This window comes from Clarias gariepinus, chromosome 3, assembly GCF_024256425.1.
Source record: "Clarias gariepinus isolate MV-2021 ecotype Netherlands chromosome 3, CGAR_prim_01v2, whole genome shotgun sequence".
NCBI classification, from domain to species: domain Eukaryota; kingdom Metazoa; phylum Chordata; class Actinopteri; order Siluriformes; family Clariidae; genus Clarias; species Clarias gariepinus.
The window spans coordinates 6,395,185-6,631,330 of record NC_071102.1 but is presented as its reverse complement, the minus strand read 5'-3'; the positions used below and the strand labels follow the sequence as shown (position 1 = coordinate 6,631,330).

General features: G+C 39.1%; 6 protein-coding genes across 13 annotated transcripts; 4 read left to right on the top strand and 2 right to left on the bottom strand.

The window, feature by feature from the left end:
* Positions 1-3,081: 3,081 nt before the first annotated feature.
* plekhg4 (pleckstrin homology domain containing, family G (with RhoGef domain) member 4) lies at positions 3,082-90,218 on the top strand. Of its 2 annotated transcripts, none has more exons than XM_053492373.1 (24): positions 3,082-3,225; positions 39,796-39,993; positions 43,873-45,994; positions 49,871-50,053; positions 51,052-51,175; positions 51,646-51,739; positions 55,162-55,248; positions 55,877-55,993; positions 56,177-56,275; positions 58,769-58,917; positions 63,120-63,258; positions 64,359-64,481; positions 64,622-64,813; positions 79,905-80,767; positions 81,770-82,019; positions 82,659-82,748; positions 84,578-84,802; positions 84,973-85,143; positions 85,311-85,491; positions 85,973-86,089; positions 86,246-86,494; positions 87,587-87,768; positions 88,796-88,861; positions 89,016-90,218. In XM_053492373.1, exons 1-23 carry the CDS (start codon positions 3,118-3,120, stop codon positions 88,832-88,834), a joined length of 6,102 nt encoding a protein of 2,033 aa, XP_053348348.1. In that variant the 5' UTR covers positions 3,082-3,117; the 3' UTR covers positions 88,835-88,861; positions 89,016-90,218. The 2 variants fall into 2 exon arrangements, with proteins under 2 accessions (XP_053348348.1, XP_053348349.1); XM_053492374.1 differs by lacking the exon at positions 3,082-3,225 and adding an exon at positions 25,620-25,772.
* Positions 89,654-100,853, bottom strand: LOC128518936 (BTB/POZ domain-containing protein KCTD19-like). Of its 3 annotated transcripts, XM_053492375.1 has the most exons (17): positions 100,753-100,853; positions 100,508-100,553; positions 99,122-99,310; positions 98,732-98,854; positions 98,386-98,584; positions 97,878-98,020; positions 97,550-97,665; positions 97,163-97,305; positions 96,828-96,911; positions 96,604-96,691; positions 94,648-95,275; positions 94,370-94,528; positions 92,846-92,890; positions 92,218-92,360; positions 91,935-92,042; positions 91,435-91,554; positions 89,654-89,741 (listed from the first exon to the last, which is right to left on the bottom strand). In XM_053492375.1, exons 1-17 carry the CDS (start codon positions 100,783-100,785, stop codon positions 89,727-89,729), a joined length of 2,382 nt encoding a protein of 793 aa, XP_053348350.1. In that variant the 5' UTR covers positions 100,786-100,853; the 3' UTR covers positions 89,654-89,726. The 3 variants fall into 3 exon arrangements, with proteins under 3 accessions (XP_053348350.1, XP_053348351.1, XP_053348352.1); XM_053492377.1 differs by lacking the exons at positions 89,654-89,741; positions 91,435-91,554; positions 91,935-92,042 and having other exon boundaries at positions 92,331-92,360; positions 94,370-94,523; XM_053492376.1 differs by lacking the exons at positions 89,654-89,741; positions 91,435-91,554; positions 91,935-92,042; positions 92,846-92,890 and having other exon boundaries at positions 92,234-92,360; positions 94,370-94,523.
* Positions 100,854-102,721: 1,868 nt separating this feature from the next.
* On the top strand, positions 102,722-104,988 carry LOC128519584 (leukotriene B4 receptor 1-like). The gene has a single exon (XM_053493357.1). It carries the CDS (start codon positions 102,733-102,735, stop codon positions 103,750-103,752), a length of 1,020 nt encoding a protein of 339 aa, XP_053349332.1. The 5' UTR covers positions 102,722-102,732; the 3' UTR covers positions 103,753-104,988.
* Positions 104,989-105,155: 167 nt separating this feature from the next.
* si:dkey-148a17.6 (uncharacterized protein LOC108190685 homolog) lies at positions 105,156-107,066 on the top strand. Its single transcript, XM_053493356.1, has one exon. It carries the CDS (start codon positions 105,265-105,267, stop codon positions 106,372-106,374), a length of 1,110 nt encoding a protein of 369 aa, XP_053349331.1. The 5' UTR covers positions 105,156-105,264; the 3' UTR covers positions 106,375-107,066.
* Positions 107,067-111,294: 4,228 nt separating this feature from the next.
* On the top strand, positions 111,295-133,383 carry esrp2 (epithelial splicing regulatory protein 2). 5 transcript variants are annotated; one of them, XM_053493446.1, is made up of 16 exons: positions 111,295-111,396; positions 111,581-111,733; positions 112,285-112,413; positions 120,432-120,545; positions 120,992-121,106; positions 121,230-121,325; positions 122,660-122,714; positions 122,930-123,040; positions 123,154-123,286; positions 124,533-124,575; positions 125,413-125,714; positions 125,803-126,036; positions 126,320-126,518; positions 127,665-127,869; positions 128,030-128,195; positions 132,184-133,383. In XM_053493446.1, exons 2-16 carry the CDS (start codon positions 111,602-111,604, stop codon positions 132,343-132,345), a joined length of 2,196 nt encoding a protein of 731 aa, XP_053349421.1. In that variant the 5' UTR covers positions 111,295-111,396; positions 111,581-111,601; the 3' UTR covers positions 132,346-133,383. The 5 variants fall into 5 exon arrangements, with proteins under 5 accessions (XP_053349421.1, XP_053349422.1, XP_053349423.1 ...); XM_053493447.1 differs by lacking the exon at positions 111,295-111,396 and adding an exon at positions 131,379-131,480 and having other exon boundaries at positions 111,403-111,733; positions 132,184-132,270; XM_053493448.1 differs by lacking the exon at positions 111,295-111,396 and adding an exon at positions 131,379-131,480 and having other exon boundaries at positions 111,403-111,733; positions 132,141-132,226.
* A 1,978-nt stretch (positions 133,384-135,361) lies between these two features.
* nfatc3a (nuclear factor of activated T cells 3a) lies at positions 135,362-217,400 on the bottom strand. The gene is made up of 10 exons (XM_053492476.1): positions 216,945-217,400; positions 194,934-196,089; positions 186,842-187,004; positions 166,562-166,761; positions 165,883-166,055; positions 165,470-165,610; positions 159,320-159,375; positions 158,092-158,218; positions 155,645-156,607; positions 135,362-138,605 (listed from the first exon to the last, which is right to left on the bottom strand). The coding sequence occupies exons 1-10, from the start codon at positions 217,033-217,035 to the stop codon at positions 138,529-138,531; spliced, it is 3,147 nt and encodes a 1,048-aa protein (XP_053348451.1). The 5' UTR covers positions 217,036-217,400; the 3' UTR covers positions 135,362-138,528.
* Between the last annotated feature and the right edge of the window lie 18,746 nt (positions 217,401-236,146).

Here is a 236,146-nt window from a genome sequence, read left to right as displayed (position 1 = left end):
CAAATGTTTGATTTTAGTCTTGTTTAAACTTATTGTAATCTCAAAAAATTAAATGCCCAATGTTCAAACATGATACACTTCACAACAATGAATCCATATTTTATCAGCGTATATACAGTATATTTTCCCCCTCAATATGGTCACCATTTGGTTAAAAACAGATGCAGTGACTATTTAAATGGTGGCCAAAAGAACCCGTCGACTTGTAACTAATACTGTATGTAGTGAGAGTCTATAGAGACCCAAACAGGAAGCCTTTCCCTTTCGGCTCTAAATCATCTTGTTTCTTGTAATGAGAATAGCAGCATACTGATTGAGTAATTATGTCACTGCTAAAATAGGGAGAAAAGCAGACCTCAAGCGTGCTCTATCAGACCCCCCGTACTCATTCATACAGGCCAACTGTCAACACCGCAGCCCAGCAGCTGCCGAGTACCTCGATCTTACGCGCTTTCCAGAGGATTAAACAGAAGGAGACTGACAGGATATATTTAGTGTGTTGACTTTATACACACTCTCGACTGAATAGATGTAGAAGGACTGTTGAAACAGGATTTGTGTGATGCCACGGTTTAGATGAATTACTTCACTGTTACTCCTTGTTACTTTAAAATGCAATAATATACTGTACATCTTACTCTAGCTCAGTAGAAATGAAGATTTTGAAACTCACTCATTTACCCTCCAGGGAGCACACACATCCAGCTAGGGGCAAGTAACGATTGCTAATGCACACAGATATACTTTTTTTTGGAGATGAAATTAAAATTAAAAAGAAAGGAGTAAGGAGAAACATGAAAATAAGGATAAGCCTGGGGATTCTGAACTTGTGAGGTGGCTCTTTTACTAAATACCTAACGTCAGAGCTAGTGTAGTGGAGGAAACAAACTCTTTCTTGTCTCTCTTCCTTTTGTTCTGTTTTGGCATGCTCTAGATGTGACTTTTAGTGTATAATTGGCACATAGTAATGTTGACTTTAAGCTACAATAAGGCTTAAGTCAGTTTTATGCAATGCATTTAAAGCAGTATGTAATTAATATTATTATCTGTCACACCTATATGAGAAGATCCCAGTGAAATTTTAACCAAGCTGGCTAAACGACTTCTCCTTGTCAGATGCTATAATTGAGATGCTCTAATAATAGACTCGTGACTTACTTCAAAAAGAAAAAAGGGAAAGAAAAAACTACAACCCAAGCAATGTTGAAATTCAGCCTGATTATATCTTGAGGGTTTTTCTGAAAAAACGTTCAACATAAATAAAACTGCAAAATTGAACACTTTAGCCATAATGTGTGGGAAAAATGCTCTAAAATAAAAATGCTTTCAGCATTTACTTACACCTGCTTAAAAATATAATATATGATTGCTGTATGATTGTGACTGTGTGTGCTGGTGATGGGTTGGCATGCTATCCAAGGTGTCCTCTGCCTTGTACCCAGAATTCCCTGGAATAGGCTCCAGGCCCCCCACGACCCTAAACAGGATAAATGGTATGGAAAATAGATGGATATTTTGTTGTTTTTGTTGTGCAATAAGTACAGTGGAACCTTGTATTGCGGGCATGCAGTAATTCGTTCCGGAAGCATGCTTGTATATCAAAACACTCGTATGTCAAATTGAATTTCCCCATAAGAAATAATGGAAACTTTGATGATTCATTCCACAACCCAAAAATATTCATATAAAAATAATTAATAAAAAATATAAGGTAAAAATAAAACAAATCGCGACTATAGTGATTGAGACCAGAGAAAGGACAGGAGGACGGTGTGTGTGTGTGAGACTTAAAATAAAAGATGCTTTACGTGCACACACATGATCACAGTGTTATAGTAAACAGTACACGCACGCACATATGTTGACTACACGAGCGACGAATGCGCACTGAGACTTAGCATGGAAGACGATTACCTTTAATTATGCAGCGCAGCGATAGAATCTTTTATTGGCTCAGTTGTGATAATGTGATCAAAACAAGAAGCGCAATTGTGCCCTATGATACTTGCAATCCGAGGTTCCACTGTATATCACAGTGTTTTCAATAAACACAGTGCATCCTCAACATCATGTCATTTATCTGATAGACCTGCTAGCCTGTCAAGTACTCAATGTGTACAGTTTAATTGCAATCTGCAGCCACATTTAGTGCCATTTCTTGGCAGCAAACGTACCTTGCAGACCTTCTCTTTTAAGACTTTCTCACAGTCATGTGCAGATGAGGCTCCTTCTGGTATTGGTTGACAAACACTTAGTTGATGTCACATGAAGTTCTTGTGCCAGAACCTGCAGATTGGGCTTATTGGTGTTCCCAAAATTTCCCATAGTGTGTGAATTAGTGTGTATATGTGTGTGCCCTGCAATGGATTGGCACCCTAACTTGTGTCCCATGTCTCCTGGGATAGGCTCCAGGCCCTCGCGACCCTAAATACAGGATAAAGCGACCTTGATTAGCAGGTCAGCAGGTTCATCTTAGTCTTTTGAGTTATTGTTGTTTTCATCAAAAAAAAAAACTGCATCAATGTCTCTACGCAATGAGTGCTAAAATTCATACAAAACACATTTCCCATAATATGTTTCATCTTCTCTACATTTATTTCAGTGACTCAAAATGTGGTTTATCTATCCGTTGTCTTGAATGACCTCATATGGTAATAAGATACCTTTAGTTTGTTCCATGATTCGTACCCAGCGTTTTATTCTCCTATGCTATCCTCCGTGAACCTAATCACTATCACTATCACTAATTATAAGCTAAATAGTAATTAGTGCTTATTTACCAGCTACAAGTCGGCAGCTGTAATAGGAATATGATAATTCCTAGGTGTACTGTCTTTTCTGATGAGGTAGGAGTGTGAAGCTGATTGTGTGTATGAAAGAGAGGGTCTGATCTAATTGTGGCGCTCACATGCTCTGTCGAGCCAGTGGGAGGAGATCAGTGGCGATCTTGCCCCTCACAGGAGGAGAGTGAGAGAGATTTGGCCAGGGTAGTTGGTTAGAAAGAAGGGGGAGGAGCTTGTTCAGGATGGTCTAACAGACTCTCTGACATTCCCAGTGTGAAGTTAGGAGTGTGTGTGTGGATCTACTTTGTGTACTCAGTCCTTCCTTTCACACTGTATGTTTCTTACTGTGAATGCTGCTCTGGTACAGGGATTTGATTATGCTTTAGGAGTGGAGAGTTTATTGAAATTTGCAGTTTCCTGGCTGAAGTGGGATCTACTGTGGGTAAGTCAGTCTCTCTCTCTCTCTCTCTCTCTCTCTCTCCCTTCCTCTCTCCACCTGTTTGTGGAATTCACTCTGTCCTCTCGCAGTCGCTAATCATATCTCTCCATGCCTGAGCAAAACACCCTGTCAGCAGTCAGTAGTGTAACTCTCTCACTTGTTCTCATTCTCTCTCTCTCTCTCTCTCTCTGTTTATATGCCTTTTTTTTTTTTAACAAAATATACTCTGAGGTTTGATGTAAAATGAGACTTGCTGGCAGTGGATGCCCAGTTATTCTTTTTTCCTCTTGTTCATGCTTTTGGCGCACGATTAATGGACTTAAATCTCAGCCAGTTTCCTTTCATGATGTTTCAGTGACACCTTGTAAATATTTAAAGCTCTTAAAGTGCTTTTAATTTACTTGTAGTGTTGTGTTATATACACATAAGGATATACCTTGCTGATGTTGCCAAAACCGATAAGTGTTATATTCTATTTTTCTACTTATAACATATAGTATAGCCAATAGTGGATAAAATATCACGTTTTAAACGAGCTAACAGTCAGAGGCCAGTGAGAAGCAGTCAGACAGACGAGAATAGCAAAGTGAATCGGTTGTTAAAATAATGGGTTGAAGTGAATGCCCACTGAGCTTTTGTCCATGAAAGTAGTATAAAATAAATCTCATGTCATTGCTTTCAGCAGACTGCCACCCTCAATTTCACACCTCCCTCCCTGTGATTTTTGTCTTTTGTTTCTCAGTGTCTCCTGCTCTGTCTGTCTGTCTGATTTAGATATTTTCTGGACTGTCTATGGTCTGGGTGAAAAATTTAAACACTTGAGCATTTAAAAAGTTTTACAATTCATGTTGCATTTGAATTTTCTGCTGAATGTAAAGTCGCCCTCTTTGGTAGAAATATGTCATTGCAAGCTACTTGCATAGAACATTTTTCAACAAGTGGTTCAACTTGTGCTCTTGTTTAATTATTTAATTAAACAGACAAGTGTAAGAAGAACATTATTTAGGACTGCATCCCAAACAGTCTGTTGTTGCTTGATTTTGTCTTGATTTTGAAAGCCACCCTTTCTTGTGATGAGTGTAATTTAGTCAAATAAAATTATCAAATGACGTCCTAAATATTATGTTTACCTTTTTTTTCCATTTTTTTTTTCATTTTTTTAGAAAAAAAAAATCTCAGGAAAGTTGTCTGTGGTGTTTTTAGATGTTGACCCTCCATATTCTTGTTTTTGTGTCTGTGGGAAGGCGCATGGTAGTGATTTTGACCCTGGTGATTTATCAAGGTCTACAGCTGGATTTGAAGATATAGTATCGCCTGTGATCCAGACTACAGGAGACGCTGAGAGTGTGGGAATGTTACAGTTCTCTCTCTCTCTCTTTCTCTCGCTCTCTCTCTTTTTTGCAACCTTTATCTCGATCTGTCTCTGTGTTTTTCACACTCACTTCCTATTTAACTTTTAAGAATAGACAGAAATGCTGTAAGAGCTCAGGCCCACTGCAGAGCGAGAGAAAGATAGAGGAAGGAGGGAGAGACTGGAGGGGGGCAGATATTACTGCGCATCCATGCTGAATAATGGTGTGATGGAATGTCAGTGCTGCTTGCTGACTTTCACTTCCCTTGTAGAAACTCGTATCTGTTCCTTCCTCCAGGTCTCACCTTTACTCGATGTGTGAAATGACCCAGTGTTAACACCACACTTCTAAAGCAGATGTTGCTTTATGGGGAAATATCATTATGCTTTTTTTAGCATTCTCATGTGTTTTAATTTTTTTTTTTATTCATTTTATCACTCACATTTTCTGTTGCTTTTTCTCTTTGAAGCTGTTGAATTGAAACACTGTTGTATTTTAACCTTTTAATTTAATCTTATAACGGTGTCTAACATTCTGTGGACAGGTCCTTCTTGTCAGCACTGAAATCCAAATCAGTTCAGATCTTTCAGTTGCCAGATTTCAATCCAGTATCAGACACTTTACTTCTGAATCCTTTATGTTCCTACTTAGGGGTGAATAGAATCATAAAATAATGAGCTTCCCAAGCTTCTCTGCTTGATTGCTGCCCAGTCCTGTGTTTTGGTTTTCCTGGAAGTGGATTAGGCTTAAAAGGTGAAGCTTGACTAATTTTACATGATGTTCTTCTGCACATAAAAGATGATATTTACACCTGGCTTGCCTCTTTATTTCTTCGTAATACATTTAACCATATGGTGTATGTGAAAGCTTTGGACATTATTGTGCTCTGTTTCATTATTGTTTCCTCATACCTGTGCATTCGTAGGACTTTCAAATCCACCTGTTGTCCCCTAACAATAACTAATCCAGCTGTCAGGAGAGGTTTCAGGATTCTAAGCCATGACCTATAGTTAGACCATCAAGACCCATCAGAACAGCGAAGCACATTTTCATTTTAAAATGGCTACTTACTAAATTCAATTCAATTTTATTTGTAAAGCACTTTTAACAATTTTTATTGTCGCAAAGCAGCTTTACACAATCAAAAGAATTATTTAAGTTTGTATGGAATGTGAATGTGTATGAATCAAAATGGTCAGATAGTCCCTGATGAGCAAGCCGAGGGCGACAGTGGCAAGGAAAATGCCACTGAAATGAAAATGTTTATCTGTAATGACTAGACTGTTTTTTCTAGTTGCTGTTGGACCTGCTTGAATAGAAAATGAGTGTTAAAATGTATAGCCTTAAATAAAAGGCTTAAATATCTCAGGAAAATTATATGAAATAAAATCTGAATTTCTTGAGCAAGTGACACAAAAAAATGTAATAAATAAGAAATTTAATTTTTCATTTTAAGGTAAAAGGTCACATTAGTCTCAAGCCGCTTGTAATGCTATACTGTTTTAGGCGTCATATTATTTTTAGTACAAATTTTGTTATAAGTTTTTGTCTGCATTATTGTATACAAAACCGTTCACTATTTTAAAACATAGTAAATAAATAAGTGAATAAATAAATTTCCATCTGAAAACTGGTCTGTCATGTACTGTAATATGTCGCTTTCCTTATATTTCCTGTCACAAATATTCTTTTGCAGCATTTGTTTATTATTTTTTCAATTATGTTTGAAAATAAATGGTTTTATACATAATAATTCAGACAGAATAAATATATAAGTTTTTTTTGCTAAAGATATTATGGTGCCTAACATTTTTGCACAGTACTGTAAACTATACGGCTAAAAGTTTGTGGATCCCTTACCAGATTTAGTCTTCCTTTACAGTTTTAATAACGTCCTCCCTTTTGGGACATCAGGGGCATTGTAACATGCTCAAACATGTTTAATCCTCTTAGTTCCAGTGAAGGAAAATTGTAATGTAACAGCATACAAAGACATACATTTTACACCATTGTTTTATTTTTATATTTTTTTTTGGGGGGGGGGGGATTTTTAAAATTTTCTCCCCTAATTTAGTCGTAGCCCATTCCTCCCCATCACTAGGGGGCTCCCACATTAAGGCTACTACTACCACTCAGCCCGAAGGGGCCGAAGACTATGATGTGTTTCCCCCGAACCGCGTGAACTACGTGTTTCAGCCGACCGCAATCTTTTCGAACTGCTTGCTCACGCACCATTAGGGGCGGAGTAACACACTCGGAGAAGAGCGCTAGCCGCTCCTTCCGCGTGCGCGAGCTCACAGACGCCCCTGATTGGCTTTAGAGCCGTGATTAATGTGGGAGCGCGAGTACCTCTCATCCCTCCCCCCTGAGAGAGCTCGGCCAATCAGCTCTCTCTGTGCCTCCGGCTGTGAGAGGAAAACAGCATCACCCGGGGTTCCAACCAGCGATCTCCGGATGATAGGGCGAGCCCCTAGACCATTGGATCAACAGGTCTATTTTTCTCATTCCGTCAACTTTCAAATTACAGAATTATCGATCACATTTTATTCTTTTCTGTTTAAATTGCAGGCATGGGTGAAAAATAGGTCTATACAGTCTGCCATACAGAGGAGAGCATAACTTCCTGCCAAAAACACATTCAAAAACAGAAGCACTCAATCAAAAAACAAATGGACTCTTTAATAATTGCTTCTGAATTGTTCCAGATCGCATCTGAACTATCAGTGTTCTTTTGTTTCTGGCTACAAAGTTAGATACTGTAGCTCCTAACACAAGGCTGAATCCCAAATCACTCTCCAACAATGCCCCTTCTTGGATTGTACACCCTAGCGCACTAGGTCACGTACCATTTATCGCTATTTGGGATTCACCTCCGGAAGTTAACAGAACCTATATTGTAAAGCGGAATAAGTGGAAACACATAGAGAGAAACTTTACAGGACAATCCCCAACCTCCTATTTTATTCTTCTCACTAGTACAGGCAAGAGTTTAAATCTACTTTCATCTCGAGGTAATTGCACAAACTGTCGGTCTCGGTTAGATTCCACCTGTCGCTGAAGGTTAAAGAAACAACTTGAAGTCTGTTAATTGATAAATGGTTTTTGCAGAACTTTTGCATAAAAGCAATACCACATTTGAGGTTGTGCTCTATTGCTGGATATAGCACGGATGCGATACAGTCATACTGAAGGTATGCTATATTTAGCAGTACAGTACCCCCCTTTTGTGTGAAATTGCTTACTTAAAGCATTATTCTGTGTAACTGCACATCTGACAGTGTGAAAGCGTTTATCAATAACAGCAAGCCAGCCATGCTCTTCTCTTTCTGAATGGACCAGGAAATGGACGTTAGAGGTTTCCTCCCATCACAGCTAATCTGTTTAGTTCTTCAAGGCAAATATTTGCAGAAAGTTGAACTAAAACAGAATCTATGATTGATTTTGCTCCACTGAGAAAGAATGATTTTTAAATGTGCAAAGTATACAGAGCTTTAAACCTAATACAGATTTAATTACAAATTGCTGTATAAAAAATACATCCTTAAATGTAGTATGTAAGATATTATATGATCTATTTGCATCGTCTTTCATTTGGGATTTAATTGCTGTGTCACTGTTATTGTACAGCAAGATGTACCCCTAAAAGTTTTAAGAGTAAAATTGAAGTTTCTGTGTGACTGTTTCTGAAGATACTTTACCTTAGACAAGAGTGAATTTCTTTCTCCACTTAATTGATTTTTGAGATCAGTACAGTCTCTTTAAGTTCTCCCAATAACATGTCTCTTGTCACATTTTTTTGCTCTTTTTTATTTTCTGCCGCACTGGTCGATGTTTTATTGTGTGTGCAGTGTACCATAGCAAGTTCCAAGTCACATCTTGGCCCTGCAGTATAATCAGAAGTGGGGTTTACATTTCCTTGCATGATTTCCTTGCATAAGTCAGTCATTTTATCATTAGCATTCACTCAGATCATTTTGATGGAAACAAAATAGATGCAAAGTGTTACCAGTATCCCTGTATCTGCTTTGATCGGTTTTGTCATTTGTCAGTTTATACTTAAATAGATCATATTCACTTTTATTTAGCCTTCTTTTTCAGAGCATAGCTACACAAGAAAACCAAAATATTTACAAATGTTGCAAATAACAACATCAGAAGAGTTTTATTTGGATGTTAACTCGACCTCGCAAGGTCACTGTTTGGACCGATGTTGCCAATTATTTTTTTTCCTTTTGAGCTAATGCAAGCTTGAAAAGCTGTTAGAAATTGCCAGATGACTTCACAGAGAATTTGAATCATAATAAAGGAAGAAGGAAGGAGTATGTTCTGAAAACAATCACTGTGGAGTGTTATCAGAACATTCTAAAAATGAGAATTATTGTTTTATAAAAGGAAAATGGTGATCAGGGATTGGTGGAGGTGTTTTGGAACAATGATGATCAGTACAGCTGTGTGATTAAATCAATAATGCGAATCCATTATTGAATCGATCTCTTGTTGGTCGATTCAGTTAATTTAGTCAGACAGAAACCATGTACACTTTATGAATTATTAGGTTAATTTATAACATTTTAAATGGTCTATAATAATTGATTAATTCCTTAGCTTTTTCAGGAAATACGGGCTGCTTTCATATTCTTTAAATGCTTATGTTTTGGAAGAGTATCATGTCTTGTTTTCAGTTTATGAAAATACAGTCACACATTGGATTGGAATGTGAAGCAGAAGATTGGCAGGAAAAAATATTGCTTTGGATGAAACATGATGTTTAAACAATTGACAACCCAAGTTACACAGCACTCCAATTTTTATTGAATTCTTTTAATAGTTTTTTTATATTCCAAAAGACAAATCAAGACAGTAAACATTAGTGTGAAAATCACAAAGCCTAAAAATCTAATTGAACCTAAAATTAACAGCTCTAATGATCGGTGATTGGATGTTGGGTAACAATAGTATACAGCGATTGTTTTTTGTAAACAGTGCATCCAATAATCATTGGTCATTATTCAATTCAATATTATTTGTATAGCGCTTTTAACAATTGGCATTGTCCCAAAGCAGCTTTACACAATTTAAAGAATTATTTAAGTTTGTATGGAATTTGAATTTGAACTCCCTGAGATGATAATAGGAAGAAACCTTGAGAGGAACCAGACTCAACAGGGAACCCATCCTTATTTGGGTGAAACAGAAAGCAGGAATTGATCTGCATTTATACTGTGTGTTACGTGGCAGGCAGTTGAGCTATAATAGTTGATGTTAATTGATGTTAATATGGAGTCCAGTTAGTTATTGAAAACTCAGGTAGACTTGTATGAAGTTCCTGTCCTGAACTGAGAAAAGTTAGGTCTGGTCAAAGTCATATAATGTAAATGTATATTTACGGTAGAGTGCAAGCAGAGACTCCGTCAGGACTAACTATGACAGCATAACTAAAAGGGAGAGCCAGAAGGAAACATAGACATGAGGGCTCCCTGAGATGTAAAGCAACCAATCACCTCACCGTCAACGAACCTGAGTGATCAATGAGAGTGGGGAGGACAGCATCTAAACATACCAGTTCACCATAATACTCTACGTCCCCCCGATCTGCTCCTTTACCTAAGGCAAATCTATTTATTAAAATGCTTGATTAAATAATTAGGTTTTTAGCCTGGACTTAAACACTGAGACTGTGTCTGAGTCCCGAACACTATTTGGAAGACTATTCCATAATTTTCGGGCTTTGTAAGAAAAAGCTCTGCCCCCAGCTGTAGTTTTCATAATACGCGGTACTGATAAGCAGCTGGCATCCTTTGATCGATGTAGGGGGGTTGTACTTATAAATATTGGTGATCAGTGATTGGTCATTGGGAATAATAATGATCAGTGATTGGTCATTGGTTATTATGAATAATAATGATCAGTGATTGGTCATTGGTTATTATGAATATTGATGATCAGTGATTGGTTATTGGAAAATAATAATGATCAGTGATTGGTGGTTGGGAACAATCGTGATCAGTGATTAATCAAGCATGGGCTTCTGCAAGGTCAACAAGGTTTTACACACTGGTGTTAAGTTAGGGAAGCCTGTTTTCTCAACTTCTATAACCAGCACTGTGAACTGAGCTGTATTGAGTCCAGAGCAGTCACCAAAAAAATAATGTAACTAAAGAAGTCGCATAACTAAAATGTTGCATAATCTAGCAACAAAGTCACTAACAATAACACCACAGGTTTGGGCAGCCCTAAATGAAAGTGTACACTTAATTAAAGGTATGCTGCATTGAAAGAATTATCTCTGCTAGTATAAAAAGTAATAATGTTCACATAAGTCACGCTGATTAAAATGATTGGATGTGTGTAGTCTTTAGTCTACATGTCTGGCCGAGGCAGTAACAACGCCCTTGCCAAGCAGCATTCCCTCAAGCCTGAATACACACTGTGTTTTCCTAATCTCCCCTCTGATGCCACTCAGCAAGATAGTTTAGGTGAGTCTGGATCTATTTATAACTTTAGCTCATCTTTCCTATACATGACTTTTGACATGAGCTCTCACAGGTTTTTACAATAAATCACAGCTTTATTGTTTAGAGTCAGGTGGCATGTATAGTGGATCTTTTGTTGTGTATCTGACTTTTTATTAGCTAAAGCTGTCATAAATGGTTTTTGTAAGGGTTAATAATGCACTTAGTTTGAAATAAAAAAAATTAGGCTTCTATTACAGCCACGTTAAAACTATGAAACATGTATACACACCTAAACTATCTATCATGTCAGCTGGTGATTATGCCTGAGGATCATTTCTCAAATGTCTGTCAGATTAGACACAGAGGTCAAAGGTTAATGATTGTAGGATGTCTCTCTTTTTTTCTTTAAGGTAGGACCTCATCTGTTCTGTAAGTGCAGAAAAGAAGCCTCATGCAAGGTGCGTGTTTTACAGTCATTAGCTCCATGATGTATTCTACTCTGAGGCATGCTGTGACACATCTATTACATTGAGGAGTCGGTTGGTTCCATCCCCGTGGCCCTGTGTCTCAACACTGTGCTCTTATAATCAAATGAAGCTCATCCTAGTAATGTCTAACCAAAAACCACAAGAAATAAAGCGCTTTTGTTGTCGGTAGCTAACCTTGTAGTTGTGTGGGAGTGAATATCAATAAGAGCAAGTTTATTTTTAAGGCAGCATTGTAACATCATAATGTATTACAATGTATTGTGTAGTAACGATTATTATGAATCTATGTAGTCATTCCAGTTTTTTTTTTTTTTTTTTTTTTTGCAGCTTGTCTTGCATTTGCTGATATTTATTTAACCTTACAATAGATTACAAAGGTTTACTGATCTGATAATGTGACATCTATTGTCCTATCAGTTATGCTACAAAATAGACAGTTTTTTTTTTTTTTTTTTTTGGTCAAATTTTATTGTGGCATGTTGTATATAGTAAAAGCACCAAATATTTCATTTTATGTGCCCCAAACTCAATAAATTTCTCAGCACAATCCAATTCAAGAACTTTGATGCTATAGCATTCGGACTTGAAAAGCCAATACAGAAAACAGACCAGCACTACTCCTGCTTATTCACTGTGAACAATAAGTATAGACAGAGATAATCTCATAGGCACACCTGAGCCTCGAGGAGTCTACCAAAAAAAAAACAACAAGAAGCAATATTTATACACACCGCCTATAGAGGAGTGAAGGAATGTATCCTGGTCCTGACTGTCTGTGTCATATATGTGTCCCAAAATTTAAGCATGTTTCCCTAAGTTGATTTTCACCCACAAGTAGGTTATATGTTGCTTTTGATAGGTGACCAATTAAAAAAAAAATTCCCCTGCTGTTAATGTTACTGGTTTCCTTAGGGAGATAAAAGTACTCTTGGTATCTGAATATAATTTTTTTTTACATAGCAGTTACTGTATGTTTGTTCAGGATTTTGGCATTTTCAGTACTAACAGGTCAAAAGTTAATTTAATATGCAGACTATCTTTTAGATGCATCTAGTAGAAAAATGTAGCTGTTTTAGGCGGTTATAGTACTGTAAGAATTTATAGAATATAGGTTAGGTTCAAGCATCATGCATAAAAACAATTCTCAGTTTTATGAGTCAAAAACAAAAAAATTCTGTTGGCCGCATGGTCTTATCAGCACTTTCCACTCAAGGCTACTGTCTTTGCGGTCACTGCTGTGCAGGTGTAAACGTGTTATATTATTTCATTTCATCATTCCATCAGTTTATTTGTAACTGCGGTTCTATTGAAAATGGAAGAAGCGTACAGTGATTCATTTTTTTGTGGTCTAAAAATTTACCTATGCCATAACAACTCACAGAAGAACATAAACAGACGCATTTGGATATCTGCTAACAAACTTTTAACCCATACTCTAATGAAGGTGAAAGTTTCTTAAAGAGAATCATTACTGCTAATGAGACACAGATTTATGACTATTAGCATAAGATTAAATGGCAGAGTATGAAATACAAACATCCTCAATCACAGATCAAGAAACAAGTTTAAAAAAAAAATTCATCGATGCTTACAGTTTTCTGGCATTCTCCAGGGCCAGTATTGGAACATAGAACATAGTAAGTGTTTGGTCCCATAAAACAGGCCTATTAGGACGAAGACCCACTTCTGATGAAAAAGTGCTGACAGCGTTGCGTTCGGTGCTTGCACCCAGCCTAAAACATTTTTTTTAATGAGGAAATACAAAAAGCTTGTTGACAGATGGGCAAAGTGAATTGAAATTTAAAGGGATTATTTAAAAAAAATGTGTATTTGTCTTTTCTAAAAGGGAATTAAAATAAATTCTACAGCCAGAGTGCAGACAATTTTGCCTTAGCCTTCTACACAAGACAAAAATAATTAATTCTATTTAATCAAGAATCACGCAGCACTACTTGGAGACATCATGCTTAAGATACACATAATTAATCAGTAGTAATCCATCAGTGGCTCCATTTGTATATTTTCAGTCATGCTCTGCAAACAATCTCTCCTCATGTGGCTTCGTCTAATAACAGAGCATGTGCTGAAGTACATCTGCGTTTATTCATGAAACAGAAAATACTATATTTACTTAAGCGTGTATGATTTATGGAGAAACCACATGCAAGTGAATGTATTTAATGGATCCATTTATGTTTTTAATAACTCACATTTTCCGATCTGCTATTATTTTCGAGGACTTTATGTGAAGTGTGTTATTTCTTTGTGTCATTATGGGTTTGTATACACAGTGATGAGATTTAATGAAAGTGTTTAGTTTTTGTGTTATACAAATGTTTACCCTACACAAGTTTTCCAGTTACGCTTTTTAAAAATATTTCAGTCTAGAATCTTCTGTTGATTCAAGTAATGTACCTGACCTGAGACATGCCCCTTGCCCCCAACCAACATCTTACACACTAATAATTTGTTGGAGTGCCTTTTCCGAATGGAATTCTTTAATGCATCTTAACATTAATTTCTGTCCAGAGTTGCATTAATTTTTGGCTGAGACTTTCAGTGGGGTTAAGATCAGGCCAGTTTATATGTGAAATAACTGCTTACGTTCCTAAAATCTTCTTTGACAATTTAAACCTGTTGAATCTTACCATTGTTCTCCTGGAATATACCTGTGCCCTCAGAGAAGGAAAAAATGCATTGATTGGATAACCTGGTCATTCACTACATTCAGGTCGTCAGCTGATTTTATTTTATTGCCACATTACATGCTGAGTCTAGACCTGATGAATTGAATTAACCCCAGCTCTTAACACCGCCTCCAAAGGCTTATACAGTCGCCACTATACTACTGTATGGAGGTGCATCACTTCCTGCACTTCCCTTCTTACCCTGATGAACTCATCGCTCAGGAATAGAGTCAGTCTGGACTCATCCGACCACATGACTTTTTTCCATTGTTCCAAAGTCCAATCTTTATTCTCCCTAGCAAATAAAGCCTTTTTTTTGTTTTGATTAGTCCCTCTAACATGTAGTTTTCCTATGGCCACACAGATGTTTCGTCCCAATCTTGTAAGTTTTCATCACATTTTTTGTGTATAGAAAAGCTTTTACATTCTATATAAAGTATAGATTACATTTACACTGCCGATGTTGTGATGCAACTTCACAAAACATTTGTTTGCTACGTTCAACTTTATATATTTTATTCATGCATATTCAGTAAGTGTTTAGTGGCAGGAATGCACACTAGATGGGTCATCAGGCTATTGCAGGGCACTCTGCATTCCTGACTAGTTTTTAAGAGGTGAGGGAAAGCAGAGAACATGGAGAAACATACAGTATTTCCTCTCGCTCGTACATGTTGGGTTCTTGCTAGACTCTTTTCTAAGGTTCTTTGAAAGGAACCCAGAAAGGATTTTTTTTTTTAAAGAAATACCTTGAGAGAGACAACAAAAGAACCTCTTAATGTACGATTTTATTTTTTTCAGGATGTTAAATTCTTAGTTTTGCTTACAGAAACATTACTGACTGCACGGCTGGTCCATCATATGGTTTTAATTCTAGGATGTATGTTGTACTGTGTGATACTATGTAATTCTGTGTGATGCTGTACTGGTTACATATTGTATTATAATTGTCATTAATAATTTAGTGCCTCTGTGACCCTGTTGCAGTAGCTCAGTCCTCATGTGACTGTAGACTTATTATATATATATATTTTTTTTATGGCTTGTTTGGCAGACATCATTAGCCGATCGTGTGAGCTAAAGTCAATATTGCGGGCTGCTTTGACTAACTAGCCCACAGCACAACCGATTTTATTAGTGGGAATTCATTTAATACAATGAGCTTCCGTCCAGCCACAGGGCTTTTTAAAACTGAAAAATTTAATATTTGCCAGTTTCTAGGTTAGAGGGTGAGCTGGAATCTAAGTACTTTCAATTGCAATTGAGAATTTTTTGTTGCTCTATGCAGATGGTTAGATTACTGTAAATATCCTAAACTTAGCCCTGCTCCTGATGTGGTAATAAGTTGATCTGGCTTTTAATTTTCAGGTTTTATTTGTACAACAATCTATGTGGAATTTTCTGGTGTAATAACTATATTATATAGCACCTGTATGATTTTCAGGTTTTAGGCTTAACGTGTCCTGTGTTGTATATTTTAGTTTTGAAAATCACATCCTGTCACTGCTGGTCTTCTGTACATGTTTGAGCATGGAGACAATTTTCCCTTTATGTCCTTCGGTCTGTAGTAATTGTGGTTTTGTCTCGTTCTGTGTTTTCATCTGAATGTCAGAAATCTCTGAGTGAGTATGAGGCACTGTGTGTCACACTGTCCATCTCCAGTAATGTGTCTAAGAAATGAATTTGTGTAAATATAAAACATTAAAGATGGGTGCAAGATGATCTCATCTTAGGTCTCAGGTGTGTGTGTGTGTGTGTGTGTGGACGAGGATACATTTTAAACATTTACCACATTTAAATACCTGATCTGTTACATCATTTAAAAAAAAGAAAAATCACATATCTGTGTTTGTGTATGTGTGTGTGTCCCGCTGAATACTTTTAGCTCCTAAATAAATTACTGATAATATTGCCTCACGCTGATGTACAAGGCAAGTTTATCAGTAATTTATTTAGGAGCTAAAAGTGTAAAAGCAGCATCAGGTTGCTAACAACAGCTGTGTGCATCAGACACAGACATGAATCAGCATAATTATTACAGGAACATATGGCAGTGTTTACACTACAGCACGCCTGGCTAAACCACTCTCTCTCTCTCTCTTTGTGTCTGATCAGAGGACAGCCATGTTTGTTTTGGAGCTGCTTCCCTCTCTCTACATATTACATTAACAGACGGCCCTGCTTTTGATTAGCCGTGCCTCCTCATGACCCTTTTAAGCAGCCTGTTGTAAGAAAATTTAATTTTGACCTCAATTCAGGCTCTCAGATGAAGAGCTGTGGTTTGACATTTACCCCCCCAAACACACACATGCACACTGTGCTCTACCACCATCATTCTGCTGTCTTATTCTATCTGCTTGCTTGTATGGTCTGTGTTAAATTAAGGATTTTTTTTTTTTACATGTATATTCAATTATATGTTTCACATCCAGGCAGCAGGTGCGTGTCCACAGAAAGAGTGAGCTCCTAGTGGGCTATATTATCTGCAAACCAGGATATTTGTACCAATTCAATTCAGTTTTATTTGTATAGTGCTTTTAACAAGAGTCATTGTCGCGAAGCAGTTTTACAGAATCAAAAGAAAATTATGGAAATGTGTAAGCGTGATTATATAACTTTGTGGTTGGACTATTGTAATGCTTAACCATTCAGTTATATGATCACACTCAACTTGTAACATGGCATCCATGTACCCTGTAGAGGCTCTGTAGTAGGGAAGAGACGCTGGCGGTTATTTTAGTTTGAGGCAAATCTAAGTTCCAGCAACAATTGGAAACTATTTTAGAAAGGATCTGTTTTTCTCATTCCTCAGTTCGGACATGCATAATATCTGGGGAGGGTATCGGATATGCACTGTACAAGAGTAAATATGGCAAGTAGCAGCAGTCTTTTTTACATGAGGTGACATCTGGATAAAGTATCATGGATGTGTATCAGGATAGAACTAAAACAATGATGATCGTTGAGTTTGGTAAAATTCAATTCTGTAATTTTCTCAGAGGAGAACAAAGAAAAAGACAGACATGGTTCCTACAGGAGAGAAATAAAATCACACCTTTAAAATAAGAAATTACCCCAGACCCCTATAAAAATCTAATATGTTCAAATAAGCCATGTCACAAAGCAGCCTCACAGAAATCATTATACAGATTTAGATCAGTAATGAACAAAAGGTGACAAAGGAGAGGAAAAGCTCACTAAGGTGACATGATGATAAAACCTTAACAGGAACAGGACACAAAAGGAAACTCGTCTTGTAATCGGTGGCAATATAATGGAATTACATTACCTGTAATTCAGGAATGAATAGTATAAATTCAAACATTCAAAACCATGTTTGTTTTAATATAAGAAAATCATGAGTACATGTCTTGGCATGAGCGAAGAATAGTGTTTACGAGTAGGTAAGCTTATCCTCTGGTGAATGAGACAAACTTTTGAGAAGTGCCCTCTATGGGACCGTGCATAGCAGCAGAAAAAAAGTATTGCAGGAAACATTGATATTTTATGACTAGTATTTAATGCATACCATAGGAAAACCACAGCTTGTTTAGTATACAGTATGTTAAAATAACAGCATGTTTAAGCAAATAACCCGAACTTTAAATGAAATAAAAGTATTGAAACCTTACTCAACAGACTGCATGATTGCTGCTGATATAAAGATCTGTAATATGTATGTTAATTAATTCCAGGTTCTATTTATAAAGTGTGTATGAAGTTTATACGAGGGTGAGTTAGAAACTATCTTTTGTCCATCTGTCAACAAGCTTTCGTATTCCCTCATTAAAAACGTTATAGGCTGGGCAGCGAGACACGAATGCACCACTGTCTTCACTTTCTCATCAGAAGCAAATCTTCTTCCTTTTAGGGCTGCTTTCAGCAGGTGAATGTCTGATAAAGCAAAATCAGGACTATAGAGAGGATGCTTTAACACCTCAAAACTGAGTTCTTGCAGAGTGAATACCCGTGCAGAGAACGTGCATACAAGATTTCCAGCTAAGTGTTAAGTTTTTAGCTTTTTCCTGGTTGGTGATTGAGGATGTTTCCTTTCCATACTCTGCCATTTACTCTCAGGCTTGTAGCGATTAATTCAAGTCTCGTTCCCAATAGTGATTTTCATTAAGAAACTTTTACCTCCATTAGAGTGTCATTGTTGGTCTTTTGGCTGCTCCCGTCGAGGGATCGGTACAGCGAACCATCCGATCTGCACAACAAGGTTTTACGGCACATGCCTTTCCTGATGTAACCCTCTTATTTTATCCAGGCTTTGGATTGGCACTTCATCCAGAGCCTGAGGTTTGGGCATTGGCTGGGAATTCCATGCCTTCCCCATGGTGGGCCAGAAACCTACCGCTGAGCCACCAATGCCCTTTCACCTTCCTTAGAGTATTGGCCCAAATTTGGGCTCTGACCACAAAAAAATTAACTCATTGCATGCTGCTCTTCTTTTTTGCAAATCAAGTGGGGCATCTAAAAATTATTATTATTTTTTTTTTTTTGGTCCTTTCGACAGGTCTAATATAGTAATGATAACATTTAAGACGCTTTATGTGATAGTGCTAAAAATAGTCTTTCTTTGGCCAAAGAAATTTTCAGTCTGAAAGTTTTAGTTACTGTTCATCTACAGTATTTTCTCTGTTGTTTAATAATAGCATTAGTAGCGTTTAATAGCACTGAAGTGACTTTTTGCTGTTGTGCCCATTTAATAAGATGCCAAGTCTGGACACTATGCCAAGCCAAAATTGTTCCTGCTTCCTGTAGACTACAGAGATCACTACGTGATCATCGTAGTGTAAAGCGGTAATATGCCTTAGTGTGTTTAGCGGTCCATAAAACAGCATGGGAGAGATAAAAGAAAAAAGCGTGCCACGATGCTTCAGGGTTTGTAAAAATTGTCTTTGTTCACCCCATCTTATTGTTCACATGTCTGAACCTGTAGCTGATGTATACAGTACCTGTTACTGTACTCTTTATAAATGGACAGATTATAATCTCTGTCTGAGCACATGCTCCATGATCGTCATCTCCTATCCTTTAGTCCTGTGTCTAAAGTTTCTTGCTTTTGGCCTAGTACACAATGTTCCTTAGATGATAATCTGACTTTGTTAGCCCTGTTTTGTGTGATGTAGTCTTCCTGAAAGTCACATGCCATTAGTGTGCCACAAGAGACTGAAGAAATAGGAAAGTCGATTGTTAATCAAGGTCATGATTGTCATTCACAAAGCAATATGTATTTTATTACGTCTTTACTTACTGTATCTGTGGTAGCCTTGTTTTTCTACAGATCTTTCTGGACGAAGTTGGAATGAATTGTTTGAGGTTCTTTTGTATTATAATAGCCAACTTTCTGGGGGGAAAAAACAAAACTCCTATTAAGTAAAAACTTTTAATCATGTTAATGAGTCAAATATTCACAAGTTGCTCAGAAGTTCAAATACCTGTTCAGACAGATGCACTGTTTGACTAGATAATAGAGTTTTAGAATGGAAATGATTTACAATCCGTTGTCACTCGGATGAGGATGAGTACTCATGCAGTTTTTCTTTGCCACTGTTGGCTGTGGCTTGTTCATCAGGGATAATTTTTTTTACATATAAAATGATTAGACTTTATTTATTACTGTAAAGCTGCTTTGTGATACTCGCTTGTTTGCGAGTATGCAAATTAAATCGAGTTGAATTACTACGAGCGCAGTGGATTTTTAAATGTTAAAAGAAAACCGGCAGCACTAACAGGTAGGTAAAATTTTATTATAATGTTTTTTTATCTTTTGCCAATATCTACAGATAATAAAATGCTTGTCGGTAAAATGGGTTTCTTTTAATGTTTAATGTTTCACATTGTAAGCAAAATACAGCCATGACTCACTCACCACATTCAGAAATTTTATACATGTCCTGGCCAAAAACTAAAAGTCACACACTCTAAGATTTCATTCAATCACCTTTATCTTTGATTACAGCACACTATGTGCTGGCCGGTTCATGTGTGAAAATGATTCTTCATGCTCCCAGAAGCAGTCTTTTGAGCAAGTTTTGAGTGAATTTAAGGAATATTTCTTTGACATCAAGAAAGAAAAACTCCATAGATGTGATAACCTGGTCATTTAGTACATTCAGTTCGTCAGCTGACTTTATTTTATTGCCACATAAGGTTGCTGAGTCTAAACCTGACCAACTGAAGTAACCCCAGATCATAACACTCCCTCCAGAGGCTTGTACAGTGGGCACAATGCATGATGGGTGAATCGCTTTATATGCTTCCCTTCTCACCCTAATGCCCCCATCTCTGGAATAGGCTCAATCTAGACTCATAACAAAACTTGTCTTTTTTCCATCGCTCCAAGTCCAATCTTTATGCTCCTTACAAATTGAAGCCTCAATTTAGTCTTTCTAACAAGTGGTTTTCTTTTGGCCACACAGCTGTTTAATCCCAAACCTGTGAGGTCTCATCACATTGTGTGTGTGGAAATGCTTTTACTTTCACTCTTAATCATAACTATGTGTGAAAGTGATCTCTGTTTATGTTTTTTTTTTCTCTGACCGCATCTCTTTCACAGACTTGATGGTTCAGGACTTTCCTTCCACGTGTTGATAATGTGTTAAAGGGCTTGTAAACCAGTTTTAGTCATTTTAACTTAAATATCCTTAGTTGTTTTCTTTGCTTGATGCAGCCCAATAATTTGACCCTTCTGAAATGGTGACTTTTTTTGACCAGACTTTATACATTTAGTCATTGTTTATTCAGTATTTGGAAATGTAATATTCAGTGCATAAATATTTGTTTAGGACAGATTTGTGTTTGAGTCATTTTAAAACGAACTCTTGCTTTCAGTTGTTTATGTTGCTTTCCCCCGTTTTCTCATGAGGTCATGCGTAAATCATCTTAGTGCTCTCTCTGTTTTCTGCAGAACAAAATGAACTGTTTTTGAAAAAGATTGTGCTGAGACTTAATAATATATTTATTATGTAACTCTGGAAACAATTTACTTTGAGAACATAGCAGACCCAAAGCAGGGTCAATTTGTTTTTGTTATTTTTTGTTTTTTGTTTTTTTAAATCAGTCATTGCGGCCAGTCAGTAATATAAGGATTTTAACCCCTCACAATGATGTTGCAGGTTTTCAGATCACATTCTGCTTTCTAGGTCTTTTTGTTTTCATTGCCAGACACACACACACACACACACACACAAGCTCAGCTCCGCGCTCAGAGTGAAAGAAATCGAGAGAAGCAAACAGGACTCAGGTGTCACTGTTGTCATTACCTCTCTTGCTTGTCCCCAGACCCTCCCTCCCAGTGCAGACCCATATTAAACCCACCTACAGAAATGAATCAGGATTTTTTTTATTCATTACTATTATTATTATTTTGTGCAGTTTTGCATATGAGTAAGAATGTCCTCCCAGCCAGAGAACGATCTAGCATGAAAAACTCAGTTGTTTCTTTTACTGATATGTAGACAAGCGTTGACAATGTGTATACACACACACACACACACACACACACAGGACCTCTTCTTTATTCCTGTTGGCAGTTAAACTGAAATTTTGGATAATATAGCATGTCATCTATTGAGCTAGAGAACAATGGCAGCGCCGAGTGTTGCCTCATGGCAAATCTTTCCACTTTTCTGTCACAATAGCTGAGGACGCATTGAATTCTCTGCATTTCCTGCCCCGGTCATGGCTGTTTACCCTTCAACAATATGCATTTACAGAAAGAAGAGCTTGGTAGCATTTTGCGTAAATTACAGTTCGCAGCTAGCAGGTGTCAGATAAGGTTACGGTTTAGAGACTTCAGGAGCAAGCTGAGAGTGTGAGTCAGAACCAAGAAACAATTCATGCATAAAGAATATTTTTTTGCATTTGTTTTTGTTTTTATTTTATTTTTTAATCTTTAAAGCTTTAGGGGTAAATAGAGATTCTCCAAACCACTACACATAGTTTATACTTCTAACCAGTGATGCTCTTTAGTCTGTGTTAGACTTATCTAGCTACAAATATGAATATATTTTTCCATCTTATTGATTATGTTTAAGATGCATTGATGGCTGTGAAGTGTATTGGGAGCAGACAACTGTGACAAGAGTGTGTCTGAACATGTTTTTAAAACAGAAAGCAGACAGGCATTTTGGACCTACTCCAACCCTGGTTAGTGGCCTACTGTGATACACAAGACTTCTAGCATTTACTAGAAAGTCTGGTATGTTTTGTTTACCTGTTTTGCTAATAAACGTTATTAAGAATTGCCTATGTTCACAGAAAGAAACAATGTGAGCGACAGCAGACGTCCAACAGACGTTCACCTGTAACCCAACACAAAAGAGCTCTACTTTACATACAGCAAGCCAGCCACAAAAATGCTGCATCATAGCTGCATCTGTTTTAAAATGTCTCAGACTACAGTGTATCTTGCTTTGAAAACCTCAGAATAATTTATGGATTTATAATTTAGTATGGAAATGTAGCGAGATCAGGTTTCAGCCTTTAAGATCTTGAAGCTTTAGGACAGAAACGTGCACAAAACACAAGGCCTTCCTTTTTGTCTCTGTTTTATTGTCAAAAAGCATAGCAGAGTTTGAGTCCAACTGGAGACCCATGTGCAAACAACTTTGTCTGAGTTTGTGTTTTTGTTTGTTTTTTTTATTTGTTTTTTGTCACGAATGTAACCTTAGAGCTGACAAATATCTCAAAGCTTTCTTGTTCGGTTCAGTCACAGTGTTTCTTTATTCACCTTCCGGTTGCAAAAATGATCTGGCTCTTTCATGAGGCTTACAGTCATGTTGCATTCAGAAAATGCGGTGCCACTTGAGATTACCCATAATGCTCCACTGGTAACTCGGGTCATATCAGATGCATTGCTTTTGTCACACCAAGACTTTAATGAACTCTTTGGCAGATCAGAAGTAAAAAAGTGATTGATGGGGAAGATGTAGTCACCCAGGGGTAGTTCACATACATGGGTGTTTATAAAAATGTATTATTTATTTATTTTACATTTTTTAATTTAAATATTATTTTTATTTTTGTTGTCTAAAAAAAAGCTTGGTCTGCATTAAAAAATTCTTTGAAAGCACTTCAAACCAGAAGGTGCTAATATAACCCTTCCCGCAAAATCATATTGGCCAATCAGAAGCTACAGGAAATACAGTACATGCCTTGTATGCTCTTGTAACCAAAAATATAGTTTTTTTTATTATTAATCTGTTTATTAAATTACTGTTCTTATTCACACTTCAGTTCTGAGCAATGCCATGCATTTTGGTTATTACATTTGTCAAATTTTATCCTTTATTTTAAATTTGTTACTTTTATCCTTAAGTTGATTAATTTGGGAAAGTGCTTCCCTGCTGTTCCCTGGGGTGCTTTCTGTAGCCGTGTTTAAATGGGATTAGTTTTACACGAGGAGTCAGGGTAATGCAGTAATTACCAGTGTAGTTTCGTCCTGTCTGGATTTGCCTCGTCACTGATTGTTTAGCTAAAACAGTATTTGGCCTGACCACCCTTGCATCACTTTTCTCACATAAACTGTTGTACAGTTTTTTTTTAAGAAATGTGGCTGGTAGGTTTATCCCAGGCATCTTGGAGAACCTACCCCCTGGTCTTTGGCTTTTAGAGAGCTGAACACACTGAAGGAAAGGGCTGTCTGATTTGTTCTTTGTACATAAACTCAATCACAGAAGGCTGTGACTCTGATCAGTGTTTCCCACAGGTTTACCACTTGTGATGGTAAACTTTAATTAATTAAACTTTAATCAATTATTTGATTAATTTTACATTTTAGAGATCCGATGATAGGTTGAGCATGTTTTCTTTCTCCATTGTTTTTTTTTTTTTTTGTGGACGTTCCCCCGATTTTCTCCCCAATTTTTTTTTTTGTCGTGTCCAATTCCTCCCTGTCACTAGGAGGCTCCCACATTAAGCTTTTACTACCACTCAGTTGGGAGGGCTGCAGACTTTCACGTGTTTCCTTTGACCCACGTGACGTCACCGACCACATCTTTCCGAACTGTTCGCTCAGACATTGTTAGGGGCGGCGTAACGCACTCGGAGGACAGCGCTATCCGCTCCTTCCGCTTGCGTAAGCTCACAGACGCCCTTGATTGGCTGTAGAGCCGTCATTAATGTGGGAGCACCAAGTATCTCTCATCCCTCCCCTGTGAGAAAGCTTGGCCAATCAGCTCTCTCTAGGCCTCCGGCTGCGGGAGGTTACAGCATCACCCAGGGATTGAACTCACGATCTCCGGATGATATGGTGAGCACTTTACCAATAAGTTATTATTTTTTTAATAAAGGCAATCAGTTTGGGAACTGTGTAACATAGTCTATATGTACTGCACTAATAGGAGGTAGGAGATCTTTCCTTGTGTATGAAAAATCAGCTGTTCTAAGTGTATGGGAAATTTTGTACACCTACATATGTATTTCAAACTAAATATGCATTGAATATAAACCCCCAAAAAGTTTTTTTATATATCTTTTTAACCCTTAAGAAGCTACTCAGTTTTGTTGTCAGTTGTACAATATTTAACCTATTAAAGTATGCTGCACAATAAAAACTGTTTTGTTGTTTACTAATATTAGCTAAGTTAGCTAGCTGACTAGCAGTCCTGTATCTTGTCTTCTAGATGTCAAAGCTGTGGTGTTTATATCGTAATGTCAACTCACTGTCACTTAGCTGGGGTGGCTTAGGGGGTTGAGGCTCTGGATTGCTGATTGGAGGTTTGAGCCCCACCACCCCTGGGTTGGCACTGTTGAGCCCTTGAGCAACACCCTTAATGTTTAAATTCATACCCAGTCACTGAGACTTGGTGGCCAGAGATATGGAGGGGGTTTGCCAGACCTTTGCCAGATCTTGCAGACCAAATGAGGTGGTCCCTGGACTAAAGGGACAAAGAAAATAATGGAGGGAAAAACTGTCACCAAGCTCATATATCAGAGCTTCCTTTCTAAATTACTATTTTTTGTTTTTAAATAACTTTTAAACTCTCTAATAAAACGTTTTTGCGTGATAACATGATGTGGATCTTCATAGCATAAAATCCAAAGTAGTCTGATCATTTAGAGGTAAAAAGGAGCGGATGTTTTTATTTTTTCTTCAGAGTGCCTAAAAGTGCCTACTTAGGCTTTTCTATATTCCGCTGAAGTACAATCATTTAATATCTGCAGGCTGTTTTCATAACCATTTATTCAAACACCTCCATTCTCACGTACAGTACTTTCTAGTTCTCACAGGATTCCCAGCACAGACACCTCACATGCAGGCTGAGCCCACCCCAGGGGCGGTGCTTAGTGAGTGAGTGACAGACAGACACAAGTGGGAGGGCTGGGTTTAAGAGTGGGCGGTCCCTACCTCTTGAGGGTTTGCTGCAGTGTGTGTGGAGTGTATCAGTGTGGCAGAGACCTGCCGTGTAGCAAGCTGGTGTGTGTGCATACATGCGCACGTGTGCACACACACACACACACACACACATACATTTGTAGAATAGTGCTGGGACTACAGGTCTAGCAGGACAATGAAGCAAGAGAGCAGAAGTTTAGAAGGAAAACATTTCTTACAGCATGGTGAGTCGGGGGTTTAACACTGCTGGGGTTTGGGGGGTGAGCTGAGCTGAGCTATGCTGAGCTCTTGATGACTTTACCTTATGGGGCAAGGGGGTTAAGGGGGAGGGGAGTGTGTGTGTGTACTGGAAAACTGAAAAGTTGCCCTTCAGTAAGCGTTTGTTATTCATTAAGAATGTAAGACCAAGTGTACCTGCTGAGATGCAGTTGGTTTTAAGTCTGTGTGTGTATGTGTGTGTGTGTTTATGTTTGAGAGATAGAGTTTATTAAAGTAATGGTATTAATTATAACTCTGCATGCATAAGCCATGGTGTGTGTGTGTGTTGTGCTGAATTACTGTGCAGATCATGTGTTCATATTTTGAGTTGGCTTTTCCGTCCTTGCTGCAGGTAACAGCAAAATCCCCTGTGGCTAAACTGGGGAGTCAGCATGGAGGAGTGTGTGTGTGTGTGTGTGTTAGTTTGTTACTGCAGCTGTTCTCTGCTGTGCCTTTCTCTTTTCTCTAGACACTGGTGTAGGTTAGCAGAGGAGCCGGTCCTGCAGAGGAGTGTGTGTGTGTGTGTATATAATGTACAGTGATGATTTCAGCTCTAGACTTTACCTTTAATGACTTCCTAGGTCCGTTCAGGACAAGTATGAAGAGAAGTCTGAGAAGTGTATATGAAAGAGCGTCCTGACCTGACAGTGCAGTAAAGCCCGAATACATCACCAAGTGACACAGACTGAAAAACTAGCAGCTTTAGTAGCAGAGTTACATTAGCGACTTAGTCATTTAGTAATAGATTTGGTTGACTAATACAGAACAGGGACATGTTTGTAAAGCTAGCAGTTGTGCAGAAAACTAGTAAAGACGAGTTCTCATTAAAAGAAATATAATTTAATGAATTTATACTGGACAGTGAACCCTTAGCATACCAATTGAATTAGTTTTGGCGGCTGAGTTGAAGTTTGCCATAAGAAATAATATAAATGTAGATAATTTGTTCCAGCCATCCAAAAATGTTACCAATTTTCAACACTATATTCACTTATTTATTTATTTTTATTTTTTTAAAGACATGTAAATGAAGTAAAATATGAAATAAATGGACATTTAACCTCACTTAGTCGCCATTTGGTTCAGGTCGTTCATTCGCATGCTTCGTATGCCAATGCTAATTTCTTGCAAAATTTCCATTCTTGAGAAGTAATTGAGTGCATTGGAAAACCTCGAAAGATCAGCTTTAGATCGCCGAACACGCCTTGTTAATCATGTACTGTAAACACAAGTGGTGGTGATGAGGATGATGAACTGCCACAAGCTTTTCCTACTACCCATTAATAAATTTATTTATTTAATTGTTTTGGAGTTGTTGATTAGAAACCGACACCTAAACCCAAAGTGAGGATCAATCACACAGTGTAAAAGTTTTATGATCTACTGACTGAACTAGGGTATGGATGCTTCTTGTTTCTGGTTAGTTCCAGTATCTCGCCCAGTGGAAAAGTGATGTAAGTAGCTCAGTACTTTGTTTGTCTCTATTGGATAACAAAAAGTGTGTGGATTTAATTAAATCTCTTATTCTTGAATGATGTTAGTTGATATTGAACTAGAGCCTGGAAAAGAAAAAAAAGAGAGAGAGAGAAAAATGGTGTGTGTGTGTGTCTGTGTGTGTGCACCGTTTGTGTGTGCACCGTTTGTGTGTACTCATGGTGGTATGAATGCAATGATGAGTGCGTTAATCAGTATAACTCAGTTTAATGGACTCGTAAGCCAGCAGAGAGCCCGAGGAAACACCGCAGTCCTGGCTCTCACTAATGCTCTTCTTGTCAGAGGAAAAGGAACTAAACAGAAACAAATGCTTCTATAAAGTCACGTCTGACTCTCATTCAAGCTTGAGCTGTTTCTCATGATGTCACTGCCTTTAAATAGGCACCTTTTGTTCAGCATTGCTTTTAACTTGTGGGTTTTTGTGGGTTTTTTTTTTTCAGCCGGATTTGTGATTTTTGAGATTTTTGAATGTGATTTTAGCACGTTCTCCGACTCGTAACTCGGTCCGCATTGCTTTCAGTTGAGGTGGTCGAAGGGCCAATGGGTTATCGAGTGACTGTTTGAAGAGTTAGTGTTTCTGGTATTGTGTGAGTGTGCGTATTTACTCTGAGGACAGAGATAAGAGGTCTGACTCTGATCTCAAGGTGGAGGTCATGCATTCAGTGTTACTGGTTAACCCATCAGAGAAATGGCTGTAAATAGGATTATTTTTATTTTTGAAAATAGTTAAGGGGGCCAAAAAAATCAAGCAGTAGTGTTTAGAGCGCAGGCACATGTGTTTGTCAGAGCAGACCTCTGTAATTAAGTGCTTCGCCTGTGTGTATGCGTGTATGTATGTATGAGTTTACCAGAAACCTAACAGAGCAAGTTTCGTGAGTTTTGGAATTTAAGTGCGAGTATGTGAACGTGTGTAGCAGCACAGTCGTGAAACGGGCTGCTGTTTATTTTGCCGTGCTGCAGGAATGTTCTCGATCAGTACTGCTCAGTGCGGTGTGAAAAGCATGATTATGTTTCTCTCCCTTCGCTCTCAGTTTCCTCTCGAACATATACTATTCAAAGGTGAAAAGGTAACAAGATGGGTTTGTGCTAGCAACCATCCATTCATCACTTGCTAGTGTGAACATACGGTGATATCTTGAGCAATACTGCTGCAGTGCAAATGACTATTAACCTTTACCATATAAAACAAGGCATCCCACTGACACAGTATGTAGCGACGTATAGACCAAAATAGGCTGCTATTTTTGAAAATATCCTGCAGCGCTGATCTGTGTGCAGTCTTGGAGTGTGACGTACATTACATGCCAGGTAGAAGTGCATCACGTAGCAACAGTCAGAAAGGATGTCGTGTCTGTGGTTTTACTGACGGGAAAAATACATTTGACACAGATGGTGCAGTGATATTGATGGACATGTATGGGATTTGTGCGCCATTTGATAAAAAAAAAAAAAACAGACGTGCCCCATTACCTCAGAATTTCTATTCCTCAACTCCAAGTGAAAAAAAAGGGCAGCTCACAGCATGAACAGTAAATAAAGTCGCAATCATTTTGCAATTTACAGATCATCCATAACATGACCACGAGGATAATATCGAGTAAGTCCCCATTTTGCCAAATAATCAGTAATGAACTGTAAGTTCACATCTTTCTATCAGAACCAGCTTCAACCCTTTCAGACATTTGAGCTACAATAGCTCTTTAGATCGGACTACACCAGCCAGCCTTCTCTTCTCTCCCACGTGCACCAGTGAACCTTGGCCGCTCATGACCCAGTCTCCGGTTCACTGCTTTTCCTTCTTTGGACCACTTTTGGTAGGTATTGACCACACCGGTCTGTGGACGTCCAAGAAGTTTCGGAGTTGCTCTGATCCAGTGGTCTAGCCATCACAATTTGACACACAAATCCATACACTTGCCGATTTCATTCTGTTTCCAACACATCAACTTCAGGGGCAAAGTGTTCACTTGTTGCCTAATACTGTATATTACACACACTTCCAAGTGGCCATTGTAACAAGATATTGTAACTGCAGTTACTCTGATCTCACACATAACTGACATAGAGTTGACAATGTGCTTGGTTAAAAATTCAACATTTTGGTATAGTGACAAACAATACATTGGTTCAAACTAATTGCAGCTATTATGAAGAACCCTTTATTTTTGTCACATATACTGTACATTACACCACAGTGACATAAAGGGCCTTAAACATTGAGATTTAAGTCATATCAAATTTATCATATATCAGAGTCTTGACATTTGTGCCATTTTTGTGCCCTGTACGCATGAAGCAAAGTTGCATGTAGAATTTTGTTTAACTAAAAGCAGGAAATTTAAAGTGGATTATGGAATCTGGATTAAGATAAAACGTGTCAAATGGTCTGTGATTCTTTTTCTATTTGATCACAGCTCGTAATCTGTGAGCTCAGCCTCTTGTAAGGTTATGTTGTGCCAGCCTTCTGAGTTTAGCCCAGACATGCAAACTCACACAGGCCAGCTTTCTGCCAACAGAGACACTGTTTACAGCAGCAGAGCCCGACGTTATCTATCTCCGGCGTCCAGCCAAAAGCCCATTTTCTTCTTTTGTGTCACTTCCTCTCGCCGTATGAAAGGGCTTTAATGTTAATGCGCTGGTTCTGATGTTCCGTAGTGTTTTGAGGATTTGCTTTAAAGAAGCCTTGTTTGTAAAGTCTCTTATCCTCTGGTTAATTCAGTTTACAGGTTTGAGTTTCAACGAGGGACTGATTAAAATTAGCTGAGATTATTTTGAGGAGGCAATTTGAAGCAGTGGAGACTTGTTGTAGTGTGTGTGTGACTGGTATGTGTGTAGCCAGATCATTTCCAAATGCCATCTTCATTTTCTCTTTTTTTGTTCTTTTTTTTTTTTTTTTGTTCGTACAATTTAGTGATCCAATCACAAGGCACATATCTGTTCCCTCTCAGCTCTTGCATGTGTTTTGAATGTGTCTTCACCGAGAGCTCGTGATCGCATTTCGTGACTAGAGAAAGACGCCAGATCTTTCCGAAGCAACACAGTGTCTCTTTCCAAAAACATCCTCAACGTTCAAGCAGTCATGAGCTTTAATAGGAGTATTAATAGGTATTGAGCAGCTTTTATCGACTTTAATCTGTTGGGCATTCAGGATGAAAGTATTACGCACTATCAATAGGAGATTATGCAGCGTTTTTTAGAGCCTCTGCTCAACTGAGCACATTTCTAGTGACAAGTCTTAAGCACTGTATTATCTTTAGTACAAATCTTGCTATACATGTTTATCATGTACATAACCATTAAATGTTACCAAACATAATAAAATTAATAAAATTTGCATGCCGCTTAAGAAAGCAATATATTACATGACTGAACAGTTTTCAGATGGAAACAAACAAACCCAATGCATGCTCCTGCATGAAATTAGAGAGGAACGAGTGTGACAAAGTCATCAGAAGAGTCAGATTTTCCAGCACGCTCAGTAAAACCTAACAACAGTTTTACTTACAAAACTGCTCAAATTCTGTATCTAACGATACAGATTATTTTTAAGCAGAGTTTTCACACCAGAAATTGTCTGTTTGTTTTACTACTCTTTATAGAAGACATCTTTGCTTATGTTTTTTTTTTTTTGTGTGTGTGCGCGCCCAAGACTTTTGCACTGTGAGTAAAACAGCTGTTAGGTTTTAAAGCAAGCTGTAGAATGGGTTTCCAAGATCCCCAATATTAATTACACACAACATTGTGGCTTTATTTATTTATTTCTAAATGAAAGATTTTAGTGATTTAGATGTTCTTCAGTGTTGTATAGTAGTAAATTATCAAATAAATAAAAACTGTCTCAAAAAATATCGCAAGATAATATATATAGTTTAGTGTTACACATTAAAATAATAATTTTATGTATATGATGGTGATAAAATATGTTAAATAATTGTGATCACATTCAGTCTGGAGTAATAAAAGCTTTACTGAGATCCTCATGTGTTTCTGATGAATTGTTGAAAGACTATCAACAAGGTCACATGCGCACAGCCATGTGCTCCAGCTCTCTTTCTCAGCCAACGTGCAAGAGGCAGGCTGCTCAAGACCTGAGTCATCAACTCGCTCTTCCCACCCCCTCTGGACGATCAATAACCACAAAGGACGGTTTAAACTCACGGGACCTTTCCAGAAGTCGATATAGATCGACTTTAGAGCATTTGCAACGTGTTTAGTCTTTCTCAGCGCTTTTATAATCTTTTTCTAGCGTTCTCTTTACACCTGATTCACACCATCTATTTCCTCTGGTAGAAAAAGAAGAGCTTGTTTTTAAAGTCGAGGTGTTGTCTCTGGTTTACGCAACATCGTCTGTCTGTAGGCACTGAACAGGTTTTAAAGCTTTTTCCAGGTTTGCTGCATATAAACATTGCTTCTATGTAGTGAAAGCTTGGGTTACAGTAGACAGTTCAACAGTTTAATATTTAGTAAGTTTTGCCTAAATGTAGGTTCACTGTTTCTGTACAGCAGATTAGTGGAGTACAAAGAAGGCAAGATAGGAGTAAAAAGAAGTGAAGGATAGACATCTTGCAATGTTGTTCCATAATTAACCATTTGGAAGTTTATAGATTTATATTAAAATTTTGTATTCAGTTAATGTTAACTGAATGCACCGAATTTCCCAAAGTTTCTATATGGGTATATATTTCAACTCGGAACCAGTGCAACTTTAGCCTGAGAAATCTATAGTGCACAAAAATGCAAGTACAATTGATAATTTCCTAGATGCATCAATTCACAACACAATACAGAACTAATATCTCTTTTACATCCAACACTGACTGGGCATTCATGGCCACTATGGACACATTCTTGCACACTTTTGCACTATATACTTATACTTTCATTTATGGACCACTGCACAAATCACTTTAATAATAAGACACTTTAAGAAGTCACTTTATGCATATTTGCACACCTCAGTCATTTCTTCATTTCTGTTGTAAAGTATTTTTTTATTTTTATTTTGCACAGTATATTTTACTAATTAATTTCATTTTTTAACATATTTCTTTTATTGCAATATATCTTTATTTTTACTTGTACAGTATATTTTACCAGTTAACTTTATTTTCTAACGTATTTCCTTTATTCATATTTATTTCTTGTGTTTAAGCTTTTATTTTAAGGTCACTGGCAGTCGAAAAAGCATTTCACTGCATATCATACTGTGTATGACTCTGTACGTGACAAATAAAATTAGAATTTTTAAATTTGAATTCAAGCCTAATTGAAACAAAAAATAATGTTTTTTAAATTATTATTAAAATGACCAAATCCTGAGTTGTCTTTAATGAAAGTAATGTTGGATCCACCCTGTTTAATTAATATACAGTTTAGCTAATTTGTCCTTTCTGTTTTGTATAAAGCCTTCCAACTCAGCCCCTTGAACTGATGGCTAAGCAAAACGTAGCGTAGTGTGTGTATTAGTAGTTAGTGTGTATACGTTTATTCTACTGACTTTGTTGCTTCGTTTTAGCTGCAAGGTTAATATACTGACTTTTACATATTTAATAGACATATTAGTTCTTCTTCTTCTTCTTCTTTTTTGTCTTTCGGACATACCCTTATTTATTACCTATACATATTATGTACGTGATTACTTTTTTCCACCAGTGTAGCTTTATGCATTATCAACATTACTTTTAAAAATCATGCAAAAGAAACACTGCATGATTTTGCTTCCTGTCCAGTCAGTCAGTTAATACTTTCAGGGACCTAAGGTACTTTTAAATGACTTAAATATTTTTGGAAATCTGGATAAACAAGGATATATTTTGGGCGATAATTAATTTTCCGATAATTTGTTCCTAAAGGTCCCGTCCTTTGTTCCCCTGAACTAAATACTATTAGTAAGTTGGCAGCAGGAAGGGCAACTGTGTGTGAGCGAGGGTTGGAAATTAGTAAGGAAGCCTAAGAGTGTTTGAAGGAGGTAAGTGTCTGTTTCACCCTTACAGGATGTAGGGCAAATTTAACATGGCTGACAGTGTGTGACCTTTTCACTCATTGGGAGCTTTCAAATTGCAGATCAGGGGTTGTGTCCTGGTCCTACCAACACAAGAACACTAGGTTCTACTGAATAGAGTACGTATCTCTTTTTTTTTCATTCTCTCTCTCTCTCCCACTTTGACAGACAGGTGGTTCATTCTGTCACACTGTTGGGGTGAAAGGTTGGATCCCTAGTGCCCGCCCCCCCACCAACTAACACATTATGCCTGTTGTGTGTGTGTACTCTTATGCGTCTGTTGGACAGAACAGTCTGCCAGTGTGTTAGTTCACAACTGCCAAGGATAAGCGTTTCTCCACCCATTCGAGATCATTTTAATTCCCATGAAAACTCAGTGATAGATTCCTGCCAGTATTGCAGCACAGTTGACTCACTATTTGTATCTTGGCATGTTTTCACCTGTATGCACCGTTCATTTCATTTGAACAGAACCCTGATGCGGTTTGTTTGGGGAAGTGAGAACACAGCAATCACAAGCAATTATGTAACGAATCAGCCCCCGCCATTCCAGGCGCTTTTACATTACGTCTTTTTTCTTTTTTCTCTCCTCCCCCCCAACTGTCCTGCTGCAAGGTGCGCTTGATATTTGGACAGATAAACAAAAAGGAAATATAAATTGTGAATAAGACAAAAATGTCTTAAACTAAGGATGCACAGGCTGGACCATTACTTTCAGCGCTGGTCCCAAGCACTGATGAAACAGGGAGAGGTTTGTACCAGGAAGGAAAGCTGGCGTAAAGCCTGTGCCAAATTAAATACTTCGATCAGATGATCCACTTTGGCAACCCTCAACAGGAGTGGCTGAAAGAAGACAATGATTTATATATTTTATACATTTTTTTTTAGCACTGGGTTTGTTTTCTTCACCTGACTCCGTAAAGTTTTGCTCATCTTTATCCACTGCCATATCTATTGGTTGGTTTTAAGTCCCACATGATCCGTAGCCAACTTTAACTTTTGGTGTCTGTATGTGTAGTGTCAGACAAAAGTCTGCACGTAAGCAGCATGAATCTCATTTACACTCAACACATTTAAAAGGGATGACGCTCATTATTTTGTTCATGCAAGTTAACTTTTGTCTTCGATTTACCGAAGCCATTATTCTTTGGCTTTCAAGCAAAAGAGTGTTTTTGTGCCTTTGCTGTATGACACGTTTGGGGGGGGTTAACTGAGTTAGTAAGGAGCATCACAGCACCCCGGGGAGCAGATGATGTGATTGATTATTCATTGGCCTGAGCGTGGCCTTTGGAGACAGGATTAGTTAAGTAATCTAATATGGTGCTGTAGTAGTAGGCCAGTCTGTCGGTCCATTAGAGGCCAGATGCTTGATTACATGCCGTGAACCCGGCCAGTCTTAGAATCATTACTGAAATGGTCCGGTGCCACGTACAGCAAAAAAAAAAAAAAAAAACAATCGGCTTTTAACTCTTTTTATCAAAAGCCAAGACAGGCTCTCACGCATGTGTTTATTGTGGAGCAGTTGGGTTTACTTTCATGCTGAAGCTAGTGATCTCAGGCTTTTGGTGCATGAACATCCAGTGAAATGTAGACCAAACCACAAATCTTCAGAGAAGCACCAAAGACGCAATGACAGCGAGCACACACACACACACACACGCGAAAGAGTCTACTTTTCCTATTCATTTATGACGAAGTGTGTTTACTCTGTCGGCATAGCTACAGAACCTCATAAAATTATGCTATTATAGACCCTAACCTCTCCAATCTGACACGCCAGAGCCACTGAGATTAAAGAAACGAACCAGAGCAGTGATGATGGAGAAAAAAAAATATCTGTGGAACATTTTAAATCAGGAGAACATGCCCTACTCACTGTAAGCCAGGTCTAAATCGGTCTCTATTCGACTCTCGCTCTCTGACTGGACTTTCTCATTGAGAGCAGGATTAGCTTTCTGATTAGATTTTCAATCTATTCTTTGTAATGAGAGAGAGAGAGAGAGAGGAAGAGAATAGAAGCTGGTAGCAATGGAAAATGACATCGAGCAGGAATGTTGTATATTTGGCTTTCTCCGAAAAATGCTTTCACACCGAGTTAGAGCCACAATAAAACGTTTTCCTTCCCGGATAATTAGTTCACAGCCTGCAGTTTAATGAGCGTGATTCATGATTCATCAGCTTTGTTTTAGCATCAGCGCAGAAATGTTTAAAAAGGGTCACAACTCTTTTAAACATTAAGCACGTGTTTGCGTTAAGTGTGTGCTTATGTGTTATAAGCTGTAAGTAATACTAGAGGAATACATTTCTTCATTTATTAGATAATAATCAGCGTTCAGGGTTTGAGAGTAACTCTGCTTTGTGTCTAGCTGCATCACACAACCCATCACTGATTACTTTCCTCTAAAAGCACGCCCTGTTGTATTTTAGACACTTCCTTTAGACACTAAAAGCATTGTTTTTCCCTCATATTGTTTAATGTCTTCTTTTTTTTTCTCAAATAAATATTGACTAGATATCTTATGTAAATAGGTAGTGCTAGTGTTACAGCAATGTCCATTTACTCCCATCCAAGATGAGTGATCGTATTATTTAGCGTTGCAGATTGTGAAGGCATTTGATGGAAAAGGTCAACGTTCTCCGAGTTTCAAATGGCTTTAATTCAGTAGTGGTGCACCATATGGGGATAAAAGAGGGAGAGAGAGAGAGAGCGGATGGCTTGAATGAATGTGTCTTAGTGATGGTCTGAGATAGGGATCAGTGAAGTGTATGGGAAAAGGATGTGCACAGTAATGTAGACAGAGATCTAAACCTAATGAAAGTTTGCTGAAATGCAGAAAGGGGGGGGGGGGTATATGGGAGATGCCTGTATAGAATTTCTTTCTTTCTGTCATTTCTGTCAAGTGTTTTTGTTCTGTATATACGTAATTGTTTGTTTGTGTCTATTGTGTATCTAATTTTATACCAAGGTATATCTAGGTATAGATAAGTATATAATTGCTATTTTCTGTAATAATTTGTGTGTGTGTGTGGCGGGGGGGGGGGGTTCTATTGATACCACTTATTTCCAGTATGTTTTCTTTTGTTCCTGATTGTACAAAATTTAACCATCTGAAATAATAAAACTCAACTTCACACACACACACACATGCTTGCACGCGGACACTGTGGCAATTCAATTGGAAACCAAGACTGGCCCCAGCTTTAAACACCTTCCTCCTATCAGTCTAGCAAGAGCAAGCCTTTCAGAAATGACCTCATGTCTTTGTCTTAACCCAGCAACCATTAACGTGTTAATTGATGACATGGTTTTGTCAACAAGTACCTGATATGTGAGATTTACAGTATTTTTAGGTATATATTATGAACCAGCGTGTCGTCGTGTCTTGGGCTTTATTGATAGAACTATAAATATTTCCATAGAGAAAGCAGAATGGTGGTACAGTGTGCGTTATCTGCAATGTTGTGTCTGTGTGTGTCAGGCTGTCTCTCTCTCTCTCTCTCTCTTGATGCTTGGTGCTTATTTTAAAATGTAGTGCGGTTAATGTAATACAGAGAGGCATTTTTTTTTTTAATGCCAGGAAAGTAAGGTATGTGTTCCACTCGGGTATTTTCTAATCTCTTGATCAAGGACAGCTCCAGCTTTTGATCTACATTCAGCTCCACTTCCTCCAGTGGAAACCCGTGTAAAGTTCCCGTGTTCCTTGGAATAGCGCATAGTCCGGAGACAGACCTGGTATCAGTTCATCCATAATCCTTCAGATCAGGCGTTCTGCCTCCACCTGAACCAACCTCTAAGAGCAGCGTTGTCTTATCTTCCTCCAGCCTACATGACTAACCACTCAGGCGTTTAAGAAAGAAAGAAAGTGAGCACATGCTCTAAAAATAAACAGTCAGAGCAGTGCTAGTGGGCAGGCAGAGCAAAATGGATCGTTTGGGGTAATTAGCCTCCAGATGCCTGGGTTCTGAGGTGGTCGTGTAAGAGCAGGGTTAAAATAGTATTTTGCAAGGATATGCGGACATTTGATTAAGAGAAAGGCTCACAGAGAAAGAGTGTTTTGTTCTGAGGATATTATTGGCCCTTCTAGACAAACCCATGGGAGCTGTTATACCACACAGGATATAATCTTAATATATAGTCTCTCGTCTATCTGGCAGATGGCTAAAAGTATGGTGGACGGAACAAGAGATGTCTTACCAGAAACAACTCGGACGGTTTGCGTCGTTCAAGGGAATCGTGCTCTTATTCACCCAAGTTTGTTAACAATGATATTCTGTCTCAGGTCTGCAATCAGTAATTGTTTCATGGCTTGTCTGCATAACAATGCCTGTCGTAGGCCATTTAATTTCAATGGGTTTATTTATGTCTCTCAAGACATACTGAGGGCAAGCCCTCGTTTTTAAACAGTGCTGCATTTAGAATGATCTACAGCGGGATATTAGGTTAAAGATGTGCAGTCAAACGCAGTTGGCTTAAGGTTCTCACTCATTGTTTTCAGTTAGCGCTCTATCCTTGTCAAGGTCACAGTGGGTGCGGAGCCAGTCACAGGAGGAGGGGATAAATATTGAAGTGTGACGGTGAAGGTAATCAGTCATTTACAAGGCTTTTTGAAGTTTATTCCCAAGTGTTTATAGCTGTCTTTCACATCATGTATGAGTGCAGTTTGATTGATCTCTCGTATTTTTCAAGAAAATCACTTTATTTTTATAACTGTCATCTAAAAAAGACACAAGTGTTGAGCAGAAGATTGGCAGGAAAAAAGGTCATCACTTTATAAGTCATGACATTTAAGCAATCAACAATACCGATGCACAGCATTTCATTGTGTATAGAGGTATTTTCAGTAGTTTTTAATATTGAAAACTTGTAAGGAAATATCTTCTTAAGACAAATCAAACAACACTCATTTTTTTTTGTTTGCAATCCTATTACACACATGATATCCTTTGATATGACACTGGTGAAAACCAAAATGAACAAAGTGCATAATGTGCTAGTAGGATTCTTTAAAGAGATCACCAAATATTTTGGATGTGGTCCTTGTGTTTAAAAAGAGAAGCAATTTTACAAAAGAATCAACAGACATGCATGTTTTTAAAGACATAGATATACATAATATCTTGTCCTCAAGGAAAGGGCGTGATATGTGCTTATTCATGGCCTTCTCTTCATACTCTGCTGTGATTGGCCGGTTAAGCTCGTGTCTTTTGTGTGACTGTTAACTCAGATTCAAGTGTTAGTGGTGTTGCTTGTAGCTGTTGTTAGCTGTTTTTTCTCCCACACACACACACACACACAAACAAATGTACACACATGTCCCAGTGGCCACACACAAATGAACTATGAAGTTATTTTTGTTAAACAGGGGAGCAGACTCCAACAAAACAAAATAAAATGCGCTATCTTGCTCTGCCTCCCCCGACCGCACACAGAGATTTGTGCCTACAAGTTCCGGTCATTTTTTTAAAAAGAAAAATCCCCCTCGTTATGACCAACTACCTGTGGTGCTTGATAAAATCTCCTCAGGATTATCTGTTTATTCGATCCGAACAATTGTAAACACACACACACCACAGACATTTTGAGAGCTAGTAACACTGCCTCCTATGTAGAAAATCACTTCCTGACCTCCAGTAACGGCTCACGCCACACAACGAGCACGGCCATGGAGTCAAATCAAAATTCACAAAGCTGAAACACGAGTCGAACCGATAGTCTTGCTGTGATTCACAGCTCTCACTGGGAAACCAATATGTTCTTATTAACAAAAATGTGTCCCTTTCATTTTTATTTCGAGGGTTTTTCATTTTTATAAAACAGTACAAGTGGAAAATGCACTTGGAAAATTACATTAGCATGGCAGGTATTTGGCACATACTTTTCACAACTGTTGGTGTCTGTGCTGGTTAGGGGCTCGCATTTCCAGCCATTTAACATCCATTATATAATTTGGGGAGTTTCCTGATGCAGAGTATTAGCATAATAATACTCGGGGGGTTGACCGATGTGGTATCAAGTAATCAGGTATCGTTTTTTTTTTTTTGTTGTTGTTTTTTTCCCTTAAAAAGTCTTATTACACAGTTTTTATTTGATTTTATTAGACATCACCAATGTCACTTGGTTGATTTGATTTGACAACAATTAAAAAGACAAAAAAAATTAACAAAGTTTTTTTTTTCTTTTTTTCCCATGACTACTTTCTGACTTCTAGACATAACGCTGTCGGTTCAGGGTGTGGAAGCATATTTGCTTCAGATTTTCTTCCTGAACCTGCACTGGAAGCGTACATGTGGAAAGAAGCGTTCAGAAATTTTGCGTTCTGAAATTGGGCCTCTTCTTTTGTGTGTGTGTGAGAAGGTGTTTACACGCATATCTGTTTTCCTGGAGGATGAACATGTTTGTTGAGATGTGTCTTTAAGTGACTCAGGTGTTTAGGTTGTCACAGGGACAGTTCTGATAGTTCTGATGAGACATGTGTGTGTGTTTGTGTTCCCAGGACTCTGAATCTCTGGACAACTGCATCCAGAGCACACTCGCGGCGCTCTACCCGCCGTTCGAGGCCACCGGTGGCACCGTGCTGTGCCAGGTGCTGGATGTGGTCGACTCATCGTACCGCGGAGACGGCCTGCGCTACCTCATCGACTTCCTGGTCCCCGCCAAGCACATTCTCCAGAGCATCCAGCAGGACGCATGTGTGAGTGACGCACTGCCCATAGTGCCGTGAATTCCTTTGTAGTTACTCAGTGTGCTTTTATCCTTTTTTGTTATGTGTTATTTGTTTTGCTTCCTCAGTCGTAGTGTAGTCACTCTCTCTCTCTCTCTCTCTCTCTCTCTCTCTCTGTCTGTTCAGTCGTGTAGTGTCATGCCTCTGATATAACCGTAGTGTGTCATGTTTGGTTAGGTGAGCTGTTGTGCCTTTACTCACAATTTACTCATAATGTGGGCGCAGTCAGAGCACACACACTCGCACAACTCTGACAAAGGACTCGGGAATCCACCAGCCTCTCTGTTTTCTTTTGGCAGTGGCTTTATGTTTTGGAAATCTGAGAACCGTCCCACAAAAGTAACATCAGCACTTCAACGATGAGGGGTTTTTCCTATTTTCTCATTCTCACTTTCTCACACAAGCACACACAAGCTTCAGGCCATGGTTTCATTTAATGTTGCCGCATCGGTGTTGGCAACGGTGCAGGCTGTACACTATATATATACCACACACGTGACCTAGATGTATTACTTACCACTTGGACACAGATGAGTGTCCTTGAGAGGGGGTTCTGCAAAGGCTGTATAGTGAAACCTGAGAGATTCTTTTTTTATTTTATTTATTATTTTTTTTTATGTGTCTGGCTGTTGTTGACTTAACAAGAAAAAATAAAACACCCTGGCATGAGCATCACACTTTTATTTCAGTTTGATGTTCACCCAGGCGCGGACATGCAGCAAAACCTGCAACACTCAATGTTGTGAGCACACGTGAAGTATTTTTCTACAGTATTACAAATTATCCACTTTCCTGTTACATTAAAACCTCTGTTGGTCTTATCAGCACTTTTCTTTCAGAGCTACTGTCTCGCCAGTCACTGCTGTGCAGGTGTGAATGTGTTACATCAGTTCATTTGTAACTGCGGTGCGAGCAAATATGGATGATATACTTGTGAAAGAAGAGCTGTATGCAGTGATTTATAAAAAAAAAAATTTGGTGGTCTGAAAATGTACCTACTGCTGTTATTTAACACAGACTTTGTGCTCAGTATGGAGAAAGTTTTTTGTCGCAAAGAAGTGTGTATGAATAGATGGATGCTATGAAAGTTTCTTAAAGAGATACATTAATAGTGACTAGACACGGATTCATCACTACAAGTATGGAACAAAAACATCCTCAATCGCCGTCCAAGTACAAAGTTTAAAAGTCATCCATCAGCTGAAAAATTCATCAGTGCTTACAGTTTTCTGGGATTCTCAAGAGCCAGTATTGGAACATTATCAGGAAAAAGGAGGACCGTTATCCAAGGGTGCTGGATCTCGCTTGGTCGATGATCATCCACACCAATGTTTGATGATGAAAGAGTTTTAACTGTAGTTAATATTATCATAAATGATTTAAATTTTAATTCAGAAATAACCCTGTCCACGCAAAAACTCTTTGAAGTTTTCAATCCATGCAGGTATATTTTTGTGTCCTTTCTTTTAGGATTGATACATCAGAACTAGATGTGAAAGATTCTGCTGCATTTTAAGTCAGATCATGTCTAATAAATTTAACCTCCCAGACTCATAGCTTTCTTCCAATGTGTTAAATAAGAGCTCAGAAAAAGGAAACAGTTTATTTCTCTACCATTAAGATAAAAAAAAAATCTTGATATCTGAAAGCCTTCGAGCAGCTGAATTCTCCTACGTAACTGTGTCCTCTACATATATTAGATAAACACCACCTGAAGGACACAGTCCATTTCTTTGGCAAAATTTATAAATCTTACACCAAGGCAAAGAGACAGAGAGGAGTGTTGTGTTTCCCTGAGACCTCTTTAACCTTTGTCATGTTCGCACAGAGGTGCTCCTAAAGGACCACGTTTGCTTTCAACCACAAAAAGGTCAACAGCAAAAGCCGGAAAATGTAAAAAAAAAAAAATCTGGTCTAGAAAGATTCTCTCAGTCACTTTGACCTGTAAAGCAGAGAAAGAATGACTTTTGACCTCCCTCTGCTCCGCGTTCCTCTTTTCTCCTGCCACACACACCTGTGAAGGAAGAGTGGGAACAGACTAAATAGATGTGTGTGTGTGTGTGTGTGTGTGTGTGTGTGTGTGTGTGTGTGTGTGTGTGTGTGTGTGTGTGTGTGTGTGTGTGTGTGTTTAAATAGAAATGAAATGACTTGACACTTGCTTGTTTATAGTCTTTCTTTTAAGTGTGGGAATTCCTTTTCCGTGTGTGCATACGAGTGTCTTTTACCGTATCCTTGTTCCCATGCAAGTGAAATCTTTACCCTTAATTTTTTATTTAATTATCTGTAAATCCATCTTCTAAATACTGTGGGGTAGAGATAAGGGAATAATAGATTCAGATATGAATCACGATTCATTTGTGTGCCGATTCACATATCACCACACTGACTCCAGAATCATTTACAGTAGAGATGCACCAGTCGATCGGCCACTGACGGAAATCGGCTGTTTTTCAGCTTCATCAGCCATGATTGATCAGCCTTGGTCAACTGAATGTGTGCCAAGTGCTCGAGCATCTGAGTGGTGCAACAGAAACGCATTTTTATTGCATTACATCATCAAAAGTCTGCACAAAACTCGCTCAAGTATTTGGGAGCATTTGACGCAGCGTTTCTTTTATCCTATAGGTGTTGAATTCTTTTTACCTTTAATGTTAATCGTTGAAATTAAATGTTAAGCTATTGTATTTGAATGCTGCACTTGCATTGTTTAAATGCTGCACTTAGTTTTTAATTGAGAGAACTTGTGTTATAAGGAAGAGGCTACATTTAATTACTCCTGTTCGTTTTAGCTGTGAAGCTGTAGAAGAAAGCTAAGTTATAAAACTTACGAGTTTTATTATTTTAAATGTAAAAAGGTGTTACAATTGTAAAAAAAAAAAAATATCTAAAATGAAAAATGTAATATAGAACCAGGATATTTATGAAATAGTGTGATACTTACAGAATCTCAATGTTAATCTAATAGGCAAATAGGTATTGTGGTAATATCGTATCAGGTGGTGCTGGTGATTTCTATCCGTACTGTGTGGGGGAAAATCTCTCTCTCTCTTTCTCTCTTGCCGCACCTGTGGTTAAAGATATGCCTCTTGGTGTGTCCTCCATACGAGTCAGTGTTTAGATGCCCATATAAAGGTGAATAAGGATCATAATGGGAACCAGTAACCTGAGCATGGTAACTGCTCTGTGCATGAAAAGCTTTTTCATTCTTATCAATCCACCCCACTCCCCCCTCCCACCACCCGAATCCTGTCATCCACCACCCGGTGACACACTAGACTGCATCCTCTGAAGACTACTCCGCCCATCACTTCGAAAGAAATCCGCCGGTCATTTTTGGCTGCCCAAGAATCATATTCCAGGAAGGATATTTATGTCATGCATTGCATTACAGTGACAATGTTACAGTCTGCTGGCAAGAACGTCTGAGACAGGTCTCGGGTCTCATGCCATTCCTGGACAGTTCTTCATTCATATAAATGGAATCAAAGAAATAATTTCATGGGCCATTGTCACTATTCTGTGATTTTTAGTTTGTGTTAAAGTAGAAGAAGCATTTAGGGTTATAATTGGATTATTCTGACAAATCTGCTCATTTCCTGTGTCTGTGTGTGTAGTTATATGATGACAGGTGATGCGTAAACACATTAGTCAGGGGGAAATAACATGCTATGCTTCATTAACCGTAACACGCACATTCTTAAAATATCTGTTTCTCATGAATGTCCTTGAAAAAACATCATCCCACCTCCTCCCTACATATTGAAAATGGAGAGACTTGTTCTCCACCAGCACACAGTGAAACTAACAAAGTGATATTAACACACCACCTTTTTTTTTTTTTTTCTGCAGTTTCCATATTGCGGTTTCCTGTTCCGTCACGAGGGCTGGCCACTGTGTGTCCATGAGAAGATCATAGTCCAGTTGTCCTCTTTGGACAGACGCATCCTGCAGCCTGGTGACTTTTATCTGCAGGTGGCACCGTCACCAAGAAGCTCGCCACGCATCGCCCTCAAGTGCCTATCAGCGAACGGGCAGCATGTGGAGGAGCTGGAGATTCCGGAGTTAGCCTACACCACACTTTTCAGCATGGCCTGGCTGGACTCCATCAACCAGGAGAGGAGCGGAAATGGCCAAGTCACCCTGGAGCACTGCCTTTTGTCTGCCGATAATGACATCTTCAGGGTGCCTTGGGAAGACGTGGTGCATCCTGAGTTTATTAGCAGACCCCCAAAAGCCAGCCAGTTGGTTTTGGAGAACGGAATGGTTGAGGATACTGAGGTAAAGAAGGCGCAGGAAGACCCTGCTTTTGAATGCGGGCATGGGATCCTGATCGACACATCCATAGCGGGGTCAGCAGACAGACAGGACCCGTGCAAGACAGTCAATCTTCTCCCCCCTCTGGAACAGGACAGCAGTGGGAGGAGCAGTGCTGCTGATGATTCCGAAGGTGAATATGTAGAGCTCGCAGATATCACCCTTCCACGCTTCTCCCCGCAGAAAGGCTCCCTGACCGAGTCGATAAGCATTAACTTCAGAAACTTACACAAACCACGGACTACAGGGCCTCAACGACCCACAGCCGATGCCTTTGAGAGCTCTGTGAAAAGTGTCGAGTGTCCACAGAGCATGGTATGCGCAAAACTGATCGAGGAGAACCTCACCGAGCCGTTTCTGCACCAGACGTCACCGGGTCTGCACAGCGAACCAACATCTTTTAAAGGTACAGCCCTGTCCGACTGTATGCCTGAGCATGAGCCTGTGACAGAGTGTGTGCCTGAACACTTGGACTGCATCACTACAGCACTTTGTGACTCGAAAACGAACAATTCAATGCATATTGACCATGAATCTTTAACCCCCCCAGAACCAGATTCTGACAGGCCTACGCTTAGTGCCTCTACCACTAAAATAAAAACAAGTGCAATTAATAAGCAAAGTCGTGTAAGCAGGGTCGAAACAGACAGGAACTCAAGTGACCGTGTTGTTCAACGGGACGTTGGTGAACAAAGCGCAGAGCTTATAGCGGCTTCAGAGTTGGTTGAGCCGCCAAAAGAGGCGCAAATAGAGGTAGAAGCACAGACCGAGCTCAAACAGGAATATCATAGAGATCAGCCAGCTAGTCAACCAGCAGAATCTGAGGAGAACACTGAGGAGTGCAGGCCAGGGTCAGAAAGCCCCCAGGGGCAGCAGGTAGACCGGGCCATTGTCTCCACACTGCCCGCAGAGGGTCACGTTACAGCCGTTCTTCCAGGTCATGGGAGGACAGAGCCATGTGAGAAGAAAGAAAGTGAGAACAGTAATTACGAATATGTAGATGCAGATATGAAGCTACCCAGAGATGAGACAGAGAGAGAACAAGTAACTGAGATGCAGTATGTGGATGATAGTGAAACAGAAGAGAAGGAACTGGAAAGGGGGTCTGAGAATGAAGCGCGCACACAGGGAGTGGCTGTTGATGTGGTAGAAGAAGCAACGACTCCACAAACAGGTTTGGTTAATTCCACACCCAAATCTGGCACAAGTGTAAGCACGACTCCAGGTCACGAAACATGCGCTTCTTTAGGTACTGAGGAAAGAAAAGAAATGCAAGAAAGACAAAAGAAAGAGGCTGAGGAGTTAGACGAAGTTGAATGTATGCAAATCGAGTCCATGGGTGTTGGAATTATGGGATGTCCCGTGATTGAGAATAGGGTACCCGCAGAAATTAAAACAGAGTCTGAGGTCTTTCAAAACCCTGGGGTTACATCAGATGTGGCAGTTGTACATGACAACACACCCTCAGAGAAATTAATAAGTACACACACTCCGGATGCACTGCTGGAGGGAGTGAACATCTCTGCTGTGGTTGAAGTGGAGGAGGAGGTGAGCGAAAGAGAGGAAAAAAGAATAGAGGAGCAGAGACCGCAGGATGAGTCTGTTAATAACACGCAGCTGGAAGCAGGAGAGGAGGTTCATCATCAGCAGGAGAAAGGTAGACGTCATCTTTTTTATTTATTTTTTTATTTTAACCATCTCTCTCTCTATTTCTCTCTCTTTTTCCTCCCCACATCTTTGGGACCCCATCCATACTACTTCCTATTGACCATGACTTCCCGCTTTCTGTTTTTCCCTTAGCTCGCAAACTTTATTTCCTGCTGTTTGTTGATGTATTTTCTTTTTTGTTACAGTGACAAGCATCACTGTAAATTTAATGTGCTTTTTTTTAATTCTGTCGGGTGTAATATTTTACGCTTCCACCTAAAACACTGACTTCACCTAGCTCTATTTACTTTAGAAACATGAGCATAAAGTGACAGTTCCCCTGCACCGATCCCCACAGGGAAACCTTAGGCGGCAGCTTACTGACAACCTACAAATGGCTCTCAAATGGCCCGTGCTGAAGCCTGAAAGCCTCTCACTTCATCCGCTATTAGTGAAAAAGCCCCAAAGGAAAAAAGGCTGTTTCTGCTTACGCTGGGGTAGTTTACGAGGACAGCCTTCATCACAGGTCATGTTCTGGTCTCTAGACAGTTCGTTTTCAGATTTTACCATGTGCGGTAAGTCTTTTGAACAACAGCCAAGGCTTAAAGAGAGTCCTGAAGGAAAGACAGGGTCATGAGCAGCACTCACAGTGTCTCTTTATTTATTCGTAATTGAATATCCTTTCTTCGGGATTTAATTGTATTTGCGGACAGTTATTGCCCCAGGCGGACGTTGACGGAAGATTCCGTGACCGTGTTTCGACTGGATTGGTGGTAGTGCGTCTGCTTTAGTGTAGGTATTTCCTCAGACTGTAAATAACTGATTTGTTGTTACTAAAAACAGACTTTTGGAAACATCTGTAAATAATGGAGCAATAGCTTACAGTGCATTATCCATAGGAAATATTATAAACATGGTTGCGTCTTTAAGACAGTGTATTTCTTTTTCACTGATACACTATCACGTGTGTGTGTGTCGGGGGGGGGGAGCGGGGAGTTTGCCTCCTTCTGCTCTTGTTGTTCAGGTGTGAACAGTGATGTGCAGATGGGTGGGCTGCGGGCAGGTAGGGGGATGGTGTGTGTGCGTGTGTGTGTGTGTGTATAGTGGTGGGCTGCACTGTTTTGAGAGCCACAGTGACTTTGTTTGTTGTGAGTTGGGTAACAGTGATGGATGCCACTCCTGGTGGGTGGTTCAGACATTTGACAGTGTTTAGGGTTTCCCTGCTTTAAGTGTGTTCATTGCTTGTAATTACATCCGTACCTGCACTAATTACCACGTGCTTTATATTTATCACATTTTACTTGTCACTTGTCAGTTAACCAAAGACACCCACGGCCAAATTTCAGGTAGTGTCCAACATTTTGTATTAAACCTCAGTGCAATCATCTCCATACTGTGTTTGATTTAGCTCAGTGGTTACGTAATTTTTTTTTTAGCCTATGTGCATTCAAACTAAAAAAATAAATAAAAAAAACATTGAAGCCTCACAAACGTCTTTTGTTAGACAGCTATTTACCTTCTCAAAACATAGACAGTGTGATGGATTTACCAAGCTAACACCCTGATCTATGACTGATCTAAAGCAAATACTTGTACATTAGTGTAACTCATAACTTGCATATCTTACAAGAAGTCCAATTTGTTAAACGTTGATGCTGTGAGCAGCGTTGTTGATTTGTGACCACTCATAGCTACTGTTGGGGGACGTTCCTTTTTATAGTAACTAAGTACATTAGAAAAAATTACTGTCTTTAAAAAGTAATCAGTTACATAACAGGGTTTCTTTCTGAGAAAAGTAACTAGTTCGAGTACTCCATTGCATAAAATGAAAACTCCTTTGTGATTCTCATGCATGTTGTTTAGTAGAATAATAATTATTCTACCATCATCACTCAGCGAAGTTTGGCCCGTAATCCATTAACTACTAATACCCCTAATACTACTACTACTACTACTACTACTACTACTAATAGCTCACCTATGCGGTTTTTCGGTTTTGTAACACGGTACACCCAACACTGCTCATAGCTGAGGTAATATAAGAAAACGAATGACGTGTTTTAGCCAATTGTAGTATATAAAGACCAGTTAAAGAAAGAACATAGTTTTATGCAAAAATTCAACAGATACTGTAGCTACAAATATGATAGTACTATAGAGTTCTGTCTCTGGCTGTGCGCCAAAATTTTTATTATTATACTAATTAATTTATTTATATTTTTCACAATCCCAGATCGGTTTAACTGATGATGTAAACGGGACATAGTAATTATGTTTAAAGTCAATCTAATAAGGACCTTATATTGTATAATCTGATATTCGGGACAAGTGTTATCACACAAAGTTTATTAGGATCATCTTGCACTAGCTAGGAAATTTATAGGACGAATTGATTTCTTATCGTTTTATTGAATACAGTCAAAGGGCAGTTCTGTCCTGTAAAGAATAAGCATGTCAAAGTTGCAAAGTCTTAGACCTGAGGCTTTAAATTAGCATTTAGAATTATTACCTCTGGAAAATAGTTAAAAAATCATCAAACCCCCCCCCCCCCCCCCCCCCCCCCCATACAGCATGTGAAGGAAAGTTGATGAGCTAAGCAGATTGCGAGTACAGGGTTAAACAACCATGCACAAGGATGGAGGCATGAACAACCAGAGAGTATATGATCAGTCTGTCTGTGTGAGCAATATAACAGACACAAACAAACGCATGCACACTTCTCAGCCCTTTTAACCAAATTAATAAGACAGCTGTTTAAATAAGGGATTCCTAAAGCCCTAACCTGGAGTCTAGTAGCTATGTTTGAGAATAAATGAAGGCAAGAAAGAAAATTGTCAGAGATGGAGAAAAGAGAGAAGGGGGAAAAAAAATAAAGAAAAAAAACATAGTCTGCCCATGGGCTTTGCCAAACTTGCCCTCCAGACGAACGGGGCAGAAATGTGAAACTTCATGCTGTTCCACTCTGATGCACTTAACTTCTCTGAGGTCTGTGCCAAATTTGGGAGCTGTTGGTTTGATTTATTTCAACAGTGGAAAAAAATGAGCCAGGCAGAACACCGTTGAAAGATTTGTTAAATCCCGTGCTGCGTTATCTTCAACATTCTGTTACGTCGTGGAATCCGGTCCTTAGAACTTCACCTATGCTGTATCTCCTTTAATCCGCTTGAAAATATATAGCGATCCCTGCCAGATTACATCTCAAAGCGATCTGTGCTTGTCCCCCCCGTCCTTGTGGTTTATGCGCCCGAGGCTGTTTGGAAGTATCCTGGATATATCTCGTGTTTTTTGTTCTGGCAGTGAACGCGTTGTTTTGTTTAACTGTTCTCAGAATCTAGAGTCTTTGGGATTTTATTAGAAATCATGGATCCAGTAAAGTCAACACAATCACAGGGCATGTGAAGGTGCGTGTTGTTTGATGGTAATTTGACCCTGCAGTGTAGATCAGTTAGCCGTTTACTCTACTGTTTGGTCAGAAGGTTGAAGTCTTAGTAGCTTTGCATGTCGTAAATCCAGGATTACCTGTTGTTAATTTAAAAATCTAAAAAAGAAGATTCAACATTTTTGATTTAACTCTAAGGTTGGCTGTTAAATCAAACCACCAGCAAAGAACAGAAAACTGCTGGTCATGTGACTGCATTTTGCAATAAGAATTTGGAAAGAGGTGAGACTGAATGTTTTTTCTCTGCTCATGTTGGTGTTGATGGATTGATTTCCTGCCGTGATTGTGCGGTGATGCTGGAGAGCATGTTTATAAGCCACACCTATAAAACATACAGTGTGTTTATGCATGCAAGGGTGTGTGTGGATTTTTTTTGTGTGTGTGTGTGTGTGTATGTCGTTTCTCTGCCTCTCATATAACACTACTAACCCAGATTCCATCTTGCAGACTCCATGCATGCAGACGGCCAGTCGCTGTGTCCTGTTTCAGTGACCCCTCCTGTGGGTAAAATTTACACAGAGGATTCTACAGTGACGTCTCCCAGTCAGGCCGTGAGGAAACAGCCTCTTCTCACTGAAGCCCATCACATTAATTCTGACATCCTGCGATCCGGAGTGCTCTGCCTGCCTGGTAATGTTCATATGTGTGAAATAAACAAGTGCATAGTAGAGTTGCATGGTTAATAATTTTTTTTCTATTTACATGTTATATAGAAATAGTAAAGAGCTTCATCACATCAGATGAATGAACAGATTGTTTCTCTAACAAATGCCTGAACCTTGTAGTATAAGGAGCGCCAACCTGAAATTTCTAGTAAATGAAGGCATAAAACCGATATTTACAGAAAACTTCAACCACACTACAGTGATGAGACTCTTATCCGCAGTAAAACATTTAAATGGCGCAAATGTTTTAAAGAACATCCATGAATGATGATCCTGGGTGTGGTGGCTCAGAGGTCACTGCAGTCGTTCCCATGGACGTTCAGTCAGTGTAACATCTGATCCTTGAAAATCGACAAATAACTCGTCGCCAACTTGCGCAAGAAACGCATCTGTTTGTAGGAACTGTACACACAAATCATTCACAAACATCGCTTGTACATTCCAGGAATTTGGCTGAGAGTCACATCCCCTGTACTGTCCTGACCTCAGTCCAAGCCATTTCCACATGTTTGGGCCATTAAAGGAGTTCCTGGGTGGCCGGCGTTTCCGACATGCAGTTCGATCATGGCTCCAGCGTACTAAGAGAACCTTCTACTTCGATGGTGTCCAAGCACTAGTGAAACACTGGGAATGCATTAGTGTAGCAGGGGATTAAATAGAGAAATAAAAAACTTGAAAAAAAGTTCTGGTTCATTTTAATACAACTATTTTATATTGAAAACAAAGTACAAATGTGTTGCATTGTAATGAAAGGATTTATAAAACAAGGTGGAATATTTCCCTGTTTATTAACGTGCATAAAGAAGCAAAACTCTTAGTGAACATTAAATGTAAATGCATGTAAATGTAAATTTAAAAAAAGCTATATTTGTCTCTCTAGTATTAGGTTTTACAATATTCAAGACAACAGTGTCCTGACTTTGCGTAATTTCTGAAGCATGTTTTTTTTTTTTTTGTCTCTAGGGACGCGAGACAAGTCAGGCCATGCACTCGTAACAGTGACAACAAGAAACACCACTTGGCTGAACCTAAACTGCAACAGTAGTGAGCTTGTGCGCATAATGGTTTACTTCTCCACCATTCTCAGGTATATTACCTCTGACCATCGCATCAATTTAATATACTTCTCATAAACTAATATTGGAAAGTTGCATGTAAATAGTTGCACATAAAAAGACCTCCTAGTCCTAGTTTACTAGGTATTAAAGTAATTATAATTGTTTTCATATTTATCTTAGAGAAACTTTTTTTTTATACATATACAGTAATCTTTTAGCGGTTTTATAGCAATGCTGTATGTTTAAACTTGTTACACCACATATGACATGGATGCAGATATTCATACCTTTAAGCTCAAAAACAAAACAGTACACACAGACAAGTTGAGTTTAAATATTTACATTTTTACAGCTCACTTTATAGCGAATAGTATGAACAGTAGGTGTCTCTCTGTAGTCATATTTTTGTTGTTGTGGTTGTTGTTGTAGCAACAATTGATCAATAATTAAAAAAAAAAGATGCATGCTTAAACTAATAAAACCCTCTATTCTGTTGCAGGAAGGAAGTGCAGACACTAGGTTTGACTGTTCTAGTGGATGCCCGCAGGTGCTCACCTGTTCCTGCTCTCTTCAAAGCCTTCACTGTTTTACAGGTGAGAAGGCAGCCATGTACCATCCCTGGAGGCAGAAGTGCCTCGTCAGGCTGTTCTTTCCTATAGATATTGTCAAACTCACACCCACCCACCCAACCACTGCCTCCTCCTCTTCCTCACTCTCCACCCAATGCTAAAACTAAGTATGAATGCCCTCGGTTCATAACTTCTTCCATAAAATACATAAAACTTTGGGCATCTGCTGCAAAGCACTAAGAAACTGAAGCTCCTTGCTCAGTGTTTAAAACTATAGCATATGGACCACATTCTAATGAAAGCAGCAAAACCCTCACTGGTTTTGTTGGAATAAACCGTAAGTTTATATCTGATACTGTATATCTGCTTTATACAATGTCCTCTTTTAAAACGTCTTTGCTTCAACATGTACAGTACAGTATTTGATATGGAATTTGTATGAGGTCGGTTGATAGACAATCGTTGTCTCGTGGCACGATCTGGACGTCAAGTTTAATATGGCTATGGATAATTGAAAGGCATAGAAAATGTCTATAGAGACATTAGTATTTTGTTCTCAAATAATTAAGGATTGCTGCGAGAGTATCGTGTGTAAAAACTGATGTACTTGTTTTGCAGAACAGTGTGAAAATATAATATTAATAAGCGATATCAGTTTGTTATAGTTCAGACATAGTTCATTTTGTTGTGAGTTCATTCCTGGAGCGTGTGCACCTTATTGAAAGGGTTTAGTGGATCAAATTCACAAGTGGAATGCAGAATTTGTTGAGTAAATAGCATCTTTGGATTGTATTAGAATTAGTAGTGCTCCACCCCCTCCAAACTAAAACATTTCAAGTACATCTGTGTCACCATATATTTGTGTGGTTGGCACGAAGTGTGGGTTTGTGTGTGTGAGAAGGAGAGATTCAATCTTGTTAACAGGTGGCAAATTTTGGCAAGAACTTAAAATCCTTGAGGTGTGATACCTGCTGTTTAAAGATGACTGACCTTCACCTGCCCATATCTAACTTGCTTCCGGGTGATTCCATCTCAAATCAACCAGTGGGTTCCACCACATGATCAAAGATTTTGCTGATTTTTTCACCAATTGTTGATATTGCCATGAAAATAAAAAACCCCAATTTTTTTGTCCCAACTCCCACTCGTTAAAAAATGGCAGCCATCTCAATTTTTGGCCTCAAAGTGCTTTTAGACATGCCACGCCCCTTTTTGAAATCCTCTTTTCCTTGATAACTCGCTTGCTTTATGTCATATGGAGATGAAACTGGGTATATTTATATAAGTTTTTATGTAGATTCAGATTCTGCAATCGGAATTTGGCTATCTGCTGTGGTTATGGAGATATTTCTGAAAAAACGTTTTTTGGGGGTACTCCTTTTTGACCCCCAGAACCCAAGGTCTGTATGTATATATGTTACTCAAAAAAATAGGGGTTACTTCACATCACCTTATCTTGAAAATAAATAAAAACCAGGGGTGTGTTATGCCCTGTTTTATAGAAATCATCAAAAATTAATTGTCCAGGTTTTGCAAATGTTTTACGATTTGATACACATTTTATATACAGAGAATGTACATGGATGTACACAATAGGCCTTATCTACCAGTAAATGTGTCATTTTATGGGGGTACATGTAAGATACATGTATCACTGTCAAACAGTATCCTGTAACTGAAACATTCAGGTTCATACTGATCAGAAAGTTGAATTATCTCCTACCAAAAAAATTAGCAAAATCAGCAAAATCTGAGAGGTGATGGTGGAAAATTTCTCTTTCATTGGTTGATTTGAGATGGAATTACTCTTCCCCATGTAGAGTTGGTTAAGCATTGTATCTTTTAGCCAAAAGTAGCCATTTCCTGTGACTCAAAAACGTACAGAGTTTTGACCCTGCTTAAGTTCCTATTCTATTTTAACTATCGTGCAAGCCCAGCCCAGTGGAAGGGATCAAAGAACCCTGGTGGCCTTAATCTGTTGTTTAAGATGAACCCAGGTCAGGAGAAAGGGAACCAGGAACTCTGGTATCATTGAACTGTTGTTCCAAGTCAAGCCAACCCTAATGGAAGGGAACCAAGAACTCTGCTATAATCCCCCTGTTGCTCAAGCCAAGCTAAGCCTGGTGGAAAAGAATGAGGAACCCTGGTATCTTTTGTTCAAGCCAAACCTAGCCCAGTGGAAAGGATCCAGGAACCCTGGTATCAAGTTCAACAACAGGCTTGGCTGACAGTGTGAAGGGGTTTAATGTATCACTGCTGTAAGCCAGACCTAGCCGACTGCTTAGACAGGTTCTTGTTTGCATAGGTGTGTTAGTGTTTCACCTGGATCCTAAAACTCCCCAGACATTTTGTTTGCTTGGACCAAACACGCGATTTATCTTTGTCCATTTGTCAAAAGCTTCAGATCTGTTCGTGGCAGAAAGCAAATGTTCATCGATGTCCAGGAAATCCAACAATCGATGAGCACCATTCATGGATGTAATAAATGGCGTAAAGTGGATAGGTTAGTGCTCATTTTCTTTGGAAATAAATCAGCACCTCAAGCAAAAATGCAGAATCATTCCAGACGCTTTCTTGTGTACATTTACAGTAAATTGTCAGTTTACTTCATAGTCCCGTGATCACAGTAAAGTTTGTGCCTTGAGGCATTTCTGCTTGAAAATAACATGTGTATAATGAGCTTCAGGTGGGACGTAGGTGGCCTAATTAGATGACGTTTTAAAAGTCCTTCATTTTAATGCTGGGATTACTGCAAAGAAAAAAATAATGAGGTTTGTATAGTCATGCATTCTTGTTTCTCATGCAACTGTATCATGGCTGCATTATAACAGGACAGAAGATCTATGATCTTTAGTAACCTTTTACCCCAGATATGCCAAAGATGATCCTCAAGTTTATCAGTTCAGTCTGTGGAACGTAATGTCTCTCTCATAAGTGCAAACTTGAAGACTTATAAGCTACATAACACTCACTCACATTCCGTTTCCATCTCTAGACACTGTTATGTGTACGGTTTTTATTAGGTCTTAATTCCTTTAGCCTGTTTGTGTCTAATGTCCTTGTAAATTCTGGGGAAGTACAACACCCTCATGTGTTTGCCTTACACGGCACAGAAGAGAGGAAGAACACCACGGAGAAGTGCTTCAGTACACATAAAGCACTCCCCGCTAGATTTTATGAAGTGTTCGTTTATTTTTCTTTTACAGTGTGACCTTTTCTAGGCAATAAATTCAGATCCTTATTGATCGCTTAACGATTTCTGAAGGATTTTATGGCTTTTGAGGGGGTTTCATGTTATGTAATCTTTATGTACATCCTAGCAGGATTTGAAATAGTTTGAAAATATGAGTTAGTACAGAACTATTTGTGCATATTGTAGATTAAAAGAGCACTGCAGTAGGTTGTGTGTCTCTCTGCATTAGCTTGGTTTTATTCTTTGTATTTAGGAGGCCCTGCCTGGATGTATCCACACTGTCCTTGTATTAGCTGATAGAGATCTGGCTTCACGCATGGAGAAGCCTACTGCCGTTCAGGTGAGACTTGCACACATTCATTCACACATCTTAAAGAGTAATTGGCTATTATCTAGAATTTTAAAAAATGTATAAATCATTGGTTTAATATAAATTAAAAGTTTTTAATTTATTATAATTTTTATTATTTATAAGTTTAGTGTGATAACCAGTTTAGTTTCTTCCTTAATGTTCGTTACTTAAACTAAAGCTTTGGATTAAGCGCATCTTCAAATCTGGAGTAATTTATATTAATCAACCACAACATACTAAAAGAAAAAAAAAACATATTGCAGTTATGGCAAAGACTGATGGATAAAGTGTATCACAGTCCAAAAAACAAAACTAATCATCTGTCTTGATTGTCTAACAGTAACACTGTGTTAGTCTAAAGCCTTTCCTTTGACACTTTGTCCAAGTCTTTGTTGGACAGAACGCAGATTGCCAAAGACATGGTCTATTTCTCACAAATACATATATAAATATATACAATATCATTGTTGCTTTGAGACGACATAAAAAAATTCAAAGTGATATTTGTAACCTTGGATTGGTCTTAATGTATTTTTAAGGTAAAGGGTGATGAGATTTTGGACGAGACACTTTTGTGGTAATTCCTTGCTTTGAGCACGTTTTTTGTTTTCTGCAGGTGGAGTTGCTAACCTCTCTGAAAGCTCTCCATAAGCACGTTGAGGCATCTCAACTCCCCATGGAGTTCGATGGCACTTTTCCTTTCTCCCATAACAGCTGGATCTGTTTCAGGACTGTAAGATCAAATTGAGTTCATACCTCCACCCTTCTTCTTCTTTTCTTTTTTTTTTTTTGTCGGCTTTACTGATATGACTATTTGTTGTGTACAGTATCAATATTAATGTAATAAAGCAACAGTATATGTTTGTTTTAATCAGTCACTCAGTAGTGATTATGTGTGGCTTTTTCTTTCCTCCAGAGGGTTGAACAGTTGACCAGTCATTGTGAAGACGCAATAAATCTTCTACAAAGCACTATCAGCAGTCTGGAGTCTACAGTTCTGCCGCCTACTGCAGAGGTAGCGTACTTACTGCACGTGTCGAGGCTTATTTGGGTCAAACTTTTTGGAAGGTGTATTAATAGATTTACACTCCTTTAGCACACATTTGATTAGCTGTATACAGTGTTTCGTCTGAGCTAGGCAGCTGGTCTGAGCTAGGCAGCTGGTCTCTAAACCTCTGGTCTGGTCAAAGTGTCACATCAATCAGCATTGATTCTAGGTTTTTTGCTTTAACTGACAGATGGATGATTAGATGGATGGATGGATAATTAACCACTCTGGGCTCTGAGCTGATGAATTATCTATACATAGAATAAAACTGTAAAGTGGGCGTGTCGGGTCATTGAAGATATTTGTTTGAGTGTGCAATTTTAATCCACTTCATAAACGCGATCTCACACCTTCATTCCACGCCTTTTACAGTAACATGTTAAAATTTCAATAGATGGCGTTGTACTTTTTTTTTAAAACGCGCTAATAAGTGTGCAATTGAATTCCACGCGGGTGCATCTAGTTCCAAATTAAAATCTAAATAAAATCAAGTAAGTAAAATTTAGTGAGCAACTCTATGTAAGAAATAAACACACAACCACACCGGCTGATACAGGAAAATTATCAACCTTAAGTATGTGTAACGATGAAGTAAAGCTGATTGTTTGTCAAAGATTACAGATTTCTAACTGGATGCCTCGCTGCGCGTTTTTAACCCTGCAGTTACATGTAATGTTGTGAAACTTCCCCAAGACAAGTTAATTCCTGTCATCGCTTGTGTCAAAGCAGCTATAAACACTTGTTCTCACATCAGTCCTGATTTTTCCTCCCTCGTTTGAAGTCAATGTGTCGTAACTGAGAAAACAGAAAGTGTAAAATCCTCTTGACTTGACAATAGAGGCTCTTTCCATAATTGACAGTTAATCACCTCACAGACAGTTTATCCAATCAACAATTAGATGCTTTTTACTTTGTAAAAAAATCCTTGTAATTTTATTGATTGTTGGGTTTTAATTCCCCTCATAGTTATTAAAACTCAATGTAAATGAATTGTAACATATGGCTGTGGTTAATCCACAAATTCAGACCAATCAGATTAAAGAGTGCAGCATCACTGTGGTTTAATTAGCAGCATTAAAGCCCCAATCAGAATGAAATAATGTGCAGGAATATGTGAATCCGAAGCAGAACTAATTGGGCGGTTGTTATGTTACAGTATACGGAGAGATGAGTTTTTTTTTTTTTTTATTATTATAAGAGAGAAAAAAAAACATGTTTAATAACTTGTGTTGCCAAGTAAATAAGAATGATCCGAAGGTAAAAGCTATATACCATAGTCTGTCATGGTGTTGGTATTGCTCTTCTCCACAACCAGAGTTATCTGTAGTTGCTGTGTGTGTGTGTGCACAGTTTAGAAGAGCAGGGTTAATGTGTCAGGCCTTTAACTCAGTTGACCCCTGGCTGTCAGGGAAGGTCAGTGAAGGATGCTTCTTGTCCATGGGGAGATGGAAATGAGGAGAGGCAAAACCCTCTGGAGAGTTGTGTATCATGGGTCATCTTTGAAATCAGTAAAACATCCTGGATTTAGTGGGGTATGTGGATTAAAAGTGGGTATGGATTTCTGAAGAGGGACCTCTCCTGCTTTTACTTTCCCAGATAATGGCATTTAGACAGGACTAGGTCTCTCTCTTGATGTTTTTGTTTTATTCATATTCATATCCATTATTCATACAGTAAGTCTATTTTTTTTATCTACCCCGTACTTTATTATATATTCTGCCTTTTTGTGAATTTTTTGATTTTTTTTTTCACATCTGCCTCTTAATGTTTTCAGTCCCCTTTTTATTTTTGTTAATGCAGTTAAGCAACTTATCCAGCACGCGGTGATCTGCACTCACGCCTCATCTTTAGCATTTTATTCCTGCCACACACTCCCATACAAGAACATTAGGTTTTGTAATTCTTAGTGTTACAGATATGGCTCCAGCTGGCGTCAACTTCTTAAATGTGTATAGAAGTTATGTAGATTTTTGTATCGTAATGACAAATGATTCTGTGTGAGCAGTGTCGAGACACTATAGTCATTATTTGGAATATTCTGAGGTTGCTCTGATAAGGATTTGTTCTTGACAAACAACCAGAGAATGAAAAGCATTTCGTTTCCAGTATGAAAATTGCTAAAGTACATAAACGTGGCGTTTAGAGGTGTGGCAGAGCGTAATTAAAGGGCTGTACATTGCATCAGTATGACTGACAATAAATCTTTTTCTTCCAATACGAGAAGCACAGTCACACCTGCATGAAAGAATATTATGTGCATCTCTCAGTCCAGTGGCTGTTTGAGTTGGAGCGCAATGTTATCCATCTAAATCTCCTCCAGCATGGTTAGACTGTGTGTGCTTCTAATGAAAAAACCTTATCCAGGACGCCTTTTAATCATAATCTAATTCTTCAGCACAGCACAGCCTGCTTAAATGCTTAGGAGTAAGTAATATACAAATGTATGTGTGTCTTTTGCAGGAGGCCCAGGTTCTGCTGTACAAGTATAGAGAGTTGATGAGGAGTGTGCTGGAGGACGGCCGGCTTGTGCGTCTGCAGCTGGAGGGAGGAGCCGCTCTGTCCCGCCTCCGCAAAGAGGACACCAGTGTCAGCCTCACCGAGGACTACAGGTGACAGATAGAGTATAATGCATGTTCACACAAACACACACACAATTATGTATTTTGGATGCTTTGCTAAGAGCTTAATTTGTTTAATTGCCTCAGAAGCATGCCTACTGACACACACACACACACAGGCACTTGTTCACAGGCAGCTGGTACAATAACACCTGATACAACAAAGTAGATGCTAATAATAATAATGGTCTAAGTGGCCAAATAAAGAAAGTCCAGTTTTACAAACTACAGTATAACCTGTGTCACTGTGTGTAGTGTTTCATAATGACACCGGTGCAAATTGTGGAAGTGACAAACATTTTCTTCTACAGACGATATTGTTCTTTCCTTATCGCAAAGTATGTGTTTGCACTATATGGCATTTTAATTGTATATTTACTACCGAGGAAAAAAAAGGGGGTTGTTTAAAAGGGTGAAATCTTCAACCTGATCCAAAGTTTCCAATATCAACAGCGTAGACCCCGGTTAGTGGGAGGAAATGAAGCATGCTCGTCTCAGTGCTTACTCAGCAATTTGTGTACGCTCAGTCCACTGCACCATGCAGGGCTTTATCTCACAGCATTCCCCTCACACAAAGGCTTCTCAGAAGAGAGAGAAGAGCGTCCCTCCTGATAGTTTATAAAGTACAAACGTTTCTGTTCCAACAATTACTCTCATAAAATAAATATTGATGTCCGTAACATGCTTAGCAGGCTTCCTCCTTTTATTTTCCTTTGTCTTTCAGATATGGTCCTTTGTTTGTTTGCTTGTTTTAAACGGTTCATTATGAGCACAGTGCAGAAGCAGAGTTGAGCATTCACCTTCGAGCACAGCTGTCAGAAACAGACAGATGGAGAGACAATACAATGGTGAGACGGAGAGGGAGGGAGCATGTCCAGGCGTATGAGGTTTTTCCGATACCCACGCCAAGAAAATTTCCTTATCTCTGTAAGGTCTTTACATGCTTCCTGACAGGCACTTAAAACACAGCATCACTATGTCATGCACTCGAGGACAATCTTTCTACTCATCATTCACACAAATAGACGTGTCTGAATACACCCACTCTTAATGCTGTTGGTGATTGTGTTTGAATTTACTTTGTACAAATATGATGTTAGTTTAAACGGTACCTATTATGCGAAAACTTACTTTAGCGTGTGTACAAAAAAAACAAAAAAAACTTTACCTTTTTGTACTGGCCAGGGTTTCAACAAACTAGTTCGATTTTCCCTCTAGTGTGACCGCATATTTCTCTGACTTGTTACAGGAATAATAAAATATAGGACCTTTTAATGTACTTTTAAAACCAGCTGGGATCACACGTCAGAAATGGACTAATAATAAATTAATTACTGCCCAATCTAAGGTTGAGGTTGCCCAGAAACATAACCGGCAAGGCTATAGAGTGGCAGCTAATGCATAGTCATAGCATATGGCTAGCTAGTTATTTAAATATTAATACGGAGAGGGACCGTACCGTGTAGTCATCACCTCCTAATAAATGCCCTGACGTATTTAAGCAGTTGGGGAAGCTTGACAACCAGATGAGCTCTGTTCTTGCATTTATAAAAATTATTTGCACCTTGACGTTTTGTTTTCTGTCAAAATGTTTATAATGACTGCATGTCATGCTAGAAGAAAAGTGACCTGTCCTTTATGCGCGCTAAAGAATCCAGTAAACTAGTAAAAATTGACCTAATGTCAACAAGCTTACTTGACATGATGTGTGTAGTGCGACAGACCGTAGGACACACAAACTTTTACTTCATTACACTGTATGTCAACGTTTTTAAAAAGCTACACATTAGATCGAATTTTTTTTCAAATATAAGTAGGATTAAAGTTGTTGGACCAGCGTGTGTCTTCTCGGCAATTATGAATAGAAAGCTTCCTCTGATTCTGCTTGAGGCCTGCCTTTTAAGCTTCTCATTTGTTATTTATTTAATATTTGGACCTGTTTTAATGCTTGTTTAGGGCAGGTGTCTAAAAATCCCTATACAGTACTTACAAAGTTCCTGGGTTCCTGAAAAGTTTCCTCTGTTTTTGGAAAAAAAAAAGTTGTCATTGTCGTTGCTGGCAGTTATACTGTATTAGCGGGCAGGAACTTCATGAAGATATTTGTGGGTGTGTGGTTTTGGTCAAGGGTCACCTCTGAGAGCTGGAGGATTGTGGGGTCAGTGCTTTAGAGCCGGTGTCAGAAGCCATAATTCTTGCCATTTTATGCACTTTTTGTTTCCTTTTGTCTATTTTGACTTCAGTGGCAGTTTAAATTGACTCTTTAATTTGCATTATATTTTTAAAGGAAGGCTGTGTGGAAAGTGTGTGTGTCTGTGTCTGTCTGTCTGCGTGTGTGTGTCTGTCTGTCTGTCTGTCTGTCTGTCTTTGTGTGTCTGTGTGTCTGTGTGTCTGTGCGTGCGCGCGCGAAACACGCTTTAAAACCAATTTGGTATTGAAGGCAACACTCAATCATGAATCCTGGATGTGAACTTTGACCTTTTTAAAGAAGATACTTAAACAGGGCATATAGGTATGTAGTACTGAACAATTAATCACATAAATGTTGAAATCCCAATAAGGATATGTGCAATTATTTAATTGCAAAAGACTGTAATTTGTAAATGTAAAAGATGATACATACATTGTTATAAATGTATGTGTTTTGTCTATAGTTTAAGTATTTGTTTTAATGTTTTAGAATACTTTAGATGTGATAAAAAAAATATTGACAAACATTCTCTTAAATTCAAATCAAATTCAAATTCAATAAGATAATTTATTCATATGTTTCCTGTTATGCAAGACAAATGTTTAAATACGCAATGGTACATTTAATATTTACATATCGCAGCTCTCATCACAAACGCCATAAGCATCCAAATAATTGCTTTTTTTTATTGTCGTCTTACCTTCTTTGTCTTTTCTCCACAATATTATTTTTAGACCTGTTTTTTTTTTTTTGTAAAGATGTATGGTTTTAAATTATCTGTTTGTTTGCATAAATCGTTTCTTTATCAGATTTTTCAAACCACCATGCAGATTTTCTCTTTCGTTTATGTTTTTTTTCTCAGTTTTTTTTTCCTGAGGAATGTCTTTGATCTTTGATATTCAACGCCTCTTTGGAAAATTATTGCATGTTGACCGGGGTGTGGGTGTATGTATGCACTTTCCGAATAATTTAACGGTGTTGAAACTAAATAAAAGTTGCGACTTTTATCTCACATTCTTATAAAGACTAACATCTTATACACGAATCAAGGTGAGAGAAGTTTAATAACGTAATCTCAAACATCAGCAAAGCGGCGCTGAGTCGCGTTCAGGATCATTTTGGAGTTTTTTCAGAATTATTATGTAAACAAGTTCTGATTATGTGATAAGGGCGACTGTATAAGAGTCCTTTAAATCTGTTTGATTTATCCAGTTGACCTCATGATAATCAGTAAGAAAGCAAGTGATTTTATTTATCACTGCTCTGCGGCATCTTGTGCAAAAAAATTTGCATTTGTGGTTATTTAAGGAATTTAAGGATGACACTATTTGGAAAGATAAAGCATATTTTGTGTTGTTTTAAATATCTGTAAAGGAAGCTCAAATCCTCAATCACACTAATATACAAAGGCATACTGTATTTTTTTGTGTATTTTAGTAGTAGGCACTAGTGTATTTGAGCAGGATCAGTCTGAGGTGTGTCTGTACAAAGCAACACCAGAGTTTAAAGCTTCAAGGCAGAATGCTCACACTCCAGCCTTGGGTGATGCCTCTCTAACATTCCCACTGAATGGCTGGGTGTGTCACAGGGTGGTGTGCGTCTTAGTTGTGGTTTTAATGATTGACTGTAGATCGAAATGATATTACATTGTTAAACCGTTTGTGTATGTGACTAAGAGAAAAACGATCTGGAAAACATTTGTAAAGATGTTAAATGAGGGCACACTCCGGCACCGTGTAACTGAGCGAAAGCACGAATGAAATCATCCATTACTCATCAAGCTCTGCCACGACAAACAATGTGCTCAGTCACTGGATTACGGCTCCAGACTAATGTTTCTCCACTAAGAGAAGGCCAAGGATACACACAAACTTACACAATGGTCATGTCGGCTTCTACGCTGGCTGATGAGTGTAGTATGCTCTCATCAGAGGCGCCAAAATGAACAAATTTCTTCCTAATATAAGCTATATCATGCTTTTGTGTGTGTTTTGCTACGCTGCAGAGATGCCATCGAGGGTGTGGGGAGTCTGTATGACCAGGTGGATGAGCTGGTTCATAAACTGGTGAAGCTATCTAACAAGTGCATGCAGGAGCTGGAGTTTATTATGGAGTTCAAGACCCTGGAGGAGGGATTCAGGGAGGTAAGGACCAGAATTTATGTCTCACGCCTTCCTTCATCCTGGAAGCTACAAATATCAGTTTTGTTCCCTTTTTTAAAGTCTCTGGAGTATATCATTTTAAACCGTTAAGATAAACTGATCAATGATAAATTGTTTCCTTATTAACTAGTAAACAACTGAAAAGCCTTATATTTATCTCTACAGCCTTATCCCCTGACAATGTTTAAATCTTTAAATATGCACCAATATACAAGTCGTAAAATGACGCACTTGTGGTGAGCATTTTAACCATACCATAAAACACCCACAATGATGTTCATTACTATTGTTAGCTAAGTAAACCGTCTAGCAGGCTTAGCATGCACGTTCTTTAAACTAAATGCTCTTAGATAATTGTGGCAAAAATTACAGTTTTTAGACCAATGAGTTTAAAGACATTTCAACTGTAAGAGCGAATGATAAGACATAATAGTTCACGAAATATTTATATATTTAATATTAAATATAAAACAAATATTTTAATTCAAAAAAACATTTGCCCACAATTAAAAGTTTAATTCATTAAAGCAGGACACTTTTTATCCATCTGTGGTTAATGTTAAACATCCATGAGAGAAAGTTCTGTTATCTGCCTCTGTCTGTCTCACTCAATAATTAATTATTTTATTTATTAGAAACTCTGAAGATAAATGCTGTTAAGCGTTAAGTCATTCGAATGTGCTTGCAGTCAGATCTCGTGAATCACTTTCTGACCAATCAGAAGCGAGCATTCAACAGAACTCGGGTATAACCAAAGTGTTTAACTGCTTTTGAGCAGAATGTTTTTACAACAGACGGAGGAATGTCTGCTGTCAGAAACCCGATGCGTATCTCCAGCAGATTTATAATCAGTGTAGTTGTACTTTCATGAGCCGGTTCGCAACACGGATGGTTTTTTATCTTGGTTGTGTTTTATTTTGTCATCTAAGTCAGCTTTCCAAGGAAAGATAAGACTGATTAAATGTATACTGGGATGGTGTTTAAGCTGGCACTTTATTGTGTTGAAGCTCTAAATTCAGTTTGACCTGTGTGTGTACATTTTCATACGTTTTTTTTTTTTTTTTTTTTTTTTTTTGTCTTAGGTCACTCAGTGGATAGACGAGGTAGGAGACAGTCGGCTGCAGACGCTGGGGGAGTTGGAAGATTCTCTGGAGCAACTACGCAGCAAGCAGAAGCTTTTCAGAGATTTCTACTTAGCGGCTTATGTAGGTCCACACCGTTATTCTTCAAGAATTCAGTTCTCAAATATAATAGCGAGTTAGAATAATAATTTTGATCTGTGCGTGTGTGTGTGCCAGCATAAATGCATGTAGAGTAACTTTTTATATTTTGTGTGTTTGTGCAGGACCACTGTAAGAGTGGAGAAGCACTTCTGAAGCGGTTGGAGCGATGGGAGGATATCTCATCAGCCGAGCTGCAGGTGTACGAGGTTAAGGTCCGCTCCTTCTGGGTCCACTTGCAAGATTTTTCCCAGAGAGTCGAGGACACTAAGGAGAAAATCGACAAGACTGTACGCCTCTACGAGTTCTTCGACAGGGTAAGATGTTGATTAATTTTTTTCCCTTGTTTTTCAGTCTGTGTAATAAATGAATTATCAAGGATTATCAAACACTGAAAACACTTCTGCTGACAAGGAAATTAGAGAATTGTAACAGCATGAAGTTGTCAGAAAGGACATTTGCACTACATGGACATGCTGTTTTTGAACCTCCACTTACAAATAAAGGTCTTCACAAAACGTCGGTGAGGGTTGCACCATACAGAACTGTAATTTTCTTTAAGAGTAATTAAATCACTCATGATTGTTCAAGTTTCACAACATCAGGTTAAATTTATAGTCTGGTCCAAATAGGAGATTAATCGTCTTTTGTGTCCATGGAGCAAAAAAAAGGTCTTCAACTGCAACAACTCGTAAAGGGGTAGCTCAGTGGTTAAGGCATTGGACTACGGTTCGGAAGATCCCAGGTTCAAACCCCACAACCACCAAGTTGCCACTGTTGGGCCCTTGAGCAAGGCCCTTAACCCTCAACTGCTCAGATGTGTAATGAGATAAAAATGTAAGTCGCTCTGGATAAGAGCGTCTGCCAAATGCCCAAATGTAAATGTAAATGTAAGATTATTCAGGAATCTTATATAATACACTGTATTAACTGAAAGGTCTACCTGACTACTTGAGCGATAGCATATAAACACATAAATATTGAAGAGAAAACAAACTGCAATAGATGTGTAAAATTTAGAAGGAATGCAAATGTCTGAAAAACAAACCTGTTATTTGCGAGACAGTCTCATATAGAAGCCTGCATGTGAACTTCACCTGTGAAGTTGTAGAAACATGCATGGAATGAGCTGGCGGGAGGTGAAAGCCCTTATATATAAGAAATCAGCCTCTGAATCTAAAGAAAGTCAAAACCTGACTCCACTGTAGTAAACCTTTATTTAGAGATGTTTAGTTTCAGTGAGTGGTTTTTTTTTTCTAAGAAACTTTAGTGCAGTTGTAAAGTTTCAGTTTTTATTTAAGCATTCATGCTTCAGCAAAATACTTTCTGCCTATTCTCTTTGGCACAATCTCTCTCTGCAATATGCTTTTGTGAAGAGTGTTTTAATAGCAAAAGGTTTAATTGTGGTGTTGGTTAGGGTCAAATGAAAAAGACATATTCTCTCTCTCTCTCTCTCTCTCACTCACACACACACACACACACACTAAATGGATATATAATAGAAAAAGCCTGTGTGAGCTCTGTCTTGTCTTTCAGTCATCTAGAAGGCTGCAACAATGAATGGTCATGAATGAAAAGCCATTCTCTCTGTGAAGCGATTGTCTGATTTTCAACAGTAAAAACCTCCATCTGATGGTAAATTTGATAAAAGGGTGAGTAATTACCTGTTGATTGAGTAATTGTGATGGAAATACGAAAAAGGAGACTGCACGATGAGGTGCTGGAATCCCTGAAATGCTTACAAAGGCCCGTACAAGGAGGCACACACACTCTCTCCCAGAAGTCCCCGGCTGGTAGGGATGTCAGCATGCACACAGAAGGGATCAGATTAACATGTAGACACGTGAACTGCATATGGTGCTAATCCCTGCTGTAGCTTTTAGCTGTAATACTTTATGATGCCAGTTAACAAGCAGTGTAATTGTGTTTTAGAGAACATATCCATTGACAGACTTCGTGTAGTTTTTTAGTGATTGAGTGAAGGCTAGTTTATAACTAAGACTCTGTCATTTAACCCTATGATGCACGAGTGATATGACCCTACACTCTTCCATAAATGGGTCATTTTTGACCCACCTATAAAAGTCAATGTGTTTTATGCTATTTTTGTCATTTTGGTTGTGATTAATGAATTGTAACATAATCTGTATTACATTTTAGACCACACAAAAATGATTTCATGTTTGAAATTGTATTATTTTTCACTTAATTACAGATTTTGAACATTTTGATAATTAAAAAACGAATATTATACAGAACAGCAATAGAACAATGTCAACATACATTATGTGTATGTGTGTAAATGTCTGGTCATTGACAGTTCCTCAATCTTTTTTATTCTCTGTTTGCTAAAGCGTTTGATGTGATAGTCCCTGTTTTGCCTTCTTGTCTCCTCACTGCATGCAGTTGTGACAGACTACCTGTTTCTGGCTGTGATCATTGCACACAGGCACATTGCACTTCCCACACCTATTGCTGAATTTGCGATCTTTGTTACTTGGGCAGATCTGACACCTCTTTCTCTTCAATTGGCCTTGTCTGCTTCTGTCCTTTGGCTGGGTTGTGGGTTTTGTCACTCCACACCTTCCCATTGCTTCAATGATCGGGGTTTGCAGTTGTGGGCAGCCTTCCAGTCGACTCGTCATGTGTGGTGTGACAAGCTCCTTTGAGAGCTCTTTGAGGAAGAGTCGTTGTGCATTGGTGATACCTCTGTTGAATATAGGGTGTTGAGTCGTGAAAAAGGTATAGGGGCCAGGGGTAGCTCAGTGGTTAAGGCATTGGACTACGGTTCGGAAGATCCCAGGTTCAAACCCCACAACCACCAAGTTGCCACTGTTGGGCCCTTGAGCAAGGCCCTTAACCCTCAACTGCTCAGATGTATAATGAGATAAAAATGTAAGTCGCTCTGGATAAGAGTGTCTGCCAAATGCCTAAATGTAAATGTATGGCGATGTCAAGGATGTGTACAGTACCACAGCACCATGGGCCACCTCTGTGTTTTTCGCTTGCAGGTGTAGGTGACAACCATCTGGTCCATGGTGTCAACACCTCCTTTGGTCTTGTTATAAAATGTGATCACTTATAGTTTTTTCTTTCTGGTGTTTTCATCCACCATTTTATTGTGGTGCATCGTGCTCAGTAGGACAACAGCCATTCCTTTCTCTCTGACGTAGCTGGCCATAGTAATGCTGCCATTGAATCCAAACTCTGTGCTGTGAACCTCCCTGGACTTGGAAGCCTTCATCTGGGGAGGAATATCTGGCTTGTTCTGCAGTAGAGTCCCCACAATAGTGAGATCCATTTCCAGGAGATGCTGCACAAGAGGCACATTGGTGAAAAAATTATCTGTGGCGATGTTGCGACCTGTGTTTCTAAATCTACTGCACAACTGCCGGAACAATGTTCTCCCCCAGATTCTTCTGAACTTCTTCCCCTGGTTGTCTCCCTGTGTAAACCATCTATACAACCATCGTAGGGAGCCTAAAAATTGTAGAGCGGACTTAAATTTAGGGTTAGGGGTGCGTAGACAATTCAAGTGTATGCGCTATTACTAATTTCATGTGTGCCATTGTTACATTTAGAATGTAATAATAGTTATTGTCAGATTGTTAGATGAGGCTGATGGTTGTATGGAATACATTTTACTACATGTTGTACATGTATAACTATGTATGCGACAATAAACTTTGACTTGACTTGACTTGAGGTTCCCATGAAATTGTATGGGAAATGCATGTGGGTCATTTTTGACCCACTTATGGAAACTTGGGGTAGTAATACAAATATTATAATTTCTTAAAAAGTATAAGAGGTAACTTAAATATTTTAATGGAATAATATCAAAAACATGTTATTTGAGGAATACCTGGAATATGAAAAGATAACAACTTTTCATTACAAAGATATTGCAAGAAAATGACCTCTCCGGGTCATTTTTGACCCACTTGTGCATCCTAGGGTTAACAGTCTCTCAGACCCTTTGTTACTGGCTGCGTTGAGTTTTACATGTTTTTTTTTTTTTTTGTGGGTTTCCTCATAGTAACATGTGTGAGTAAAATGTGAACGTGTGTGTGTATATGTTATATACATCAAGGGTGTAGTCACTCCCCTTATCTCATGTTCCACCTCTGTCCATGAATCTGGCAGGGCCAGGTGTGGGTTGTAACATTTAGAATTATGCTGCTTTTCTGGAGCTTTGCATGTGAAATTTCGCAAGATGTAATAACTTCACTTCCCACCACAGCATGTTCCTTGTCAGAAGTGGGTAAAAAACAGAGATGACTTTGGTTTGCCGGGTCAGAGCAGGTTTATAAAAGGCTTATAAAAACTATTTTATTCACACTTGTACAGTTACATGGCTGTTGGTACTGTTGTACTGTAGTGCACTTCATTCATACATCATTATAGACTAAAACTGCAGTACAGTGTCTGTATATTATCTAATCTAAAGCTGTAAATGTCCTTAAATGTAGAGAAGTGGTACTTCACACATTACATTTCAGTGTGTCCGCCCATTGATCTTACGTCATTCCGTTAACGGTGAAAAGACTGCTAGACTACCCCAAATTAACAGGTTGAATTTGCAAATCAAGGGGGAAGTTTTCAGTGGCTCTTACTGGTTTTTGTGCCTTACATACACTTTGCTGTTGGCATAAACCCATCCCATCCCCATAACCTGCCTTTTCCCCCCTTTGTCTTATTCTGACACCTCTCCTTGTTGATATGGTGAGATTATCCAGGCCTATCCTGCCATCTGTTGCAATATTGATCCACTGGGTGCAGATGCTCACCTCTGTTTAATCATAATGTAATTATCAGCGATGCGATACACAAAGCCAGAAAAGGCTTGTTTTAACACCTGTTTTAATGCCGTGATAAGTCTGATCTGTATTTATTGCTGAAACTTAAATGTAAGCTGAAATCAAAAGGAATGTCATGTTAATGCAGAGAGCTTAAAAAGCTCATTTAGTGAGGATTTACCCAGCATGCATCCGTTGTGTGTGTGTGTCTGGAGTTACTAAGTCCACGGACCTGGTTCTTAATTTGTCTGACATGTGGGCCCATCCCAGTATCAGTTTGTGACTGTTTGCACTGTCTTCCTAGCAACCAGGCCAGACAGTCATTATAAACAATGAGAGAGGTGACAGCTGAGCCACTCCAGTTTGACACGTACAGTACCACATTCTCGCCCCCACCCCCCATAGTAACATTTCTAATTTGGGAATTCATTTGAGAGTTCAATATGCAGCTATTTTAAATTGTATGCTTTGAAGGGTTTAGAATTTTAGTAGCAAAATACCCTCAAGTCTCAACGTGACGTAATGATAAAGAGCCATGGCTTGAGCGGACAAAGGCCGTCATGTTCTATTAAAACATCTCACGTGGCAAAAACCTACTGACACACACATTAGGTGACAAATACAGTACTGACATGTCTCTGCGATGTCCTGCAGGCCATACTGCGAAAATCAAACAAAGAAAATGACAGCTGAGGGACAACTAAACATAAAGCACCATGGCCTGATATGGCTGGAGGCAGTGGGGCAGTGGGTACTCTGCCGTGTGTGTACACGTTATGTTCGTGTTTGGGTGGGGGGTGTTGGTGGTCCAGATGGTAGGTGCACGGGTCCCGGCAGAGGAGGATCACTGCAATTATTTGGCTGTTTGATAGAAGAACAAAAGATGAGTGAGACTCTTACATATGGCCAAGCAAGGAGATATTAAATTAACTATTAAATATGAAGGTAAGTGGAAAAACAGTGCTGAAAGAAAGGAAGTACAAGAAACTCAGACACAGACAAGTACAGTAGTTGTAAGGATAATTTATTGCCGATACTCATACTGGAAATTAAAATGTTCATATACACAAGAATTGTGCACAAGATATTCAGGAAAAAAAAACAGTCATTTCATATTGGAGCTGCACAATTAAATGCATAGTATATAGTACAGTGGAACCTCGGATTGCGAGTAACGCGGTTCGCGAGTATTCCGCAAGACGAGTAAATATTTTTAATACATTTTGACTTGGAAAACGAGCAAGTCTTGATTTACAAGTACCGAGTATCATGTATTACGCATGCGCTTCTTGTTTTGATGTCGAGCTTCACGTGATCACAACTGAATCGATTGTTTTTTTCTCTCTTGCGCTGCGGAATTGTGGGTAATAGTCTCCCCTGCTGGGTCTTAGTGTGCGTCTCTCACTGGTATAATCAACATCCGTGCACGCGAGTACTGTTTACCATAACACTGTAACCACGTGTGTGTGCGTAAAACATTTTATTTTGTGTTTATAAGCGTGTTTGTAAGCCCTACTTCCTAGGGCAGGGATTTATATAGGGTTGCCAATCATTTACGTAAGTATTTTTAACTTTTGTTGTAATAAATAAATACTTATATAGTCACTATATGTGTTAAAATAATTGTAATGTGCAGCTCTATATCATATTAATGTTTTGCAAGTAAGCAATACAAAACAAATCCAAACGAGACCAAAATAAATGGTAGTGGCTAAGCTGGGTTACGGGAAGATTTGGTGCTGTTCATACTGAGAGGTGTTCTTTCACTATTTAGTCGCGATTTTATGACTTTTTATGGAGTTTCGTTGAAACCATTAAACACAAATCAATTGAACACACTTTCCACTTGATTAGTGACTCATTTATGAACATCCGGCACATAATTATGAAGATCAAATATTTTAGCATAATAAAACATTTGTTGTAAATGATATAAGTACCTGAGGCTCATTCCAGTTTTATATATATAAAAAATATATATATAGTTTTAAATATTTAAATATATAACTTTTGTTAAAAAATATGTATTATATTTATTCTGCATTTGCTCTCTAAACCGCTGCATAGTTTTGGGACTTAACAACTCGGAGTTGCTAGAATTTATATAGAGCCTAAAACAGGCATGCACACACACGCTGATAACCTCAGGAAACAGCACCTCTTTACTGTCCATTTACTAATGCCATAAATAATTAATGGTCGACAGTCAAGTTCTATGAATCGCTCGAGTTTGCGAGTTTATGAGTAACTGGCCTTTCAAAGAATGGACATATTGCTGTATCTGGGCAGAAACAGTGCAGAGGATATAGTTTAAATTATCATTGCAATTTATTTAATTACAAAATTAAGTCTGTTAGGCGGTTTTGACACCTTTGTGTTATCTGTCTGCTTGTGCCATATGGTGATTGCAGATCAGTTTGAGTGCTTATAGTGATACGAGTCTCACACATGCGTGCGTATTTGTGTACGGAGCAGGCTGTGAACGCTGCCATATCGATCAGGTTATTGATATGGCGCGTCTCTGAGGAGTACACCCTCACTCCACTAGCCTTCTGTTTTGTTTTTTTGTGCTCTCTGGCTCACTTCCTCCTCTTTTCCACACTATCACATCGGATTAGCATCTCAAAGCCTGAGCAGGCTCCCTGCTGACAAATCAACATTAGCAAAAGCAGGCTAAAAGTGTGGCCAAGCATGCCATTCACACTGTCAATTCAACACACACATTTACTCGTGACACTCTCAGATGTGCACAGTCTCGTGCATTTCAGTTCAGTGTGTATTCAGTGTCCCCTAGAACGCTGCCAAAGCCAAACCTCTTTCCAGAGTACACACTTTCCCTTGACTGCTTATTTCTGTCTCAATTTTACTGCATATCTGGTTTGTGCAGATCAGTTCCTATCATACTTAAACTCCAGGTGACCTAAACTGGATTAGATTTGTTTTTCTTCTCCTCATTTAGGATGGGGTATTTTTAGGTTTTCTGTGATGAAAAGATGCATTAAGGCAAGACAGGGAAGATGAGAACCTGGGCCAGGCAAGATGGCCTGATGATGAAGATGAACTGGCCTGTTTACTTTTTTGTTTAAAACCATTTGGTTGTTACTGCCTGCATGGGATAATTGTATTCACATGCTTTTAATACACTTGAACATTCGTGCTCACCTAAAAGCTCTCACCCATCGGTGGCAAAAAAACAAACATTTAAAGCCTTGTAAGTTTACAGTTTTAGAGCCCATGTAGTATTGGGATGATTACCATCAGGATAGAAATGAAAAACAAGAGTAAGAGTAAGATGGCTGATGACATCCCCCCAGTGATTACGTCAAGGTGTTTAGCGCCCAGTGTCACAGATGGTGTTTGACCACTGGCACAAGATAGAAGAGGAAAAGGGCTGCTGGAGTTGCTCATTTACTTTCGCCTGGTCCACAGTACTCAGCACACACACACACATAAACACACACACACACAGACATTTCCTGGAATTAACATAACCTGGCAGATCAGTGCAAGAGGTGGGGAGGGGAGTGTGTCAGATTCTGTTTGGTTCTGGTTCTGATAGAGCGCTATTGTACTATACACTGTGTGTGTGTGTGTGTGTGTGTGTGTGTGTGTGTGTGTGCGTGTGTATGTGTTTTTCTCAGCTGATGAATACTTGAAGCTAAAGAATAGCAGTTAGCCTTTCTGCAGGAAGCAACAGTTCAGAACACATTATGGAACTGCGTGCAAATCTGGCCACTTATTTGTTAGTATAAAGATTCGCTTAGATATATTGGCACTCGCTGCTTTCCCTACCATAGGTCACACGGTCCAGGTAGCACCTACAAGTTTTACTCTCCTCTTACACTTTTCCTCTTCTATTTCTCTTGTCTTTCTATTAGCCTTTCGGTTTTGAGAGACTTTGTATTACTGACAACCCGTCTCCTATCTTTACCTCCATATTCTCTTTCTCTCTCTCCCCCCCTGCTCTGTTGCTGAGGCAGGCCCATCTGGTATTTAGACTAGTATTTGCCTGTGAATAGCATGGAGGTGGGGAGAGGTGGAGAGAGGGGGGGAGTGGGCGCCAGTGGCCCGCTCTCTCAGCAAGCCAGTCACTCAGCGAGAGAGAGAGAAAAGGATGACTGCTGCTACTCCCTGCTCTATACAAGGAACTAGCAGCAATTTACTTGTGAATGAGAATGGATATGCACATGCAAAGGTAGGAAACGCGACAAGTGTAAAAAGTTGTGCTTGAACTTTAGTAGTATATGAAGAGCAGGAGTTTTTTTTTTTTGGTCATATGAACATTTAAACTAATTTTGCTTCATTTCCTTCACACATATCAAGTGCTTGTTGAATTTCCGTCCCTGCGTTTGTCCGGGATTGTGTGTCACGCCACTCAGTTCTGAATGGATCCATGGATAGTTGACTCTTTCTCTCTCTTTCCGCTTAATCCACTCTGCTAATAACTCTCTCTTTCTGCTAATCCACTCATGTCCTCCCTCCATCGCTGTCTGTTTGTCTTTCTCTCTTTTTCTTTCTTGTTCTTGTCTTACTTTGTATAAGCACTAAGATACGTGTCAATATAAAGTGCAGGGTTGTTTTAAAGGTGAGTATCATTTGAATGAGAGAGTCACCACTGCTTACGCCACTCGGTTTGGGATTGGTTAGTTACGGTGTGTTACGTAGCTTTGGACATTTAAAGAAATTTAAAAAAAGGGATCTCGGGTAGCATTAGATGTTCTCATATCTGAATGTAACTCCTCTCAGTGTCGGTCTGATCGTTATCCCGAGTGTGGTTTACTTTACACCAAGATATACACTCGAGCCATGATGTGAGATTCAGAGGATTTCATTCTGAGGAGTGATGTCACAGATGTCATTTTATCACAGGTGTCTTCAGGAACGGTGCTCATCTGTTGCCTTTTAAAGACAATACTTTAAAAGAGCCATGAAGTTTACTATGGTGTAATTGTTCTCTCAGAAATGGCAAGCGGTTTAGCTTCAAGAAGATACCGAAGTGATGCAATGTCTGTTTTAAAGAAAGACAAAATAACTAGAGTTACTTTTTTCCACTATGTACTTTCTGACTTGTAGATAAACTACAGCTTAAAAACAGCTTTGGCTAGATATTTGCAATTTACATTGAAATCTAAACTTTACAGTTGAATTTAAATGTTAATACACAGATGTGCTTGGTGTATATGTAAACATTCATAAATGTATTTTTTTTTCTTGTAATTGCTAATGGCGACAGAGATAAAGTTCAAAATCTCTAAAATATCTTCACATTTAGGGAAAACAAAGTAGACATTGGACAGCAGCTAGCAGTGTGCTGATAAGTAATGAGTTATTGAGTTATACCTCAAGTAGTGAGAAATGTGGGCGGTAATGACCTGATGTGAAATTTGCAGTGATAAAGTCAGGCTCTTAAGGTAGAGCTGTTTCCTGCCTGTGGTCCTCTGTGTGAGGCAGTACAGGGCTTAAGAAAGGGCTGGTCTATTTTTGGTTGCCTCAATCAGTCTATAGTGGTCATGCCCTCTAGATGTATTGCTTGACTGGTCCTGAGGCATGTCAACCCCCATCAGGGCCGCTGTCTGATTCTGGAGACCCCCCCAGAACAAAGTCAAATGCACCCCTCAGCATTACTTCAACATCCCCTGTGTACCTTTACTCCACCCCTTACACACCACCAGCAGGAGATTGGCCTCTAGAGCAAGAAAACAAGCTCATGCTTTTTTAATTGGGCCTGCCAGCCTATTATAGTCACTGGCTGTGGTGTTCCTGAGTTTGTGTGCGCATATGTGTGTGTGCAGTAGCATGGGCTGAGGTTGGACATCTGTGGGTACAAAACGCGGACCTCCGTACGCGTTACAGGACAAGAATTAGAGGAGGGTAAACGAATGTGTGAGCGAGGAGATCCTTCAGCCATGTCGCTCTGGGACGGAGCGCGAGTGAGAAAAGGTTGGCAGGTATTGTTGGACAGCTTGTTAAGGACGTGTTGGGTCACTGGAGCACGCTCGCTTCACCTCTCGCTAATGAGCTAGCATGTAAGAGATTTACAACCCTCAGAAACTCGGACATAACTCGTCTGCACTTCTTGAAGACGTTGTACAGAGTCTTCTTTCCTGTGTCATGTGACAGAGGAAAAATGTTTAGTAACTGCTATTTATCCAAGAGTGTAGGACATGAGGCTGGAATCTTAGACAATGAGATTTGCCAAATCAACCTCCTCCCCCTTTTGTTTTTTTCCCTTTTTGCATTAATAAAGCTCCCGGAGAACAGCAAGCGTCCATCAGATCTGGGGATGCTGTCTTATCCATCACGGTTTATTTTTTTCCCCCAGGAGAAGCACACACACACACGCTCAATATAACATCTTTCTATGTGTGTCTTTGTGTGTGACTGAAAGAGAGATTGCCATTCTGATGTCTCTAATGTACCCTTATTAGCCCATTCTGCAGACTTCATTTGTCCAGCCCCCTCCTGGGCCCAACCCAATCAAATTATACTTACACACACACTTAAACACACACACCCCTCTCTCTAACTCGCTCCCTAAGGGTCACAGAGTCTGCCCCGGCAAATAACACACACTTTAAAAATCACCTTCTGAATTTTGGGGGTATTTTTGTACAGTATATTGGCACACACGAGCACCATGAGATCTCCGAGACTGTGTAGTTAAGGTAAGTATGATGTAATTGCCACTAATTTACTTTGTTTAAATTGTTCGCAAGGTCTTTTCTAACTTCCATATGTGAGGCCATAAACAGTGAAAAGATGGTTGTGTGTTTAAACTCTTACCACCTATAGGAGGTTTGTGAGCTTAAATTGTATTCTGTGTTAGACTGGCATATGGAATGTGTATAAAGTATAATAATTTTAGAAATATATAAACTATTCCTCTCAAAAAAAAAAAAAAAAAAAGGTCTGTAAAGATTAAGTCCCGTTCCTGTTTGTCGTCATTAGTGACAAAGGTCAAAGGATAGCTCAGGTCCAGTTCACTCCGACTGAAGTCTTAACACGGTTCTCTGATTTCTATTAGAAACAGATTTTTTTTTTTTTGTATATCAATATGTTTAGCATCTGTTTTCTATCCATGTGAACACAAGAAATGCAGATATGTGCAGGTGGTGTTTGTTCCTGTCTTCCTCTCTGAAAAATTTGCGCAGGCCCTCATGCCAAGTAAGGCATGTATAAAATACCAGGGGCATGCTTACATCCCATAGCCTCAGTCGAGCGTGCAGAGAGCAGAGCAGCGGAGCGTGACGGTGCCTAGGGGTCGTCTAGGGTTCACAACCTCAGTATAAGCAACATGATTGCATTTACATGATCTCAAACAGACTAAATAGTTGTGGGATGTGTTTTTTTGTGTTTGTGGTGTATGTGTATGTTGAGCTCTTATATTTACATTCCTGACTGACCAGCTTTGATAAGAAAAAGAACCATCGTAGAATAACAATGATGTGGACACCAGGCAGTAAATACACTGGTAGACCTGATGGAGGTAAAATTCTGCAGGCGGTATCTATCATACAAGTGCAGATCTATTGGTGCCATCAGTTCTGTATCAGTGCTATTGGCATTCCTTTAGTCAGGCCAGTCACATGATCACACTGGCAGACAGATGGTGCACCCGTAACATTTGAAGGAACGATGGTGCATAAGTTATTCCTTTAAGTCTTTTAAAGCAGTTGAATATGTTACATGCCCCTAGATTTTGCGGAATATCATATAACAACTGTTGCGATCTGTTTCGTCCTGGTTTACAAATGGTGTGGAGCAAGTTGTACCTCACAACAATCCCATAACTGAGGAAAATGTTTTCATTCACACAGGTGCCCATTTTTCTGGCTGTAGAACGTGCTAGAATGTTTATCAAGGTTGTATCAGAGCTGATAAATGTAACTTCGCTCCGTGCATGTCTTTCTCTCAATGGGAATTTAGTTTTTACATGAACAGAAATTCACAGAGACATCTTCGATCGTCTTTAACGAAACGAGAACTTGTAGCTTATGACTGATTACACTGCCCTCTTGTGGGGTTTAGGGTTCTGACATGTTTGGTCCTTAAACTAGAAAACACTTGGTGCGCGCTGCGTCCTTATGAGACTACTGAGAGGTGGACATGGTCCTGAGATTACAGATTGAAATACTGCACAGGGCTTACTTCACGGTTAGGCCAAACATCAGTACATGTGTACGTTACTTGTCAACAGATGCTTTTATCCAAACGCTGAGCAGTATCAAGATTTAAACTCTCAACCTTCTGATCAATAGTCTAGGGCCGTAACCACCGAGCCGGCACTGCCATGACTGTTACCTATTTATCTATCTATCTATCTATCGATCTATCGATCAATTGACTAGATTTAAAAAAAAAAAAAAAAAAAGATTAAAAACTCCTGGAGAAATTCCAAGTGTTACACACGTAGTGGTCAGTTTAAAAGACAAACACACTTCATGGGTAAACTGCATTCTTGGCATGACTTGAACCTGAGATCAGAGATTGGGTGGCATCCAAAAAGCTTTTCTCTGCTTTTCCTCTTTTGTGTTTGTATTTTCTTTCATTTTCTTTTTTTTTTTTTAGGAAATAATAACAGAGATTTCCTTCAAGTGTTAAAATGTCCCCTCAACCTTCTTACGCTGCAGGAGTGTCATTTATGCATGCATACAAAAGCTTAACGCTGTTCTCTTATTCCATCTCTCTCTCTTTCTCTCTCTCTCTCTCTTTTGTGTGAGGTTGAATAGTCCTTCTTTCAGAGGTACCTCCTTCAAGCGTTTTAATTCAGCTCTCACCAATCAAACACTCCCACCACGCATACACACATACATACACACAGTATTCAGACTTCAAAGGACATTAAACCCTCTCAACCATGATGTCATCATGAGGCTGTGTGTGTGACATTAAAGCATCAAAATGGCCCCGATGAGAGCCAGTGAACTGCGGCATTGATATATATAAAGTGTTTAATTTGAGGTCTATGTGTTGGATCAGGGGAAGCAGTGTGACCTCTTTTGCACTTCTGTAAAGCCTTTTGGTGGCTTTGTCACTGTGAGTAGTTGCTGGTGATTATTATTTTTTAACTGCAGGAGTAAATGGAGTTCGTCACGTCGCTCTCTGATGAACGCTCGGGTTATTAAGACGAGGTTAGAATGTGAAAACGACATTGAGGCACTCATTTATTTTACACTTTATGGTGTATTAATTTATTTATTTTTACAGAACGAGTAATGTTCATCTCAAAACCAGAGATAAAATGTCTTTATTTATCATAATTCAGGCGTGATAAATCCTGAATCTCAAGTTCACAAGAATTTGCAGGATATACTCCTAGTTAAACAAATCCATTTTAGTGTTTGAATTGCAGTAATCTTTCTCTCACTCCCTTACACACACATTGTTATTTTAACCTCTGGTCCATCTGATGACTTTAGTATCTCTGTTCTAAGCGTCTCCAAATGTTGGTATGTGACTGTTACTTCACCATAGCCACACACACACGCACACGCACACGCACACACACTGACAGAGTGGATTCACTTTACCCTGGTCCGTGGACACACAGTCCAAAGGGTGTTAGGTAAGATAAAAGGCAAGGGAGCACTAGGCTAGAACAATATGGAGGGATACCCAAGGTTCTCTTTGTCAGCTCACTTGGACAGATTTCTACTGAAAAGAGAAACTTTGAAGAAAAAAACAACCTCAAAGACGGATAAAAAGGATCGAGGAAGTTTATGTGAGCAGGAGAAAGAAGGTTTTGTGAGTACATGCATAGAGTAATTAAAACAGGGTGAAGTTTTTTTTCTTCTTCTTTCCTCCTCCTTAAGGAATCTGTCAGAGCTTTGCCATGTCAAAGGGTCAGAACTGTGAGCAAGTGTTTGATGATTGTGAATCCTCCCCTAAATCTCAGCACAAGGAGAGTGTTATGCCTGTTTAAAACAGTACCGACAGTGAATGAGGGAGTGTGGAAGAAGCAGGCGCTAGAAAAGTGATTTAGGGAAGCCGCGTCTTAAACACAAGAGCGCTGTTTCATAGTGCTAAAGCCATTAAGGTCTCCTGCTGATGTGCCAAAGCTGTAATGTCCAGACCTCCCAGTTGTTCCATAAATACCTCTTTAGTTTACATAAAAACGGTGTGGAGAATTTTTTTTCTGTCTCTCTCTTTCTCTCTCTCTCTCTCTGTTCTCTTTATCATCTCAGTTTCTGTTTCACAAGCATTCACTCACACCAACGATCAGCTAAAAAAAAAAAGTTTTCATTCAGATGGTCTCTTATGTGTTAAAGATTACATGCTTTTGCTCATCTCCAAACCTTCTGATTTCATGATGATGATAATGCAGAAATTGTGCCATGTACAAGCATGTTTTGAATCAGCATTGGTATATAAAGTGTCGGGGTCACAATAAATAAATTTTTTAGTTGTCATTGAATAATATTAAAACTAATTGTGGACTGGTTGATCATTTATAGTGTACAAAGTTCACTTTCTCTGCTGCACGCCATCAGACGTCATAACAGATGTCTGACCTTGAAAATGGCGACAGAGAGCAGAAAGAAGGAGAACGTGTCTGCATAAAAAAAACTTTCATTTCATAACGCCTGATGTTTCTCTGTGTTTCTGCCAGGCGTACGGATGGGCTCTGGAAGGCATGAGGCACTTGGCCTGTGTAAGTATGGAGGATTGTAGCGCACCTGAAAAGAGCCAGAGTGTGATGGCCTGCCTAGAGAACTACCGCGGCCAGCATGTGCCAATCCCAGACGCACACTTCCAGGAGATGAAGGACCTCGCTGTGGAGCTGAAGAGTGACCAAGGACTCAAACAGTGGAAATTCGCCTGGTCCAAGTGTCAGGAAACAAAACAGATGTTTGAGAAAAAACTAGAGACCGCGCTGCGTGCTCGCAACTCTGGTTCCGGTGCCAGCAACCACCGCGGCCCTCAGGAGAGGAGCAGCAGCCTTTCGTTCTCCTGCAGGAAAGCCTTCAGCAGCATCCGCTCCAGAGACAGACTCTCCTCCACCCCCTGCAGCCCAGTAGGCACTCGTTCGGATGCCCACGATTCTCTTAGGACTCCGACGGGAAGTCCATGTCACACGGAGAACCGGATTCCACACAGCACTCCCCTTAACTCGCACAGACTCACACGCAGCGCATCTTCAGATGAGCCTCCTTACCCATCATACTCATCATCTTGCTCTGCTAGCCCCGCCTTATCCTCTCTAGGAGACACGAAGCGAAGGGTTCTGAGGAAAACTCAGAGCTTCGATGTTCCTGGAAGCGAGGTGAGCACGCGGTACGGCATTTGCCAGCGGACGCTAAGTGAGCCGGCTCGCAGGGGCCACATGGGCGTGTTTATAAAAGGCCTGGAGGTGAGCAGCACAGAAGCGACCGATCGGCCCTACAGCTCACGGCTAGCACCGGCACACGACTGGGCTTCACAGGATACACACCTTACAGGGAGCCCTGTATCAGAGCCACGTGCCAAGGGCAGGTAAGAACACACGCGTGTTAGGGACTGAAAATCTACTGAACTGCAGTTCATCTGGTCATTGATAAGAAATTAGTTTTACAGTAGTCCACACCCAAGTAGTGCAAAGGGGATTAAACTCTTGTATCACTGCAGTAACAGTAGTTTCATTTTCAATATTAGTCTTTCGTTTTTACCTTAAAATGCCTCATACACATTTTTAAAGAAATATTTTACCATCCATGTGAAATTGGTTGTAAAAGTCTGCTAAAAATTATGATAGTAGGTAAACACACATGACTTAGACCAGTTAAATTCCTTTAACTCCAGTTATTTGCAAGAGTTTATTCCACATCCTGTGTCATACTGTGATATAAGTGGTCTAAATCCCATGCACAGGGACCCCCAGCACACACACACACACACACACACACACACAGAGTTAATAACATGGCCCTGGTTGCAGGCCATAGTCATGTGTGTAAGTGATTTGCTCCTGTTGAAGGTTCCCTGTGTGAAACATGTTTCTCGGACTCATAAACCTCCTCCATTAGTCAGAGACGTCTTTGCCACATTGGGGCCCCCTGCTTCCCCGTTAATCCCCTTCAGATAAAAAGCCCCAAGCTCCTGATGACTCTCCCAGATGAGAGCCGTGCAGGGGGACTTTGAAGTGCAGTAAAGTGCGTCTGTCTTCCGCTGCTTCACACACCGGAGCCATTTATTAGCACAGAGGAGGGAGAGGAACAAGGAGTGTGTGCGTGTGTGTGTCTGTCTATTCGTGCCTTGGATCCATATATTAAACTAACCTTGAAACATCTTTTGTATTTTGCTGATATCAGTGATGTTGTTTTGTCATTTTTTTTTATTCCCACCTACACCAGGGCACAGCATAACTTCTAATCAAGGTTTTAAGAAAAAAATGTTCACTTTCTTTCTTTTGCACGTATGAATTTATATTGCACAATTAATGAATCTATCCTTCTCACTTTCCCCTGATCTCTCTCTCTCTCTGTGTTACTCACTCAGTAAACTTCGGCACATCGTGGATGAAATGGTAACAACAGAGCGTGAATACGTACGCTCCTTACGTTACATCATCGATCACTATTTCCCTGAGATGGAGCGCCCCGACCTGCCCCAGGACCTCCGGGGAAAGCGCAGTGTCATCTTCGGCAACCTGGAGAAGCTGGTGGACTTCCACAGTCAGTATTTCCTGAAGGAGCTGGAGAGCTGCTGTAACCACCCGCTCCGTGTCAGCCACTGCTTCCTGCGCCATGTAAGAACATGATCTCCCCCACACGCTCAGTGCTGAACAGCAGATCTGAGCACACGTTTGTTTAATTGTCTTTCTGGATGTGAAAGAAGATTTTTAGTCTAGAAAAAGGGGATTCGCCATATTTACAGTATCAGTCTTATTAATGTCTTTACCCAATCAAACATCATCATAGTCAGTATTAATCCATATTTGTGAATCCAGTTTGGTTTAATGGATACTTTAACCATTCACAACAGTACACAAAAGATTTTTTTAAAACTTGTGATTAAAAATGAAAGGATAACTAGTCTTAAGCGAAGCAGAATAAGAAGGTACTCGCAGGCAACAGCAGAGCAGAGCTTTTACCTCCATCTAAAATTACCCGACACATTCCTGGCTCCAACAAACCGCCAATGCTCTGTATGTATTTAAAAAAAAAAAACATAAAACATAAAACAAAATAAAAGGCCATTTATCCCGTATCGCTAAAAAATGCTTCCAGATAAAACAGAATATATAAACGCCTATTCCAATCTTCTTAGCATTTCCTGACCAACAAAAAAATAAATAAAGAAGCAATTAATTATGCATGCAAAAATGCTGGCTTGTGAACTGCATTTTTTTCTTTTTTCCTTTTTCTTTTTTTTTTTACATTTTCAGCAAGACCAGTTTGGGTTGTACGCACTATACAGCAAGAATAAGCCCAAGTCAGACTCATTGCTGGCCAGCCACGGAAACAGCTTTTTCAGGGTGAGTGAACTCTTGTACAAGCATCAACACCTTAAAATAACTGAGCATGATAAAGGTCTGTTATCTTTTTCAACATATTGAGAATTTATTATTCTTTTTTTTTTTAAATCACAGATGACAGTGAATGTCTAATGCGAATTGTTAGGGCAGTTGGTATACATTTGTTAACATTTTTAGTTTAAGGTATCTTTAATCTCCATGGTTGATCAGTTTATCCATAGAATAGATCTATTTTTATTGTAGTTAAGTGGCATCACAGAATGATTTCCCACATGACCATGAGCTCAAGAGCTGGCAGTCAGTCATCCAGTTGAGCAAAATTATCTGTAATCTCACACATCGGTCTCGGCGACATTGGCCAGTCGTGTGAGTCTATGAACCTTTTGATGTGAAAGATGACGGCTAATGATTACCTCAGCTGTTAAGAAAAATACTAGATAGCTTCACACTAGGGCTGTAGCTATCGAATATTTTAGTAATCTAGTATTCTACCAAAAATTTAATCGAGTAAACGGATAAAATGTACTTTTTCTTAATTAAATAGCAATGTAAAATATATAAGAGAAACAAATATTAATTGGTTTTCTTTTTAGACAAATCTACTTTTATTTTTTAAATGCATACAGCATTTTATTAAAAATAAACATTGTCATTATTCACAATACAAGAAATAGCTTAAAGTTACCAGAGATGAATTAAGTGCATTAAAGTGTCATACATTCTTATTTTAAAGTTTTTTATCAGATGCAATAAATATATATATATTTTTAAAGGTATTTCAAATGACTTCATGTATCAAAAAAACTTTCTTGCTGGTTTCTCCTTCTCTTGGCTCACTGATATTTTTAGCGCTCCTTTCCATTTTGCAGCCCAGAACAGAACGCGTCCTCAAATCAATACACACCTAACTGTTTGCGTCTCCTTCCGCTTTGTTGGTGACTAAAGCGCTTCTTCTTTGTCTGTGTTTACTGGCGGCTTGCACACTGTCACGCCAAACAAATTATTGCGCGTAAACATAATGCAAAATTAATTAAAAGAAGCTTCGACCTCTCGCAGCCGGAGGTCTAAAGAGAGCTGATTGGCCGAGCTCTCTCAGAGGGGAGGGATGAGAGGTACTTCATGCTCCCACATTAATCACGGCTCTACAGCCAATCAGGGGCGACTTTGAGCTCCTTGAGTTCAAAGGAAACATGTGATAGTCTTTGGCCTTCTCGACTAAGTGGTAAATAGTAGCCTTAATGTGGGAGCCCCCTAGTGGTGGGGAGGAATTGGACACGACTAAATTAGGTAGAAAATCTGAGAAAAAACACAAAAAAAAAAGGGAAGAAGCTTCGAAAAAAAAAAAGATTTTGTCTCGATCATTTTTTGTAATCGAATTACTCGAGTTACTCAAAGAAACGTTTCAACCCTAGATAGTTCACACATCTGAGAAAGTTCAGCCACTGGTGGATTGGCTACTGGGTGAGATTTGAAATATTTGACAATAAATGCAGAAAAGGAAGAAATTTGAAAAAGAGATTGTAGTTTAACATAAAAATTAGTGTCTTTAATGATTCATGTATATAATAAAACAAGTAATTGTAGATGCTTTTACCATGTTGCCTCTACATAAGAACTAAGGTAAGGTATTTACTCATGTCTAGGTCAAAGACTTTTATTGTTGCAATTGAAGAATTAATGAAAAACTTTAGTGTATTGTATTCAAACACACACCATCCCAGTACAATAAGATTATGCCACTTAGTCACGTACTTTGTAATGTGGTGTCTGATTTCTTCCCTCCCCCGTGTCCTTGTTTTACCCTCATCATCTATTTCTTTTTTTACCAGCATAAACAGCTGGAGCTGGAGGATAAGATGGACTTGGCTTCGTACCTGCTGAAGCCCATCCAGCGAATGAGTAAATACGCCCTGCTGCTCAAGGATCTGATTAAGGAGGTGAGTGAGGCTCAAGAGCAGGAGCTGGCGTATCTACGTGCCGCTGCTGAGATGGTCAAGTTCCAGCTGCGCCATGGAAACGACCTGCTGGCCATGGACGCCATCCGCGACTGTGATGTGAGTCATATATCGACATCACACACAAACCCATGTCACACATACCTGTACTCCTGAAATACTCACTTATTCTGCACGGAGTACACGATGTAATGATTTTTTTATTACAAGCTTTACCAATACAGCATGTCATCCTGAGGTTGAGGCATACCTGCTTTTCTGTGTCTCAGGTGAATCTAAAGGAGCAGGGCCAGCTGGTCCGACAGGATGAGTTTACCATCTGGTACGGGAGGAAGAAGTGCCAAAGACATGTGTTCCTGTTTGAGGACCTAGTTCTGTTCAGCAAACCCAAACGCATCGAGGGAGGCCTGGATGTGTACATATACAAGCACTCGTTTAAGGTACGTCACCTCTATACATCTCAAAGTGGTATATTTAATGTTTAATTTAAATTTTGGTGGTGTGTGTGTGTATATGTGTATATATATATATATATATATATTACTAGCTATATAGCTCTTGTTTGTCCCAGAAGGGTTTTAGTATCTCAGTTTTCATTATTTTATAGACAGCTGATGTGGGGATGACGGAGACGTCGGGTGAGAATGGGCTGCGCTTTGAGATCTGGTTTCGCCGGAGAACATCAAAGAACCAGACATACATCCTCCAGGCTGCTACTGCTGACATTAAACAAGCATGGACCTCAGACATCGCCCGCATACTGTGGCAACAGGCCACACGCAACAAAGGTGGGTGGGTGTGTGTGTGTGTGTGTGTGTGTGTGTGTGTGTGTGTGTGTGTGTGTGTGTGTTGCACTTCCATGAAGTGTCTAAAAATGATTCGTCAAGACATCAAATAAAAGGCTTGGTGTGTTCGGTCTCTTTTTCCCACCAGCTCAGCAAAGTTTGATAATAATAAATTCTGTATTTGTATCTTGTACTCGCCCCAGGCCCACAGATACAGCCTTTTCAAAAGACTCATTTGAATCGGGCATGTATTGTTTTACGAAACTTTGACATGGCATCACTAAGCGAGAAGAAAATGCAAATCACCCAGGCCTTTGAAAGTAGCTCAGGTTTTCAGACTCTGACATCGCTCGGTATATTTTTATAACCATAAATTACTGAGTTATGAGAGGCAGTGTGGTGAGCTGGTATGTATCAAATTTGCTTGTCCTAAACCTTTGTGGTGGAGTTATTTGATTTGATGTGTTTGTGTTTGTGCATGTAGAAATCCGCATGCAGGAGATGGTGTCAATGGGAGTGGGTAATAAGCCGTTTTTGGATATTAAACCCAGCGATGCTGCGATCAATGATCGAGCGATTGATTACATCATGAAGGGCAGAGGTACGACCTCAGCGACTTACCTATTTTAGCTTAAGATATAGTCTTAGGTGCATAAGCTCAAACTGTTTTGCTTCCAACAGTGAGCAGTTGACTAAAATTTAAAGTTGACTCATGTCGACCAACACATGTTCTCTCTCTGTTGTTGTTCCGCTACAGGAGCCAGGACAAGGGCGTCCATTGCTGTCTCTCTATTTGACCACTCGAATCCATTCAAGAGAGCTGCTGTGAGTGCGCCAGCTAACGGATCCCCGGGGTCAGGTGGACCCCCCTCTTCCACATTGCTAGGGCCCCTCAACCTGCACATGTACAGCAGCCAGAGTCTGCTGCCAGGGGAAAGACCCCTAATCAGCCCCTGCATTGAAGAGGACGAGCTTGAACATGAAACCAGCAGCCAGCCTTCTATGAGTATGTCCTTTAATCCAGGTGTTCTCGAAATATCTTGTAGCCTCTTTTCACAGTAACAGAAATTCTTCCTTACAATCACAGAACAGATTTAATTGCATGGCAATAAATATCCCTTTATTAATTTATTCAAGTCAGCAGAGCGTTATGTTTCAGAACTTTCCACTTGACCAGATGTAGATCTGAAACACTGTGTAACATACAGTATTAGTCACATCATAGTCTCTAGTTATTGAGTTGAACCCTTGGATGAACCCTTTTTCCATTTAATTAAAGCCAGTTAAGCTTAAACTACAATAATGAAATAAATACAGCACTGAACTTGAACCGAAAGAACTTGGTTGTCCTGCACAGAGCCTTGACCTCAACCGCACTGAACACCTTTAGGATGACCGGGGATGATGACTGCACCTCAGAGCGCCTCACCCAACACCAGAGCCTGATCTCACTAACTAATCCCTGTTCGAATTAACACACATCTCTTAAGCCACACTTCAAAATCTACATCAAGAAAATCAGACCACCTGTCTTCGTAATATTTTAGCAGTGCTCAGCTTGTTGGGTCAAAAGGGAAAGAATAGACTTAATTTGCTCTTTACAAAGCTTAACATTTTGTTAGGTAGAGTCTATCTGATGGTTTGCTTCCCAGAAAGACCTATTTTGATATTGTTTACTTGATGGCCATGACAACGTCTTTTAACCAGCGCAATAAAAACGTCACAGAAATGTCCATCAGCATCAAGCTGAAAAAAGTGATACAGGCAAGCATATGTGTTTGGTTACACTCATCTGGACATGAAAATAGCAGCACTGTTTTCCTGTGGTGCTGCTCAGTGTCCAGACCGCAAATTATTATTACTCAAGTGATCTGAAATTGCATTCTAAGGCTTGTCATCTTGTTTCTACAAAATGTAAGCAGAGCTCTAGAGGTTTTGTATAAAGATTATTCACTATAAGAATTTTAAAATCTGGTTCCTTTTAAAGTTTCATCCTCGTGTCGTCACCACTGGTTTCTTCATCAGGGATCTGCTATGTCTGTTGTTAAACACGTACAGATAAAATTGAATTGTGAAACGCATGCACTTTTGTGTCTAGCTACAGAGAGTTCGGGGTCGTCCTCACACTGTCTGTCTGGCAGCGGCTCGAGTGGTTCAGACAGCGGCTGTGTATCCAGTCACCTCCCTGAGGCTCTGTCTGAGGAACCCAGCTCGCCGTGTGACTCGTCCTGCTTCACCTCAGAGCACAAACCCAGCTTCAACAGCCAGTACATTTCAGAGGTCAGTGTGTGTGCGCGTGTTAATCACATGCTTCCTTAAGTAATTTCAGGCGCTCCACAAAAACCATGATAAATAATTACACAACTAATAAGTTGTGTAAACGGGTTACATTGATCGATATCCTTAAAGAGAAAATGTATTGATATCAAACAAAGTAGTTCATGAGTCCAGGTTTCCCATGCTGCTTCACAGTGGAAGTACATTTTCTCATTGTTCTGCTGACTGAATGTTTCTCTACACATAATAATCCCCCCACAGGGGTGGTTTGTTTGAAGTGGTACCTTTTCTTTCTCTCCTTTTAAAACACCCCAGTAAACAGACATCAAAAAGAAAACACTAAACAGTGATGTCTGCTAGCAGGCTGTCTGTCTCTAAATGCACATAACTGTTTAGACTTGTATACATCGTGCATAAATATAAAATTTAATTTTCCTGTAAGTGATGTTAGGCTGTGCCTTTTGTCTAACCACATGCTAACATTACTAGCCAGGTATGTTTGGTACTTTTGTTCTGTAGTTTTCAAGGATAATAACGTTCAGTAAATATAGAACAAAATATCATAGTTTTTGAAGATCTTTCAAATCAGAGGTGTTTCTAGACGTTTCTAGACATGTGAAAAACCTAGGCTTCACCGTCATTGCTTCCATACAGAGTCCCATTATAGAAGCTCATCATCTGATCCATCGAGCTGGCATTTTGCTTCTCGTTTACTTATAACTAAAGCTGCACTCATAAAATAATCAACACCTCCATGTAAACACAATTCCTTATGACTGGTGGACATTTTAGTTTCCGATTATAGAGCCAGTAAGCAATAACTATCAAAGTATCAAAGGTAAAGCCACTTTAACCATGTTCTTGGAAAAATACTTTACATTTGTATTAAATGCTTTCTGGCCTGGAAACCTGCCCTTGACGTTAATTTAATAAAAAGCTAATGTGAAATTCCTTAATAAAGCATCATTCTATCCAGCCAACAGTAAATCTAAGCCTATAATAACACATTCATGTCTCCTTCCCCCCACAGAAAGGTGCTCAGATTCTAGGCCCCTCCACTATAGTGTGAGCTCTTTGTTTAACCACAGCTGCTACTGTAAGTCCTGCTTCTTCCCTCATGTGACTCCTCCAACCACAACACACGCATGCATGACTACCACCTCATCATCATCAGCAGCTACTGCCATATGGAAAATTTTATACAAGAACTGTTTGTGCACTGTGTGTAATCCTGCCATATTGTCTCATAGGTTTAATGTCTGGCTGCCCCCCCGTAGAAGACAACAGTGTCGCCCCACACAGAAGAGAGGAAACAGACGCGTATTTATTGTCCTGCTCAACCTCTGTTAAATCTCATCTCATTTCATGGACTTCTGATAAAGCTGAAAAATAGCACTGTTTTCAAAAAAGAAATGCCACTTGAGAGCTGATATACCTTGTACCTTGTTTTTAAGAAGGTTGATTTAAATGTTGTATTCATCTTTGTTTTTTTTATCCTGGTACAGTAGTTCTCTGTAATCTGTAAATGTAAATAATTGTTTTAGTTTAACACAGTTGTAAACTGTTTCTATCCCCCCCATTTGTCTGTAGACCACTTTGCTGTAGACTGCAAATTAATCGGCTCTGAAATACCTCAATACCAGAAGGCAGAGCTACACCCGATCATAGGGGTACAATGCTACTCCTCTGATAGTTCAAAAGCAGTATGTTTTTCTCTTTTAAAAGATTAATGACTTTGTAATGTTCAGTTTTTATTCATTTATGTATGTTGGGGTTCTGTATGCTGACCTTGGGCCAGTCATGTGGAATGTGGCTGCTACTGGCTCACTGGTCTTCAGTTGGTCAGACCTGTTCCAGGATCAGTGTTCATGTAGAGCAGTCAGCATGTCAAGGAATTCTGAAGAGATTTTCCTCTCACCCTTGGTCAGTCAAAGCCGGTTGTGCTACCCAGTGGGCGCTGGTCACTGCTTTACATCCTGTTTGAAAAGGGAGTTCATTTCACTTGTCTTGTATCTGCTTTAAATAGAACAGCAAAACCAGACAAATAAAACTGTACAGTGCCTGTAAATATTAGCACAAATGGTGCATAAGTAAGTAAATAGCATGTAGGAGGGTAAGACTTCTTATAACTTTGTACATAAATGCACTAGTCAGCCAACCAGGGAGTCACTAAAGTGCCATTCATGTCAACCATTCAAAACACACACAAAAAAGTTGAATTTCCACTTACAGTTGAAGAATAAATGTCACTTTTAAATTGTCATATTTGCTAACAGGTTCAAACATATTTAATAAAACTGGATTGGTTTATATCCACAATAAATGCAAGTTTCATTTTATTTCTGTTTTAGCCTAAGAGGCATTATTTTAAAGGTTAGTATTAAATCTACCACTAATAAGTACCTCATTCCTTCAGAGACTATTAATTAAGACTTAAATTTATGTAGAGTAGTACAACTGTATATCACTTGTACACTAGATTTAGTTTTTCAATAAACAAATGCTTAAGAGGCTTGGATTGGATAATTACTGTTTATTTAGCTGGAAACAATTTTTTTTAATCCTAACTGATGTCGGAAGTTGTATCCTGTGTTTATGGAACAGACGTTACTACGTTTCAGAAGGGTCAATTTATTGACCTGCATCAAACAAAGAAAACAACAAAGGAGATTGCTGAAATTACTAAAATTGGCTTACGAACTGGACAACACATAATTAAACCTGGATGGATAGTGCTGAACTGGCAAATTCATGGGGGAGGGGGGGATGGGGGAAGTGAATAAGTGGTCTCTGATTATGTCCCCACATAAAAAAAAGGCTTTGGGGAAAAACATCAACAGTGTAATTTTACAGCTATGTTTAATAATAGTGAAAGTAAGGGCATTTTCACATGCAATGCAACTTGAATCCTAAATTCAAGATTTTTAAAAAATTAATGCAACTTTGGCTGGAAATTATTAATGTGATTTATGATGGCATAAGGTTGTTTAAAGTAATGGCATGATAAATTGCACATGGGTTATAATCTAGCAAACTCAGGGACCATTACAGGGAGCTTTAATTCATCTGTAGCAACATCTATGCAAAAAATAAATAAATAAATAAAATACAACTAATAAAACAGCAATATGGTATAAAGGCCATTAAATTTCATTCCTGTAAAACCAAATCCTAACAAAAGAACACAATAATACAGTTATACTCTCCAGGCTTCAGAATACTATAATAGGACCCTGTTGTGTTAAATTACACTGCAGGACATGTTATTTCCAAATCATAGTGTGCTGATGCGTGCTGTGTTTTTAGTCCTGCTAGGAAAACTACCAAACTACTGTAACAAACTGCTGTGTATATAAAGATAAGCTTAGTTCTTTCCATAAGCCTACAAATTAATAAGAATTAATAATGCTTACCTTAAATAGTCATCTTGCATTTTCTACTTACCTCTTGCATTTAAGTTCAGTCATTCCAAGCTAATGCAAGGTTAATAATTGTTTTGGACTCATTGTTATTTCAAATGAGTACAGTCAAGTTAGGAAAAATAACCTAAAATGGCACTGATTTAATTTTATATGTGGAAAAGATAAGTAACACGCCACTGTAGAGAATTTTAACGTCTGCATTTTCTAAAAAGGAGAAGAAGCGAAAGTTGCACTTGACAATACACACCTCTTGCATGTTGGTGCCTTCCAGCAGGTCTGGAGGAAACAGGCTGACTGCATGGAGGGAGGTCTTCCTCATTAACTCTCTTACACACTCTGTGTATCTCTTTGCCAGTGGTAGAGTAAACTTGAAAAATGATAAATCAACAGTTATGTAGAACTGCCTAAATAATCCTCAGTAGTAATAAATACAGTGACATTTGTCACCAAAACCAATACAAGCTTGTGTGATTTTAAAAACTGATATGTAAAAACAGATTTTTTTTTTTAACATAACCTTAACATATGTGCATAATAAACAACTCTGGGAAGGTGATAGCAAGTAAATAAATAAAAAGTAATCAATTAGGGGAAATATACAGGAGTTTTGTAAACAAAGTGCTTGTCTAAAGCTTGTCAAAATGGTCTAATTTTGTCCATGTTCAAGAAAATTCTACCAATATTTCTTCAGTAAAAAGGACCTGAAAAATCCTTATTCCAACATGCTGATCAAACCCAGACAGTTACCTTTACCCACTGCACCAGCCTCTCTTGCTTTTCCAGCTGTTTATTGGGGCTGACTCTAATCATGGTCAAAAGCTCCTGCACAAAGTTGTCCACTTCCATCTGACCTGTCTGTAGCAGAGACACAGGGACACAGATGTACATAGTTCAGCAGTGCTGCACACACTATTAGTTATCATTAGAACAGCATTTCAGCCTCGACAGTAATAAAATAAAGTAAAAAAGATGGAAAGCCCCTACAGTACACGGTGGCTTCATTGTTATCAAATTATTATTTTGATTTTACCCAAAGGTGAATGACAAGCTGGACTATTCTGTCGTTCGGGTGGGATCTGCCGGAGTCTAAGATGGTGTTAGTAAGAAAGGCATGACACTGCCGAGCGTATACCATTTCTTCATAAGTCATACTGAAGTGAGCAAATGCAACATCTGGAAAAGAAGACTCTATTAGTTTGTAAACCACTGCCGTCTGCATTTAAGGAAATAGAACATTACAGTTATTTCCTCAATCTTTCTTTTTAATTCTTTGAGCAGAAACCAAAAATAATGACAGTCTGAGTCTTAGATTAAGCTTTACGCTGTTCACCTTTAAATGCTGCTTGAAAGCAGCAGAGCGTTACAGGCTTCGGAGCCGGACTGTAAACACAAACGTCTGCATGATTCCGCACTACTGGTACTGTAGTTTGTTATCCCGCTCACTAGGAATGTCTGGCCTTCATCAGTCTTAATGACATGACAGGCAAATGTGAACATGACATAATTTTTTTAAGCGTTTCCCAAAAATAACCCACATGACCCCGTGTTTCCTGTGCTATAAGGAAAGGACAGCCGTGACAAATTACACTCGATGGACGCAAATAAACCTGACCAGAAGTATGCCTTAGCCTAAGATTTTAAATGGATAAATATCTTACCATGGCCATCTTCCCTGGCATCCTGTATCTTCTGAGGGTGTTCATCTGTTGAAGGATAGCTAATACAGTCATGCATTCAAGTCTCTTTAGAACTCATGCTGCCATATTTGTGCTATATTGTTGTAACGCAGTAACAAATTTACTCAAAAGACATGCTTGAGACACTTAAACCATGTCTTTCAACTAGTTTGATTTGACCAAAATTGGACCTTGTGGCATTGGCACCAAGTGGTGCTTTTGGTAAAACTCTCATCACCCTGACAACCCCATTCCCACAGTGAACTTTGGTGGTGGCATTATCACACTAAGTGTTACCCCTGTCCTTACCTATTAATTGTACTGTACACAGATTAACTCAACTAAAAGTTTAACAATTTATGTGACTTCTAATGGCACCTGGTGTATATTTATGCAATCACAACCTTTTTTTCAAACCTTTTTTTTTTTCATGAATGGCCAAAAGTATTTGGACAACATACAGCTTGTATTATATAGTGCACGAAACAGGTGATGCCAGTAGTTTGTTCTCGCCTATCTGGCTGAAGATTTGCGCTAATTACAATCAGCTGGTTTACTTAATGGACGCTTCAACTAAGCCAGGGTGTCCCCCTCTACACAAAAACAGCATTTAAAAAAATCCCAGCTTTGAAAAAATTCTAAAGTGAATTGCGAACAACAGTATACGTGTATGTATCATTTTCAGTCAAGCGGCGAGTGACACCAGAGTACTGCAGATGTCTTACTTACTCACTCACTCATCGTTTATACCGCTTTATCCTGTATACAGGGTCTCGGGGGCCTGGAGTCTATCCCAGGAGACTTGGTGGGGTACACCCTGAACAGGGTGCCAATCCATTGCAGGGCACACACATACACACACTTAAACACTCATTCACACACTACAGGCAATTTGGAAACATCAATTAGCCTAAGCCTTCCCCGGAAGAAACCCACCAAGCACGGGGAGAACATGCGGACTCAATGGACACAGAGACGGGAACCGAACCTGGACCCTGGAGGTGCAGGGCAACAAAGCTAACCACTAAGCCACCATGCAGTTTCATCATACAAAATAAACTATTCTTACCTTGATTATCATTATTTAAAATAATTAGGAAAGTTCTCACGTAATTTTTTTTTAAGGCATAATCATTAAATCACTGAATTTCACTTTCGTGTCAACACTTTTTTGGCCAACACCATATAATTATTTTCTGAATCTTATAAGCTTTTTGTCGGTTTGTGGCATATAACCCTAATTAAATCCTTTGCTGTTTCAGGTTGTAGCCCTACAACACATGAAAAGGTTTAACTAAGGTGAATAATTATGCAGGCTTTAATAAAACACTTCTGCACAAAGTAATTAAAACCTATAACCTACCCAGGGAAACCACCTAACATTTAACGTTTTAACATTTTGTATTTTGGCTACAGTAGGTTTCTTAATTTGCTTTCTGAGGCTCCGTTTAGACTGGATCCAATTTAGGTAATAAACTGCAGCATACATTATACTGTAGCCTTAACCTGTGTAGATGACACTCTGGGTAAAGTATCCCCCTGCCTCTCCTCTCCCGAGCACTGCAGGATGATCCACAGTTAACACGCACCCACTCACAGACGATGTGCAGCTGGAGAGGGGAAGCACACTCCCACTTACAGATGCCCCCTGAATAGCCATCTGATCTGCAGCAACACGCGGTGTAAAAAAAAAAAAAGGAAAAAAAAAAAAGCACATAGTCAGTCAGTAAATGTGTTTATAATGTAATTATAACTTAAACAGGATTTACATTTAAGTCTCAAACCTGTGTTGGGATTCTGACTGAGTTCTCTGTTTATATGTGTGTTGTGTGTCATCTCTGCACTGCCTGTGTTACTGCTTTGTTGTTGTTCCTTGCAGCTCTGCCAGTTGTTACAGAACGATGTGATCAGAGCGGCTGTGTGGCCAGACATTTCTGGACTCAACATCTGCATGAGCTCATATCTTGAAAGTATTGAGGTCTCCATTAACAAAGTCATACGCTCCAGCAAAGGACTGTCCTTCTCCTGCTTTGTTTTCCACATTATAGGCGATATGAACGCTATTTTATCACTGTACCAGTTATACTCAGAGATGTCCTTGCTGCCACTGCATGCTGTGCTCTCAGGGGGACACTTGCTGCCGTTCTTAATCAGCAGTTCTTCACGAGCATGTGAGCTGCTGCTAACTTCGGCCACTTGAGGTGAGTGACTCACGAGTGGTGTCAGCGAGATTTCCTCTGTTCTCTCCGCCTTTTCTGTTCGAGGAGGTCTCACTTCTGTTATTCCTGATACACCAGCAGAAACACACAGAGCCTCATTCTCGGAGCGTGTACTGGACGTTTCACTGGAAAGCAGAGTGTTGTCTGGGCTTTCCCTTTGAAATGATAGAGACTCATATTCGTCCACAGACTCCTGCGGAGAATTGTAAATATTGTGTTCATTACAGAATGAGAGAATGATAAAAATATTGGGTAATTACAAAGTTGTAAATGGGTCAAAAGACAAAAAGGTATTTTAAACCAGCATGAGTTTCATGGCTTTGGTTTACTGTATCATTTTGTTTGTTTGTCCGTCTTCACTTAAATCAAAACCTATAGGAGATTTTGAAAAAAAGACAGTATGTTCGGCAGCGTTCCCCACCACCATCATTAAAACACTTATCTAAGCGAATTCACTTCCTGACTAAAGGGTCAAGTTATTAGCCTGAATCAAGCAAAGAAAACAACTAAGCAGATTGCTTAAACGACTGGGATTGGGTCAGGAACTGTCCAACACATTAATAAAACCTGGCAGAATAGTGCTCAATAGTCACATTCGTGAAAGAAAATGGGGGCCAGAAATATATAATAAATGACTGATCTGAGATCAATTAAACACTTGGTGAAGCTACATCATACTGAAATTAACTGTACTGAGAGCTGTGTTTAAAAGTGAAAATAAAAGCATTTCCACACAATGAGAAGTCACAAGCTCTCACATGAGCCACATGATTGGGACTAATGGACAGCTGTGTGGTAATTAAGAAAACCACTTGTAAGTTATTCAAAAGAATAAGCTTTTAAAAGAAGTTATACCATTAAATAATCAGTTCATCAATGTGAGTCTGTACTTTGGCTTATGATTCGGAAGTTAAGCTATAATGGTATATTGTAGGATTTGATAAGAACGCTGGATATTCTTCCATATTACTAAGAAATCACTGCCAAATGTCAATGTTACAAAATAGGGCACTATATAGTAAACAGTGTTTTTTTTTTTGACATACTGTAAGATATACCTCATATTGTCTACTTTATCCCAATAACCACTAAACCAACAGAACACAAAGTCACAGGACATTTGTCTCACCATTTATGATGTTATCTTTATTGCAAACAAATTTTCCATTGGACATGTGACATGTGCATGCTTCACCATATGACTTCCTTTATTAATGTAACCTGAGGCTACTGAATCTGATCCCTGAACTAAAACACCCCAGGGTGATAGAGGTTGGTGATTGTACCGCAGCATTAAATTAAATTCTTAAAGCCTTTTGCTACAGTATGCTCCTCATGTAGAAAAGCCTGAAAATCTTAATCTAACATGTGGTGTTTTAGATATTGTTCCAAGTGTATCAGATAATGCTGCCTCGGCTACAGTAGTGCTTCCTTATCTGATAATCAATGCAGGTTATTCAGATTCAAAGATGCTAAATATGGCTGGTTTAACAGACTTTGTCCAGGCATGCAAGAACAAACCTCAATGTGGAGACTAGAATCCGAGATGTCTTCATGTTTCCATGATGTGCAGAGACTCCTGGGTTGCGGCCAATCTTTACACCAGGCCCTGACACACAAGATGCATTACAATGGAAAAGGCAGGAAGTAAACGCAAAGTAGGAAGGGCCATCTATCAAAATGTGTGCTATGTGATGTAATTGATTAATGATTATTAATAATTCTTCTTATTATTGATTAATTACCTGTATTCTGAGGAGTTCTGCAATGCGCTGGTCAGAGCGGGAATCTGGAACGCCTCAATCTCCTGACACAGTAAAGGCCATTCCCTGCAAATACTCAGTGGTCATTTACAAAATCTGCACTAAAGTCTGCTTTTTCTTATCTATTACAACAGTTTTTTTTTTCTTATCTTTTGGTATCATCACAAAAAAATGCAGTAAACCTCTCAAAAAGACACTCAGATTTCACAGATATAGACAAAAAGAGAAATTTCAGTGTTACAGCTATTGCTCGTGGAAAACTTCCTTTTATAGCCATAAACTAGGTTTCATTGCCATCCAGAAAACCTTCCCCCCACCTGAAGTCCGCAGGCAGCAGCAGGCGTCCGCATCTCAGGAAGTCAAGAATGTGCCGGAACATTTGGCCGTCACCCTTAACCAGTAGGCTCTCCCCAAACACAATCCATTTACTCTTGGTGAAATTGGAGAGGAGTTCTGGATGCTAAAGAACATGATTGCAGATTCTTTATACATGCTTTAAACACTACACAAAGCTACAGTGATGGAGATAACTCATTTAAGAACATCTTTAGGGAGGTTTGACTCATTAAACGTGTGTTTTTTGTTCTCTGTTGTACTTGGGTCGACATTGGCTTTCAGTGCCAGAACAATCAAAGGTTGTTTTTTTTTTGACTGATTAAAAAAAAAGGATGAGTTGTGGAGCCAAGACACCACAGTTCACATACCTTTATAAGAGTTTTGAAGTATGTAGCATACCAGTGAGTTCCAACATAAACCTTCACCACTTTATAAAGGGTGAATGTTAACACTGAGGCAGAGCAAGACATAGCACTCATATAACCTGCAAAAGAGAGACAGGAAAAATAGTGTCTTAAAATGCACAGACCTAAAAGGTAAAACAGCAGATATAATATCTATACACATAGAACCTTATCTAACTTATGAACACTTAGCTCATGATAAATCACAATAAGTTCTCTCTCTCTCTCTTTTTTAAGAAACGAAAGACTGCTGGCAAATGCTGTGACTGCAAGTGCTAGTTTTCATGCTTACTGGTTTCCCTCCTGTGGAAGAGATCTTTCATAGCCTCTCTGATAGCCAGGTACACTTCGTCCTGATTGTCGAGGTAAATACATAGGCAAGGCAGTTCTTCTGCAACCATTGTCAGAGGTAGACGTGATGTTCCCAACCAGTTCCTACAACAACACAAACATCTCATCCTGACAATAGAACAAACTTTTCAAAATAATGTTCCAAACTCCAAACATAGCTTAATTCCTCCCAGATTCCTAAATTCCCAAACTCCTGACATCCCACCACAAAAAAACAATATTAATCCCAAGATCCCAATCTAGTCATTGCCAAAATTCCAACTTTTCCAAAGTCTCTCTTTAAACCGAAATTCCTTTACCTTCTGAACTTTTAACACCCCTTCATAGAAAGAAGACACATTTATAATCAAGGCTCAGACTCCCCCTGCAATTACTCAAACCCCTAAAATCAAATTCCCACAATTACCCATTATCCATTCCTACAATTCCAAAGAACCCCCTTGACTTACTCCACATGTTGGAAGAGCACTCCATTGCCTGTAATGTAGAGTCTGCTGCCCTCCAGATTGCTCTCCACACACAACTGACCCAGTGAGGAGTCTGGATACTGCACCAACAGACCCAAACTCAAAACATATAGTGGCTCCACTGCACAGCACATTGTACTTTCTGAACTAGAGTCGCTCGAGCTGCTCCTGTCTTTCCAATCTAAAAGGAAATTAAGCATCATAAAATATTCTTGTGTTTTTCCTTTGGCATTAAGCGCATTCACTTTCTATAGCATTGCAATTATTGATTTTTTTTTCTTCCAACTTGAGGTTTGTAAATGTAGGGCTTTCTGTACTACATACATACCACTCAGTTCCTGCAGTGCATCTACAAATTCAGTCATGCCCACCATTCTGGCTTCATCAACCAATTCTTCATATTCGTTGAACAGCTCTGGCAGTAGTATAGTCCCAGACTGCAGGAAATTGGCTTTAACCAATAAAAAATAATAATAAAAAATATGCAGGTCATCCTTTATCATCATCTTTCAACAGCTGTTGCTACTTACGCTGTTGTCTCAAATTTTAAAACCACACCGTGTTGTGTATATATTTTATTATGGTATACTGTATAGGTGACTGACATGGCTTATTAAAAACCATTTAAGAAACATATAAGAACAGCAAATGCATAAACTAATTATAAGTGCCGTGTTCGTCAAAATCTAAACGATGATTATCCAGAGAGAGTGCTTGCCTATGAACCTGAAGAGCTGTCTACTACACTGTATAACAGCCACATCCTCACAAAGCCACAGCAGATTGTCATGGTTGATTAGGCCTGGATGCTGGTGCACATGCTCCAAAAGAACAAAGCAGTACAGCACGTCTTCCTTACTGGCCACAAGAGGTGTAGACACCAAGCCCTTTGGCATGACCTTTTGAACTGAAATACACAATAGATAATTTATTGCTCTTTTCAAGGTGGTACCATTTACACAATGCATGCTTTTCAGAAAGCATATTTTACAAGCTCATGCTTAATTTGGAGATAAAGTTAATCAACTAAAGCCTGACCACATGACCTTACTAATTGATTCCTTTGGTTAGGGTCACGGTTGATCTGATGTGTACCTTGGGAGACTGACTGTGAGCCTAGAAAATATTCTGAATGGGACGGCAGTACACCTACCAGCATGTTTTAGGAAGGTGGTACTGTCCAACATGGGGCTTTGCATAAAACAGACAAAGGAGTTTAACCAAAGAAGGGTTTTCCCATTGTGGGGCTTAACCCAATTAATAAATTCATGTTCTGCTCTAGCAGTGTCATATCCAGGTGTGCAGAAGATAAACAGTCTGTATCCCATGCTTGAAATGTCCCAGTCTGAGAAATCCAACTTAAGGACTAATTAAAAAAAAAAAAAAAAAAAAACTAAACTAAAAAAAAAAAAAATAAATAATGATGATACAAATGCTGAGGGCAACGAAAATATGCAATAATCTCCTTGTAAACATTTGATATTGAGATGTGTCTGCTCTGTAAAGCCTTCATAACTCCTCTACTCTGAACTGGCAATTTCTGAGGTTGGTAACTCTAAGTTTTGGTCTTGCTTTTCTTTGATGGTCTTAACGAGAGCCAGTTTAATCATGGTTTAATTATGGTGCTTGATGGGTTTTGAAAACACTTGACAATACTGTACTGTTCTTACAAGAACTATTCTAGAACGGCTGACCTTTGTGTCTTAAAACAACAACTGACTGTTGTTGTTGTTGTTGTTAGCAAATTACCTAATTCCATACGTGTTATTTCATAGTTTGCAAATCTCCAATATCGCTCTATACTAGGGTTAGAAATCACTAAACAAAAAAAAACAAAAAAACACTGAATTTAAAGGTGACCCAGTCCCAAACTTCGACTGGTACTGTAAATAAAAGGTTACCTAAAATAAAAAGGATTGAGTGATCTGTAATTATATAAGCCTGTAACATGCTAAAAAATTATTGTTGTTTCGTTGCTTGGCAACAGATAGTTAAATGGCTAGAGCAGCCTTCTGAAAATACAAACCCTAAATGGGCAAAAATTAAGCAAAAGTAAGACATGTGTATTGTGATTTTCTGCCAGTAGATGGAGGTGTTGACTTACTGGAGCACAAAGGGTCTGGTTTCCAGAAGTGCTGGAGATTTAAAGCCTTTCTCAAACACACACACACAACAGACAAGCATGAAAGATAACAGGCTCTTATAAAGGAGTTATTGTTAAAAATAAATAAATTACACACATATAGATTAAATGCAAGATTTGGCAGCACTTTTTTTTTTTTTTTTTTTTTTTTACGAAAGAGGGCAGTTTAAAATAATAATAAGAAGAAAGTAAACATATTCTCCTACATTGAAGCTGAAACTCTTTTCTCTTTCTTCCATTATGAACCCAGATTATTATTCAGAAGAATATGACAAATGATATTATTAACAATATTTTTTTAACTGTAACGGCTCAGTTAAACGCCAGCGCGCGCGAGCTACGTCATGACTTCCTGTTAGCAACGCTAGCTAACGTTCGGTTGCCACCTGCGCCATGTTGCGTAGCAACGTGTGTGTGCGAAAATGTCTCCTTATTATTTAGCCAACAATAAACTCAATAATAATAATAATAATAATAATAAAAACCATTTCAAAAACATTTTTAAGAATACCTGTAAAACTGAGCCAACAAATACAAACAAACCGAGCATCCTACGTTGAGTATAGCGCACTACACAGCACGTGCGCTCATAATTAACCAATTAACGAGTCTAATTCGGGTTTGTACTCACGCGCGCGCACGCACGCACGCGCACAAAATAATTAAAAACTTGGGCTTAAATATTCAGTTGCTGAAAGTACTGTACATAGGTTGCTGCACCAGAGTTACTCGTTTTAAATAAGTTTAAATTAAATAATAATAATAATAATAATAATAATAATTAGTTTTTAAAAAAATTATATGAGAAGTTCTGATGAGGTTTAGTGTTTTTGTTTTTTTATATAATAACTGCAACGCACGGTGGCATAGAAGTTAGCCCTGTGGACTCGTACCTCCAGGGTCGGGGTTCGATTCTCCTCATATCTGTGTGCATAGAGTTTGCATGTTCTCTCTGTGCTCTGTGGATTTGCTCTTACAGTCCAAAGACATTCTCAAATTGCCCGTTGTGTGTGTGTCCTGTGATAGATTTGCACAACGCTCAGGGTGGACAGTGCAACACCACATGCCCGAAGTCTTCTCTTATAGGCTCCAGGCCCCTCGGCGACCCTGTACACAGGATAAAACGTTATAGACGATTGATAAGTGATTGAGATATGTCTAACATCCTACAAGTTAATGCTAAGTGGATGCAGTAGTGTGTGTGTGTGTGTGTGTGTGTGTGTGTCATACTGTACAAGGTGAACAAACAAATCATGTCTATACTGGTCATTTACTTGCTCTTATACAAGCCATGTGAACGTATTACAGTGGAAACATATTTTATGTCTGAGAGAGGAAAAAGAAGCTGTTAAAGACTTTAGGGTGACACATCCTTCTGTCACTCTGCCTCAAGCACCAGATTAATTATTACTGCAACAAATATCTAAAATAAAAAAAAAGGAGAAAATAAACTCTTTTGCCACAAGTTCCCAATAGCACTCAAGAACACACACTCCTAAAGTAAGAGTCAAAAGTTTGGACACACCTTCTAATTCAATGTTTGTGTTTAGAAATTTATCTATTACATTCTAGAACAATACTGGAGATGTCAAAACTATAAAAATAAAACATATGGACATACGTCCGTACTAAAGTATTAGCAACAGTCAGTTGTTATTTTAAGACACGAAGGTCAGCTGTTCTGTAATAGTTCTTGTAAAAACAGTATTGTCAAGTGCATTTGCAAAACTCATCAAGCATCATGATGAAACTCTCTGAAATCAAGCTCTAATGAAGACAATCCCAGGAAAGCAAGACGAAAACATACCTCTATATCACATCTCAATATCAATTGTTTAGAGGAGATTATTGCATATTTTGGTTGCCTTCAGCATTGCTTTACACAGTAGCAGAAAAAAAAAAATCCTGAAAGAGCACAGAATCAGATGGTGTGTCCAAACTTTTGACTGATACTGTACATACTGTATTTTTGTGGTTTCCCTGCTTCCAACACACCTGTTTATATGCGATGAATATACCTTGTCATTGTGACTTCTTCTTACATCTTTTATTATGCCCTTCATGTGAATGTATTTTGGAGAAGTAAAGACAGGGAAGTTTTTTTTGAAAGCCCTTACTATAAAACTCCTGCTGTAGTAAGTTTGAGGTTTAAAAGTTTCTGGCAAGTAACGGAGCAGGACGCAAAGATGAACAGCTCATCCAATTCCAGCCACAACAGCACAGCCTCGGGGGACGAGTGGACCGTGGCAGGGGGAGCTGTGGTGTTAGCCATCCTGTCCGTGTGCTTTGTGGTGGGGACTCCTGGGAACCTGGTGGTTGTATGGACCATCATGAATCATGTGAAGCAGCGTTGTCATACTCTGCTGCTCATCATGCACCTGGCTGTTGCTGATTTGCTGGTAGTTGTGACCCTGCCTTTTTGGATCTACTCGTTGGCTGCGTCCTGGGTTTTTGGTGAGGCTACTTGCAAGGCCATGGGGTACATCATCTATGTCTGCATGTATGCCAGCATTTTTCTGATCACGTTTATGAGTATGGAGCGCTATTTGGCTGTCAGGTACCCTTTCAAGATGCTGCGTTGGAAAAACAGCAAGGCTCTGAATATTATCCTGACAGGGTGTTGGACCCTGGCATTCTTGCTAGGACTGCCAGCTATTTTCGCCCGGTCCGTTGAAAGTCATGAAGGTGTTCATCAGTGCTTCTCCACAGAGTTTGATTCAGTGGCTTTAAATGTCTTTTGTGCATGTCTGGAAACACTGATTGGCTTCCTCATCCCATTTCTCACCCTGGCTGTCTGCTATGCCCGGGTGGCGTCTCAACTTCGGCAGATGCACAGAAAGAATAAACAGAAATCTGCCTTCCTTATCAGCGGAGTGGTGGTGGCCTTCGCTGTGTGCTGGCTGCCGCATCATGTTATAAATGTCATTAATGTAGTAAGGCTGCTTGGAACACACAAAGAAGATCAGGAAGATGGTTTACAAACAGCAGAGTACATCTCTGGAGCTCTGGCGTTTATTAGCAGCTCAGTGAATCCAATGCTTTATGCTTTTGCTGCCAGAAACTTCCAGGGTAATTTGAGAAAATCAAGGATGGCCAAGCTCTTCCAGGAAATTGCTTCTTATACTATCCAATCGAGAGGGACGGACGTCCAAACTGACTGCCTGGACCAGGACACACCCATACAAGAGTCTGCAGCAGATGTCTGAGGTGTGCTGGATGATTTCTGACTGAACTATTGTTTATTCTACCACAGCACTGCTCTTGTAATATTTGGAGTAAATAAAATTTTTTTTTTTTTAATTCTTATTAATTTTTAACTTTAAATAAGTTGTACTTTGCACATATGCTTTGTGAAAATAAAGTCCTCCCCACACTTCAAATTATTTTATTACAATAGGAAGATCTTTTGTTTGGTTTCGTTTTTAATTGTTTCCCTGAATCAGCATCCAAGACGAGGAACTTCTCAGTTTTCTTGAGAGCAAGATGTAGTAAACATCATGTGTTCAGACTAGACGCTAATTGTGGTTAAGGACATTTTACAATAGGTTAGCCTGGACCTTCTAACCTAAATAATACACAAAAAAGTAAGCCTGATTCATTGTTGTGTCATTTTCCTGTTCAACTGAATCACATTTTTTTTATCTTCTTAAGAATACTGTATCATTTGCCCTGTCTTGTAATTTCTTTTAAATATTTCTGTTCATTAGAACCGAAAGACTTTGGCAATTAATAATTTGCTATAAGAAGAAGTGCAAATAGAGAAATACCAAAGTGTCCTCATAATTAGTTTTGTCATTGGGAAAAAATGTAATGTCCTTATACATGTGGACAGTTAAGTTTAAATGTAAAAGAGAATATTGAATTTTGTTTCAATATCTTAAAATGTGTTTTTGTACCATGAATTAAGTATGTGAGGAACCAAACTGTAAAAATTAATAAAGGTGAACAATATTACCATATGTAAGAAATCTTACAGAAGAAGCAACATTTCAACATTTGGACATGTACACATATTTTTAAACAGTAATTCGGCAACGTGTGTTTGGTTTAGTTTTTTTGTACAAACTTTATTATACTTATATATGTTAATGAAAAAAATAATAATCTTACAGGAAAATATACGTTGGCCAGAAAACAAAGCAGCATATTATGTAAAAGACAAAAAAAAAAATATATAAAAAGGAGAATATGCGACAAAGTAAAAACTAAGTAGCTTATTTCCTTATAAAACTGCATGAAATATAATTGAGACTATATTTTAAGCAAACGTTCGTCATGCCAATTATGACTTTCTTTCTTTAATTATTCTTTACTGCTTCTCATATGTTTTCTTTTAATACAGAAACTTTTTATTGTTGTTTTTTTTAAAGCTATTCAATTCAATTTAATTTTATTTGTAAACGCTCATTGGCACAAAGCAGCTTTACACAATCAAAAGAAATTATGGAAGTTTATATAAAATGTGAATGTGCAGTTACAGTACATGCAGGTACTTAAGAATTTTCACAGTATTGTATATTAAACAGTTTAAAGGTAGCTGCATGTTTCCACTGGTGTTTGCACCCCCTTCTCTCTCTCTCTCTCTCTCTCTCTCTCTCTCTCTCTCTCTCTCGCTGCTTTTCCTGAAAAAAAAGAAGAGTTTTCTGTGTGAAGGGGAAGTGGTGTGCTGTTTAGGCACTCTGCCTACAGTACTCTCTGCTCAGAAGTGTCAGTGTTTCATGTACAGTGGTGTGTTCGCAGGAATCATGAATGTTTCTGCCGAAAGCGTTTTAGAACAGGCCCAGGGGATGGAACCGGGTTTTGTGGCAGCCTGTTTCATCATGGCTGTGTGCTTTGTAGTTGGGACTCCGGGGAACCTGCTGGTCGTGTGGACTATTTTGAATCATGTGAAGCAGCGCTCTCACACCGTGTTGCTCATCATGCACCTGGCTGTTGCTGACCTCCTGGTAGTCTTCACCCTGCCTCTTTGGATCTACTCATTTATTTGGTCCTGGGTATTCACCGAGGTTGTGTGCAAGGCTATGGTGTATGTCATCTACGCCTGCATGTATGCCAGCATCTTCCTGATCACCATCATGAGTGTGGAACGCTTCCTTGCCGTCAGGTACCCCTTCGCCTCGGCTGCCTGGAGAAGAAAGCAGATGTTAAATAAGATCTTGATAGTTGTATGGGTGGCATCGTTTCTTTTCAGCGTCCCAGTAATAATCACTCAGTCTGTGGATAAAGTGGAAGGACAAGACCAATGCCTATTCCGGGAGTATAAATCTAATACAGAGGAAGCCGTGCTTCTACTCTTGGAGACTCTGGTGGGCTTTGCGATCCCTTTCTTCATCCTGGTGATCTGCTATGGCTGCCTCTACAGTCGAATCACACAGATGAGCCTAAGGTCCAAGCGCAAGTCGACACTGCTCATTGCAAGTGTCGTGGTGGTGTTTGCTCTTTGCTGGATCCCGCATCACATCACCAACATTCTGTCTTTGGTGTACCTTGTCCTAGAGGGCTCTAAAGAGGGAACTGATATTGAAAATATTAGGGATGCCATGCGTATGATCTCTACCTCACTCGCCTTTGTGAGCAGCACCATCAACCCAGTGCTGTATGTTTTCGCAGCACGAAGCTTCCGTACTTCACTGAGAGACACGGGCATCCACAAGCTATTCCGCCACATGTCCAGCACAGTGATGGGCGAAGGCAACAGAGAACTGTCATTTGTGACTAAAAGGCAAAGCTCTCAGACTAACACTTCCCAGTGCTGCATTGAATCCAAAGCACAAATAGACTTACTTGTGGACATATGCAACAATGCCGCCAGTGATGAGGACATTTGAAGGTACAGAGTTTGGCTAATGAGTATGATATACAATATATTAGATGATATATGTCTAATATGGAGAATAATAAAAGTAGTACTCGACTGAAGACAGTTTTCCAAAAAAGAGGAAGGGCATTTGGTCTGAAACTAAGTCAGTGCTGGAAAAAGTGTACTGGAAAAAAAATTATACCTTTTTTATTTACATGAAAACAGAACATATGAGTGTTAAGTTCTTTCTATACAAATTTCAGATTTTCTTTGGCCCTTATGCCTTCCAAAGCACATGTTCAGATAACATTCCGACGGATTTGCTTTAACATGGATCATCAGGTTTTACAAAAACTTGGGGAGCCCAAGCCAACTGTCCTTAAAGCAAAACATTGGAGTTAATAATAAGAAATATATCTAAACACTTTAGGGTTTTCTAATAAGGATGCAAAAAAAAGGAATGGTCTCAGACTTTTGGACTTTACAATATATAAACAGCAATTGTTATAAGAGTAGTAGCATTTGTTTCTCATGCCTACTGTATGTATGTATAATTTTTTATCATCTTTTTTTTAACTATAGACTTCAAGTTTGTTATAATAATGTTATATTACTTGAATATAATATAGCTTTTATATACTGTATATTTTTTTCATTTAATTTTATTCACATTCAAAGTAAAGAACAGAAAGGTTAATAAATGAATCTTTCATTTAATGACTATTGTGTTTTGGCTTTTTATGAGGGAAAATAGCAGAACTATGTCATACACTGTTTTATATATATAATTTATGATGTATGTATTTCTCCTCAAATGGATCATCACAAAGTGCTTCGCCAGCAATTTACAAGTCAGACAGCTTGTGGATCATGTCTACATTGCAAAAATTTTGTCAAGTATTGCGACACATGTGCATGTGTGTGAGAAAAGAGGAAACGCAGACTGGTGTGTGACAGATTTGTATTGCTGTTACTGAGGAAACTGATGAATTTTTTTCATGACAGATTGTTGGTATTTCAAAGGAAAAAATTACTGGTTTTATCTTGAGTTTTATTTCGGGTTTAGCCGTTCTGCTTTCCTGTTAACCCAAAAAGATTTGTAAATGAAGCAGTAAGAGTTTAAAACATATTCAGGCTACAGTATACAGACTAAACCCCCCCCCCCCCCCCTCCCGTACTTTGGTTGATGAGAGATTTTGTTTTCATTTTCTAGATGAATATGAGATTAAGGGTTTCAAGTTTGCGGATTTTACACAGGAAATATTGGGACTTACTCTTCATCAGTCTTTGTAAAAAACAAACAAACAAAAAAAAAAAAACCTGGTTATCCTATTTTAAATGCATTTAAATTGTTTAAAAAGTTATCAATTAAATTATAACTATTATATAAATATTACTATTATTATAATAATTGTCTTTATATTATATATAAGAATTATATCTTACTGGCTTTTTAGAAGACAATTATTTTTTCAAGTAATTTTCTGTTGTCTCATAATATAATTCTTCCTTTAATTTAAACCCTTATAACAGTTTGGTGAGTGCATTAATATTAATCTAATTTATATTACAGCTAGAACTAGTACCATTGAAAAATTAGTAGAAATAATTTACTTGTATTAAATATTGTGTTTGTATGTTTGTTTGTTTTTTCTTCAAACCATGCAGTAAAGTTTACTTGGCCAAAGCATGTTTTAGCATACTTGTAAAGAATTAATTAAATAAAGCATGCAATTTAAAACATTCCAACAGTGAAATTTATTCTGATTATCTAATTCAATTCTAGTTGTAACTTTGAAGTATTGTAGCCAGGGACCCTTTTAACTGTAAAATTAATTTCAGCATAACAGAGAAACTCACTTTTACCTTATGCAGGAGATTCGAGTATAAAAGTTCAAGTTCAAGTAGGCTTTATTGTCATTACAACCATATACAGTTAGTACACAGTACGAAACAACGTTCCTCCAGGACCAAAAGCCAAATAAGTTCAAAAGCCACTGAATAAGTTCATGTTTTTGACTGATTGTTCCCAACAGAAAAACCGACTGCTACCGCTCATGTACAGCTTCTGCTTTTTGTTTTTATGTTCAGGATGTTTTATTTTTAAAAAAGTGTTAAAAAGTAATAGTTATCATGTTTCTTGTTTTAATTTCATGATTCCTCTTATTTTTAATCATTAGTTTGGAAGCTAGATAGAGCTGAGTATGGAAGTTTCACCCACTGCTTTTCATATCATTGTGTCAAAACTGTACTCCTTCTTTTTAAAGGAAAAAAAAAACAGTGACTGATCCGATTGCTGACAAGCAGGGTCTTCGCCAGGGCATGAAGCGCTTTTAATTCCCAGACAACAAGACTGCTTATTGGGCAAACTGCCGAGAAACCAGCAAATCACACTGGGGAAGTGAAGTAACTACTGTGCACTGTGTGAACTTCTAAAGAAGCCTTTGTATATGGGACAGTGGCATAGAGAAGAATTTTTAGGAAACTACAAATAAAAAACTGTAGCTATGATATGGAAGAGATTTGAATAGTGGTGAAGTAGTAGTGCACACTTAAAAATAAATATGGATATACATCAATTTACATCTGACTTCTTGTTCTTTAAATATAATATTACTTTTTTTGTAGTATTTAATCAGTATTTAATTAACTGTCTTCTATTATGGCAGAAGACAGTAACAAACATGCTGAAGTTACTGCTGTGTAAAAACTACAAAGTAATTTTTAAAAACTAAAAAGTTATATTATATCTAAAGAATGTGTGTGTGTGTGCGTGTGCGTGTGTACCACATCCAGAGTGTCTGCCATCTCCCTGGGATTGGCTCTAGGCTCCCATCAACCCTACACAGAATAAACAGTATTAAAGATGAAGGAATAATATCTATTATGTTTAGTTAAATGACAAGGTGTAAATTAAAACAATGTCTGAGTTTTTTTATTATTATTATTTATTTGTTTTAGAAATCCTAGTATCATTCTGAAACTCACATATCTCTCATGATTAATGTATAGTGCGTACAGTAGATTTGCCACCAGTTGTAGTTGTGTATATGTCACTACACTATTCAAAACGCTTTGATCTTTTCTTTTCATGCATTTCTTTTTATGCATTTCTTTTCAGAGTTTACCTTTTATACTAGTCATTATGAGTACCTGTTCAGAGGCCCCTCCTGCCATCCTGATGCCCAATAATATCCAATGATGGCGACAAACTGAGGAGCTATTTATATTTCATTAGAATTATTGTTCGGGTCTGAGTTTGAATCCCAGCTTGTGCTTGGTGGGTTTCCTCCAGGTACTCCGGTTTCCTCCCACAGTCCAAAGAATTGCATGTTGGGTGTAAATGATACTGTATGCTACAGGCCCTCTGCAACCCTGTATACAGGATAAATCGGTGTAGATAATGAGTGAGTGAGTGAGGTTTCACACTTTTTTTAAACAAAAAAATCTAACCTATTTAAAAATCTAATCCTGAACCTTCGCTAAAGGCATGGATAGATGGATGATTTAATCCATTCAAGTAAATTTATTTAACCTGCTACTGCTGTAATACAATAATTTCCCCTCACAGGAACAATAAAGAATATCTATCTATCTATCTATCTATCTATCTATCTATCTATTTAAATAAATAAAACGAAGGGTGCAGACTATGGAATTCTTTTTTTGTGCGTAAACTTTCCTTATGCATTTGAATTTCTGTAAGATTGTTCTTAAAAAACTGTTTATGATCTTAGGGTAAAAGAAGGACGAGCCTTGTTTCCTTCACAGATTCCTTCCTTCTTTTTTTAATACATACGAGATATGCATTTTTATCTATCTATCTATCTATCTATCTATCTATCTATCTATTTGAAATGAGGACATGTTATGGTGTGTGTGTGTCTGTGAAAAAACTGACAAATATGCGACCAAATGAATTTTTCACATGGAGGGAAACACAGTAATAGAACATACTAAAATTATACATGCAATTATATAAATGTAAATATAATTTTCATTGTGCTGAACTAAATCAGCATAACATTTCAATGTTTGGAATGTCATCCGAGAGAGAGAGAGAGGCAGATAGAGAGAGAGTAAGAGACATAGAGTGAAAGAGAGAGAGGCAGATAGAGAGAGAGTGAGAGACATAGAGTGAAAGAGAGAGAGGCAGATAGAGAGAGAGAGAGAGAGAGAGAGAGAGAGAGAGAGTAAGAGGGAAAGAGACACTGATAAATGGTGACAGAAAGAGATAGAGACAGAGAGAAAAACAGATATAGAGAAAGAGAGAGACAGCGATATAGAGAGAAATAGAGAGAGAGGCAGGGAGAGAAAGTGGGAGAGAGACAGAGATAGATGGTGACAGATAGAGAGAAACAGAAATGGAGGCAGACAGAGACAGAAAGAAACAGAGATAGATGGTGACAGAAAGAGATAGATAGAGACAGACAGAGAAAAAAACAGATGAAGAGAGAGAGAGAGACAGCGACATAGAGAGAAATAGATAGAGGCAGAGAGATAGACAGAGACAGAGAGAGAGAGAGACAGAGACACAGATAGAGAAAAACAGACAGACAGAAAGTGACAGAGAGAAAGAAACAGAGAGAGAAAAGGGGGTGAGAGGGTTTACTGCTTGAATCCTAATTATCCTCCCTGATTGATAAGTAGTGCACTAGATAGTGTACAGGAAGTCAATATTTCCCCGCACTCACATGCAGCCTACAAATCCATGCAGGACTCGACCACTATAAAGGTGAGCCGACGCCGGAAAATCCTTCTTATCTGCGACCACTTCCTCTGTTCATAACAGACCAATCATATTGGGTTACATAAGGTGTTATGCCATTTGGCCCCGCCCTCACCTTTCTGAAACAGCCAATCAGCGCTGATTCCTGGCAGCTCCACTGCGAGTTAGGAGGCCGAGCCAAAGGCAGGTAACTGAAAAAAAAGGTGTAGTGAGAAAAGGCTGGAGGGCTTGTTATGGGGTTAGCGTGAGAGAAACTCCAAATTCTGTCCACCCTTCTTTACCAGTCAAACCAGTAACTCCGGATAGAGCACACTCGAGCAGGTAGAGTCTCCGGCCGCACTTTCTGCTGCGTTCTTAATCTTCTTTCCTCCACTTCGTCTGTACTGTATTATTGAATTTCCAGCTCTTTTGTTTGCTTCCCTTTTATCACTCGGAGAAAGGTGAACTCTCGTGTTACTTTGTTACTTTTTTTTTTTGTTTTGATCTTTGCTCTTAATTGTTGTAGTTTTTACCCTTGTGGTCCCTGATGGCTTCGCACAGTGATACTCTGGTGGTGTTCTTTGGGGCAACAGCTGGTGCAAATGGGGGTAAACTGGGGTCGGATGAGAGGGAAATAATTCTGTTGGTGTGGCAAATTGTGGATCTACATGAGAAAAAGGTATGGACCTTTCCACTCGTTGTAAGGTTCTTTTCCCCTCTAACTTTACCCACGCAGGCTTACAGTTTTGTAGATTAAAGCCATTCCACCTTGACAGCTGACATTTATCAACGAGGTACGCTTTCAACTTTAAGCTTAGTATAAACATATATTCTATTTATTTAGTCATTGTAATTATTATTATGTATGCATATACAAGTTAACTTGGCTTAGTATATAATATAAGGAGCCTATGGTTTAAAGCTATTCTGTAGAAGTGAAGCAGGAGAAAGCGTGCCTGTTGTGGGAGCATGTCAGCGCCCTGAGGTCAGTCACCCTGCGCCTCAGACAGCGCCTAATGCTTTGCAGCTCTACTACACACTCCTTCTCACTAAATTAATCCTTTCACAGACATATCCTAGTTTATCATCGCTAATTGTGTATGGTGTGCTGTTTGTTTATGGTGTAGGCCGTTTTTATTTTATGTCCGAGTTATGTTAACTAGCTCACAGAATTCTTCTAAATAAAGCAAACAAGCTGTTTTTTTGTTTTTTTTTACTCCTTTTCAAAAGGTGGGAAAACTTCAGCAGCGCCTGGTTAAACCAGACACTTTGGAATTAACAGATCAGTGTAAAGAGGACACGGGATTGAGTGTGGATGAAGTTTGTAAAGCAGAGCCTCTGGACACGGTTCTTCAACAGGTGACCTGCATTTTCATTTAAATTGATTGATTACCTGTGTGTAAGGGGGGAGGGGTTTGTTTTCCGCGCATGCGCTTTGCGGGGAGATCACTTCCCCTTCACTTCCACTTCACTTGCATTTAGCTCCGTTTTACTCACCTTGGGGAAAAAAAAAGTTTTCAACACTCCTTAAAAGCTAAAATGTGTGTCTAAATCAAGAAAGTGTATTTTAGTTGACGTTAAAACAGACATAAGTCAAACAAATCCGGTCTGGTCAGATGAGCGTTTTCTTAGCTAGCAGGAGCGTTTGCGCATGCGCAATTCCATTCTCTGAATTAATGCACGCGCATAAATGCTTGGCTCTTAATATACTCTTATTGTGAATCTATTTAATGGCTTATATATATATATATATATATATATATATATATATATATATATATATAAAGTGGTGCGGTGGTGGTTCAAGTTCGCGCTCTGCCATGTTGCCATTGTTGGGCCCTTGAGCAAGGCCCCTATCTCTGTCTGCTCCAGGTGTGCCGTATAATGGCTGACCCTACGCTCTGACATTTGCACCCATATATATATGTGTGTGTGTGTGTGTATGCACACAAGGTAAGTGTGTATACACCGTTTTAACCTGATTGTATTTTATGCCAAAAGCATTCTCTGCTAAGGTAACACAGGATAGACAGACTAACACAAAATGCGTGCAGTATTGTTTTACTGTAGGGCAGTTTGATAAGGTAAGACAAACAGTCAGAACCCCAGCTTCAGGACCAGGCCTAAATGTCTGCTTCCTTCGAGGAGTGGGATTTCGGATGACATTTTAAGAGGTACACTTGAGAAACAAAGCTGGGGCTTTAAAAATGGCAAGACACCGAAAACCTGCTGCTGTACTCAGAGAATGGTCTGCCGTGTCCAATGAAGTTTTGGGATTTGTTCTCTGCTTTGTGAACATGTGTTGATAAATATTTTTTATTTTTTTATTTGGGCTATTGTTCTTGCAGATGAAATAGACCCTATAACTGACCTTGACGCAACATTTGTTGCCCTAGGTCTGTTAATTGTTAGTGAAATAATGGACTATGAAGTAGGGTTGCAGTATTTTAAATGGGCCTTGTACAAATACTTTCGACATGATGGTCCAATGTCATGTATTTACTTTTGAAGGAAAGCGAAGCAACATTTTTGTGCTACAGCACAATATCAGTAGCTATCAATATCTTTACACTTCAATTTCGCACTACAGGCGAAATTCTTGTTTTTCTATCATCTCGCATCAAAGTGCAAAGACTCAAAACCTGTTCTGCCTGTTAACCAATAAAACCCGGACAGATTCTGGGGGTTAACGGGAATTAATTGTAGTTCCCATGGAAATATGATTGGATGTACTGTATGTGTTATGAACAGGTATGTTTTAAGTCATGACTATCACACATAAAAAAAACAAACAACGACAGAAGTTTTTAAGTTAATTGTTTGTCCACAAGTTTCATTATTGAATTGGAAGATCGTGACAGATAAACGTGTCTTACAAACACGTGGAGGTTTAGTTGAGGCGGAACCGTGAACCGCTGTGTGCATGCAGGTTCTCGAGTCTAAAACGAGCTTTATTGTGTTCTGCAGTCGATGCATTCACACAGTCTGTAGTTTTATCTGAATTGTTTGTATATGGGTAAACTCGGGAGCTGAGCAGGGAGGCTTTTGGCTGCCGTGGAAAACTGCAGGCCTGGTCATGTTTTATCCCAATGAGCTCTGCTGACACCTGTAAGACGGAATGTTTACTTGGGAACGCTCCTCCCCGGCCCCTGCTGTAAATGTCACTGGCTTGAGGGGGAAGGATAAACAGGTCAGAGAATGGAGGAGACGTCGACGTATTGTTCCTGGCTGTGTGTGTCCAGGGCATAATTGCTTTAAAGACCAGGATGCAGACTGTTTTTAGTTTGTTGTGGCATGCGTAGGTATGTTTTGACAAAAGCCGCATGTTGCCAAACGTGTTTCACAACCTGCCTGCCCCAAGAATTTGTTTGCAGTCAGTTGATCTGTCCCCACCCCCTACTATTTCATAACTGAAACCAGTCATTACTAGTCCTGCAAACAGATATATTGAGCTATCTGGACTGGATTATAGGTTTTTCTCTTGACTGAAGTAGAGTAGGGTGATTTTAAAATAAATCTGACGTTCTCAGCTTTGTATTCTCTCCCCAGTTTTACTCATCCTAACCTCACTTTTTTCTGCATTTACAGTACATGCATGCGCCTCTTAAACAAATGTTGCATGCTTAAATACACCCATGTGTGTTTGCACGGCACAAAATGTCAAATTTGCTTAAAGTTTTATGCTGTGTATTTTATCAGGCACCGTTTTTTAGTGTCGTGTCTAACCTTGGTACATTTGATTTCCTGACCAGTCTGTTAAGAAGCAGCAATGTGTCTTAAACTGACACATGCACACTTTCTCTATCGCTCATACCGCACTATATTTCCGTAGACTTACTCAACACCGTGTTTATATTCTGACCTGGTGTTATATTTTTAAAATGCTCTTTCCTGTATGGTTTGTGCGACACGTTCGTTTCCGTTCGGCCGCACTTGCAACATCTGACTTCAAATGCGGTTTTGTCACTAGAAGGCCCTGTAAAGATTAACCAGTAAAATCAATTTCTCCCTGCATTACCCCAGTGAAGGGAAATACTTTCTCGTACTAACGCACTGCAGTAGTCGTGTTCCTCAAAATAGATCTCTATGTCTCAGGATTTAAAAACAACCTTCGCCCGGGTCTCTTCAGGCTTTAGGCTTTAACGTTTGTTGAACTGAACTATTGATCTGGGGGCTTTTCAGTAACCGCATGCTAATCTTGTCTATTTTAGGCTTTTTGAAGTTCTTTTTAAAAGTCTTGTAGGTAAAAATGTAATAAATGTGTTAATTAATTTATGCAAGCATTTAACAAAAATAGTACTATAATAAAAGATAACGATAACGATGTTAATTGTGTTTAAATGCCTGGTTTATGATAGACCGCTCCTTTTTAAAAAAATTTTTCCTTTCTAAAGCTGCTTTATCGTTTCCTTGATGTTTCAGTAATTAACCAGCCAGCGATGTGTCCTTTAGCCGCCCTCAGCTCACTTTCTAAACATCTCAAACACTCCGGTGTACACGAGTAACCTGCTGCTGTAGGTCAGACGACTCTCGTCTGACCAGCGCCAGGTTCGGATTCCGTACAGAGCCGGTGTTGTGCCGTGGGCGCTTTTGTGCCTGACTGGCTCTGCACCTGCCTTTTCACAGTGCCTCTATTGGTTTGCGCCGATGCTGCGTGCATGCACGTGTTAAAAAAAAAAAGACAGGTTTTTCATGGAGATAAAGAGAACATGGAGTGCGAGGGAGATGTGAGCCATCCGGTAAGCTTGGGTCTGGGCTGGTAGTAGCATGTCTGCTTCTGTAACAGGGCAGGGCAGCACACCTGCGGAGTCGCTGGGAGGAGAGCGGTCTCATTAGTGCCACCCTAATTTATTATCATGGCTTGTGGAACGTGTACGATCAAATCGATGTTTTGCATTTTTTTCTCCCGTATAAAAGAAAAACTGTAGCACTAAATGATTGAACAAGCTTCAAAATGGATTTAGATTCATGAGAGATATCGTTTTCTTAATATAGTTTTAGATCAAGCAGGTTTTCTTTTTTTTCCCTGTGTTGTTCCTGATCATCAAACACTCAAGTAGCTTAGAGGTTAAGTAGGCGTTAATGTGTTTGTTGAATTACACTCTGATATAGTGATAAGGTTTTTTTTGTGTGTCTGTGTTACTGTTGCTTTAAGCTCCTGTATTAGACACTCCCAGTGCTTTATCTTCCTTTCCTGAGCGTTGTGTGCGTGTTCACACTAAGCGTTAAGTAAGGCCTTAGGGGAAAGGTTAAAGTTCAGTTCCCTCAGTCTAGCTGATGCCACGGCTGCTTCGGGTTATTCTGACAATCACATCTCATCCTTGGCAACTCCGTTAAAGTCCTTTAGTTGCATGGATTGTTTTCACCGACATGAAACACTGACCTGTCAGAAATGAGCACAACTCTTTGACGCGTTTAGAATAGAATTGAACAGATAATGTGTGTTGTGTTGAGGAGCTTCTGCTCCGGTGATGCTCAGCTTCAGCTGTGTTTTTGTCTGTCTCGTGCTTGTTGTTTTGGCTCTGAGGTAAGACCAGGGCGTGGCACACACATTGCTCCCAAACCTTTTTGCGGGGCAGGAGTTAATCCAGGTGTTGATTTGTGCAAGGTGGGGCGTGATAGCTGTGACCAGGGCTGTAAGCAGACGCACAGACGCGGCGTCGGCTCAAACCGCTGCTTTGTGTCATTATAATAAGTTCTCTACTGGAGTATGTTTTTACTTAAGAGCCTTCTGACATCCAAGTGTGACAACTCCCGTTGCAGTGCTGTCAGTCATGCGGGACTAGTTAACGTGCATGTGTGCGCTCTCGGGCCGTGCCTGATGGTCGAAGGTTTGGAATTGATATCTTTTGGGACGTGAGTCTGAAACTGTTGTCTAATTTGGATCATGTTAATATGTTTTTATTTGCCCAATCCACACTATCTTGTTTGAACTTGTCAGTTCGATCATGCTTTTTACTGGGATTTGATTGTTTCTGCCTGCTGCCTAAGCTCACCCTAGGGCATGGACGTGTTGCGAAACGCTGCTGTTTGTCAGATTAGCGCTCCACCCCTGAAGGAACTCTCCACCCTGTCTATGTCATTGTGTCCTCAAGCTCCAAGACACACCGTGTAATCTGTAAAACGTTGATTACCCAGACCAGGAACAGCACCAAATTTAATCTTGGGTTTTAAGACTCACTTATTACACATTGCGATGTTCTAACAGATTCGTGACCTCAATCCCGCACTGCTGGATATGATGTTGCTGGCACTTTATTATGGAGTGGATTACAGAAACATTTTCTAGTTTGGGACTGCTGGAGTATTTTTAACAGCTCTTTACTCAGAACGTCTCGAGATACGAGACAGGAGACAGTTTTGACGGTCCATCTACCTTCAAACCTTCCTGTCTTTAATGATCAATACTAACTCTTTAAGGTCACGCCAGGGTCATACAAGCAAACAGTCTGACAATAAAAAGTACATTTCTGAATATTAGCCAAATACTGAGCTAACCTTTTTTTTATTTATTTTTTTTATCTATTTTTATAAGGTTACCTTTGTTAAAATGTTTAGAGCCTGTTAATGAATGGTGTATTTCATTATAATGCGTTCCTTACATATACACACATTCTTACAAGTCTTGCATATTTCTTAATGTTTCTTGAAAAAAAAAAAAATACAATTTATATTTTATTTTTAAAAACCGGTTCTGCTTGAGTGAATGTTTCGTTGTAAAATATTCGCTCATATTAAAATAAAAGACCAAATGTGGGGTGTTCAAGTGAAACCGGGACTTGCAGTGAAATTTGTACTTAATGAAGGTGTTTTAAGAAAAAAAACCATTTTAAACATAGTGTGGCGATGAGACTCAGTGACTAGCCTGCAAACGTTTTAAAGAAGGCTGTACGTCTGTGAATGACTCTCCTGGCTAAGGTGACATGAAGCCCACTGCAGTTCCCTTAAACATTTAAGCAAGCGAGCACCCAATCCCATAAAATCAACAGATAACTCGTCACCAACTTGTGTATGCAGAGATGGATCGGTGTTTGGGAACTGTACATACGATCATTCACATACACCAGTTGCACAATACCGGAACTCGACTGGGAGTGATTGAAAAAATCGCTCTTCAAGACGCGTTTCACCAAGTATTTGAGCCATTTTTAAGGAGTTCCCGGGAGGCCAGCGTTTCAGACATGAAGCAGGCAGTCGGATTATGGCTTCGGCGTACTGAGAAAATGTTCCACCCTTATGATGGAAAGGTTGCCTGTGTTCAGATCAGTTCTGGGTTGATCCTGGATGATGATTGTCTGGCAGAAATAAGCTTAAAAATACAAGTTAGTAGTAACAACAACAACAATAATAAAAAGCAGAAAGCTTTAAACTAAATGATGTTTTCTTCCAGCATTATGGTTTGTGTTTTTTATTTTTATTAATGATTTATTTGATCCGATGATGAATTATGGATATTTTCCATGTGCGAGGACTTATTTGGTTAGTAGCAACCCTCTGTCTGCCCTCTCTGTGTGTGTGTGTGTGACATGCTTCAACATGTATGTTCACAATTTCTCACATAGTTTTTACTCTTTTTTTTTTTTTTTTTTTTTTTTTTTTTCTTTTCGATGTGTGTGGCTGTGAACACACTTTTCTGTGACAGTTAAAATCCCTTAGCTAGGTAAAAATTTAGTTCATTATTTAGTGTACATGCCCAAAGGTTTGCTCATGTCGATGAACTAAAACGCTGTTCGAACTTTAAAACGCAGCGATATTGAGTTCATGTGGCGTCAGATTTAGAGAAATGCTCTCAGACTGGTAGGGCTGGTCCATACCCAATTACTGTGTGCGATCCACACCAAGGGTGGAAACTAATTAGGGTTTGTTCAAACAGACTAAACAGTGCATATGTGAAAACACCCTTGTAGAGTTAACACGAGACGTTTGTAGTGTGAATCGTCCTGTGTCCTAGTGAAGTGGCCGTGGTAGTGTTTCAGGAAGTGGACAGAAAAACAAAACTCTTCTCAGAGAGAAACATGTTTTGTTGAATTAGGGCGTTTCATGGCTGGAGAAAAGCGCTTAAGTATCATGTTAATAGTTTTACTGTAGCTTATGCATGCACTTAAAATCTTCAGTATCTGAGTGTGCTTGGGTGCGCTAACTCAAACCTGTAGTTAGTTCGCACAAATCTAAATCGATGTTCTAGTTGGTGCATTTTCCTCTCGGTTCTGATTCTTCCCTCATCAAGAAAAGTCTGTGTAATTCATGTACGCATTCGTATAAGTCCTATAAGAATTTTTTTCTTCTTTTTTTTGGGCGATTATACCAAACACAACTACGCCAACGGGATCCCAAGTGGACATTGAGAAATCTACAAAATACAATTTGTGCTTTACAAAACGACATGCTGCATACATTTGACTGAGAAGAAGCAGGAAGTAAATATCGAGCATGTTCAACGACATGCTGAACTTCAGCTTGTTAGTGCAAAGACGTGCGAGTATGCAAACATGCGACGTGCACCTGGCTACACCTGCTACAGCTCCGGCTTGGGGCAAACTTAGAGTGCTCCTTATAGTATAGCTGGTCTGGATCTAGGTCAGGTCATGTTCTCGGCTCGCGTCAAATAAACTGCTCTGGATTAGTCCAGGACTGTTAAGACCGTTGAGTTTTTACTAGTTAAGTGGGTGTGTTCGGCTTTTAGAAGGCTTTTTTATTTTAATTATGTAATTTAATGTATAATTATTTAATTATTAAATTACTGATAATTTGATCCAGAGCATCACAAAAGCGACACCTTTCACCTTTTATTAGGCACATAATACAGTACTGTGACTATGACTTTAAACGGTTGTTTTTCATTTCATTCTTTTTTTTTTTTTTTTTTTACTTTTGCATTTTAAGTAGTTAACTTATAAATGAAATTGTATCTGAACTGCTAATGAGCGCAAATGTTGGTGATGCATTAGATAAAATATCTTTTTGAGGAGCTTAAATATATATATATCAAAAAAATCACTTTTAATTCCACATGTTGCAGGATTTATTTATTTGTTTTTGATAAACATAGACAGGCCTTTTAGTGTGTTTGCTTATTATGGTATTAGCATGGGATATAACATTATAGTGCTCCTAAATAAACATAAATCAGTATCTGGAACTGTAATGATGCAAATTCATTCGACTTTGTTCAGGTTTGTTCTGTATGCAGTGATGTGTTCGAAAAAGGTCCGGTCAGCTACCTGGCTGTTGCATACATGTTTTTTTTTTTTTTTTTTGCGTCCTCTGATTGTTTTATCATCACCTTGGACCCCTTGAGTGCTAACTGTATTGTTCATTTTCATAATACGTTTGAAAAACCTTGAATAAACATTTTCTTCCTTTTTGTTTCCCTCTAGTTCCAGCAAGCCGTATCAGCAGAACTTAAAGCTCTGGGCAGAAGCTCCTACAATCTGTGCGTGGACGGACCCCTCCTCGTCCGACAGGCCCTCCATCCCGAGGCTTCCAAAAAGGTTACAGACGGATATTTATTCAAATATGATGTGTGAACATTGTAAACAGAAATAAATGTGTCTTTATGGAAGGAGGAGGCAAAAGTAAGATTTGCATTAGAAAGGTTTAAAAATTTTTTTTTTTACAGTTTATCTTGTCAAGATACAACCCACACCGTAAACCACATTTATCAGATAATTAGTTTAATAAGACCTCCAGACAATAAAGGCAGTGTATAACATCGTGTTCTCAGTTTACGCAAACGTTTGCACTCGGATGTACAAACCGATATTTCGAAGCATGCTTGCTTACTGTCCTTTTTAAAAAAAAAGTATTATTTTATCTTATTATAATTTCTTTAGGAGCTTGTTTAATTAAGTGACTAAACATTACTGCACAAAATCTTATTGATAATTAATCAAGTGGTGGTGATCTGATAAAAAATAAATGTTTCTTTTCCTGTTAGAATTTGGTCCTGCCGGAGTGCTTTTACTCATTTGTCGATTTGAAAAGAGAGTTTCACAAATGCTGTCCCAACGCCGGTCCGGTAAAAGACCTCACGCTTCCCTCCATGCTCGAATGTATCCTTCCTACAATTTTGCTGCTAATTGCTCCAATATTATTCCTGACCTCCATGCTGTGTGTGTATAAAGTCTATGTATATAAATCTACTGTAGTGTTTGTCCCTTAACCCATGCCCTCAGATTTGTGCCTCCCAGCAGTAAGCGAGCAGAGGGCAGGAGTGAGGGAGGTGAAGAGCATGATGACAATCATCCAGCACATCCTGGCTGAGCCATACGGTCAGTCCGCTCATTCCTCCTCCTCCACTTAATGTTGTCTATAGATCTTTTTTAAAAAAGTAATAAGGATACTAATTTGCAGAAGTTCGATTTGTACACCACCTATGACAAATATCTGATTCCTCATATTGTTCTGGGGTCGAATCCCAAAAAGTGTGACATGGAAAGCTGGTGTGCTGAAGTGGGTTCTAGGTAGGGTGTAGAATCCCTCGTTCCACACACTAAGTAGTGCTCTTAATCATGGGGTTTGAGAGTTCAATCTTGTGTTAGAAGAGCAACACGGTAAGTTTGACTTTATTTGAGGCAATTCGGAAGGACTTGGAATCAAATACTACAGAGTCAAAGTGTAGTTAAAGGTGACGGGTGTGTTTGAAAAAGAGACGTTCTACCATGACTTATTTTGTACTGGGTTTTGATAAGTGACGTCTCTTTTGCTGCCCGGCATGAGCGGGACCATGGCGGACAGACGTGACGATTTCAGGTGTATAAAAGGTCTATACAGTTTCACTTCATTTCCTCAATCAAAGTAACTGTTGCAGGATCTAATAAAGTGTTATCGGGTGTGAATATGCTGCTACAGTTTATTGCGTCAGTATTCAGTTTCAGATCATTTTTCGTTTTGCTTTAAGGAAGTACGCTATAATTAAAGACACTTGGGGAGGAGCTATTAATATCCATATTAAATATTATGAAATTAAATACGTAAAGAACAAAATATCTGCTCTTAGCTGAAATGTGCATTACAATAAGAAGATGCAGGATAAAACCAGTTTTGCTTGTTGCCCATGGCAATGAAAACACTGTCGAGTGATGTATTCTTTTTTTTCTTCTTCTTCTTCTTTTGTTCAAGCAGATTGAGTAAAGTTTTCATGGTTTGCTGTCTAGTTTTGTAACTCGCTATGCAGCAGATTGTATGGCTGAAATAAATGTCAGCTATATGTGGAGTAAAGGTCCTGCTAAATTGTTAACATGTATAAAACCTGCAGTTATTCAAGGACATTGAGCTCATAGTGTCAAAACGAATGCTTAAATCCCTTTAAGCAAAAACATGTCAAAGGCATAAACTGCGTAGAGTGCAGACCTCAGAAATAATCTGTTTTATATCTATATATAGAACATCTATATCTGTTATATATCTTTCATCTTTTTTTAAGGGTAGACATTGGACATTTTTTCTATTGTAAAGGAATATTCTGTTCAAGCAGGCGATGGCGTTTTCACTGACTCGCATAACTGTTTTAAAATGTGTCGGTTAAATATAAAGTTTTAACTGGAATTTACATTGTTGCTTAAACAACTCTTTTTAAAAAAAAAAGTTTTTTTTTCTCCCCCAGGTCACAAATTTTCCTTGATTGAAACGGTTAAATACAAGTTTGAATCTGGAGCCTGGTGAGTATGTTGTTAAAGTCGCATCCCCCCCATCCTGGCCCTGGAGGATTAACCCCTTACAGGCTTGTTTATAAGCCGATGACTAGAGTTAGAGATGTTGACGAGGGAAAACGCACTCCGGTGTCAGGATTGGGTTCAAGCATCGTAAGAGTGATGTTTCAAACTGACAGTTTGAAGCCAGAGTAAAAACGGTGTTGTCTCGTTCCGTCCTGCAGCAGTAAGACAGAAGCTGTGGACAGCGAGACGGTGATCAGAGCCAGAGGGTTGCCATGGCAATCTTCAGACCAGGACATCGCCCGCTTCTTTAAGGGCCTCAACATCGCCAAGTAAGAGCATGTCCAGGGTTTACTCAAAATCCAGTTTAGATCATGTTTGGTGATGGTTTCAGAGTGGGTTACAGTGCTCATGTGAGTAATTGTGGTGTGTGTGTGTTTGTCAGAGGTGGTGTGGCACTGTGTTTAAATGCTCAGGGTCGCAGGAATGGAGAGGCTCTGGTGCGCTTCGTAAACGCCGAACACAGGGACATGGCGCTGGAACGACACAAACACCACATGGGCAGCAGATACATTGAGGTGAGCTGCTTCACAGCCATGAGAAGATACTCAGTGTGTGTATGTGATGTTTTCCTGTCTAATGTACAGGTTTGCAGTACTAAATAAGTGTTCGATCTATTCTTCCTTAGTGAAATGTTGTAATTTTAAGCCAGAATGTCATTATGTTGTTTATTTGGAATTATTATTATATTATTATAAACCATACACCTTATTACGAATCAGAAAGATGTGTTCCCTGGGCGTATCCTGCTTTGTGCGCCATGTTCACTGGGATAGGCTTCAGGCCTCCAATGACCCTATATAAAATGAACACTTTAAAGTTCATTCATGAGGCAGCCCAGATCATAACACTCCCTCCAAGAGGGTTGTACAGTGCCATGATGCGTGCATCGCTTTATGTGCTTATTTTCTAAACCTAATGCGGCTGTTGCTCTGGAATAGGATCAATCTAGGCATGTTTTTTTTTTCTATTGATCCAAAGTCCAATCTTTATGCTCCCTTTTAAAATGAAGCCTTTTATTTAAATTTTTTTGGTTAGTCCAGTGACGAGTGGTTTTCTTATGGACACACACCTGTTTAGTTTCCACCCTGTGTGATCTCAACACATTATAAATGTGGAACTGCTTTTACTTCCGCTGTTATTATGCTATTAAGCGTTTAAGTTGTGTCCATTTTGATGATTATTATATATATATATATATATTTTTTTTTTTTTTTTGACCGCATTTCTTTCATAAAGATGGTTCAGTAAAGTCCTTACATGTTATAATAATTTAAAGCCAATTCAAGTATTTAAAACTGATTTTGAACCTTGATGCAGGTCAATAATTTATTTATTCATTTTTTTGGCCAGGCAGAGAATAAATGTCCTTGTCTCAGTCATGGTCGCTTTCTTGGTAAATATGTATTTTGTAGCTTTTATGGTTGCAAAGTACATGTAATGATGTACTTTAACTAAAAGCATCATAAAAAATGAAAAAGAAAGCAAGATATGTTAATTCTGAGAACATCATGTCACCAGTGTCCACTTCAGTCCCTGAACCAACCCCACACACGATCAAAATAAGTGCTTCATTTTGATATTTTTGCTACATTTCAAACAAAAAAAAAATCAAATTTTCCTCCATACAGCCTTTAACTGGATAACATGTCGACTACTAATGTTGGATTTCGTCTTATTCATTATTTCTTCCCCACATGAACACACTATAAAAACACACTTGCCTCCCAGGTTAATTTTTCTTTTTTCCTTTTTTTTTTTCAGGTGTATAAAGCAACCGGAGAGGAGTTTCTAAAGATTGCTGGAGGTGAGTTGCTTTTTAATCAAGTGCCTGGTAATGTGTTTTGGAAGTCTTCAATTACGAATAAGACGCGCGTGCACGCACACATCAAACCACTAAACACACTAACATTTGTAGAGTGCACTTCCCCGTGATGCAGTCCCTCTCTCTCTCTTTCTCTCTTGTTTGGGTTGGATGAAAGACTCTTTTGTGAGCCATGTGCTCGTGCTGACTCACACCGAGCTGTTTCAAGAGGAAACCCTACTCTGGTGTCACCGCCGCCCCCACCTGTGCCTTACCGAGTGTGGCTTCCCCTGAGAGGGAGCACGAGCAGCGGCCACTGAAAGCCCGACTCTGCCCTCTCACGCGCAGGGTGTAAAGAGCCAGTGGCAGGCCGAGATATTGGTGCTTGTGGGCACGTGTGTGTGTGTGTGTGTGTGTATAACGGGAGTGAAAGTAGATCTCATCAATTCAACATGCACCTTTTTTACTTGCCCTTTGTGCTGACTCCTAATGGATCTATATGTGCATGTTTGATCATAGGTTTACTAAACTCCTTTAGCTTGGCAGTATTTTCCTTTTTTAATTTATTTATTTTTTTTTATAATAACATTCTGGATCTTGTATGTGTGGTCCGGTATTAAAGTCTGCATACTTAAGACAAAAGGAGGACAATACCAACAAGACATTCGTGTTTATTACAGACGTTCCTTCGTACCTGTTTTCCTTCCCCTTTCGAGCACTTATAAATTCTCAGTTATAATGTTTAAACTTTGCACTTCATATTCCACCTTTTGGATAATGTAACGTGTAAAATGCTTCAGTTTGTTTGGTTGTGACTCTTGTTTTTTTTTGCCCACCCAGGCACATCTAACGAGGTGGCTCAGTTCCTGTCTAAGGAGAATCAGGTGATCATCCGCATGCGAGGCCTGCCCTTCACCGCCACGCACCAGGACGTCCTGGGCTTCCTCGGTCCTGAGAGCCCCGTGACGGATGGCACAGAGGGCCTGCTCTTCGTTAAATATCCTGATGGAAGGCCCACGGGTGATGCCTTTGTGCTGTTTGCCTGTGAGGAGTACGCGCAGAACGCTCTGAAAAAGCATAAACAGATCCTGGGGAAGAGGTACATCGAGCTGTTCCGCAGCACGGCAGCCGAGGTCCAGCAGGTCAGCGCAGAAAGAGTCTCGGCAGAGCTTACTCTTTTTATTTATTTATTTATTTATTTATTTATTCATGTGTGTTTGTCTGTTACAGGTCCTGAACCGCTACATGTCCACTCCACTGATATCCACACTTCCTCCTCCTCCTACGATGGTTCCTGTTCCCGTTCTAGCTGCTCCGCCCTTTATCACCACAGCTAGCACCAGGGACTGCGTGAGGCTGCGCGGTTTGCCGTACACCGCCGCCATCGAGGACATCCTGGAGTTTATGGGAGAGCACACTATAGATATTAAACCTCACGGTGTTCACATGGTGCTCAATCAGCAGGTGAGACGAATTAAGGGTTGGGTAATGATTCCATTATTTTAGACTTTGAAAAATGAAACGAATCCATGAGAGATTTGGGCCATGCTTGTGTGAAAGCTGATTTTTTTGCCTGATGGATTTATTCATTACTTTAAATCTAGTTAGCCTGAAACAGCTTGATCATTGTGCCAACTCCAGTATCCCACCACAGTCAGGAACATCTACTGTAGCTCCTCCCCGGTAGCAGGTTTCAGTAATATGCTTCAGTTCGTCTGATCCGGTCCTCTTTCTGCTCGTCCCTAAGGGTCGTCCGTCCGGCGACGCTTTTATCCAGATGAAATCGGCAGATCGTGCCTTCATGGTGGCACAGAAGTGCCATAAGAAGATGATGAAGGATCGTTACGTGGAGGTGTTCCAGTGCTCCACTGAAGAGATGAGCTTCGTGCTGATGGGAGGAACGCTGAACCGGAGCGGTTTATCTCCTCCGCCGTGCAAGTTGCCCTGTATGTATACGTCCTTTACTCGATCCTGATTTCCACACAGTTAAAAGTTGTCTTTTTCAACAGAAGGATTAAAGCACATCAGTGAAGCTGTTAGGGATGTAACCAAGTGCTCAAATAATGAGTTTTTCATTTTAATGAATTTAGCAGGAAAATAAATGTTTAGATGTACAGTAATGATTTGATGTTTATCTTTTAATATGGGATGTGACGCCGTGGCTCGAAGCTGATCCTGAGATCCTGATCCTGAGATTTTATACCAAATGGTTTTAAGATATTTTTTTTTATTTTAATTGCTGCTAGATGTCTATGACTTTAAACCAATCATGCACCAGTGAAACAGTTCAGCGTTTAACCACACTGCTTACTAACTGCTTACTATATCCGTACTGTATACTATATATACAATCACTGTAGACATGTTGGTCCTGCTTGGCGGGGTGTGTCCTGCTCCATTTTTTTTTTTTTTTTTTTTTTTTTTTTTTAGTTGTTGTTTTCCAAGTGCTCTGTAGTGCTCCAAAGCCTCCTGGGATACTGCTGGCGTGTCTGAGTAACACACGCAACCTGTGCCGCAGGTCACGGTGTAGATTGTTCCTAACGCCTATCGGCATAGACGTTAAAGATTAGATTTCAGTTTATCTTGTAGGGAGCATTGTGAGCGCCTGTGGTTCTGCTGAAAGCAAATCTAGGCTGAAAGCGGAGCACTAAACGCTCCCCGACGTGCGGAGAGGCTTCTCCAGGGTCAAGGTCGGGCAGAGAATGAGTCTCTGTGTGCACAGGCTGCACCACCGGAGGGACTGCTGCTGGTTCCTGGGTTGAAACAGGGACGTGTACTGTAGATGACCTTCACTGTGAGTGTGTGTGTGTGTGTGTGGACACACCCCATAGGTGGTGAACAGGCCCTTTCTGCATTGTTTGCATATAAATATACGTGTTGATTTTTATTTTTTTTTGCCCTACTGAAGGACGGACTTTGCTCTAAACAGAAGCACAGGTGTCACACTTGCCAACCTGCTTGTTTTTTTTTTTCCCCTCGTGGGTTAGGTTACTGCGTCACGCTTCATTTACTCGCTACACTGTGAACGAGCTCAGTGATGGTTTTTACTGTCGTTCTCAAAGCACCGCTTCCTCCTTCTCCTCTCGCCTCAGGTCTCTCACCACCGACCTACGCTGCGTTTCCAGCTCCAGCTGCTATGCTTTCTGCTGAGGCAGCCCTGTATCAGCCCCCCCTGCTGGCCACTCCAAGAACTCCACAGCCGCCCACACACAGCCCGGCCCCGGCCCTTGCCTACTATTCCCCTCAGCCACAGCTGTATATGAACATGAACATGAACTACACCGCCTATTACCCCAGGTATCAGCTCAGACTGGTGTCTCTTTGCATTTCCATCGCGCAGGAATATTTTAAATAACTAGCTAATTTAGGTTAATTTGTACTTTAATCATTATGTCTAGATTGTAGTTTCAGTTAAATTTTTACTCTCTGTTATTATTATTTTTTTTTTACCCGTCAGTCCTCCAGTGTCCCCGTCCACAGTGAGTTATTTTGCAGCGCCAGGCTCGGTAGCAGCTCCGGCTACTCCTGCTATTCTGCCTCAGCACGGCGCTCTGGTGCGCATGCAGGGACTACCTTATAACGCCGGGGTTAAAGACATCCTCAGCTTCTTCCAGGGTTACCAGGTAAGAGGCTTCTACGTACTGTAGCTTACCATGATTGCAAAGAGGGCAACTGCTGATTTTGTCCTCTGTGACTCTCATGGTTGGTGTGGAATATGTATACAAACTTCATTTATTAAGTAAAATAATAATAATAATTCTAATGTTTCCAGTTTATTATATACACCTATCGTGTAACACCACAGGACACCTGTGTTTCTCTAATACATTAAGATTTCTACACTCCTTATGTAGCGGTCATGTCAGTGGTGCTGGTCCTGTGGTTTCCCTTTCCACTTGTAGATGGCTAGATAGACTGCAGAGCAACACAAGAGCCACGTTAAGTAATCATATTCCCAAAAAGTGATCAGTACAGACTGATCGATGAGCACCGATGATTATAGCTGCATAGTAATTATATGTAGTAAACTGGAACATTAGTGCTTAGTGTGTTGTGTGTTTTATTCCGGGTTTTATCATATTCCATAATTAAAGCTCACTGGACAAAAATGAGCTGCACTCAATGAGGTCACAATAGGGGACTAAATCTAACCGGATTGTTGTTGCCCTGGGTCAGAGTGCAGGGTCGGTCAAATCTCAGAACCCCTAGGGCAGAGAGGGATGAGGGGTTGTGCTCAAGCGTTGAACAGCTTGGATCACTAACCTCGAGCCTTAACCACTGAGCCACCACTGTCCATGCTAATTCTCATAAGTGAGGTTGAATCCCCCCGAATAACTAGAATTACTCCCAGAGTTTGTGTGTAGCATTTTCAAAAACCTTTTTTCATAAAAGTCTGGATGTCAATTTATATCCCTGATAAACAAGGCAGAGGAAAGGATCAAAGAAAAAAAAGAAGGAAAAAAAAATTCCTAAGACAATGTGAGGAAGAAACCTTGAGAGGAACCAGACTCAAAAGGAAGGTTTCTTGCTCTTCTGGATGACATCGGGTCGGTGTTGAAATTAATGACGAAAAATATTGACGAAAGAAGAGGCGTTTGGGCCCATTCTCTTTATATTGAACCGTTGTTGTGAATATAAATATAATTAGCTGAAAACATTAGATGAAAAGATGCATTTTAAATGTTAAGATGATTATTTTGTGTAAAAAAAAAAAAAAAAAAGCCTAGATTAACTGTAGGGTTAATTAATACCAATTATTGATAAAATGATCATTTTTTATTGACTAAAACTAGACTAAAATATGTAAGGGTTCTTGAATAAAGTTAGACTACAATGCCCAGACTTTTAGTCAACTAAAACTCGACAAACAAAAATAGGATATGATGAAAACTAACGGGTGCATTGATCCCTAAGACTGAAATTGAGAATAGCTGCCAAAATTAACACCACATCTGTTAGTGGAGTCGGTTATAAAACGGTACAAATCACTGTTCTGATGTTCGAGCATCTTTAAATAAACACAGACTGGTCTTTGATTACGGCGGTGGTTCTGGAATACAAGCTTACTTTGGTCAATTCTATCATGTTGTTCTGTTTAAACATGCAGCACAAAAGGCCACCTTTACGTCTGATGCTCTGCTTTTATGTTAACTTGCATTAATCCAGATGTTTTTGCACCAGCAGTTTTTGTCCAGGGTGCTTTATTATTTATTTACTTTTGTGCCATTAATTAAGCTTTATTAGTAGTCAGTATTCTGTGTTGTATAAACTAATGTGAGCATATTATTTAATGTGCATAAAATACAGAAATCTTTCCTATTTGGTTCATCGTACGAGTTACGCTGTATTACCATGTCCATTATTTTTATTTTTTCATTTTTTTGCTTCTTCCCTTCTCCGTATTGGCTGACAACCAAGTAGGAGTCTTCAACCGATGGTATGAACTTCAGCCCTAAGGCGTGGGTTGGACAGGGGGATGTTTAAGGGGGAAATAACTGTCTGGTGCTTTACATTTATTTCGGGGGGGATTGTGGTGTTTTGTGTGTGCTTTTTCATCCTGGTAATGTAGCAGGGTGAAATAAATGGAACTGATGTGCCACATTAGTTTCATTCCCCAGACCCGAGCTTAAAAGGTGAGGGTGTGTTTAGAGCTAGCTCACACTGTGGAACAAAACCGCTCTCCGCTTGGGTCTCGGCTATCCGAGAGCCAGAGATCACGATTAGGGGGACTGAATTCATCTCTGACACCTGGCTGAACCACTGAAATGAAACGCTGCCCACTCACCCTCCAAGTATGCTTTTAGCTGCTCAAATGGAGCTTACACAGTGTGTGTGCGCGCGTGTATGAGTGTGTGTCTGTCTCTCTGCGGGAAGAGTGTTTCCTTCGGGTGGGATTTTAGTGGTTTTACTTTTGTGTTAAACTTGTGGCACAAATGGAAGTGGAAGTTATTGTGTTTGGGTGTGCATGTGTTTCTAGATTTAGTTGTTTTGCTGTGCTTCTGTGGAAAAAGGTTTGACTAGAGATGCCTTTTTTTTTTCCTTTTTCCCCACCACGATTTATTTCAGGAAGTGATATTTATTTAGTCTTTTGTCCATTTTTTTTTCTAGCAGAATTACAAGGCGTCAAGAAATGATGGCAATGTAACTACAGTCCATGAACGGATATTAAAACAATATTATTTTTGTGTGTAGTTACTTGATTCACTTTGATTGTAGAATTATTATTATTATTATTATTATTATTTTGGTTTAATAATGGGAATCTAAATACTAGGGGCGTGTTAAGGCTAGAAAAAAAAAGTTGAGGGTGATATTTATTTATTTATTTATGGAAACCGGGAAAGTGTACATAGCCATAATCATACTGTATGCATCCCAATTTTTGTTTACCATAAATAACATATAATTACTTGATTGTATCTTGCTTTGTAGGTATTAATCGGCCACGTTCAAGTTTTTATGTTATGAATTTGGTGCAAAGCTAAATTATCCATAACCAGATGTCCATTCCTTGTGTTTTTCATTTCAAACAAATTGCCTTTTCTTTAGGCAAATTTAACGTGTTGGATTTCTGCCATTTTGTTATTTTGTGATTTTTCTCTCTTTCATCAATTGTGCTTAAATCAATTTTATTTATTTTTTATTTTTTTCACCATATTAAGTTTATCATCAAATATTACAGGTGGATACAGACCGAAACAACTGCAGGAGTTTGCAAAATGATATTACCTGATTAGGGTGTGTGTGTGTGATGTGATGTGTGTGTGATGAGGTTGTGCCACTGACTATGGGCTGTTGTGCTGTAGTACGCTCCTGAGGATTACAGCAGTGTGATGGGAGTGAGCGATCAGGCCCGTGCTCTGGTCCAGCCCAAAGAGTGGCTCTGCCTGTAGGGGGCGCTCCTCCAGGTAAGGTTTCCCACAGCTCCAGATGTGCATGGACTTAAACCAGGGTTTCTTAACTCCAGTCATCCTGACTCGGTGTGCTGCACAGTTTGATAGTCTTCCTTTTCTCGTGTGTGTGTGTGTGTGTCAGAGAAAGCTTCAGACTGTGCGGTGCAGTGAGTGGTGACTGGGGAGCAGAAACCCCGGACTAAAGTATAGAGTTGGTTTCTGTCTCTCTCTTTCTCTGTGGTTGTGATTTAACAGGTTTCTCAGCAGTCTTAAATCCTCTTATCATGTCTCCTTTCTTTTCTGTCTTCCATCATAGAGACGTCTAACTCTGAGTAAGACTAAATCCTTTCTGCATACTGACTTTTTCGACAGCGCTGCTCTCGGGTTCGGATGCTTTTTCGAGGCGCCGACATCAGCCTCCTTCCATTGTTGCAAATTTTCTTTCCCTGTCCTGGAATTGTTAACGTCTCTACAGTCCCCACTAACCCCAACTGATTTTTGTTCTCCGTAGGATAAATCATAAAGCATGCAGCATTGTTTGATTGAGAATGTTTTAACAGCAAATCGAACTTGATTTTCTTCCTGTGGGTCCCTTTTTATGCTTTTTTTTTTGCGATTTATAAAAAAAAATGAACTTTTTTTTTTTTTTTTTTTTTTTAAATCTTAAATCTACAGAATACAGGACCAGCGTGACCTGACCTGTTTAATTCTTTCCCAGCTCCAGGCGGACTCTGTGCTCGTCTTGTATAACCTGAGTGGCCAGCGGAGCGGGGAGGCGCTCGTCACCTTCCCCAGCGAGGAGGCGGCGAGACGTGCCGTGGTCGAGCGCTCCAACCTTCCCCTCTCTGGCCACCCTGTCCGCCTGATGTGCTGCGAATGAGCTAAACACTCACCACTTGAAGCCGACTCCAGGGACGAGCGAGGTCTGCACTTCACCCCGGATAACCTCCCTCTCTATCTCTCTCTCTCACTCTCTCGCTCTCGATCTTACTCAGATGCACAGGGAGCTTTTTCCTCCGTTTCTAACATGCTACTCCTGGTGAAGGTGCTACAGTAGCATGATGGAAAACTATGAACTCTATGTATATATGTATTTATACATGAAATACACATATCGTTTAAATGCCTTGTGGATATAGAGAAATGATGTATATTCTTAGTCATGTTCTTTATGCAGACTAGGCTAAATGTTAAGGCCGAACTTTCTTTAGCTCTTCCTATGGGAGAAATCCCACAACGAGGATCCACTGTGTTTTTACTCAAAGGCAGTGCAATATACAAAGGCTAAGCCATAGAGCCTGCACGTGTGATGCAAAAAAAAAAAGCAATAAAAATTACTACTGAGGCCCGTTTTGATGCCACTGCTGAATACTGCTACTAAAGCAGGTTCGCCAATCTACGCCTCATCCCGGGGACGTGTATACACCCTGCTGCACGCAAGACGTTGTGTCGTTGTCGACCATATTAAGTTTAATTGCATTGTGTAACAAACGAGACCGGGCGTGCCCCTTTAATCTGCTCGAGCAGCTTCTTAGTTTAATCGAATCCAGAACAGAGCCGTTTTATTTAATGTGAGAAACAAGCCGCTGGGATTTCGTCAGATCTGCATGCTTTCTTTTTGCAGTCTTTATTACTGAAAGACGGTTTTCTTTGCTAATCTATCTCATGTGACCGGAAAGGCCTTCGGTCATCATAGTGCCTCTACTCTTCGTTTTTGTGCCAATAATACACCAGCCAGAGGTCGATACCGGCTATAAAACACTCAGCCCGCTTCTCTGGCAACCGAGTGGGCATTTAGGAGATGTTTTTGTTTTTTGTTTTTGTTTGTTTGTTTTTTTTAAACCAAGTTTGAAACTTGTATGAAGCTGAAGATAGCATTTATGTAATGATTATAAAACAATAAAACATTATTCTGAAATATCTCAGTTCTGGTTACTCATTGTACAGTAAGTGCTATAAATAATGTCACCATTTACTGTACAGAAACAGTATGTGTGTTGTGATGTTTTTAGGTGAGGGACAAATTTAAGTGAAATAATTTTGGGGGATTTTTGGACACATTCTCAACAGGGTTTAAATCCTGACCAAATCTCAGGCTCAACATTCGACACAATTTGGATCGTTTAATGCTGTTTTTTTAATATATATTTTTTATTATTTTTAAAGAGCCCTGATTTGATGCTAAAAGAGCCTGTTGATGCTACAATCAATGCTCAACCACCATGTTAGTCTGTATCAGGTGATTTATTTATTTATATATTTTCCCCCTCAAACATGCTAATCTTACTCAATGCCTATTCTCACTTACAGTGGGAGAGATGCACGGTCAAGATCAAGCCTTTGCATTGATATTTGAAGCTGCTTGTTATACAAGATTTCTTTTGATGGGCATCAATACCAAGTTAATATGATAATGATTATAATGATAAACATGTTTATTTATATGATAAAACATATAACTGATTAAAAACTATTTTTTGGGATAAATTTGCAGGTGTGCAGTGTAAAAAAAAAAAAAAAAAAAACATTTAAATAAAAATGAAGCAGGCTACAATGAATTTTTGTACAGGGTATTTCATAAAATGTTTAATGAGCAAAAAAATTACAAATGTTTAACTAGGCTGCACATCCTGGTTAAGTAAATTCCCTGTCTAAGATTAAAAGTCCTCTCTTAGGCATGTAACATGCTTAAGAAATTAAACACACTTTGTCTATTATTTACCTGAAAACTATCTTTTTTACAATATTTTTGTATTACACTTTAATTGCAATTTTTTTAAATGGCTCTTCTGCCATCTTGTGGCTGGGCTGCGTAATTACAAATTTATATTACTTGTACAAACTTGCATACATTTATATAATATGTGTATTATAATTGTTTTATATATATAATAAAATTATGAAATAAACACATACATACAGTGGTGTGAAAGTGTTTGCCCCCTATTGATTTCACATTTTAATGTTTTAGAACATCAAACAAATAAAAATATTAGTCAAAGATGATTAATTATAAAAATAAATACATGTGTGTATATATGAGTATATATGATCTAATATATACACACACTAATTTGGGGTCACTTGTAAATTTCTTTGTTTTTGTTTAGTGATTTTTTTTTCTCCATTCTACAACAATACTGGGGATTTCAAAACTATAAAATAACACATATGGAATTAGGTAATTACGTAACAACAAAAACAACAGTTGTTATTTTAAGACACAGAGGTCAGCCTTTCTGTAATAGTTCTTGCCAGAACAGTATTGTCAAGTGCATTTGCAAAATCCGTCAAGCACCATAATGAAGCATGAAGGCCATCCCAGGAGGGCGAGACCAAAACCTACCTCTGCCGCAGACGAGAAGTTCATTTAGAGTTATCAGCCTGAAAAATGACGAATTAACAACCAGCACCTCAGATTAGAGGTGTTATGAAGTCTTTACAGAGCAGAAGTAGCAGAAACATCTCACCATTAACTGTTCAAAGGAGATTAATGCATTTTTTGGTGCCTTCAGCATTCCTTTACAATGTAGAAAGAAAAACTAAACTAAATTAGAAATAATTAATTAATTAATTAATTAATCCAATATTAACAAAGTGCATAATTTAAATTTCATGTTAAAAGGAAATCACTAAGCATGTGTTGTCGATTTTAATTTTGTTTTAGGATGAACCAAAACTAATAGATTGAAGCAGTGGTTTGTTGACAATATTAATATTGTTCATATATTATTTATTACAAACAACTGAAATGCTTGACCTTATGCTCTTAGTAATGCCCTTCTAATGTATTTAGGAATAATAAAAAAATATCTCAATACAGAATTTTTATTCATCATTTAAAAAAAAAAAAAGTAAGTCAGTTTCTGTTTTCATGTTTGTTTGTTTTTTATTGATACACTACATCAGAAGAGCCTACAATGCAACTTTTATTCCCTTTGGATAATTTCAAAAAAAAAAAAAAAGCACTGCAGTCTTAAAAATTACAAAACATTTAAAATACAAAATGTACATGAAATGACAATACACGGCTCTGTAAACAGCAGCAAAACCTGTATTTCCCTTATATTTTACAAAAAGTTAATTTCCCCCAACTTTCGGAATGACATCCATCTTCTTTGAAGTATCAAAAATAGAGTTTTAGAGTCTATGTTTTGTCATCTGTCTGTAAAACAGGAACACGTTGTTCGGTCTTTGGTTTGAAGAACAGGTCAAAAGTAGATGCTTGGTGGGAGCTCGAGGTTTCTGTCCCAGAATTCCCGTTTTCCTATAGATAAGATTTAAAAGCTATTCCTAAATCAAACCCAAACGGTCAAACATCTGTGTATCGAATACAAATTTAAGGCGATCTTTTTAACTTAAATATTCCAAAAGTGGCATTGATGTCGCTGTCACTATAGGTAAACACACACACACACACACACACATACACTCACACTCACATTTATATACAAGAGCTGGCTAACGAACGGTTTTCTTTGATACCAAATATTGCGCTGACGTGTTGCTGTGTGTCTTTGCATAGCCTAAATGCCACCGTGTGCCTTCTCTTCTCACTGCTGAATTTTTATTTTATTAAAAAAAAAAAAAAGTACACACTTTAGTCCTCTGTGCTAGAGGCACACACACAAACACACAGATCTCGGACATAGAGAAAGGAATCTAGCATACACTGCTCTACATTTAAGCTGCTCTATAGCATTTATGTCTAGAGGCATCAAGGTTTTCTTTTCTTTTCTTTTTTTTTATAGTTTCTTTTCTTAAAAGGCAACAGGCAGGTTTAGTGCATAATTATTTGTCCTTTTTGTGTTTTTTTTCCCCCTTAATACCACAAAGTCTCAAAGACCCAAAACATGGAACAATTAACTGTCGCAGTTTCCTTAAAAAAGGAAACTGCCCCCCCCACAAAACAGTTATTACTGTCATTTTTTTCCTTAAAGCAGGGATACATTTCTTACAAAAAAAAAAATATATATATATATAGCACCCGATGTTCACTACAAATCGATTTCTCGAGTGAGTCTCAAAGCGAAAGTAAGTCCTCGCCCTTTAATCTTTCACTTCCTTCAGACATTCCTGTCATGCTTCAATAATTAACCTCAAACACTGATTTCACTTGATTCCCAAGGGTGGGGTATTTAGGGGACGTACCATCATTGTCGTCATAATCTACAATGCTTGGATTTAATCTAGAATTTTACTATGAAAGTAGCTGTAAAAAAAACCTTTATATCTTCCGGCGTTGGGCTGATGATTGTCAGAATGCAATTTTGGTGCTTTTGATGTGTTTTTCCCTCAGCATTTTTTAAATTCTATGTCAAATGGCCACAAGGCAGAGGAAATGTGACTGCCATAAAAAAAAACTTTTCTTAGAAGCATGTTCAAGCAGGAAAAAAAAATGAAATGTAATATTCCAACAAAAAACACAATCAAAACTCATCTTCATTATTAGAAAAGTTAGATGATTAGCTAAAAGCAGTAACAATGTTTCTACCCTACGTTTGCACTAGCAAGTGGCAAGTTGATGTTTTTCCCCCCGACATGTAGAGAGTGCTAGCGGTGTTTTATTTACTTCTGATGAGAATCTGTAGTAGTAATAAAAAAAATAAAAATAAAAAAGCAGTCAGATGTAAAAGGAAATTAAGTACATTTTCTTCATTACTGTATGTCAGTACAGTTTTATCAGAAGATACTTTTTACTTTTGCTCCAGTACATTTTAAAAGAAATGTGTACTTGTACTTCATTACGTTTCCCAATGACGTGGTGTGTAGTATTTAAAGTGGGAATTTCACCACCTGCTGACAATTATAAGTAATTGCGTTTAACTTGTTGTCAATTTCCTTTCCACTGAAAAAGTAGCTCAATGTGACAAGTTGTTTCTTGCTAGCATAAACGTAGGGTTACGGTTAGAGCTTAGCTGTTTCATCACCGCGCAGGAAGGAAGAATGAAAAAAAAAAAAACGGTTTTAAAGTAACATTACCAACCAAGACAATATGGCCTCCATACTGAACATCAGTGGGTAGTTTGTCCTATAATCTGAGCATGATTGTCATTTGAAAGGCACACGGGTATCAGTATCAGCTACCACACTGACAAGACGCCAGATTGTCTCCAACACATCAACTCTGACTGAATGTTCTACAGTGGGATCGATTTCCTCAAACGAGTTCGGGTATATCCCGTCCAAAAATGTCACACACTAGAACTTTGAAATGCAAAACACGCAAACTTGACCTGTGTCTTCAGCACAGGATTCAGCTTTATGAAGAAGAAAATATAGAGAAAAAAACAGCATAATAATAATAATAATAATAATAATAATATAACATCTCTATTAAAAGCTGTTTTTTTTTCAGTCAATCCAAGCTGCTAGGCTTATAAGGCATTTGTTCAACCTGAAGAGGAGAGAGGGCGATCGTTCATGGGGAAAAGAAAGAGAAACACTAGAAAAGTGTGGAATGTTGCATATCATTAGCGCATCAGCAGATTGTCCTCCAGGGGGTGCTGCTGAGACCTGCTTAATTCAAGAGGCAGCATCAGTGACGATTAAAAAAATAACGCTCCTGAATTCCGTTTTCCATCCAATCCGACCCCAAATCCAGAGCAAAGCATCTACGTACGTTATGCTACATTTGTATTTTTTTCTAAATTAATTTTATTTTTATGTATTGCATATTCATATTGGCCTGCATAGATTGCTCATTTCATTAGACGGTTGATCCAGAAGAAGAAGAAAATCGCCTGAGAACTACTGCGAAAAAAGAAGCTGAGAAAAAAATTAGCTGGACTGTTCGAACTGTGATTTTATATTTGTAGCCACTTTATACTTTTTTGTTTTTGATCTCTTAAGTCCTCGTCCACAAATTCCTCTTTATAACTTCATCACATTTCTAAACGGTGCCTTGCTTGGTGCTGATGCTGATGCTTGGATCTTCTCTGGCTGGGTCTGGTTTCGTTTAAAAGGATGCATGTGGATGGAAGCGCTGTGTCTGTCTGCGGCTCAGAGGTCCAGAGCTTTCTCAGACATGCTGTGGTACGGTACGAGGGCAGCGGGCACAGGGCTACGAGTGGCCGAGCGTGCTTGAGGATCCGTGAACCCCCGGAGCCTGAGACATGTCTCTGCCGATGATCTCGTTCACTACAGCGGAGAGAAAGAACAAACACAGGGGAAAGTATAATCAGAGAGAGTAGGTACAGGCAGCATGAGTATTAGGATGCCGTGATCCGGGTAAAAAATGCAGTATAAGAAGCTGTTGGATGTCGTTATGATATCAGATTTTCATATTAAAACTCATGTTAAAAGACCCAATAAGTGTCATCATCATTTGATGACACTCTCAGAAGAAATCTCTATTTACCCTCCTCCATATTCCCAACCATAAAATTTCTATGTACAGAAAACTGTGCTGCAGTAAAACATTCGAAAAAAAAGTTTTTTTTATGTCTGTGCATATGAATGTGAATAAGCAAATTTCACAAATTTGCAAAGGAGTAAAGGAGTTCTTGGGAGGCCAGCATTCCAGAAGTGACACAGGGAGTCTGATCATTGCTGAAAAAACTTTCTACCTTGATGGTATCCAAGCACTAGCGAAACACTGGGATAAGTTCATTAGTGTAGCAGGGAACTATATAAAGATAATTAAGGGAATTTTTACTCTCAAAACTGTTCTCTTTTATCCTGCACAATCAAAAGTCCCGGTTTGACTTAAACACCGCGTGTACATTGTGTAAAATAAATATTCCTTAGAATGACACAATTTAAAGCAGTAAAGTGAACTTATATTTACAGATTTTATTTACTCTAGGTCGAGAAGGGATTCCCAACTTTCCAAACTGCTGTTAATGTAAGTTTTTGTTTCGCTCTCCGACTCCAATGATGTCACCTATGTGTACATATTAGAATACAGAGGGTCATTTTGCATACAAATTCATAGCTTTTAAGCCCATGATGTCACTAATGGATGAGTTGGGTCCTTTTCATACAGTTCATGTTAATTTGTAGCTTTTAAGCCCATGGTGTCACTAATGGATGAGTTGGGTCACATTCCCCACACTTTGTTGTGTGTCTTAGTCCCACGTGTGACTTGGCCGTCGCCTGTTTAAATGTAATGCATGTGTTTTATTTACGTGCAACTGGTGAAGAAATTATCATAGAAAAAAGAATATCTTTTCACTTTTTAATAAAGGATAAAAAACTTTAATAAAAGTTGTGAGGGTTTACATTAAAAAAAAGAAAACTAAATTGTGTGAGATTGTGTCAAGGGCCCTCGTCGTGACTGTAGTCGAGTGTAGGAGATATGAGGATAAATGGAAATGAAAGCTTACTAGATTTGGTAAATAGGGCATTGCTGATTTTAAAATTTATTGTAAACCAGAGGGAGTAAAATCTTGTATATATTTATATATATTTTTAATATGGGGGTCAGGGGTAGCTTAGTGGTTAGGGCATTGGACCACTAAGCTTTGGAAGGTACCAGATTTAAATCCCACGACCCTGGGCCCTGTTGGGCCCTTGTGCAAGGCCTAAAGCCTCAACTGCTCACACATATAATGAGATAAAAATGTAAGTCGCTCTGGATAAGGACGTCTGCCAAATGCCTAAATGTAAATGTAAATTGTTCAGGTCAATGTGGACAGTGTGGGGAACAAGTGATCAATGGTTCATTACTCTGCTGAAGTGGGCAAGCAAACTTTCCCAACAGTCACTTTTCCTTGAAGTAGTATGTGGATGAAAAAAAAAAATAAATTGGAGCATGGCATTAATTTGATGCACATTTCTTATTATTAAGGGTGAAGTAATAATAAAGATAATTCATCATCATTCATCTTTTATAACGCTTTATCCTGTACAGGGTCGCAGGGGCCTGGAGACCATCCCAGAAGACTTGGCGCACGAGACGGGATACACCCTGGACAGGATGCCAATCCATCACACACACACACACTACGGGAAATTTGGGAATGGCAATTAATCTCCTCTGCATGTCTTTGGACTGTGGGAGGAAAACCCACCAAGCCCGTGGGAGAACATTTGCCACACACACAGACCCGAGGCCGGAATCGAACCCTAGACCCTGGAGGTGCGAGGCCATAGTGCTAATCACTACCCCACCCAGCGTGCCTCCCATAATATTAATATCACATAATAATTTGTTATAGGTAGTTATCTACTTATATATTTAATCAATATATAATAGATGTTATTACATACATTTCAATAGTATATGTTCAGTTTTTGTCTGAATATATTTTTCATATTATTATATATATTTTAAAAAAAATTTTCATTAGTGTGAAATGTTCAAAGTAAACAAAGTGTTTACGTTACCAGGGTAACGCACAGAAGAAGTACGTCGGTTTTGGTGATTGAAATTCCCCTAACCAACATTCCCTCGCTAAGTGGAATCGAGCGCATCATCAACGATGAGACTCATTGAAAGCAGGACTTCTGTCCTAAGTAAGCGCGGTGTCGTACTTGAACCAGCAGAGATCAGTGTTGAGCCGCCCCGAACCTCTTTCGCATGTGCCAGTGGTGCGCGGTAGACCAATACCGCACTCTTAAAAGCAGACGGAAAGACAGAGAGGCAGAAAAGAAAAGCCTAAACAAACTCGAGTCTTTGGTATGTGACGCACTCGCTGCAAATGGAAAGTCAGGCAGAACTATTCCATTCAGCGGTTTGCAGCAGCTTCGCCACAAACTGTCCAGCCGTAATGTGCACATTTTTGTGTGAGAGTGTCAAGGATAGCAAATTGAATCATGTCGTGTAGTCATGTATGAGTTTCATGTGTTTGACAGCCTGGTCTGTATATATACACACACACACACATGTACACGCATGTGCAAACACAAATCTCATTTCCTATCATCTCGACTTTGTGAATATCGCAAAAGACGGACACATGCATACATTTTATATATATTTAAATTCATAAAACATATGTTCCATATCCCGAGCAGCATTGGAGTTAGTGGCGTAATTACCTTGGCAGACTGGATGACAGATATTAAATAAATAAATCAGCATGACGCCCCAACATGGGGTCAGTTTTTTGGCAGGACTCACACCAGGGCCTTATTGTTACAGTGAAACCGGAGCCGCTTTCCTCCAAATGTTCGATCGGCCAAGCCAACCTTCTCCACATGCTATTGGCCGACCAACGTCACCACACGTCCCCACTGTCTCAGGCACAGCAGGTGGACCACACTACAGACACACCGTCAATCAGCGTTTTATCTGCCCCAGAACACTTTCTCCATAAAGAGCTCAATTCTGTACAGCAGACGGATTAAAACAAAGTGCCACTAACTTTTAAGCTGGTTAGACTCGGTGGCCACAGATACAGTAGAGCTTCACAACAAAGATGAGCTCAGTCTCCATGTGCACTCACACCTGTCCTGCCCCTCTAGACTGAAGATTAAGCTACAAAAATACGATTAACAATGTTATCTTTATGATTATGATAATATAATAAACTCCTGAAGAGACCTGAAGTCAATATTTAAAAGTAAAATAAGTGTTTAAAAATTGCTTTTCGACTGAATTATTATAATAACACAGTGGACTTCTGAGACCACTGAGAATAAATCTTTTAAATGCAAATCAGAAAATAAAGTCTTAGAAAAGCTTCAGAGTTTTGAAAACAATAATCGACGAGGAAAGGAAAGGAAACGCTCAATATCTCCAAGATCCAACAGTTTTTTTAGTTTAATATTTAAACCAATTTGTAATTTCGTTCAGGTTATCTCTACTGTACAGAAGGTCAGATTTTTATTAAATTTCATTCAGATTTTTATGATTTTCATTGTGTCTTAACTCTTCCACCAAAGTTGGAAAAGAGGATTCTCATCAAATTTTTTTAGGCATTGTGATTTTTTTAAATTTAATTTATTTATATTTATATTTATATATTTTTTTATTTGATTCAATACCACTAATGTTTCCTGTCTATAGCTTAAACACTAATATTTCTAACAGCTTTTCAAATATTTAAAACTACTAAAAGTATCCAATAAACATTGAAATGCTGGTTATACAAATATTATGTCTTATAAAAAAATGAACCCCCCGAGAAGTGATACCCTTGCAAAAGTGAGTACATATGAAAGATGCAAACAAACAAGAAAAAGTAAACTAATTCTGATAATGAATAAATCGTTTATTGTTTGTAAACAATTTGTTGGTATAAAAAAGGCAAATAATTTAAAATGTTTAAATTGATTCTTAATTAAAAACTGACAAACGAAAGATTGCGTAAACTGCATTAATCACACAGTGATGTGCTAAATACTATACAATTTTCTAAGATCTAAGATTCCAATTTCAACTCATGTTATTCAGAATATCATGTAATTAAACTGTATTAAATTAGAAAAGAATACAGAATAGGCTAGTGCTCCCATATTTTTGGACCGTACTGTCTATCCCTGGTTTTAGGAATTTTATGAAATACTCAAGAGACTTTACTAATAAGTAGAAGGGAGCAAAGGAAGCGTTTAAAGAAAAGCTGCGGGTTTAATCTTACACTTCTGTTTCCCTAAAGAGCGATCGAAGCACACACCTCGTCTTTAACCTGCGATCTTAAAAAAAAAAACTCTAAATGTCAATGTTAGCTTAATTTAGTTGTGTTCAGATGTACAGGATATGTTGTTATTTAGACTTTCATCTTATTGTTGGTGGGTGTTATCTCCCCCACCCCCCCTTTTTTTTTTTTGTCGAGGTTAGCGACTTCTTAAAAAATGCGGGGCCGCTGCCTCAGATCATCCTGTTCGTGTAGGCGTGCGTCTCTTCCTCTTGTAAAAAAGCTTCTCACACGTACAGGCCTGCAGTGGGACGACCCATCAAGACTTCTGCTGAATGTGTATCTGTCTACTAAACACACACACACACTGCTGCATACACCTCATCTCTCTCTCTCTCTATACCTAAGCTAAAGGAATGGCGTGCATGCAGGCAACTCAGCACTTTCAGAGCTGTGGGAGTTGTGAGCAGGGTGTGGGAGATGTACTAACCACACGCAGGGATTTTAGGTCTACATGAGTGGGTGCAATAACGCTGCAGTCCATGGGAGAGTACAGCATCCTTCTCAAATTCATAGACAGAGTATTAAACACGAGAAGTAACAGTACACAACGTTTCCATGCTAATATACGCATCAGCTGTGAAATTACACACCTAAATCACATTTCTATAGATATAGTACTGTGCTTAAAGTCTTAAACCATTCCTCATTTCTGCATATTAAACGACATTAAAGGATGCAGATTAAATTAAAGAATTGGAAACAAATGATTAACTGCGACAGGTTGCATTGTGCCAACCTCATTTCCCCTCTCGTCTGGTCCAACCAACTCAGCATTCAGCACCACCAGTATACTAATCACCCCCCTGATCATCTGTCGTCATCTGCACCTGTTTCTCACTGGTTCATGCCTTATGCATATTTTTTATGCTTAAATGATTCATAGGTCACTGTGGTGCTTAATGATTAAAAATCATTCCTCTAAAACTGATTAATTAGGGACTGCACTAAAAGCGAGAGACAAATAAGTCCAAAGGTTCATGACCCCTAATGACTGTATTAAAAATACAAGGGAGTCCAGCTCTTTGGAAGCAAAATATGAAGAAATGAGGGTGGGACTTTTACACAGTAAACATATACATGTGTAAACATATACTATGTAACAAGACTCTTTATTTTCAAATAGAAAATAGAAATTTATCATGTTGTATTATATATTATAACATTTAACCATATTGGCTAATACGATTGCTTTCACCACCACCACCAATATATATACCTGCATATATATATATATATTGTTTGTTGATGTCAGTAGCTAATTAAGTGAGTAAAATAGTGAAAAGAAAGCTTAGCATAAAGCAAAAACCCTTATTTAGCAGTTACTATACAAGAAAATAAAATTATTATTATTAGTAGTAGTAGTACTTGTAATAGTGGTAGTATATAAGTAAATCAATACAATCAAGTTATAATGACTTACATAAAAATGTAATAGACCTTCAAATTATTAAGATTTATAAAATAAAATAAAAAACAGCTTTAAAAAAGTACTTAAAAGGTTAAAAATATTTAAAGGGGAAAAAGAGGTTTTGTTGTGAACCGGTGTGGCATTGCCTCTATCTGGTATTTAAACACAATCTGCCACCCTGAAGGATCAAAGTTAGAGGCTTCATTTGAATTTTTATTTCCTCTGATCACTGATAAGATTCTTTAAAAAATAAAATAAATATTTAAGGTATAAAAGTGCTCTGCTTTTCCAATATATAGGCAGAATATGAAGTAAGTTCAAAATAAAGTTATGGTTTTAAGGCTGTTGAGCATTTTTAAATATTTTGCATCTCTCTATGCAAAATTACTTCAAATCATGAGTTATAACAAAATTTAATTGAGAATAAAAGTATTCGTGGACGTGTTGAAAATGATTGGTAAGACTCTATGTGAAGGAACAGCTGCTGAAACAGAGAAGATGCTCCAAACGATTCGAGCTTCTACATTTGTTAATAGGTCAAAGTTGAAAAGTGCATAAAAGATCTGAGGATCTTGTGTTTTTTCTTTCTCTTTAATAAATAGGAAGTTATCATTTCTTTTCGAATGCAAGCTCCTCTCACTTATTTTCCATTTCCTCTCCTTTCTGTTAGGACCATCAACCTACATTACTTATACAGCTAAATCTAAATCTAACGCTAACCTTAGCCTCAGTTACTAAAAGCCAAGCATTTGTCTGTTTATGAGGACCAGGAAATTGTCTCCACAAGGTCAAAACTGTCAAGGATTCCTCTCCTTGTGTGGGACTAAAAAAGGCTAAAAGGGTCCAGTAGCCCGTTTTTGATACCAAAGATATACACGCCGCGAGCCGTATTGTTTAGATGTCGCTTTGAGTGCGCCGTTATAAATATTACATCGAGGACACACAGGCTGCACATTTGTGTGACTCAGTCAAATACGGGAAGTTGGTGTTCTGCTGCCGCGCTGAAGGATGTCAGAACACATTCGGCATTCGCTTTCCCCACATGTAAGAAAGCATGATTCATCTAAAACTTCTCACACACATACCACCCAGTTAGAAGTCACTCTCAGAAAGAGGAGATCCTCTCTGCAGGACTGTAGGGGGACACCCCTATTTTGCAAATACATACAGTAACACCGAACACACTCTATATACATGCAACTGCCAACCTGAAACTGGTAAGCAGGCGATAAATGATAAATCGACACAAGGGCCGCTCTGGATGTGAATCAGTGGCTGTATGTGAGACGGCATTGGCTGCGAAGGTGTGAGTGACACGGCGAGCGAGCAGGGCTGACCACTAAGATGGCTTCTTCAGGGCTACAACCATGTGGCACAGCCTGAGGAGGGTGAGAAGGGGGAATTTATGACTACTAAGGGTTAACCGTAATGCTTGGCTCAAATGCCAAGAATTTAAACAAATTTCAGTGTTAATATTGACTCCCAACGGTGGTGCTGTACAGTCATCAATCAATGCAGTGTTAAACGGTTAATGTTATTTAAATGTTATGATTAATCATTTAATTGTTCTTATTAAACAAAGCTTCACAGTTTAAGTGGCACAATAAAGATAAAAAAGACAAATAGGTTCCCTTTTTTTACGTCCCACATATCGCCAGGTAGGCCTGGACGAGGAAAAAAATATATACATCAATTTCTTGTATCAATATCTACCTAATCGAGCATATTGTGGCACAATTTTTACATAATAAAAAATATGCATATAATTATAATATTAAAAAAATATTTTTTAATAATAATAATAATAATAATAATAAAATACAAATAATAAAATATATAATTTCCCGAAATAATATAAAAAAATTTAATAATTTTTTTTATTATAATTTTTTTTTATTTAATGTATTTTTTGACTCGAAGCAGCTGATGCAATCACTTTTCAGAGTGTTAAACATTTACATATTTACTTTCATTCATTTTATTACTTAAAAAAAAATTCTACAAAATGATGCATATTTGTTTATTAAAAAAATTATTAATATTTGCAACATGTTTGTAATATATACTGTTCAACATATCAGGTATTTTGGAAATCTTCAAGAATAATGTTAAATGCTAATTAAAGATAGAATTATGCACTGTACCCTACATCACTTTATTAAAACACGCCCGATACATGCTAAAGTACTGTATAGAAATCGTTCGTAACACGGCGGTAAATACCTCGATATCATATACCGTGGTATTTAAAAAGTCCTGCATGAGCAACATAAAATAAAATGTAAGATAAAATAAAAAAAGGTTCGCTGTTAAATGCAAATGAGAGAAACAGATACAGAAGAATGATCGTTCATCGTGGAAGAACATGAAGGTTGTACTGTGCTGTTTAGGGTCACTGATTCATCAGTGGATTTCCCATGTCATGGTCCAGGAAGTGAATCACTCCCCCCACAGGCGTTATACGACCCCTGGCTTCACCTCAGTCCCTGTGTCACTGCTCGAGACTCACCAAGTAGCATATCATTAAATATGATAATAAAGCAAGCATGGACAAAGTGATTCATTCGAGGAGTCATAGTGTGAAGCTCATTTTGATTCCTTTGCCGTTTTATTAAGCCAACTAAGCGTCCAACCAACCGCTTGTTCACAAAGCAGCGGATTTTTACATGACCCTGCTTTATTGTAAACCTATTATAGCGAGATTATATAGAGACGTACAGTACCGCGTCCGAGCAAAACAAATCTGTATAAGTTTCCTGACAAGAGTGCGTCGCTGACATCTCAAATACCCTGGCGAGTACAAATACCTAAAATGTGGGTGAGATGTGGGTTCATTTGTGATATTTACACTCTATAATCTTCAAGTTGTCTTGTTCATTTATGTCTATCTAAAAATAGAAGACAAATCCAAGCGTAAAATAGGATATAAAATACATTAATTAAATAGGCATCATACATTTCTTTTGTATATTTTTTGTATAATTGTTTACAGAAAATGTAATAATAGAAAATATTATTTATAAATCTAATATTTTCACTAGATATGATTTTACATTTTTTCAGAATATAAACACGAGCACGATATCACACTCTTAGAGCACTTCCCGTCACGCTGCTTGGAAAAACTGCAAAACATTTGATAGTTGGTTCTTAACGCCCCGAGTTTAACCCCAGGCTCTGGATTTCCATTTCTTGATTTGTATTAGTGAATCTTTCACTCTTAATGTAGGCCTACAAATGCTATGATGCGTCATGTACGCATGCACTGTACAGTGTTAAACCCTGACTAATGGTAGCGAGAATCTACAGACACGGCCTGTGTGTGTGTGTGTGTGTAGCAAAGTAGTGGCTTTTACTTCGTCTCTTACTGTATAAAAAAGGAAAGCCAAAGCTTTCACATTAACGTAAAAAAAAAAATGAGCATGTGAGCAACTCAGGGTCAAATAGATGTGATTTATTTATAAGATTTAACACTGGTGGAGAAATAATAACATCTCGAAAGAAAGAGTCGCACTGAAAGTGTAACTGTTCCTGCATATAATGCGAGTGGGAAGGTGATTTCCCTATCTGCTGCTGTTTTTGGCCACGAGGATTGATTTCAAGTAAATCACAAGACATTGCAAGAAGTCTGCAGTTATGAACAGGACAGCAAATAAGAATTTTTTCTGATGTTAGAATGAAAAATGTAAATCGGGAAGTAATCCTTCTACGAGGGTTATTCAAGTGAGATAGAATGTTTGAACCAGGAGTTCCTGGGAGGCCGGCGTTTTAGATGTGAATCAGAAGTTCTTAAGAAAACTTTCTACCTTGGAATGCAAGCACTAGTGGGACCCTGGAATGAGTGCATTAGTGTAGCAGGGAATTATATACAGAAATAAAAGTACTCTCATAATTGTTTGACAGGTTTTGTATAAAGTGATAAGGGTATAATATAGTGAAAATTTAGAAGCATCGCAGTATATATTTTCAGTATTAAACTAATAAAACGTCTCTCTATATGTATATTACTGAACACAATAAATAAGTAATCGATTAGTCATGCATTCCTTTGATATAAGTGAGCTTCCTGTTTTGATACTCAAAAGTGAAACTGATGCACCAGATTTTCAGTTAAAGCCGCAGGAACGCTGGGAGAACTTCACTGACCGCACCTTCGACATATGACGAATGACGGAGTGCACTCACGTCGGGAGATGAAAAGTCTGAATGCAAACGCAGATCACAGCGCTACCGGCCTCGCCTTGTTTATGCAACCTGCGGATTAGGCAGAAGGAACAAAGAGAAAGCACTCGCTAATGATTTATTAATACTACATAAGCACAGGGATTCCCCTCGATGACAGATTAGCCCTGATCTGATCAGCGTGCTAAACCTGTCTTTCTCGTAAAACTGAGTTTTCGAGATACTCCAGACCGCAGGCATGCAGCATTGTTTGCAGCTGAGTGAATTTACTTATATCAGCTGACACACACACACACACACACAACCCAACACACACACACTTGCAAAAAGGCAAAAACCTATGGAGAATAACAGCAACTCTCTCACATGCACTTTTTGTACTCCATTAGTGCTCAGTTGCTGGAAATAATGATGATTATCACAAACAGGAGGAGGAGGATGATGATGATGATGATGATGATATTATCGTGATCTTTTCCTAACCCTAACCCTCAAATCAATGATGCAAAAATTAATACGCAGGTAACACACTCAGCTGAGAATCTCAGTAGCGGATTACTGTGAGTGTGTGTGTGTGTGTGTGTGTGTGTGTGAGTGTGTGTTTGTACAGTACAGTAGTAATGTTTGAACCATAAATAAATAAATAAATAAATAAAGAGACTTTGGCTATTATTAACCCAGACCGACTCGTGCTGAGGTGGCAGCTGCACTTTACACCAACTAAACAGCAAATAAAGCAGAACACACCCACACTTTTTTCTGTCCCCCACACACACGTACGCACAAATTCCCTCTGTCTCTGACAGATTTACACGTGAAAAAACGTGGCCAGGAGCTGTGATGTTCCAGTTGCCGAGATAAAATCTGCCAGTTGTTAGGATTAGGTGAGAATAATTCAACACACGGTGAGAAAAGACAAGGGAGAGAAACAGAGCAAAAAGAAGAGAAGAGATGAGAACAGAGATGAGAAGGGAAAAAAAAGGCCAAGCATACGCTGCTCCTTCTGTTCACAGCGTCATCCAAGTCCATAGCGTCATCCAACACACACACACACACACACACACCCACACACACACTCTTACCGTCTGCATAAGCTAGGTGTCTGTGTGTGTGTGTGTGTGTGTGTGTGTTTGTGGTTCCCTGCTTTCTGTCCATCTGTCCATCACTGTGTAACTCACTGTGTACACACACACACACACTATTGCACAGTCACATATATACTCTCACACTCTATCACACAGTCTTGCACACTCTCTCACACACACCCACACACTCACAAACACACTTTCTCTCTCTTTCTCTCTCTCATACTGTATGAAAACACACACATGCACACATACACTCTTGTTCACACACTTTTGCACATTTACATACTGTACACTCTCTTGGTCACTCTCACACACACACTCTCGCACATTCACATACACAGTTTTGTACATTCACATAAACTATCACACACTCTTGCTTACTCTCACACACACTTTCAAACATGCTCTTTTTCTCTCTCTTTTATAAAAACACACACAAACACATTCACATACACTCTTACACATTCACATACACTCTTACACATTCACACACACTCTCTCTCACACACACACACACACACACACACACACACACACACACACACACACTCTTACACATTCACATACTGTACACTCTCACACATTCACATACACTCTCACACATTCACACACACTTTCAGACATTCACACACACTTTCAGACATTCACACACACACTCTCACACATTTACACACACTCTTACACATTCACACACACACTCACACATTCACATACACACTCACACATTCACATACACACTCTCACACATTCACATACACACTCTCACACATTCACATACACACTCTCACACATTCACATACACACTCTTACACATTCACATACACACTCTCACACATTCACATACACTCTCACACATTCACACACACACTCACACATTCACATACACACTCACACATTCACATACACACTCTCACACATTCACATACACACTCTTACACATTTACATACACACTCTCACACATTCACATACACTCTCACACATTCACACACACTCTCACACATTCACATACACACTCTCACACATTCACATACACACTCTTACACATTTACATACACACTCTCACACATTCACATACACTCTCACACATTCACACACACTCTCACACATTCACATACACTCTCACACATTCACACACACTCTTACACACACACTCTCACACAATCTTGCTGACTCGCAAATATACTTTCTATCTCTCTTTCTCTCTCACACACACACACACACACACACACCAGCACACTCCTAAACATACCTTTTCTCATTTTCCCCTCTCTTACACACACACTTGTCTACATTACCAGTTAGCATGCTATCACACACCTGAATAAATCATGTTAAAGACTGAATTTGATAAGTCAAGGTTAGATAAATAAATCTTTACATTTATACAAAGCTGATGAAAATACACAAATGTGCCTATCATTAGAATCTAATCTAAATCTTACATTTTTTTACGTTTTCCGATATTGATGTCTGAACTAAAAGGCTACTGCAAATAAAGCGAAACCCATCTGTAACTAGTCACATCTAAACTTTAGACTGGCAGTGTACAGCGATTTATGCCAACAGACACTCAAGTATGGACACATACACACAAACACACACACACACACACACATGCACAAACACACACACACACATGCACGCACACGCTAACCAACTCCTCCGTCTTACTGTACAAGAGCCAGTGCAGACTCTGTGGCAGTGTGAGTTGGCACACACTCGTGCCATCATACTACAGGAAAGAGATTATCTCCACATGTTCCCTTAACACGGTGCTGGAGAACCGGTACACCTAGAACTTACAGTATCACTGCAGTGCACATCAAGGACCGGAGCAAAGACAAAAACTATAGAACTATAAAACCCAGCATGCCCGGTTATACTGTATGATATTGTTGCATAAAAAAACTGTGCTGCAGGTGTCGAAATATATGTATGTATACAGTATATATTTAGTTATACACTAATTCTGATTAGACAGATGGTATTGATGAATTGTCCATCATAGCAGCTTTGACAGTAGTTCAGCAACAGGGTTTATTTTAATATTCTCCAATATGTGAGGACATGCTTGTGATGATTTAACATTTATAGACGGAGTCTCCAGAGTCAAAGCTTCACAAAAGTCAAAAATAAAGCAAAAAAAAAAAAAAAAAGAAGTGAATTTTGCATAATAGGTCATCTTGTAACTTTAAAGGTGACCTATTATGCAAAATTCACTTTGATATTGGATATTTGGATATTCACTGTGTGTGTGTGTGTGTGTGTGTGTGTGTGTGTGTGTGTGTGTGTGTGTGTGTGTGTGTGAAAAAGTAAAAAAGTGTGAGAACGAAACATTCTGGTCTTTTTGTCCTTTCCCTATCTCTGTCTGTGGGTTTAATAAGCCGATTCAATTTTCTCAGTAATGTGACCTCATATAAGAATAGCACCTCCCCCTGGCTTGTTTGGGGGCGTGGCTTATCAGGACCTTGTTAAAGAAATAGTAGAAAATATATGTCAATAAATTGTTCTTCAAAACATTGTTTCCCAAAGTATTTTGCTGAAGCCCCCTAGTGGGCCGTAAGGGTTACTGCAGGAGGCAACGCAATATTTGTCTTATAACAAATAAATAAAACTTTTTAAATTAATAATTTGGTAATTAGGTTTATACTTCTCATACAATATTTCTGATTCGCATTTCCTTTTAAAAAGTAACCAGAACTAACATGGATCAAAACCATGGGACACGGGATTTAAACATCATGATATTCTTCCTTTATCATAGCCTGGCGTGTTGATTGGGCTGAAGCTTTGTTTATTTTGGGAATGGCTGCTCTAATCGGAATAGCCTTTAAACATACAAACGTACAAAAAAAAGTGCCCTCCCTAGTGCACTGTGTCCCAGTTTGTTCCCTGGGCCCCTTTCTGTCTTTATTTTTGTCCTCTTCCTTCTCAAAAACACAACAAAACCAGGTATTTTGTGCTCTTAGTTGTGTTATGACAGAGCAAATGGGTGGCCCATCCGACAAGGCTGAAAAACCTGCTTTAGCATCGCTGTTCTAGTAAAATGTGATGAATACAGTGGAAGTGGTAAAGATCATTTAAACAGGGGAAAAGTCTGATTAAGAACACAACCAGTAGTCTATCTGAATAATATAAAAAGTCTTTGTGTTACCCTACCGAAAGTCACAAATGCGTCAGTGGTTACAACCGTAAAACAGTGATTCATGACATGGGAAAGAGAGAGAGAGAGCGCGAGAGAGAAGAGAGAGAGAAGAGAGAGAGAGGCTATGTGAGAGAGACTATGAGAGACGCAGGTGGTTGGGGAAGTCGAGGAAGAAGAAAAATAGAAAAGGAGACATACATGAGAGAGCGAGAGAAACAGAGAGAGAGAGAGAGAAAGAGAGAGAGACTGATACGGCGAATTGGATCACTGATTGGAGCTGTGGTCTATTTTCAGAGCCGCTCTGACCTCCTTAAAGTCGAAACAGATCACAGGACAGCTTCAGAAAAAGCGTTACATGGACAGAAATCTACACAAGGCTATTTATAGCTAACAGTCTCAGTGTTTATGTGTGTGCCTGGGCCTGTGCCTAAAGATGGAGGGGGGGGGAGATGATGAAGTGCCTCCAGAGAGCTGCACAAAACTTCATCTGGCTTCTCCAAGTGTGGTTTGTGACTAATACGATCGAGCTTCACAATTTAATAATTATTTCTAATGACACGACAAATGTTAGAGTTATTATTTAGTTATTATAGATACAAGGAAATTAGTTACAGCTTATGTCAACATTTGTAACTCTACCGGTAGTATAAAAAAGGCATAACGTCATCCTTTTGCATTCTGTTTTTGGAAAATTCATCAATACTGATGGACCGGCACATTGATGTACAATAGTTCCCTACATCAGCTAATCATGATTGGCAGGACATTGCAAAATCATAAATATACGTGAAAAAAAAAGAGTGATCTCTGTGACTTTGGTCATGACATGGATGTTGGTGCCAGAAAGCCTGGTGTGAGTATTTTTGATTGTGCTGATGTCCTGGTTGATAAGAGAAGGCAGAGAAAAGTGGGCAAATCAGTCACTAACAACCAGACCACAGTTAAAGACAGAGAGATCGCACTTTGATGTCAAGCTGTTTTCCGCATTGAGCTGCTGCCACATGATTAATTGATTGGATAACGGCATGAATGCAGGTGTTCTTAATAAAGTGGACAGTGAGTGTGTTTGTATAAAGTTCTTATGAATTAAATGTATTCGTTCTTTCCACTTTTTCTTTCTTTTTTATTTTTCTTAATTTTTTTCCTTTCATCTTTCTAACTCGCCCCTCTCTTATTCTTTTGATCTTTCTTTCTTTCTTTCTTTCTTTCTTTCTTTCTTTCTTTCTTTCTTTCCCTTCTTCCTTTTTTGTGTTTCCATCATTCTTCTTTTTTTCCCTTTCCCCTAACCTTCTTTTATCGTTCCTTCTTTCCATCTTCTTTTTCCTTCCTTCCTACTAACTTTCCTTCTTGTTCTTTCCTTCTTTCTTTTTTGGTTTCTTCCATCATTTCTGTTTTTTTCTTTTTTTCTGTTTTTTTTTCTGTTCTTTTTCCTTCCTTCCTTCCTTCCCTTAGTGTCTAAAAAGTCTGGAACTTTAGTGAGCAAACTTCACAGAAACATGATGACTGAAACAACTGCTGAGAAAAAAGTCTGACTTGAAGTGTGAACATGTAAAACATATAGTACTGTATGGTATGTTGTAAATAATAACACACACACACACACACGGGCCATGCCCGTTGTCTGATTCTTGTTGGACGGGTTACTCTTTAACACAACGATGTCTACCGGGATCTTTATGAAACGTGCATGGTATAAAATAATGATAATAAACAACAAATGCATTTTCAAGAAAGTTAAAGTTATAAATCTTTCTTTAACTCTTTTATTATATAAAAAAAAAACTATTTTGTGATTTAACTGTTCATAAGAAAAAAAGCTAGTGCATTTACACCACGCAATTCACCAACACACCACACAACCTTAGATAAAATGTGTTCTGAACTGGACAACACTCGGCGTTTCTTCCCGCGTCCTCCCGGAGAAGCTAAACGCCTGCTCTAATAAGTCTCATAATGAAGCTAATGAAGATTAGCTATGAATGATAGCGCTTGTTACTGAGATTGTTTATTGCATTAGGAATTTACTGACCAGCTGGTCTACAAGAGCCTTAGGGACTCGTACACAACACACAAACACGAGCGGTCACGCACACGCACAGAGATTTCATTACCAAGACTGTCAATCATGTTTCGGTTCCCATCAGTGTCCAGTTTATGAAGAAGTCAGGAATTAGCCTACGCTATTTCCTTCTGCGTTCGCTGGCTAAGATGAATTAACACATATCAGCAACTGATGTGGGGCTACTGACAGAATAAAGCAAGTTTATATTACAGCAAATTATCGGGTAATCGCATTACGCTGAAGGGAAATACAATCTCTCTGCATGGAGCTAGTGCTGATCCTAGGGTTACATAGACAAGTCCATAAAACAGAGACAAATATGGACAAAAAGAGGAAGAGATCACAGAGCATAAATTAGGCCCGTTTTGGGAAATAAGCCACAGTACACTTAGTCCAAAGTGGGCTGGAGGAAAAAATTATAATTTAATAGATGTAACTTCTCTTAAATGTATAAACACGGTATATTCCTAATTTAAAAAAGTAGACGTAGTAGAAAAAAGTACCCGGTGTAATATACTTTACCTAGTTTTGTATTATTACAACTTGGACCTGAAAGTTTATTGCTCTAAATCTTTCTACAGTATTCAATTACATGCCATGCAGAGTTTCTTGTAACCTTTTTTCAAGCTGCTCCCTACGTTTGACACCCCTGCACTAAACCAAAGAAAGAAACTGAAAGATGCAAAGTTATAAAGGATCAGCACTCACCATCATCCAGTGTAATATCCTGCAGGCCTATAGAGCGGAACGTGGGCTCTTTGTCCTCTGGTTCCTGTTTGATGTTGAGCCTCTCTCCTTCGCTGGTAAACGGGGCTTGTTGTGGTGCCAGCGGATGCACCATGGGTCCTGGAGTTGGAATCCCTGTCATGACAGGACTGCTGGCCTGGGGTGAGGGCTGGGCTCCCAGAGGGCTGCTGGCAGGAGAAGACGAGGTGGGTGACTGGTAGGGCAGTGAGTGCAGCTGAGGAGAGGATGGACCTGAATGGGGCAGGGGTATCATTCGGGCAGGGGCGTTAGAGGGCGTTGGGCACGAAGCCGAACGTTGCCCGACTGGATGGTAGCCGAGCGAGCGCTGAAGCTGCAGTCCGGGTTGAGCGATGGAGTGGGTGGGTGACGTCACGTGGCCTGGGGTGGCACCGTGATAGCCCAGAGAATGAAGTTGAGAGGAAGAGTGGCTAGGGCTTGAAGGGCCGGTTCCAGAGGCAGGAGCCGAAACCGGGGAGCCATACACCATGCCCATTCCCAAAGGGTGGCATCCAGGTGGCTCAGGCTGAAAGGGCACACGCTCGTAGGCCTGGGGGCTAGCTCCTGGTAGACTCACTTGGCCGTTGAAGGGTAGGTTGTGCTGGAGAGGGGGGTACGTCGGCCTAGACGGGGGCACATTGCCTGGATGGAAAGGCATCTGGCATTCAGGAGGTGGGTGAAGACCTCGGGCCTGGAGGTGAGGCAGGTGAGAGAAGGTAGGTGAGTGAAGAGATGCACAGGGTGGCTGGAGTGGGTGCAGAGAAGGTGCCAGGCCATGCGGAGAGCCTGGCACAAGCCCATCCTGTGAATGAGAGTGGTCCGGGGATGGCAGGACCGGAGAACGACCCAGGCCGACAGGATGCGCATGAGGCATGGCCGGCACAGCTGAGGGGTCCAAATCATCTCGGTGCTCCTGTTTAACCAGGACTGAAGAGACAGAGAAAGAGAGAGAGAGAGAAGGAGAGAGGGAGAAATATAGTTGACTAAACTTCGATTTATTTTAACAATGTTTATTTTATGTTCACGCAATATACAACACAGAGCTAGCTTATACGGCTGGAAGGTTGCCGTAGTCATGAAGTCCAACGCTGGGCCATATGCAGACAAGCCGTCCCAAAAAACAGATGCCACATAGTGATCAGTAACCCATTTTCCAATCTGGCGTTTTCTTCATCCTCGTGCGGGGGGATATTTTTACCCAGGGCACGCTCTGAGAGAGCATATGGTGCCTGTTTTGAGTGCCACATAAACTAGTGTCAGGTTCGAAAGAGGCACTGGGCTCTCTGGCCTATAGCCATGCTCCAAATAGGAGCACAAATCCAGTTTACTGCCTCTCTAATGCTGAAAGCCTGTAACAAGGATCACTGGCACACACGTTCACTATGCTTACTTCTCGTAATGCATATGTGTGTGTGCGTTTGTGTGCACTAAGCCCACCTTTTGCATCACCCTAAAGCCTCTTTACCTAGATAGGCCTATCCCCCCCAACCCCTAACCGAAGCTGGCTGCTGCCATGACGACAAGCCGTCACGGCTCAGTCTGAGTTTTTACTAGCTAAAGCTGGTACCTGATTGGCTGTGGCAAGGCGGGTTAGTGTGGAAAACAGGAAGTCTGCTTTCGAGTGGGTGGTTTGTGGAACAGGGGGAGTAGGCGGGAGGCTGGGCCTCTCTCACTTTCTTTCTTTATCTGTCGCTCTCTCTCTCTCTCTCTCCTGTGGTGCATGGTTAGGTTAGAATAGTGTGCGACAAGGAGAAAGAAAAAAAGCTCACGTGTGATTAAATTACGCCAACGCTGTTTTTCGGTTTGAGTCAGCTTGGGAAAATAATAACAAAAGCGATATACTGCCGGCGTACACTCGCGTGCAGACACAGGACCTCAATAACCCTTCATTCTGTGAACTGAGCAATGCACTCTTCTAATATCCAAGTGTCGTACTATTAACAAAAACCGGGACAAAATAATAGAACACAGAATATAGAATAATTATCATGAAGACCTGAAAGAACTGCAATCATTTTACGGTGATTTATTTGCATGAAAAATGTCAAGCGTATAGACTGACACACCATGAATTGTGTGTTCTTAAAGCTTGTTCTAAAATGTTGCGTGGTTAACAGGTGCATGACGGTTAGCTGGAGAAACCCTCCAACAAACCACACACCAAGATGCAAAAGGGAGACACTCGCAACACCAGCCTGAGCCTCGCAACACTGTGTGCCCTTACGTGTTAAAGTCAAGATGCGGTATCAGATTCTTTTTATTTTGACCCGTTTGTACTACGGTAGGATTTTTACATTAAGATCAAATATTTCATACGAATTTAATTCACTCCATTTCAGTACTTGAAAGTGCTAGTGTAATAACAGCTGCTAGAATGTGTGTGTGCGTGTGTGTGTGTGTGTAAGACGTACCTGACAGGTAGGTGAATCGTTGTGATTGGCTCCTTTTCCGCTTCCCATTACACACGTAGAACTGCACCTGCGCTGCGGACGTGATACTCTTGCTGTGGTACGGTGGAACGTCTACTACAATGCTTGACTAAACACACACATAAAAAAATTATATTTGTCTTTATTTGCATCTCACCTACGTGAAAAAGTGAATTTTTGAAAAGGATCATATTATAACACAGATCTTAATTTTAACACTTAATGCTTTTTATCTTCTGATCCATGTTCATTTTTTGCTAAATACAGTTCCATGCCCTTTCATGTAGTGTCTGTAACTTTTTGGAATTTAAACCCCACAATGTCCTTACTGTAACTGTCATTCAGATGAAACTTGGACAAAAGTGTTTATTTTTTATTTTTTTTATACAAAATTGTTCAGATATTGCAACATGAATTTGACATGGTTACGGACACTACAGATTTTTTGCTTTTTAAGCTTTTACCAAAAAACTATTTGGGCAACAATTTTTACAGGTCATATGCTTCTAGACGTTTACACCACCCTTAGGAGCCTCAATAGTCATAAAGAAATATGAATCATTTGCATTTTAAATTATTATTGTTTAACGTTTATTAGTATAACTAAAAAAATAGCCATATATTATAATTTTTGGGGCACATACAGTATAACATCATCTCTCCAAAACAGGTAAAATTAGCAACTTGAAAGTTTAAGGGAATAAATATTGATTACTCCCGTGTTGCATGAACTTTAGAAGTAGCTTCTTTAGCACACGCATTTTCTTTATTATATGTATAACATAAAAAGAAAAAAGAAAATCAGCACCAATAATGTGCAAAAGTGTTTTTTGTCTCATCTTGTGCAGTTTCAGGGGAATATTTTTTGTTGGTTAAGCCACACAGTGATCTATGAATCATTCAAGCATAAAAAATATCTAACTTGAGGCACAAACCAATGAGAATCAGGTGCAGATGATGATGACAGATGATGGGGATTAGTGATTAGTATAGTGGTGATGCTGATGCTGAGTGGTTGGAACAGATGAGAGGGGAAATGAGGTCGCTGCTGAGGTTGTTGCATAAACAACCCATTTTGAAATTGGATCTTTAGGCATTTAGCAGTCTGTCACAGTTAAACATTTGTTTCCATTTCTTCAATTCAATCTGTATCATTCAATTTAATATAAAGAGATGAGGTACTATATACAAGAGGCAATATTTCACTCACTCCTTGACTCTTTTCTCGAACGACCTTGGCTTCCACCTCCCACTGTGGTCGTCCATCTGCAAAAAGAAAAAGAATAAATCAGTACTGTTGTGCTCAGTTTTTTGTTATTTAAGACATTGTTTGATATTTTTTATGTATTTCTAGATTCTCTGTGCTCATGGCCTGATTTGCCATAAAGAAAGCATTTGCGTTCAAACAGCAAGTCCATTTCCTCGACACTCACTCGCTTGAACTGTTCGGCTTTTCAGCTCCGCACGACGAGGAGAGCGCTGACTAGGGAAAACTAATGTCAGATCCATTACTTCCATGAACGGAGACCCAATTCAACAACTCAGATGACATTATGAAAGAGATTTCCTCCAAGCTTCTCCAGAGCCTCCTCACCTAATAGAAACATCAACTTCACTCTGTAAAGATCCGCAGGGAGAACTTCAGGAAACCACAAAAGCTAAAGGAAAGCTGGGATTTTTTTTTCCCTTTTCAATTTATTCCTGGGACAATAAGATTTACACATCCCTCCCCTAACAACCCCCTCCCTAGCGCCTGTGGCGAACCTTTCTACAGGTATTAAAAAGTAATCAGTGACCGAAACGTCCCGCTGATTCTCTTTCCTGGGAAGAGTTATAGAGTGGCAAAGTGGAACAATGTGGTTTATATTAAAATGGGCAAACGTGCACACAGCCAGGATTCTGGAGGGACTTGGAAACACACAGTCATGTTCCTTTTTTTTTTTTAAACACTCAAATAATGAGCCAATCAGGGTGGAGCGGGAAACGCTCGGGAGGGTCGGACTGACACTGCTGTGTCCAGAGTGTAAAATTAGTCTTACGCTTTAAATTCTCTTTGACGTAATGGGTGTTATTATAACAGGTGCACTCACATTGGAGAGAATGAATTTGTATATATAAGTGTGTGTGTGTGTGTGGGCGTGAGAGAGAGAGATTCCCAGAAAGGATTTCCGAAAACAAAAACCCCACTGAAACACTCACCCATCCTGTTTCGGCACCATTCATACCTACGGCACATGCAGCCTTACTAGGCGCTCTAAAACAAATAACTAGACGCCTTTCATTCCTGTTTACGGTTTCCTCGCTTTCTTTATGACAACTAAGCGCACTCAAAGGAACCATTCTGGCAACCCTCGTCCCTATGAGAACGCAGCGAAAGTCACAGTAAGGCCTGGTTACGGCGCTCTCTGTCAAAAGGCTTTTTTTTTTTCGCTAATCCCTCAATGACCTTGGATGCCTTTGATACTGGGAAACATATTTTTGCCGCACATGTTGACATTCAACACACAGCGGAGTGGGCCCCACAGGCACCGAGGGAGGCAAGCACAAGCATGAACCAAAATACACAGGCTCTGGGACATGCACACCATCACAACCCTGCCCTCCAGGAACAGTGGAGTGTTGAGTGAACTCTCTCTCAAATAAATCGTACTGTACGGAAGACTCCGTTTCAATCTCTCTCCATTCATTCCTATGAACGGGTGTTTACAATCATCAACAGTTTGGGAAGGAACTACAGACAACGTGCAAAAATAACCAGCACAATTCGACTCATTTAGTCTATTTAACGACCAGATTCAATAAGGTTTTAAACTCAATTAGATACGATCTCTGAGTCATGATTACAGGATAAAACCGAAATCCTGATCTCCTTTTGTGCTTTTTTTTCTCCCTCAAGACCAAGCCTTTCTACCACTGCTTTTTTATCAGTTTTTTCTACACCATGCTTTGTATTAGCAACCATCTCACCAGTGATTTCATTTTCTCAAGCGTGAAATTTTTCTTTTGAAAAAATATCTTAAAGGGCACCTATTATGTAAAATGTACATTTTAGCTATAGTGCAAAATAACAAAAGAGTCAAGGGGGAAAAAACACACATATTGGATGAGACTTAGACAACCCAGTTAGATTCCCCACTGATGTGACCTCATATGAGTTCCCCATTATTTACATAGACACTGAAACAGTAAGTTCAGAAGATTGAGGTATGAAAAAAAGCATTATCTGAGGGGTATTTCAGCTGGGGTATTAACACACACACACACACACACACACATGCACACTTTAGGGGCGCTCTGGGACTTGTGTTATTTTTATCGCGCATAGTAAGATCTCCTCTCTTAATCCACGTTCCTGAAATGACAGGTCTGCTCAATGTGACTCCTTCTATTTTCGATTTCATTTTTTTGATGTCAAACATGACACAGAAACAGATTCAAGATTTAACAGATGACCAAAACTGCTGTAATGCATCTTAAGACGCTGCACGGTGGCGTACTGATTAGCAGCGTCACCTTGCACCTCCAGGGTCAAGGTTCGATTCCCGCCTATACTTTATATACTTTGTCACTGCATTACACTACAATCCTTAAGAAAGACCGTTGCATTCCGATGTTTATAAGCTATACAGAGTAACTGCAATAAAAACCCACTTGACTTGACCTAACTTGATTCATAAGCATTTATTTCCTCCTGTCAAACATAATCAACAACAATGTTGTTCGGTTCACAGAGTGAGTCAGCAGAGCTGTTTATGGGTTAAACCTGTGGGCATTATCAGTGCAGATCGCACTGTGCTACCCGAGTGTATTAGAATGTGCACGTAACACAAACAGAAAACAAACCAGTAGGCCAAGTGCCTTAATCAAAATAATAATACGTCAGATGTTCAATTAAATTGTATATATTTATTTTGTGCTTTTAACAGTTGACGTCGGCACAAAGCTGCTTTACAGTACTAAAAAAATTCCGCATACAGTATGAATTAAAAATGTTTATCCCTAATGAGGTCATGGTGGCAAGGAAAAACCCCTTGTGACTAACATGAGGAAGAAACCTTGAGAGGAACCAGACTCAAAAGGGAACCCATCCTTATTTGGGCGATACGGGATAGTACGAGCATAAATAAAGTCCCTTCTATAACTGCGTGTCCTGAGGTCAATTGTTTTGGTTGATATAACGTCCAGTTTGTTGAGGTTACCAGATGTTCACTCGGGTACGAAAGCGTCCGGGGCAATTTTAGTGCTTCAGTTGCAGTCATAGTGTGGCTTCGTGTGACAGTTTTCTGCGGTTAAAGTGTTATAATGGTGGAAGTGTACAAAAGTCTGAAACCAACAGCACAAAGGTCGCGTTGCACTCAAGCCGTTTGACGGATTCATTAAAAACGGATCAGATCATTAGGATGATTCATGATTTTTTCCAGACATCAACGGTTTAAATTTGCTTAAATAGACATAAAGGAAGTAGACAGTAAACGGGCTGGAGTGTGTATTCTGATAGGAAAGTTATGTGTCACGGCGTATGGGCATGTCTGAACTGGGAAGGGTTTTTTTGCCCACACTCTGAGAGAGGTAACATGACTATTAATAATATCTAGACATGTCTTTTTTATACCTTTAGAAGTATCACCTGGAGCATGAAGCTCCACAATAGAGGAGAAGAGGTTTAACACACACCTATTATAGAGCAGAACATCGGGCCAATTTTGCGCCACGCCTATCTCGAAGACTTGATTAACGTTTTATTTTTTACAAGATGACAAAAACTAAAGGTTAACTCTATCCGCATGCTTTCGTATAGACAGATGTGCGCTGCGGTTTCTGTAATACCAGCAGCAGGAGGAACACGGGATACACACAGCACACAGGGCTTAAGAAAACAGACCCGTGGATAGCCACTTAAATTCCCCGTCAATCACTTCACACTTCCCTCCGACACACACATTCTGAGGGCAGGCACGGGCTCGTCCTTCCCGGGATGCCGCTACACGTACGGCTCTTTTCGATCCTTGTGATTCACGGCAGGTGTTTATGCTTTCAGCACTTTCAGGTGTATGAAACAGAGCAAAAAAAACCAACAACTTCTGCAGGAATTTTCACAAAAATACGTAACAACAGTCTGACTAACCAGTGAGTCACCACAGCTGCAGGTGATCGGGATTACTTCTTGATATATATATATATATATTACAATATGTGCACGTGCATGCTCATGAAAGAGAAACCCAGTGGGTGGGTGAGTGTGAAAATCAGGACGTTTATAAATAAATAAATAAATAAATACGATTCCACATGAAAACAGTCTATTTGTGAGCGCTGGTGTGGATGCACAAGAATCAGTTGGTGTCTTCACGCCTTTACGCTCTCTCTCTCTCTCTCTCTCTCTCTCACACACACACACAAACCCTGCCTAGAGGAAAAGGGAAACCGTGGGAGGTCAAGCTGCTGATGCAACGCTGATAATCTACGTGGCTTTTACAGATACAAGAGCGCCACGTCTTCTAACGTAGCTAAAAAAAAAAACAAAACAAAAAAAAATTTTACATCACAGAACCTTCAACAAACTAAACCTTCATTTTTAACTGACAATTAAGGATTCATCACGCAGGTGGATGCTTCTAATACAAATTTCTAATAACAATAATTAAAAGTAGATTTCTCTACAATATTGAAAAAGCCTTCATTTGTATTACAGATGCTCATTTTCAATAATATTCCAGATTTTTCATTATTATTATTATTATTATTTAGAAATGATTTGAGTTGTCTCTGCTATACATAAAATGGAGAAATTCAATTTAAACAAACAACAAAACCCCACACAAATCAATTCTGTTTGATGGATGTCCTGAAAGTAATGCAAAAGCGGGTGTAACTTTTTTTTTTTTAACCGACATCCAGTATGTCGTTCTCAACATCAGAGTTGGTTCATGTGTGCCATCGTTGAACCCAACTCTCTCGAATTCATCTTTGAAAACCCCCTTAGTTGCAGTTGATGGTCTCGTACTGCGCTGCAGAGTGTTTGACACCAGCGACAGGAGCGATGTGCAGAAATGGATAAACAAGTTTAAGGCAGGGGAAACCAGCATTAAAGACAAACAATGCAGTGGGAGACCATCAAGGGGATTTTCGACGATGATGCAAATGCATCGCGTGTCATGGAGATTATGTTGAGAATGACTTACGTTGTTTAATTAAAAAAAACTAAACACAAAAAAAAAAAAAAACTTTTTGCATTTCTTTTAAGACATCCTCATTGTAAGTGAAATTTGATTACATATTGTTGTAGCAAATTATGCAGCAATTCCCTATAAAGTTTTTCTCAACTTGCTACGACCTATTAAAATACCTTTCAACTTTATACTATACGTCTAATACATCTAATACTACATTATATATATATATATATATATATATATATATATATATATATATATATATATATATATATATATTACATAGATATTAAACTCTGTGTTAGTATTGTATCAACTGCAAGATGCTTTTTTGCACTGTTCTTCCTGCGTTTAATCTTTATGCCCCCCGTTCTAACACATCGACACTCCTCCTGCCTGAATCTGTTTATTTAGATCCTCTGTAGTGCTGGTGTAAATGGAGGGATGGCGTTTTTCATCCCTACTTATTTACTGAAATGACTGATCGACCATGCGGCTACGTTACTGACTCTGCGAGCTGTGCATCTTCCTCTGCTGCTCTTAAGCAATTTATTTTTATTATTAGACAGTAAAAAGCAAGGCTGGCCAAGGAACTACCCTTTACAGCTGCTAACTAACGAGAACTCGTGACACAACACCGAGCTTGCTTTGTGCACTGGTGCGCAGTCACGTTGGAACAGGAAGGGGCCGTACCCAAACTGTTCCCACAAAGTTGGGAGCATTAAATTGTCCAGAATGTCTTGGTATGCTGAAGCATTAAGAGTTCCTTTTACTGGAAGTAAGGGGTCGAGCTTAAGCCCTGAAAAACAACCCCACACCGGTCCCACCATGACTGCGCACCAGTGCACAAAGCACGGTCTATAAAGACATAGATGAGCACAGTGTAGAAGAACTTGACTGGCCTAAACTCAACCCGATGGAACATCTAAGAACCTCTGTAGACTCTGTAGAGGACGATGGTGGTGTATTTATTAGGATTTTTACATCCATGGTCAACATTCACATGCACTTTGACACACTATGGGCAATTTGGAAACACCGATTAGCTTAATCTGCATGTCTTTGGACTGTGGGAGGAAACCAGAGTACCAGAAAGAAACCCACCATGCACGGGGAGAACATGCAAACTCCATGCACACAGACTGCAAGGTAAGAATCGAACTCAGACCCTGAGCTCCTGCTCTTACCAGGTCCTTTCTCCAGGAAGATGACCTTCGACTCAGGGAAGAAGTTTGATCCTGTGATGACCATTTCCTCTCCTCCACTGACCGGACAACTGCTCAAACTGAACTTCTCCACCTGAGGTAACTCCTGTGCTGAGCGCTGGGCTACACACACAAGGAAACAGTAAATGTAAGGAACAGAAATACAGCGAATGTCCAAAAGTAGGCTTTTATTGTCGTTTCAACCATATACAGTTCAGTACACAGTGAAACGAAACAACGTTCCTCCAGGACCGCCGTAATACACACAACATAAATTAACGAAAAGCTAACTAGCTAACTAAGAAACCTAATTAGCTGACTAGCGGAAAGGAAACAGATTGACCTTATACATGTTCCTCAAATGTGTGACAAGGTGGCTTGTGTGAGAGACTTACAGCACTCCACAGGGATAGAGGCAGCTTGTAAAGAGAGAACTTTTCCGTTGGGTTGTGGGATATGAACCCGAAACACCATGCGCACCCGGGTATTTTTCCGCCCGATGTCCGTCTCTCCTTTTCTCAGCTCGATATCTGAGTTTCTCAACTTTAGAATCCCTGCGCAGTCGATACTGTACAACACATCAATGGCAGAATAAATAAATAAATAAACAAATAAATAAATAAACTCAAACATGTTTAACACTAGCATGGAAAAGAACAGCTTAACGATTTGAAGAAAAAGAGGAAAAATTAATAAAGTTTCTTTTTATGCATGATTATAAAAAGGTCAGATCCTGACACCGACCATTTCACAGCTTTGGTTTGAAACCCATAAGACATTTACGACATGGGCAGCAGAGACCACTAGCTGCTGACCCGTGTGTTCTATTGTTAAATCGCCGAATTGCGTTACACAAATAGGCAGCAATACGTCTTTTTTTAACTTGACGCTTAGGTTTATGACCTCAGTAGTGAAACCATGGAAAACACAATGATGTTCTTTTTTTTGCTTAGTCAGAAGCCCACACACTTTCCTTGGAATCGAACTTGCTTTCAGTTCCAATTAACAATGTTCCACAGTGGAAGACATTACACTTTATATATTGTACACAACTGTGTATGTGTTCTTCACTACCTGGCAGACATGTTGTTCTCAGGAAGGAGAGGAATCTCCAGAACCTTGGTGCTAGAGATCAGGATTTCCTGGCTCGCCGTGGCCACCGTTTTGCCTGTGATGCGGTGAACCTGATAGAAAGCATGCGGTCTTAAATAGCGGTCGTCTGCTGTCCCGATGAACATCTGCAGGTTTACGGGCTTCTCGTTGTAGCCGATGAGCTGAGTGAAGAGAGCAAAGGTGGTTATAAATAATAACAAAACATATCAGACACATATGACATATTATAGACTGTCTGGCCGAAAAAGAATCACAAACAATCAGCTTCATCTTTGATCTTTGATGATGTCTCATGCTCCCAGAACCACTCTTTTACAATTTGTGTCCTGAAATATCCCTGTGCCATCAGGCAAGGAAAACTCCATAGATGTGATTTAACCTGGTCAGTCAGTACATTCAGGTCGTCAGCTGACTTCATTTTATTGCCACATAACGTTGCTGAGTCTAGACCTGAGCAACTGAAGCAACCCCAGATCATAACACTCCCTCCAGAGGCGGGTACAGTGAGCACACAGCTGTTTAGTCCCAATCCTGTGAGTTCTCATCACAGTCGGTGTGTGTGTATGGAAATGCTCTTACTTTCAGTATTAGACATAACTATGGTTTTTACTGTTTATTTTTTTCACCATGCAACTTCCCGCATCCATTCATGATTTTGTTCCGACCACATTTCTTCCACAAAAGTTGACGGTTCAGCATTATCCTTCCAGGGTTTGATAACGTGTTGAAGTTCCAGTAATATCAAGAATCCTTATTTGTTTTCTTAGCTTGATGCAGTTCAATAATTTGACCTTTCTGAAATGGTAATTTTTCCCCAAAATAAAATAAATCACACACTGACATTTCCTATTAGCGTATATGGAACCGTCATTTACCAAACAAGGTTCAATAACATCGGGGTTTAGGGCATCTTGTGTCTGCATCATTGCCAGATTTGATGACATTTTTACTTACATCGCATTTTTTACAAAGCAATGTTACAAATATATATTTTTTTAATCATCCCTAAATAAAAGTGGAAGAAACCTTGAGAGCAACAAAAAAAAAATCCACCATGAATATGTTGCATCATAATTAACAAAGTGGTTAGTTGGTTCCAACATTCCTACCCACACCGCTGTTCGATTAGCTCTGGATCACTGTGATTGTAGGACGTAGCTCTTGTTTTATCTCGAACTCAAGAGAGTCATTCAGTGGCAGTTTTGCACTTTCACCTCTTCTCCACGTGCACATGCTAACTGTGTGACATTGTTAAATATTCCCCTATCAGCTACAACACTCACACCACCACCAGCTGAACTGATCAACAATGATTGTCAATGATATTACAGTAAACTGATGACAACATCAAAGGCACCCAAGGATTACACAAACCCATGGAACCAAAGACCAGCCTGTCCAGTCCGATCCCACAGAACACCCAGTGCACCACAGCCCGCCACGCACGGCCGCCAAACTCCCCAGACCCCAATCCGATCAAGCACCCATGGGATGCACCAGACAAACAAGTCAAATCCACGGAGGCCGCACCCCCCAACCTACACCACCTAACCATCTACAGACAACATCCTGGTGCCAGACACCATAACACACCCTGCGGAGGCAAGCCCAGTGGTGCTACAATCCCCCAGGTGGCACAAGGGGAACCCAAACCATAGCGTAGGTATGTTTAATTTGAATGTTTTTAATATTATGGCTGATTGATGTATTTAACATGTTCCAGGATTTAATTTGATAACAACAAATTTGATAAGAAATACTGATAATATTTGTTTTGCATCATATTTCTCTGTAGCTCTATTTAAAACAGAACACCACAAGAGGGCGCAGCTGTTCAGATCATGTGCAGTGTTGGACATCAGCATCGTTATTGAATGTGGAAACTATAGTATTATAATAGTAGTGTTTTTGTTTAGCTTTTTTTTTTTACGAGTGCCAGATTGTCCCACTAGAACTGTTTAGAAACTTGCCTGGTTTTCTATGATTCGTTACAGATGATCGTTACGGTATATTTTGTACAAATGTAACTTTTTCATATGTCTTGGTTAAACTTTGGACGTTATTTCTGAACAAAAAGAAGAAACTATTTATAACAACCAAGGCTGCTGTCTTCTGTCTGCTGTCCCAACACACTCCACATAAATCCAGTGGAAAATGCTGAATATGTTTGTTGTTCATGGTTATGCCAACTAGCATACAGCAACACTAGAAGCACTGTCTCCATGTCCGTCTCCATGTCCGTCTCCATGTCCGTCTCTACGTCCAGTGCATTGATGATGCCGGTGCTCCAGGAGGTAAGTGACTACTGACCAATCAACTCATGAGAAATCAAACCAAAGTTCCACCTTACATCATTCTCACCCAATTCAAAAAGGTTTGAATTTATGAACCTCCAGAAAACATCTTAAATGAAAACAAAGTGACCTTTAAATGATAACGGAGTTTGTTTTTACTAGACGGTAGTATAAAGGAGTCTGAGCTGCAGCACACTTCCCTGCCAGTGTAAATGACTCTGAGTGATGTCTGGGCTGCCAGGTTGGTGTGTGAGCGTTTGACCTGCCAACACGTCTGCCAGGGAGGTGAGTGAGGGGTTTAGTGTGTGTGTGTGTGTGTGTGTGAGAGAGAGAGAGAGAGAGAGAGAGACAGAGAGTAGACACCTGGGCTAAACACTCTGTACAATCCCCCTTTTGCTGGAATGTTATGTTTGGAAAGCTTTGTATATATAGAAGGGCAATCCGTGTGTGTGTGTGTGTGTGAAAATAGTATGAGAGAGAGAGACAAAAAGAGAGAAAGGTTGAATTCACAGCTAACCAACTGCGGAACATTATTGTCAAAATCTTTTTCACGTCACAAATGGACAAACACGTCCAACATTTAGTCACACGGAGATAAAAAAGAGAGGAGAAGAGACGACGGGAGAAACCCGAGAGACTATGGAGACGAAAATAACATAAGAAGAACAGGCAGGTTGAAGTAGCTTCCTGTAGACGTATATACAGGAACGTTGGACCTGAGGAAAACGTCAAATCCGGAATACGTCGAAGCGGCGAGACGGCCGGGCCTCGAACCCACAACCAGGAAAATTCATCACAGAGAGAGAGACGGTCTCCAAAAATCTCACAAAGCAGCATTATGGAAGCTATTCACCAAGATCTCAGCTACTGATGTCACATTCATTCATCTTACTCTCAAACACACACACACACACACACACACTCGAGTTGAAACTGAGGCCAGAGACCAATAAACGGACAGAGTGTAGCAAACCGCTGAGGCTTGTTTGAGAAAGTTTCAAACACACACAGCTTTGTTGGAACTGTTTGCTCTAGAACTCAGATGGGTAACAGTAAGGCCTTCAGCACGTGTGTGTGTGTGTGTGAAGGTCTAAAAAGGCACACATTACTTTGACCTCTACATCAACACAGCTCCTCAGAGCGTGCTTATTGGAAGCGTGTGATTTTATTTCAGTTATGGGACCGTCCTCACTGCATCTCGCTCTCCTAGCCAATTTATCTTCATCCTGTGTGTGTGTGTGTGTGTGTGTGTGTCAGAATGTGCGAGAGAGAGAGAGAGAGAAGAGGGGGGTAATAATAAACAAGCTTGTGGTGTGCAAAGCTGGCTGCCAGACTGAAATGTGGAGTGACAGACCAAAGCGAAGTCAGATTGTGTGCAGCTCCCAGGGAACTCTGACGCACGCACTCCATCACGTGCCAGCCACATCCCATTTTCACCACTTGAAAAAGCGCGAAAAAATAAAACGAACCACGGTGTTAAACTGCGTGCGGCCTTTTTCCAGGGCAAACCGTTTGAAATTCGTTAAAGAAATCTTCACCTACTGTACTCGTGGGAGCCGCTTCAAGTGTTAGAAGCAGATCAGCACACAGGCTCACGTGTTAGAAGCGGGACGTGTCCGTCTGTAGTTCATGTGTTTATGTGAAGTAAGAGTTGAGAGTCAAGCTGGACCGCTATGAAGCAAAACATAACCACTTTCAACTGTCTAATTCATAGCCATGAACGAATTCTAATTTGGCTAATTCAAGTCAAAAGCTAGCATCGATCACCATCAGCGTGGTGATGACTTTTCCTGATAACGCAGTAATGTAACGCATTACATTTTAAATGCATGAAATTTGATTACAGTTACCAATGTCAACAACATTACGCTACTAGCGGTACAAAACGCATAAAAGGAAAAAACACTTTGATGGCCAGCCTCAGTTAACGAGCATGCGCTTTAGCTTTCCACATTTGATGCTGTAACGGGTTCGCCACAAACGTGGATATATTTTATTAGGATTTTATGTAATAGACCAACACAAAGTGGCATGTACTCTAATTGTGAGGTGAGACGTGAAAACAATACGTTTTACGTAATACGTAAATTGTCTTGACACACAAATCTTAACAATACATAACAGAATTTTTGTTTTTTTTCTCTAATTCTCCCCATCTCTAATAAATATGATCTTGTGTTAAAAATGTTCTAATCGATAGGAAAAAGTAATTTAAATACAATCAACATAACTTCTTATTTTAATATGGTAACCAAAAGCGTGACCGTTTTTTTTGTTCTCTAGCAGAGTTCTTAAACTTGGCCCGTCACGTCAGATCAGGTATTAAACGGGTAATAAGGTGCATTATTTTGGGAGATTTGGGTGATTTCTGGTTCGATAAGTTCCAAAGGTTTGATAGCAGGTTTATTACTGTATCACGCCCGGTTGCTGAGATATGGCCAGTGCAAACTTGTTTATGATGAGGGCCTGAGAAAAGAAAAATGTTGAAATTCTATTTTTAGAGTAGTAAGTAAGAAGGAACCCTCCACATGGATTTCCCTGCAACTCCTGAAAATAACACCGCCGGCGGCACAATTTATAGTGGAAAAAAATGCAGCTTTTAACCAGCCTGGATAGTGTTTGTTAAAGTGCTTTAAAAACAACTTTTGGGATTCAAACTTCTCAATTCAGGAAATTTTGACAGTAAGATTTGATACATTTCACCTAATGCACACTATTGGCTATGGCACACGACTAACCTGAACGACTGACATTCTGTCTAATAAAAAGAGGCCAGGGTCACTCTGTAGAACGTAAACATACAGTATGATATAGAGTTCCCTGGGAACTTAGGGCACAAGGTAGGGTACACCCAGAAAAGGGGTCCTAGTCCATCCCAGGGCAAAACTCACACACATGTACAGTATATATACACACGTCAGTTACCCTAATCTGCATGGTCTATGTTTATGGACTGTGGGAGGAAACTGGAGCACCTGGAGAAAACCCACCACGAACGAGGAGAACAGACCGGAATGCGGGACTCGAACCCTTAATGGGAACAAATGTATTGCCATGTCAGGCAGCAAAGCTCCTAAAAAAACAATTAAATAACAGTTTGTTTATGTAACAACCTCGGCAGCAACTTCATTTCCCCTCTCGTCCGTTCCAACCACTGAACACTCAGCATCACCGGTATACGAATCATTTACTGATCGTCTGTCATCATCTACACATATATTTTTCTTACTCGGTACACATGTATAAAAAAAAAAAAAAAAAAATTGGTCTACCACTTGTGGAGGTGAATTAAAAAAGAAGTTCCCTCCCCAAACTCTTTCGTCTCCGTCCCCGGTTGTGTTAAATCTGGTGACATTAGAGCTGTCACATGTCCCGCACTGTTGGACAAAGTTAACCGAGGCAGAAATAGCGCCTCTGGCTAGCGTTACATTCTGACGGCTAAATAAAGGCGTCTGGTGCGCTTGCATTTGCTGCTCCACTAATAGAGAGTGAGAACGAGAGAAAGAGAGCCTGAGACGGGACGAGGGACGGCACCGCGGAGACACGGCAGACGGACGAGTGCGCATGGGGATGTCTGTTGGACATTATGAATACTTTCTCACTGCTATGATTAAAAGTTATGTGTCTCATCATGTCAGCAGTCAGGCGTCTCTTATATACACTCCTTACACCTGAGTCTCTCTCTCTCTCTCTCTCTCTCTCTCTCTCTCGCTCTTGTTTCTCTGTGTTGCTCTGTGGTTGCTATGGCGAAGGTCAGCTGGTGCATGTGTGTGCATGCATGAGTGTGAATTTGTGTGTATTTATGCGCCAGAGGGGGGAGGGCCGGTTATACGCCCAAGGTCATACACACACGGGCACGTGCACACACACACACACACACACACACACACACACACACACTTGTTTTACTACCCTTGTACGGTCCTTTCATTGATGTTATTATTACAGCTGATACTTAATGCTATGTCTAGTCCTAAATCTAACAGCACACACACACACACACACACACACACACACTAATTGTCCCCGCCCCCCCCCCTTAGTGTGGCCTTACATGTCTAACAGTGTGAACCGGACACTAAGAAAGGTCTGTTCAGCACTATAATGTTTATGTGTATAACCTATGTGTGTGTAACCTGTGTGTGTGTGTGTGTGTGTGTGTGTGTGTGTGTGTGTGTGTGCAAGTGAGATGGCGAGACAGAGCGAATGCAGATCTGAGAGGATAGGAAGCAACAAGGTCAACACACACACACAAACACAAACACACACACACACACACACACACACACACACACACAGAGTGGCATTTTCTGTAGTGCACTGCATAAGGCTTTCCTCATCAGCAGCGTGTCCTGATAGAGCTCTATCTAATTGAGCTCCACATTAACACCCTCGGGCTGAAATCATGGTGAAGCACTTCTCTCTCTCTAACACACACACACACAAACACACACACACACACACATACACAATAAAATAACTGAGTGTCACTAGAAACTGAAACCTTGGATTCCGCACCGAACGTTAAGTGACGTATTAATTCATAATCCGAATAAAAAAAACAACAACAACAGACAAAACAAAAGGCACTTCAAAGTTCAAATCAGTCGAACGAGCGACTACAGCTAATACGCTGAAATCAATAAGCCGAGCTAAACACAACAGCGCGGCCCTCTGGCGCAGTAAAATGCACCTACGTGTGAAATCCGAGCCGTGTTTCTGTTTGCTGTCAGGATGCGTTGCTATACGGAGAGAAAGCGAAGCATCACGGTGACCGTGCGGGCAAAAAACAAAATTCACCTTCACCTGCTTATCATATCAGCCATCAGAAATAAGAAAAAAGAAAAAAATTCCCCAAAAACCACAATCACAAGTAACCTGAAAATGTGACGAACTGATGCATTTTGGTAATATTTGGTAAAATATTTTATCACATTTAAGGCATTTGGCATGCGGCCTTATCCAGAGCGACTTACATTTGATCTCGTTCTACATCTGAGCAGTTGAGGGGCTAGGGGCCTTGCTCAAGGGCCCAACAGTGGCAACTTGGTGGTTGTGGGGTTTGAACCCGAGACCTTCCGAATTGAAACCAATGAGCTACCCCTCTTGAACTAGTGTAACTCAAAAGATGTACTGTAGGTCCTCACTTTTTTTGTAGATTGAATGCGGCGAGGTGTGCGTAAATCTGACTTCACACTTCCAAGTTAAGTCACATGCAACATAAGAGTGAAGTTAACGATTTGATGGGGAATTCATTGAATCCACACCTTTTTGGAATTCGTGTTTTGTCTCTATAGCACCGTTCATAACACATAACACATTTCAGTCCGTTCGTTAAGCCACACATTCACATATGAATCATAAACAACCAGCTTTTAAAAGGTATCTTTAGGAACTTCCCAGCCTGTCGCAGTTGAATTTAATCTACACTTATTAATTAAATTTAATATAAAAAAATAAGGGATGGGACTGCATGCAATTAAATTGTGATTAATACTGTATAATCCTACAAATTAAAAGGATCAAATAAATGAAAAAGTCGTGTTGGGAGAAGTTCTGATTTTACGATCAGAATAAAACCGAGCCGCGCGACTAACCGGAGATCAACGCAATTAGCGGCGACACACACAGAGTCACTGTTGACCTCTTGCACAGACACGTGACATCTCTCCTGCAAACCCGACAACAATGTCAGACTCGCTCTGAAGCCGTAACTCGACCCCATTCAGGACGGTGTCGGCCATCTTGGATTTCATGCTGCTGTTATCCAACACCGGGCTGCCCTGTGAAGACGCAGAGGACATGCCATGCATAACTGACGCTCTGACCTTGTTTATTTTCTTTTCTCTCTCTCTCTCATTCTCGTTAAGTGTGCCTAAGGTGAAGTATTCACAAGAGCTCATTAGTTCACTTTAATTGTATGTATGTGGATCATTTGAGGAACAGACTCCCGGCGTGACTTTACAGTGCCACGCCCTGGATGATGATGATGTTGTTCGTTTTTCAACAAATGGATAATGTTGCTGTACCACCTGCATCTGAATCGCAGTCACAATAAAGACGCAGACACACCCTTCTGTCCTTCACATCACAGCGTGAAACTACAGTATGGATAGTGAAAAAGGGCCAGGTTTATTTGCACGTGCATGTAACTAAAGCTCGGTTTGTCTATCTAAGATCTGGGATGTCTGAGGATGACGCGGACGCAATGTGAATGAATGGAACCAGTTTAATTTCTAAATCGTTTTAATCCTTGAACGTCTTTATCTTTAGCTCTTGCTTTATGTTGGTCACATAGTCAAGGTAGATCTTGAGTCAGTCCCAGGAACATTGGGTGTGAAGTGGGAATACACCCTGGGTGGGACACACACACATACATTCATTCTGTACCTAATGGCAATTTAGTGTACTGAGTCTACCTACCTTTGTGTTTTTTCGAGGTAGGAACCTCAACTCAGGATCAAACCTGGGACACTGGAGTCCACACTCTAACATGATCACTGTGCCACCAAAAGTTTGTGGACACCTAACCATTACACCAATTGCTTAGTTCCCTTTTACTTGTACAATAACCTTCAATTATTTAAAAAGATTAGAATTTTGTTTGTTTTTTAGATTTTAATTTATTGCAAAAATGTAATCGAATTTTTTATAATAAAAAAAATTTCAGTAATTTTTAGAAAAACAAAAAAAATTGTTCACAATTAGGTCAGACTTATTAAAAATATCGGTGCATCTCTAGAAATTATGTGAACATGTATACCTATGCTCTTGGTGTGTCTGTGTCACTCTGCAATTACACCACCAAACCACTAGTTGGCTGCGACACTTACAGTAATTTTGTAGACACATTAGAAAATTACTGTCTTTAAATAGTAATCGGTTACATAACAGGGTTTCTTTCTGATAAAAGTAACTAGTTTGAGTACTTTTCCATTGCAGAAAATAAAAACTCCTTTGTGATTCCTCATGCATGTTGTTTTAGTCGAGACCTTTATAATTATTCTACCATCATCACTCAGCCAAGTTTGGCCCATAATCTGTTAACTACTTATACCCCTAATACTACTATCTCACGGTATCTCATGGTATAACAGCAGGAATAACAGAGGGGTTATTCGGGTTATCGGGGGCGGGGCTTGTAGGACGACTTTCACACACACACATGACGGATTGGGAATGACTGCTGTCTGGCTCACGGATTGCATAAATTGTTTAAAAAACAGATTACATTTTTGAAAAAGTAACTAAATAGATGAGAAGACAAATTTTTAACTATTTCCTTTTGATGTTAATAGTGCTTTCTCTCTCTTTGTCGCTCTCTCACTATCTATTGGAGAAGATGGTCAATATGGCGAACTCACATCACTCAATCAATTAATGAGGCACCAACTGATGATGGGCATCTGTGCTTTATTCCCGGTGCACTCTCGCAGTAAAATTAATTCAAAAGTGGAAGCATGGAAGAAGCCGGTAATGCGATGCTACCAAGTGGCCCGAACACAGCTGCTGCGATGTACAGTAGTTACATTTTTGGGGAGGTGCACGTCAGAATACGCTGTAGGGTACGTGGCGACGCAAGACCAAGACCGTGGCGTAGAAGCATAAATCGGACTTCAGACTTCTCCCTTTCTCTTTCACTTCTTGTCTGACATCTTTATTTATAAATATAAATATATTTATTGTTGAACTCATTGGTTTGCGCTTTAATTATGTTGCATACTCTTTGAGCCAAGGCTAGTGATGTAACCCTGGGCAACTGCGTGCTTTCAACTTTTACGACGACAATTCGGAAAAAGGCCCACATACGGACGTGACAATCAAGTGTTCACATACTTTTGGCCATAATATGTATTACGAACGGCAAATATGCATGGGGGGGGGGGGGGGGTCATTAATACTTTCAGGGATTTGATCATATGCACAAAGGACTACTGTAGGTGAACCTATCATTCACATGTTTATTGGCTTTAGCCCGCTTTATACACTTGTACTTCACCACTCCAATATCTGATATACGTAGTAACACATAAGAGGAAAAGGTACAGGGCTAGATAACTAGATAAAAAGGACTTTTATCGGTCATCACGCCAGGCAGCTCGAACCCATCTCTTGTGGGCCTTTTTTTTTTTTTTTATTAAATCCTGCAGAGACTTCATGGATTCGGGCAGCTCTGTTCTGGTGCAGGCCGAGCTAATTTCACAGCTGATGTGAAATGTGAACAAAAGCCAGGAACAAAACTGTTAAATTAAAAATTAAAAAATTAAAAACGATCAAACCTGAAAGAAAATAGCAGCGTTCATTGAGCTCTTGCGGTGACTTGATTTCTGTCGGTTTGGAGGCACGTCTAAAAAAGCTACAAAGTGCACCTTTAATAGCGTTCAGGGGCTAAAACTATGCAGGAATAAAAATGTGTTTCCATTCTATGGTTAGGGGTTTTAAGAGGGCGTTTTGCTTCCTATTTCCTGTTGTGACGTCAGAAAATGTAACCACTAATGACAACATGACTGACAAGAAAATGACCCTTGTGTGCGCAGCTCATTGCATAAATTTTTTTTTTTTTTTTAAACTTGGTATGGTCATCATAAGCATACGCAAAGCGTTTTAACATTAATGATATTTGCGAGTGATGCTTTAAAAAAAAGTGGAAGAAAACTAGTGTGGTTAATGTGTGTGTGTGTGGGTGTGTGTGCAGCATGTGCATCGATGCTGGCTGCCTTTGTGCGTCTGTGTGTTTTTAACTGGCTTAATTATGTGTGCGCACACACAGGGATGCCTAAGCCAGATGGGCTGGGGACTTACATGTCTCTTAGCAACAGGTTTGCTGATTATGGTTTGCCCCCTGTAACGTTAGCCCTTGAGCAGAGAGAGAGAGAGAGAGAGAGAGAGAGAGAGAGAGAGAGAGAGAGAGGGAGGGCTATTGTAGGTCGATATGGAGCATTCCTTCTAGATCTGTCCTGTGAATCAGACCAGTCCAAACACTCAGAGTAAACAGTGTCACTGTGTTTCGCTCGTGTTTGTCTGGCTACTGTATGACACACTCCTGCAGCCGCTGTTGTGGCAGCTTAACATACGGCTTTCGGCTCCGCGCATATCCCGGCTTTTATGATTTCATTTTATGAGCGTTCCTTCCTGCCTGCTCTTTCATTTTGCCCAATTCTATCCTTTTTCGTGCAGGAACTCGAGATATATTCCACAAAATAACACATGGAACCATTTGTAGCGTACTTTAGAATCGAATAAATGCCTGGTGTGATGTCTGGCTGTCGTTGGATTTGAATTCCATGCTAAAAACAAACATTTTATTACATTTTTCTATATACACCAGCATTTTATTCTTGAATTCCCAATATAGGGGTGTTCATGTCAAACCGGGACTTGCGATGAAAGAACTGATTGTGCCGCTGTACGTCTGGGAATGATGATCCCAGCTGAGGTGACTTGACATGTTTGGGCCATTTAAGGAATTCCCGGGAGGCCGGCGTTTCAGACGTGAAGCAGGCAGTCCGTCTGATCATGGCTCCAGGGTACTGAGAAAACTTTCTACCTTGATAAAATCCAAGCACTAGTGAAACACTGGGAAGTGTATTAGTGTAGCTGGGAATTATATAGAGAAATAACTGCGTTCTGTTAGTCTGCACAAGTCCCGGTTTGATCTGAACACCCCCCTTGTATATACAAAATTAAATTTCATACTCATGAAATATAATATCATATCATATCATCAACCCTTATTTTCTGCACATTATATTGTTGCCGTACCAGACTCTTCTAGTTATTATTACCGCTATTTGATTATTTCAATTAAAATTATTCTACAGTACATCAGACTACAAACCTTTTCCCATGGACATAAACCCCAGACAACGCGCTCGGTTTCAGAGGACTTAAACAGGAGTCATGTATTTAATTTGCTGTAGGTCGTAAGTCTGACGAGGTTTAAAGCGTGAGCCGCAGCGTGCTATTGTTATACAGGTAGTAATAATTATTTCAACAGACGCCCTGAGCGGTCCCAGTTCTTTAAAGTTGACTTCGGAGAAGGGTCATGTGGAAGATTTCCTAGAATTCCAACTAGTAAATATAACTCAAGAGGGTTCGCATGTTTACAACAAACCTAGCTGGAGTTCTGTAAACCCACCGCCTTATACTGACTACTGATCTGTCTCTGTCGTTCCTTACTCATTAACCGGTGTGCTCTAATCACATGTGTTTGTGTTGTAAATTTCACGCTAATTTTATTGAAATTACTGTATGTGACGCTCTCATGACCATCCGACCCTACTGTGTGATGGCCTTAGAGATCCGACTATTCCAAAGCTAAGCAGCTACTTTGGCTACACACAACCACAGCACACACACACACACGATCATTAACTCGAAATGTACAGATGCACAATGTGCACGGTGGCTACACTGCCTGGAGTAAATGAGCACACACACGTTCATGCTTTCCCACACACAGCCTTGTGCCAACTGGGGCAGATCTCTCTCTCTCTCTCTCTCTCTCTCTCTTTCTCTCTTTCTCTCTCTCCGCCGAGCTGAACACCAACCGGAGCACGAGTGGAAGTTTACAACTGCAGTCGAGAGCATGTCACAACAAGGAACCGAGGAATGCAATGCATGAGACTCAAGGGCGAAAGAGACAAATGTATCCAACCAGCACATACGCACAAGAACGAACGGACGTGTATACAAAAATGTAAAGTTAAAATCCTCGCTCTGACCGACTCGACCAGATCAGATCCATAGAGAGAGAGGAATCGTGAGACAAGAAATCTGTAACACCAAACATAGGAGGCGCTAGTTCGCGATAATTTTTCTGAATGGAGCGACTGGTATAGTGACTGGAAAATGTAATTAAAACTAAACAGCATGAAAAATCCCTTTAAAATCCACAAAACTGCAACTCTAGTATGTTTTTTAAAATTAATTTGCATTTCCACATCAATCGTAGCCAATCACGCGTGTTTGTAAGCTTTTGCAGGTGGAAGTGGATGGATAGCGCTTTACCGTGAGTGTCTTATGTCGCCCCCTAATGGTACATAAGCGGCGGCTGCAATTTTTTACGCAATTAATTTTACCTAACGAAATTACCGTTAAAATTAACGAATTTTAACGAATTCCTTTTTTTTAATGCAAATTAATCAGATGACCACGTTTGACCCTAATGGCTTTCCATAACTGCATCACGGTTACCCGGCTGTGTGATAACAGCACGTCTGCGCCCCTTCGTTTTGGAAGCATTTGATTAATACCGGAGGTCCCTAAGATGGCACAGGATTTGGCTCTGACCTAATCAGGACCAACCAAATCTTTTATACTGTATTTCAGATTTATATCTGGCATTCTGGTCATTCATAAAAAGTTTGCCATACTTTAGCGTACACAAAAAAACATGTGAGGGTGTAATAATTGTTTGAATATGCATTTAAAGGACAAAACCAAAATAACACATTGAGTCCAGATGGAGGCGATGCTATGCGATGAGCTCACACCTTCAAATACTCACACAGCTTGAATTCATAATGAAGACCATCTCTATATCTCTCTCCCTCACTCTGCCTGCAATTACAGCTCAGGTCACAGCAACACCATCGACTGACTGACTGACAGCGCTTCCTGGCGCGAGGCCGTGTTTACCCTGGACGTGATCGACGTATTGCTGTTTTTATAATAACACTAAATTAGCTCTCCAGTCAGCCGAACAGAGCGAGCCGGTCGACGAGGTGCACAACAAAGAACAGCGAGCATGCCACGGGGTGTTTACTACACACACACACACACACATTAATAATAATAATAATAATAATAATAATAATAATAATAATACCCACACACAAATGTAGTAACGGTGCTACACCCATATACTTAAACTGTAGCGAAGGAAGTGGGATAGTCACAATCCTTGCTTTCTTAATTTAGTCTTGGGGTTTAGTCCAAACCGTTCGGTTTGTTGGTGAAAACATCAACACTGAAACGCTACAGAGGCACAGAGAAGGGTAAAGATTAGTGCTGTCGGTTGTAACGCATGCGATTAATCTAAGCTGAGGATGACTGAGGAAACTTCACCAGATGTGCTAGGTTTCATTATAAAAAGCTTCTGGATGGGAGTCAGTATTAAACCAAACTTTGCACTCACGCTAAGATGGCTAAGGCTCCAGGTTGTTGATTTTTGGATCTAAGGATCCGGGTTCAAGTCCCGCCATCAGAGGGTTGCCACACCCCATACTGTACAACTCCCCACTCAGTGCAGTGCCAAACCCATTCCAGAGATTTTAAATCAACATGTTAATGCTTAAGATAGATTTTAACTGCATCATCTGATTCCTCGAACCAGTTCATTATGCGTTTCTAACATTGCACGTTTATTATACAATTAAATCTGACTATTTAAAAATTGTAATTAATCACGATTAATCGCAGAGTATGACTGATTCATTAGATAAAAAATTTTAATCGATTGACAGCACTAGACAAAATGCAATAGAGGAATAACAGGAGAACTAAAATCGATAGAAAAAAAAGAAAATTTGCTGAGAAAAGCCGCTGTAAGACATGTCCTGATAAAAAAACTGCCAGCAAGCCTCCATGAAGTAAAGAAGTCCCACCTTCTGCATTATAACTGGTTATAACGGCTATAAAACGCAGAACTTAAATTGCATTTTTAAAAGCAGATCTTGCTAAGAAAAAAAACGACCTTTACCTCCTTTACTCAATCATATAAACGGTTTTTCTAACCCATGTTAAATTATTGTAATGTGTTGTACATCGGTCGCCTACGACCACAGGTCACAGTTGGTTCAAGATGTTGCTGCTCGTCTTCTGACTAATACACAGAGATGATCCTGTTTTTGGCATCGCTGCACTGGGTGCCAATTATAAGTTTGTCTATAAAGCTTTTAATGTTTTCGGCTCCCAAATACCTTATTGATTTGTTACAACCCTATACGTCATCATGCTCACCTCCCATCAGCGTCTTATACATATATAAACGTGCTAATGCATGTAATTAATCAAGAGATTTTAACGAATTACTTTTTTTTACGCAGATTATGATTATTAAGATGACGACGTTTAACCCTAATGGCTTTCCATAATCACAGCGCGGTTATCCGGCTTTGTGTGATAATGGCATGTTTAATGAGAATAATAAGATGACTGAGAGCAAAACACCAGGTGTGCTGAATGGCAAGTATTATTATAAAAAGCTTCTAGATGGAATTTTGGATCAAACCAAAGTTGTGTGCTCGAGCTACCTCCAAGAAACAATTTTTTACACGAATGCATTAAATGTAAGACGTGGAAGCGGAGACTCAGGCTCTAAATTGTAGATGTTTGAATCTAATGATCCGGGTTCAAACCCCGCCCTCGGTGGGTTGTCACACCCCACACTACCCAGGTGCTGAAAGTTTTGAACGTTAATGCTTTTCATGCATTTTTTCTCCATGTTTCTCATATTTAAAAAGTACTTTGTCAATATCTCATTATAAAAGGTGCTATATAAATACATTTTTTTATTTGATTAGATTAGTATTTTTTTTTACATGGTTTATTATTTTTTTTTCTTCTATGCCTTTTTCCCCCCTTTCATGTCCCTTTAGGGATGCTGTAAAATCACACGAAACATGATAAGCACTTTGCATCAGTGAAGTAAAATTAGTTTCAGTTTCAACATATGTTTTCGCAGCCTTAATTACATTTAAACAAATTGCGTCTGGCGATACTGACTACACACGAACACTAGATGCATAGAAAAAGGACACTCGATTTGTTCGCCACATTCAATAAAAGTCAAAATCTTGCATTGGTCTTTCTTTAAATGACATGAAAGACATTATGGAATACCTTTCTTAGCAAAAAACAGTTGAATACTTGTGTGTAGAAATGCAATTAAATTCATTTTTATTTGTATAGCGCTGTCGACAAGCAGCTTCACAGAGTCAAAAGAACATTATAAAAGTGTGTATAAATCAAAACGATCATATTGTCCCTGATGAGCAAGCCGAGGGCGACGAGGACGAGGAAAAACTCCTGAGATGGCAAAAGAAAGAAACCTTGAGAGGAACCAGACTCAATAGGGAACCCATCGTCATTTGGGTGATAACAGATACAAGGAGTTGTTTTGCAGTTTGCAGATGATGTCTTTAAGCTAACATGGAGTCCAGCTCGTTATTAGAGGCTCAGGTTAGCGATTGAGCGACTGCAGACCCAGCTGTCTGCATCAGCTGAGGACCATTTAACAAGTGTTTTCCAAAACTGTGTATAGATTTACTATACGTATCCTCAGAATAAACTCTTTAAACCCAACAATCCATAGCCGTTTTTAAAAGCAGGTTGTGTGTGTGTGTGTGTGTGTGTGTATGCCTTATTGTTAAACATCTTTAAAGTTAACCACTGTACTCCTGAGCTGGAATGATGCGTCCTCAATCATGGTGGAAGAGGAAAAGGAAGTGGGGAAAGCGTTTATGTAATTACGCACTGCCTCTTCAAAGTACTCAAAGAGTGCACTCAAACGCAAACACACTCGTACTCACACCCACACAGCGTACAAAGTGAGGGCAAACCTATTACTCTGTAAGTCCATAATGTCAGGAGCAGGAGAATAGCTTAAAAGCAGCTCATAAAAACAAGAATTAACTAGACGACGGGATAAAGAATACGGCAGAAGTGTGATCAGATAAGCCTTGAGCTGTGGCACTGACCAGTGTGTGTCAGATTATTATTATTATTTTTTAAACTGCCGCTCTTACCCTTTGTTGTGTTAATATGTTATCTATTATTGAAACCACTCGTGAAAAAGGAAAATTCCATGAGACTCTACGTTTTCACATTAGCCGCGATCAATTTGTACCACAATGTTTTTGATCTCTGCTCTCGGGTACACCTGCGTATTTACACCCTCCTATACAGCAGGTGGCAGTATGCACCTGCTTGGTTTGTGAGGCGCCATTAAACACAAGACAAGAAAAGAAGAAGGAAGTGAATCTTGATTGATATTACTGATATTTCTAAAAAAAAAAAAAAAAAGGCAAGAGTAATGCTTTCGCGTGCTGTGTAGGTCAGAGGATAAGATTTCGAAAGAGACCGGCGGTACTGATGATGTCATTTATAAACAGTGATCCATCAGAATCAGAAAGAGTTTTATGGCCAAGTACGCTTGCACGTACAAGGAATTTGTTTTAGTGACAGAGCTTCCAGAACAAAACAATGACAAGACAAAACACGACAAAAAAAAAAAAAAGTTAACAACAAATGGAGATTATTATTATTATTTATTATTATTATTTTTAAAAAACATTAACAACAAATGGAGATTATTATTATTATTTATTATAATTAAAAAAAAAAAACCTTAACAACAAATGGAGTAGGGTGTGGGATTCGATCAAATAAGTTCAATAAATATCTGTGGTATTGCACAATATATTACACAGTAGTATTGCACACAATATTGCACATATATGTATTGCACAGTACTACTACTGTATCTACTTCCGTTCTCAGATACGATTGGTTGATTCGGTCCATGCCCGAGCACGCTGTATCGTTTTTGAGACCCCCTCTTGGAGCGGACCTGAACGATCGTGTTCTCACCGAACTAAATAACCCAGACTTTAGGGTCGAAAACGATCCCTAATGTGGAAACGCCCTCAAACACTGGACCAACCCTGGAGGAGTCCACATACACTCTTTTGCAGGAAAACTGAATCATTTAGATTTGACTCACTGATTCAATGAGGACGTTATGAGAAATAATTAAACTGAAAAAATGTATTTCAATGAATCAGTCAAATCAGTTTAAAAAAATAATCAAACACTGTCTGCTACAGTTTAAACGAAGCATTCCTTTGAACTAATTAGTTTCAATGAATCAGTCAAGTAGAGTTACAGGTCCATTTGAATCAACGGTTTGAGTACATGTGGCGTACAACAGTCACGTGATCTTCACAGAGCTCTATGTTGTAAATGTGATATTTCTCTTCGAAGGATCTGCATCAGTTTTAAAGACTAACAACAAGTTTAAACTGTTTATAATATCAGACTTTTTATGATGTTTATTTCTGTATTAGATTTGTTTTATTTATTTCATGTTTAAATACATTGTATAGTATACAGGAGATACTAATAAATAATGTAAAGATCACTTTTATGTGGAAACTCCTGGGAAACAAACTACAATGCTAACCTAAACCTAAAGTAGCTAAAATATATACGTAATCACCTTAACTCTCTCATGAGGTCCATTTCGGAGCATATAAACACACACACTCACACACTACAGGCAATTTAGCAATGCCAGTTAGCTTTATCCGTACACACAAGTCTATCTAGTGTGGGAGGGAACTGGAGTCCCAAGTACCAAGCGTCTTAAATCAGACAACATGCAAACTAGTGGCGAGAATCAAACCCATGACCCTGGAGGTGCGAGGGCACTTTGCTAACCACAACGCCACCATGCCACCTCACCTTGACTAGTAAAGTTCATTTGAAAAAGTACCTTACAGTAAGTGTAGAGAGAAATATAGAAAGTAGACTAAAACTTTACAGAAAGGAATAAACACATCAGTGTTCACTTTGGTTAAAGGTCCAGTATTTTACTATTTCATTAACACTTGCACATGTACAGTAACACTAAAGTGTGTGTGTGTGTGTGTGTGTGTGTGTGTGTGTTAATGCTCCAGAAGATGTGTATTTTCATACTGAAACTCTTTTTATTGCACTCATCTTCTGAAAGTGCCATTTCAGTGTCTATGTAAATAAAATGAGTTACTTTTTATATACAGTACGAAAAATATACAGCCAAAAAAATTCATACACACGTCTGGAAAAGAAAAATAGTATAATGTATATTATATTAATATAAGCATAATGCTTTAATTAATTTATAAGAATGTATATTAAAATAATCATAATACTGTCATATAGATCAATATATAAAGTATAGAAAGAAATTTAGTATTAAAATATTATTATTATAAATATATTATTATGAATATATCAAATATATATTATAAATATTTAGTATTAAAAGTCTTTCTTTCTTCTAATTTTTTTGGCTGATTCTGTATTTATATATATATATATATTTGTATATTTGTTTTCTTCTATACATTTATAGGGCATGTCAGGGGAAAATCCCATTGGCTTGTTTATACAAAAATGGAAAAAGGATAAAAAGCATAAAATAAAGAAAAAAGAAAAGAAAAAAAGCGGGTTCCACCTGAATGTCTAAAAATGACTAAAAACTTATAAAAAGTCAACTTTATTTCAGTTCAGTTTTTAACATCAATTCCACATAGCAGCAATAATTCCCAATAAAAATATTTAGGATTTTTCTATATTTTTTATTCTTTTTTAGACATTTGTCAGATTAAAAGGTAAATACCAGATTACTTCTACGTTGATTGTTTTTACTCGTTCCTATAAAACCTCTGCCCCTTTTTTTGACCAATCGACTGAACCAACACAGAACGTAAATCTACGGTAGCACCTACGGTACACCATCATATAATCCAGCTGTCATCCTGTTGAGACTTCCTTTCTCACACTACATTCCCAGTGGTGCAGTGAAAACGTCACGTGATCCACCCAAACAAATCTATCCAAATTGCTTGTAGTGCTTTGCATGGAAATGCCCACTTTATCCGTTCTACTCTACAGTAGCTGCACTGATTCAATCAACGTGGCACAGATCCTGCGAGCGACAACTGAGGACTCATGAGCTGAGACGATGTGCGGGCAACATCCCAAACAAGCACAATGTGGTCTGACCTACTGTTATAAAATATGATGAGATATTAGGGAGGCAGTCGAGCTCATGGCCCCCGCTCTAATTAAAACCAACATGAAAGCGAGGCCTTTGTAAAACAACCTCGTCCTCATTGAACAGGTAACGAGACACTCTTACATCACTGCCGGCAGGTGGCAGGTTGCCATGGTGACTCACCTTGACGACAGGATGTCCGCCTGAGGTTGCTTTGACGGCTCCTCGGCTGCCCTCCGTCTCGTAGTGCGCCCGGTGGTGGGCTTTAGGATGAACCTCGATCTTCAGTTCGAACTGACTGTATTGACTCGGCAAGGGCCAGTCCAGGGGGGGCAGGGAGGACGCCCTACACACACCACACACACACACCACACACACACACACACAAACATACTGTTCATAATTACTCCAAGCTGCAGTGGATATTAATTGAGCATATTAGGAAGAAAAGTCTTGAAGCAGGTAACTCTACAAAGCCAACGTTTAAAATTATTCACCTATTTGAAGCTTTTATCCAAATCGACTTCTAATTCGGCAGTTCAGGGTTAAGAGAGTTAAGAGCAAATAACAGTTGCAAACCTCCGAGCACTCCTGCCTCTCTCGATCTGACACGACGTCTTAAATGATAATGAAGTTGAAGAGCTGGCTGGGAACTAATTGCTTTTGAAGTTATTTATACTAAGCAATTTTAATAGGATTTGAAGAACGTGAGCTAATCCTGCACTCCTGCAGAACGGGTTTGTCACACACAACCACTTTTTTTTTTTATTACTATAGTGCTTAGCTATAGGGGTTTCGATTCCTAACCAGTCTCTGTGCATGGAGTTTGCATGTTCTCCCCGTGTTTGGTGGGTTTCCTCCGGTACTCTGGTTTCCTCCCACAGTCTAAAGACATGCAGATTTATGCAGGGTATACCCCGCCTTGTGCCCTAAGTCTCCTGGGATAGGCTCCAAACCCTCCCGCGACCCGGTACACAGGACCAAGCGGTATAGACAATGAGTGAGTGAGTACTTAAGTTTAGTTCTTTTGTTTGTTCCACTGCAGTTCACATTATTGCACAAAAAAAAAAAAACACTGGTGTGTGACAAATTAAGCTTTTAAATGAGTTCTTCAACTCATCAATCATGAGCCTCATCAGGCAATGCAAAAGGAAAATGAACATCAAACATTAACAAACAACAATTAAATTTGTCAAGTCTTTTAATTCCATTTCAATAAAAATATGACTGATCTGGTTTATTCTGTTACCAGCTAAAATACCTTAAAGACCATAAAAAAGATTTCATCTCTGGCCAAAAAGAATAAACAGGAAATTAGAATTGAACATTTATATATTGAATAAAAATTGAGCTCATCACAAGGCAAGGTAGTCCTGCACAATGGGTCATGGGGGCCTGGAGCATATCCCAGGGGACTTCGGGGAGGAGGCTGAGTACTTACACACACACACACACACACACACACACACACTACAGGCAATTTGGGAACGCCTGTGGGAGGAAACCACGGTAACGAAGGAAACCCACCAATCACGGGCACACACAGACAGACCCAAGGCGGGAATCGACCCCGGACCCTAGAGGTGCCAACCACTAGCGCTAACCACTACGCCACCGTGCTGCCACTGCACAATTAATTACATAAATCTCGAAAGCCTGCGCAATTACAGTATTTAATCGCATAGGGCTTCCATTTATCACAGGTGGTCTCACATAATCTATAAGAGTTTTATTAATAGTTTTTACTGTTATTTTGAAAAACTTAATGAGATCAGCTGTATTATTTATTGTTCACCTAGATTAATCTGTTTGAATACAAACCATGCATTTAATAGTTACGTGTTGCAGTTCAAATCGCAATCGCAATATGTGGTAAAATAACTGCAACATGATTTCCTGGTTAAATTGTAGCCCTAATGCATGTAAATACAAACAAACAAAAACAAACAAACAAAATAATAAGAAGTTTTGATTGAAACAGTAGTTAGATATGAGCCTTGTTTATTATTTACAAACATGTTCTGCACCTTACAGTAGGTGTCAGTTATTATACCAGCAAACCTAATTTCACCAAATTCATTTTTATAAGGTTTTAATTTTTATTCTTTTTTTCATGTCAATCTATACTTTATATCTTAAAGCGTTTTTTTATTTTTCCCTGTAACCCTCTAGCCCACGCTTTCAACAGAACTGTGATCATATCCTAACCTGTAATAAACTGTAATTTCTCCCCTACAGTACGGACTAAGACACATCATCAGCCCTTTCTTAGACTTGCAGGTAAAATCCGGTGCATGTAATAAATTATCCCACATATCAGCGCGGTGTGTCTGTGCTTGCAGGCTCTCATCTGCCGAATGAAAGAGCGCTGGCGAACATCTCCGAAGGGGGTTTGCCCGATGACTGAGGAATATTAACTCAAGTTGCTGCAGGAACGCTGTTTTATTCCAGGAAACAAAATAAAGTGCTGTGTACAAACTACATACGAGGCACTTTGGGGGGAAAAAAGCTACATAATGACGGTAATGGATGGTAAAACGCAGCAGCAGAGCGTGAATCACAGGGCCTGAGACTCTACACACAGGAGCACTTCCTCGCTGAGTCACAGAGCGAGCTGAGACCGAATCGTACCGTGAGACCCTGAGAGACGAGCACGTGGACTGAAATATGGCTCGGATCAAAACGTACGTCATATCTGCTCCGGAAATCAACCTGCGCGTGTCGAATTCTGTTAGCAGAGCACCAAGCGTGGATTTAAAGTGATTGACATGTAGGCCAAGTTATGCCTGTGTGTGTGTGTGTGCTTCTTTTATGTGTCTTGTTTATTTGCCGGCTAACGGTTTGACAAACAGGAATGTTAAATACTTTCGGAATTCAAACAATGCTGCTATTCAAAGCGAACTTTTTTCTGTTCCAGAACCAGAAATCCTCAAAGCCTAAAACAGGTAAATCCAAGTGTGTGTGTGTGTGTGTGGGATGAAGTGGTGTATATATTGGCCTCAGCGTGTGTTTTGCTTTTCCTCTGGCGCTCTGTATTAAACTGCTGATTTTCGAGGTTCACAAAATTTTACCGCAAATTTCCTCCAGGTCTAAACCTCACTGAAACGACTCCTTTATGCCAAAGCATACAGAAACACACACACACACACACACACACACACACACACACACACGTGAGAACACTCACAAGTATTAGCCTGAACTGAGTCCTACATTATTTTTTTTAAAAAAGGAGCAAAATTAGTTTTACAGTAAAAATCTTTGATGTTAAATTCAAAAGGGGTGACATTTACATGGGGAAGGAAGGAAACCGAGAAAAAAACAAAAGGTGCATTAAGAACACATGAAGACCTTGTGCTAGTTCAGACTGTCACGGCAGGCGTGCTACTGAAGAGCGGAGAAGTACTGTAGCTCTTATAAACAGTAGAAATGAGCAAAAAAAAGGCGAATCAGTTACATACGGTATGGATTCTTTGTGTGGCGATCTACTCCCGGGACGGATTATGAGTTGTGTGGGCCCCTGGGCAAAACGTTCGCGAGGGCCCCCCTTTAAAAAAACAAAAAACGCCAGCATTGTCTGGGATGGCTAGTTGCTACGTCATCATGCCACTTGTGGGTCCAAACTAGTGCGGCAGTGTTGTAAAAGCAGACTGATGTTGACAAAACTATCTTTTGCTGCTTTTTACCTCGGAAAAAGTGAAAAGAAGGTGGCTTAAGTTGATACAGTAAGTTGGATCTCAAATTATAATCAGTACAGCCTCCCCCCTCCCCTCCCCCCAGAAGCCAGGGGCCCCATGGTAGATGGCCCTCTAAAGGTACAGTACACCCTCCTCCCTAGGGCCTCCTGGTAGGGCCCTCATAATCCGAGGACCCTCTAAAAGCCCCCATCCTCAAAAGGACCCCCTGGTAGCCAAAAGCCAGGACCATAATAGGAGGGCCTAAGAGGGCCTTCTAAAAGTAGGCTCCCATGCACTTTAAAGTTTAAAGTTCCTATAGCAGGGCCGGCCCCACCACCACCAGCACCACCACAATTCAAGGGCCCTTGGCAGCCAAACGCCCTTGGGGTCAGGGGCCCCTGTAGGCAGAGGATCAAAGAATGTAGGCCCTCTAAAATAGACAAACAAAAATACATTGTTGATAAGCGTTGCAAATTGTTTTGGGCTAGGGGCCCCACAGGCCCACTGCACCCCAAGGGCCCCTGGGCAGCGGCCCCTCTGGCCCAGTCCGTAATCCGTCCCTGATCTACTTTGACTCTAAAATCGCTTTTTAAAATAAAAATAAATCGATGGCATGATGGCGTAGTGGTTAGCACTGTGACCTTTCACTTCCAGACTCGAAGGTGTGATTGCCACCTCGAGTTTGCATGTTCTCCCCATGCAGAGGTGTCAAGAAACAAAGTACAAATACTTTGTTATCTTACTTTTTGGGTATCTATACTTTACTGGAGTAATTATTTTTTAGCCGACCTTTTACTTCTACTCCTCACAGTTTCACGCAATTATCTGTACTTTCTACTCCTTAAAATAATTGACCAATCTCGCGATGAATAATCGTGAGTAAAAATAACGATTAATGCTAAACTCCACACCAAGGCAGGAATCGAACCCTCGACCCTGGAGGTACGAGGTCACAGTGCTAACCACTACGCCACTGTAATGTGTATAATGTCTCCCTCTACACTACACCATGAGCAATTTGTAAACACCAACCAGGCGAATGTCTTCGGACTGAGAGTTCCCAGAGGAAACCCTATGAATACAGAATTTTCTGAACGCCATAATAATAGTTGGATTTAATGCACAAAAAGAAATGGCTTTCCTCTCTCCCTCCTAAGCTCTCTTTTCCTTTTCCTCCAGTCCTTTTCCTGTCCTAAACTGTCCCTCCCTCTCTCTGTATCGCTCACGGGAAGGCCCAGGGGAGGAAGTCTGTCATGGTAACCGTAGCTGGTTTGAATGTCAGGGGAATCCTAGGGCTAATAACAGTGTGACGGTTTGCCCGGTGGCCTACAAAGCGCGCCACGTTTCTCCTGAGTCCACCTGTTATACAAAACACGCACACTATTTCCGTAAAAAAAAAAAAAGCACACCGTTCCTCCGTCCACAACGTGGCGAGATGGGATGAGTGAGTGCGTGTGGAAGATGGCGTGCGCTATTGGAAAGGTGTGTTCCTCTAAACCCATGTCTTCCCAGATATCTCAGATGTCTCCACACCGCAGAGAAGCTCGCCTCGCTGCCAACAGTTCCACACAGACCATCTGCTCTGAAAGCCATGCTTCCAGAGACTCTTTTACTTTTATACACACACACACACAAACACTCATACACAGCAGGAGCAGGTCTGGTTGCTGGGGCTGCAGGATCAGATGGCAAGATCATGTATCATGTCAGTGTTGTATGCGAGTATAGCTGTGATGGGATTAGGCTGAACAGACACAGAGCGCAGACTCGCCTGACTGGAGCTTTCACAACCTGTTTGTACGCAGGAGCTGACAGCGTGCACGAAAAATGTGTGTGTGTGTGAGATAGAGAGAGAGAGAGAGGGGGAGAGAGGGGGGGGGGGGGGACAGAGAGTGAGTGAGAGAGAGAGTGAGAAACAGAGAGGGAGAGAGAGACAAAAAGAGAGGTAGAGAGAAGGAGAGACAGAGACAGAAAGGGAGAGAGAGATGAAAAAGAAAGAGACAGAGAGAGAGAGAGAGAGAGAGAGAGGTGAGGAGCGAGAGAGAGAGAGAGAAAAAGAGGGAGAGAGAGGGATGAGAGAGAAAGAGAGAGAGACAGACAGACAGAAAGGAAAAGAGTGACGAGAGAGAGGGAGAGACAGAGAGAGAGGGGGCGAGAGAGAGGGAGAGGTAGAGAGACAGAGAGGGAGAAAGAGAGACAAAATGAGAGAGGGGGAGGGAGCGAGAGAGAGAGACAGAGCTTAACCTGAATATTCCTAACTAACTAAAATTTAAAATCACTACTGTTCAGATAGTTGTTGTTATTGTTGTTAATATTTTCGTTATATATTTATCATTATTATTATTATTATTATTATTATTATTATTTTAATGATTTAATAATTTAAATTTAAATTAAATAAAACTTTTTGGGGATTTTGTTTAGTTTGTATAATAATTTTTAATTTTAATATAATAATCTTTCATATCGAATATTTTTTATAAAGTTTGTATACAGTATGTTTATAAATTCAGATTGATGTTATTTATTAATGTTTTAGAATTGCTTTGGCAACAATGTAACATTTCTGTTAACATTCAAGCCATTAAAGCTCTTCTGAACCCAGGATCTTTAAGGGACCTCCACTGATTTTTGGTTTGAGAGGCCAAAGCATACACACACACACACACACACACACACACACTACTATCACCTTCCCAATGACCTGCTCTTCACAACACACTCCAAATTTACACAGCAAAACAAATGCAAATATTATTCTTTACATTTCTATCTGTGCAGAAGCGTGTGTGTGTGTGTGTGTGTGTAAGAGAGAGACATTAGCTCATGACATTATACACATTACTATTTCTATCTACTATAATATTATTAAGCAGGAGGTCAAAGTATCCGCGTTCTTTGAGGGTTTAACCCCCCCTGAGTAACATTCGTGCTATTCTGGCCTATGACCTCTACCTCTAATCCCATAAAGCTCTGAATTCCTCAAATCTCACCCTTAACTTTGACCTTTAACCATGTCTGCTAAGCACTATGCACTATCTTACATAGACACACACGCTCAGTCTCACTTCCACTGTTGCTACAAATTACTATGAATTTGATAAACATGATGCATCATGGGTAGTTATACGGTAAGATCATGGCTGATTTTGAAATTTGTGGATCATATTCTTTTAACATGAACTACGTTTCCATGGTCATATTTGTGGTAATTTGTGACCTCCTGTAGTCAACTGCAGGCAACAGTAGCTGACCATCCATGTGGCTACAGGAAACAGGAAGTAAACAGGAAGTAGGAAACAAATGCAGAGCAAGACAAAAGTTAAAATAAAAGTCTCTTGCACACAGCACCCAGGGAACTGCCATGACAGTATGACAGCAGCTACGACGTGCTATGAATAATGTGATGTCATGTGACTGGAAGGAGTTAATAAGCACCAAGACTGTGACAAGCATTTCATCAGAAATCGCAGGTTGCTCAGTGGGGATCTGTGACGCTGGTAGGTGTCTCGTAGATCTTGTTAGTAATCAAGTTTATTGTGGTCTTTAAATTCTTCTTGTTTAGTCATTAAGTCGTGTCTGACTCTTTGTGTTTTCACGGATCATAGCACACTAGAGGATACTGGGGCGGGTTGCTATTTCCTTCTCCAGAGGACCATCTACGGACAATTTGGAGCCATGAGGCTATTTAGACTGTTGGAGGAAACCGGAGAAACCTGGAGGAAACCCACCAAGCACTGGGAGACCATGCAAACTCCATGCACACAGACCTGACGTAGGATTCGAACCCAGAACCTGGAGATGCAAGGTGACAATGCTAACCATTAAGCTATCGTGCCGCCGAATTGAGCATTGCTAATTAAATAAAAACTGCAAAACTCATTTTCTTATATTAACTACTCCATAGATTTAATGCTTGACTAATAAAATGGAAAACACATCTAAAATACTTCGGATGTACCACAATCTATTTTTCTTTCTTGGTCTTTTCCCATTTTTCTTGTTAATTTCCTTTTCCTATTAGGTCTGTACAGATGGCATTAGTTTCACTCAGTGAAATGTCTGCAATAACATCTCCACTGGAATAAGACTCTCACGCCAATGAAGTGTTTAATACGGATATGCACGCTAGATGATTAAGCGAGAGCAAGAAACGTTTTTTTTTTTTCAATGCAAAACACAGGAGTACAACAGTCTCTTTTTTCTCATTCTATTTTACTTGAATTGTTTTCCCACCTTTCAGCCTTGATCATTGCATTCCATCTTTTACTAATCCTTAACAACCTTCAAAACTGTGTTTGCAAATTTAGATTAATATGGTCGGTCACAATATTAAACCAATATTTTGAGTGGAAAGTGAGTCAAATTTTCCTTTCCATCTTGCTGTATTCTCAGGCACCACGCCTGTCACACTTCCTTTCACATACACTAATCTTCGTTTTTTTCATGCACTCAATTTAACAAAATATCAAATATGAAATGCTACTGTTACTGGCATACTTGATCGGTGAATTAAAATATATTCAGTGTGTCTTATCTTATTTTATTGTACATGTTATTTTCTCATTAATCATCAATATCTACAGGGTTTCTCTCACCTGAAAATTGGTGTGTGTCCTGGTTTGGGTTTGCTCCATGTGAAATGAGAGGGCACTGAAAGGAACTGCTCCCCAGCTCCGTCTTTTTTCACTCCGTGTACGGATTCGTCAGCCGGGGAATCGCGGAGCGGTGAGACGTTTCCCGAATCGTCCATGCTGAGATCGGTCTTCCCGGTCTGTAGCGTGGTTGTACAGTCCTGTGATGTTCTTCTGGTTTTGGAGGGGATGTCAGGGTCTGGAGTGCAGCATGGAAAGGGTGTCATGCCTACAGGACTGCCTGTCCAGGTGTCCTCGGTGACGCTGCCTCTCGGCGAGGGGCCCGGCGTCGGTGTTGGGGAGTGATGGGGTGAACCCGAGTAGCAGATATCTGCACTGGAGTGTCGCCTCTTACCGCATGGTGACGTGGGCCGCGAGGATGGACGTGAAGGTGGCCGTGGGCTGAGCCAATTCTCGTCAGTGACGCTGGTGCGCGGTGAGTGGCATGGTGACTGGCGTGGGGAAAGAGAGTGGGTATGTGGGTGGGAAAGCAATGGGGCATAACCCTGGTGGTGGTGATGCTGCTGCTGTTGCCACTGCTCCTCCAGCAGGGTGCCCTGTGGAGAAGCGAGTGGAGATCCGAGTGTAAAACGAGCCGCTGCTTCGTTCAGCTCCGATTCCACGTCGTCGTACACATGTGAAATGGACTCGCATGACGAAGCGTCTGAGAACCAGCTGCGTGAAGACAAGCTGCTGCAAGGGCTTGGGCTCAGTGATGAATCGCGGTACGAGTGATCCAGCGGCAAATACAGGTGGTCCCTAGACAGCGGGCGCTCATGAAAGTCTCCATCCACACCTTTAGACCGGAGGTCAGCCTCATTGCCGTCGAGCTCTTGCTGGCAGCTTGGGGAGATGGAGGTGATCTGGATGCTGGGGCATTCAAAGGCCTTGGGGGGCCTGCCTACACCTCCTCCACCTCCACTGGGAAGATATTTGGAGTCCAGGGACTCATAGCTAGGCTCAAAGGGCTTGTGGAGGGGCTGCAATGTAGGAGAAGTAGAGATGACCTGTGAGTGAGGCTGGACTCCATGCCTCTGGACACCTAGGGGCTGGTTCAACACTGCCGGAGGCTGACCCACGTTCAGGATGTAGAACGATGTGGTGTCATCCGGCTCCAGATCTAAAAAAAAAAAAAGGTAAATAAAAAGAGAATAAGATAATTAAGAATATCACTGATATAAAAATGATTTTATAATCATTCAACATATTTGTATAACTACAAAATTCACATCCACAAAACATAATTACAAAGTAATTACATTCTTAATTAAAATCTTGCGTTCTCTCTCTCTCTCTCTCTCTCTCTCTCTCTTTCTCTCTCTCAGTTTCTTCTGAGCATAATTCAATGGAACTACAGTATATATTATATTTATGATGAGACAGGTTGAATCTTTACAGTTTAAAGTGTTACTAATTTAACTTTTAAGGTCATGACACTTGTCAGCTTCCTAGAAGAAAACAGTGGGAACCTGATTAGTGACTCTGTTCTTATTTCAGGCTATATAACTGAATGATCTGCACAAACAATACTTTGCAGCTATACATGACTAATCGCTACCTTTCATATTGAAACAAAGGTGATGCACCAAAATGGTGACAGTAATTATTCATCATTGTTAGCCAGCTTGCGATTTAAATCTTTTTTCCAACTGCTATACAAAATGTAGTATCTGATAACCTTAGCTTGATTTTACAAAACTAAAATACAGATGAACTATTATCCTGCAGATCCTGTAGTACACAGTTGTGAATAGTCAGCGAGTCAGTGAGCCAGTAAAAGAGACCGTGTTTATGATAATAAGTGTGATTAACTGTACAAGATTGACAACCCAGGCCACAAAAATCTGATTATAGAACAGTGCAAAGTTTAAACTTTATGTAAATTAGTCAGACAGGGTCCTGATCTTGAGAGAATGAATTAAAAAACAGCTTGGTTATGCTTTCTTTAAGTGATATACACGTACAACACGTACACCCAACCAACCCAACTAAAGAACAAACAAACACACCTATCGACCAAAACCAACCAAGCAAAAACAATCAGAAAAACAACCCACTAAAGAACAAACTCACCTACCAACCAACCAAACAACAAACAGCAAAGCAACCAGGAAACCAATCAAGCAAAGAATGAACCAACCAAAGAATAAACCAGTTAACCTACCAATAAACCAACTAACCAGGAAAATACCCAACCACGTAAAGAACTAAGCGACCGAAAAATATATAAGAAAACCCAACTAAAAAACAAACAAACAAACAAACTAACTAACCAACCAACCAACAAAACAACCAGAAAATCAAGCACATACATAATATTGTACCTCCAAGCAACAAATCAACCAGAATTACAGATAAGGTCCTAATTTAGTGAGCATTAATAAAAAATTGAAATAAATCAGCTAGTTATGCTTTCTTACAGTCATATACAAGCCCAACACCTATACTCAACCAACCAACTAAATAAAAAACAAACAAACCCAGCTATTGACCAAACAAATAAAGAACCAACCAGGCAAAACCAAACAACGTACCAACCAACCAACCAACCAACCAACCACAAAAACAACCAGAAAACCTGTCAAGAAAAAAATCTGTCCAAAAAAACCCAACACTTAACCATTCAACAAAACAACCAGAAAATCAACCAAGCAACCAAAAAGAAAAAGTAAACCATCTAACCAACAAACCAACCATCTAGGCATAGTGGTACAACAGGCAGTGTTGCAGCTCTCCATGTGCTTGACCCTAAGCTTGCTTACTGGCTTCACGCGTTCTCCATGTGGATTCTCCAATTTCCTGCTGCCTCCAAAAACAAACTTGGACAGGCAAATTACTTTAAATTATCTGTAGGTACGCATCTCTCCCGTGCACACAATGTCTCCAGGATAGCCAAACAGGCATTAAAATGCTAATAAAGATGAATGAAGGAGGAAGTCAGAGATCATTTAAGTGCAGTGTATGTATTGATGACTAACCAAGGTTTGTCTTTAAGAATAAAACTAAAGGCTAGTGAAAAGGTCACGCATCCTGATACTGATGGCTTGAAGCTAATTGTCCAGACTCGTCAAGATCGTTAATACATCTATGGATGAAATAGTTTTGACACAATCATACTGCATGCACAAATCATTAGATGGGAATGACTAAAATCAATGAACTTATTGTGACCCGCTGATTGGTTCGAGTTAGTGCATGCTTTCCTTTGTTACTAAAGTATGATGTTGCTGACAGCTGTCACTGCCTTACCTGATGACAACGACATGTCAGCAGAGGATAAGAAAGCACATGGCCGACCAAAACACTGCGTTCATTCCACACTTTATGTAGATACAAGACGACCCTGCCTTTTGGTAATAATAGTGCTTCCAAAAGAGTTGGACAGGGATTCTCCATACATGGAGAATGATGCGCTCTTTCTACTCCTAGGATGTCGGCTGCTGATCCAAGCAGCAAATTAAGCGGTCGTTCCCTGTAGTGTGAGCGTGGCTAGTATGCCGTATGTCCCTATCTTTCAAGGCCGGAGTCCCGGGAGACTGATAAGACACATTAAAGCAAGCAACCATACAGACCCCAACCTCTCTCTCTCTCTCTCTCTCTCTCGCTCTCTCCTTTATTGGAGTGCTTTTACATTGTCCCTGCTCGGAGAAGAGTTCCACTGTCTACAGACAAGCCACCGGGGAATCCGTCCAGACCACAACTCTCGCCCCGGGTCAGCAAAGAACGTACAATGCAAACAATGCTCATCTCTCTTTGTACCAGCAGGACAGAGAAGATCATTCTGGACAACTTAATAAAGTCAGAGAGAAAGAGTGCAAAGGAAAATAGGAACTCGCTGGACAGAAACTGCTCCACATTTAGAGCTGGAATGTTCGAATGGCTAAAACCAGGAAGCACACCCACTTACTCAAATACTGAATCCACACACTTACACACTTATACACTCACACGCATCCCTCTCCGCCCATCAAGTTGGGAAATACATTCAGAAACAGGCACATGATTCAGTCTGTCACCACTACATGGTAACCAGCTCTATTAATAACATCAGTTAAAGAGCACTGTGTCTCTCACACACATATTTGTCTTACTAGCCATTTGAAGACCTTTTCATTAACACTATCTATGCAGCTTATTAATCTAACCTGAATAAGCTTTTCGCTGATCTAGCCGAACACAACAAAAACACGCTTTCTTCGTGAGAAACAGCAAAAACGTAAGGTAGTCAGATCATTGTGGGGACATTTGGTCCCAGCCAAATTACACACACGCAAACATCATCACCAAAAATTGTCCCTCACTGTATTAGATGTCATTGGCGTGCTCCCACTGAATGGGTGGACCGAGATAGCTCACATACTTACACTAGTCCTGCGCTATCCTTCAACATTTAGCACTATAAACCTGATTATATTCCCCCAATCAATTCCACTGATGTCACACTCTGGACTTTCAAAAATCACACATTTTTAACTCTATTTAAACACATAAACGCAAGCAGGAAATAATACGTGATCATCTTTTTTGACCAGCACTCATACTCTGAGAAGTCTGATAAATATGGAACAGTGTCTGGCTCTCTCTCCCGCTCCCTTGTAATGGATTTATTTATAGCAGTCCCACATGACCCGCATGTCACAAGACATCCGTATCCGTGACAACAGAGCTTTGTGGACAGGAGGGACACGAGGCCAGAAAGTCACACACGACCATGCCCTTTGACCCAGGAAGAACACTCGGCGCATCCAAATGATCATGTTCACATGGTCAGGCAGGTCAAATCTGATTTATACATAAAAAGAAATAATTTATTTACATATAAAGGACATGATGGACATATGTGACTTCTTTGCAGATAGATCCGATTTGTTTATAGATTTTTAGATTTATTACCACTTGGACTAATATCTTGTCATATAGATTTATTTACAGATAAACCTGTATAATTATGAAAGCAAATCTGATTTAGATGAATCTGATTTATTTACAGATAGATCGGATTTATAGATATGGTTAATTCTGCACATTTCAACTGATCATACGATACATCATATAATATCATCACATGTCATATCATATCATATCACACCATAGCATACCATATCATATCATATCATATCATATCATATCATATCATATCATATCATATCATATCATATCTTACCACGTCATGTCATAGCATAGCACAGCATAGCATAGCATAGCATAGCATAGGTTACCATAGCATACCATAAAATACCATAGAAAACCATAGCAGAAGTAACTCAGTGGTTAAGGCATTGGACTACGGTTCAGAAGATCCCAGGTTCAAACCCCACAACCACCAAGTTGCCACTGTTGGGCCCTTGAGCAAGGCCTTTAACCCTCAACTGCTCAGATGTATAATGGGATAAAAATGCTCTGGATAAGAGCGTCTGCTAAATGTAAATATCATGTTATATTATATTATACTATACCATACCATGAACCTAACAATAAACACTGATTTAACTTTTCAAAATAAGCCATATTTAAAATTATTTGAAATCAGTTACAAAATGTAGTCAGAACTTTATTGGAAAAAAAACCCCAAAAAGTGCTGTTTATGGAGCTGTGTTGTTGCACATTAAAAGCCTCACTGACGCATATCTTTAATAAGACAAAACGTCTATCTTCTCTATTCTTGATGCATTACCCCATAATAATAGTATGCAAACAATGAGCTAACATATGACTCAAAGACTACTCTCTCTCTCTCTCTTTCTTATTCTGCTTCTCTCTAGCACATTTGCTTGAGAATTCAGTGGAGATGGCAAAACAACACGTTGCGGTTTCATCTCTCAAAGAACATCAAATCGTCCCAAGTTTACTTAAGACACACATTGCCGGTGTTCGTCTCCATATATATAGATATGCTACTTAAAATGGTGAAAAAAACATATAATACCACCTCAAATAACACCACACCAACAAAGTTATTTAATAATCAATAAGAATCTAAAGATGATCTGTCGGTTATGGTTCGGCTTGGCTGCAACGAAATATTCTTGTGCCTTAGTCAGGTCATGCTTGAAATTTAAAGCGCTGCCCTTTAACCCTTCTCCCAGCCTTACCCCCAGTGCCCAACCCAAGCACACTTGCACATAAACACATAAACACTTAATCCATTGAATTTAGAGACAGCTACCTGATATCTGCTCATGGCATCATCTTGAAGCCAAGTGGGAAAGTACCCTGCTCAGGCGGGATATAACCACCTGCCTCAGGAGATTTAGAAGGAAAACAATTGCATTGGACCGAGAAAAAAGGTCCCACTGACAACGCAAATAACAATATAATCAGGGGCCATAATGAAACTTAAAAACCATTTAAAGGAAGGTAAATTGAAAACATGGCTACAATAAGGAGGCAGAGCCACACCAAGAAAGAAAACTACACTGAGAAATCATGTGTAGAATTTCTATTTGTCTTACAGAAGAATAACTTGACAGAACTTGGTACAGTAGATACACTGCATGGCCAAAAGTATGTGAACACCTGATCACTTCCCTACATGTGTGTCTTCCCCAAACTTCCCCAGACTTTTTACAAATATTGCTGCATGCTGTACCATTACAATTTCCCTTTACTGGAACGAAGAAGTCCAAAACTGTTCCAGCATGACAATGCTCCTGTGCACAAAGTGTGCTCCATGAAGACAAGCAAGAACTCCAGTGACCCTTACAGAACCCATTGAACTTTGATGACTCCACTCCATGCCTCCTCGCCTATCACCAGTGCTTGATCATCTTTCATCACCTGCACCTGTTTCTTACCACATCATGCCTTAAAGTAGATGTGTTTTAAGCCTGAATGATTCATAGGTCACTGTGTAGCTCAACAAACTAAAAACATTCCTTTGAAACTAGTTAGGTACACAGACTGGACTAAAAATGAAAGACAAAAACTTGCCAAAAAAAAAAGTCCTTCAGGAAGCCTGGATAACCACAGTATTTCTAAAGACTACGTTACCAATTAGGCATGGGAATTACCAGTCTCCACCTGATAGGAAATTATCACGATACTCAGGAGGTTGCGATTCTCTAAATATCAGGATTTTATAAATATCCCAACTCGATATTATATATTTTTTCCAATTTTCTTCCAATTTTAAGACCTTAAACCCTTAAAATAGTTTTTTAATTTTCCCAGAACTCAAAAGTTTTATACCTTAGCTTTATTCACCAGTTTTACAACTAAATTCAACATGCGTAATTAAATGTAATATTCGTTTTCTCACTTAAAAACCAAGTGCAGCATTTAAACAATACAAACTAACCTTAAATCCAAGAGTTAACTTTAGGTAAAAAAAAAAAACAAAAAAGCAAAATTTTTACTAAGCAACATCTCTGTCATCCGCCATAATAATTATTTACCCCACAGATGCCTGCGGAATAGTTCAGAGTGCACCACCTGTAGGATTTTAAAAAAAACAGTGACGATATATTTCCATGCCTCCAAAGTCTTCAACGTGTGTTGATCATTTGTGAGCATGCAGACGCAGCTTTTAAAACTTGTGTTTCAAATATAAACATGGTGTTTTGAGAACGGTATAAGCGTGTATAATGAGTGGGTTTGAGAATAATTCACTCACAGAGAAAAAGGAAAATTGGAGGGGAGGCACAGAATCGATTATGTTCTAGGCCAATCAAGCTGATAAGCAGCCAGGTCAGGTCATTGGCTGGTCAACCAGTGCATCAGTATAATAAATGTAAAAACAGAAAGAAAAAAAAAGATGCACAAATCAGCACACAAAAGAATTACAATCATAATTATAACAGAATCAAATTTTTCCTTCACCTCTATTAATAATACAAGCAAATTTGGCCCTTTGGACGAAAGAAATATGAAGAAATTAGTTTTTTTTCCCCATAGTCCAAATACATGCAGATTAGGCTAATCGGCATTTCCAAATTTTCTGCAGTGTGTAAATGTTGACTGGAGGTTTCTACCACGGTCGAAGAAAATGGAAATAAATACAATGGCCTCCACAGTCCCTAGTCGGACTACAGAGGTTCCTAGATGAATGGATGGATGGATGGATGGATGGATGGATGGATGGAAGGGATAAGTGTAATGACCTTGTTATAGGTTTATTCCTGAAATTTGACAAACTTAAAGATTGAATCATGATTTACACAGAAACCAATCCGAGAGTGGAGGGAGAGAGCATCTATACTGATGACATCATATAGTGACATGTGATCTCATCTTTTGTGTCATTTTTAGCGCAAGGGTCCAGTAATAAATATTGAGAAAAAACTTTAAAACTAAGATCCTAACAAAGTTCTCATACAAAAAAGTAAATTAAAAACATTAAATTAATCAAACTAAGAAAACGCAATTGAAATCACCGAGTTCAATCATTTTATATTCTCGCATGCAAAACTAAAATGGGCGTGGCTTCATAATAAACTGATAGGGTAACTTGCCAACATTTTCGCAGCAACCTATTTTACAGCGAGTGTACCACTAGGAGGACGGCGGCTTTTAGACGAGTGTGTCGAGGTGTCCCTGCTTAGAGCTGTTGCTCATTAGCGTGATCTGGTTAAATAAGGAGTCCTAAGCGGCTTTGCCGTTCCTAAGCTAATAACAGCAGGAAATCGCTACAGCTCACCGCACCGCGCCCAGGCCGCTCTGAGATATGACGCAGCCGAGGGTTGTTGTGCCTGGCAGGGTAAATGCAGGACACTGTTCCCTCTCTGGATCTAGTCTGCACCTGTGTATGTGTGTGTGCGTGTGTGTGTGTGTGTGTGTGAGGGAGTGACGTCACCCAGGGATGCTCATTAGTGGATAAAGCAGACAGAACAAGTATACACACTATCAAAGGAACAGTGCATCACAGTAAACATGTACCAATGAACTCTCTTTCTCACACACACACACACACACACACACACACACACACACACAATTTTAATATATCAATATCTTTTTTACAGTATTTCATTCATAAGTTTAAATAATTTAAGAACAAATGGCACACATATGGTCAAATTTGAACATACGTGCATACACACACATATACACACACACACACACACACACACACACACACACACACACACACACATCGTTTTCATGCTGTGAAGTGTAAACCTAACTTCCTCTCAAGGTCAATTCCTGAACTACAATACTTACACAACATCCTGGCTTCTGCGAGCAAGTGTGTTAGTGTGTGTGTGTGTGTGTATGTGTGAGTGCGTGCATGTGTGCGCGCACACTTTTGTTCTGTGGGGACAGGTGTAACCTAAGCCAGGGTTCCCGTTGAGAAGCAGCGTTGTCTCATTAACAGCAAGCTTCTCTCTTTGCACCAAAAGTCCGACAGTCTTCTCTCATTCACTTCAATGTACCAAAGAATGTGACTACATTGATAGGGTTTAGCTTAAGAAGAAGAAGAGAGAAAAAAAAATAGGAGAAAATGTGCGTCATCGCTGAGCATGCAGTAGCTTGGCGAAAAGGCTTTTATTCCGCTCCTGTTTCTAAGAACTGCTGGCAGAGTGCCTTTACTTTTAAAACACAGTTGCTGGCACAGGCCTCAAACTAGCACACAACATGCATACACACACCTGCAGGTCTGTCCGCACAACAGATCCTGTCTGCAGCCTGTCAGTGTGTGTGTGTGTGTAAGAGAACTTTACTAAGTAAGAGACGGGTAAACAGTAAGAAACTTAGCGTATCTTATCCAAAGGTCATTCGTTTTGCTTGGGATTGAAATAATCTAGATTGTAATTCCCAACTGTCAACTGTTTTCATCTGGTGCGGTACTGTAAAATCCATCAAACCCTAGCTAAAGCTTCGGACCTTTTAACGATCACCTGATCTGAAATGTAGCCTATTTCTCTGACCCGAGGTCGCTTACATCACCGACGAGCGGCGGACGTCTGCTGTGCTGCCCGACGGTGGTATAAGCCAACACAGACGTATGTTTGCCTTTTAAATAAAGCTCTCTGATTAAGGCGTCCCACACCGTGATAACGTTACAGGATCAACAAAGCTCAGCTGGCAGAAAGAGCCATTGCTTCAGGTCCAGCCGCTCTGAACCGTGTCCGACACAGGCATATTTATTTTCTTATGGAGATCTATGGGGACAAGGTGTACTGTGACTCTAATGTACAGTTACTGGATTCCTCAATCTCACAAGGCATTATTCCAGGAAGGTATTCACCATAACCAAGAGCTATCTAATATAACAAAAAGTGGATATTCTACCGTACTAAAACTACACCATAGACAGGAGGATATTGTGAAAAATCGGTTTGAATAAACGATACATCTTCTCTGAAGAAATACGGAACAAGACCAACCATGACCAAACTATATTTGCATTAAGAAAGCCAATTGATTTTATAAAGGATAGTTTCATTGTAGTGCACATTAAACACAGTGCACAAAAATGTCTTTCTACATAAGGGTGCAGCTCAATTTGCAAGTAAAGTTCTCATCATTTTATATAAAAGATTTATCTGCAAAACTCTCAAAATTACAACAAATTGACAAAAGTCCCCGACTTACAAACGCATTGCGTTCCAGGAGCACATTCATAAGTCGGATTCGTTCGTAAGTCTGACAAAGTGAGTCTTATACACCTTTGACACAAATATACAATGTAAAGCATAAAAAACCAAACACACAGGTTTGCTGTTTTGGTTCTACATTATACTCTCACGAGACAGTACCTTTAAATCGTGATTGGAATCCCAGTGACGCAGCGGGGTCAGCTGACCTCGTTTAAAGGGATCCCCAGAAGACGTCGGGGAAGGACAATGCTACATGGTGTTTACTGTGCGCTTGAACGGACAGCATTTTGTCTCAGAGCTGTGAACTGTCTGTCTCGTTAAGGATTTTCCGAAATGAGGATTATTCCCCTTCGAGACAGCTTTACTGACTCAGTTCTCCCGAACCCCCACACACATACAATATACCAGACTTTGGACATTTTATACAATCATTTACACACTGAAAATATTGTATATAATTGTAATTGTAAGTGTCTATTTTTTTGTACAATACACGTGAGCTACTTCCGTGATTTGTTCCGTTCATATCTACTGATATTCATAACTTGAATGTTCATAAGCCTGTGACTTATTGTATGTGCAAAGTATCTTTGAGAACTTTTCATGTAAAGAATGTTGAGGTTGTTGATTCATGCAATTATCCATGAGACAGCCGCACGATGTATAAAATCATATAGTAATTTTCACATCAAACATTCACGATGGGGAACAATGCGATCTCAAAGCACTTGAACGTTGCATGCTAGCTGATGGTTCGAAAATGCAAGCAAACGTATTTCACAAGCACAAAATCTTCACACAACAAACAAACGAAAAAACATCCAATGCAGTCCAGTAGTTGTCCAGCAGGAGATCAGACTGGTTGGAGATCACGAGATGGCTAAGGTGCCTTTAAATAGTTTGTTTTTAGGATTTTTATGATTTGTCCTGCTACCATATGACTAATTGGTTAGATCATTTTATTGATTAGTAAGGGTCCAGGTATTCTAATCATTAGCACTGCACTAGTAACTTTTGGTCAGCTGTCCTGTAAACCTGTCTTGTGTTACTGTCTCTATTGCTGCTGGATTTCTGGAATCTTTTGGGACTTTTTGTAAATAAAGTATCTACTGTATGTTTGTATGTATGTATGTATGTATCGATTTATCTATCTAAGTGTCGGTGCTAAAGTCTGGATCGCTTTTATTACTTTATATTTTGCTTCCAAAGAGCCAGATATTCTTATGTACTCTTGAGGAACCTTTTTGTCTCATATTTTTGTCTCTCATTTTTAGTCCAGTCCCTGTACCTGAGCAATTTCAGAGGAATTTTTTTAAGCCACACAGTGACCTATGAATCACTCAAGCATAAAAAAATCGAACTTAAGTCATGACTGCCCGAGGTAGACATGAGTTATACTTGTGATGCTGAATTCTGAGCGGTTGGAACTGAGGAGAGGGGAAATGAGGTTGCTGCTGATCGGTTATTACATAAACAGTCGTTTTTTAAAAACTGTATCCTTAGGCACTTTGCAGTCTGTCGCAGTGAAACATTAATTTCCATTTCATTTCATTTCATTTTCATTTAAACTACATCACTGTAAATTACATTTATGTATATAGCCTTTATTAACTTCTATTGAATTTATCTCAAATGTCTTAATCCTAACCCAATTCTAAACTTAATTCTAAAATGAATATTAACTAATGCTCTGACTCAAAGATAACATATACATAACAGGTATAAAGAATGACCCACACACACACTCACACACCATCATCACTGAGGGAAAATCCCTCGCATGTATGTCTACCCTTAAATTATGTGCTACCTTCAGGGTGACTCAGATTCAAAAATAAAAGTCATGGGCGTATAAGAAGGGACCACTCACACACCAGCACACTCACACACATCACTTAGACGATCACCCCTCCCTCCCACCCTCAGCCCCTCCCTCCCTCCCACCCTCAACCCCTCCCTCCCTCCCACCCTCAACCCCTCCCTTCCTCCATCCACTGTGTCGCTATGTGAATGCGAGTTACACAGCCAGAATTACACAACGGTTCAGAAACTTACATTTTGTAAGACGGTGAGAAAGGGAAGGAAACGAGGTGGTGACCCAGCGCCAAGTGGGATCAGACACACTGATTAAGACAGCGTCAGAGAAACGCGCATCGTTTATTTGAAATTTTATGCATTTAACAGCTCTGGAGGCGGCACATGGTTTAGGACTGATTCTAGTTCACCATCAGCAAATAACCGAACTAATAGCTAATCTAATGTCAAAGAAACATTTTACTACACACATGATTGTACTGTAATCAGGTTTATCAGGTTTAATACATCAGAAATAAACCCATGTCAGACCAGACACTCTCAAGTATCTTCCATCTCTCCTTCATTTTTATAACCGAGTAAAAATAACAACAAATTAATCTCTAGTACTTATTTTAAGCATTTCCATTTGAGTGCTACACCCAACTTTCAGGCCAAACACACAGTTCTGAAATGAACAGCTGTCTCTCTGCTGAATCTGAGTAATATGTTCCCTATGATAGGAGCAGGACCTTTCTATTTTACCTCACTACTCTGCAGGGGAGAAGCGTGCCTAAGTTATAAAACATGCAATTAAATTATAATTAAGGCTACAAATGAGTTTTAACTAATTCAGCGTGGCACTGAATCACTTAACTGTGCAGGTGGGGAATTTTAGGCGGGGGATTTTTTTATTTTTTGTTTTTGCTTTGGGGTCGTAGGCATGCAGACATTTCACTGGCCTTTATGTGTTCTGTGTATGTCTGAGAAAATCGGAAAATCGGTCTGGGTCAGACGTTCACAGTGATAAAATGAGGTCATGGGGGGGGGGGGTGTTAAACATTACATTCATTCGGATCAATGAAGAATAAATCATCAATGCGTGATTCTGGGCGTGTGTATATCAGAACAAGGAATCTGAGTAAAACTTAAATGTAAAACCTTTAAAGTTTCCGTATTTGGTTATTTATTCAACAAGCTAACACAGGTTTTAGAGCTCCCTCATTATGTGTGTGTGATAATAGTTGAGGAAAAAAACCCCTATATTTTTACTTCTCATAGTGCATGTCTATGTAAATGAGCTACTCCTGAGCCACACCCCTCATAATAGGGGTGAGACCGACAGTTGGCGGTAATGCAACTTACTGGATTTCAACGGCCATTAAAACAACAAGGAAGAAGGAGATAAAAAATATATTTGGGTTGTTTAAGCCCCAACCAATACAATAAACAAACAAAAAAAGCTCAATTTTTATACATTATTTGTTTGTACATAAACTTTGGAAACCTGTTTAAATGTCTAAAACTGGCTAAAAAGTTAATTTTTGCATATTATACTCCGTTTATTAAACGATATAAATCAGAAAAATATGACTTATAGCAAAGTTAAATAAAACAAACAGAATTAAAGACTCATCAATCAATAATAATTTATGTGATGAAAAAAAGTCCTGCTTGACAATTAGATGTGCGTGTATTTTGGTAAACCTTTCACTGAAATAAATTTACAGTACTGTACACAGGTCTAGAGACACCACACATTTCTTCATACTTTACTTCCAGAGAGCCCAACTTTAAAAAAAATCTTTTTTACTACATGCTTGAGGAATAGTTCTTGAGGCTTCCTCAATTAATGTTCCTCCTTGGACCTCATTTTCAGTTCAGTCCCTGTATACTGACCAATTTTAAAGAAATTTTATTTCAGTGGTTGGAATAGACGAGAGGGGAAATGAGGTTGCTGCTGAGGTTGTTACATAAACAACGAATTTCTTGCAACTGTGCAGCCTGTCGCAGAAAAAAGGTTCCATTTCATTCATTTAATCGATCTGCTTCATTGTCATTTTATATAAAGAAATAAGGGGTTGGGTCAAGACTTCTACACCGTACTTTACACTGCGGTATCATTAATGGATGTGATATTCGATCTAAATAGTGCTTGAAAATGAAACTTGATATCACAGAGTCTCAAAGTTGATACTGTAAAAAGGCGAAACACTATCGTCTAACTACACTATCTACACAAAGACAGATAGGGAGGCTGAATTCATAATTTTTATATTTCTACTGTATATTTAAAGACTGTAAGGCATGGTACACAGACAGCTACAATCCTGCAATTAAACCAAGGACACGTTAAGCTTCAGGTCTTCTGTCTGTCCTTATGCGTCTGTAATCTGGGCTAGAAAAAAAAAATCAATGTACATACTTTATATCATTCTATTAATTTGCTCGTAAACATTCTGATACCTGATATAAACTCTAATTAATAATTAATAAATAATCTCTAGTAGCTCATTGATGTCGCTCCGCTCTAAATATAGATCTGATAAATGACTTCCTTCTATGATTTGACATCACAAACATGTTAGTGTATGCCTAAGTTGGAGCGCTTTCTGCGCACGTTCCTGTTTGTTCAACTTTTTAAATGCGAGAGTTCAATGCCGGCTACGGCGCAGGCGAGCTGATGCGGAGCAGCCTGCGCTGGCTTCAGTTACGCTAAATTTAAACTAGACAAATGCCACACATATCTGCTCGTGCCTCGCCCCGGGAAACAAACGACTCCCGCTCACACTCCATGCTCGAGCCGTCGGTGCACAGATCTTCGTCCCTGTGTGACGCGGAGGGACATATTTAGCGTCAAACAAACTTAGAAAAAGAGCTAGAATAGCGGCGTCCATGCTACTGCATAACGAGCGTTTCTACTGTATGTTACACCATCATCCTGAGAGCTGAAGTTTATTAAATGACTTGGTGATTATGCTTAATTTAGTACATCTCATATCACATGCGCACACACAGATACTGATATGAATATGCACACACACACACACACAAATGCGTACATGCGATACAAAGTGTACGGTTCAATGAGCTTCTGGGACTGAGCGGTTTATCGCGTTCTCTCCATATATTCTCCGAGCGCATCTAGATGCTGGTTCACACATTTGGGTTAAATGTTAACCGAGCCGAGTCGGGATCTTTAGTGAGTCAGCATGTGCCTGCTTCTGTTTATTGCTGCCTAAACAATGCCTGAGTCACTAACAGCTAAGAAGCAGGCTTCACTATCCGTGAGTTTTTTGTCTCTTGAACATGGAGCACATTATTATTATTATTATTTTTTTGTTTTTATTATGAAGACGAACAAGTCGGCTTATTAAGTACAAAAAGAAACAAGACTCCGGGAAAGTTTTGAACTAAAAACAAATAAACATGTTTTTTTGTCCATGTCTCTTTGTAAAGCTGACCGTCTCTTACTTTCCATGCGCGCGCGCGCACGCACGCACGCACACACTCCACAACACTCGCGAACTCACCTGGGGACGTGGCACACAGCATTCTCGCTCAGCTCTGCGGGCACGGCGAGACTCACGTGGGACTCCTGCTTCAGATGAGCTAAAGGAGTCGAGTGTGTGCCCTCTGTCTCTTTCAGCAGGGGCTGAAAATAACCGGCCTTGAGAGTGATGTAATTTCAGTCTTTCCCACGACCGAGACAGCAGGCCAGACGAGAGCGCTCCGGACAGTCTACACCTCACACGACTTCTCCAACGTCCGTCTCTCCGCGTTTACCCCTCTGCGTCCTGCCGGCTGTTAAACTCTGACTCGGTACAACCTGAGACATGTGTGCAACTCTACCAGTAGCCACGTTTGGAGCTAATGAGTGACTTATAAGCCGTGATAAGTACGAGCGTGAGAAAAAGACGTTCGTTATGGTAATCATTGAGCCGTATTATGCATGCAGCACACTCGGTTAAGCGCAAAAGCTGCGAAACCGCGCAACTTGTTGGTAGTTTGACTTGCTAAATCGAATTCTCACATCCTGAAGGGAAAGGGGCTGAAGCACGGAGCGACAATGTAACGACTGAAATCGAACCGCCAGACGAGGGCCGCGGGAGGTGAGGAGGGCGAGAGAAAGGGTGACTCTTTGAGAGGGTGAGAGAGTGAGAGTGTTTGGAGATGGAGGGAAATAAGCGAGAGATGGACTAACTTTCCTGTTCCTGTCTCAGCGGGGGAGAAACGGTGGTTCGACTGTCCCTCCTCTTAAATTCCACTGCCATCTGAGGACCACATGGCATGCCTGGGCACACAGCCAGACGCGCACACACACATAACATACACCATATCTAAAAGTTCACAGTGCCTCTACTAACGCCACCTCCACACATGAAAGACAAGCTGCCTCGACTCAAGGCCACGCTACTGTTGTAAACCCAAAAGACCGACTTCTGCAGGTAGATTAATTCATACTATAAAAACCTAGGAACTTGTCAAATCAAACACAAAACCACCCACACCATCAGTTTTTACGCAAGAATGCCACGGTTCTGTCTGTGATCGTCATGCAGATCACATAACCACTGGGTCAAACGGTCAGTTCCTTCTTATACACAAGTGCACTTCACACAGGAGTGTCTTTTTTCTTTGTTGTTTGCAACGAAATGCAGTTCAGGAAACAACAAGTCACTATGCTTTTGTTAAACATGTACATTTCATACAGTATTGCCTGAAAGTTAAAGGCTTTAACACTAAAAGTGACCATAAAATTATCCCTATTTAGTCAGGCAAATCATTCACATCATTAAAATGTATATATTTTTTAATAATGTTTATTCTTTATATTAAAACATCTTCATCCTCCAAGCTGGAATTAGGAATAAAAGAAGTCTGATGCCCAAGAGGGGAAGAGAGTTAAACTAATCGGAGTATCGAAGACAGAATTTCACCCTTCACCAGGGCACACGCACATACACACACTTCCACGCTAATTCACACACTACAGACCATCTGGGAACACCTGTATGTCTTTGGACTGTGGGAGGAAACTGGAATACCCGAAGGAAACCCATCAGGCACATGCAACACTCCATCCACACAAATCTGAGGTGGGAATCGAACTCAGACCCTGGAGGTGCAGGTGACAGTGCTAACCACTAAGCCACCAACCGTGCTGCCAAGGAGTTACTACAGTAAATTAGCTTAATGTAATTGTTCTCTAAGCTAGTGAATGATAGCTAATAGGTTATCCTCACTCGTTGGACTGTCATACTTCAAACACGGGTATATTGGTTGAAACTGAGTGGTTCAACTCCTTTGCTCATTTTATTTCTCCTATTTCTATCCTGGTTCTGTTAGCATATTAGCACTATACAGTTTATCCCCAGACATTTTAACAGCCATATACAGTGAGTACCAGTCAAAAGTTTGGGCACAACTTCTAATTCAATGTTTTTTTGTATTGTAATTAATATTCTACATTCTAGAATAATACTGCAGATTTTAACTGGAATAGTTCTTGCAAGAACAGTATTGTCAAGTGCATTTGCAAAACCCTTTAAGCACCATTATGAAACTTTCTCGATCTCATGAAGACCATCTCAGGAAAGCATCCCAGGTAGCAGACATCCTAATATTATTTTTAGGAGATTATTGGATACTTTTGACACATTTAGTATTGTTTTACAGTGTAAAAATTAATAAAAAACATCATTAAATTAGAAGGTGTGTTTAGACTTTTGACTGGTATTGAATATGTTTGGGTTGCCATGTAAGAGGCACCCACTCCAGGATGTTTAACATGTGATGATAAATTGAAAACTAATTTTAAAAGGATGTCTCTGCAAAAAAACGTTTTACAGTACACAGAGAGCTCACTTTAACAATGCCAGGCCCGAGCGGCTATGAGCTTTATTTTATTCTAAATCAATTTTAAACATTCATGCAACATTTGGACTAAAATAACAGCACAACAAACTAGCTGGCTAATACAGGTTATAACCTTGATTACCTTCTCAAAACACTAATTACAATAATACAAGGTCATGGAAAAAGATTCAGCTATGTACTGTGTATGAATTAATTGATCTTATGTGTATCTTGCTAGACAATAATTTTCAAAGTACAGAAGTATTAGTGTACTTTACAATGTTTAAAATACAGTACGTGTGGCCATAGGAGAACTGGGAATCGAAGAGACTAACCTAAGTCGACAAGTTGAAATTTCAAGTTGAGAGGTCGAATTACAAGCTGCAACTCGACCTTGAACGCAGCCTAACGTTACATGACTTATGATCACACAAAACGAGCACGGTTACGCCGCGGTACCGTCGCCACGTGACCACTGCAGCTGGATCAGGTGTTTACAGAAATGTCTAAGCGGCAAACGGCGGCTAAAAAACATTTTCTTTCACTTTGATTTACACAATAAATCACTTCTGTAACACCTCACACTTATGAGTTGTATCTGCTGTAACACATATAACACTACAGTCATATGTCTAATGTCAATTGTGAGCTAATGTCAATTGTTAAAAGCGCTATACATTGAATAAAATTGAATTGAAGTACTATTTAGACATGCTATTTAAGATGGATTATGACACAAGTAGTTTCAAGTGCTGAAACGACTACATACACCTTTTACACAAAACACTCGACGCAAACAATTTATGAAATGCATATCCTGCAGCATATCTTTTACGGCAAATGGATTTTTTTTTTTTTGCGTTTGTTTTGTCTGCCGTATGTTAACGTTGACCTTTCAACACCTCCACGGGGCCTGACAGATAGCAATGCTTAATCTCCTTCGCAATAAATAAATTCCAACCTTTAACCACAGGCGGTATGAAAGCAGTAGCGTGTAATTATCCGCTATACGAGGCGAATGCCACACATAGCTCGGCCACTTCACGAGTAAACGTGGCATAAACATGGCACTTTTTTTCTTCTTTTTTTTTTTTTTTTACACACAGTGGGGAAAAACACAAGTGCTGAAACTGCTTCGACGAGGATGCGACACACTTTACAGGCCTGAGTGCCGGCTCATTCAACACTGTCGGGTCACGTCAATCAGCGCCACTCTAACGTGTGTGTGTGTGTGTGTGTGTGTGTGTGCTCATCAGTGCGGAATCTCCAAAGTGCAGAGAGACGAAATGCGGACAGATTCAGATTCCCTTATTCAGCACAAATCGTTTTTCAAACCAAAACCTTATCTGAATTATTATTATTATTATTATTATTATTATTAATAATAATAATAATAATAATTAGAGTTAATTGAGTAAAACAATTACAGTTGATTCATTTTAACACATTTCCAAAGACTTAAGAAAAACCCACAAGCCAAGACCCTTAAAATATTGAACTTATGCACGTGTTGAACACGGTAACGTATACCTTTTTTCTTTATACCTTTAGACTCAAACACTATTTTGTTTTACTCTACAATGAACCAGAGAAGCAAAATATTTTACTGCACAAAAAAATGCACCACAACTAATTAACCTAGAATTATTATTTGTTTGTTCCAGGTGAATATTACGAGCGGTGGCTTTCTGCTGTGTATCGTTCACACCCCAACCGAGTAACGTAATGAATTTCTAGTTTAACGATCCCAATCTTAAAATATAAACGACTACCGAGAGGTAGCGTCAAACCTTTTAGCAATTAAACACCAATCGGACCGATCGCCAGCTAATAGCCTCTGTCGTGCCGCGGCACGCCGGCTGCTCTGTAAAGGCTGTTTTGCATACAAGACGGGGCGTTTGCACTCAGGCTTTGCTTGTACAATAAAAATACAAAACACATTCATACATGTCCACCCACACACACACCCAAAGCATGGCGGGCTGACTTTGTACAAATCTGTTTCCTTCTCGACACGCTCGAGCAGACTGACAGATATCAGACTGCTTTGTGGATCGTTTTTCCAAATACACATTTTTTTGTTCTTTACCAATTAAAAAAATATATAAATAAAGAATAAAAAAAAGCACCTACAGCACAGAAATTTTGCTTAAACTGCTCAGTTTACAAATGTCACACACGTTTAAAAGTCTCACACATGCACATGCAGGAGTATTCACAAAAACACGTTTCTCTGCTGTGAATTTCTGCTCACTGCACTTATTATAAGTGTATTAATAAGTACCAACATTTGCAGAAATACGTGCAAAGCTCAAGGTTTACTGCGATCTCGTGTATGTACGTTTATGTCTGTTTATTTTACTTTTGCATAATGCATATAATTGAATGATTTACCGCAATTAAACACAAGCAAAAAGGAAAACACCCAGCAGAACTTTCTTTATACTTTAGAACTTTTCACACTGACTTGGTCCTTAAAACGTGTCCTCCACAGTCTAGTCACGTTCACCTATAATATTCTTGGTGTGCAAATAATGATGTTGAAATCACATGATTTCCTTACAATATATCTAAATTAGTTGGTAAATAATAGCTAAGTTTTATCAAGGGCTCTGTTATATTTTATTAGATATAAGGTTTTCTTCTGAGATGCCTTTGAATGAATTAATGAATGAATCAATTAATTAATGATTGCAGCGCTAAAAGATTAATTTCCTCCAAAATATCCTGATAGCAATAAGTTTTAAAGAAATAAAACAAAATTAAGAAATGCATTTTTGCTAATTTTAACTAAGACAATATAAACATTTTGTCATTATTAAAAGAAGAGAAGCTGTAGAGGTAATGACTGTAATGTAAGTGATAACGTGTTTCTTAGACGTTCAACAACATTAACTGTATTGAGTCAAACTATAAGTATTTAAGTCTTTTAAAAAGATTGTTGTGGTTTAAGAACAAACCACATTGACATTACGTTAGATATATATATATATAGTTAATCAGTTATTTGTGATTTCAAAATTATTATAAGTAAAACTATACTGTGTGAGTAAAGAAAGAAAGAAAGAAAGAAAGAAAGGGTAATCATTGCATCATTGTCATGTCAACAATCTTAACGTTCCGATAATATTTAGAGTCCTGAGTTTTTACTGCTTGCAATGTTTATAAGGAAACAAGGTGTGCATAATAAATAATTCAATAAATAATAAACAAACAAACATACAAATATGCGGTGACGTGTAAATCACACCTGCCACTTAATCAACTGTCAAACTTGTCAAACAGGAATAATTGACTTTTGTGTGTGTGTGTTTTACAGTATGTGTCAGCTAACAGAACTAACTTGGAGTTTTAATTGCAACTTCTTGGATCTCTAGAAGAAGATCAAAGCCCAGCCCAGAGTTGTTGCAGAATGCAAAGCCAAAATATTACACACACAGAGACACACATACTTGCAGACACATAGCCAAACGGTGTAACACACATGTCAAAACGGTGTAAATATGACATACTGAGTGTGCAGTGTGTGGTTTATGGAGTAATGCACGCATACACTCACACACACGTACTGTACACACAGAGGCTTCCCTCGTGCAGAGGCACACACACACACACACATACACACAACCGGCACAACTGACCTGCGGATAGCAGCAGGTGGAAGAAAGAAAGAAGTGCTCTAAAAAAACGCGCGCGTGTGTGTGTGTGTGTATATATATATATATATACTGGATGAAGCTGAATGAAGGTGAGTGTGTGTGTGTGGGAGAAGCGCGGTACTGACCTGCAGGGCCTGGCGGCGGCTGCTGGCCGTCCTCTCCGAACATCAGCCTGAAGTCCAGCTCCTCATTCCCGCTGCAGTCTGCACTACTCATCGGCTTTGACAGCTCGGCTTCTCTCTCTGTCCGTCCGCGCCTCCGGCTTCCTCCTCACTGTCACAACATTTACTACAAAGAGCGCAACTTTGCAACAATGTATCTCTCCGAGTATCAAGTTTTCTAGTGCGCGCGCGCTATTTCTTTCTCTCCTTCTCTCTCTCTATTTCTCTATTCCTCTCCCTCTGTTTTTTTCTCTCTAAGTGAGTTTATGCAGTTGTTCAGCTAAACAACTTTGCAATGAGCCGAATATTTTCATCCGTCAACACACTAACTGTAGTCCGTAATCTCTCTCTCTCTCTCTCTCCCTCTCTCTCTATCTCTATCTATTTCTCTGTCTGTAAATCTCTCTCTCTCTCGCTCTTTCTCTCTCTCTCTGTCTCTCTATCCCAACTTTTACTAACAGCGCGTGACAGGGCAGTTCCAACGATGACGTCAGCAAAGACGGCATGCAACACACGGGCGCGCGCACGTACGTACGCGCGCGCTCGCTCGCGCGCTCTTTCTCTCGCTCGCGCACGCCGTACTCGCGCTAGGCGCTCATGGGTACTGAAGTTCACTTGCTCCTCTCTTTCACTCATTAACTCATCGTTTATACCGCTTTATCCTGTATACAGGGTCGCAGGGGGCCTGGAGTCTATCCCAGGAGACTTAGGACACGACTTGGACGGGGTGCCAATCAATCACAGGTCACACACGTGTACACAGACTCACACACTCATTCACACACTATTGGGCAATTTCAAAATGCCAATTAACCTAATGTGCATGTCTTTGGACTGTGGGAAGAAACCAGAGTATCCATGAAACCTCCATGCACACAGACCCGAGATGAGGATCGAACCCGGACCACCGTACTGCCTTTCTCTCTCTCTCTCGTTCTTGTAGTCACTAGAAAGAAAATTTTGCGCACAATATTTTCTCTCCACTGCACTGTGTGTATATACAGTACATGTAAAATATTCCTCATATGATGATTATTGCAAATTACTGTTTTGTCAAACTTCTGTTTAAATACATTAACAAAGGGCAATAATTGTCAAGTGCTTGTAATAAATAAAACAGTGAAAAGAAGCTACAAGGCACACCTATCATTGTGAGGAGGGAATATAAGGATAAATAATCAGTACTAATTAACAGATTGTTAAACACTACATCTATTCTAACTGTGCATGTGTTACTGTTATGGTGGCAAAAAAAACATCAAAAGGTGTCCTATAAGGTATAATGTTAGGAAAATAATAATTTTATTTACAGTAACCGTTTTGCCTGGTCAATGTCTTGATGGATCTGAAGCTTATAGGTGCAAGATCAGTCTATGCCCCATGTATGCACACATCCATGCTATATATTCATTAAGTATACTAATGAGTAGTCGACTATCTACTGCATGGGCATTGGTGACTCACCGGCCATGTGGAAGGCCAAGGTTCAATTCCCACCCAATACCCAAACCCCAGCCACTGGATGCAATGCCGGTCCCAGGCCGGGATAAAGTGGGAGAGTTGCATCAGAAAGGGCATCCAGTATAAAACCTGTGCCAAGTTATTGTGCGGATCAAGTTATGGTTTGCTGCGGCAACCCCAGTCTAGAAAGACTAACTAATCCGTTTACTGCATGATTTTCAGAGGTCAGAGGAAGAGGATGCGGAAGAAACCCAACGTGACAGACATTGAACCATTGACCCTAGCAGTAATGCTAGCCACTATGCCATAAATACAGGTTTCTATTAAATATTAAATCAAATATAAACTTTGCACAAATTTTGTTCAAACCCATAGTCCAGTTTTCGGTAAGCTATTGCTCTATTTTTTTAATGTAGGGCAGGCTGCATGTACTATGCTCTGCGCTGATAAACATGCTTAATAAACTAATAAACTTTTATTGACAGCATCACTGGTAAAAAGAAGATTAGAAAAGTTAAATATAGGGTTTAGATTAGATTAATATTTAATATTAAACGTTCTAACCTTTAGAATTAATTAGTATCTCTTAGAAACAAACTTTAGTTTTATTGTTGCCGATGTGAAATCAAATAAATGTCTGTTGTATGATTATCTTTAAAAACATTGCTGTAAATGCTAATCAAGGCACAGTGCAGACACATTTCTGGGTAAAATGTTAATAAAGATAGAAAAGACATTCCAGACTCATGGTACATAGATCACCTGAATTCTAACTGTATGTTTTGGGATAATGCTTTATAAATTTGAGTCATGCTACCATTCATAGACCTTGTAATGCATGCAATACATACTGTAGGTTTTAGTTTGACAAACACAGGTAATAAATGGTTCTTTCCTATATTTACGTATTTCAGCAGCATCATCAGTTGTCCTCTTGTGACAATGAGACTGACGAATTATTGTCTAAATTTCCCTCCATCTTTTAAATTTCCATATTCTGTTATTCATCTTACATTGTATTCAGCACAACAACAGTGAAACCAACATGACCTGCTGACGAGTCCTTGGAGTTGAAGGGGTTTATGATTGAGCACTAGTCATAGATCGTCACACTACTAGGAAATAATACAAACAACTCCATTACATAAACACAACTGAAAGTCTGGTGTAAGCACTTTGTGTTTTTTTTTTAAGTTCTCAGAACAAAATCTCATGCCGACCTGAACGTGGAGGAGTGCTAGTAAGGACAGCACAGAGAGCTGCACACTGATGCAGTATTATAGACCTCGCTTAGGTTACACACTGTGCAAAAAACCACCCACACACACTTACACACCTATACAAATTGAATTATATCTGCCTGATCCCTTATTTATTGATAACACTCTCTGCATGGTGGATGAAACCTGAAGCATGAACTTCAGGAACTGATAAGTATTTTAGTTATGACAAAAAAATTTTTTTTCAGGCTGTCCGGCTACAGATACCAATGGATCAAATAATAATAGTAATAATCTAGTGCAATGGAAAGAGAAGTAGAAATTCTAACAGAATAAGTGTGTTACATATAGTTTGGATGTGCATCACAAAATGTTTGTTATTATTATTATTATTAAATACTATATATATATATATATATATATATATATATATATATATATATATATATATATATATATATATATATATATATATAAATAATAATTTTTGGTTTCTTAAATTTGTTAAATGATTATATTTTTATGACAAAGATTCCACCCTTATTTAAAGTTAATATTAAATATTGTGTTTTATATAATTTATATACTGTAAAAACATAACTAACTTTTCTATAAATTATTTCCCATTTATGGAAGGAGTCTCCAGTGTCAGTGTTTTAGAACATATTTTCTGCCACAGGACAGTTTTTTTGTACTAACTTGACAAGATGTGATTTGTTTGTTTTGACTTTGAATTGTATTTATTTTCTTAAGCAGACAGAAGGGAAGCTTTATAATTGCTAATAAAATAAATGATAGGAGGTACTAACATTTTGATGGATACTTTGCAACTTTAAACGTAACTATCATTATAAAATGAAGTTTGTAAATAAATAAAAGATATATGACAAACTTGTGGCATATGGGAAAAAACACATTAAACATTCTCCTATAACAACATGACACATTGTGTTTTATCTCTTCTATAATAGAATATTTTAAGGAAATGTTTAATTTATGTTTATTTATAATATTTCTAAATATATTTTCTAAATGTTTACAGTACTGTGCAAAAGCCTTGAGCCACCCCAGTTTTTATTATTTTGCTTCAAAGAGTCAGACTTTCTTGTACTTTTAATGTAGTCTTGAGGAATAGTTCTCCAGGTCTTTTTTGGCTTACATTTTCAGTCCAGGTCCTGTAAGCAGTTTCAGAGGATTGGGTTTTGTTCGTTAAGCCACACAATGACCTATGAATCGTCTGAGCATAAAATGATGATGACAGACAAACAGGCCGGTGATTAGTATACTGGTGATGATGGTCGGAACAGACGAGAGGAGAAATTCTGAGGTTCTTACAAAAACAACCAATTTTTACATGTAATCTTTAGGCAATTTGCAGTAATTTAATTAGTTTAATTAAATGTTATTTAATATGAAGAAATGAGAGGACTGTACATGCCAATTTTGGGCCACACTGGACTAATAAAACAGTACATTTCATTTAAAGCATTAATTTATTTTTATTTTGTTTTTATTATAAAATCGAAAAGTAGCACCCCCAATTTTGACAAAAGTATGTGCAAAGTGGAACAATTAGGCTACAACATACTGTTTTTATTAGCACAAAGAAAAGAAATTCTTAGATAGATCTCAATTTTCATGCATTAAAAAAGAAAACACAATTTAACAACCTATCCGAATTGAAGGCTTTTGTCGCTCTGTTTGATGATGGTGCTGCTTGTAATGTGTGCATGTACTGTAACATGTCTAACATTCATCACATGATGTATGTGATAGACCCACAGCAATTTACTGATCTTATTTTTTTTTCTTTTCTAAAACATATGCCGTGTTATTTAAGGACATCACAGTACTGGTGACACTGCATACCTAATTAGAGAGCTGTTAAAGCACATAAGTGCAGGTTCAGAACCCTTCACGATGATGAAATCCAGAGTAATCAGTTACAATATGAGTATTTGTAAATAATGACATCAGCAAGATGACCATAAACCATAAAGCGACTGTGGTAAATATTAGACTATAGAAATAGAAGCAGAGTGGGAACAAACCCGTAATGTAAGGTGTATCAGCACTTTTTGTACTTTAAAACCAGCCTCGAACGCGCAAAGCTGGCGCTTTCTTATCAGAGCTCGGCGACAGGGAATTTACAGACACGGAGTATGTTTTTGTTTGACGCATGTGGGCGTAAAAAACGCAAAAGTTCACATATGCATGCGAAAACATCAATATCACATTTCCTGTGGTATTAATTTCCTCTGAGACATGCTCACAAGCCAACACATTGAACATTAAAACCTCATTGAGCACCTTTAATAGCACTGTGTGGGTTGCTAGACAGTGACAAGAGTCAGATGGACACTATTGTTCCTGCACTGGAGTTTCATCTTATGTGCGAACACACTATGAAGTAACTAAGAGTTGCCTGTTATAATCAGTAGTTTGTGCAGAACCACAAACTGGAATGTCTGGAAGTTCTTCTTAATGTACAAAATGGTAAATATTATGTATATTTGTGGAAAAAAAAACTTTGTACACTTCATATTGTATGCATTGCATTGCCTGTTAGTTTTTATTATTTTTTTCTTTGTGCAAAACTTTTGTAATAATCTTTGTTTCAAAGGAACACAGTATGTCATCACATCTCATTTCATCATACCGTATCTTGTTGGAAAGTTGCCCACTCACTTATGAAGACATGCACTTGCACTCACACACACACACACAGACACACAGACACACAAACACACCGCCTACACATGTTTGCAAAGTTTGAGGTGTTGGCATGTGAAAATGACAGAAAGCTTAGTGTGCCTCAATTATAATGCACAGTGCATAATTAAGAATGCAAGACATCACCGATCCTATATATTATTGATTTGTCTTTTAAAAAGAACCGGGGAAAAAAAAAAAACAGTGTGGGGGAAAAAAAAAACTTCTAGGCTTTCCACAGTGAGATCTACATGCGAGTTGCATTGCCATTAGGGAACCGTGTTGGAAAATTTCTCTTTCATATAATCTCCTTTGTAAATTATTGAGCTCAATCGTTTACAACTCAGAATACCTGCGTGTCTTATCACATCTGATGACCTTTGAGGGAGCAGGATAAAGAAACACGGTATCCGCAGGTTTGCGTGGGTGGCGTGATGTGGTTTGTGATATTGTGTTCTTGTAAAGAAAGTCAACAACACACAAAAAAGCACTTTCTCCACTTCTGCAGATCGAGGTTTGAAGCCGGTGAACGATTTAACTTGGCATTTTTCTTTCATGTCTGTGCGTAATGTTCTTATCAGGACGACCATTAGTGCGCTTTATTGCACATACTGCAGAGATGGCACTTTGGTCTTTGGTTCTAGTATTATAAAAATGATCACTAATAAAAATGGTCAATAACATGTTAAAAGACTAAAGTTACAGTGACAATCTAGAGGCTTTTAATATATTTATGTGTGCGCGTGTTTGTGTGAATAAATATCTACAGACAAATATATGAACACAAATACACATGCACATGTTTGTGAAACATGACTCATAATAGTAAAAAAGTAATAAAAAAAGGAAATGGAAAAAAAGTGCAAACTGATTCAGACAAGATAATATCTACTAAAATAACTTTGGAAACAGATATATAAAATAAATGCATATAACAAGACAAATCTTAGAACAACCTTACGTTCTTTTTCATGCGATGTGCAACACTTACATATGCATACAGTAGTTTATAAAATAAGTCTCAGAAAGTGCACACCGAAAAGACTCTATAATAATAATAATAATATTGTTGTTGTTGGTATTATTGTTATTATTATTATTTACTTAAAGTGACAGAATGGTTTGGGTTAATTTATACTGCCATCTAATGTCTGTGGTTCAAATAGCAGCAGAATCTTTATTCCATTTACAAATAATAAAAGTAATATTTTTGTGTGTGCAACCGGATGAAGCATCTGGAAGAGGTTTATATATATATATTATTTATATCATTTCTACACTGTAAAACAATGCTGAAGGCATCCTAAATACACAATAATCTCCTTTAAACAGTTGATATTGAGATGTGTCTGCTGCTCTGTAAAGCCATCATAACGCCTCAAATCTGAAGTGCTGTTTGTTAATTGGTGATTTCTGAGGTAACTAGTGACTCTAACTGAACTTCTCCTTTGCAGCAGAGGTATGTTTTGGTCTTGCAGCAGAGGTATGTCTTAGGTCTTCATGAGAGACAGTTTCATCATGGTGATTGATGAGTTAACAATACTGTTCTCTATTGCAGGACAGCTGACATTTGGCTCTTAAAATAGCAACTGACAGTTGTTGTTGTTAGTTAATTACCTAATGTTATTTTTGTAGGAAATTATATATATATATATATATATATATATATATATATATATATATATATATATATATATATATATATTGCAAATCCTCAGTCTTTAGACATTTGTTCACTTCTGAGCGAGTCCTTTTAGTGCTTAGTGCTCCTGCATTCATAAGCACCAGGTTCGAGAACACAGCAGACCTAGGATAAAGCTTTAAAGTTAAACTAAAAGTTGAATTCTCACATCCCTTGGTGCCTCACACACATGCTGATCAAAGCGTGGTGCAACTGGAGAACACAGCAGAGTTACACTTAGAAAATGACCTTTAATTTCTGACACCCCTTTGTAAAAGACAGGCAAGGCTGAAAAAATGAATATGTGCTCGTGGCTTTTTATCTTGCTCTACACTTCAAGAGAAATGCAACCAACACATCAAAATATATGTTATACATAAAAAAATTTAAGACTCTCGTCTGATGATCTCATGATGGCATCCTCGATGGTGCAACTACTGACATTAGAGGAAACATATTACTACACATTGCTGCTATATAAAGAGAAAGCCAAATATGTATAAGTGAATACATTTTTATATTTTCTTTAAATAATATATATATATATATATATATATATATATATATATATATATATATATATATATATAAAAAAAAGAGTATGCCAAAATGTACAAACACTGCAACAGTTGTTATCTATGCCATTTTTGCCCTTTTTTAAACCTCAAATTTCATTATGTCAGTAATATGTAGTATTAAGTTTTCTCTAAATTTAGTAGTTGCACCATCGATGATACTATCATGATCGTCAGATGAGACGCATATATTTTTCTTGTTGTGTACAGTTTTTTGTCTGACTCTGTATATAGACACAAGTTTTTATTTATTTTCTATATTTTAGAACAATACTGGATTTTTTTTTCAATACAATGACATTACACCTATTGCATTACATAATTAAGTATGTTCAGTTCTGGAATAGTTCTTGCAAGAACAGTATTGTCAAGTGTAATAGCCAAACCCATAAAGCAACGTGATGAAACTGACTCTCATAAAGACCATCCCAAGAAAGCAAGACCAAAACGTAACTCTGCTGCAGAGAAGAACTGGTTAAAGGCGAGCATTACATATTTTTAATCTCTTTAGCGTTATTTTACAGCGTAGAAACAAATAAATATCAGGAAAGACCATGGATTTGTACGGGCTGTCCGAACTTTTGACTGGTATTGTATATCTTAAAAAGAAATACTAATCAATATAAATATTGTACAGAACAAGTACATTTGAAGGGTTTTGAAAGGAAAATCAAGGCGAAAGTATATAAATATGTCACAGTTTGGTTTTCATATTATAAGAAGCAGTTTATAAGATAAGGTCTGTAGATATAATGTATTAAAAAAATATATAAAAAACATGGACATTATTATAGATAGATCTACTTTTTTCATACAATAAAAAAAGCTGCCTGACACGCTTGTGTCCAACAGGGGGCAGCCAAGAGCCAAGAAAAGTTATCCCACAGCATGTGGCACTCTCTCCTCTTCTCAACGACACGTGAAGCTCAGACACATTTCACGAAAAAGTACAAATAAAAACAGCCAATTTTCACTGACTAATGAGATGTCCTGAGTGGAAAATTCAGTCAAAGCAAGTATCTGTGTATTTCTGCAATACAATACCACCTTATGAATGAGTGTATAAGCAGCACTAGTGGAGAGAGATACAATACAGTACACACAGACCAGGTCTGGGATTTTTCTCATAGTCTGCATGAAGGTGGGAAATGAGGGGTAATGAAAAGAGAAAAGGGGCATGAAAAAGATAATAATGTCTGCATGTGACAGTGGAGGTGGATGGATGAAATAAAAAAAAGCTCTAATAGGACGCTGACCTACACAGTGTGTGAGGTACTCTGCTAATGTCACTCCACATTTCTTCATAATAAATAAAATTATGTAGATTTTGATGTGACAGGCTGGATAGTGGACAGTTTTAAAATGGGTGGTTTATGTAACAACCTCAGCAGCGACCTCATTTCCCCTTTGTTTGGTCCAATCACTTAGCATTCAGCATCCCTGGTATACTAATCACCAGTCTGATCATCTGTATCTGTTTCTCACTGGTTCTAGTGATGGGTCATTCATGAACAAACCTTTAACGTGTCTTAGAAAAACGAGTAGTCTAAACGAGTGATTCATTCATTTTCTACTGTGTGCGCATGCACAAAGCATCGCAAAACCTCTGTAGGTTATTTACAGGAATAAATTATTAACAAATAGTTACCTTTGAGTCTTTTGGTCCGAATCGTTCGTTCTTTTGTCACGTGACTCCCATAGACACTATGAAGTACAATACACAGGAAGCAGAATTGATTCGTTTATTTTGATGAACAAGATTCAAAGAACTGAGTCACTAAAGTTATTCAAACTTCCCATCACTAATCATTCCTTAAATAAGGCTTTTTTAAAAGCTTAAATGATATTTAGTCCACTAGTACAATACTCCGGAGAATGGACTAAAATGAAAGCCAAAAGGCCCGTCAAGAAGCCGTGAAACTATCCCTAAAAGACCACATTAAATATATAAGAAAGTCTGGCTCTTTGAAAGCAAAATATCAAGAAATGAGGGGGGCTCAAGACTTTTGCCCACTCCTGTACTTTATTTGTAAAGGCACAACCCTGTGATCAAATGACACTGTTCTCTTCCAGGTCTGTACATATAAAACCTTTCTCATTATGAAACTTCTTATAATAGCCATGAAAATATAATATTATAACTTAATAGAAATGAAGTATATTATAATACGAACATAATTAATAGAGAACTAAATGACTCTTTGACTTCAGGATGGAATGACTAGCACTATCAGCTGGAAAGCTTCAGTAACCCGATCAAAATACAGACACGACACTGTCTCGTCTCATGCTGTGTATGTGCGTGGGATTGTGTGTGCGGGAGAGTGAGAGACGGAGACAGTAAGAAATTAGAAATGGCTGCCAAATTGTCTCTGCTCTACACAGGAACACACACCCTTCACACACCCACAGAGTGCAGGAGCCTGAGTTAATCAGGCAGCTCAGAGAAGCAGCGTGCTCCCGCTGAGGGTTAATGTAACATGAGCACCGCTGCCGACATGGCTGGAGCCTTGTAAAGTGTATTAATTAAATGTGTATGGTGAGTAAGTGTAAACAGTGTCCTCGAACAGAATATGTGATCTGTTTATCCCGACAGCTAGAAATGCTTCAATTTAATTGAAACAATTTTCCCGTGTTCATTCTTTTAAGTGCGTAGCTTTTGCTGTACACAGTGGCTCATTTTCAGGAGCATAATTCTCAATCACTCATCGTTTATATCGCGTTATCCTATATACAGGGTGGTAGGGGGCCTGGAGCCTATCCCAGGTGGGACTTGAGGTAGAGGGTTCACCCTGAAATGGGTGCCAATCCATCGCACACACACACACACGCTCATTCTACACACTACGGGCAATATGGGAACGCGACTGTGGGAGGATCCCGGAGCATCTGGTGGAAACCCACCAAGCACGGGGAGAACATGCAAACTACATGCATACAGACCCGAGGCGGGAATCGAACCTGGACCCTGAAGGTGCAAGGCACCAGTGCTAAGCACCTTTTTTGTCCATATTAATACAAGAAACACTGGAAAAAATTAAAGGAAAAAAAATAAGCCAGCGGTACAAACTCCAGCACTGTCAGAATGAGGTATGAATTCTACAACGGTTCCTAAACATCAGCTACACCCCTGGAAATCATTTTCTCCTCAATCTGGTAACCTGCCATGTGCCCCCTCTCCATCATATGACAGCTATCATCTGGCAAGGCTGTGGTATACTGTAAAAAAAAAAAAAAACAGGCCGCCACAGCTTTAAGTTTACTCATTTTTTTTGAGGATTTTTTTTTTTGGCCAAACTAAATATTTCCCCCACGTAGTATTGGTTGTGGGCTCAATTATTGATTGGTGGTCTTCCATTGATGTAGTTGTGATCTGCTTAAAACTATCAATAAAATACCTGGAGACCACCAGATGTTTAGCAGTATCTTTCTGATTATTTTACATTACATCATAACCATTTAAAAAAACTTTTTAAGCAAAGATTTGACTTTTGAAGACTATTTTTTCCCAATGCGTCAGACTCAGTCCATGTCAACAAGAGTATGTCTCTTGAAATGTGAATCTGAGGGGAGTGTGTCTCTCAAAATCCAATAATAATCATTCAGATGGCTTTATACGTAGGTGTACGTCCAGTCCTTTTGGAATTCAATGTTTATAGCACAGACCTGACCAAACATCACTCCTAAAGTTGCTGCATGTCACCCGGACCCTCAAAAACTTCAGTCTCCTCCAAACACCATGTTCACGCTCCTCCAGTAGCTCCAAGAGGCCAGCCATCACCCCTCTGACCCTGATCTTTCACAGCAGAGCTTTGGTTAAAGAAACAAGAGGAGTCTTGTAAAGACAAAGATAATCAATTTCCCTGAATATCATAAAAAGTAAAATATATTAATAAGACTATATATGACCAGGGAGTGTAAAACACTGTTTCTGAAAGTCTAATGATGTTTTAAAGTTATGCATTATCTCATATTCAAAAGCGTTTTATATTTTCAAGGGTTTCACTTTGTCATTTACTTTGTCTTAGAAGTAACTAAATGTTTAAAGTGATGTTTTAAATGGCCGGGTATTTACTCAATTCGATTTTCAAATCTTATACTGTAAATCACGTGACTGCACCTCAACAAAGGTAAATTGCTGGCTCAACATGATTTAAAAAAATTTTTTTTTTTACATGTATTCAATCTGTGTCTCTAAAAGACAGTGTTACCTGTTATCTCAACAAATACCACTGTAAGAAGTTGGGCCAACAATACACTATTAATTCATTCAACATTTATCTAGTTGGATTTTTATTTTTACATTATACTGTATATATTTCAATCTGCTGCTCATGCCACGTCACTGGGCAGCTCAACAAGCTTGGCAGAAAGCGCTATCCATCCTCTTACACATACTGAACATTGGGTCACATTTACCCACTATTGTCTTGTCTTTTTGTGATTGAGAGATAAGGGAAGACCGCCTGCATTCCTCTATCCAAAGAGCTGAGGCATCTCAATTGAATGAGAAAAAAAGGAAAGAAATTCAAACATATTTAGTCCCAGGTGCCATGCTCGTAGTTAAAATGCTGGAAATGTCATGAGTTGTCAAGCAGAAGAGCATCAATTTTGCTTTCAATTCCTTGTACAGCTGGGTCTTGTAATTGAAAATTCTGGATAAAATTGAATTTTGTGTTTGTGCTCTTTTCCATCGGGTGCTATTATGTTTTTGGGAAATGCATTACGTTTGCGGGAATTAGTACATTGAAAAGCTGAAGATCTGAACTACGCTTGTGGTTTATTACTTTTGTAGGCTGTTATTACGTACGTACGCCGGTGGGTGTTACAGAACTGTGTCTAAATAAAATCAGGCTATACAATTCCGATCCATGTGAGTGTGTCTCGTCTGGCCGTTAGGTCCTTAATCGTAACGTGTCTGTGTCACACTTGTTCCCGTAATTGTTGTTTGTCATGTCAAGCTAATAGATATGGCACATGAGCCTGTTAGAAGATCCCACAGCTACACAAGCATGCACACACACTCACACACACATAGATTTAAGACAGATTACAAGCTACACACTGATGTGGCTTTACACGTGATATAAGTTGGGAAAATCTGCCTTTCACGGAGGATTAAAAGAAGAACACAGTTTCGATAATAATCCCCCTACGGCTAGGAAACAGAATAAAGGAACGGAACAAAGCCTTAACATTAGGGCTGATGTTCAAATCACACACCCTTTGTATATAAAAAAAAAAAGGAAAAATCAAGCAATTGTGCCATCTAACCCAATTTTATCATTAAACTTTATTCAGTGGCTTTGGGCTGTAACAAAACATTTCCAGCTGAGAGCCTACTTTACTAATGTACTGCACAGTTCAGTAAAATACGCAATTGAACTACAAAAACATGCACACAATACTTTTACCATTTAAACACCACTGTACACAGAATAATCTCAAAAAAATACTCAAAGAAAGAGGCAACAAAGTACTAGCAAGGATTAATAATAGGTCTGCATGTTGGGTCCATAAACTCAGATAAAACTTAATTAGAAAATGTCTATGCATCATAATGTGAAAATGATAAATAAATAGCTATTTGACTTGCTGAAATTGCTTTTTCCTCTCCTTCTGATGCAATGAATCATTGATTCAGGCTCTCTATTTACACTTATCTCTATACCACTTATCCTGTACTGGGTTGCAAAAGGCCTGGAGGCTATCCCAGAGGGACAAGACATGGGCAAGATAGACACGATGCCAGTTCTTCGCAGGACACACACACACACACACACACACACACACACACACACACACACACACACACACACACACACACACACACGAGAACATGTAAACTCCATGCACACAGACCCCAGGTGGAAATCGAACCTAAACTCTGGAGATGCAAGGCGACAGTGCTAACCATTCCGCCACCATGCCGCCCAAAGGTCAAATTATTGGGAAAATAAATAATAAATTAGAAATAAATTTAGAAATAACATGGACGAGCGGATTCCCAGTAGTGCTGGTATTTTGCAAAAAAGCACAGTGTTATTTTACCGGTCATATCATGCCACATAAATGCCGTATAAAATTCCAATATAATTTAACATAGATGTAGGAAAAAGTTCTGCTTGTAAGGCTAGCTCGGTTCTAATAACCTCAGTGCTGGAATATAAACCTGCTGTTCATTAGGATTCAGACTTGTACTGGAAGCTCATTTAATACATAATGCAAAAGTATCAGAGCTCTTTATATTATCTGCTCATCTTAATTAACCTTTGGCATTTTCCTCCGTAATAACCACAAAGAATCGTTTGTAGGAGTGGAACAATTCCGACCGGAGTAGTCAGACATGCTCTCACACTACTCTCATAGCCCCTGACCGACACTGAATCTCAAAAACATCATTTCCTGCTCTCACTGAACCAACATATTATTCATGGTTTCATGTTTCCAACTCTAACAATCGTATGACTTTCTGCTCCACCAGTGGTGGATACTCACATGCTGGATATAACTCCCAGTCAGGAGATTACACTGCATTATTTGGACAAGCAAATAGGATTAAATATTCTTTTACTCATAAGTAAGTACCTTTACTTACTTAAGGTTTGTTCATCTTGGATTGTATAAATGTAAGCAAAATTAGCCTTTTTCATACGGTAAGTAAAATAATGGAAAGCTAGAAATTACAGGGTGCCCAGCAATGCAAAATGCACCTGAGTGTTTTCGCTATTCGATTTCTTGCCTGTGCCCTGTGCTTGACTTCTTTGAATTACTACCATTCAGGCTGCTTTTAAAGAGGCTCTAACTCTTTCTTCAGGCACTATTGATTTCTCTGAAGGACAAACAAGAAAGACGAATTATTGTCGAAATGCGTTACGCACTTTAAGGCTTTACCAAACAGACTGATTGTGCATTACAGCGATCCATTAACGATAATCATGAAATATTACAACGTAATGCGATTCTAGTTAACGTGGGGAATTTTTTGGATCAAATACGAACGATTGATTTTGGTCTCTGAGCTTCAGGACACTGGGTTTGAATCGGAGTGGTGTGTACCTGTGATCTCTTAGAAATGTAAGCATAATTGAAGACCATTTAAAAAAAAGAAAGAAAAAAAGCTATCTAGTTGAAATATGAAAGGAACAAGATCAAGTCCAGCCTTTCAACATTGTAGATATGAGAAATCAAGATACCAACTTTCTTTCAGCTGCTCTTGTCAAGTGGTCGCCACAGCAGACCATCCAATCCACACAAAACTTTGGCACAGGTTTTTTCCCCTCCGTGACATGACCCTCCTATTTTTATCTGTGCTTGGGACCGGCAGTGCATGCAGTGGCTAGAAGGGTTTAAACTCTCAAATCCCCAAACCAAACCTGGTGCCTTAATCATCTGAGCCACCACTCCCCTCCTTGAGAAGTTAAGAACATCAGATAAGAGAAAGAAAGTCAATGCAAAACATTGAGAAAGCAAGAGAAAAGCTCATAAAAACCAAGCTCAAGTTAAGATCATCAAAAGCCTTGATAAAGGAGCTTGTCTACAAGTGTAAGGGCATGAACATGTGTAAGGGCTTTATGCATTTCGTTGTAGTAACGCTTCATTATTTTGCAACACTGCTAAGCCTTATTATAAATGGAATAACCATTTGTTTATTAAAATGGATAGATTGCACCTCTTTAAACCCTTAAAACGCTAGCGGCACAGATACGTGTCGGCAACACAGCATAGGTCAGTGATGATTTAAAAAAAAATATATGTGTGTTTATCTGAAAGCCTTGCCGTTGTGTGTTAATGTGGAGGCTTCAGACTTCAAAACTGTGTATTTGGGTTTTCGGATATGTCAGGTAGAAAGAAAGTCATAATTATTTTTATAGCACGTAAATATGTGAATAACATGTAGAACTTACAGTATATACAGTATATATATATATATATATATATATATATATATATATATATATAGATAGATAGATAGATAGATAGATAGATAAATAGATAGATAGATAGAAAGAGAGAAAACTATTATATTAAGCTATGCAAATGAGGACAGTTGGGGTCTTGTTGGTAGCTTAATACAGTCACGTCAGAATTTAGTATAAAAAGTTTAAAGCAAAGCTGTGTTCTAATTAGGATTAGAAAGGGTATTACTGAGTGACACTGAGGGATAAATCTAGCAAGAAGAGAACAAAGTGAATACGTCGCTCATCATTATGCAAGACAAAGAGGAAGACTAATTAGATTAACTGTTCTAATTGTCCGGCACGCATGTTTCTTGAAGTTTAACATCCAAAGGCATAATCCAAACCAGGCAGCTTATCAAAAACAGTCTGTTTTGGATATTTGAATTGCATAAATGGGAGAAACAGGAGCAAAAATAAATAAATAAGTAAAATCAATGCCAGCAGCACAAATAACCATGGAAAATGCTTTCTAAATTACACGCCTTGGTACATTACAAAGAAAGAGCCTATTTAATAATTTCAGGAAGTACAGGCAACAGCTTCTAGTCGCAAACAACCAGGAGTTAATCAATAACAGAACACGGGCGGGTTTAATAATAATAATAAAAAAAGAGCTTAAATTATCATACACACTGGACGTTGTAGTTTTTGGAAGTGGGAACAGTGGGCAGGCTAAAGTTATATGGTCCATGGAATTTATTTGTAGGGTTCTTACAAATAAGGATGCCTGGAAGTAATCTTGATACATCATTTTGCTGATATTCATGCGTACACTGCCATTATGCTTTTTAATTTTTTTTCCAGAATTTGTAAATAATTGTTACATTGTTACAAAAATATGTCATTACTCAGCCTCATTTATTAAACTGAATATGGATCAAATGCATTCATAAATCGTGTTTAAGTTTGCATCTAAAAAGAGTAATTAATGCACAAATATCAGAAATAAATTTACATTTAAAAAAAAAATTGCACATACATATACGAAGGGTGTTCTAGTCGAAGTGGGACTTTTGAATGTGCAGAATAACAGAACACAGTTGTGAGAGTAAAAACTAAACATTTAACTACATTAATGCTCTATTCACCTCTGCTGAGATCCTTATTCACCGTCCTACGGATGTCTTTAAAACATTTGCATCATTCGATTGTTTTATTCGATTGTTCAGGTTGCTGCTTTAAGGCCTCTGAACAAGTCCCTTAAACCTGTCTCCTCCAGGGACGCTGAATAATGGCTGACTCTGCATTCTGACCTTAACCTACTAATAAGAAAAAGCTGGGAATATGCTGGGAATATAAGAATAAAGAATTTCACTGTGCAGTATTGTATATGTGATGAATTTAAGATAACTTAATAAAAACTTAATCACTTGCATTTAAAAAAAAAAATCCATTGCCGAAAAAGTCACTTAAATTGAGTTATGCTGATAATAATGAGATAATGAGTCCAGGACATTATTATATCACATTATCTATATTAAAACTTCACATTGCCTAGCCCTAATTCCAGAAGTGATGAAAAGCGCACAGTAAACCGCATATGGCTTATCAAAACTGCGGTTTGCAAAGGAAACCTCAGTTTTATAGTGCATTGACAAAAGCCTGAGGCAGCCGGTTTGCAAAAACAATTAGAAAGAAATCCTAATCTATCTAAATGTTGATCGCCAACAGCTTTGAGGCTTGCTTTTTTTATTCAGCACTTATATTTAAGCCTCACTACATAACTAACCTTCATTACTTGGTGAATTGTGTATCATTTGGAAGTAACACAGTTCCATTTCAGGCAGGAAAATTCACAAAACGTGAAAAACCTACTTGTGCATTCACTTTACAACATCTTTATTTTCTTTTATGGGTTAAATCTTTTTTTTTTCTATATGGGTCAGATGCTACCAAACCCTCATGTACAGTAATTTGCACCATGCCTTATACTGTAAGTTCCTTATTTTGAAAGTTGAAGTCGTTATAATAGGTGCCACAAGAAGAGCATAGTCATTATCACTTCAGACCTGTGGTGTCGAGAACAGTTATTTCCCCCTCTCACTTCTTAGCTTCTCATTACTTTTGTCTTGTCTTTATACAGCTTACATGGTGGCAAATCCTCTTCTAGTGAAAACCCTAAGAAGAAGTTGATGAGAGAAATTGGGTATCTTAAAAAATGAAAAAGAATGGCTTTGCAGTGAGTCGTGTACCAAAAACCAATAAAATTGATTTATGAACCTTTCATAAGCTTTAGAGGCAAAAAGGGATGAGAAATAATACGGCTGTTAGCAGCCAATACTAATTATGCAAATAAACAACACTTCACTAAACAGAAAAAGATTGACTCTCAAGAGGATTGAATCCAGCAAAGAAAGAATTGTCATAAAATAACCGTGGCATGCTTGCAGGCATTGCAATCTAATGCGATATAGAAACACCCGATGCAGATAAGAGCACAAATGAGAGGAATGTTTAAAAAGAAAAACGCTAGTTTGTTTACACACACACACACTACGTTCTAGAACAATAGTGAAGTTTTTAAAACTATGATGCAACACATATGGAATTAAATAATAAAGTAACAAAAACAGTCAATTGTTCTTTACAGACATGAAGGTCAGCTGTTCCGGAATAATTCTTGCAAGAACAGTATTGTCTAGTGCATTTGCAAAACCCATCAAGCACCATGACGAAACTGGCTGATGTATTATTTTGTATTTATTATATTAAATTTTATATGATTCTATTATGAATTCTTTATTAAATGCTGTTGTTAGTTTTCTTGGGTACTTGAAAGGCACATATGAATAAAATGTAATAATAATAATAATAATAATAATAATAATAATTATTATAATAATAATATTGGCCCTCATGAAGACCATCCCAGGAAGGCAAGAGTAAAACCTTGCTACAGATACATCTTAATATCAACTGTTCAATGACATTATTGCATATTTTGGATGCCTTCAGCATTGTTTAACAGTGTATAAAGAAATAAAAAAAATTATTAGAAGGTGTTTTCAAACTTTTTTATTAGGTTTAGGAAGAGTGCACACTGAGGGGGGTGTTTTATTGGCATGGAGGCGTGGGAAAGGTAACATAATATTACAAAACATTATATACAGTACACGCACACTTACTTGGTTTAAATACATCTAGATATATTGTAACATTGCCAATACAGTATGTGTTTATTCTGTAAGACAAATGCAGAGCATGTAAATGTAAAACAGACTGCCGAGTGTTCCACTATCAATTGTTTCTTCCCCCAGCCAACAACAAAAAAAAAGTAATAAATGCACTCATTAAGTAATTAAACATTAAAACTAGCCCGGTAACCTTATTATGCAAGACACTGTCTGTACTGTCTGGTATAAATGGATTAGTAAGGCTAAGCTCTTAATCTCCTTAATGTAACAAAATAATCCATAAACTCTATACAGATAACTTTTCAATTTATGGCATCTGTATTGTCTTTTTTTTTTTTTTGTCAATAAAAGCTTTTAGGATTTTTAGTTTTGGGGTTGTAAGCAAAAATTCCAAAATCCATGCTCAAATAAGAGTACTTAAA

Bases quoted from the DNA above. Each gene is read 5' to 3' on its own strand.
- si:dkey-148a17.6 (XM_053493356.1), top strand. From the start codon at position 105,265: ATGTACAGTGGTGTGTTCGCAGGAATCATGAATGTTTCTGCCGAAAGC.
- plekhg4 (XM_053492373.1), top strand. From the start codon at position 3,118: ATGTTTCTTACTGTGAATGCTGCTCTGGTACAGGGATTTGATTATGCT. The intron at 80,768-81,769 runs GTAAGAACACAC...TTACTCACTCAG, and splicing joins GAGCCACGTGCCAAGGGCAG to TAAACTTCGGCACATCGTGG. The intron at 82,749-84,577 runs GTGAGTGAACTC...TTTTTTTACCAG, and splicing joins ACGGAAACAGCTTTTTCAGG to CATAAACAGCTGGAGCTGGA.
- nfatc3a (XM_053492476.1), bottom strand. From the start codon at position 217,035: ATGAGTAGTGCAGACTGCAGCGGGAATGAGGAGCTGGACTTCAGGCTG. The intron at 166,056-166,561 runs GTAGTGAAGAAC...TGTGTTGTACAG, and splicing joins GAGAACAACATGTCTGCCAG to TATCGACTGCGCAGGGATTC. The intron at 138,606-155,644 runs GTGAGTGCTGAT...TCTCCGCTGTAG, and splicing joins GGATATTACACTGGATGATG to TGAACGAGATCATCGGCAGA.
- LOC128519584 (XM_053493357.1), top strand. From the start codon at position 102,733: ATGAACAGCTCATCCAATTCCAGCCACAACAGCACAGCCTCGGGGGAC.
- LOC128518936 (XM_053492375.1), bottom strand. From the start codon at position 100,785: ATGGAAGAAAGAGAAAAGAGTTTCAGCTTCAAT. The intron at 100,554-100,752 runs GTAGGAGAATAT...TGTTTGAGAAAG, and splicing joins AAAAGAGTTTCAGCTTCAAT to GCTTTAAATCTCCAGCACTT. The intron at 96,692-96,827 runs GTAATTAATCAA...CTTGTGTGTCAG, and splicing joins CAGAACTCCTCAGAATACAG to GGCCTGGTGTAAAGATTGGC.
- esrp2 (XM_053493446.1), top strand. From the start codon at position 111,602: ATGGCTTCGCACAGTGATACTCTGGTGGTGTTCTTTGGGGCAACAGCT. The intron at 121,107-121,229 runs GTATCCTTCCTA...CCATGCCCTCAG, and splicing joins GCTTCCCTCCATGCTCGAAT to ATTTGTGCCTCCCAGCAGTA. The intron at 127,870-128,029 runs GTATCAGCTCAG...TTTACCCGTCAG, and splicing joins TACACCGCCTATTACCCCAG to TCCTCCAGTGTCCCCGTCCA.